This window comes from Sturnira hondurensis, unplaced genomic scaffold (assembly GCF_014824575.4).
Source record: "Sturnira hondurensis isolate 20B ecotype Veracruz unplaced genomic scaffold, ASM1482457v3 Scaffold0000648, whole genome shotgun sequence".
NCBI classification, from domain to species: Eukaryota; Metazoa; Chordata; class Mammalia; order Chiroptera; family Phyllostomidae; genus Sturnira; species Sturnira hondurensis.
The window spans coordinates 10343153-10589942 of NW_028073279.1; the positions used below are offsets into that span (position 1 = coordinate 10343153).

General features: G+C 39.3%; 4 protein-coding genes, 1 long non-coding RNA gene and 1 pseudogene across 9 annotated transcripts; 1 reads left to right on the forward strand and 5 right to left on the reverse strand.

The window, feature by feature from the left end:
- Nucleotides 1-2087: 2087 nt before the first annotated feature.
- Nucleotides 2088-60427, reverse strand: PGM1 (phosphoglucomutase 1). Of its 2 annotated transcripts, none has more exons than XM_037043447.1 (11): nucleotides 60002-60427; nucleotides 30979-31141; nucleotides 30482-30628; nucleotides 28881-29006; nucleotides 26024-26214; nucleotides 24416-24570; nucleotides 21986-22101; nucleotides 11246-11381; nucleotides 8241-8424; nucleotides 5045-5179; nucleotides 2088-2750 (listed from the first exon to the last, which is right to left on the reverse strand). In XM_037043447.1, the coding sequence occupies exons 1-11, from the start codon at nucleotides 60245-60247 to the stop codon at nucleotides 2661-2663; spliced, it is 1689 nt and encodes a 562-aa protein (XP_036899342.1). In that variant the 5' UTR covers nucleotides 60248-60427; the 3' UTR covers nucleotides 2088-2660. The 2 variants fall into 2 exon arrangements, with proteins under 2 accessions (XP_036899342.1, XP_036899333.1); XM_037043438.1 differs by lacking the exon at nucleotides 60002-60427 and adding an exon at nucleotides 36639-36992.
- On the reverse strand, nucleotides 40704-57575 carry LOC118985116 (uncharacterized). Its single transcript, XR_005066060.1, has 4 exons — nucleotides 57565-57575; nucleotides 53943-53950; nucleotides 51067-51072; nucleotides 40704-40798 (listed from the first exon to the last, which is right to left on the reverse strand). It is a non-coding gene; the product is annotated as an uncharacterized LOC118985116 (long non-coding RNA).
- Nucleotides 60428-78959: 18532 nt separating the features above from the next.
- Nucleotides 78960-80299, reverse strand: LOC118985470 (glycerophosphodiester phosphodiesterase 1-like; annotated as a pseudogene).
- Nucleotides 80283-133914, reverse strand: EFCAB7 (EF-hand calcium binding domain 7). Of its 3 annotated transcripts, none has more exons than XM_037043456.1 (14): nucleotides 133719-133870; nucleotides 131301-131488; nucleotides 123599-123810; nucleotides 122899-122985; nucleotides 122134-122329; nucleotides 121380-121501; nucleotides 108949-109090; nucleotides 103419-103528; nucleotides 100695-100852; nucleotides 99637-99770; nucleotides 92038-92186; nucleotides 82677-82886; nucleotides 81521-81628; nucleotides 80283-80551 (listed from the first exon to the last, which is right to left on the reverse strand). In XM_037043456.1, exons 2-14 carry the CDS (start codon nucleotides 131485-131487, stop codon nucleotides 80477-80479), a joined length of 1890 nt encoding a protein of 629 aa, XP_036899351.1. In that variant the 5' UTR covers nucleotide 131488; nucleotides 133719-133870; the 3' UTR covers nucleotides 80283-80476. The 3 variants fall into 3 exon arrangements, with proteins under 3 accessions (XP_036899351.1, XP_036899358.1, XP_036899355.1); XM_037043460.1 differs by lacking the exon at nucleotides 80283-80551 and adding an exon at nucleotides 82153-82279 and having other exon boundaries at nucleotides 81552-81628; nucleotides 133719-133914; XM_037043463.1 differs by lacking the exon at nucleotides 131301-131488 and having other exon boundaries at nucleotides 133719-133914.
- Nucleotides 133915-133927: 13 nt separating this feature from the next.
- Nucleotides 133928-195243, forward strand: ITGB3BP (integrin subunit beta 3 binding protein). Of its 2 annotated transcripts, XM_037043466.1 has the most exons (9): nucleotides 133931-134232; nucleotides 144329-144371; nucleotides 165270-165405; nucleotides 174473-174539; nucleotides 180481-180559; nucleotides 180961-181054; nucleotides 181553-181612; nucleotides 187525-187575; nucleotides 192606-195243. In XM_037043466.1, the coding sequence occupies exons 1-8, from the start codon at nucleotides 134015-134017 to the stop codon at nucleotides 187572-187574; spliced, it is 747 nt and encodes a 248-aa protein (XP_036899361.1). In that variant the 5' UTR covers nucleotides 133931-134014; the 3' UTR covers nucleotide 187575; nucleotides 192606-195243. The 2 variants fall into 2 exon arrangements, with proteins under 2 accessions (XP_036899364.1, XP_036899361.1); XM_037043469.1 differs by lacking the exon at nucleotides 181553-181612 and having other exon boundaries at nucleotides 133928-134232.
- A 1817-nt stretch (nucleotides 195244-197060) lies between these two features.
- Nucleotides 197061-239298, reverse strand: ALG6 (ALG6 alpha-1,3-glucosyltransferase). The gene is made up of 15 exons (XM_037043470.1): nucleotides 239207-239298; nucleotides 232153-232413; nucleotides 228540-228624; nucleotides 225797-225886; nucleotides 224365-224453; nucleotides 220914-220996; nucleotides 220185-220249; nucleotides 214774-214959; nucleotides 214085-214220; nucleotides 212050-212135; nucleotides 210363-210447; nucleotides 206310-206380; nucleotides 202442-202510; nucleotides 202144-202342; nucleotides 197061-197973 (listed from the first exon to the last, which is right to left on the reverse strand). Exons 2-15 carry the CDS (start codon nucleotides 232232-232234, stop codon nucleotides 197776-197778), a joined length of 1524 nt encoding a protein of 507 aa, XP_036899365.1. The 5' UTR covers nucleotides 232235-232413; nucleotides 239207-239298; the 3' UTR covers nucleotides 197061-197775.
- Nucleotides 239299-246790: the final 7492 nt, after the last annotated feature.

The window sequence follows — 246790 nt, forward strand, 5'->3', positions numbered from 1 at the left end:
CAAAGGGAGAAAAGGCGGCCCTTGCCCAACCCCACCCTCCATTCCTCCACGGCCCCAGCCACCTCCCTCTTCCTCCCCTGAGCCCTCAGCTCCCAAACCCGTAGCGCGATCAGGGAGAGCAGCTGAATTACGACCAGGGCCGAGGAGGAACTTCGTGAAGCCCTCCAGGGGCCACAGACCTGGGAGTGTCTGCAGCTGATTCAACAGATGGGGAGGCAGGGAAGGGTCATGGAAAGTGAGTGAGATTCAGGTCAAAATTCCACTTGTACCACATGGTAGCTGGGAACCTGGAGCAAATTACCTAATTCTGTTCAGCTTCAGTTGCTTCAACTCTAAAAGGAGAATACCCATGCCTCGCTTAGCAGGTCGCTGGAAAGCATGTAGCCCAACATCAGAAACAGAAGAGGTGTTTGGGAAACTCGGATTTCCCCAGCAGGCATCGCCCACACAACTCATAAGGCTCTTGTCCTGCACGGTCTCCCATCTGTGCTGGGCTTGGTTCCCCCAGCCGGTCTCACAGGCAGCGGGAGGGCAGTCACCGCGTCACATGTCCCTTTGCTCCCACAGTGTCTCACACCTAATGTGGGTGGATACATGTTTTCCCGGCTGACTGATGCACACAGATATCAGGGTCTTGGGGAGGGTACAGACAATAACGCTAAAACTAAGAGTCTCCGGCACCCAAAGCACACAGTATCACCCTTAGTAAGTACAATTACAGGAGTATTTGTAGCCAGTCAGTAGAAGAGGCAAAGAACTGGTAAACCGAGAAGGGCTGAGTTGCACTGCCTGGGGGGACGCCACCACTCTCCAGTGTGACCTTGGACAAGAAACTGGATTTTACCTGTCAAATGGTAGTATTCAAAGTACCTACCTCACAGAGTTATCGGGAGCACTTAGAGTATATGGAAAGCACTTAGAACAATGCCTGGCATCTAAAGTTCAGGAAGTACGCATCTTCGTCTCATCATCGCCAAAGCTCAGCTGAGTTTGCTGGGCTGGACTCCCTTGTTCGATGGCAACATTAGTAATGCCACCCCAGATAAACACCCTGTCACCTGGAACAGGGATCCACACTGGGTGGCAGAGGAGTACAGAGCTGAACGGTCTCCCTGGAATAGCTCATAAGAAACCATAAAGCACAATGCAAATACCAGTGCCATACTTTTTGTTTTTCCAATACTTAAAAATCTAGAAACAGCCCTGGTGTGGCTCAGTGGACTGAACGCCGGCCTGTGAACCAAAGAGTCACTGGTTCAATTCCCAGTCAGGGCACATGCCTGGGCTATGGGCCAGGTCCCTAGTACGGGGTGTACAAGAGGTAACCACACATTGATGTTTCTCTCCATCTCTTTTTCCTTCCCTTGCCCTTTTCTAAAGATAAACAAAATCTTTTTAAAAATTCAGAAACAATATTATAATAAGCAAAGTCCTAGTTCCCACTTACCTGACAACCCACCATGAATTAGACACTGTGCCACTGCTTTTCACAGGCCCACTCAAGGTGCTCAGTGCCCCCATAGAGCTGGAACTATTTTCATTCCCATTTTAAAGAGGAGGAGAACGATATGCAAAGGTGGGAGTGGGAGTCGAACTCAGACGGGTTGGCTCCCAAGCCTGTGCTCTTAACCGCTTATAATATACTCTTGGATTGAATGTTCTAAGCTGAATAAGAAGCCAGTGGGCTCACGTCATACCGACAAAGGCCAGGAATCTTGCTCTCGGATTCTGAGAGTTCTGCGTCCATCCCCTCAACAGGCATCACGGCATCTCGGTGCCGCAGAACACACGGCAGTGCTTGGCCGTCTAAGACCTCCTGAAAACCGTCTTCCTTTCCCTCCTTCCCAGTTAGCCATGTCAAGCTTACTCTATCCTCCTCAGAAGAATTGAGGCCTTAGTTGACCCTGCTAAAATCTGAAGTTATATAGCCTTGAGTGTAAGGATGTTAAACCTAGCACAGAAAAGTTCTTTTTTCTATCTAGGACATCCAAACAAAATACAATACTGACCTCCCTTTCAACAACCAAGCTGTTTTCTTTCTGAAATAAAACGTGCATTTTATAGTTAAGAAAAAAAGACACCATGAAAGAATAGATTCTTTTGCTTTAATAACCCAAAGTATTTGTGTGAATGGGACTACGCTGCAAAACAAGGCAGAAATCTGTAGACAAGTACATCTCACTCTGACGAAACAGCTGATTGGAGAGAAGGCACCAGAAATTGCATTCGATGGATTCCATGTAAACAGTAAATGGGGGGAAAGGGGCACCAAGGAGAAAGGAAGGTGCACTGTCATTTCACTGGCCCATCCTAAGGATGAAAAGCGGCCTCGTTAGCTGATGCTCAGCCTCTATGTTACATTGTAGTGTGAACAGGACTTGGCACTAAGGAGACAAACCCCCACACAGCAGCATGAAAAGGGAATGAAAAGGGATTGGCAGTAGCATAAGCCCCTGGGTCCTTTTCCCCTCTTTCCCATGTGGCTCCCAAGGGCATCTCAATTGGCAGTGCTTTGCAAACGTACCATTCATCAAAAACTGGTTAATGGAAAAGCCAAAGCCTAAAAAGCCTGGGTGAGTACACGTTATTCTAACCATGCTCTTCAATCAGATGACTGGGGGTCCCCGGGGTGGAGAGACGCACTGCCCCCGGTTGTCTTCTTAGGTGATGACAGTAGGTGCCGAGCGTCCTGTCCTTTCCTGGAGTTGGGAGACCTTCAGAGCAATGGACACGAGGGGGCCCAACATGACCTGAGAAAGACACAAAGAGAACGTTTTCCACCACTTTCTCTAGACACAGATCCACGGCTCCGGCCCGAACTTTGCCTTTGAGCTCCCGTCCTAGCTGACTGCCTAGGTCCCAAAGGCTCCTCAGACTCCCCCAGTCTGAAAACAATGGCAGGTGCTCCTTCCCACACAGCATTCTCTGTTGCCCTGAACAACACCGTGGTCTACCACCCAGAGCACAGAAACGACTACACCCTTCCTCTCCCACCTACTCCTTTCTGATCTGCCAGCAAGTGTAAGTTTTCTTTTCCATTGTTGTTTTCCACATGTCTCTCAACGGCACCCACTTTTCTCCGTCCTGGTGCCACAGCTGCTGCTAAATCAATGCTCTCTCTCTGACCTGGAAAGCGGTGCTCCCAGATCCACTTCTGCACCCTCCAAGTCCTTCTCCCACATGGAGCCCGAAGGGCTCTTTTCAAAACGCTACAACCCTCCCCTGCATCCCCCTCTTGCTTAAGGAAAACAAATCTCCTGTTGCTTAAATAAATAAATATTTTTAATAAAAAAAATGAAACTATTTATCTAGAACAACCCATTTTACAGGTGAGGCCATGGATATCCAGAGAGGTGATCTGACCAAGTGACTCAAGGGCAAGGCCAAAGTAGTACATTTTCTCCTGTCCACTGTCGCTTTCCCTCATCGAAGTCTCCATTAACTGCTATTACTTAGGTGAAAACTGGAGAACTGACTCCATGTGTGGACCACACCACTTGGCCATTTCCCCATGGGGCTCCAACAGTCTCAACAGTGCTGAGGCTGAGGCCCGGCAGCTCCAGAGTGTACCGAGGCATCGCTCCCGCCGGAACGGTGGTGCACCTGGGTGCTGCGGGCACCCTGCACCCTTCAGCGCCCTCCCACCTGCTCGGGACCGAGGTCCAGAAGAAACTTATCTTTCATACATTCTTTGCATCTACCATGTTCTAGGCATTAAGACAGAGAAACACAATTCCTTCCCTTTTGCCCCCTTTCTCTATTATTTTTTGGGTTACCATGCAGACAACAATGTCTTTCGTTTAAGTTTTAGGGGTGCCCGCAACACAACAGAGATCTCACGATGACTGAAGCTGAAGCCTGGGGCCCGGAAACAATGTAAAGTGAAGTACCCTCTTACCTCCCTATTTTCATAATAAAAACCACTGTAAGAGCCACTCTTTCTCAAAAGCTAATCCTATATGCCAGGCTGGGAGTTCAGAATTCTGCGTCGATTGCCTCATAGGTGGCAGTATCCTGCCACTGCACAGACCAGGAAACCAAGACTCAGAACGTTGAAATGACCACAGCTAAGTGGCAAACGCTGAATTAAAAGACAGATCTCTCTAAATCCAAAGTGTATGCTCGAAACCACTGTGCCAGGGGTTTTTGAGTGAGTTTCACAGCATTTTAACTGGGCGTTACAAGAAAGGCTCTGGCAAAAATAAGCATGGTGACTGCTCTTCTCAGAGCCTTTAAGAAGCGGTGTGTGCAGTGAGTTGCCAAGAAGGGGCCAATGTACAGCACTCCCTAGACATGTTTGCTCTGGTGCTCTGGTTGGGGAGCACCCACCAAGATGAGGAGCACCCATGGGAACACTCGACCCTGTGTGTCACTGCTCTCCCGTGGCTCCTCCACTGGGGCGTCTGTCCTCCAGTTCTCTGTCCTGGGCCTGGCTCCCAGGACCCTGCCATACTCTGACATACTCCTGGAGACTTTTTTGATGAGACTGGGAACCCAAACAGCCAGACTACACGTCCACTGAGAAGTTCACTGACTTTTCCATAAAGGCATTTCTTGTCAGGGCATGAAACTCTCTCCCTCACCACCAAATCTAGAACGAGTGTGTGTTCTGCAGGGCAGGCAGTCAGAACAAGCAAAGTGGCAAAGGATCAGGGACAGAGCAGAGTGCCAGCTGAGGGGCTGGGTTAACAATTAGCTATCCTGAATCTGCCACTGAGCAGGCACGTTAGCCTACTAACTGCTGCTCAACCTTTCTGTGCCTCGATGTCCTCATCTGCAGTAGAGATAATAATGTACCCACCTCATTCATGACTGAAATGAGTATATTCCTACAATGGGTTTAGAACAGAGCTTGGCAAATAGAAAATGCTCAGATACTTGTTAGCTATTACTGTTGTTAGGATGTACTGAAGGAGACATGCAGGAAAGTGAACACGCCTGTTTGATGATTTGAGAAATGGGCTGTAATAACACAGGTTTGAGGTAACCACTATCATTCCCTCCGACAGAAAGTACTAGTCAGGCTACAGGGCTTGGGCATCACCTGGGGGTCCTGGTAGATCTTGGCGACGTCCTTCTCATAGCTGTCGATATACAGTCGAATGGTGGCCCCCGCACTTCCGGTGCCACTCAGTCGAAAGATGATGTGGGAACCATCTGCAAACATGAGCCGAAAGCCCTGGAAAAGATAAGGAGGGATATTTCCCCTTTATACACCAGAATGGAGATTAAAGGCTAGCAAATTACAAGGGACCCATTTGGAGATCTAATTTCATCTATACTTGACCAATAAGGAGCTTAGATCCTTGATAAATGGTGGCAGTTGAGCCCCATCAGTCAGTCCCAAGCAATGGGGGCTGAACTCACGGGGGAGAGGCATTCGCAGGTTCAGGCGGGAGACTTGATCCTGGGGAGGCTGGTGACACCAGGCCCATGCCCCTCCCGGCTTCACTGATTTATGGACTAACCACCCCAGTTTAAAGCTTGATACAGCAAGTAAATAAGTAAGTCAACAAATAAGCTACTAGAGCAGAAATTTGACAGGAGAGAAACAGGGACAGGAAGGGCTGAAACCAGAGCAGAAGAGGTACCAGGCAGACAGGAAGAACTCTGCAAAACACTGGCAGAGAGCCTCCAAGAGAGAATGGGAGGCCGCACGCTCCCAACAGCGGAGACCAGCTCGTGCCCACCTATAAGGCAGGATCCAGGGGCCAAACTCCCTCTGGGGCCTGAGGACTAAAAGTGGGTCCATGTGGGTGCTATGCCAAGCCCAGCCCCCTCTCTCTGCTGCCCTCTCCTTCTCCTTCCTGGCCACATCTCTCATCCTCAATCATCTTCTTGCTTCAGAGGAAAAGGTGGGGAACTCCTGGGTAGATGTTCTACAGCCTGAGGTGAGAAGGCTGGACAAGACAATTATCTGAGGACCCATCCATCTTTATGAATTCTTCCATAAAGAGAAAAGTTCTGTAGAGAGCCAAAGGCTGGCCAGAAGGAAAGACACCACTCCCCATCTGCTATTCGTCACCAAACCCCAGCCAGGGTTTGCCATTCAGCAGTGGAGTGGAGTCCACAGCAGATGAAATGCATGTATAGCATTCCCAGGTAAGTCGCCGTGGCAAGGTACAGTTCATTCCCATTCCCCATGTCCTGCTTTCTACAAATACACCAGGACTGGTCTCCTTCTCCCACAGCTTCAACCTCAAGTTTCTAAATTCTTTGTGCTGCATTGCAGATGCTAAATCTGCTTCAGAAGATTTTCTCTCCTACCTGGTCTTCCACCTAGATACTCAGACTTTCTGGCCCTGTCCAGGTAGCTCAGTTGGTTAGAGTGTCATCCTGATGCCAAGGCTGTGGGTTCAATCCCCAGAATACAAGTATCAACCAATGAATGCAGAGAAGAGTGGAATGACAAATCGATGTCTCCCTGTCTCTTCCTTCCTCTTTCTCTCTAAAATCAATCAATCAATCAATCAATCAATCCTCAGACTTTCCTATTATAGAACGCAGAGCTGCTGACCTCTTCCTCAGAGCTTAGACACCAGACCATGCTCATGGTGACACTCACCGCACCCCTCTGCTGCCCCCTTCCTCCTAGCAGATGTTGGAGGCAGGGCAGGGTGGGACACTTTCCCTAAATGTCCATTCTCTCTGTGAAGGCTGTACTGCAAAAACTTCTGCTCCGTTCTGCTCTGCCCTCCCCTGGGCCCCACCCTCCCCTTTTCTATGCCCACCCCCCTCCTTCACCCTAGGCCTCTCTCTTTTTCTAATTATGTCAGACATAATTTACAATCACCTATATTGGACCAAAGTTCTTACAGATGATGAAAAGGCATAAGGAAGAAAAGCCACTGTGTTAGAGCTTTGAGAAAGGGAAACACATGCACTGAGGGTGGTTGTGACAACGCGCCGTCCACTACCTACTCTCCAGAGAGAGATTTTAAATAAACCCCGCGCCCCAGTTCCTCCAAAGCCTGTCAGATGCCTTGAGAAGAACCAGTCCAAAAACCTGGATCTATCAGGGAAAAGCAAACTGGGAAGCTATAACAGAATCTGCAACTTCCTCTTTATTATCTGTTTCTAAATTATTACAGATGAGTTCATTCTATGATAACAACAACAGAACCAGAGGAGAGAGGACCATGGGCCCTGCGTGTTTGTGAGAAGCCTGGAGAAGGGCTCATGCAGCCTGTGGCCTTGGCCCTCAGCAAACTAATCACACATCTCCACCCAGACCTGGTCCAGGTCTTCAGCTGTGAAGTTGGGGTTGGATGCAAGTCACAAGCTGCAGATAATAACAGTCAATGCTTCTGTGAATGGCTTATCTATTTCTGCTTCTTTTTTTTAAATCTTCATCTGGGGATATGTTTATTGATTTTAGAGAGAGAGGAAGGGGGAGAGAGAAAGCACAGAAAGAGAGAGAAAGACAGAGGCAGAGAAACATTGATCAGTTGACTTCCATCCAGGCCCTGACCTGGGGCTAAACCCACAACTAGGTGTGTGCCCTGACTGGGAACTGAACCCACAGACTTTTGGCATATGGGATGATGCTCCAACCAACTGAGTCATCCAGCCAGGGCTACTTTTTCTTTCTTTCTTTCTTCCTCTTTTTTTTTGAGAAATTAGAATTATTAGTGTGTAACAATGACTCTCACACTGGCTTTCTGCTCTGACCTCTTGAGAGAAAAGAGGGAGGTTGACCCCTAATGCAGCAGTTCTGTTTCCCTAAATTCTGGGCCCTTCCTGCCCCCTCACACTCATCCTGCGTGTGATGCGTGGCTGTCCAACCTTTTGGTGTCTCTGGGCCACACGGGGAGAAGGAGAGTTGCCTTGGGCCACACATTAAATACACTGCAACATGGCATCACAGAACAATCTCATAATGTTTTAAGTAAATGTACGATTTTGTGTTGGGCTGCATTCATAGCCATTTTAAGCCGCATGTGGCCTGCAGGCTGCAGGTTGGACACCCCTGTGAGAGTATAAAAATCCCTCTGGACTCTGGGCTAAGAACTGAAGAATGAGGGCGTAGGGGAGTGCAAGGGACCAGAGCATAAACCATTTCCCCTGTAAGTACATGTGCAAGTCAGGTGTGATTCGGCAGAAAGCCAGCTGAGAACAGCTGCCCTGGTAACACAGGGCAGCAGGAGAGAAATGACCACAGGCCTTTTTCTTTTCTCCTCAATATTTCAGAGACGGAGCCCTGAGGAGTCTCTCCCACACCCACATAAATCTGTTCCTACCTGATTTCTTGAAATGCTTCCATCCACTGGATCACTGTATTCAAAGTTATCGACCTTCTCCACGGTGTAAACTTTGTCACCCACCGAGAACTGTTTCCCCACGAAGGAGCGGTCGGATATCAGGGCCTCCAAGTCTTTCATCATTTTGTTTGCACCCTCGGCCTCCACCTCCTCATAATCATACCTGGAAGAAGTCACGAAGCTGAGACCCACAGGCCGACCTCAGATCCCACCAACGCACATCAGCACTTTCTTCATCATTTGTTTGGCCCTGTCCCAAGACCAGCTAACTTGAGAAGAAGCTGGCAAAAAGACCAGCCTGTCAGTCCCTGGGGATGGAGCAGGCCAAGGATAAAAGGAAAGGATTGGAGGATTTCAGGGAAGGGTTAGGAGACTCTGAATAAGCAGAAAAATCCCATCTTGGCTTTTCTACAGAATAAAGCCCTAAGAAGCTTCAAAGGCTTTTGAGAGATACTATCTAATGTTTAACCATCACATCCTGAGGAGGTAGAATTAAAAGCAGTGTTATCTCCTGGGAACTCTGCATAAAGGAGCACATGACTCAGGCAACTTCTCTTTCAGACTCCTGGAGCTTCTGTGGTATAAGTGCTGGCACCGGCCCCAGGCCGGGACCTGCCTGAGGCAGCTGAGCTTTTGGCAAAGGAGAGTCCCAGTCTCCACAGGAGCTTCCTACAGTCAGGCCAAGTCCTCACTGACCAGAGGAAGGGGCCAAGCCCTAACTCTACATCTGAGATACCTCCTCCCTTTCAGTCACAGGCAATTTTAATCCAGACTGCTTTGGGTTCACCCTGACAGGGGTGACCTGGTGTAGGTGCAAAAGGAACAAGAAAAAAAAGTGCACCGGAAATCAAAGTCGATGATTACTATGCTTCTTCCAAGAATTATTCTTGACTTCTTTCTCAGGAGGTTAAAGATTCTTCCAGGATGCTTTTCTTGATCTAGTGGGACACACCTTCTTGAGAGAGTTTTTTTGTAGAGACTCAGGACAGCAGAGTCTATATTTATTTGTAATAGCGGAACAAATATGATATGTGCAACATGATACCTCTGAGACATGAGAAATACCAGGGAATGGAGGCCGACCCATTCTGGCTCCAGGATTCTATGAATCAAGGACAGCAGTCCCCTTCATCTTGAAGTCAGTTCTTTCCCCCAGTTAAAATGATAAAGAGCCAGAAATTACAACCAGGTGTTTGTGCTTTACATCTGTGACCTCTGGGTGTTCAGGGGAAATGTTCTATAAATCCTAGGCACAGAGGGGTATAATGGAAAGAATCTGGGCTTTGGAATCAGACAGAACAAGCTATGAATCCAGCCTCTGTTGCTTACTGACTGTGCGACTGACCATGGGCAAGTTGCTTCATCTCTCAGGATCTCGGCTGCCTCGTTAATCACTGTTCTGAGGTCGACACGAAGCAGTGTGTGCAAGAGCACCTAGCACTTCTGTTCCATCAACAGCGGGTACAGAGGAGACTTGACCAGCAATAAATGCAGGTTCCAAGAACTTACCTGCAACATTTATTGCAATTTTGCAATACTTGCTTAACCATGATTTGAAATTAATAAAAGCTGTTACAATAGTTTTTAGATGGAGACTTTTAACTCATTCAAGAGTGACCCTTTCTCTGAACAACCCCTACTAACATTATTCCACCTTGTGAACTCATTCGTTTGTCTACTCAAAGCATATCTGCAGTGTCGACTATGAGTTAGGTGTTGGTGATGCCACTGAGCACAGAAACAGAAGTGGTTCTGCTTTCATGATTCTCTATGCTCCAGAGAGTTCATGGCTCCTGTTCTCAATTACAAGGTTTTTCTGGTTCTTAGAAAGTACAGATTCTTGCCTTGGTTCCCAGGGCTACCATGTGGCAGTTATTACTTATACCTTCCACAAAAGAATTAACTCAGAGGAAGAAGATAACAATGAACTTGTCCAAAGTTGAGAAAAGAATTCTCATGAAGGAGGTCACGTTGCTTAAGATTAAATTCTTTGTTGACAATCCAGAGAACATGGACTATTAAATCCGTGATATATTGTTTCAAGTCCCTATTTGAACTCACCTATTTTATAGAAAAGGCAACTGAGGTCCAGAGAAATTACAACTATATAGTTTTTACAGATAAATAATTTACCTAATATATTTTTCTCATATTTCCTTTCCTTCATTAGGATGCTGAGGTCCAGGAGAAATTTTGTTAGATTTTTACACTTACTGGGGAGAAAGTGAAGTTGAAATTAATGAAAAACAGTACTGGGGGGAAAAAAGAAAGTGCTTAAAAATAGAAGTATGCATAGTAAAGAAGAATTACTAAGTATTCGAAGTATTTTGTTCACTACTGAATCCCCAGTGACTGGAGGAAAACAGGTACACAGTCAATATTTGTTGAATCAATGAATGAATTATTGACAAAGTATTGACAAGTACACAGCCTTTGGGGACCTATTTTAAGGAGTCAGAAAAGTTAATTTGGACTAAGCATAGTCATTTTCATAATTTCAGAAAAAAAGTTTCCATACTTTTAGTGCCCCAGAGCTTATTAACACATTTTCAGGTTCATATTTCATTTAATTCACTCAATAGGTAGACTGTTATTTCCATTTCTACAAATGAGAAAACTGAGAACGGAGAGAAGTTAAATGACTTCCCAATCTACCGAGGGGCAGAAATAAAATTTGAATCCATTTTTCTGAATCTAAATCCAATGCTGTTATCATGTCTGCCTGATAGGTACATTTAAAAGGCTTAAAAAACACTTATTCTTTTGAATATTAACTAAATTTTGTAAGCCTCGTTGTTTATAGATGACATAAAGGCTGACTTCATCGTGACCCCAACTTGATTATTTTAAAAAATCCCCACTTGGCAGAAGCTGGATGAACTGGGTTTTATGGCCAGTTAAGACAGGAAAGAACTGGTGTGCACAGGAATTCCTTCTGTTCACTTCCCCACCCTCCCTCACCCCCAAACCAGGCTGGGACTCACCTAGTGAAGAAATTCCGGCCATACTTCCGCCAGTGCTCTTTGAGGATGTCCTCCACACTCTGTTTGCGAGTGGCTAGAATGGAGAGCCACGCAAGGACAGCCCAGAGTCCATCTTTCTCACGGATGTGGTCGGAACCTGGTGGGGGAAGAGCCGGCAGCTGTGAGAAATGTGATTTCCCCAAAATACTTGGGAATAAACTCTATAGTAAACATGTAGATGCAGCCAAAGAAGTCATAACACTTTACTGAGGAACTTGAATGCACAGAAAGAATCATACATTAAATAAAGCAACAGAATATTGAAAAGAAGTCAATGCTTCCTGAAGTAATTTAAAACTTAAAGGCAAATGCCAATTAAAATGTCAGTGGACTAATTTGGTGCAATTTGACATATCAATAATAAAGTATTAATGTGAGTGGGAGAAAAGAAATCTTAAATAAATAAACAGCAGAGAATATGACCATTATAAATTTTAATAATTAAAATAATCTGGTAGCATAATGGAACAAAATGAAACACCTATAAAGGGACCTAAAGTTATATGTGCCTTGAATATATGAAAAAGATACCACTTCAAGGTTGTGTAGAAAAGGAATAAATTACTTCTTTAAATAGTATTTGGTTAACTAGCTAGATAGTTGAAAACAATTCAGGTATGTTTCTCTATAAAACAAACAAAAACAATCTAGATAGATGACACATTCAAATGTAGAAATTGGAAACCTATAAACACTATAAAATATATATAAATGCTTTTTTACAAATATATATATATATTTATATATATATATAAATTCAGAATTCATAAAGGAAAAAACAATGTATTTGTCTTCTTAAGAATCAGTATTTCTGCTTAATTTGCTTTTGTTTTAGGTGTGGTTGTTAATAACTGTGAGTTATTAACAGAGCATGCGGGAAGCCCACTTCCCTTCCCCTCCCTGGATATTAGGTATTGTCATTTTTAAATCTGTGGCCATTTGTCAAGCAAGTAGCAGTTTCTTATTGTGGTTTTAACTTTATCTTCTCAAAAACAATGCTAGATATTTTGCATATTAATTGGGAACCCTACATTTTTTTCTTTAGTGAATTACATACTTTTATCCTTGGCCTGTTTATGTATTGAAGTTTTGCTTTTTTTCTTGTTAATACATAAGGATTTTTTTCTATACTGAGGATATTAAATGTCTACTTTAATATCCTCTATACTGAGGATATTAAATGTCTACTTTTAGGTGTTAATAACTGTGAGTTATTAACACCTAAAACAAAAGCAAACTAAGTGGACAACTAGATCAGGAGTGAAACCATAGAAATGAAAATCATGAGGGTTAACAACAGGGGAGTGGGAGGAGGAGAAGGAGGAAGAAGGTACAGACAATAAGTAGCATAGATGGTAGGTAGAAAATAGACAGGGGGAACGGCAAGAATAGTAGGGGAAATATAGAATCTAAAGAACTTGTGACACATGGACACGAACTAAAGGAGGGGTCGGGGGAGAGAGTGTGCAGGGTAGAGGGGAATGAAGGGGAGGAAATGGGACAACTGTAGTGGCATAATCAATAAAATATATATTTTTAAAAAAGAGCCCTGGCTGGTATAGTTCAGTGGATTGAGCGCGGGCCTGCAAACAAAAGAATCACAGTTTGATCCCCAGTCAGGGCACATGCCTGGGTTGCAGGCCAATTCCCGGCAGGGGATGTACAAGAGGCAGCCATACATTGATATTTCTCTCCCTCTCTCCTTCCCTTCCCCTCTAAAGATAAATGGATAAAATATTAAAAAAAGAAAAGAATTAGCATTTCTGGGCAATGAGGGGGATTGACTGTAGGAGGGGGGAACAGAGAAGGGGTGACCAATGAGGAAAAAGGCGGGGCAACTGTAACTGAACAACAATAAATAAATAAATAAATAAACAGCATTTCTATCAGCAAAGCTACTACAGATAAAGTTAAAAGATCATTTGCAAACTTTAAAAAGCACATTTGCAGTATAAAGTAGACATTTAATATCCTCAGTATAGAAAAAAATCCTTACGTATTAACAAGAAAAAAAGCAAAACCTCAATACATAAACAGGCCAAGGATAAAAGTATGTAATTCACTAAAGAAAAAAAATGTAGGGTTCCTAATTAATATGCAAAATATCTGGCATTGTTTTTGAGAAGATAAAGTTAAAACCACAATAAGAAACTGCTACTTGCTTGACAAATGGCCACAGATTTAAAAATGACACCACCTAATATCCAGGGAGGGGAAGGGAAGTGGGCTTCCTGCATGCTCTGTGGGGCGGGCACGGTCCTCCTGGAGAGCGAGCAATCTGGCAAAAATGATTAAAGCCCTGAAAATGGACCTACTGGTCAATCCAGCTCCTCCAATTTTAAAACATCTTTCTTCAATCAATAGGAACTTGGTTAAATAAGCTACAGCACATCTGTCTCCTGCTAAGTTCCTTGCTAAAATCTTTACCCAAAATAGCAAATTGACTCCTTTAGATGTGCTCACATGCAAGGAGATGCTTTACCAAGATCCTGACGTAGAACAAAACTCTCATTTCCTGCCATTAACTTTCTTATTCTAAAAAATTGGCAGACAATGTTGAACTCTACTTTCTGATTTTGAATAGGACTTCATACAATCTCTCTCTAATAGTGCTTTGCATATTATCATGCCTTGAATTATTTATGTGCCTGTCTTTCTTGACTCTCCACTGGGTCTTATTTCTCTTAGAACTGCTAAAGTATCTAGCACAATGCTGGCTAGGTAGTGGGCAATCTTCCCCTCATCATCCTTTTACACCCAGCTCAAGTAGCCTCTTGTCTTTGAGACTAGCTCCTAGCTTCCCTAGGCAGTTATGAGCTACTTTCTCATAAAAGTAGGTCTTTTAGGTCTTCTCCTACAGTGACCTGCTCAAAATATCCAGTAAAATTTCATTCTCCTTGAGCTTCAGTCATTTATTTATGAATCTTCCACTCCATCAACCAAATACTTCTTAGAAGCATCTCTTATTTTTATCTTTGTAACTAAGTCTACTAATTAACACTGTACATAGAATACAGTATAGATAGCTAATTGTGAAGTTCATGAATAAGCTAATCAATTAATTAATCTACTCCAACATTTTTTCTATTGATTCATAAAAACACACAAACTTTTTCTTTCAAAAGATCTTCTTTTTAATAAGTTACTGGTTTCAGAAACAACAGTTCTTAAAACCTGAATGCTGGCAAAACTAGAGATATTAAGCAAGGCTTTTAGTGTTTTATATAACATATTTTGGAAATGTTTACTTAATTTTATTATCTACAGATTTTTATTTGCCTTTACTACTATTTCAAAGAAGAAAAAGTTAGCTCTCTGACTCTTCAAGATTTTGCAAAGGATGATATGTTTTGGCAAGAGTTTGTCCTGAGAAGCAAGACCCTGGCAGCTTCCCCACTGTACTCGGAATTCATCACAGGAACATATAAATTGAAATTATTCATCTGTGCACCCTTGAGGTTTTTTTCTTCCTTCCTTCCTTTTATTTATTTATTTTTTTGTTTTAGGCTAGACTGAAAGTACAGGGGCAATGTTTCTTTGTTCTCTTCTGGAGCTGAATAAAGAATTTAGCTATCTTTTACGTGAAAATAAAAATAAAATCTAAAAATTATACCCAACTCAGATCAAGTTACTTGAAGATAATTCAATCACATATACCATTATAAACAAAATGCCTGCGCTGAATAATATAAACAAATATTCTACTCCATTTGCATGATCCTCGGTCTCTTGGAAATTCTGATTAATCTCACTAATCATTTTCGATGTATCAAAGCTCTAACTCTGACTCATACTCAGGAAGTCTGGGTAAACTGCATTTTCTTTAGGGTTCACAGGAATGATGACAAGTTACTAGTGAAAAAAAAGGGCAATAATATGTGTATCTCTAAAGCTATTGTTTTTACAATTGTGGCAGTTGTGGTTCAATGGAAGATGCTTTATACTTGAGTCAGAAAACCTAAATCTGAGGCTCTTGTTACCTAGAAGCTGTTGAAATTTGGACAAGTCACTTAACTTTTGGAAGCCTCAGTTTCTTCAACTATAAAATGGGAATAAAGCCACCTTTTGCACACAGTTGTAAGACATTACTCTGATAGAGAGTGCAAATGTTTTGCAAACTGGTAAGTACTATGTAAATACAAGATACCATTATGACTAAGGGAACAAAGAGAAAAAGTCTTGGGAAAAATTTAAGTTTTCCACTATCTGATTAAATTTCCAAAAATAATGTTCTCTAACTGTACATAATAGGGAAGAAAATGAAAGACTACAATCCAATGTGCTCTTTACTCTGGGCAGCGGGATTGCAATATTTTTCTCTTCTTCCTTATTTAATTTTCCTATTGTAAATGCAAGTTACTGAAATGCTTTTTTTAATGAAAAAAAAAAAAACGTAAACGAAGCCACACTCACTTCANCAAGATACCATTATGACTAAGGGAACAAAGAGAAAAAGTCTTGGGAAAAATTTAAGTTTTCCACTATCTGATTAAATTTCCAAAAATAATGTTCTCTAACTGTACATAATAGGGAAGAAAATGAAAGACTACAATCCAATGTGCTCTTTACTCTGGGCAGTGGGATTGCAATATTTTTCTCTTCTTCCTTATTTAATTTTCCTATTGTAAATGCAAGTTACTGAAATGCTTTTTTAATGAAAAAAAAAAACGTAAACGAAGCCACACTCACTTCACTGTGGAAAAGGGAGAGCAGCGTCAGCAGCGCCGCTGGCTGCGGCCAACACAAAGGCGGCTGCGGGTTTTGCATAGTTCTCATCAAGCTTGGTCCAGCTCAGGGACCAACTGAGCACACGGGAATTCTGCTCTTTCAGCATCTCCAACCACCTGTCACTTTACTTCGGCCTAATCAGCACCTTGTGATAAGTATAAACTCGGCTCAGTCAGGGCATACTCTGGGCCTCAGCCAAGAAAAATGTCAACCCTTGCTGAGGGAGCCAGGAGCTAAGGGTTTGGGGATTAGGTTCCATTGACAAGTCTGGGCATCTCAGGAGGGACCCGGCTCTTGCCCCTTCTAGGCAACAGGCCTGCAGATGGGGATGTGACAGCTAAAAGGGCTACACGGAGTTCTCTGAAAGCTGCAGCGTCTTTCTATCTTTCTGTCTCTCTCTGTTTCTCAGCCCATTTCTCTCTCTCCTGAAGTCTCCCACACATGCTGTTCTCTCTGCCTGGAAATTTCTACCCCACATATACCTGGCTAACCTCTTCTGCAATTACTTTAAACTTCACTCTTCATGCAGGATGCCTTCCTTCTCACCCTTTGTGCTCACCCATATTCTGTCGAGGCCTGTGTCTTCCTCCCCGACCCTGGACTATGAGTTGTGTCCCTGGCTGATGCCTGGCGTAGGGTCAGCTCTCAATGACATTTACCCAAAGAATGCTCAGACCCCAATTGCCTGACTGGGAGGTTCAGTGACCTGCTGGGCCCACAATCCTGTCCTCTTTGTTTTTTACTGCACAAAGGACTTCACTCTGAAAGGCCAGATTAAGCTCCTCTGGAAGCTTTTTCTAGATCATACCAGCCCTCAGGAGCTCCCCCTCACCGGCCCTCAGACTCTTCATCTAGCAATGAATCCTGCACTGCGTTGGGACTGCCCCTGGGACCTTGTTTCCTTTGAAGAAAGGCAGTAGGCTGATGGGCAGGAAGTGTGTCTTAACCCAAACTTCATCTTTTACTCAACAAATGTGAATTAGTGCCTTCCATGTTCTAAGCACATGAGACAATACTGAGACTAGTAACACATATTCCTTGTCCTCACAGCTGAGCACAGACATACAGGTGAGGGAGACAGACGTGCAGGTAACAGTTTAACTTAGTTATACTTAGGGTAATAGCCTACTTCTATTGGGGTATTCTCTCTGGGAGATCTCCAGAGATGGGGGGGTGGCTTTACCTACAAGAAAATGTACTTAAGAGATAAGCAAATGAAAATGCGGGAAAATCTGATCCTCTACACCACAGAAACAAGTCCCCCGAGTATGAAGCTCCCGGAGCACCCTGTACTTTGCATCCTACCATTTTGCACACTGGTAACAACCAGCCAGGATGCAACTTCCCTCTCCAAATATGGACTCCACAGAGCCCTCCACGGGGACAACATTGTGTCCCCAGAGCGTAACCCAGCATCTGGGACACAGTTGAAGTTCAGTAACCATCTGAGCAATGAACTGATGAAAAGAGGTACAGATATGAAAGTCTTTTCATGGAGGTTAAAATTAAAAGAAATGTGCAAAGCATGAATGCAGTGCTTCTTCAAGTTAGTGCTCCTATAGGATGCACCATCACTGGAGCCTTTAAAGATGGGGCAGGGAAGTTGTGGCTGACTTCTAGACCTGCCCAGGTCATGATGTACTGGCATATTTCCACAGGATATCAAGTTGATCTTCAACCTGGTTTCCTATGCTTTTTCCCAAAGCCCCCTTTTCTGAGGAAAAGTTTCAAAAGCAGTTACATTCTTTTCTCTATTCTATTCTATTCTATTCTATTCTATTCTATTCTATTCTATTCTATGGCTTCACTTTACTTCCTTCCCAATTTCCCAATAAGTTCAAGGGGAGACAGAACTGACCACGCTGACCTCAGTTGTGTATAAACATNGCAGGGAAGTTGTGGCTGACTTCTAGACCTGCCCAGGTCATGATGTACTGGCATATTTCCACAGGATATCAAGTTGATCTTCAACCTGGTTTCCTATGCTTTTTCCCAAAGCCCCTTTTTCTGAGGAGAAGTTTCAAAAGCAGTTATATTCTTTTCTCTATTCTATTCTATTCTATTCTATTCTATTCTATGGCTTCACTTTACTTTCTTCCCAATTTCCCAATAAGTTCAAGGGGAGACAGAACTGACCACGCTGACCTCAGTTGTGTATAAACATGCACATGATCATCCAGTCAGGGGGAAAACAACTTCGCACCATGAGATCAACCAAAAATAACAGGCTCACGCTGTCTAGAACTAGTGTACATTTCTGAGTCCTTAACAAAAACACACCTCTACGCCTGGCGTCTGTAATGCTGATGTTGGGGGAAGTGTCCCAGCCTTGGTGGCTGTGATAATCATGTGAAATGGCTGCTGTTTCTCCAACATACACAGACTAATGTATAGTTGGTAACCTTAGTAATATTGTGGCTTGGCTTTTAAATGCTAGTGGTTTGTTTTATTTGGTGAGCCATTTCTTCTAAAGTCTGACTCCTTTGCACCTCTTGGCAAGAAAACTTCCCTTTTTCTTTTATAAAAGCTTCATCTTTTCACACAAAGACCTTGGGTCCCCAACGTGGGACTCTGGAGTGTGAGTGATGGTGAGTGATGGCGAGTTCCCATAAAAGTTGCCAACTGTTGCAACAGAATTCTCCGTTGAGGTGGGTGTTTAAGCAGAAGGGCACTGACTGGTCACTATGATTCCAGCAACACATAGGAAATTAATTGGGTGACTTTTAGGGTCCGCTCCTTTCTGGTACCAGGATTCTGTTTGTCTCAATAGAGGGTGCCAAGCAAACAGTGTGTTCTCTCCTTCATTCAGCAAGTGTTTGCTGAGCACCTATTATGTGTTGGGCTTTACAGGAAGCTCTAGGAATATGGTGGAGAATAAAACACATGTGACTCCTGTCCTCATGGAGCTAACACTAATCAAGTAATCATAAGTAACTGTAAAATTACAGCTGCAATACATGTGACAAAGGAGAATGTATGATGCCATAAGAGCCCAAAGTCAGGTGATTTGACCTACTCTGGAAGGTTAGGGAGGCTTTGCTGAGAAATTGTCTCTGTTCTCGCCTGAAAAAAATACAGAAATAACTGACCCATACTCAATTAAGCTACAGAATTCAAACATTTTAAAGCTTGTAGATTCACCAGCGTCGACCCTGAGAAACTCTATAAAGCAACTGCTAAATGCCCTGGCTGGTGTGGCTCAGTGGACGGAGCACTGGCCTGCTAGTCCAACTCCTGGTCAGGGAGCATGCCTGGGTTGTGGTCCCCAGTTGGGGGAGTATGAGAGGTGACCCATCAGTGTTTCTCTCCTTCTCTTTCTCCCTCTCTTACTTTGTCTCTGAAAACCCTCCCTTCCCCCTCTGAAAATAAATAAATAAAATCTTTATTTAAAAAAAATATTTTTAAAGACAATTGCCACCACGGGACCTAGCAGGTAAAAATGAACTCCTCTATTAAGTTAGGAGATCAGAAGTTAAATTAAGTAAATTCAGCTGCACTCATTCATGGCAGTGGACACCTATGGCTATCCAGTCTGGTTCCTAAACTGCTATCTCAGAAATGGTACAGTACAATCTTCTTTTTCTCTGAAGAGAGAGAGAAAGAGTTTGTGGATTCTTCTCATGATGAAATCTCTCTGTATGTAAAAAAAAAAAAGATATCTAAGGGAAGATAGAATGATGGTTGGCACTCAGTATTTGCTGAGTTGGTTAATAAATAAACAAGAACAAACTTATAACAAGGAATAATTTAAAGTCTAATACTTGGGTTTAAAATCAACTCCACAATGTAACATGGGGGACTTTTCTTGAGCAATGCTCCCAAGTAAAAACCTAAAGGAGTTTAATTATCTACAACATTACATGGGCCAATGAGTATTATAAAATGTCCAAAAATCTAACAAACAAAAGTTATATCAAGCAAAGTAGAGAGCCCAGTTCTCTGGAAACAAACACCCTACTCTATTCTTTACCTGTCTGATCAGCCCTGGAGGACCTGCACTCAGTTCTGGACTTGATTTTCTAAGAGGAACAGTGGTGAACTTGGAAGCCTCTAGCTGCTGGTGCTGGGTATATAAATAATGTGAAGTGAGGTGGCCTGGGGCGGAGAGAACCCGATGGCTGCCTCCCAGCATTTGAAGGCCTGTCACAGGAGAGGGGAGCGCATGGCATGTGCTGGCCTGTCCTCAGGCCTGTTCCCAGCCAGTCAATACCAGGGATGCCCAGCGGGCTCCAGGCTCTGACCTACCTTGACCAGTGATTCCCACATGAGTCTGTGGAGCAAAATGTTACTAGATATACAATAAAAAAGAGATAAGCAGTTAACTATGTTTAGGTAAAACTTATGAACAGGATTTCTTACACTAGAATGTCTTGGAAACTTCAGATGAGAACATCATTGTGAAGCACCAAGACAGGAAGGTGTTTCCAAGTTCACTGAACTCAGAACACTCTCCTGAAACTAACATCCTTCCGAACACCCTGGGAAGCCTTGCTCTAGACTTTCTTCTTTCATTAGCCTCAGCATTTGAAATAGGTACATGGGACTAGAAAACAAAGATTCGGACATGGTATCTGCCATCAAAGACAGCTTCATGCATGAAGAAGAATGACTGGTACCAAGCTTGCACTGGATAACACTAGGGGGGATTGCATGGGAGAAGACCATCTTACACGTTCCTTGGGTATCCATCCAGTGACCTGTGGAGTGATGCAGCACTGTCCATACTTCATGGGGTAAGAAAGGACCAAGCAGTGCCCTTGTATTCTCTGACCAAACACCTAGAACCTTCAGAAATCACCTAGTCTTGGTGGATGCTGTTTAACATCACAATTCATTCATCTTTCTTAATACCCTCTAATTCTATCAAGCCAATTCATTATTTAAGAGGTATTGCTGCTCCTTGGAGGATATTAATTTACTTCAAACTTTGTAAATAGATGTCTCAAAATTTCTACCCTACTCTAGGACTCATAGGAAAACAAATGAAATCTGCATTCTATTCTGTTTAACCTCACATAAACTGTAACCCAATGGCAAGACTCACAGAATGCTAGACTCTGATCTTTTTTGTGCTAAAGAGTGGAGGTAGAGTACTTCAGTGCCCTACTGAAGGACAAAGAAGATTGGTCCTTTTATCTCAAAGTATTGGTTAGACAGAATAGGTGGAGAAGAAATATACGCACTGAAGTACCTTGCAACCTGGCTGGAGACTAACACCTGGAAAATGGCCACACGCCTAACTGGAAAGAAAGAGAGACTGATGGAGGTAGGATGGGGTGGTAGGGGACACCAGAAAAGGTGGGAATTCAGGTCAATATTGGCCAGGCAAACAGGAGGGAGAGCACAGAAAGTGGGGTCTGGGGGTGTTGGGACATCCCCCGAGTATGCCACGTTGCACGCCTTCATGGGACCATGATTTACACAAACATCCTCATGGTCAAGAACATAGTTTCAATTTCTTGATCACTTAGTTCCACCCTAATGGTCTCCCTTCATTTAACCTCGATAAATCACAACTCTTTGCTACAGAAAACCTGGGCTTATTAAAGAGAATGATTTAATGCTGTGCTGAAACCTTCCCTTAAATAAAAATGAAAAACTGACTCGCTCCACCATATTTCTTCCCAGAAATGAAAACATTTATAAAGGTTTCCTTGACCACTGAGTGAAGAAAAATATGTTTATCACTGTTTAATCCCCACAGACTCAATAACCAGGCTGCCAAGGAGGCCCCCAAACTTCCTGTCTCAGTAGATGCGATCCTCCTGAAAGTAAAATTAGCCCTCCCTGGCTGAACGTGCTCACTGCTTTTCAAATGTGTATACTTCATCGGGGTTGTTATAAATAAATTGTATCTTGATTTAGGACACATCAGCTACCGCTGCTATTTCAGTGCGGCCCTGGCCAGTCTAAGCTTTCACTGCAGGTAGTGTTTACAGGAAAAGCGGGAGGGCAGGGCTGCTGTGCACTTACCGGTGCCGAAGCTCTCCTCCCCACAAAGGGACAGTTTGCCTGCATCCATCAAATTCCCAAAAAACTTCCAACCAGTGGGGGTCTCATACAAAGCGATCTTTGTAGCATTAGCCACCCTTCAAAGGCATGAAATCAAAGTTACATCACAGCAGGACTGTTAGCGCAGCCATGTGAGGGACGGAAAATAGCCACCATTATTGTAATCAAGGGGCCCATTTAGCATTGCTCAGAGGTATACACAATCCTAAATTTGGTGGGAAATCATAAGAGAAAACTTGTGCACAATGGACTGTTCTATGCGGACTCAGAGGAGGGGGCAGAAGAGGAAGAAGAAAGGATTAATTCAGTTCACTGACTTTAATATTTTAGAAGAAGCAACAGTGGCAAAATGCACAAGGCTGTTTGGGGGCTATGTAAACGCAAGTGTTCTGGATGCAGTCAGCATCTGTAAGCTTTCCGTACTGAACAAAAGAATGATGGTTTGATGTACTTACAAACACAAAACAATAAAATGCAGGGTCGGGGAGGTATTTTACAGAGGAAACAGTGCAGAATGTTAGGTGACCAGCCCAAGGTCAGAGAGCCAAGATGACCAGCTGCCCTGTCACTGGGCCTTTCCGGGCATCAGACGGCCTGGCCGGGACAGTGCCCAGCGGGCTGGGCCATTTGCACCAGCTCATCCACATGGATGCATGGTCTCTGGACCCTCCAACACATCATTTACTTCTCCCTACATATCCTCAGATTATTTAAAGATTCTCTAAGTGACTTTTCTTTCAGATGTTTTTTCCTTTCCGGAATGCCTGCCTGATTGCTAGCAGAACACTGTCATGTTTCGATTCTAACATTTGAGGAAAAGTAAACCTATGATTTTTAAAACTGTGAAAGTACAATAAACTTTTATCTGGGTAATGAGGTATTTCCATTGTGATTCTATATGTGGATTATCAGTTTTTTTCAAAAAGCAGAATCACACTGATCTGGGATGACACAGAAGGCATCTCAGGACCTGACAGGTCTAATGTACAATAGCGAGGCCACAAACCAGCTCGTGACTTAAGGTAAAAGATGCGGAGGCAGAAGCCCCAAGTTCTGATTCTAGGTCTGATTTAGTGCAGGATGCTAGACAAGACAGCTAACTTTTCTTTTGGTTCTCTCTTCTTGAAAATCAGGATTGCTGTGAGGATCAACTAAGATGGTGAATGTGAAAGAGCACTGTGTAAACCACGAACTACTCCATAAACATCAAACATTATTTTCTTGTTAGCTGAAGTCAGCTTTATTCTGTAACACACACACACACACACACACATACATGCATGTGCAATAGGAAGCTACTACATGGCCCAGTGTCACGAGCAAAGATTTCAGGTTCAAATCCTGACTCAACCATTTACTAGCTGGGTGATCTTGGGCAACTTACTTAACTTCTTTGTCCCTTTTGTTTTCCTATCTGTAAAGTGGGGTTCATATAGAGCATTTACCCCATGGACTGGTCTGGAAACTAATGATATGTTTTTTACTTAAAACATATCAAGTTCTTAGTGTCTAATTATTATTATCGGAGCCTAGATATGTATGTTCTGCTTTCCTACCTGGTCTTCACTTGTTCTTTATCCGCTCATTCAGCAACCATTTAATGGGCACCTAATGTGTTCTCCCTGGTTATGTATATTTATCACTGATATTTTTCAGTTGTTTTAGATGTGAACTTATGAGCTACTTTAAAGCCTTTGTAAATGAGGTTATATATAATAAATAAATAAGCAAATATCTCTATACCAACAGTTTATTGTCCTTTCTTTCTCATAAAAACTGAATGTACTTTTCTCTAACTATTTGAGCTTTCAGTTTCATTCAATTTGGATAAACGAACATTTCCTGTGTCTCTCTGTGTACGAGCATCTGATCAGGGATGGGCGAAAAATGCTCTCCTGAAATACTAACCTGGCTTCAAACTGCTCTCTCACCCAAACCCTGCACACTGCCAAAGGAGAGTGGTTCTCTGGAACGATGTCCTGGCTACGGTGGAAGTGCCATCCATTCATGTGTTCATGAGCCTTCAATCATTCAGTTTTTAAACTGCGTGTGTGTCCCCTATTATCTGTGAGCTAGGCACTCTCCGGTCAGGCAGAGTTCAGGATGGTCAATGAGTCAGTCTTCTCTCTGCAGAAGTTTATAGTTTAGCCAGGCAAACAGATGAGTACAAAGGCTATCGGAACACAGTGTGGCATGTGGTGGGTGGAAGATGTGCCGGGTGCTGAGGGATCCCAGAAAGGGGACATCTAATTCAGAAGAAAGCTTCACCCATTCCGTCCTAAAATAAACACACTTAGCACCTACTATGCAGCAGGTGTCCTGGCTGAAAGGGGAGGAAGAGTGTTCCAAGCAGCAAAGCCTGCCGAGGGCCCAGGGAGCAGAGAGACCTACCTGTCCAGGGCTCCACTGGTGGGCATGCTGCGGGCAAAGCCGCGGACCCCGGTTTGCTGGAAGTACGGGATGCTGGCGATGTTGGCAGCAATGACAGCCACGGAGTCTGAGGGGTTCACGAAGAACCCGTGCTTGCCCAGAATCATGTTTCGATCCTTTGAGAAAAGCGGGGTTCAAGGGAGACCTTTTAGTCAAACTGTGGAAGAAACCAAACTATCTCACATGGGGGTTGGGAGGATAACATTTAAGCTTCAATTTAAGTTTTAAATTATAAAACTTACAATGGATACCTCTATTCATAGTGGGTTCTAAATACTGGGTTTTGTTTCTAATGGATCTGTATGGCACTGGCCAAACAGCTAGCACTGTTTTCAATTAAAGTGTCAGCACAGACTCTTCTCAACCTACTACTCTGTTCTCCCTCCAGAGGCCAACTGACTTCAACCTCCCGGACCTTTTCCAAACTCTGGAACCAGTCACCTCCCTCCCCGAGGACAGGAGAGATAGAAACAAAAATGGGAATGCTGGCTGTCTATATAGTTTGGTATGTCTATCAGGCATCCTTCAAGGAACAAAGCAGATTTCTTCAAGACTCAGGACCCAACAGAACATGCTGCCACCTTCCCTGCTTCCTTGGTGCCTGGAGGAGAGAAACTCCCATCAGGCATTGCCTCGGAAAGATGCACTGCAAACAGTGTTTGCTACGGACCTCTTTAATGTCCCTGAAGTTTGATATGGCAAAATTTATTTTTTAGGAAACAGCAAAACCTAGATGATATTAAAGAACAACAGCGCCCTAGTGGTATGGTTCCGTGGACTGAATGCCGGCCTGTGAACCAAAGGTCGGCGGTTGGATTCCCAGTCAGGGCTCACGCCTGGGTTGCCAGCCAGGTCCCCAGTGGGGGATGTGCAAGGGGCAACCACACATTGGTGTTTCTCTCCCTCTTCCTCCCATTCTTCCCCTCTGTCTAAAAATAAATAATAAAAATCTTTTAAAAAAGAACCCACAGCAACAAAAATATACTTTCAATGAAGTAAACACATATAGTGCCTATGGTCTCCGAGGCACCGAGGATACAAACATAAAACACATTTCCTGCCTGTCTGGCACATGCTCACCAATGTAAATAAAACAGCCAGTATTAAGTAGATTGATTACAGAGAAGGAGTTAAAGGTTAGTTCTCTCATGACAGTTCCATCCTTCAGCTAATGTGAACAAATGAAGGGGTATATTATATTTTCAGAATTCTTTCCAGAGACTGGATGAGAAGCCAGCTGCTACCTTACAGAGGAAATCTACTTGAGGATGGGTGTCTAGAACCCAACTAGCTCAGGAATCAGTACTCATTCAGACATAAATGGGTTCTAATTACCCTGCCACTCTTAGCAAACATGCATGTCTGAAATTTAAAATATGGGTTAATTTCAAGGACTCTTACTTCTGTTTGAGAGAATCTTCTAACAATTGACCCCTGACCCCAAGAGCCACAGTAGGCCCTTGACTCTCACTCACTAGGCCCACAGGGTCTGGCAGTCGCAGCCCGCTTCTTCCCCCTCTGTAGGATCAGGGCTGGCCTGCATCTGAGGGGGAATGCACTTGTCCCTACCCCATCTCCGTCAAAGGCAGCCCCAAAATCATGCTCTCCTGTCTTCATAGTCTCCACCAGGTCAGCTGCGTAGGTGAGGTTGGGGTCAGGATGGTGACCTCCGAAGTCTTCCAGAGGAATACAGTTGACTGCTGAGTTTGCAGGTGCGCCTAGTTCTTCGCAGAGGATCTTCTTTACGTAGGGTCCCACCACTACGGAAAGCATGAAATGAAGGATCAGGAGGTAAAACTTACTAAAGTCCGCGAGGGTTGGGGGGTGAGCTGGAGGCATTCTAGGGTAAGTGGCATAAACAACAAAGAGAACATGCAAACTGTATTAAGCAGCCAGAAGACATATAGGCCTCACTGGAGTAGAAGGTTCTATGAAAAAAAGTAGTAAGAGATTAGTTTGGAAAGGGTGAGGGCATTTGATGGAGGAAAGGGTGGGAGAAAGCGAAGGGAGCTGACCATTATGAAGACCCTACTACATACCTGTACCAGATGCTTCTCAACCATTTTCTCACTCAGTTCTTCAAAAAGGCACACACAGTGGTACAGTTTAGTGTTTAAGACCTTGGACTCTGGAATCAGAGTGCCTGGGTTCAAATCCCAGCTCTGCCAATCACTGACTGTACAATTCTGGGAAAGTTATTTAATCTCTCTGTGTCTTTGTCTACTCTGTCTACAAAATGAGAATAATAATAGTAGCTACCTAACAGGACTAAATGAGTTAATAAATGTGAAGTGCTGAAAACAATACCAGTACGTGTCATAAATCTTTGCATTATGATTATCACCTTCAATTTACAGATAAGAAAACTGAGGTTCTGAGAGGAAGCTATTTGCCTAAATTTATACAACTGGTAGGGAGTAGGAGCTCCGATTTGGAGCCCTAACCTTTCTACTCTATCAAGTGGGCAAATTTATTAAAATAATGCAAACAAACAAAAGACAGTAACAACAACGAACAGGAAAAAAAGTAGTCCCATACTTTATGGTAACATCTAGTGTAACTACCAAGAACGTTTGTCTCTAAAACACTGGGAATGTGCTTTCCTCAAGGAAGGTACTGACACCGATGTATGCCACAGAGATGGGAAGAGAAGAGACTATGTGTCTCCCACAAGAAGCCACATGTTAAGGAGGCTACCAAGGGAACACAGAACGAGACCTGGGCAGCCAGGGCTGTAAGGGATGCATTGAATAGAAACCACGGCATTAATTAGCAAGACAACTGAAAGAAGTCTACTCCATGACCGGCTTCTCCCTGCAAATACTCCATCAAAAGCCTGTTCTCGAGTCAACCCAGGCTCCTTCTGATTCCTCTAATGTGGCACCTATTTTCCTATTTTGAGACTTAATGCATGTGCTGCAGCCATCGCCTCACCTGAGAATGACCATCACTTGACTTTCCACCACCCTCCATCTGTCTTTCATTAAAACTAAATTGGTTGCCATCGCTTCCAAGAAACCTTTCTTAACACCCCCTGTCAAACTATGCCCTCTTCCACACCCAGAAAGAATACTTGAATGTCTCTCTAACCCTCATTTTGTTGGCCTGGCAGTGTTAGTTTTTGACCCACCTCATGTCCCCAAGCACTGCAAGCTCTCTGAAGGATGTCACCTGCCAGGCCCCTGCCTACCCACCAAGCATACGTGTAGCAGGTACTGAGGACAAGTCTGTTGCATGGTTTGAAAAGACAGGGTAGCTTTTGTCTGAAGGAAGAAGTAGGCCTGTCCTGTGGGGCTCCGGGGCCAAGGGGAGGAGCTTCGGGGAGGGATGATCTCGGCCCCCAGGAGGAGGTTTTCTAACTGTGGTGACACGGTGTCAACAGGGGCCTCTGAACAGTATCCTCAAAAGGGTTCAAACAGAAATCTTTCTCAAGTAGAAATCTTTCTCAACCAGGCAAGCAGCTGGATTCCAAGCCCAGGGAAAATCCTGCCACTCAAAGATTCCAAAATTCCAAATTATTACAAAACAAATAAACAACCCAGGCATTCAGAAATTCCCACATCCATACTTGCAAGGAAACCTCATGGTTCCGGCGCTTAATGACAGCTGCCGTCTCTGCTGACTTGGCCACACAAGCCACAGAGGAAGAAGAGGGACAGACACACATCCTGTTGTTCCTGAACTTAATCCTGGGCTTGCTCTCGTCCTCGTCTAAGAAAAGGGGCATGTGGGGGCAGGCAAGTGGGGCCGCGGGGGTCCAGCGCATGTTTACAGCATCTAGTAAATGACAAAAGGCCTCGATGGAAATAGCGGGGGTGTTCAGGAAGAATGCAAGGTATCTGCTGAGGGGCAGAACGAGTCCATGAAAACAGCTGCACGTGACACAAAACCTGATGCTTAATGTGGAAACACTGCCCTTCGCGCTACCTTACCATGAGGAATGTCTCAACTATTTTTGTTCCATACAATGAGATTTTTATCTGCATGGATATTGCTGGGGTGGTTGCAAAATAACTGTTTAAAAAAACATCAGAGATGGAAAAGGACAAGAACCATATGATTTCACTCATATGTGGGATAGAAAACAAAAAAGCAACAAACTAACTCACACAGATAATAGCATGGTTACCATGAAGGTTACCACAGGGGAAGAAGGGCAGGGGTCAAACATATGGTGACAGAAGGAAACCAGACCTTGTGTGGGTGGTGAGCATAGAGTGCAATATACACATGATGTGTTATAAAGTTGTATACCTGAAACATATATTGTTATTAACTAAAGTTATGCCAACAAATTTAAATTAAAAATGGCAGCAGGGGAGAGAGGACCAGAGAGAGTCTTGAGAAAGGGCGGTTAAAGCAACATGATGCACAGAGCAGAGAGCAGCTTCCTATCGGAGAGAAGGGAGTAGCAGTGGCTCCATACCTCCATGCATGGCATCTATGCGGACCTTTAGTCGGTTTGGACCGGAAAGCAGTTCTTTCAGGGCATTGAAATCAAAGATGTTTCTCAGCATCGTAGCATAAGCTTCCACCGAATCCACAATTTCCACTGTGGGAACAGGCAATGTTGAAAGATGGAGGAACTGAGCACACTTGGAAATGTTATCCTCTGAAATGATTATACTGCTGTAAACGTGCCATAGTTATTTTAAAAAGCCAGTTATTAAGCAGCCCCAAGATGCCAGCACTGTTATATGATCTCTTCTTCAATACTAACAATTTTCCTGGGAGGTAAATGATTATTAGTCCTATTTTGTTGACAAGGAAACTGAAGGTCTGTAAGGTTAAGTCACTTGTCCGCACAGCTGGGACGGGGCAAACAGGGGACTTTTGACCGAGGTCTGCCCCATGGCAAACTCTACTTTGCTGCTGCATTGATTCCCTATCCATCTCCATGGGAGAGTATTTTGGTGCCATAAATAACAGAAAATATGACACCTACTCTCCTTTCCTTTTTCCAGGCCCATTGCCATCAAGACTTAATGGTAAAAAGCAGGAAACAAATAATTTAACAAATCATTTTCACATGCACTACTAAAGGAATAAATAAATATAAGAACTAAGAATTGCCGTTCTTTTCATTGCATTTTCATTGCATTTCATGTTCAATGTTTTTGAACATTTCCAAAACATTACAAATTTAAGAAATTCTCTACTGGTGTTTTCTAAACCATTAAGTATGTCTTCAAGATGTAGCAAAGCACCATCTTCTCCTTGTTAGGATGCACTGTCAGTTCTCCACAGGTAGGTTCAACAAAAAATGCATTCCAGAAATTGCAATCCAGAGAAAAGAATACATGTTAGAGCAAAGGCAAAATGCAAGTCACATTGCCAACCATCTCATCCTCATTTGACTAATATAAATAATTTCATGAACAGTTATTCCATCAATAATTGTAACGCCTTGGCATTTAACAACAAAATGTTTACCACTACCGCCTACCCAGGCAGTTTCAACTTATCCCCCAAAATGGCCTAATTTTATTTCACTGAATATTAGGGCAAAAAAGAAAATCAAAACCCAGGCTTTGGAACCATTCACACCTGACTTTAAATCCTGGTTTACCATTCACTTTCTGTGTGACCTTGAACCTGTTACTTAAGCTCTCTCAGCCTTTGTTTCCTCACCTGGAAAAAGTGAAAACCAAAAGTGTTGCCCTCACAGGACTACTGAAACAATAAAATGTGACGATAAATGATAACAGCTGGGCACATAATAAAAGCTCAATAAAACCTAGCTATGGATATAATCTTCAGGTCTTTGAGCTAAATTCATTTTATAGGTATGAAAGCTGAGGCCTGGAGACTTGGAAATGACTTACGCAGGGCCATACTGCTGATCACTGGCAGGGTCCAGAGAGCCCAGGTCTCTAGACTCCCAGACCCAGTTCTAGACCTGTTAATTAATGCATGTGAAGCTTAGTGACCACAATCTTTCTGAAGCTGAAGACGCATGCTATTAAAACCTGGAAAGGCAAATTGCTCAAGTTGAAACTAGGAGTGGGAGCGGGTGGGTAAACATGCCTGTGAAGGGTTTAAACTTGTTTTCCAGGTCAAATTGTTGCTTTCCCAGAACTCCAAGGTCTACTTTCAGGTCAGGGCAAATTGCATATTCTTCGATTGTCTTGCTGATTTGGAAAATCTTATCAGTTACTGCTTCAGGAGCAGGACCTGGAAGTCAAACAGCAAGCAGTGGGTCATTTTGTGCAGCTGACAGGTAAATACAAAAAACACAAAACTTATCAATTCCTCTTCACTAGCACATCTGCCATTTATTCATCATTCGAGCAGCAAAGTATCCGGGTTTTCTAAAAGAAAACATCGTGTTGATGACCATTCATGCACGGTTCCTCATATTCAGATACAGCAGGATGAGAAGCATTTTATTTCCACCAAAAGGAAACAAAATACCCCTTGCTAAGTTTCAGAACCAGAACCCACCCAGGCCTCCCAAGGCATTGATTTTTGGTTTATCCTACTGAACATGCAATTGACCATCTTCAAAATAACAGCAAACTCACCTCCATTGGAAATGTTGAATTTGATTCCAAAATCTCCATTGGGCCCTCCAGGGTTGTGGCTGGCCGTCAGAATGATTCCACCAATGGCTTTGATCTTTCTAATGATGCAGGACACAGCAGGGGTGGAGAGGATGCCATTCTGTCCAATAACCAAGCGGCCAATCTAGGAGAAGAAATGCAGAACACACACTTTACCCTCCATAAGTCCAGAACCACTGCACAGAAACACTAGAACCAGAGGCAGATGAACAAAGAAATATTCTATTGAACCAGAAAAGATGTCTTTTAGTGAATATTTACTGCTTGAGTGGTTATTATTATTTTGAAGTAGAATATTATTGTTGTTGTTGAATAATACTGTTATTGATGTAGAATCATTATTGCTGAACAAAGCCTTCCTTCAGAAGGTATTTTGGGACTTTGCAGTTTTAGAATAGTGTATGACCTTGGGGTACTGTAAGACCCTGGCCAAAAAAAACACATAAGAATAATCAACACAGAGTCTCTCCAGACCAGGTTCAAAATCTGGATATACTGAAAGAGTGTGAGAAAACCCACATTTTTATCCAATTCAATCATACTTTAAATCCACATTGGGAGAAGAATATCAATTCAGTTAGCTAAAGGAATTCTAACCCAAAGAGAAGACTGTAAATTAAAATATTTGGAAAAGTAAAAAGGGCAAACTTTATATGAAGACTATTACAAAATGTATCTCACAATTTATGTTTCTAGTTAAGCTTGGATTTTAATGTAGTACCATGTTAGGGGTACCTGAATCACCTCCAGGCCTAAAGCATGGAATGCTGGGAGTTACTACTGGGTAAACCAGTCAGAACGGCCCACATGAAAGGGCTACAAGTAATAATTCTGTTGCATTCTTAACTCACCTTCCCCTATCTCTTAAAGATGGTATCAGCACAGCCCCTAAATTTTCCTTCAGTAAAATGATAGTAATTTATACCAGTTTCAACACGACCCAAATTGGACCAAAAAAAAAAAAAGTTCTGTCAGTTTCTCTGATGTACTTAGGGAAGATGTGACTGCTACATAAAAAATTTACAAAGTGAGGAATTTGTGCCCTCCCTCCACTTGGCCCTGTGAGAGAAGAAAGGGATGGGAATGTTTTTAAATTTTCCATTTGTTATTTCCTTTTGTCCAACCAGAGATAAATATAATAGAAGAAATGACTCAATAGTAGATGTGTTTCTAATGGGAAACATGCCAGTAAGATACCTGGATTTTTCTGGAACCATCACCTTTGCCACCCTCCCATAATCCCACCCCTCCACAACCAACCACCTCCCAGGGAGCAGCCAATCCAAATTCAGTCACCGCGTGGCTCTCCTATGTCTATCTTTGAACAATTTTTGTTCTATCCCGCCTCCCTCAGGAAGTGGTAATGGGCAAGGCAGGAGCTGTAAACAGGCTCCTCTACAAACTAGAGAAACCTGAAGAGGGTGTATCGATTATTACTGAGCTGCAGAGTGCCTTCTACAGCCCATGGTGCTTTCAAGTCCTTCTCACCACTGCTCCTCCCATTGCATAGATGAAGAAGCTGAGGTCAAGGGTTGTCACCGTCCTGCCCATTTATTCATTCTTACGTCATCTAACAGCAATAAAAAAAAGGAATTATGGACAGGTGCTATGGTAGATGACATAACAAGGTGACGTGGCATCTAGTGACAATAGCTGGGAAAAGCGCTGATGCTTCCAAACTCAATACAGTGGGAATGATAACATCTGACACTTCCAGCAGTTTCCAGGTGTGGTTCTGATGAGATAAAAGCCTACAGTTGCCCTGCCAGGTAGCTCAATTGGTTAGTGTTGCCCCAAGGCCAAGGTTGCCTGTTTGTTGCCTGTTTGATCTCTGGTCAGAGCATATACAAGAAGCAACCAGTGAATGCATAAATAAATGAAGCAACAAACTGATGTCTCTCTCTCTCTCTCTCTCTCTCAAACCAATAGTGTAAAAAAAAGCCTATGGTTGAGGTCATCCATAATTTTAATAGGAGCAGCTTAGAGATGGCAACTTAATCAACCAGAATGGCTGGTGGAGTTATCTGAAAATTGTATTTGCATATCAAGCATCCTGATTTTGCTTAGATTTCATATGTATTTGGTGTGGGAGGGGAGACTGATAAATGAATAAATATTCATTTTTTATTCATTTATGATAAATATTAAGCTATGTCACCCAAATCACCCCTTAATTCTACTAGTCCTTATGGTGACACCTACAGTAAGTAATGGTTCCAGATTAGGGATTGTACCAGGGGGTAAGAGTAAAAAGGAAAGTTGGAAAGTGGAAGCAAGGGAAGTCCTTAGTACCTTCTTTCTCTTGGGTCCAAGAAGAGGTACAGCTGGCCAAAATATCCCCTTCCAGAGCAGACGCTTTCCCATGAATCACCCCCAGGAACATTAATCCTCAACTTGATACTGGGGCGATATTACCCTATTCCTTTAAGGAAGCCTGAAGCATTGTAACAGCTCCGGGCTCCAATCTTCCCTCCTTCTCTCTCACCTGTACCTCTGCTGCCCTACCATGTCCGAATCGATCCCACCTCCTCGGGCTCACCCACCTAACTCAGTTTTCTAAACGATAGTTCTGTGCCCCTCCACTACTCAAAAATCTTCCCTGTACCACTGATTCAAAAATTCCACTACTAGGTGTAGACACAAAAGAAAACAGAGGCTCAGACAAACAACTTCTACATCCATGTTCGTAACAGCACTGTACACAATAGCCCAAGGGGGAAACAACCCAAAGTCCATCAACAGATGATGGACAAATGAGATGCAGTATATACATACAATGAAATATTACCCAGCCTTAAAAAGGAATGAAATTCTGATACATGTGAAAACATGGATGATCCTTGAAAATATTATATATTAAGTAAAATAAGCCACAAGGACAGGTACTGTAGGATTCCACTTAAATGAGGTACCTGAAACTAGGCCAGCTCCAAGACAGAAAGCAGAACAGAGGTTGCCAGGTGCTGAAGGAAAGGAGAATGGGGAGCTATGGTTCAGTGACTACGGAGTTTTACATGGAGTGAAAACAAAATAGCTCTGGAAAGGAACAATGGTGATGGTTGCAGAACATCATGACTGTAATTAATGCCCCTGAATTATGCTCTTAAAAATGGTTAAAATGTTAAATTTTGTTATGTATACTTTGCCACAAAGAATCAAAAATTAAAAAAAGAAGACTCTTTCTCCAGCTCCCTGATGTCTGCCGACTTAGCGATAACTCCCTGAGCCTGGCGCAGAGACCCCTCGCCCAACAGCTTCGCCCGCCCCTCCTCCCCTCCGGCTCTCCCTTCTGTATCACTCGAGCCACACGACCAGCCGCACACCCCACTGTTCGCCTAATATTCTACAGTCAAACGCGACAGGGAGGAAGCTTCGATTTTCTTTTTAATTGAAAATAGGGCCTGGTGTTTTCTTATGTTTCACAAAAAAAACAAGATCCATTTTCCTTGCCTGCTAGTCATATACACGGGTTTTAGTCACATTTCTAAACATAGCTCTGAGTTCAAAGCTCTCGGGGCCAGTGAAGATATCAGTATTATAAATGAGGCTCCACCAACATTTTATCATGCCTATGAAAGTTTCCTGTAACTGCATGCAGCTCTATGCAAACAAAAACAAAGGGAAACATCTAACAATGGTCAATCACAATCTACAATCAATAGATGCACCAGGTAAAAGTGTACTAAAGAGAAAAAATGATCTCCATGTAGCTGCCTGGGCTGAAAAGTCCTCCCAAGAACAGGCTCACTGGTGGAGTGGGCATGGACAGAGGTGAGGAGGAAACACCAACTTCTACCAAACTCTGTCGTAGCAGATTATCTTTCCTTTCAGATTTCCTCCCTAGAGATCTGCCCATAATCAAAAGGATGGCAAAACATTCAGAATTTAGAATATGTTAGAAAAAGGAAGAAGTCCAACTCCGTAGCCTCTCACAGGCTTTAGCAGATTGAAACGCTTTACTGGCCCATTAAATGTGCGAAGTAATCCCAGTTGGGTGGCATGACTGCTTCAAAGGCAACCCTCTTTTTAACTAAGAATGCCCTTGAAAAAATACTTAATAATATTGCTTGCGCTGCAACAACTCTTAACAAATCAGCGGTTACCATATTCGGTCGATTACCATCACTTAAATGCACAATCGAGCAAACCTTCGGATTGTAAAACAGAGAAAGTCTGTAGGGTCTGCCTGAATTACACATTCCTACCACCTCTTCCACATTCTTCAGCTCCACACAAAAATGAAATGAAGCCAAATACATCACAGCAAAGGGGACAGTGTACCAGATGCGCTCAACAATCCAGATATATGCGCAGAAATAATGTTCCATTCATTCTCCCTCAAAAGATTAAAAGCATCTTTATCCCGTTCCCTTTGCAGCTCTCCTCAAAGGTGAGATTTACAGCATGTCACATTTTATCTTAAAAATGTGTATGTGTCATAATAATTTCATATTTGAGTGCTTTATCAGCAATTTTTACATGAAAGGCATTCCGATTCAGAAACTAGGTATAAAGGAAACTTCATGTTTTAAGCAATAGGATCTACAAATATTTTTAAATTTAATTTGGTACCTTTTTTTAAATTTGCTTTTGCAATCACACCTACTTGGCATGTGATTAAAACAGACTGAAAATGAATGCCTAACACATGTGATGGCAATGCTAAATTTTAGGGTCCCAGAAACAGTCATTCCAAAAAGGAAATACAAATACTTTTTAAAAAATTTATGAGTACTAAAAAAACTGTGTGCTCCAAATTATGGCTAAGTATAATCTAAAGCACTAAAAATATCTATTTTGGTCTCAGAGGAATTTACAGGGCAAAAATTGCAATGCCCTGCTGCCCACCCTCCTACAAATTGGAGGGACTGTGCAAATTGTTAGATTATCAAGATCAATGCTTTCTGCTGCAAGACTCCTGATTTGGTTAATTCAGCCAACACCGTTTTTCACAATGCAAAGTGTTAGCAGTATAGTCTCTTTATAGTACAGTCTCACAGTTATTATCTCTACCCCGGTGCCCAAATTCACTGCACACAGGGCTTCTTTGTGTCCAAGGTCATTATAAGAGGTTCCCCTGTAACCGGTCCTCTTGGAAGGCTCACACCTAACATTTTCCAACCCCCTCCTAGTATTTCTGCATGACTACCAGGATTCATAAACAACAGTGTGCCCTTGCTTTTGTTTTCCTGTTTGACAAGTGACTGAACTTCAACAAGGATGCCATTGAAAGAAAACAAAACCCTCCTCTCTCCACTACTCGTTACAGCCTTCTTATAAAGGACAGAGTGCCCCTCAAAACTGGTTAAAATGTAGATCAGACAGCTAGAGGCTGAGGGTGCGCTTTAAATGTCTAAAAAGCAATAGGTACTTGTCCAAGCAATAGGTACAGAGCACAACACATAAAAAGTTGAACTTAACATTCCTATATCCCGATGTGACATGTGATTTCAGCAGTATTTACACAACAGTCAACCTCTGAAATCACAATGAAACTTAACTGGATGTGAGTAGAATTGAGGTGTATACCACAAACAAGTCTTTGTACTTTTGTATAGTTCTGCAAAATTAAGAAGTTACGTGGAGAACCAGAAACGTAACAATACTTATCGTATACCAACCCCGTTGGCGGCTGCCATCTGCACTATAGTTTCTATTGCTGATTTATTAAAATACCGCCCATCTCCACCAACCACCAGTGAGGATCCCTGGCGATCCTTTAGGTCTATGGAAAAGAATACACTCTGGATAAAGTTTTCCAGGTAGCATGGCTTTGCCTCAAAACAGTAGGTTTTCTTCTGCAATCCACTAGTTCCTGGCTTCTGGTCATAGTAGGGAGCTGTAGCAAAAGTCAACAGAGGGACAGGACCTTCTTCCATTCTCCTGTATCTCCCAGGAATCCATTCGCCAAAATCACTCATCTTTCATTTCCACCACGTGGCTCAGCGAGGGTATCCAGAAAGCAATGGAGCGTCCCCCAAATAGTCTGTCTGACCTGAAGCTGCCGCGGCGGCGGCGACTGAATGCCTGAAACAGAGGTTCTGTCTGGACGATCACTCTCAAGGCGAAGCTGGGTTAATTCCTGCCGTCATCGCCCCTGGTGAAAAAGTCAAGGGCCACACGCCCACCCACACCCACACACAAAGCAGATCTTCAAAGTTGTTTTGATGAGGACAGTTCTGCCCACGTAACCAAGCTAAATACCCTTCAATTATTTTTGCCTCATGTCCCGTTAGGGTGGGGAGAGCTCTGCCGGTGCTGCATGCAGGAGACTTCAGTTACAAACACCAGAGGGCTGCCAGATTCCACGCTGGGAGCCAGGCAGAAACAGAGCAAGTGCGGACCCCAGGAGCAGGTCCACGAATAAGACACCCTGGTGTGGCTCCCACGGCTCCCGACACCCCTTAAACTAGAGCCTCCCTGGGCATTCATCACTGAGAAGGCCATCTGAAGCTAAAGCTGTCCCATGCCATCCAGCAAGTTAAAGGTCAATCTTAAAATGGAAGTGAAGGATCTCAGTTACCTCTGGTTTTCACATCACTGTCATTCTGACACCCAAGAGATTTTTTACTCTGCACATGCAATTCCAGTTAAAACGGGGGAAAAATCACTTAAGAGAAAAGATTTTATTTTTTGACCACCAAGGGTTTAACAAAATAATACTGAGTTCTAGAAGAATAGATACCTACAAATATGCCATGAACTACCAACAGCTTGGTCATACCCTTGAGTTTATGGAAAAGCGTGAATGCAGACCTACCAAAACCTTGAAAATGTAAGCAGAGGTGAGGGGGTGGGGAGCGGGGGAGTGTGTTTTTCTGAGTACATGAGATTTGATCAAGTTATTATTTAGAACAATACTATGAACATAAGATTAAATTTTGTTTTAATTTTCTCAGCTTTAAATAGACTTGATTTTTAAGAACACATTTTTAGTGAAACGGTTTAAGTCCTTCGCATTTGAAGAACCTAAATTGTTTGGAAACACACTACCTGAATAAATTTGACATCCAACCCCATTTGGTCTGTGATATTTTATTAATAATCTTCTTAAATGCATACATGTGTGTTCTTTATCTGGTTCAGCAGAAGTTGTTCATTAAGCTCCATTGTCAAGGTTTTGGTGGACTTGTTAAAGGTGCTTAAAAAGTAAACCAAGTCTAGTTACATACACCACATGTTTGGAGAGTTTGACACGCACTGGAAGAGTCAAGGTTTCCAAGGAAAAGGTGAACAATCCACTGACAAACAGCATCTAGGTGTTTTCCGGATTCCCAGCAAGGCAGCAGGCTGCCCTCTTGGAGGTGAAATGCCCCTGCGTTCTGGGGTCTGCTCTGAGCAGGGGCAGCAGGACCACCAGCCCCGTGAAAGCCACTACAACCTGCAAGGGAGCCTGCTCTCCTTCCAATGGCAAACGGGGCTGGCCCACGAGCAGCGAAGGCCTCTGGACGTAGCATTAAAATGACCCACAAGGCACAGTTTTCCATTCCATGGAAAATCAGTAGGCCCTAAAGACAATTACTTTTTATAGCTTATTTTTGCTTCTGATTGTAGTTTTTAAAACAAAAATTCTTTAGAAATTAAATTACGAAGTAAGCTTGCTTTATTAACAGTAGTTTACACACCCACTGTTTCTCAACTTCCTGCAATGCATTTTTTCGGTCATATTTTTTAAGTTCGGTGCCAGGTTTCCTCTGGTTTTAGAAAGGCTTGCAAATTGGGCCAGTATATGCATCTTGACATATTTAATAATAGACCCAGATTCATGAAATATCAACCCAATAATCTTTTCATTGGGAATAGCAGAGCAACCAACCATATAATTGGTAGTTTTAATGAGATCTTGAAACCCAGGGTAGGTTCAGGGATGCTTGGTCACAAGGGTGCCCGGGCACCAACCACCCGACACTCCCCCGCCCACACGCTCCGGCCATGCTCTCTGCTGGTGGTCTGCCACTGTGCTGGTGACGCTCTTTCTGAAGCTAGAACTGGAAACCCAGCCTAAGGAAAGAGTTCTGTTCCCCAAAACAGAGAGTAACAGGTTCAGCTGCAACATATGTCTGTTATGGTGTTTGTCAATAGGCAAAGCCAGACCAAAAAAGACATAATCCTTGCCCTAGGAAAGCTTCTATTCTAAAAATGGGCCCGAGTCATAATTTTATGGACACTAAAGTACTCAACCCCATATAAAAATATTACCAGAAGCAGCAATGTTAGATGGACTGTGAAGTGTGGTAAAAAAAGGAGAGGCATTAAAAACATTAAGCTTCCTAAGACACTCAGACTAAGTGGGGCAGCTATTAAGAAACTCATTTGTTTTAGCTCTCCAGCAAAGGTTGAACTTCATCTTCAGGAACGTTACTGTCGAGCATAGCGAACCTAATTTGGCCTAATGAATCCGCCTGCATCGCCAGTACTCCTTCACAATGACACAAATTGCACTGAAACCATATGGGGGATTTAAGGATTACTCCCTTCAGACAAGGAACTTTCACACTGGTCTTGGGTCCAATCAATTTCACAATGGCAGAGTTATGAACCCCTTCGCTCCCGGCCTCGCAAAGACTCCTGGTTCCCCTTCTGATCAGCAATGATGCCTTCCTAGGAGCACACAGCAGAAACTGTAGACTTGCCAAGCCTTCATTCACTCATTTTATCTTTCTTTCTTTCCGCCAATATTTATTGGGTAGCTAGCTAACTATTATGTCCCAGGGCCCATGTGAATGCTGGACTCAGGGCCTAAATACATTCGCCTCTTCATACGAAGAGTTCTTCTTTAGCAAACACCATAGGAATAGGCACGGAGGATGGAACCGCAAACCCTGTCTCTAGCGGGAAGCCCTTGAAGCAAAGCTACTGATTGGGCTAAAAGCAGCAGGGATCATCAGATCCCCAGCCTGAGGCCCTGAGCTTGGGACTGGCTGCAGGTGCCTGCCCCTGACTGCTTGGGGTGGTTGACCCCAGTGACACGACACACGAGCTGGGAAACAGTTATTCACTTGTCCAGTAAACAACCATGTGCTGTTAAATGCCAGCCCCAGGGGAGGCACTTTGGGATAATGCAAACACCACAGATTCAGGAGCCAGGCATGGCCAGGGCCCAATTCTTTGACTCTAAAATGTCTGAGAGGTACAGTCTTGAGCATGTCACTCAACTGCACGGAGCCTGTAAAATGGGGAGAGCTCTCAACGTTGTTCTGAGGATTGAATCGGGTAACACATGTGAAAACTCTCAGCACCATGTCTGGCACATAGCGAACTGTCAGTAAATGCCAGCCCCCTCGGCCCGCCAGGTCTTATCTCTACAGCAGGATGATAACCTCTGCCTCACAAGGGCTTTGTGAAAATGACCTCACTGGATGTCCACAAAAACCTCTGCAAACTACAAAATGATGTAATAATATTTTTTCACATTCGGTGGGGCGGGGGCGGGGTGGCGATGGGGATAGAAAAAAAAGTGAACAGACCTTTGTTCTTAAGCTCACACCGAGAGAGGCCACCATAGCATGGTGGCGTCGGGACTGACCTAGAGGCGTGTGTAACAGCTGTGGCTCTCGGGAGGTCACAGTAAGGCTCAAGAACTACTTGGAGTAAGATCATAGAGTCTCATGAACCACACTGAAGTTTATTTTGTAGGCACGGAAGCCATGGAATAAGCAGGAGGAATATAAACTCACATATTTGGGGGGAAGTTGAAGGCTCTGGTAGTGCACTGAATAGCTTGGAGAAGTAGAGACTGGAAAAGATTCGCCATGGCTTGCAGAAAGGATTCCTTTCTCACCTGGTCAGCATGATTCTGCCCGGAGCTGCCCCTCTGCTGCCTCCTACACATGACCTTCACTTTGAGTCCCTGGGCCAGTTGAGCCCTGCTGGGTTTTCTTTTGCTCTAATATGAAGACACTACCCAGACATCTTTCCTCTGACCACCAGGGTGGACACCTAACCAAAGCTGGATGGAGTCATATTTTCTCTCCCAGCAATCCAGAATTAGGACACAAACTGATGACTGCTCAACCCAGGGTCCCAGCGCCAGGAAATAAAGCCTCAAAACACTGCTTGAAAACACCTGTGGGGGTTGAGGCACAGGGAGAGACTCCCAGCCTCACAGGAGAGTTCGTTGGAGAGACCCACAGGGTCCTAGAATGTACACAAGCCCACCCACCTGGGAATCAGCACCAGAAGAGCCCAGTTTGCTTGGGGGAAGTGGCAGAAGGGACTGAAATTCGACAGAGCAGAGCAAGCACCATTGTCCCCTCTTGGACCCCTGCCCCCACATACAGTGTCACAACCCAGTGACTGGGTTGCTGCACCCTGATGAAACCTAAGACTCCACCCCTCAAACATAATAGGCGCAACAAGACAAAAAAAATAGCCCAAATGGAAGAACAGGTCAAAGCTCCACAGCAAATACAACTACTCGACAAAGAGATGGCCAACCTATCAGATGCACAGTTCAAAGCACTAGTGATCAGGATGCTCACAGAACTGGTTGAATTTGGTCACAAATTAGATGAAAAAAATGAAGGCTACACTAAGTGAAATGAAGGAAAATGCACAGGGAAACAATAGTGATGGGAAGAAAACTGGGATTCAAATCAATGGAGTGGACCAGAAGGAAGAAAGAAACGACCAAACAGAAAAGAATGAAGAAACAAGAATCAAAAAAAAAAAAACAAGGAGGGGCTTAGGAACCTCTGGGACATCTTAAAACATCCCAACATCCAAATGATAGGGGTAGCAGAAGGGGAAGAGAAAGAGCAACAAGTGGAAGACTTATCTGAACAAATAATAAAGAAGAACTTCCCCAGTCTGGCAAAGGAAATAGACTTCCAGGAAGTCCAGGAAGCTCAGACAGTCCCAAAGAAGTTGGATCCAAGAAGGAACACACCAAGGCACATCATAATTACATTAGCCAAGATTAAAATGAAGGAGAGAATTCTAGAAGCAGCAAGAGATAAGGGGACAGTCACCTACAAAGAAGTTCCCATCAGACTGTCAGCGGATTTCTCAAAAGAGACCTTACAGGCAAGAAGGGGCTGGAAAGAAGTATTCCAACTCATGAAATCCAAAGACCTACATCCAAGATTGCTCTATACAGCAAAGCTTTCATTTAGAATGGGAAGGGCAGATAAAGTGCTTCTCAGATAAGGTCAGTTAAAGGAGTTCATTATCACCAAGCCCTTATTGTAAGAAATGTTAAAGAGACTTATCTAAGAAAAAGAACATGAAAAACATATATAGTCAAATGACAGCAAACTCACAATTATTAACAACCACACCTAAAACAAAAACAAAAACAAACCAAGCAAACAACTAGAACAGGAACAGAACCACAGAAATGGAGATCACATGGAGGGTTAGCAACAGGAGAGTGGGAGGAGGAGAGAGGGGGAAAAGGTACAGAGAATAAGTAGCATAGATGGCAGGCAGAAAATAGACAGGGGGAAGGCAAGAATAGTATGGGAAATGTAGAAGCTAAAGAACTTATGACACATGGACATGAACTAAAGGGGTTCATGTGGGTGGGAGAGGGGGTGGAAGGTGGAGGGGAATGAAGGGGGGTAAATGGGACAACTATAATAGCATAATTAATAAAATATATTTAAAAGATAAAATAAAATAAAATAATAAAAGACTTCAAACTGGTACTGCCGTTCTGGGCTGGTTCCACAGCCAGATCTCTGGCCAACCTGCACCTCAGCCAGGGGACAATGTCACCCCCAATTCTACGGGAAAGGTGACTCATCGCTTTGGGTAAGAGAAAGATTTAGATTAAGTATAGACCAGATGAAGTAAATCAAACTCATAGGACACAGAAAAAGTAAATCAAACTTACAGCATTAATATTTGTGCAATACGTTTGGAGGAAAATCTAAGTATATTTGGTACTTTAAGTACAATAGTGCAATCTGGGATATCAGTTTAACAGATTAGCCTCGTGAGTCCAATTTATAATATATGGTTGAATGACCTATTTTGACTTATGATTTTAAGTTAAGCAGGCAAAAGGATTTTATCAAAATTATTAACATCATTGGAACATTCGAGAAAACTTTGAATGTAGTATATTTTTACCTTTAAATCATCCAATGCAGACAACGTGCTGAAATATTTCAGGGAATGGACTCCAAGGCCAGGGTGACAGGCGTGGACGCCCAGCTCTGCTAGTCACCAGCTGTGTGACCTCAGACAAGTTATTTAGCCTCTCTGTGCTCCTAGTGCCTCACCTATAAAAATGAGGAGAACAACAGTCTCCCGACCCCACCTGGCGCAGTCGTGATTGACTGAGGTAATATTCAGAAAGTTCTAAAACCAGGGCGGGCACAGGATGCCCTACACAAGGATCTGCTGGCATCATTATTAGATTCTATGACAACAACTTGAATACTTCCAAAGTTTTGCTTGCTAGACAAAAAAAAAAAAAAAAGTAAATTAACATATTTGCTTTATAAGCTCAAAATATTCATAGGAGTTTGAGTAAATGAGTTTATAACCGAGATATCTCACACATACACATACCACCACCACCACCAACAACAACTTACATTGACAAGTGTGTCAGCAGAGAGTGGAAAATGAAGTAGTTGCACTGAGATGAACAGACAGGAGAGACAGGTTCCTTTCATCTCAGGCTCTGAGGGGCCCCGATTATGCATCCCACCCTTGGCTTTCTGGAGATACCCCTCTAGCTTTATGATGTAGTCCGCCTGATGGCTCACAGTAGTCTGACTGAGTTTCTGTCATTGTCACTGTGTTGAGCGGAGCTCTGTACGGCTGGCTTCCGTCTGCCAGCTCCAAGCCAGCCTCCCCCTGCTGCTGTCCCACCCAGGCAAGAAGACAGTAAGCAAAGACCCCCTCCCCTTCCCCTCTGAGCAACCTCAGTCAGCACCAGGGAGACAGGCGAGACTACCTTTTACTAGTTTGCTGACTTCGGGCAAAGTACTTAATCTCCTGGAGCCCCCATTTTCTCATTTTTAAATGGGGATTGAAAATAGTGTCAACTTAGACTCACTGTGGTGACCATTTGAAAGTAATGGGAATATTGAATCATCATATTGTATACCTAAAACTAACAGAATGATACATGTACATTATACCTCAATTTTTAAAAAATGCCTCTCTTAAAGAGTGTTTAAAAAAATGGTAACAATTGCATAGGTTTGTGGTGTAAAATATGGCGAGTTAATAAATGTAAGGAGCTTTGCAGTGACTGGTTCCAGTGCCTTTTGAGCACTAAGTGCTAGCTTAGCAAGTGTTAGCTTTTATTACTGCCCTGAATCAACCTGAAAACAGGTAGCTGTGTTTCATACCTATTTACAGGGTTGTGCATCTTAACAGAGTTGAGAAACATTCTTTAAAGAAAAGGAGAAAATACATTAACTATAAAGAAGGTACAGAGCCGGAAGAATTACAAGGGCCAGATGGCTTGGAGCTGTACAGAAACCCAGGTTCAAAAAGCCCCCTGAAGCATATTTTGAAGTGGAAAACCAACAGCTGCCTCCGAGCATGTACATCCTGGAGCACCCGTCAGTCTGCAGTCCATCTGTTTATCCACCCCAGTACCCTACAGTTACCGCGTACGGTGACTCATTGCATTCGATTTCACCAGGCGCCGTGCACCATGGGAAGGTGACAGACTCAAGCTGTCAAGAAACTGTTGGTCTAAAAGGAGAGTCAGGTAAGCCAACAAATCATTTAAAAATGGAGTAAAGAATGCTAACCTGTGAGCTTGCAAGGGACCTATGAGCGCTCAGAGGAGAAGTTATGGAAGGTACGCCTCCCCTCCATAAACGCCTTTCTGGATTGTGTGGTTAAATCTAAAAACAACCTCACTAGCTCCTTGTTACACAACAGGTGTAATTCACATGTATCCGTCTGTTAGGGCTCAGTCAGCCCGGTCATACACAATGTACATGTGAGGAGGGCGCCTGTTTTAGTAGAAATTACCAATATTCAACCGTTTTGACGCATAACAATAGAAATGTATATTCTTCATATAAAATTTATATATATATTATATAGCATATATACATCTTTATTTATATGTATCATATATATCTTTTATTTCCTTTCTGTAACATTCTCAAGAAAACTTTCATTTAAACCATTTAAGAATATTCATTTGTAGTGGACAGAATATTTTCCTTCTTCTGGTTAATACCGGGAACTATGTATTAAGATCCCACGGTGAAAACCAGGTTTATCTAAAGAATTGTTTCACTTTCTAATCATTCATGGTTCTATGTTTCCCTCTTGTGGTAGAAAACAGTATTGTAGTAGAAAGCCAGCATTCCCGCAGCCTGTAACACCGACTGACTCTAGGGGAACCCATTCACCTGGAATACAAGGTGAATCACGTCCCTGGAGTTTTGTGGCGGATAGTGGTGGGCCCTCTATCAAACAAACTCATAGATACAGACAGCAGAATGGTGGTTAGCTGAGGGGGAGGGGGTGGGGGGACCAAAAGGGTGGAGCTTAGTCAAAACACATGGTGACAGAAGATTAGAATTTAGGTGGTGAGCACACAATATAATATACAGACGTCACATTATAAAGTTGTACACCTGAAATTTATATAATGTTATTAACCAATGTTACTCCAATATATTTAACAAAAAAAAAAATTTAAATGAGTCTCAGCATATGATAGAGCCTTAATGTCTCACTGGACAAATACTGTCACCCAGTTCCCCTTATAAATAGCCTTTTAGGCTTGCTAACCTTTTGTCCCTCTCTGCTGAGGTCATAAGAAAATTTTCAGACTGAGTCTTAGGCTGGCCTGTGTGTAACAGCCAGCCTCCGGGGGTAAGGACTGGGTGGTGATACCTCGTCACCGGCTGCCTTGCCCCACCTCCCTTCCTGCCCTGCCTGAGCTCAGACAGTTCTGTTTTAAAGTCTAGGCCCGTGGGCTTACTTTCCACAATGGCCTCTTTGTTTGCCTGTGCTGCTCCTCTACCTAGAATGTCTCCACTTCTTCCTGGCTTCCTTTTCATTATCCTCCAGGACCCTGCTGGAATTTGTCTCCTTGGAAGCTTCCTCTGACCACCCTAGGGCTCCCAATGACAACAAGGCACCCGTCTCACCAGATTGTGATGCTCCTGGGATGACGAGCTCCACGGGCAGCTGGAGGTGGTACACCCTGCGCACGCCCCAAACGCACAGCACAACGCAGAGCAGTGAGAACGTCAGCGTTTGAGGGGTGGAAAGTACTCCCTCCAATATTGTTCAGGAGGAACTGCCGGAGCGAGCAGACTCAAGCAACCACCGCCCCAAAACCCTCATGGGGAGACATGGTATGTAAACAGCAGCACTCTGACCAGCACTTAAGCTACTCAGGGGCAGTTCCCCTTATTTGGGGGCTGGCCGCTGTGGCCTTGTGAGATGAGACAACTGAGAATCAGGCTGATAACACGTCACTGAAAAGTTAAAGTTATACCGAGCAGGCCCCCTGCCCCACCCCAGGCCCCGGGCGTGAAACGCTCTCCATACAAAATACATTACTGTTCAGAACTCTGTAGCCGACCAGGTGTGGAGCATCTTGATAGGTCACTGACACAGCTGAGAAGAGAAGTGAAACTGAGAAGGTGGAAGGTGGCGGGAGGACTATTAGCAAAGAGATGTTTAACGTGCCTGTATTTCCCATCAAAATCCCCACTGCCCAGTGTAGCAGCCTGCTTACTATGACTAGGGGTGAGCTATTAGGCTAGGTAACTGCCCATGCACTATCTTATTATTTCCTAAACACACCTCTACGACATATTATTTTAATTTTACCAGTGAGGAAAGAAAAAAAGAGTTCAAGCAGTTTACGTAAGATAAAACAGGTAATAAACAGCATATCCAGGGATCACTCTCAAGTCTGTCAGACACCAAAGGTATAATGCAATAAAATTCTTATGTAAAAGAAGTGATTTTGACATCCTGCTAACCTCAAAATGGTGTGGTGGCTTTACTTTTTGGTTATTCTTTAGCCATCTGAGCTTTGGACTTTGAGAGATGCTAGATAAAACTGCACGTTGAGATTTGTTTTGGCAGGAGGCTGACATGAGTCCACTGGGTGACTCTCCTAAAACGATTTCGAAACAACCCTAATAATTCACCGTTGGGGTGTACCTTGGAAGTAAACCTTTAATGCCCGTTATTTAATTGTCATTAAACTCCCTGGTAGGGCAGGGATTAGAATTAATCCACTTAACAAGTGAGAAAACTGGGTTTTAAATCAGGTAAGCAAAATACATGATACTGCACAGTGAATTTGTGCAGTATCATGTATCGCAATCCTTCAATCCCATATTTGAACCCTTCAATTCCAACCCATCACTGTTAACTGAAGTGGTTCAGTAAGATTCAGCAAGCCATAAAGTCTTCCTTTTGGTGTTACGTCAAGAATCTACGGAAGCACTGTGGATCACAGAGTTCTGGAATCTTCTCATCAGCTATTACCATTAGTATACTTCTACGTAGGACAAAAAAGGTATTAGCTATATGCATTAAACTAGTCACTGCCTTGCCTCTACCCTCACTTCTCTCTTCATTAAAGTTCCCTTGGTTCCTCTTTATCATTGTGCATTTGCCTCAAAAATCACCTCATCTGGGAAAAGAAGATATCCTTGTTCTCTTCCCAAAGTGGGGTTGGGTGGCCCTGTGTTCCCACGATTCCTTGAATAACTCCTCTCATTCAGCTGTAAGTGGGCTGAAGGGTAGCTACCCCCACCCATGTCCCCACAGATATGTTCACCTAAAACTTGGTAATATGACCTTTGCAGATGAAATTAAGTTAAGGATCTTGCAATGAGGCCAACCTGGAATACCCAAATGGGCCCTAAATCTGATAACAGGTGTCCTTAAAGGAGACAGAAGAGGAAAAGACGCACAGAGAAAGCCATGTGAAGGTGGAGCCAGAGACTAGAGTGAGGCAGCCACAAAGCCAAGAACACTGGCAGCCAACCAAAGCTGGAAGGGGCGAGGAAGACTTCTTCGCCAGAGCCTTTACAGGCCAATATTTTGGTTTCAGACTGCTGGTCTCCAGACTGGTGAGAAAATACATTTGTGTCATTTTAAGTCACCCAATTTGCAGTCATTTGTCAGCAGCCAGAGGAACTAATATTCTAATCCCACCATGTTCTTCTAACTACCCATGGACACTCCTCCACTAGCATGAGCACCCTAAGACTTTGTCTTATTCGCCTTTGCACCCCGACCCCCTCACACAGTGCCTGGTGCATAGAGAGTGCTCCACAACGCTTGTTGCCTGAACAAACCCGGGTGGTCCAGGAGGCATTGCCAGCAGACGTTTCTTGTAGCGTCCCATCTGGGACATGACATTGGCCTGGGCCCATGCTAAAATATCCATCTTCAACTACCTACTGCTGGCTCACGACTTCAACAAGATGAAGGTCTGATATCAATGGGCCTGTGATTGAGACTGACAGCAACTGTGAACCTCTGCCTCCCAGGTCAAGTTCAAAAGAAACTGTATGGACCAAGACAGGTTAAGACATCTAGGTGGTAGGGGTTGTGGCAGACATGGAAGACGACCTCTGCCCTCCAACAGCATCAGCATTTGTAGTAATCATAATAATTGCTAGAATCATCAGAATCTTCTGTTTACTAAATACAATGTCAGGATGTATGATAAGTGCTCCACAAATTTTACTTCATCCTCACATGGATCTTCCAAGATAGATGTGATTATTGGTCTTTCTATACCAAATCTACATATGGGGAGCTGGCTAAATGTGTGCAAAATGTTTTCTCATGGGTTCGACCACAGAGAGCTTGGTGTCAGCTGTGCGGCTCAGCTCAGGGAGGCAGTTTGTCTTTCATGACAGGTGCCAACCATACTCCAATTCCACCTGAGTTTCCTACACTAATTTTCCTTTCTGTTTCTTTTTTCTTTTTTAATGGATTTCAGTTTGCTCCACAGAATGCATTCCTCGAAGTCCCATAGAGGCGGTGGAACATAATAGTTTTCCTACTAAAGCAAAAACTCTTTCCCCATCTCCACCCTGTTACACCATCCTAGCTCCATTTTCTGGCCTCTGCAACTGTGGGGCAATCTCGTGGAGTCAGGTGGGCATAGACCTCACATCCAGGTTTCTGGTTCTGTGGCTTAGAATTGACAGGACTGTCATCTTGGGTCAGGGCCACTTTGACTGCTTGCACACGATGTCCCCAGGCCACCACAGGCGATGGCAGAGGAAAGAAGAGGCCAGAACCTCCTTCAGCATGGGGCAGTGGACTTGAACAGTATACAATACAGTAACTCCTTTTAAAGATATGCCAGAGTATTTTCATTTAAATTAATGTTGCTTCTTTCAAAACAATCACCTTGTGAAGCAACGTATTTACTCAAACAATGCTGGCGTGGCACCAACATTTCTGGAACTCCTTTTCGGGCGACTGTCTTTACGGTCTGTGGCAATTTCTCTGAAAGTCTTCAGTCATAACAAATGTCATCCTTGGAGAATAGATTTAAACTTTGGAAAGAGACAAAAAATTGGTTGGAGCCATGTCTAATGAATAAAGTGGGTGATCAAATCTTGTTACATCGTTTTAGGTGAAAAATGAGGCATGACTATAAAATAATGTGACTGGTTTTCCTAGGTGACCCATAAACCGACTGGCTGAGAAATAATTCCCATAGAGGGGTTTTGAAATGCTCTGCACACTGGACGCATCGCTGGAGCAAGTGTCCCACTCCCAGGGTGGTGATTTGGCAGGAGAGAAGACTAATTTGGATATATAAGTTCAAATATGTTTGCAAAAAAGGAGATCTGATTGCTTATACTCATGAAAATGAAGAAGCTATTCTCCTGGAGAAATTTCTCCTCCTTTCTTGACAGCCTGGTCTGCTCTGGACTGCCGTTAGCTGAGAAAAACAGACTCATCTCACGCAGAACGCCTTCTCGGGCCAGACCACCCACTCAACACATGGCCCCACCGCAGGCCGGGGCAAGTGCCCCTGCTCTGAACCCCTACACCATCTCTTTTCCTTTAGGTATTAGTTCTTATAACAGATGGGGGTGGATATTTTGTGTGTTTGTCGGTATTCTCCCAATCAACCTGTCTCCTTGAGAACAGGGTCACTTTGTGCTGTGCGTCTCCAGTGCACAAAACTGGGCACCCAGAAGCCTGGGACACTAAATCCTGTTCCAGACACAAACCCTCTGCCTTTGCTTCTCATGCTTCCGGGGTCTTCACTTGCTAAATGAACTGCCTCTGCCTGGCAACCAAAACTGAACACTCAGTCCGTGTAAAATCCATCCACATGAATTTATAGAGACCTATGGCAGAGTAGCGGTTGCTCACTTAGGCTCGAAAGCACAGGAGAGCGAGAGGGATGAACCGCTAATGCAGTGGGCTTCTTTTAGGGTCACAGAAATATTGTAAAGTTCGATGATGATCACGGTTGCACAAATCTATAAATACACTAAAAAATACTGAATTGTACACTTTAAATGGGTGGATGGTGTGCTATGCAAATTATATCTCAATAAAGTAGTTTATTTGAACAGTCCGCCACGATGGGAATATTTTTGCCTTGGTTGCTTTCTAAGATGGAGGTTAAAATAAATGATAACCAAGGTCTCTTTCAAAAACCTACTTAGGTTTAGAAAACTAAGTTTCTGTTTTCTCTCTGACTACATCACTCAAAAATGACTGAGTGGTTTTCACCGAGTTTGGAAAGCACATTCAAGATAGCGAGGACCGTCAGGTGTCACTCAACATCAGTGCTCCCTTTCCTTTAGCTTGATACCCACACTGTTCCCCCTGACACACAGCACCCAGAATAACACGGACATCTCCTAGCTTCCCTTGCTGCTAGAAGAAGCCTTAGATGTGCAGTCTCTGAAAAAAGAGTGCCTTGCTTCCTGCCTCCCATCCTAAAGGCCAGACTGACCCTGTGATGGCAGGCAGCCATCTGGGATCATGCAGGTGTGGGCAACAATTAGGGGAGGCTGAGTGAGAAAAGAAATGTGGGTCCCTTTATATAACGGGGCCACCACGTAGGCCCTGGTGTGCCCACACCCAGTCTACCAGAAAAACCTGTTACTATGCACACCTGTTTTGCTTAAGTAACTTATTTTGAAACAGTTATAGCAGCCAAATCTACATTTTAGCTAATAATAAAATTTGGTTTTCTACACCCAAACGGATTCCGAAGTGTGTGGCATCGGCACACTTCTCATGCCATGGCATTAGTGTTACCACCGCCTCCTTGGAAGGCAGACCACTGTCCGACCAACGGTTGGCAGCAGTCACCAGAGGAGCGTCGGGTGACTGCTGCTTCCACAACACGGAAGGGAGCTCAGGCAAGGACGAGGCAGCCTGCACAGATACGAAGGTTACAGCTCGGCTACAAGATCTTCTTGCAATTCAGACTCTGGATTGCAAACACCACGGCTGGTGACTGCTCCACGTATAACGATATGTACTTATCGGAAGGAATTTGAGGAGCCTCCCCTGGGGAAGAGCCATGTGTTCAATGAGTGGCAAGAAGAACGGGCATGATTATCTGCACAGCCAAAGAGGTGGCCCCTGGCGTTTAAGGACATGTGTATTGGTTTACATATTTGTTTTCCAATGTGGTACTTTTCTAAGAGATTTTAAGGGTGATTTGACTACACTGAAGTTTCACCTTCTGCTCTAACGTCAGAGTCCATCCCACGGGAAGATGTGACTTCCCAGTATTAACTAGATGACTGCAAATGACTGCCATCCAACTCCCAGGAGGCCAGGTGGTCCCAGCATCATATTCCAGCAGCTCAATTTTTACTTTTTGTGCGAATGATCGAAGGAAGAAAAACAGTCATGTCTGGACGTGGATTTTGCCTCTGCCTTCACACAGGGATGCCATCACGTGGTTTCAATTCGATCTAATTGTGAGACAGTGACTCCAACCCAAGTGGCAAGGTCATGTCTCCTCTCCAAACGCTCATTTACCTGAAACTTCCCCCGCATGGCCGTGTCCTCGGCCACTCCCAGTGGGAACGTGGTATTAGGAGCCCAGTCCCGGGGTGTCTGTTTTCTACTGTCACCTCTCACATTCTAGGAACACAGCAGGCAGTTCCCAGTCTCTTTTCCTGACTCTGTGACCTGTGACACCCAAAATCTTTGCTGCAGAGGAAATAAAGTAATGCATGCGGAAGTACCTTGTAAAATATAATATACGAGGTGTGTTTTAAGTGAGGTTAATTCTTGTAGAGTGTGAAACAAAAGTATAAAGTTGGCGGGTGGGGGGCCCCCAACCTACCTCTTCAACATGCTCTGTCCCCTCACCTTTGGTTCCACCTGGGACACTCTTTCTCCTCTCCCCCTCCAGGTCTGGGTGTGGCTATCACTTCCCTGCTCCCTGTGCCTGAATCAGCTGCACCTCTTTTCAGCCTTCATAGCCTGCCTCGCTCACCCCCATCACGGCTCTGACTGCATCCCTGCTTCATCCCAGGAGTCAGCTCTGTCCAACCGGCAGGCTCATCCTGCGCTCCCTGCCAGTGTCTGTGGTCTCGCACTGATGGCTACTCGGCGCACTGACTAAGCCCTCTGGGCTCACAGAGTGTAGGAGCCATTTCAGTTCATTTCAGCGACAGGTGCTTACAAGCGCGCTGGGTCTCCATATAAGGGACTAATATTTGATGGGAACCGAATCCATACCCCCAGATGCTACCACACAGTGGTCCAGGAGGGAAGCACTCCTTGGGCTGAACCAATCACACCCAACAGCAACCTAAAACAGATTCACAATTAGTTGTTAAAATAAGTTGTTTTCTATAGGAAAACAAGATCTCACCCTCCCTACATGCCATTAACACTGGTTTAAAGGGAAGAAATGAAACTTAAATCTGGGAAGATTCATATAACATATGGATGGTTATATCGACCCAGGGAGTGCACGCTGGTATTTTGCAAAATCATTCTCGGGGATTTCTGGCAAACTCATCAGACTCGTTTGTGTATGAAAAGCTCTGAAAGTCCAACTTAACACTGCCCAATCCAGTTTTCCCCAACTTTTAAGCCGGATATTATAACAACCCCCAGAGCTGCCTGCTTTGGGATACACGTATGTATGGAAAAGATCACACGGCTGGAACACCAGAAGACCAGGGTCCAACTCCACCGTTACTACCAGGTTGGGCGAGTCAGCCAGTCTTTCTGTACCGGTACTTGTCTGCCACATTACGTCTTTTCAGGAACACTGGGGTACTCAGGGTACAACACCCTTACCAGGTGGATAAAGGAAAGAATCCGTTTTCACTATGAAAACACAACGTTCAAAATGTCTGACACTCGTGATCAAACCTTTATTGGCTTAACTGGCAGTCCCCAGGGTGTTTATTCAGGGCTCGACTCACCACTTCTATCTTCACCTCAGAGACTCCACTAATTAATGACTGGGAGAAGCACTGGGAAGGGGGACTTCCAAAAATTAAAGTTTAACAAACAAACAAACAAACAACTGGCATTCACCCTCCCCCAACAACATCCCCTAGGGCTGCCCCTTTCAGATTTTCTTCCCCTTTGGAGGATGCCCGTGAGGAAAGTCTTGGCCACCTAAAGCCCTCGGTGAGTCTTCAATTACTTAAGGCACTCCGTAGCCGTTTGTAAAAGGTGGTTTCCAACTTTGAGTACAGCTTCAAAGGCAATGGAATGCTGGGATATGTCTCTGTGGACTTCATTTAACGGAAAATGATTGGATTAGTTCAAACCTTCCCAGTCCACTTTCTTAAAGGTGTAGCCCACTCAAATCATTCGCCTGAAAGCTCTTTGAAAGTCTGAAAGGGGCCAAATATGCCACTGCAGCACAACAATTATTCTGAAGGCATTTGAGAGAAAGCATTTTCTGAACTCCTTTATCTGCCTAAAAGCAGTGTCCTTGACTGTCACCAATCCCTTCCTGGAGACAGTTTCTAGAAACCAGGGAAGACTGGCTCTGCTGACCACACCACACCTACATAGATGCTATCACTATCACCAACATATACCATCCCACATTCTCTAAAGGTCTTCTTTTTCCTGAAAGTCATTTGTTTTTTCCATAAGGGCCCTTTTCTCCCTCCCCTCCACCTATTAAAATAGTGTATGTAAGCCTACATTCTAATTGCTTCCTTGAGTCTCAGCTTTCTGTAAACTTCTACAAATATCATAAGTACGTGACAAAATCCTATCTTTTGTTACCACTCTGTCTCTTGACAGTTTAATTAATAGGCTCCATAAGGTTATGGAAAGATTTTCCTCAAGTCCAAGAGAACAAATTTATTTTTAACATTTGATCAGTGTTGTTTAAACCTCTTATTGTGTCAAGATAAATTTGTAATATACATATAATACACTATATGTATCGCTGGGGCCCTTTGTACAATGGAAATTTGCACACTTGTTTATTTGGAATGGAATTGTACAATGTGAAATGACTACATGTATCTACCTTTTACTTCGAACTCTTCCCCTCCCTAGATGGCTCTTCACAGAGACGTCCGCACAGCTCACTCCTGCAGTTCATTCGGGTCTCTGCTCACCTCAGGTTTATCAGGTTTTCCCAACCTGCACACTCAAAAGACCGCCCACCCTATGATATGCTCTCTCCTTTACAATGTTTTAGTTTTCCTCATAGCATTTACCATCTTCTGATACACATGTTGACTTACCACACCCCTTCCAGCTGAACCCCACAGCTCCATGCCAGCAGAAACTGCTCCTGTTCACTGCTGTGTCCCTAGTTCCCAAAACAGGGCCAAGCACACAATAGGTGCTCAACAAATATTTACTGAATTAATGATCACTCTTTCCTAATCTAATCTTGCTTACCAATGGGACCTTTCCTGTGCAAAGGGAGAATGTTCTTCTTTTTGGTCTTTAATAATCCATGGCTATCAGATTTAGTGAAGAAAAATAGAACAGGAGCCCTGGCCAGGGGGGCTCAGCTGGGTGGTGCATGTACCATTGCTCCCCACTCTGGGCGCATGCGAGAGGGAATCACCAATAGGTGCTTCCCTCTTGCATGGATGATTCTGTCTCTCCCTGTCTCTCTCTCCAAAAGCAATGAAAAAAATGCCCTCAGGTAAGGATTTAAAAAATGTTAAAAAAAAAGAAAAGAAAGAAAACTCCAAGTTTTTAGCAAGACCATTACTGAAGCCAAGAAATAGAAACTCTTAAATTTTACTTAAATATTTCACATAACGAAGATTTGTGGCTAAGTGCCCAGCTCTAAAAGGTAGTCCTGTCTGTCCTTCAAGACACTTTGCCTTTCTGCCGTGTCCCCGTCCTGGGCAGTGGGCCTTCTGTGTGCACACTGTCTACTCTTCAAGACACAACTCAATTTCCATCTCTTCTTTCCCCAGGTCAGAATGTTTTCTCCTTATTTGCACTTTCTCTAGTTCTGCTCTTTACATGTGTATTTCTTGTGTTGTATCTCCCCCAAGAGACTGCACATTCCTGAATGGAAAAAGACAGTATCTTATTCATCCCATACTGAATGCCGGTTCAACATCAGAAAGCACACACAAGGGGAGAACAACCATTCATAAGCCCATCGTAATTAAAGAACGTTTTTTTTTTCAAACATGGGAGTCATAGCATGTTAAAAAGGGATCCAAAGATGTTTCTCTGCCAAGTCACCCCCGCCCGAAGGATATCAGATTTTAAGTATGAAAAACAAGAGGCCTCCAACTAACACCCAGACCCTAACACTCAGAGCCCCAGAACACGCTCCCTCTCACTGAGTGTTCTGTCATTTCCTTCTCAGAACTAAACATGTCCTTTCACTTGTGTTTGCAGCTGGGCCTCATGAGAGTTCAGAAGAGAGTGATCCAAGCCAAATGGGACACAGTGGAAGTTCTTCCACTTAAGATAAAGTTCTCAAAGCCCCAGGGGTTTGGTCTGAGAACCCGAGACCTTGAACCTCTGGGTCAGGTATTTAATACCCATTTAATGCAAATACCTGACACCAAAAGGGAATCGTTTGTTTAGTACTGGGGTCCTTAACTCTGACTCCTTAGGCCCACGAGGTCCTCCGGAGGGGATGTAATGGGGTCCATGAATTTGAAAGGCAAAACAAACCAAAACATCTTTATTTTCACTAACCTCTAAACAAAATGTAGCATTTCCTTTAGTTATGAATGCAGGCAACAAACCAGTCTTTATTTTTTATTTTTCTTATTACCACTGCTAATACTACTGCTGCCTGGGACGTAATCATCAGCAGAAATCACAGGTATTTTCATTTCATAGTGCAATTATCTCAAAATATTGAGATTGTAGATACCTCAAAATACCATCTATACTTATCACTGCTCTAATGTAAGACAATACTAGACCATCCACCGAACCTTGTTATTTAGTATATCAATAACAAAGACTATATCTTGCTATGTTACAAATTTGGTTAATATTTTAATAATCGTATTTCAATATAATTTTATTTCCTTTGCAATCCTTTGTACTTTTTTTAAATGAAATGATTCTGAGAAGGGGTCCCTAGGTTTAACAAAGGAACCTGTGACACAAGAACCCCTGTGAATTGATGGAAGAGAACATGATTCTTCCCAAGTTCCCATAAAGGTATTTATTTTATTTTGCTGAAGATGATAAACTATCCTTCAAAATATCTAAACTTCCATTTACTTATGAATTTGAACTTTCCCCTAATCCTAACACTGGTCATTTGCAGATCTTTGAACCCAAGAGTGATCTCGAGAGACCAGGAACAGTTTGAACCAGGGAGTCTGCAGTGGGAATCTCTTCGAGTTTTCAGTAACAGGGGCCAATAAACTCCTTTTTCAATTGGCCTAATCCAAGTTACGTTTTTGCCACTTGTACCCAATCGGGTTCTGACCACCCTGAATCCCTCTATGCTGGAACCAATGAGGATTAGAGGGTGGGAGACCATGCTGACAGCTCTGGGTGGTGGGGGCCGGGGAAGTGTTAGTATCTGCATCAGGTTGAGTTGGCTGACTCAGTGTCCCCATATCAGCAGAACGTGATGGCCTAAAGTCCTGTCCCCAGGTCCAGCAAAAGGTTTCTTCATACATGTCATCCAAACAGCTTCCAGGTGAGAAGGAGCAGCCATGTTCTTTTAAACGCACTGTTTCACCTGACCCTGACAAGAGCTTCTCTGGGTATGTACTACCACTCCCAACCCTTACACGTAAGGGGAATAGAATCACAGAGCAAACAACTTGCCCAAGAGAACCATCCTCAACTCCTCTGATTTTTATTCCGCCTAGAATTCCTCTGCCTTGGCAACTCCAGCTAAGTTCAGCTACCACCCTCTGTGACGCCTTCCTCACTTACCATCCTCTCCCAGGTGTGGCCCTCCGTGCTCCTGCCCCTTTGGAACCTGGCACGTACCTCCATCATGACCCTGAACACACTGTGCAGTCTGCTTATTCTTGTCTACCTCCCCTACTGGACTACCCATTGCTGAGGGCGAGGATATTTTGTATGCCAAGTACTTAGCCCAACATCTGATATGAAATCAGCACATAATAAATGTTCAATGAGAATAAACTTAAGTGCTGGAATACACTTCACAATTCCAGGGAACTGAACAAGGATTCATTGACTGCTACGTGGCCCTAGGTACTGCAGATACGGATAAAACACAAATCTACCTTAAGGAAGGCTACTCTCTAGTTGGGGAGTGTCACATGCAAACAGAAAATTTCACTGGGTTTGATTAGTCTATTCTAGAATTATAGGCCTATGGGAAAAGATCACTTAATGGGAGGAACGGGCACAGAGGAGTTGTTGGGGAAAGGTTTCTGAAGATGCTATCTGAATTTAACCATACCAGAAAAGAAGGAAGAGCATATTTAAATCCATGGTAAGGCGTGGGGCAGGGGAGAGAGACAGAGACAGAGACAAGAGACAAAGAGACAGACAGAGAAAATAAAATCAGAGGGCAGCAAGCTGAGGACAGAAACCTAGAGAATAGCTCGGGTGTGGGTAGGGCAAGCAGTCCAGGAAGAAACTCAAAAAGTGAGTAGAATCAGGAGAGAGTGGTCAAGAGAAAGAAATGAGAACTCTAAAAGAGTACAAGGTCAGCAGTGACAAATGCAACAGGAAACTCGGACAAGATAAGGCCTAAAATGTGGTCACTGAATTTAGTAACCAGAAAGTCAGTGGTAACCGGGCTAGACAAATTTTAGTAGAGTGGTGGGTGAAGCAGAGTCAGATGGCAGTGGGGTCGGGAAGGAACAGGAGGTAAGAAATCAATGATGGTGAATGCAGACAAGTTTTACAAAAATTGGCCAAAAGGGAGAAAGCAATGGAACAGTTGCGAAAAGGTGATAAGGTTCGGGCGCAATTTTTTCTCTTAACTGTTTCCTTCCCACCCCACACAACTTGCCAAATAGTCCATTTTCCTTTGGACCCTAAAATTCTTACTATGCTATAAGCTTTTAAGGACGAGCCTTGGGTCTGAATCACCTTTTTATTCTATACATTTCTCAGTTCACAGCTCAGTGTTTGTTGAACAAAGGAATAAAATGCAAATTCACCACAAGGGATAAGGAAGTAAAGGGATCTACTGGGATATAGCTAGTTTGTTCTTTCAAGAGAATCTGAGGTTGTCTGGAAACTCAGGAGCATGAAGAAAACAAATCCAGACAATGTTTGACCCAGGGAGGCAGATGGAGATTAGACCCAACTTAGATGCTGGAGACCCCTGAAGAACAGATCTTTAGATTTAAGGGTTCTGTACTGCATTCTCAGCGCTGCCCTGACCGTTCCTGCCAATTATTTATCTTGCCTAAGCCCCCCTATCCTCCTCCGAAACTTGAAGACGCCCATAATAAGCACCTACCTCACAGGGCTGCAGTGGGTTAAGTGAGATTCCACAAGGGCTTCTCAGGGTTTTTGGCAAAATGACACTCAATACTTTAATAAGAGAAATAATGTACTATTATAGTGAATTAAAATATTATTAAAGGGAATGAGATTCAGAAAACTTGATAAAGGTCAAATCTTATTTTAAATATAGAAAACTTGTTCTTTAGAAAAACTCGTTAGAAAACCTTTTATTAAAGTGAGTGAACAATCAGCTCCCATTTACCTATTTCATAAATGCATTTTTTCCGTATATCAGATTTACTGCAAATTCTATTGCAAAGTTTCACCCATCCGAGTGAACCTGCCCCATTGAGTTAACGTTCCTTAGGCGGGGAAGAGACCCAAAGTGTTGCATTAACTTCCTGGCAGGCCACCACCGCTTGCCCAAGAGCACCTCGGGCTATGCAGTTTCTGTTCCAATGAGAATTCAGCTCCAGGCCCCTCTGTGGAACAGATCCAGAAACACCGCTGGGCAAAGACTACTACTAACCTTTTCAAAAGCCGGCTCCCCAGCAACCAAGCCGCGCAAGGGCAGGAGCTCCGTCCCAATGCAAACCAAGGGGTGGGGACCAGACTTCTTAACCCTCTCCCGTCTCTGCAGGCCTGACACACTAGGGGGCCGGGGCTCCCGCCACCCCGCCCCACGACGTCGGGCTCGGAGCCCAAAGACAGCGGCAGCCCCAGACCAGAATAGAAGGCAACCGGGGATGCAGGCGAGGGGTTCTGAGCAAGGCGGCGCCCTCTAACCTTTCCGGGTTAAGGCGACTGCACTCCGCTCTGTAACTGTATCTTTAGTCGGGAAAGGTTCACGTAAATGTCAGAGGCCCCGGGAGGGGAGAGGGGAGGGGCGGGAGGCGGAGGCAGGCTCCCCAAGGAGCCCCGCTCCCCCACCCGCGCCTCCCAGCCTGCAGGGAGTCGGGGAAGCAGCTCCGGGGGACGGAGTGGCCATTTCCCCACAGACGGCGATCCCCTCCGGCCCTCAAAGCCGGCAAGAGCGGGCGCCGAGCGGCTGGGGGTGGAGACTGGGGCGGCAGCGCACGGAAGAGGCTGGGACCAAGCCCACGCGGAGGCGGGTACCGGGAGAAGACGGCAACCGCACGTAGCGCACGGCCCCGCGCCCGGGAGCGCGCCGCGGAGGAGCCGGCGCGCGCCTTACCCCGTTGGCGGCGGCGATGCGGACGATGAGCTGGATAGCTTCCTTCATGTAGAACCTGCCGTCCCCGCCCACCACCAGGGTGGCCTCCTGTCGCAGCGCCGGCTCCACCGTGGAGATGATACTCTGGATGAAATTCTCCGCGTAGTTGGCGTTGCTCTGGAACACCTTCACCCGCTTCCGCAGCCCGCTAGTGCCCGGTTTCTGGTCCGGGTACGCCTGGGTCTTAACTGTCACGATCTTCACCATGTTGGCGACTTGCTTCCTGGAGCCGGAGCGGACTCTGCTCACCGAGGGGCGGCCGAAGCACTGGCTGCAGCTGTTCTGGGGTGACGGCGCAGCCGGGGTCGGGGCAACGTTGGCTCTCCTGGCCGCGCTTGGCTCTTCTTAAAGGGACAGGGGACAGGGCCCTCCCTCCACCGCCTCCAGGCTTCATTAGAGGTGGGTGGAGCCTGTTGGATTTACCCTAACACCCCCACTGCACCCCCCCCCCCCAAACCACTACAAAATGAAACCCTCAACTCCTCCCATAAATGGGAGGGCAGAGCTTGGGGTAGGGACCGGGTCATAAGGACAACTTGAGGTAAGGTGAGAAAAATACAGAGCATAGCGATTTTCTGTGGTTTGATTATAGTATCATATGTAAATAATTATCTGGAAACTTGTTCTGAGGGACAAAAGTGCCAGCCTCAGCTAGATTTTGACTCCTCATTCTTTCATTCTCTCTCCAAATATTAGGATATGTGTTAGAAAAATGAGTCACCTAAAAAGGTCTAACTCGTCCATGTAACTTTACTTCCACTGGTTAGGGTCGTATACTAATAACTAAGGTTTACTGAATATGTTTCTAATCCTTCCTAAAGTGCAGGCTTCTCCCTTGCCCCCCCTCCCCCCGTTTTATGCTTACAAAACCGTGATTCAAAAAATAGAATGGCTCGTCAAGGCCATAGAGATCAAAGTACAGGCAGGAGGCCACCTCACGTGGGTGTGGCTCCAAAACCAGAGCTCTAACCGTGATATTTGCCGGCGGTTGTCACCAGATTTGATAACTAGGAAATCAATGGGCAGGGAGGCCTTGATAAACATGGGTACAAACATAAGATAAGGCTGAAGACAACTACCTTCAGAACCCACCAGTTATCCATGTAATAGAAATTTGGTGAAGAGATCAAGGACTGAGGTAGCTAGAAAGGATTCATGGAAGAGACAGAGCCAAGGAGAGGGACTCCAGTATTTAGTAGGAACCTCGAGCTCAGCACCTCTCTTGATTTGGTGACGGTGACTGTCTCCTCTGCTTGAGAAGTGTGTCATTATGGTGAAGTGGGAAAAAATGAACTTCTTCTTTCTACTTAACAAGAAGGGTGACCCGTTAATATCCGTGGGCATCCGTTTCTTTACTATAATGCACACAAAACCTGAGAGGATTTCTGCAAGAACCATTGGGGTTTTGTATGTCAATGGTTCTCAATAGTGAATACCTGGTAGAATCACCTGATGATACACTTAATAATTACCCATATTCAGTCCAAACAGATTCAGTCATTATCAGCTGATGTAAGTATCTGAAACAGAGGCCCTCAAAAAATATTAGATCCCCTACCCCAGTTCCAAAACCAGAACTTACTGTTAATCTGTGAATGTGCCCTTATATTTGTGCCCTTTTAGTGGTTAATTGGTGTGTCTTGATCAAGCACGGGGTCTGACAGACCTGCATGACCACTGACTCAGCAATCAAGTGTTGACATATATGCTGATGTAGGTGCTCGGTCAATATCGGTAGGCTGTGACATAGTCATAATAGATGAGTTCCAGGACAAATAACACGTGAAAGCTGAATCCTGGACTCCCGGGAAGGATTTCCAATATATACACAGAAATTCACAAAGCTTATAGAGTATCACCTGTGAATTAAGTACTATAATCAGCCTGTTTTATAGGCTAGAGAATTGACAAAGTGGTGAATGGAATCAAAGTGACCTAACTGCACAAAATGAAAATACAGCATTGAGTCACTGAGACTTAGAAATACCTGTCTCACGGAGCTGCATGGATCAAATTAGCTCTTGAATATAGAGCTCCTAACACAGTGCTAATAAATACTCAATAAATAGTAACTTTACTATTATTATACTCGCCTGAGGACATTTTTTCCATTGCTTTTAGAGAGAGAGGAAGAGAGAAAAGGAGAGAGAGAAACATCAATGTGAGAGAAACATCGATTTGTTGCCTCCTGCATGTGTCTGATCTGGGGATCAGACCGCAACCTTGGCATGTGTCCTGAGCAGGAATTGAACCCACAACCCTTCGGCTATGGGACAACACTGCAACCAACCGAGCCACACCAGCCAGGGCAATAACTTATTATTATAGAGTGATGGGCTCAAACTCAAATCCTGTGCTCTTTCTACATTCTTCACTACCTTCAGAACTAGGATGGGACTTTTCGAGAGGAATTATTTCATAAGTCTCTCACCTCAGGAGTTGTAACAATTAGCTTTAACTACATAACAAACCACTCAAATTTAGTAGCTTCAGGCAATCACCATTTATCATTATTATTATTATTATTCATAATTTTATGAGTTAACTGGACAGGTCTGCTGATCTGGCCTAGACTGCTGATCCTGGCTCAGCAAGCAGTCCCCTGGGTCCTCGTGTCCTGGTAACCATGCCTAACCATGCAATCTCCTTGTATTATTTATCTTGATGTGTAACAAATTGCCCCAGACTCAGTGGCTTAAAATAACACCCTGTCATTATTACAGTTCTGTAAGTCAGAAGTCTGTATGTGTTTGGCTGGGTTGAATGCTGTGTGTGTGTATGTGTGTGTGTGTGTGTGTGTGTGTGTACCAAAACTGAAATCAAGGTGTCAGCTAGACTGGGCTCTGCTCCCAGCCTCATCCAGTTTGTGGGCAGGATCCATTTCCTTGCCATTGTGGGTCAGAGGTCTCTGTTTCCTTGCTGGCTGTCAACCAGGATCCTCTCTCTGCTCCTAGAGACCACCTGCATCAAGTCCTTCTTATGGCTGCAATCTCTGACTCCCTCTTCTGCCATCAGCAAGAGAAAACCCTTGTGTAATTGGGTTAGACACAGCTAGAAAATCTCCCTTTGCCATGTAATGCAGCAGTTATGGGAACAAGATCTCATTGTGTTCACAGGTTCTACCTGCACTCAAAACTGACTTCAGAGATTTTCAAGTTACAACTTGAAAATGGAAAACTTGTTGGAAAATTTTCCAACTTGTTGGAAAAAAGCAGCAGAATGAGTCCTGTTCCCTGGTGGGTGACACTGAAGTAGGAAAGAAACCACTGCACCAGAAGAGGTCATAGAAAGAGAAAGGAGAATTCTTGACAGTGTAGACCAAAAACGAGACTGGATGACTGTGTGCCTCCGCAGACATTCGGTACCAAAGGGCAGGTGTTCTTTTTCTCCAATGCTTTGGCACTGTATGAACTAACCATACCTAATGATAGCCAAAGATGGGCTATCTCAGCCAAATGAATGGAAATCAAGATGCATTTTAGAGAAATGAGTATTATTTCCCAAACATCTAACTGTGGACTGAGATGTATATCTGCTCACAGAAATCCAAGTCTCTGCCACCAGAGCAGAAGGGCATTCTGAAAACATTAAGTTGTTATTCTAAAAGTAAGTTGTCTTTCTTGCACAGTTAGGTTAGGGTGAGATGTGTAATCCTTTCACCTGTTACCTGATTTCATATTTTTTCACATTCATACAGTTTATCTACTTTCATTAATTAATACTAATAAAAACCCAAGATGCAGTCAAAGATTTATCAACAGATAACTCTCATTTAGAATTACTTATAAGTTGGGCTTAACTAAATAGTATAACATAAATAAAAAACCAAAATTGTATATATAGTATCCTACTTGAGTGTTTTTTAAGATTTTATAAATTTATTTTTAGAGAAAGGGGAGGGGAAAGCAAAAGAGAGGGAGAAAAACATCAATGTGTGGGTTGCTTCTCATGCAACCCCTGCTGGGGACCTGGCCCACAACCCAGGCATGTGCCCTGGCTAGGGATTGAACTGGTGACCCTTTGATTCACAGACCTGTGCTGAATCCACTGAGCTACACCAGCCAGGGCTGATAGTTTTATTTCTTTATGAAACACACACATGCAAAGGACCAGAAGGAAATTTATCAACATATATAACGATCACCTCTGGTTTGTAAAATAGGGTAATTTCTATTTCCTTTGTGTTTTTTTCTGAATTTTTCCATGTTTTCTATAGGGAATTTGTATTGTACTATTAAGTAAAAATGCATCATTTTTTTCTTCTTAGTACTTTTAAACAGTAATTTTAATTTCATTAAGTTATCCTTTAACCTTTAGCTAGTATTCATGTATTCATGAATTGGTTCATTCATGTTCACTCTACAAATATGTTTTGAACTTCTACAAAGCACCAGCTCTTTAAAAAGTGTTAGGTTAACAAGTCAGAATGGTCTTTGGTCTCACAGAGCTTGCTATATATTGAAGGAAATGGGTAACGAGTAATAAATTATAATCGTGATAGTGCTGCAAGGAAGTACAGGTGATGTAAGAATGTAAGTAGGAGGGGCTATCATTGGAGGGAGTCAGCAAAAATATTGTGGAGGAAGTGATGCATAAGCTGAGGACTGGGAGGAGGAGGAGGAGGAGTGGGCCAGTGAAAAGGGGAGCATTGCATTCCAAGGGAGGGAACATTAGAGGGAAGGTTTGAAGTAAGAGGGAAATTCAGTGGCACCGAAGATTGAAAAGGCAGCCAGTGCAACGGTCACATCAGGCCTGCTGGGTGGTGTCAAGCACTGCAATCGTTATCATAACAGCAATGGACAACCACAGGGTTTTTTTTTTAATTGAGNGGAGGAGGAGGAGTGGGCCAGTGAAAAGGGGAGCATTGCATTCCAAGGGAGGGAACATTAGAGGGAAGGTTTGAAGTAAGAGGGAAATTCAGTGGCACCGAAGATTGAAAAGGCAGCCAGTGCAACGATCACATCAGGCCTGCTGGGTGGTGTCAAGCACTGCAATCGTTATCATAACAGCAATGGACAACCACAGGGTTTTTTTTTTAATTGAGGTAAAATATACATAATACAAAAATTATCACTCCAACCACTTTAAGGGTACATTCAGTGGCTTTAAGTACATTCACGTTGTGTACAACCATTACCACTATCTCCAGAACTTTTGTATCACCCCAAACTGAAACTTGGTACCCGTTAAACACTAACTCCCCACCTCTCCCTCCCTCAGCCCCTAGGAACCACCATTCTGCTTTCTGTCTAGGAATTTGACTCTTCTGTTCTCACATAAGTGAAATCATACAATATTTGTCCTTTTGTGTCTAGCTTATTTTACTTAGCATAATGTCTTTAAGTTCCATACTTGTTGTAGCATGCCAAAAGGGTTTTAAGCAGAGGAATACTGTGATCATAATAGCATTTTGAAGAGATCCCTCTGGTTGCTGTGTGAATGAATGAAGGGAAAAAGTGGATGAAGTGAAACCAGATAGGCGGGTGGGAAACTGGTATATTGTAGTTGATTGAGTATCCACCCAATGGAGATGGATAGAAGTGAACAGACTCAAGATATTTTCAGAAAGTAGAGTCAATTGCTGATAGATTATATTTACAGGGCGAGTGAAAAGGAGTCCTGTCGCCTAGGAATCTGGAACTGGAACTATGGTAAAAAGTGTAGAGATGGAAGGCAGTATGGAATGACCCATGGATTTTTAGACATGTAAAGTTTGAGGTGCCTGGCATGCCTTCAAGTGGAGGTACAGAAACAAGCTATTAGATAACAAAAGTCTAGAGCTTAGAAAAGAGACCTGGTCATGGGATGAATTTATAATCCATTAGCATATAGATAGCATTTGAAAACATCAGAGTGAATGAGATCACCCAGCAGGAGAACACAGAGTGCAGGAACAAAAGGTCAACTCCAAGTTCTCAGACACTCCAACATTCAGTCCAGAAACTACAATGTGAAAAAGCTGGACTTTGCTACCTTGAGAGAGAATTTATTTAGAAACATCAATCCAGCACAAAAAAGATTTAGATGCATTTACATGTCATCCAGCCTTCCATAAACCCAAGTTTAAATCTATTAGGTTATGTTCAAAGGCAAGAAAGATTTACTTCTTCAGCAAGTTATTAACATGCCATTAAGGAGCCTTCCTCCACAAGCCAAATTATTTGGAATTTTGTTAGATTTGATCTAGGTCAAAGAACAAGCAGTTGGCAATTCTGTGTGTCTTGAAAGATTTCTCGGCCTGAACATACAAATGTGTATAATTGGGAGGTAGATTAAATTCTGACCAGATCAATGCACAACAGTCGATCAAGTCCCATTTCCAAACAGTGTTCATTAGAGACAACTTTATCTTCACTCTTCACAAATCATCATTTGCATTCCAACCATAATGATTTCAAGAAATGTGTTTACCATAAGATATCAAACTTTGATGACTGTAACAAATGACAAATGGTGGGCACATGGAATTTATAATGAAAAAGACAGGTAGGGAATTTACCCTGGAAGCAGTAGATGGTGAACACTAGTGGCAGGAGCCATCAAACAGCTATTACGTGGCTCATAAACCCATTATCAAAATAAAAAATATGGAAAAGTAATTCATAACAACATGTAGACAAAGCCTTAGAAAGCACCTATACAGCATACAATAAAAGCATGTATTATTATATTATTGTTAAAAACATAAGTGTATTTATGAACAATCACCTTTTTTATCTGGTGGTGTAAGTGATGGTGGAGCAATCCATGTTGAAGATACTGAGACAGTCTTCACTGTAGGCCTAGAATGGTCGCCCCCACCTTTCTCCCACCCAAGAGTTCCACTGGGCCCGAAAGTCTCTCAACTGAGGGAACTCTGAGGAGTAGGAAGTTGTAGCTAATCTCCTACAAGAATTTTCAATTGTTTGTAGCTGGTAAATCACTAATTGATGACTCCACATGGACCCATACACATTAATTCTGAACTATGCTGCAAATGTCATTTTAGTTCATTTGTTAAACCTAAATCACAGTTTCTTTGTGGCTGCAGACTTAGTTCATTATGTGAAATTTTGATATATTTGTAACTTGCTGAAATGACCAGTTTCTACATATGGAAGCAATATGAAACCATTTAATATCTATTCTATTTGCATCCATAAGTTATCCAGGTGCTTAAAACTTTTATTTGAGTAAAAATTAATGGATACCTGGAGTCTGTCACTTTGAAACTAAGTTTGTTCCTGTGCCAAAATAATAATAGTTTCTGAACTCATGTTTCAATGTAAAATGGTTATTCATGAAGCTATATTTTTAAAAGATTGATATATGATAAGTTGGGCTTTTTCCTTAGAATTCATTTTTGGAATCTACTATAAAGGATATCAGTCTAGATTAATTTATATGAATATTTGATATGCAACTATTAATATTTTAAATGGCAAAAGATAAGATTTTTAAAAATCTTATGAAAGATTATGAAGGACATTTTTAAAGAAATAATGTCTTTGGTTATCCCATTTCATCAATGTTCTGATGACGGACCCCAGATGCTGTGGCAGACTAAACAATAGCTCCCCCAAAGGTATCCGTGTCCTAAACCCTGGAAACTATGAACGTCATTCTATATGGCAAAAAAGGGACTTTGCAAAAATAATTAAGGATCTTCCCTTATCCTGGGTTATTCAGGTGATCTCTGAAAGCAATCACAAGTGTCCTTGTAAGAAGGAAGCAGAGGGAGATTTGACTACAGAGGAGAAGACAGTATAACCTTAGAGGCGGAGATCGGAGCGGTGCAGCCACAAACCGAGGAATGCCAGCGGCCACAAAAAGCTGGAAGAAGCAAGAAACACGTTCTGCGGTAGAACCTCTACAGAGAGCACCACCCTGATGACACCTTCGGACTCATTTTTGGAATCTACTGTAAAGGATATCAGAAATATTGATTTTGGACTTCTGGTCTCCAGAATTGTGGGAAAATAAATTTAAGCCACCAAGTTGTTTTAAGTCACCAACGTGTGGTATTTTTTTTTGTTTGTAGCACCACAGGAAACTAATACAGATGCTTTAATTACGTGAAAGGATATGAGCCAGTCAACTCATAGCCCGATTCTCTCGAGTCCCAAGGTGGGACTTCAGGCCATCCTAAGGCTTTCCCAGTGAAAAACGAGCGAGGAAAGCATCCCGGGTATAGCACAGTAAAACACGGAATCAAGAAAATCACGGAGGTAAATATTTCCAAATTATTATTTTGCTTACGTTGTCTGAACAAATTAATTTTTTCTTGAGTTGTCTAGGAAACAGAGTTCTTTGTTTCTTCTGCTATGTACAATAGGATGCAACATACTGTGAGTGTTACCACTTTGAACTTCTGAATGCTCCCCATGAGAAGTAGCTTGGACTGGTGCTAGCAATTTCCCTCATGAGTGAATTGTTCTGTCTCCTTCCCTTGACATTATTGAATTTTGCAGCCCCTGCAAATAATGAGTTTTACACCTTTTTCTTTAGTTTGAAGATATCTTTGAAATAATTTCTATTCATTGCTTTCACTTTCTTTTTATCTATCCATCGTTCCATCCAAACCATCTATGAAATGCTCACTAAGCACACAGTACAAGATACTTAGGTAGGGTCAGATTAGCTACCTGAGATAAATCCCTGAACTTAAGGAGTTTAAAATGGGAGAGTTTGCCCTGGCTGGTGTAGCTCAGTGGGTTGAGCGCGGGCCTGCGAACCACACGACCGCGGTTCGATTCCCAGTCAGGGCACATGCCTGGGTTGCAGGCCAGTTTCCGGTTCCCAATTCCTGGCAGCGGACGCATGAGAGGCAACCATACATTGATACTTCTCTCCCTCTCTCCTTCCCTTCCCTTCTAAAGATAAATAAATAAAATCTTCTAAAAAATGGGAGAGTTCGGATATGTCTACAAATTAATGAAATACAAGGAATAAAGTATAAGCCACAAGAGGATTTTAATACTATTATTAGAATAAAAAGTTCTCAAATCAATCATTTAAGCTTCTCCCTTAACAAACCAGAAAAAGAGCAAATAAAGCAAAGGCAAGCAGAAAAGAGGAAATAATAAAGATAAAAGCAGAAATCAATAAAATTGAAAACACAGATATAAAAAAATCAATAAAACTGTAAGTTGGTTCTTTGAAAAACATCAATGAAATTCACAAATCTCCAGCAGGACTGATAAAGAAAAAAGAGAGATACATTATACTAATATCAGAAATAGAAAGGGGGGTATCACTACAGATCCCATAAACATCTTTATAAAACTCTATGTACATAAATGTGACAATTTAGATCAAATGGACCAACTCCTCAAAAACTACAGACCTCCCTTCGCCCAAGAAGAAATAAACAGAATGTTCTGATTACCTAAAAGCCTCCATACTCAGATGGTTTTAGGGATCAATTCAATTATCTAAAGAAGCAATAACCCCGATTCCACAAAACTCCTTCCAGAAAACAAAAGGAGGAAACATTTCTGACGCGTCGCACGAAGCCAGCACTGTCCTACTCCCCAAACTAGACACAAACATTGCAGATGAAGAAAAGGACAGACCACTATCCTCATAGGCACAGGCCCCAAAGCGCTCAACAATGGATTAGGCCATTGGATCCACGGGAATTAAAAAGTAACATTACAACCAAGTGGGGTTTATCCTGGGAATGAAAGGCTGGTTCAATATTTGAAAACCAATCAGTGTAATCCACCATATTAACTGTCTAAAAAAGAAAAACCGTATGATGATGCAGAAAAAATATTTGACAGAATTCAGCATCCATTCCAAATTTAAAAAAAAAACAAACACTCTCAGCAAACTAGGAATAAAAGGAAACTTCCCTAACCTAATAAAGGGCATCTACAAAAACACCTTCAGCTAACATCATATTAACAGTGAAGGAATGAATGCTTTCCTTTCTGAGAGTGGGGGAAAAGTAAGGTTATTCACATTTGCCGTACTTATTCAACATAAGTATGGAAGTCTCAGCCAGGGCAATAGGCAAGAAAAAAGAAAAAGCAAACCGACTGAAAAGAAAGAAATGAAACTGTCCCTATTTGCAGAAAACATATTTTTCTATGTAGAAAAATCCCACAGAATCTATAAACAAAAAACTCCTAGGGCTAATAAATAGAGTTTACCAAAACTCTCAGAATATAAGACCAACACACAACTATCATTCATATTGCCCTGACTGGTGGGGCTCAGTGGATTGGGCATCACCCCCCAAACCAAAATGCTGCCAGTGCAATTCCCGGTCAGGGCACATGCCTGGGTTGTGGGCCGGGTCCCCGATCGAGGGCGTGCGAGAGGCAGCTGGCCAGTGCATCTCTTGCACATCCATGTTCCTCTCCCTCTCTCTAAAAATAAATAAAATCTTTTCAAAGATAAATCATATTTTTATATACTAACAAGGTACAAACTGGAAACAAATTCTAAAATGTCATTTAAAGTAGCTCATAAAATACTTGAATATAAATCCAATGAAGGACGTACATTTCGGTTTGCTAAAAACTATAAAATGCTGAGGAAAGAAATAAGTGGAAATACCATACTCATAGACTGGCAGCATCAACACAGTAAACACGCCAGTTACCCCCAAATATGTTTACTGCAATATGAGTCAAAATAGCTAGGACAAATTTTTTATAAAATAATAAGACTGGAGAAATCACATTACCTAATTACAAGACTTATTACATGCAAGGGGGCACCCCCTAAAACACTCCCACAAAATTATCTTCTGAAGGGCAGGCCTGTGTAGTACAGGCCCCTTGAAGCTGCTAAGTGAGTGTTCAAGAAACTATCTGTATCTGTGCACCAGCTAGCAGTTCTGTGAGAGGCTGCTTTCGGCTTCAGTGAATTTTTTGAAAACTCTTTCAACACATCTGCCCATTTTATGATGGGTGATTTACGAATGTACAGCCCACACCTCACTGAGTGTTCAGCAGTTTTTGACCAAAAATGCCATGACCCCTGTGCCCCACCCTCTCTATTCACTGGGTCTCACCCCAAATGACTTTTCTGTTTGTTCATTTGTTTCTCCAGATGAAGAAACTCTCAAAAGGAAATGTTTTGCCCATGTGGAAGAGGTGAAACAAAAAATGGCAGAAGCACTAAAAGGCATCAAAATTGACGAGTTCAAAAACTGTCTTGAGCAGTGGAAAAAACATCTTGATAGGTGTATAGCATCAAATGGAGAGTACTTTGAAGGTGACTTAAGTTTAAACATGTAAGAATAAATACACAATTTTTAACAAATACATTCCAGGTTTTGGGGGTCCACCCTCATATAAAGCTACAGTAATGAAGACAGTGTAGTATTTTTAAAGGAAAAAAACCACATACATTAATGGAACAGAATAGGTGACCCAGAACTAGACCCACACAAGTATGTAGGATGATACGGTCAGTTGACTCAGCAAAGGCACAAGAGTAACTTAATATAGAAAGAGTAATCTTTTCAGCAAATGGTGCTGGGATAATTGACATTTCATATTGACAAAAAATGAAGCTCAACCTAAACTTTATAACTCATATAAAAATTAACTCAGAATAAATCATAGTTATGAATATCCAAAGTAAAATTAACTACAGAACTTTTAGAAGAAAACAGGAAGAAACCTTGTGACCTGAGTTTAGGCAACAACTTCTCAGACTTGACACCAAACATATGATTCATTAAAGGAAAAATTAATAAATTGAATTTTATCAAAATTAAAACCTTGTGTACTCCATGATTCAGTTTAGAGAGCGAAAAGGCAAGCTACAAGCTACAGACTAGTAGAAAGTACGCAAATCACATATCTAACAAAAGATATATCAAGAATTTATAAAGAACCCTCAAAACTCAACAGTAAGAAAACAAACGACCAATTAAAATGGTGAAAAGACTTGCAGAGACACCTCACGATGAGGATATACCCAGATGGAAAAGAAGCCTATAGAAAGATGTGCCCTCACTAGCTCCTTAGGGAAATGCAAATGAAAATCACTATGAAATATCGCTGCACATCTACTAGACTGGCTAAAGTAAAAAGTACTGACAATACAAATTCTAACAATACCAAGAGCCCACAATACCAGCTGGAACTGATAGTACCAAATGCTGATAAATACTGAGAGCCCACAACACCAGCTGGAACTCTTAGACATTGCTCATAGAAATGCACAGTGGGAGTCACTATGAAAACACTGGCAGTTTCTTAAAAGTCAAATATACACTTACATACCACCTGACCCAGAAATCTCACCTTTGGGTATTCCTCTAGAGAAATGAAGACTTATGTATGGTCACATAAGAACTTGTATGTGAATGTTTAGAATGGTTCTTTTAATACTGTCCCAAACTGGAAACAACCTAACAGATGAATGAGTAAACATACTGTGATACCTCCATATAGGGAAATACTACTCAGCAATAAAAGGAACAAATTATTGAAATGAACAACTTGGTTGGTTCTCAAAGCCATTATACTGAGTGAAAAAATTCAATCTCGAAAGGTTATAAACTGCGCAATACCATTTCTATGACATTCTCAGAAAGAGAAAACCATAGCTATGGAAAACAGATCAGTGATTGCCAGAGGCCAGAAGTGTGTGGGGGGCATACGTGTGCAAGAGGTGGGGTGTGTGTGTAAGAGGACGAGGATGTGATTGTAAGGGATAGTGCAAGGGAGTTTTTGATGATGGAACTGCTCTGTGTCTTGACTGTGCTGGTGTTTAAATGGAGCTATACTCATACATGAGTTAATAGAGCTATATGCAATCTTGCCCCCTCCCAAAATAAGGTCAAATTTATTGTGAAATAAACATTTCACAATAAATTTTAAAATATGAAATAAAAACATGACAAAAGAAAGCATTCGTTTTAAAATAGAACTCGCAAAGTAGAATAGTTTCTTCTGGATTGGAGAAAAGATGAAAGGCTTCATGAAGGATGAGGCATTTAAAAATGTATGTTAAAGGTACAATGTGTAATACTTGTTCACAATCTATCTTTTCTGATAGGCTATATATAATGAGAGCAGGGACAACGTCTAACTTGCTCACCTTTGTATGTGCAGTAAGCAAAGCAGTGTTCTATACATATATACACTCTATACATACATATATACACACTCTACACACACATATATATGAAGTCTGTCCGGAAAAAGTCCAGCCATCACTAATATAACAAGAAAGGTTTGCATGACATCAGTGTAACCTGGCAGCCAAGGAGAGTGGACTGGGATGTGCATGGGTGAACAATAATGACTTCACTGTACTAGTCAGTGGGGGCAGTACATGTCCTTGAGTGAGCATGTGTACTGTGTGGCCGTCACATTCAAAATGACTCAGCGAGTAGAGCAATGAATCTGCATCAAACTTTGTGTTAAGCTTGAACATTCCTCTGTGGAAACTATTAGGCTAAATCAGAAGGATTCTGGAGGTGATGCAATGAATGCAATGCAAATAAAAGTGTGGCACAAATGCCTCCAAGACGGTCAAGAATCTTTGGAAAGGAATCCACATTCTGGAGGGCCTGCAATAAGCAGCGCACCTGAGAGTGCTGAATGTGTACGGGCTGCAGTCAACAAAGATCAGCGACTGGTGGTGTGAGAACTAGAAGCTGATCTGGGGATTTCGAAAACTACTGTGGCTGAGATTTTGACACAGGATCTGGGCATCAAACTTGTTGTAGCAAAATTTGTTCCATAGATTCTGTTACCAGAGCAGAAGGGACATCGTGCTGCAGTAGCTAAAGACTTAATTCGAACTGCTACCAATGAACCAGATTTCCTCAAGAAGGTCATAATTTTGATGGAGACTGAGGCGTTATTGTCCTATGTTCTTGTATCTTCTTCACTAAATATCTCTGTTTTCCATTATGTGGCTGGATACTTTCTGGACAGACCTTATACTCAGTAAGTATGTGATCAATTGACCTATTGCCTACGATACTAATAGGCAAAGATACACTTCAGCAAATCCTACAGAAGTAAGAAACATGAGAAAATGCCTAAAATTTCCTTTCTCCCCTTTTCAAATTCCTCTCATCCTTTTAAGATTAGTTCAAGTTCAAATTGTCCTAATTCTTCCAACTTGTCCAATCAAGCTTGTTCTATCAAACTTCATCTAATAAGTGTAGTACTTAATGATTTAAAGCCTATGACTCATCTTTAATAGTTATCAAAATGTGCCTTTTTATATTTACTGTTAACTACATTGTATTGCATGACTAAAAACAAATCAAAGCATTACTTATCTTCAAACTGTATCTCATTCATTCCTCCAAGCTTCCAAGAGAATCTCACCTCCCTGCCCTGCCCCACATCTGTTGCCAGACCGTCATCACTAGTTTACGCTTAATGATCAGTGTTTGTTGGCTTAAGACAATATTATTCCTTAACAGGGTCACGAGTAACTCATTTCCTCAGCCAAGTCTTCTATTCCTGAGGACAGAGAGATGTCTATTACTTCTCTCTTATAACTAATGCCACGTGTACCAGGTGCTCATTAATCGCATGCCCCTACTGACCATCCACCAGCCTACTTTTCTCCTAAACTCGTTACTGGTCTGCTAAGAAGAAAACGAGTCTTTCAAGGACTGAATTCAGAAATTTTTATGACGGGTGTTTAGAAAAGGAACAGAAACATTTATTTTCAGTAGTTTTGTGTATTCATATCTGAAATTGCCCGAAAGCATACAATGCTAGTATCCTGTAACTGGCACTGTTGTATTTACATGTTGACATTAACCTCCTTTAGATGGTTAAACGTAAGCTGGACTTGAATTTAAGTTGGTTTACCTTTGTGTTACATTGTAATGGATAAAGAATGTGTATAAAGTGTTGGGTAGTTATTGTGTCCAAAAGAAATTGAAAATATATATATTCACTTTGGGAGAATAGAACCATATCTCTAACCCCTTTAAAATATGTGGATATTCTTTTTAACATTCAAATATATCTTTAGTAATATATTATGTAAAAATAGAGTAGCTATTTTTAACATACAAATTCATTGTGATCAAATATCACAAATACAGTCAGCTTATGAATTATTCATGAGAATTGAAAATGCCTATCCTTCATCTTCCTTAGACAAAATTCACCATAGTTAATAAGCACAGACACTTCAAAGTAACCAAAGTCCTCTACCCCTTTCAGCAACCATTCTTAGTTCCTGTTCCCTAAACTGTCACTCCACACGAATCTCATCAACTTTCCCTAAACAGTTCTTCTATTTGCCTTATTCATATCATTACATAGCTTCCCCCCAGGAATTAAGCTACGCTGAGTAGCAAAGATAAGCTTTATAATCCTATGTAAACCTAGCAGTGGTACTTCTAGGTGCTCTTACACTTGTAACTTCATGAAGTTGTCCAAGTTTCAAATGTAACGGAAGTAAAACCAATGTATCACCGAAGTAACAATCAATAAAAATTTATTGTGCATTCACCAAAAAGGCAGTTTGTAAAGTGGAACACTCAACCCAAAACATGGAGTGAGGCTCAGGAATATGTTGTGATAAAGCAGCTTGTATAATGAGAATGCAGTGACTGTTTAGTCTTCACATTGATTGGTTATATTAGAATTTTCAGTGGCTACTTCCTACCAACCTTGGGCAACAGTTCAAGTTTTGTTTATGATTTCCAGAGACATAAGCAAGAAATGACCCAAGTCAAGCTAGTCTTGCAAAATAAGCTAAATAAAGGTTTATTTGTATGATTAAACCGGTTTTGTCTGCTCAGGGAATTTTTAAGGTTGGCCTCTGTTTGTTTTTCGATTTTAACAAAGTGAAAGTCAGTACCCTTTTAAGAGAGGATGACTCAGTATCCACTTTGTAAGTTAGAAACAGTTTTTGTATATTCTCTGATAAGAATGGGTGTACTTGCCTGTGCATGAATGTATTCACAGTATATAATACATTTCAACAAAGCAAGCTTAGAAATCATAAAGGACTTAACCCAGTGCTGAGAAATATTATGAATCAGTGACTGTCTCTCGACCCCCTCAGCCCCCATCCCTGACCAAAGAAAAATGAAATATGCTCACCCTCTAGTGGCCAAAATCTGAAATACATTTCCATTTTCCTGGATTATATTCAAAATCTGGTTAGCGTAGTATATTAAGTTTCTGCTTCATATTTAACCCACACCAAAAATAGATCTAAAAGAAGGCCACTGGCTTTAAAAAAAAAGCAGAAACAGGTCTACTACAGTATCAAAGGAAAATCAACAAAATTATTAAGTACAGTAATTTAAAAATTGCTTATGACAGCATTTGATACTTAATGGCAATTTGGTTTTAAAATTTTAGAATGGTAGAATTTTAAGGTAGGAAGGAATTACTGATCATTTAGTCTATTCCGCTCTCATTTAGAACTGCATGTTATATAATCAGTGAAAAAATTAAATTTTTATTTCATTTTTTTCATTGTTTTTAACCTGTTATTTAAAGACATGAAAAACAAAGTCTGCCTACATGGGATTAAATAATAACGAGACATTTTTCCTTATGTTTCTATTTAGAATTAGGAAAAATTCATACCACATATAAGTGTATTTTAATTAGCTTCCTGCTTTATTCAACCATCAACAAGTACTTACTGCCTCTCCATTATGGTTTCCATGGCATAGGCTGGAATTACAACTGTCCTTGCTTTCAGCCTAGTGAGTACAGACACACAGAAATTCCAGGATAGTATGATGAATGTGACAACAAAGAGTAAACACAAAGTACTAGGGCCATCAAACTAGTCTTGGTGGGGGTAGTAATCAGGAAAGAATCCTTGGGAAAGGTGACATTTTCTAAGACCTGAAGCAAGAAAAGTGGAGGGAAGAGTTATTCTATAGGCAAGAAAGAAACATTATATCCAAAGGGCCTGAGGTGAGAGAGAATGTAGAAATCGGGAGAAGCTACAGAAGTCTGTGAAGGAACAGTCAAAGGTGGGGAGAAAATCTGAAGAATATGGTGTCCCAGAAAGATCAACAATGTCTAACACCCAAGGGAAGGCTTTAAAACCTCCACTGGGTTTAACGACAAAGAAGTTATGAGAGTCCACGGATGGGAACGGCCAGGAATGGGAGTAAGAAAGCGGACACAGCAAATGTGGACAACAGAAATAACGATAGAGGGAGAAGGGGAGTGAGACGTTTCTTAAAGATGAAAAGTCTATACGTGTATAAACTAGCAATGGGAAGAAGCCAACACGGGGGGGCGGGGTGTTTATCAATAAAACTCACTCATCGGAAGCTTTAATGAGGACACTAAAGAGACAGGCAGGAAGGACCTGGAACACTGGAGAGATTTGGAAGATGTAGATTTTGTTTGTGTGCTTTTTAAAATTAAGCCACATGCAAAGTTACCTTTGAAAACACTATAGTTAATCTGGGCAAAACTACCCTAAAAAGGGGAAGCACCTCTCAAATTAAAAAAAAAAAACACATTCTTATGTGTTCATCAACTATGTTTGGTTGCATAAAGAATTACAATCAACCTGTAAGTCAGGTATTTCAGGACTTGAATTAAATTTTTCTTAGATATTCTAATACCACATAGTAGTGAATTAGTCTTTAAAAAGTTATTTTCTTTAAAGTCCAAAAATGTAACCCAGTTTATATTCATTAAGTATCTGATTCCCCTAGATTTTTATTCATTTGGCAGAAAGTTTAACTTGAAACATAGTATCTTGCTTTTGTGCTGACTAATGAAGAACGGCACTGTAAGACCTGTCCCCCCACCCCGCCAGAGTGAATAACTGAAGGGAACCAGGCCTGCCCATCTGAGCAGTGATAAGGCTCAGGGCTCCCTGTTCCCTTTCTTGTGTCTCCACGTTCCAGTAACACTTCTGGTCACCTACCATCATCCTGCTACAAAGAGCAGTTTTACAACTCGGGGCAAAGATGCCTTTCTTACATGCTCTTGGTAACACAGCCAGATAATTTATTTCCTGCAACTCAATAAATACTTTGTCAAGTAGAATATTCAGTCACATTCATTGGATTTATAAAGCATTTGAGTTGCAATAAAATGCTTTCACATTGCATTACTTTTTAAAACTTAAAAGAATTTACGACTGAAAAAATCATCTAAAGAATTCACACTTCTAAATAATGACTACCCATTTTACAGATGTCTAAATCAAGGCCAAAAATCCAAATGCCACTTAAACTGTGTGCTAGCACGTACTAAGTACAACACAATACAGGACCATACTAACATTCACATTTCAAAAGCTGATATTAACTAGCCAATCATTCTGTTACTTATACGGTTATATAGTCCTCGATTGCTTAGTATAGTTTTTTATGTACTGTATTATTTCATTAAGTGCTATTTAGACTTAATTCTTATTGCAAAATACATTAAAAGTAATCCATAAGTAAATTGATTTTTAAAATCATCAAAACAAAGTATTCCTAGTTGTGATTAGATTTTGGCTGCAATTATAAAATGAATTTCTCCAGATTTTGCTTTAATTATATTTCCTGATTGGAAAATTAAATATAAATGGCTGTTTCTACATTTACATTTTTCCTTTTATTAATTTTACTAATGTGGTCACAAGTTTGACATCTACAGTACATTGGTAACAGAGTTGAATACTATAGTTGAAATAAGCAAATTACGTTAAGTGTGGCAAGTTTTAAAACGTCAACTGGGAGTGATTGTGCATTTCTCCTGCGTCTGCATCCGTACCCTCAAACTGAAAACACAATCTGTGCTCACCCTCACTGGGCCAAGGTGCATGACTCCACCGGGTTGGGGCAGAAGCTCTTGTACCTTTTTGCAGGCCCAGCTTTTCAAGAGCAACAGTGTTGAACACAGGCACCCCATGGAGCATGGTGGCAACGCTGGGTTTTGCTTTGCTTCGACTAAAAATGCAATTACAGAATCCTGCTTGTGTGCACCACCTGACCCCCCCAGGGCCTGGGTTAGCACAAAGGACACTTTAATATCCTCGTATGAGGTCGGCAGAGAGTTTCTGTAGGTGTAGTTCCTTGGGTGGGGTGGGGTGGGGATGGGATATTTAGAACGGAGACGCAGTCTTCCAACATGCTGTTGGTGATACAGCTGGAACCAAGATGGGATTCACAGTAACTTCTTTTCACTAAACGCATTAACAGTCCATGCAACAACCTCAGTGCCTTTAGGTGACCACTTCTTCAAGTAGCCTGAGGAAATGAAATCCTTTTGCTTGAGGAAAGCTGAAATTCCACACAGGTACAAGATATTAGATATGCTCCAATCAAGCAAAATAGCCATTATCATAATCATGGATTGTTTCCAGAGTTTTCTACGTCCTCTATGGCTAAGACTTCAAGGTCCATGAGTTAAAGCTATTACTACAGTGTAATCTGTTTTTCTCATCTTATAGATAACTTCTGGCAAGAGAGAGCAGACAAAACGATTACTGTACAGCAGAGGAAACTCCACATAAACTTTCTTTGAACATCAGTAGCCATATTTGTATGGCCTTTAACATCAAGGATTGCGAGGTTTTGGTTCGGGCGCTCTGCACTGGCTTCCCTCAGGGGAGGGAGCTCCTCCTCTGGGAAATCATTTCTGAATCTGGGATTTGCTGTAGCATTAAGCTTTCTAATTTATTCAAGTGGCAAATGATACATTGACCACTCCCATCAGTTAACCTATCTACTGTGCCATCACATAGTAAGAAATAAATCCTGTCAGAAGTTAACTCAGCATCTAACCCCAGCCTGTTGCTACATTCTTAGCTGCCTGCCAGTGGCTGCCGGCCCATTCTGGAGCACGCTGTGGCTCCCACTACAGGGCAATGGTGGAACACGCCCATCCGGCAAGCACATGCAGGGCCCTGAGAAGGGCACAGGCTCAAAGTCAAAGAGCAGCAGCAGGAGGCAGAGACTACCGAGGAAGAGGCAGGCATTGCGGGGGCTGCGTGTCACCAGCAGCGACAGCAGCAGGAAGGAAAGGGGACCCAACAAGGCCCCTGGTTCTTCCACAGCCATATGCCTGCGACCGTACAGGCACAGGCAGGAGCCCCAGACCCGCAGGTTCCCTGCACAGGGCATTGAAAAGCCAAGAAGATCACACAGGCACCTGCTGCAGCTGGCCGTTTACATTTTCTTTTAGGTTTTTTTTAAATCAATAAATCAAAAGTGTATAGGATTTTGTAGAATTCATTGAATATTAGTTTTAAAAGCTTACTTATAATTTTATTTTGACTTATTATTCATAAATAAAATGTGCCCAGATTTCCCATTAAATAAGGCCACACATTTAAAGGATTATCCATATTTTAATAATAAAGTATATAACAGGAAATGTAAATGCATACAAATTGAATAGATTATTTATGTGCATCAGTTAAATGGATTAATCTTTATAGTTGATCAACAAGTAACAGACTAAACCTGAAATAATTCTTCTTAGTCTGATAGTCTCAAGTAGAATTATTTCTTAAAAACAGTATTTAAGATATAAGGGAACACACACAATAATATATCCATTCTTGTCGTTCATTCAGAGGCATTACATGTTGACAAACCTGCATATAAAAATAAAAAGATTTTACTTTTCTTTTATAAATTGTTATTTTGGACTAATTTTTCAGTAGGATATTTCTAGACCCTATATAAAAATATCGCTGTACATGTAAAATCCCATACTATTTATCCTCGGCACGAATCTGCAGTCTATGATCTGATGTCTAACAGGGCAACCAGACTAACTTCTACTTCAATATAAAAGTAGGTAGTTGGTGTTTGTGAAGGTGGGTAAAGAAGGGCGGCAGAGAGGGGAGCAATTACCCCCCCCCATTACTACAACATTTCCTAATGGCCTTGCTGGAATAACAGAAAAGGCAATCTTCCTTTATCCTATTCTAGGACGTTTTAGGACTTCACGGATAGCAGGGAGAAAGAAAGGGTAGGAAGAGAAAGCTTTGTCCCTTTTCTCCTCTCTAGGCTAGTTGCAGTGTCTCCTAGTCTGTCCCTGCCTTTCGAGTTCCTGCCTTTCGAGTCCCTGCTAAGACAGAACCCGAGTTCCGCTAACACCAGAACTCCAGCTGTTCCTGACACCTGGCATTTTCTCTTCTGGGTTGCCTTAGGAAATCTAAGTAATATACATAAAAGCATTTTGGATTATCAAAATTCCTATTACTATTAATGCTATGTTGTACTTCTATACAATGTTCAAAAGTGCTTTCTGTACATGATCTTGTCTTTACATTAACCTTGAGAAGTACCTGGGGCTGGTGACATGTTAACTTCACCCTTAAAGAGACTGGAGCAGAGAGGTTAAGTGAACATCTCACACTGGCCACACCAAGTAGTGAGACCCGAACTACAATCAAGTCTCCTATCTCCCAGCATAAGATGGTGCTAATACAAGTATCAAACTTAAAGTAATTTTTCACTGCATTTCACATACACACTTATTCACAGCATTAATAGTGAAAGTGTTTTTTTTTCAAATTGAGAAAATAAAAGGCTTTAGTTAGAAAACGACACATTACCATCGTAGATCTGGGTGCCACTTCTACTGCAAATATATTGAGTCCTCTGTTGTTTACGCAGTTTTTACTCAGCTCATTGTTGATGTGAATAATCACTTTATCTTCTGACTACAAAAAAAGATTCACAAATTATTGGTTCTGTTTTTAACAAATACAGGCAAATAAAATGGTAACTGTAAAACATTTTGTAAATCTTGTGATAGAGGTATTAACAGGGTGCCATAGAAACACAGAGAGAAACACAGAAACATTCTCTGAGCCTGGATATCAAGGAAGACATTATGGGAAAAGTGATAGTTGAGATAATAGGTAGTAGCCTCTAGGATGGACAGGAAGCAAGAGAAAGCAGAATGGGGCTGAGAAATGCAGAGTCAAAGTATCCCCTGCTAAAGAACTTGCAATCGCTCCCTAGTGACCACAAAGGGGTAGCATAACATCAGACAACCTGCATTCATTTCTAGCTCTTCTGCTACTCAGCAGTGTGGCCTTTTGCAAATCACTATCCCCGTGCTTCAGCTGCCTTGCGTGTAAAAGGGGAAAGTATTTACTTCATTGAATTGTTGTGAGAAGTAATGGTGTAAATACATGTAAAGTACATGGCACACTGTAAGCTCTAAAATATTATCATTTACCTCATTCTAGTGAAGGAAGTTGAATTTTCCTTGAGGGAAAAGAAGGTGGTGGAGGTTGAGAAGTGATAAGGTATAGCAGAGCAGAGGAACTGGGGTAAGGTAGTGACTCCCTTCCACCCTTGTAATCCTAATAACACATAGAGGGCAGAAAGGGAAACGTGGTGGATTTCAGGAATCAACCTCCAAAGCTTTATGATCCATTTGAAGATTGCAATTTACTAGCTGGGGACTCTAGCTTATTTATCAAGTCTAAAGTCTTTTATCTCTTTTTTTAAGGAAAAACACAGGGCAGGGCAAAAGTATATGTAAAAAGTGTGTGTGTATACACACACACACACACACACACACACACACACATAAATCGTGCCCAGTTTGAGTTAGAAATCTCAGGAGAAATAATAATTGCTTACTATAAATATTATTAATGCAATGAGATATTTAATGACAACACAAAACTAGAGTAAGCAACAAGATGGAAAATATTAGTAAACACTGCCGTTCTGAGACCGCTTCATAACTGATACCTTATTTTCAATCACAGAAGTTATCCAGGTGTCACACTTGTGGGTATGTACAATAACATTTTCATTGCCATCCATTACTTTGGCTTCGCCTTTGCCAAGGACAGATTTACAAACGGCCTTCTCGAGTCGCCCACTGCACGGCTCCATATGGACAGCTCTGATTCGTGGCTTGCATTTGTCTGCATAGACATCGATGGCAAAAGGGCACGCCTGATATGAAAGAAAAAGGAAACCTTGTTTTAGCCCTCTGACATAAGTTAAAATTACTTATTATTAATATGTTTATCACCCGATTTAAGAAGGTACACTGCAGTTTCTAGCTTGTCCTTCTGATACACTTGTAGAAGAAAGTTTTAGTACTATAAATTGAGTAATAAAAAAAGTATGGAATTCTGATTTTTGGTTAGCATATTAACTGAAAATATTCACAGAAAAGGAAAGAAAACTGAAACCTCTAGCAAATCGGTAGCATCCCCTTTAAGTCATTGCGCCACACCTCCCTTTATTTTAAAGCTAACTTCGGATCATGTTAGTTGCTTCTGCAAACTTTAAGGACACAGCAAGAACTCATCAAAGGGCTCAAAAGGAATTATGTTTACAAATGAAACTTAATGGGTGGGCATGGAATACCGAAAAGAACTCAATGTATAATGTATTTGACCTGTATTTGAACTCAATGTATAATGTATTTGACCTATGCACTCAATGAATTCACAGTTCAAAATTAGTGTAAAAGCACCTCTAAAATCTGAGGCCTAAAAACAGTCTGTGCTTTGGGAAGTGGATTTTTCTATTGCTCGCCTTTCGGTCTTTATCACAGTCCACAAGATGCTGCACAGCCTCTCTGTATGACCTGTCTCCTGCCTCACTACGTCCAGTTACTCTGCTCTTTCAGACCCTAGAACAAATGAAGCTCTTTCCTATGCCAGAGCCTTCACACAGGCAGGGGCCAATGTAAGTTTACAGCTGTGAACACACAAAACACAGTTAACTCTTTATTATTTATTTTATTTTTTCTAAAAATTTTATTTATTTATCTTTAGAGGGGAAGGGAAGGCAAGAAGGAGAGAAATATCAATGTATGGTTGCCTCTCACACATCCCCCACTGGGAACAGGCCTGCAACCCAGGCATGTGCCCTGACTGGGAATCGAACTGCGATCCTCTGGTTCGCAGGCCCAAGCTCAATCCACTGAGCTACACCAGCCAGGGCTAACTCTTTATTATTTATTAATTATTACATTATTTCCCATACCAACAACTGTAAACCTGCTTTTTCCCTAATCTTCGTGTAGTGTTATCTCTGCTTGGAAGGGCTTTCACATTCTTTACGGAGGTACCTCATCCTCCTCCTTCAGGTTAAAGCTCAAGAGTCACCTCTCAGAGAGAGCTGCCCGTGTCTCCCAACCTCCTTCACCCCCTACTGTTCTCTACTGTGACCTCTGGCTTATTTTTTCCCCAAAACACTTTTGAAATTATTTTATTTATGTTCTATCTAATTAATCATTCTCCTTCATAGAATGTAAAATTCCATGAAGGCAAAAATTATTTTATTCATCCCTTTATTCCCTACGGCTCTTTATTACAGATTTAGGCATATCGCATATAGGCATTTAATAAATATTTGCTAAATAAGTAAGTGAATTTAGCCCTGGCTGGACTAGCTCAGTGGATTGAGCGCGGGCCTGCAAACCAGAGGATCGCTGTTTGATTACCAGTCAGGGCACATGCCTGGGTCGCAGGCCAGTTCCCAGCAGGGGACACACCAGAGGCAACCGTACATTGATGTTTCTCTCCCTCGCTCTTTCCCTTCCCCTCTGAAGATAAATAAATAAAGTCTTTATAAAAAATAAGTAAGTGAATTTATACACATTAATGGTGTGTATAAATTTTATGTAAGAGACCAAAGATAAAAGTCTGAAGTTCGTAGAGCATCAACACACATTTTTATTAATATTAAAAAATAAGAATAGTATGGGAAATGGAGAAGCTGAAGAACTTATACGTGCCCCATGGACATGAACTAAAATGGAGAAATGCTGGTGGGAGGGTGTGTACAGGGTAGAGGAGATTAAAGAGGAGAGAAAAATGGGACAACTGTAATAGCATAATCAATCCAATGTATTTTTAAAAATTAAAATAAACAAAAATCCATATCTTAATGACTTCAAACTTTACCAATAATAAACTCACCTGTTTAAGGAAAGACAATACAATTTTTAAAAAAATTATTGGATTACAAAGCCAAATACCTGGGTTTGTAACTGAATTTTACCACTTACTAGCTACATAATCACAGGGGGAAGTCACTTAATTTCTATAACCCTTAATGTCTTCATTGAAAAAGTAGAATTAAATAGGATACATTCTCCCAAGGGTTGTTGCAACCATCTAATAAGTGATGTGTGAAAATATTTCATAATGTAGAATTCTGAAAAAAGATTATTTATAATAATTATAAAAATGATTATAAAGGATGGACAAAACCAAGGTGGGGTGGAAGCAGGGGAGGGTAGGCTTGGCTGGGGTGGCGGGGGGAGTGGTAGTGGGTAAATGTAGACAACTATAATTGAACAACAATAGAATAATATAAAAAATGATTGTGAAATTTGAATGCTTATTTTTTAGTACTAAATAGATTTCTGTATCATTTTTCCATTTTCAAATCTTGGTTATCCATTTTATTCAACCAGAGAGTATCAATATTTAAAAATTCACAGAAAATAAAAATCTTAAGAAGCCTTTGGTTAAAGGCATATTCTCTAGAATTTTAAAAATAAAATAATATCTACTCTTAAAAAGCTGCAGTAAAACTATTATTTTTTTCTGTCCATGGGTTTAGTCTTTTACTTACCTATTCTCTTCATTCTACTAAATAAATACAGAAAGCACACTCAAGGCAAGAAAACTCAAAGTAAAAGAAGTTCTGTAGATGCTAATATGAGTATATTATAGATATTATAGAAATACTTTAGACTGAGTGCAGGCCTGTGAACCACGCGATCGAGGTTTGATTCCCAGTCAGGGCACATGCCTGGGTTGCAGGCCAGTTCCCAGCAGGGGACTCACGAGAGGCAACCATACATTGATATTTCTCTTCCTCTCTCCTTCCCCTCCCCTCTAAAGATAAATTAAAAAAACAGAAATACTTTAAAAGTATAAGAAATACTACAAAAGCACTTAAAAACTACTTTTAAGACTATTAATCTGTGAACAAAAAAGGGGCTACGAAATAAACCTGATAAGCTCAGGGGCCACACAGCAGACTCAACAAGCTCAGTGACTAAAAGTAACTACACAAGACCCCAGATTCTTAACTGGGCAGGTCGTCACATCCCAACTCTATAGCTTCCTTACTTTACCTTAAGTGAGCTCTGTCCACTGCTGTATGCATCCAGTATACCAAACCTTTGAAAGGTCAGAGCAACTTCCTTTTCTAGACCCCTCAAAGGCAAAACCACAGAAACCAGCCCACAAGGCCACCAGAGCATGAGACCGCAAAACTCCTCTTTGTTACCTCGTTCCGCAAATACCACCTCTATGTAGAGATCGGTTATTAACTATCCTGTGCCCACCGATGCAAAAGATGTATGCGTCTCTCTGCTTGCTTTTTATCCGATCTGAGATTTTCTCACTCTGTTTTCTCCCACACTCTTGCTCTACCACCAACGAATTTCATGTAATCCTCCTCAAGACTCTGCCTTTGCCTTTGATTCTCATGTATAAAATAAGCTGTAAATGGCCATCCTCTGAAGCATTTTCTCAATCCACTGAGATTTTGCTTCCAAGTATGTTTAAAACTTGGCTCCAATAAACTCTTATAAGACTTTTCTATAGGCTGGACATTCTTTTGCTGACAATACTAACAGAAAGTCCTTATAAAAACCAACAACAAAATAAAGCGAATCCATGGAGAAGCTCAAGAATTTTATCCTAGATACACAAAACATGGCCTGTTAAATTCTGAAAAGAAACACTAAGTATAATCAGATTTTAAGACCCATGGGGATAAAATCTGACAAAACCAGAATGGTCATCTGGACATGAGATAAAATCTTCCATGAAACAACTCATTCCTATTTATGGCATAAATAGGCCATAATATTACACACTGAGGAAAACTTCCCTGTGATAATGAAGGATGAGCTTAGTCCATGCTTTATCTATAAATAAATTAACCTGGAAAAATTGTGGTACATGAACTTAGCATATGCTCTAAAAGAGTGAGCATTTCCAAACTGATTTTGTACAGATTTTCCCTCAATGGTTTATGAATATGTACTACTAATAACAGTACATTTATTTTCAGAATGGGTCAAAATATTCCCCTGTGGAAAAGCCACAACCATCATCACTGCCTAGGACATTCCACAAATTATTGGTTCTGTGACGAGAGACACATTTAATTGGAATAATTATTCATAAATTTTGATTACATAATGGTTTTCTCCTCACTCAAAAATATTTTGGTTTTTGTCATTCTGAAACCTCTAGAAAAGTGAAAAGGGCCACAAAATAAGTAGAAAGGTACATCCTTTAAATATCCTAAAGTGAGGTTCTCCACAGGGCCTCCAGAAGCACATAGTGCACGGAACTAATCCAGAATTCTCGAATAAGCACGTAATCATAAGTAAGCAGCTTCTATTCAAGACTATCAGAATACGCTTTTTCTATACGTTACACTCTTTACTGATTTAACATGTACATGTCTGACCGTGGCTGATCATATTCTCCTTAATAGTAACAATAACTTGCCTAAATCTCAGTTTTACAGAAAATGTGTTTAAACTATGAGAAATACAAAATGCAACACTATTTGTCACAACACCATGTAACAGTACACCCCCAGTTCCACTATGGATAATTACATCTCTTGTGGAAATCAGATTATTCAATGCCAACCCAGAACCAAGGTCAATTATTTTGCACAGCTATTAATTAGGCCATCCCAAGAGTATGACTCCCCAACACCCTCAATGAGCTATATTTTCTTACATACACTCCAAAAGAATAAAACTTTTTCTGGAAAATGATTCCTGAATATAGTGATCCCATTTACAGCAGTTATGCCACTCCAGGTAGTCATAAAAAAAATGTTCCTTCATGTTGGTTGACACAGTAATTAATATAGTCTAAGTCCTAGGGGTACAACAAACCAGTTTAAATTATTTAACTTAAGCAGTTGCAGATAATAAGAAAGACTTGATTACCTTTGATCATTGCAGGTACTACATGTTGTATCTGGATTAACACAACAAGTAAAACAATCTACAATTAGTTAAAAGAGCAAACTATAAAAGGTTATCCAAAGAACACTCAGAGGGTCGTTGGAACTTGTCTTGGCCAAGCTTGGAAAATCTAGGGTCACGATTCTGGAGTGTCCTCCAGTCCCTTTCTATAATACTTCTAGTTATACTCTTTGTCTCAGAGTTTAAATGCTGTCTAGCACCTTAAAATACTTCTGTACAGTCACTGTCCCAACAGATGAGCTAAAGACAAAGCCAGGATGAAATATGAAAAGTATACAAACTGTACATCAGACCCCCACAGATGAAACTTCTTCAAATAGAGTCAACAGCAGTAGTTGAATGAATCTTTGTTAGTTTCATCTACACCTTTAGCTGAGTGAAATTTAACAGGGTGGCCAGGATCAAAATGTTCCCACAAATGCATGAAAAAATGATGATTCCTTTGTCATTGTGATGAGGAGTCACCAGCACTAGTTTAAACCTGTTCAATTGCCCTGCAACAACTCATCTCAATGAGCACAGTTTTGTAAGTCAACCAGTGTCAGCTCCTCACTTTTGAAAGTCAAACAGTCAAGGACAGATTCACGTCAACTGGTACACTCCTGAGTGCCAAACAATCAACAGTCTCACCCGAGTAACCACGCTTTCCCCAAATCCTATACAAATAAAATGCGTGTTCTGCTCTGTGTGGAGAGAACGTAACAAGCCAGTGTAGATTTGCCATACAGTAAGCAATCAATTCAGTTTTTAATATTAAGAATATAAACAAATGGCCCTGGCTGATGTGGCTCAGTGGACTGAGTGCCAGTCTGTGAACCAGTCACAGGTTTGAATCCCAGTCTAGGGCACATGCCTGGGTTGTGGGCCAGGCCCCTGGGAGGGGGCGCATGTGAAGCAACCACACATTAATGTTTCTCTCCCTCTCTTTCTCCCTCCCTTCCTCTCTCTAAAAATAAATAAATAAATAAATTCTTAAAAATGTTAAAAAGAATATAAACAAATGTACTGTTATCTAATGTGTAGTCTGAAACTCTTAAATTCTTTATTTCAAATCAGAAACAAAAATGTAGAATTTAAGGAGACCTGACTTCCGGTCAAGATGGTGGTGTGAGTAAACATACTTCATCTCCTCACACAACTACAGAAAACATTACAACTAAACTACAAAACAAATATGACCCAGAACCATCAGAAAATCAAGCTGTATAGAAGTCTGACAACCAAGGACTTAAAGAAATCACTTTCAGCCCTGGCTGGTGTAGCTCAGTGGACTGAGTGCGGGCCTGCAAACCACCTGATCACGGTTCAATTCCCAGTCAAGGCACTTGCCTGGGTTGCAGGCCAGTTCCCATCAGGGACTCACGAGAGGCAACCATACATTGATATTTCTCTCCTTCTCTACTTCCCTTCCCCTCCAAAGATAAATAAATAAAAAATCTTAAGAAAAAAGAAATCACCTTCATCCAGACCCTTCATCCAGACAGGTAGGAGGGGTGGAGATGTGGAGATGGGCAGAGAGGCACAGAGTTGCAGTGTGTTTCAGAGAGGTCATGGAATGAGTGGTCCCATATTCACATGTGCTGGATAAAAACAGGGAGGTATACCTCAGAAGTGAGGGATCCCAGCCCCAGGCCAGACCACACAGTTCAGTGTCCCAGGGCCAGGAAAGTAAGTCCCCATAATTTCCACCTGTAAATACCAGAGGGGGTTAAGGTGGGGAAAAACTGCCAGATTTTCAGAAAACTCCTTTTAAAGGGCCCGCACAAATTTAGGACTTACACAAACCCATCCCCTCTGGGATTCATCACCAGAGCAACAGCAGGAAGGGCACCAGTAGCATATGGGAAGTAAGTAAAGAGAGTGGAGATAGGGCAAGTGCTTCTTCCTGGCCAAACCTCCAGAAGTCAGGCAGCATCACAAGCCCTCCCCCAACAAAGAGCCACAAAGCTTTAAAATGGGTTGCCCCACCCTGGAAACTACCTAAGGCTCTGCCCCATACAATCTACAGGTGCCTTTTCTACCACTGGCCATGCTACTAAGTCAAACCAGCTCTCCCTAATACACAGAAACAACCCGAACACAGGGAAGCTGCCAAATCAGGAGACAAAGAAATATGGCCCAAATGAAAGAATAGAACAAAACTCCAAAAAAAGAACTAGATGAAATGGATATAACCAACCTATCAGATACAGAGTTCAAAACACTGGTTACCAGGATGCTCAAATAACTCATTATGTTATATGACAATAGCACCAAAAAGACACAGGCAGAAATGAAGGTTACATTAAGTGCAATAAAGAAAAATCTACAGGGAACCAATAGTGGAGGGGATAAAGCTGAAACAATTTGGAACATAAGGAAGAAAAAAACATTCAGTCAGGTCAACAAGAAGAAAAAAGAATTCTAAAAATGAGGATAGTCTAAGGAGCTTCTGGGACATCTCCAAACATACCAACATTTGAACCATAGGATGTCAGAGGGAGAAAAGGTAGAGCAAGAAATTAAAAACTTGCTTGAAAAAATAATGAAAGAAAAACTTTCCTATTTGGTGAAAAAAATAGACATACAAGTCCAGTAACCACAGGAATTCCCAAACAAATTAGACCCAAAGAGGACCACACCAAGACACATCATAATTAAAATGCCAAAGGTTAAAGACAAAGAGAAAATCTTAAAAGCAGCAAGAGCAAAGAAGAGAGTTACCTACAAAGGAGTTTCCATAAAACTGTTAGTTGATTTCTCAAAAGAAACTTCGCAGGCAAGAAGGGATTGGCAACAAGTATTCAAAGAGATGAAAAGCAAGGACCTACAACCCAGCATAGCTATCATTTAGAATAGAAGGTCAGATAAAGTGCTTCCCAGGCAAGGTAAAGCTAAAGGAATTCATCATTAACAAGCCGTTAATACATGAAATGTTAAAAAGACTTACAAAGTCGGCCCTGGCTGGTGTAGCTCAGTGGATTGAGCATGGACCTGCGAACTAAGGGATTGTGGTTCGATTCCCAGTCAGGGCACAGGCCTGGGTTGCAGGCCAGTTCCCAGCAGGGAACACACGAGAGGCAACCATACATTGATTATTTCTCTCCTTCTCTCCTTCCCTTCCCCTCTAAAGATAAATGAATAAAATCTTAAAAAAAGAAGACTTACAAAATCAAAGATCAAAACTATGAACATTAAAATGACAACAAATTCACAACTATCAATCTAAAAAACAAACTAAAGAAGCAGAACAGGAACAGAATCATAGATATGGAGATCATTTGGAGGATTATCAGCTGGAAGGCATAGGAAAGGGAGAGTATGGGGGAAAAGGTGCAGGGATTAAGAAGCATAAATTGGTAGGTATAAAATAGACAAGGGGATATTAAGAATACTGTAGGAAATGGAAAAGCTAAAGACTTTCATGCACAATCCTTGGGATGAACTAAGGGGGAGATTGCTGGAGGGAATGGGGGTCCTGGGCAGAGCAGGGGGAAGGGGAAAAATTGACACAACTGTAATAGCATAATCAATAAAATGTATTTTAAAAAAGAAGTAAGGCCTAATTTTTATTATTCCTCTGGATTATTACAAGACTTATTCTTATTCAACTTCTATACTTATCATGTTAATAAATAATAATGATGATAGCTAATATAAACACAGTGCTTTAAATGAGACAAGCACTGACCAAGTGTTTTACAAATATTAATTCAAGAAGTATCTCTGTCAAGAAATCAGAATTCCAGTGTTCATAGAGACACACTCCTCTTATTCTAAGAAAGACTTTATTCTGTTAGGACAAAGAACTTTCCCATAGAGATGAGACTTTAGCAACTCAAATAGCCATCACCAATTAAGAAATAAAATTTTTTAGATTATAATTTTTTCCTGCATAACATATGTTCAAATTTCTTTGTTCCTGAATTATTCAAATGTCAGTAGTAACTAAATTTCAGCCCCAAATAGGAATTTACATAAACTAGCACAAATGTGCTGTTGCACCCCCATGATTTATTCATACGCTAAAGGTCAAGAATCTGAGTGCCCAATCCAAAAGTCATGTGTCAAAATGTTCACAGGGTAAAATACTATGTACATGAAACTGACTCCAAAATTTTCAGACTGCTTTACCTCTGTTAATTCCAGTGCTTTGTTGTAGCCCATCGAGAGGAGAGTAACCCAAAGGTCACGCGGATCTCCTTCGCGATCGTTGGCTTCCATTAGATTCAGATCCATAAAGCCCTGTCTTGTTAGCTCATTCTTCTTTGTATCAAAATTCTCTGTCAAAGCAACCAAAAGTTTTCTCATACAACATAAAATTCATACATTTAATAAAATGTCTATTTATATTATTTATAAATTTTATTATTCACAAATGTTCAGGCCTTATGAATCTGTGAGCCATGTAAAAGTGGAATAAGAATGACTCAAAACATGCTTGAGAGATACCATTCTAATTTCCCACAGCTCAGCATAATAACCATCTCAGTGCATGATTTAGTTTTTAAACAAAATCTAAAGTTATAAATAATGTAAATCTATTCCAAAATTAAGATAAACTGTGATTTTTCTGGGTAAATTCTAACCTACCTGCTTATATAGATACTAGTATATATTTTTAAAAGTTTAAATGCTTTACATAAATTTGCCACTTACATACAGCAGAACTCAGGGGAATTTGATGTAATACCTCAAAACTACTAAAAAGGGACCCGGGAATAGTGTCAGATCAAGGAGACTGCTATATGCCTAATTACTCTAATTTTAACCGAATTGTCCCAGTCCTTAAAACACTGATAAATAATAGGAAACACTGTGGACTTCATGAATGTCCTAGACAAATATAAGCATGTCCATTTAAACATTATTGTCAAGCAAAACTAAACTGACCTAGAAGCATCTAGATATGTATAATACTTGAATTTGTCTACAATATACATAATAAATAGCTACTCATTATGGATTATATTCTGTTAATTGCTCTAACAAGAAAGATTCAATTTTCCAACTCCCATCTGTCATATACCCAAGGCAAATGGGTACTCTCATTTGAGATACCTTTCTTATGCATTATAGTCAGAAAAGCCGCAGAGACTGTTTAAAAATTGTTGACTGAATAATACTTTAAAATATTTAGAGTTTGAAAAGTGATTCATAACTCTTGCAATAAAAAGTAAATGAAGATTAAATTTGGTCATAGAAATGGTAGTCACTAAGGTGGAGGTTGGAGCTACTTATGTAGTAAAGCAAAATTAAAAAATATTAATATTTGATATATAATCCAAAGAAATTAGTACTTTCAAAAATGTATCTACCCTGGCCAGGCAGCTCAACTGGTCAGAGCAACATCCCGATACGCCAATGTTGTAGATTGGATCCCTGGTCAGGGCACATATAAGAATCAACAATGAATACATAAAGAAGTAGAACAACAAACTGATGTTTCTCTCTCTTCTGTCCTCTCTCTCTCTAAAAATCAATAAATAAATTCTTAAAAAATATACTTAGATACTGCACTATGAGGACTATCAATAACTAATCTACTTTCAAAACTTAAAATTCTCAATCCTCCATTAATTTTTTTAACATGTATTAACATATCTGACTTCAAGACTTACTCTAAAGCTAGAATAATCAAGATAATGTAACATGGGCAAAAAATTACACAAGGGATCAGTGGACTAGAAAGAGATCTTAGAAATAGACCCATATGAATACACGCAGTTCGGCTACAACGAAGCACTGGAATTAACAGAGGTAAAGCAATCTGAAAGTTTTGGAGTCAGTTTAATGTACATAGTATTTTACTGCATGTATTCGTATGGGTCTATTTAACAAAAGAGCAAAGTCAGTTCAATGGAAAAAGGACAGTCTTCTCAACAAATGGTGCCAAGACAACTGGATATCTATATGCAAATAAATAAATCGACACAAGGACTTTATATCTGTCACAAAAATTAACTAAAATGGGTCAGACACCCACAACATAAATCTACAAAACTTCAAGATAACAGAAGAAAATCTGGGTGAGCTCGTGTATGACTATGAGTTTTTAGATAGAACACCAAATGCATGAGCCACAAAAGAAAAAATCGGCAAGTAGGACTTTATTATAATTTAAAAGCTTCTGTTCCATGAAAGACAATATTAAGAGAAAGAAAAGACAAGCCACAGACTGTGAGAAAATATTTACAAAATAGGTATCTGGTAAAAATTTGTATCTAATATATACTAAGAACTCAACAATAAGAAAACAAACATCTTAATAAAAACATGGGCAAAAGATTCGAACAGACACCTCACCAAAGAAGATACACAAATGGGCAACAAGCATATGAAAAGATGCTCAATGTCATATTTCACTAAGGAATTGCAAAGTAAAACAATGAGATATGACTACACATGTATGAGAATAGCTAAAATCCAAAAAAACTGAAAGTACCCAATGCTGACGAGGATGTGGTACAACAGGAATTCATTGCTGGTGGGAATGCAAATGGTAAGCCACTCTGGAAGATATTTGGGCAGTTCTTTCAAAATTAAATACAGTTTTACTATACCATGCAGCAATCACTGAACTGAAAGGACTGAAATGAGTTGAAACGTATGCACACACAAAAATCTGCACATTTAATGTTTATAGCAGCTATATTCATTATTGTCAAAAATAGGAAGAAATCAAGATGTCCTTCGATAGGTGAATAAATAAATAGTGGTACCTTCAAACAATGGAATATTTTTCACTGCTAAAAAGAAATGAACTATCAAGCCACAAAAAGACATAAAGGAACATAAATACATATTGCTAAGTGAAGGAAGATAGTTTGAAAAGGTTATGTACTATGATATTTGAATAAAGCAATACTCTGGAAGAAGCAAAACTGTACAGAGAGTTGAAAGATCAGTGTTTGCCAAAGGTTTGGAGGGATGAACAGGTTAATAAATAGGTGGAGCACAGGGGATTTTCAGGGCAATGAAATGATTCCATATGATACTGTAATGCCAGATACATAAAATGATGTATTTGTGAAAACCCACAGAACTCCACAACACAATATAAACCTAATATAAATTGTGGATTTTAGTTAATAATAATGTATCACTATTGGTTTATCAATTCTAACAAATGGACCACATTGATGCAGGATACTTACAACAGGGAGAATGGAAGCAGAGGAAGAAAGGCTATCTGGAACATTTAATCTTTACTGTAAACCCGAAACTTCTCTAAAAATAAAGTCTGTTCATTAAAAAATAATAAAATAGAGGTAACTCTAAGTCTAAAAAGAGTTTACTAAAATTATCTTACAGATAAATATTATTTTCTTCTTATCAAGGAGAAAGATGAATAAAATTGATATTATATATGACTAAAAATACAAACATTTCAGAACCCACAAAGCCTGTTTCTTTGCAGTATTTTTAATGTTGACAAAGGAGACACTGCCCCAAGTCATTTTTAGGTCGGTCTTTCTTGGGGGTATTTTATAGCGTGGTGCTGCGGTTCTGGAGTCTGAGTGCCTGGGTTTGAAAGTCAGCTGCAATTTTGTTGTTTTGTTTTGTTTTTTTTTGCTGTGTAACCATGGTCAAGTGACTTACCCTCTTTGATTCTGCTTCCTTATTTGTAAAATGAAAATATAGCACACAGCTCAGAAAACTGATGTGTAGAAGTGCTTCCACCCGGTCCATGGCAAGTTCTCAAAAAATGTTAACTATCAGGTCAAGATGGTGACATAGGCAAGCACAGCTTGCCTCCTCACACCACCACATCAAAATTACAACTGAACTACAGAACAATCATCATTCACAAGCATTAGAAATGGAGCTGAATGGAAGTCCTACAACTACAGAATTAAGGAAGACACCACATCAAGGCTGGTAGGAGGGGTGAAGACGTGGAACAGGCTGTTCCCGCAACTGCGTGTGGTGGACAGAAATCACAGTCTCAGTCCCACACTCAGGCTTCCCAGCCCAGAGTTCCCATGCCAAAGATGTAAGTCCCCATAACTTCTGGCTGTAAAAACCAGCAGGAACTGAGGCTACGGAAGACAGAAACTTCTAGAGTCCCAGGCAGTTCCTTTTAAAAAGCCTGCAGGCAGACTTTCTCCCTCAGAGCTCCAGTGTGGGGGCAGCAGATTGAAAGTCATCAGAGACACATGGGGAGGAACTGAATTGTCCAGCATCAGGGCAAGAGCTGCAGGGCAGCTTTCTCCCAGAGAGAAGTGCTAGAAGAGGCCATTGTTCCTTTTCTCAGCTCTCCCCACAAAAAGCCACAGACCCAGTAGGCAGGCGCCATATCTGAGAACCCATCAACGTGGCTCACTGTTTACCCCACCATGGTGATTCGCTGAGGCCCTGCCTTAAGCAACTTTCAGGCCCACCCAACTTGTTTTCTGTGGTTTTTCCATACCAATGGCCTGTATTAGCCTACGTTTCAGATTTCCATAAATTTTCTGAAATAAACAGCATCTGGTTTCAGTGAGCCCCATACCTCTAATTGGCCCTAGGCCTGGCACTTGCTGCAGCCAGCCTTGGTTCACAGGTTGGCCTTACCTGGGCACCTCCAGGCCCAGCACAAGTAGAAGCCATCTGCATTTTGCCTTGTAGCTTATGCTGTGTGACCCTGGACAGAATACAGGCAGTAGTTGACCCTGAACGTGCCAACAGCAACCAAGACTCAACTACAAAGGGAGGGCATACATAGCCCACACTGTGGGCATACTTTGAGTACCCAGCTTGGGTGATAGGGGAGGCTGTGCCACTGGACCCTATAGGACACCTACTATATTAGGCCACTCTACCAAGCCTGGGAGATGTAGCAGCTCTACCTAATACATAGAAACAAACACGGGGAAGCTGCCAAAATGAGACAAAGAAACATGGCCCAAATGAAAGAACAGATCAAAACTCCAGAAAAAGAGCTAAATGAAATGGAGATAAATAATCTATCAGATGCAGAATCCAAAAACTGGTTATAAGGATACTCAGGGAACTTAGTGAGGACCTCAGCAGCATAAAAAAAAATCCAGTCAGAAATGAAGGACACACTCCACCCTGGCTGGTGTAGCTCAGTGGATTGAGCATGGGAGCGAACCAAACTACTGTGGATCAATACCCAGTAAGGACACATGCCTGGGTTGCAGGCCAGTTCCCAACAGGGGACACATGAGAGGCAACCATACATTGATATTTCTCTCCCTCTCTCCTTCCCTTCCCCTCTAAGGATAAATAAATAAAATCTTTAAAAAAATTCAATTTCCATGGACAATAGGAAAAAAAGAAATGAAGGACACACTGACTGAAATAAAAAACAATTTACAACGAAATAAGAGTACAGTGGATGAAGCCGAGAATCGAATAAATGATTATAAATGATTTGGAACATAAGAAAGCAAAAAAACAAAAGAAAAAACCCCCAAAACCCCAAAACAGAAAACAAAAAACCACCAAGCAATCAGAAGAAGAAAAAGAATCCCCCAAAATGAGGACAGTGTAAAAGGAGCCTCTGAGACAACTTCAAGTGTATCAACATTTGCACCATGGGGGTGCCAGAAGAAAAAGGGCAATAAAATGGAAACCCATTCAAAAAAATAATGACAGAAACCTTCCCTAACTTGGTGAAGAAAATAGGCACATAAGACCAGAAAGTGCAGAGAGTTCCAAACAAGATGAACCCAAGAAGGCCAACACCAAGACACATCATGATTAAAATGCCAAAGGTTAAAGATAAAGAGAGAATCTTAAAAGCAGAAAGAGAAAAGCATTAATTACTTATAGGGGGTCTCCAATAAGACTGTCAGCTGATTTCTCGACAGAAACTTTGCAGGATAGAGAGGACTGGCAGGAAATAATCAAAGTGATGAAGAGCAAGGACTTAGGACCAAGATCACTCTAGCCAGCAAAGCTATCATTAAAAATCTCTATCATTTAGAAAAAGAGCTGCCCAGACAAGAAGAAGCTAAAGGAGTTCATCACCACTGAACCAGTATTACATGAAATGTTAAAGGGTCTGCTTCAAGAAGAAGATAAAAAATATGAACAATAAAATGGCCATAAACATGTATCTATCAACAATTGAATCTAGAAAAAGCAAAATAAACAAACAAATTAAACAGAAAAAGAATCACAGATACAGAGAATATTTTCATGGTTGCCAGATAGAAAGGGGGTCAAGGAGTGGGTGAAAAGGTGAAGGGATTAACAAGTACAAATTGGTAGTTACAGAACAGTCATGAGGATGTAAAGTACAGTAGGGAACAGAGTAGCCAAAGAACATATGTGCATGACCCATGGATATGGACACAGTATGGGAACTGCCTGAGGGAGGGAAGGAGCTGGGTGGTGGATAGCAAAAGGGAAAAATTGTGACAACTGTAATAACATGAACAATAAAATATAATTTAAAAAATGTTAACTATCAATTCTACCAACTAAATTAAATTATTAAATAAATTTTATTTATCAACAATTTTCCCATAAGAAATCGTAATTATGAATCAATCTTACGAAATGTGCTCTAGTGCCAATAACAGAAAGCAAAAAAGATTATATAACTAGTTACAAGATAATTACATCATTCTAAAAATAATACACTATTATATGAATTATCAATCTTGTTAAAGTGTATTATTATAAATCAATGTACATTTCTTATTATTGACTGATTATGCTATATAAACTTTCATTTAAAAAGAGATATATTTTAAAACCCTTTATACTACTATTTCTACCTTACTTTCTATTTAGATAAACAGACCTATCAGACCCCCACCTGGCTCACTGACTTGGCCAAGCTTAGACCACTTTAAGAACCAGAGGAGTAGGACATAGTACTACCCCAGTGACAGAAATACATGAGTTAATCTATTTCTTGACTGCATTTGGGCCTCCTTAAACTTCTTGTTCTGGGACCGATAGTTGGCTATGGCTTTTTGGTCTTCCCTTCAACTTTTCAGGCTCCGTCTTAAATACAAATTCCCACACTTCTTTTTTTTAAATTTTTATTTATTTATCTTAGAGGGGAAGGGAAGGAGAGAGGGAGAGAAATATCAATGTATGGTTGCCTCTGGTGTGTCCTCTGCCAGGAACTGGCCTGCAACCCAGGCATGTGCCCTGACTGGGAATCGAACCACGATCGTGTGGTTCACAGGCCTGCGCTCAATCCACTGAGCTACACCAGCCAGGGCCAAATTCCCACACTTCTAAGTGACAACTGCTTTTGCATCATTCAAAATATTTTTCTTTGGTATTTTTGGTTTCCATACCTCCATGGATGTCCTTTTTTAATGCAAATCAAATACAAAAAAAACAAAGAAGCCTTAATGGGTATAAACATCTCCCTGGAAACCTCTTCAGTTCAGTAAAATTCTAGTCTATTAGAGCTCTTTGCTGCCTTCTCCTGGGCACAGTTCGGGATTCTAGACCACTGCGTTCCCATCGGTATCAAGAGCTAGGACAAAGTTTTTACATTCTAAGCTCCAGAGAGCACAGGTTGAAAATAAAATTACAATTAAGTACTTTCATTCATATTTTCTTTCAATTACTACGCCAACTATCAACTTAAGTAAAATAAATGTTTAAGTTTTTATGGTCTACAAACAATGCTATTACTTTTAAACTGTCCTAATTGTTATAATAATATTCCATGGAGAAGCCTAACATTTTACTTAAGAATGAGAGTAGGGGCTATATATTTTTAAAATATCCATTAAGAAAGAGAAAAGTGCTTACCTCTGCAGACAGCCCAAGCATCTTCATCACATTTCTCACCACTTGTTCGCAATTCAAAAAAATTATATTCTTCAAGGCTAAGAAGACCATTTCCATCTAAGTCAATTACTTCAAATATATCTGATAAAGTTGACCTAAAATTATAAAAATAGCATATTACTTCTTTTCTTCAAGGCAACTTGACTGAAGCTCTCTATAAAGACAACTTTCAAAAGGAAGTAATATCAAGGCATTGAATAGTTTTTGTGACCCATAAAGCGAATCTATCCAAATATATACACACACAAACACATACACACACACATATATTTATAACCGAGTTTCTGCCCTCATTTTTTTTACGGGCTTCTTTTTATTTTTTATACATTTACTTATTTTTAGACTGAGGGGAAAGGAGAGAGAAAGAGAGGTAGAAAAACATCAGTGTGTCTCTCACACGGCTCCCACTGGGGCCCTGGCCTGCAACGCAGGCAGGAGTCCTGACTAGGAGCCAAACTAGTGACCCTTTGGTCTGCAGCCTGTGCTCAATTCACTAAGCTATACCAGCCAGGGCTCCAAATATATTTTTTAATTCAGCCTAGTATTATATGAGATAAGCTTCTAAAGCTATCAGAGTATTTCAACACATAGAAGGATCTCAATTGCTAGTAGTCCCCCTCTTTTCTCCATTCTCCAGTACTTCTTCCTTTCTACCAGATGTTGTTCTGTATATCTAGGGTTTGCGAGAACTACCTAGGTGCCTGAATTTCCTATCTAACAGTTATCCCAGTCAGTGCAAGTAGCAGGATCTAGTTCTAAGGCTATGCCTACTGGAGGAGAAATTGGTAGATGCATGACTAAAACCGACTTGCTAAATGTGTGGAACCCAGAAATGAATGGCAATCCCACACCTGTGAATGGAGAGTCACTTTCAGACACCTAGTAAAGACTTGAACTAGTGAATTAGAATAATGGGCTGGGGGTGGGGGGCAGCTCCAAAGACCAGGGTGGAAGACAGGCCACTAAGGTACATATCCAGTCTAAATGTTATAGTTCTAACCTTAGGGAACAAGATTTACCTAAATTCCTCTGTAAGAAATAATTCCCCTGTCTCATCTCTGTATACAAGCTGGGCTTCTTCTGTTATTGGTTTCATTTCTTTCTTCAGCCTACAGCCAGTTGTGAAAGGAATTAACCAGTAAATCCCAGGTGCTAGTTCACCAGTCCATCCAAAAACCTTTTTTGAAAAGAATTTTAAAAAAGAAACAACCACCATAAGTCTCAATTACTTTTAATCCTCCTCCTGAAAAAGAAGCATTAGAAATAATTTTTTAAATCAACATTCACCAATTCTGTGTATTTCTATCAAAGTCTTTTTTCAATGGTAATCCTCGTTAGATGTGCAGCTCTATGCTGTGTAACCATTAGACTGCAGCTCTGTGTTGTTCTCTATACGTATATTTTTAAATGCCCGAAAATATAACAGGTGAAATATTATATAATTTCTAAGTCATCACTGTTAATCTTCAAAAATGACTGTAATGCAAATATCTTCAACAGGAGGCAAAGAAAGAGATCTTGGAATATTTTTGAGGTTACAGTTCCCTAACGTGATTCAAATACAAATATATGATTTGTAAATCAGATTTCGATGACACAAAATAAAAATTAATTTAAAAGAGTTAACTGTTTATGTAAATCAGCTATATTTGTAAGAATCCAGTTAAATAGACAAATGCACTGGAATTTTACTATTATGTAACATGGACTATATAAGAAGATGGCAGAATCCCAGAAAAACCTACCTTATACAAAACTATTTTTCATAACAGAATATTTATAATGAATGATACAGTATTTGTCTGGGAAAACACCTTATTCTCCTGTTCTATAAAAGAAAGCAAAATGCTACCTCTCAATGGACTTTCTGTGTGCTTTCTGGAGCCCAAAGGCTTCCCATAAAACCTAGGGGCTGTCTCTGTCAAATATATTAAATGTACGCACTTTTTGTCAGCTCTTTGCCTGTCAGCACAGAAAAGCTCGAGGGATTTCTATCTGGTGGTGTGTTCAAAAACTTTCAAAACCCAGGTATATTTTTAGGTCATCCTGGGTACTCATATCCAAAATAAAGTTGCTCATCTGAAGTCTAGGATCAGTCCTATTTCTGCACTCATGAATCAGAGGAATGAATCATAATCATCTTAAAGTGACCATGTCTCATTTTAATGCAGGAAGCACTCTAAAAACTGAGGGTGATTATGAAGACCAAAGATTGACCAAAGCCATCCTTTGGAAGTGCTGTCTCTTAGCCTGGCCAGATGTGGACTGATACCCAGGGGTGAAAAACAGTTCTTATTGCTTTCTAATATATGTTATCCTATGAACCTCCCTTACCTCCACATATAACCTTCAATTGCCACTGTGGATGGCAAACAGAAAGTCTTTCATGGGCACCAAACTCTTCTTAAAGACAATAATTGTGAAACTAAACCTAAAACTGAAAAGTCCTTTGTAAATATGACATATTACAGATAACCAGAAGCCTATATAGTAGAGAAGTAAAGAGAAACTCATTCAAACTTTATTACAGGCTTGCTATATACTCACATTTTTACACATGCAATCTCATAAGAAAGTAATTTTATCCAAAACAAAAATGGGAACAGCTATTGTTTTAGACTATGCTTTATCTTGAACTTAACTTTGTAGTCAATTCTGAAGAGGAGTTTAGTCAAAACATTAACTTCTGTCATTTTATTTGTTTCTTGCCTATAACTATTCTTGTCTGTTAGGAAGCCTACAATAAAGACTTTTATATAACATTCCATCAGGGAAATGTTTGTCTGTCATTGAACCTATATAAAGATTAAATATGATATTGCAGTAAGCCCTTGAATAGTATTATTCCTGTTGTTGTGCAGCAGATGTATTTTGTAGTCCTCATAAAATAAATAGCCACATTTATGTATCTGCCTCACATATTTGGCCTCTGAGTAAATATATAATTAGAAAAGATCAGAGCAACCCTATGGGCAACATAAAAAATCATTTAAAGGCATTTCTTTAGATCAATCTATTTTTGTGTGCTATGACATGAGTCAAGCCTGAGGGTAGTAATCTTGAAGGGTTTTTTTTTTTGCAGTAGTATTATAAGTAAGATAAACATCTAAAGCAACTTTTCTAGCCTTGAATTGCTTGTATTTAGGAGGGAAAAGTCCACTGGTATCAACCATTTTTATTGAGTATAACAAAAAATGTTCACACGTGAGGCATCAGGGCATTTAGAGAAGAGGAAAATGAAGTACAATGTCATACAACTTTTAAGTTATGAAGCTAAGATTGCCAATCAAGCCTCAATGCTTAAATCTCAGAGAACAAGAAAAAGTCCTTCACAATTAATAAAAATAGGTAATATGCCCCTGGCTGGTGTAGCTCAGTGGATTAAGCGTGGGCCTGCGAACCAGATGATCGCAGTTCGATTCCCAGTCAGGGCACATGCCTGGGATGCAGGCCAGTTCCCAGCAGGGGACTCACAAGAGGCAACCATACATTGATATTTCTCTCCTTCTCTCCTTCCCTTCCCCTCTAAAGATAAATAAATAAAATCTTTAAAAATATATAAATGAATAAAAAAATAAACCTTAAAAAATAGGTAATATGCATAGTGTTTAAGTATCATAGATACCTTAATTGGAAGAAAAAAACACAAAAGTTAAAAAAATATATACAAACACTACTATTGTCCCCAAACTTGAGTTCACATTATATTTTTAAATTAAACATTAGAAAATAAATATGTATACTTCTCTATTTCGTAGTTCAGTAAAACACATGAGCTGTAGGTTTGTTGGATTCTCATTTTCCTTAAGAATATATAAGGCAGTATCAACTGATAACCAAGGTGATGGTTTTCCTATAAACAAAAAAATGAAGATCTTAAAATAAGCAATCACTATTATTCTTTCCTATCTAAAAGAGAAGTTAGTGGTTTCTTTTCTCTTTGGATTTCTTTTTTAGAAATACACATTCTACTTTTATATGAAAACATCATAGCATTTGCAATAAGGCACATACTTATATACTGTGAGCTTGTTAGAACCATTTTCTACATATACACTTTCTAAAAATCATAATTTTTCTTGAACTTATCAGAAAGCTGAGGTTGCAAGGCAGACAAGCAGTCCGAAATCCAAGGAAAAACAACCCTTCTAAGGAGAGGGGGGACGCAGGCCCTGGCTCACCCACAGAGGAGCGCCGGAGGAGGAAGGGACGCCAGACACCAACTACGCGCTGGCATTCCCAGTGTCTGCATCCCCAACGTCTGCATCCCCAACGTCTGCATCTCCGGCTGGACCCTGACCTCTGAACTTCAGAACCACCTAAACAACTGCCCATTTGACATTCCCGCCTGGACTTCTATGTCTAAAACTGACCTCCCCCTTTTAAAAAACTGTCCATCTGTACTTTACCTCAGTTAGTAGCAATTCATTCCTTTCAACTGTCAAGCCAAAAAATCTCAAGATCACCTTTAATATTTTTCCTTTCTCACATATCACAACCAACCCTCAGGAAACCCTATGGTTCAACCTTCAAAATATATCCAGACTTTCTACTTCTTATCCTTTGTACATCCAAGTTCAAAGCACAATCGGTCCCACCCTAGAATTCTGCAACAGCATCCTAGCTGGTCTTGTTTCTCCTGGACAACCTTCAGTCTATCTTCAATATGGCAATCTGACTGCTCTTGTTAAAACAGAAGTCAGATTATGTACTGTCTCTATTCAAAATCTTCTCATGGAGTTAAGGTTGGGGAAACATTGCTCCCACCCTAGCAACAAGGAAAAGTGCATTAACTACTAAATCACAACTTTTGTTGAATCTATCAGAGCAGAGGTCACAGGCTAACCTGAAATCCAAGGGAAGACAGACCTTTCCCAGGAGAGATGAAGTGCAAGCATTGGCTTACTTGTAAAACACAGGAGGATGAGATGTCAGGCACCATGCAAGTGGAAAAAGAAGAGGACAGGGAAATATTTCAAGAAATAAAGGTGGACATTTTTCTGAAAATTATGAAAGACAACAAGCCATAAATCCAAGATGCTCAGAGAGCCCTAAGCATGAAATACACACACACAAAGAAAACAGTATCCACAAGGAAAACAAAAAACACCTAGACACATTGTCAGACTGTTGAAAATAAAAGATGAAGAGAAAATCTTGATGGCAGCCATGGGAAAAATACTCCTAAGGCTTCCTCATCCCCTAAGATTAAAGGCCAAGTCTTCATTACGGCAAAACAAAACAAAACAAAATCTGTATCTGATTTTGTCCTTCTTCTTTCTAGTTCTTCTACTGTTCTCTCCTGACCTCATTCTAGCCGCTCTAGCCACCTTGTGGTTCCTCTAAAACCAGGCACACTCTCGCCTCCTCCAGTCTTCCCTCATCCTTTCCACCACCCCTACACATACAAAGCTTACTCCCTTGTCTTCTGTGGAAGACAGCAAAAATGGCTGTTCTTAGCTGTAATATGACTTTGCAATGAGACTTTGCAGCTCATTCATCAAGAGGTCAAATCTATCTCTTCACTTTATAAATCTGGACTTATGTTATAACTTGCTTCGAAAAACAAAATGTAACAGAAGTAACATCACTTCTGAGCCCGGGCTCCAGGAAGCTCTATGGTGTTTCTGCTTTCTCTCAGACCCCTGTTACACCGTGAGAACAAGTCCAGGCCAACTTACTAGGGGATAAGAGATTACATGAGGCAGAGTCAAGCTGTCCTGACTGAGAGCCCATAGAGAGTAGAGAGCCCAGCCAAGACCAGTAAATCCAGATGGCAGCTAACCAGCAGTGGACAACAGATATATGAGTAAGCGCTACAGAGAAAGCCAAGCCTAACTCAGACCAGAACTATCCACAAGATCAGCTCATGCGCAAAGAGATGTTGAATTGTTTTAAGCTACTGAGTTTTGAGATGATTTGTCGTGTATCACTTCACAATTAATAAACCTCTTTCAAAGTCTTTGCTCAGATGTCAGCTTTTTCACAGAGCACATGGTAACCACTCCATTGCAGTGGCAACCCATATTTCCTCGGCATTCAAAATGCCCCTTCCTCTGGTTTCCCATAGCACTCACCACCTCCCAATACACCGTGTCATTCACTATTTATTTTGTATTATTTACTGTTATTACCCTCACTAGAATGAAAGTTCCCAAGGGCAGAGATTTTTGATTTTGTATTCTGGTGTTTCCTAAGCACCTAAAATGCTACTAAGTATATGGGCCCTCAATAAATATTTGAGAAATAAATGAATAAAGAAATACTTTTTGTAAGAATGTGGAGAACGAGACTTCCGCCAAGATGGAGGCATAGATGGAAACACTGTGCCTTCTCCCACAACTAAGTTTGAATACAACAAAGGTTTGGAGAAGAAAGACGCAGCCAAAGAACAGAAAATTGAACTTTACAGAAGTCCAACAACCAAGAACCGTTCAACCGGACCGGTAAGAGGGGCGGAGCCAGCAGCGAAGCAGGGTTGGGCGGGAAAGATCCCCCGACCCCAGGCGCCCAGGCATCCAGGGTAGCATCGGGTGGACCCAGTGAGGGCTCCGGACGGCGGGAGTGAGCAGTAAGACAGACCACGCAGCCCCCAGCAACGAACCCAGCAGTGGCTGACTGGGGTCGCACATTCTCAAGCAGTGGGACGAATCGCACAGCCCTCGGTGGCAGCAGGAGGCAGCAAAGGGTGCCCGCCATTGCTTTCCTTTGGCCCCGCCCCCACATACAACGTCACAACCCAGCAACTGGGTCACCGGGCCCTGGTGAACACCTAGGGCTCTGCTCCTCATAAGTAACAAGCACGAACAGTTCGAAATATGGCTCAAGAAGAACTCAAAGCCCCAGAGCCCATAAAACTAGGTGACCAGGAAATAGAGAACCTCTCAGACGCACACTTCAAAACACTGGTGATCAGGATGCTCACAGAACTGGTTGATTTTAGCCACAAATCAGAGGAACATATGAAGGCTAAACTAATTGAAATGAAGGGAAATGCACAGGAAACCAATAGTGATGGAAAGGAAACGGACTCAAATCAAGGGGGTGGACCAGAAGGAAGAAAGAAATGACCAAACAGGAAAAAGTGAAGTTACAAGAATACAAAAAAATGAGGAGAGGATTAGGAACCTCCAGGACATCTTTAAACGTTCCAACATCCAAATTATAGGGGTACCAGAAGGGGAAAAGAAATAGCCAGAAGTGGAAAACATATTTGAACAAATAATAAAGGACAACTTCCCCAGTCTGGCAAAGGAAATAGACTTCCAGGAAATCCAGGAAGCTCAGAGAGTCCTAAAGAAGTTGGACCCAAGAAGGAACACACCAAGGCACATCATAATTACATTAGCCAAGATTAAAATGAAGGAGAGAATCCTAGAAGCAGCAAGAGATAAGGGGACAGTCACCTACAAAGAAGTTCCCATCAGACTGTCAGCGGATTTCTCAAAAGAGACCTTACAGGGAAGAAGGAGCTGGAAGGAAGTATTCCAAGTCATGAAATCCAAAGACCTACATCCAAGACTGCTCTATCCAGCAAAGCTTTAGAATGGAAGGACAGATAAAGTGCTTCTCAGGTAAGATCAAATTCAAGGAGTTCATCATCACCAAGCCCTTATTATATGAAATGTTAAAGGGACTTATCTAAGAAAAAGAAGATGAAAAATATGAACAGTGAAAGGACAGCAAACTCACAGTTACTAACAACCACACCTAAAACAAAAGCAAACCAAGAGGACAGCTAGATCAGGAGTGGAACCATAGAAATGAAGAACACATGGAGGGTTAGCAACAGGGGGGTGGGAGGAGGAGAAGGGGGGAGAAGATACAGAAAATAAGTAGCATAGACGGTAGGTAAAAAATAGATAGGGGGGAGGGCAAGAATAGTAGGGGAAATATAGAATCTAAAGAACTTGAGACACGTGGTCATAAACTAAAGGGGGGGAATGGTGGAGGAGGGGATGTGCAGGGTGGAGGGGAATGAAGGGGGGAATAGAACAACTGTAATGGTATAATCAATAAAATACATTAAAAAAAAAGAATGTGGAGAACAACCGCATTGAATTTGCAGGCCCATCTTGATATCTTTATCTGAAAAATGATTACTATAATTGCTATATAAAGACATCAGCTACCAAATGTAAGTGTCCTATAAGATAAACAGTGAAAACTTACAGAATCTCTACTTTAGGTAGAAACAAGAATGGGAATGGGGAAGAACGCTCTAGTTAGAAAATGCTTGTATATAAACATAACAAAATAAAACACTAATATTTAAAAAAATCAACATTAAAATAATTTCTAGAGAAAGCACTTACAGACATTTCTCACTAGTTAAAAATTATATAATCACCCCGGCTGCTGTAGCTAAGTGGATTAAAAGTGGGCTGCAAACCAACGGGTCACCAGTTTGATTCCCAGTCAGGGCACATGCCTGGGTTGCAGGCTGGGTTGCCAGTAAGGGACATGTGAAAGGCAGCCATAAATTGATATTTCGCTCCCTCTCTTTCTCCTTCCAATCCCCTTTCTATAAAATAAATAAATAAACAAAACCTTTTTAAAAATTATATAACCACTTTTAGCCCTGGCTGGTGTAGCTCAGTGGATTGAACACGGGCCTGCGAACCAAAGGATTGAGGTTTGGTTCCCAGTCAGGGCACATGCCTGGGTTGCAGGCCAGTTCCCAGCGGGGGACACATAAGAGACAACCATATACTGATCTTTCTCTCCCTCTCTCCTTCCCTTCCTTTCTAAAGACAAATAAATAAAATCTTTTTAAAAATTATATAACCACTTTTAGACACTAGGAAATTACTATTTTTAATTAGTATTTGTGTACAAAAAAGAATGTTACCATAAATGCAAAGATTATTAATAGATTTAAGTTATATGACATAGGACTTTGAAGTTATTAAAAAACATTTATAATTCATATTGCCTTAAATTATGTTTCTATAGAACTTCTCTTAAACATACTAATTTTAAAAATTGATAAGTAACACACCTAAGGATTAATTAGCAAATAAAATTAATTCTATATCATAAGGTTTTTAAGTGAATTAAAATAAAACATGCTTTAAATATATATAAAAATCCTTACTTGCTTTGCAAAATATGTTAACAGGTTAAGTATAAACTAATTTCTTTAAATGTATATAACCACACGTTTCTCAGATTATTTTCTTCACTAAATAAGACTATCAGATACTCACATAAATATTTTCAAAGAGGGTATAAACTAGTACTTTAAAAAATATATAAAAATTTAAAACTTGCCTTCAACTTGGCTCAGATTTAATGGCTTAATTGTTAAATAAACCATGGACCTCTGAGCTATCTGCATCCTGTATTGATGACTAATGATTTCGCCATCTTCTTCTAAAAAAAAGCACCCTTTTGATTGTACACATTGCCACTCCTGAAATGAAGAAAAAATTTGTTTTCAATCAATGTTTACTAAATGTTTATACCATGCATAGCAATGAGAAGAAGTCTGAGGAGGATATAAAATAATTGTAAATAGAACAATAACCTCCAGAATTTACAACTGTAATTGCAAGTTTAAGAAACAGACATGACACAACTTAATCACAACTGATAGTAGCATATAGTTAGAACAAAAATGAATTATATATGAAAATAGTATTATGATTCCAGTTCCTAAAATAGTGCCTGACACATTACAGGTGCTCAATAAATGTGTATCTGGTGTGTGGGGCGAGGGAGGTGACATCAATACAAACTGAGAGAGCAATCCATGAACTGTACATTGAAGAATCACCAGAACTAAGATCATGAAAAGTTAGGAAAATAAATAATGAAGTTAAAAAATAAATAAAGTTCATGAGAATGGAGTATTGAAACAAACTAATAAATAAACATGCTGCAATAATCAAGGGAGCATGTAGGAATAAAGAAGTAAGGACCACTAAAATTGATATGTTGAAAGAAAAAGCAATCTCATTTTGTAGTTAAAAGATAAATATGTGACAATGAGAATAATTTTTTCAAGTCTATGTACTAAAACAACACTGAATAAGTTTCGTTGCTATAGCAACATATTGATAAATACCAGTTTTGAGAAAGACCTTTCTATAAAATGGGCTCTCTTATCTCCTGGTTTGGCCAAATCCCTTCTCCTAATCCAAACTAACGTGTCGACTTCCGGCCAAGATGGAGGCATAAGTAGATACAGTTTGACTCCTCATACAACCAGAAAAAGGGCAACCAAGGAGTTAAAGAAGAAACATTCATTCATCAAGACCAGTAAGGGCGTGGGAGACAGGCAGCAGGACAGAGAGGACTCGCAGCAAGGCAGTGGCTGGCAGACTGGGTGGTCCTATATTTGCATGTGGATAAATAGGGGGGAACAACTGGGGAGCAAGACAAGCTGTGCACCCAGGGTTCCAGCATAGAAAAAGAAAGTCTCAAAACCTCTGACTGAAAAAACCTGTGGGACTTGTGGTGGTGGGAGAAACTCCCAGCCTCACAGGAGAGTTCCTTGGAGAGACCCACAGGGTCCTAGAATGTACACAAACCCACCCACCCAGGAATCAGCACCAGAAGGGCCCAATTTGCTTGTGGGTAGCAGAGGAAATGACTGAAAGCTGGCCAAGGGCCGAGCAAGTGGCACTGTTCTCTCTCAGATACCTCCCCCACATACAGTGCCACCAAGCAACAAAGTGAGCAGCCCTGCTCTGGCAAATACCTAAGGCTCCTCCCCTTACTACATAACTGCCATGCCAAGACAAAAAAAAATGACCCAAATGAAAGAACAGATCAAATCTCCAGGAAAAAACTATAACTAAGCAATGAAGAGATAGCCAACCTACCAGATGCAGAGTTCAAAACACTGGTGATCAGGATGTTCAGAAATGGTTGAGTATGGTTGCAAAATAGAAGAAAAAGTAAAGACTATACAAAGTGAAATAAAGAAAAATATACAGGAAACCAACAGTGGAAGTAAGGAAACTGGTGCTCAAATCATGGTTTGGAGCAGAAGGAAGAAAGAAACGTTCAATCAGAACCAAATGAAGAAACAAAAATTTGAAAACATGGAGAAGCTGAGGAACCTCCAGGACAACTTTAAACATCCCAACATCTGAATCATAGGGGTATCAGAAGGAGAAGAGGAAGAACAGGAAACTGCAAACTTATTTGAAAACATAATGAAGGAGAACTTCCCCAGTCTGGAAAGGAAGTAGACTCCCAGGAAGTCCAGGAAGCTCAGAGAGTCCCAAAGAAGTTGGACCCAAGAAGGAACACACCAAGGCACATCATAATTACATTACCCAAGATTAAAATGAAGGAGAGAATCCTAGAAGCAGCAAGAGATAAGGGGACAGTCACCTACAAAGAAGTTCCCATCAGACTGTCAGCTGATTTCTCAAAAGAGACCTTCCAGGCAAGAAGGGGCTGGAAAGTATTCCAAGTCATGAAAGACAAGGACCTACATTCAAGATTGCTCTATTCAGCAAAGCTTTCATTTAGAATGGAAGGACAGATAAAGTGCTTCCCAGATAAGGTCAAGTTCAAGGAGTTCATCATCACCAAGCCCTTATTATATGAATTGTTACAGGGACTTAGATCTAAGAAAAAGAAGATCACAACTATGAACAGGAAAATGACAACAAACTCACAACTATCAACAACTGAACCTAAAAAAAAAAACCCTAAAACTAAAACAAACTAATCAAACAACTAGAACAGGAACATATTCACAGAAATGGAGATCACATGGAGGGTTATTAGCAGGGAGGAGGAAGGGGGAGAATGGAGGAAAAGGTGCACGGAATAAGAAGCATAAATGGTAGGTAGAAAATAGACAGAAGAAGGTTAAGAATAGTGTAGGAAATGCAGAAGCCAAACAACTTATATGTGTGACCCATGGACATGAACTAAGGGGGTGGGGGAGGGATTGGGAGGGGAGTTGCAGGAAGAAAGGGAATGGGGGGGATGGGACAACTGTAATGGTATAATCAATAAAATATATTAAAAAGTAAAATAAAAAACAAACTAATATGTCTACACAGGATCCCATAAATAGAATTAAGTATAACTTGAAAATGGCACCTTATGCAGAAAGTAGAGGATTGTCTATTGAAGGTATGAAAAATCGTCCCATCCTGTGGATGTGTGCATAAATACTTTTCACTGAATCATTAGGAGACTTGCCTACCTAAAATATAACACATATTTCTATTCTACTCCTAATGACTTCTAAAGATACTAATGAGGTTTTGGAATTACTTTGCAATGAATGATTTTAAAAAAAATTATCTGGCCCTGGCTGGTATGGCTCACTGGATTGAGTGCCAGCCTGCCAAGCAAAAGGCCACTGGTCCGATTCCCAGTCAGGGCACATGCCTGGCTTGCCAGGCCAGATCCCTGATTCGGGGAGTGCAAGCAGCAGCCAATTCATGTCGATGTTTCTCTTCCTCTCCTTCTCCTTCCCTTCTTTCTAAAAACAAATAAATTAAAAAAAAATTTTTTTATTTATCTGTGCCCTGGTTAGTATGACTCAGTTGCTTTGAGCATCATCCTGTGAACTAAAAGGTCGCAAGTTAGACTGCTGGTCAGGGCACAAACCTAGATTGCAGGTTCAGTCCCTGGTCAGGGCATGTATGAGGACACGGATCGAAGTTTCTCTCTCACATCACTGTTTCTCTCCCTCCCTTCCCTGCTCTCTAAAACCAATAAGCATGTCCTCAGGTACAGATTTTTTTAATGGGAAAATAATCTTAAAGAAAAAAATGATCTGTAAGGATATTTAAATATAAAAAATAATAAGTTCAAGCCTCTAATAACTACTGAAAAAGTGTGCATTTGCTGTATAACAATATTATAAAAATAGTATGAATCCATTATAGAAAGAGTTCTATGGCACTTAAAAAATAAGAACAGACACAATTTACACTGAGATTGATTTCTCAGTCTTTTAAAAAGGCTAAATTATCCTAACATACCTAACATACCCTAACTTACCCATCATCTTTCTATTATATAAACCAAAATTATTTTCATGTTTTACATTATTTTCATAGCACCAAATACATCTAAACATAGAAATTTAAAAATAAGGGAAACCCCCCTAGTTTTTACCAACCTCATTTGATTTTTATGTAATTTTTCCTAATATTGGCCTTATCTATAAAAAACCATTTTTTACTTAGAAATAACTATATCTTATGCCTTTTTCATTGAATGGTACATCTAAAACATTTTGCTATTGGAAAAGAAGTACAAAGTTGGGGGACTCACACATCCTGATTTCAATACCTACTACAAAGCTACAATAACCAAAACAGTGTGGTATTGACATAAAGACAAATATATAGACTAAGAGAGTAGAATAGAAGGCCCAGAAATAAACTCCCCTATTTTTGGTTAAATGATTTTCAACAAGGGTGCCATGACCATTCAAAAGGGAAAAGGACAGTATTTTCAACAAATGGGGCTTGGAAAACTGTATATTCTTGCAAAATAATTGATTTGGACCCTTACCTTAAACCATACACAAAAATTCATATAAAATGGATTGAAGACCTAAATGTAAACTATAAAACACTGAGAAGAAAACAGTGGAAAAGCTTTATGATATTTTGAATTTGGCAACGATTTCTTGAATATGACACCAAAAGCACAAGCAACAAAAGAAAATATAACTGGACTTCATCAAAATTAAAAAATTTGTGCATTAAAGGACACAACCAACATAGTGAAGATGGTAACCCACATAATAGGAGAAAATACTTGCAAATCATATATGAAAATGGTTTTAATATCCAGAACATATTAAACATTCCAACAACAATCATAAAAATTTCAAAAATGCTTATCAGAATTGAATAGACATTTCTCCAAAGAACATACACACATGGCCAATAAGGACCTGAAAAGATGCTCAACACACATCATTAGGAGAATGGAAATCGGAACCACAACAGGATGCCATTTCATAACCACTAGGATGGCTGTAATAAAAACAAAAACAGACAATAGCAAGTGTTGACAAGGATGTGGAGAAACTGGAACCTCTGTAAAAAGGTTTGGCAGTCTGTCCAAAAATTAAACACAGAATTACCATATAATCCATCAATTCTACTACTGGGTATATATCCAAAAGAATTGAAAGCAGAGGTTCAAACAGATATTTGTATACCATCTTCATAACATAGTGTTCACAATAACCAAAAGATGAAAAGAATCCAAATGCCCATTGATGAATGAATGGATAAACAGAATATGCAAACAATGAAGTATTATCCGGCCTTAAAAAATGAAATTCTGACATATGCTGCACATGAATGAATCTTGAGGATATCATGCTAAGTGATGTAAGCCAGACACAAAGGGACAAATAGTGTATTGTTTCATTTATATGAAACACGTGGAGAAGTTAAATTAAGAAAGAAAGTAGAACGTTGGTTGCCAGAAACTGGGGGAGGGAGAAAGGGGGAGTTGTTGTTTCATAGGCATGGAGTTCCACTGAAGAGGATGAAAAAGCCCTGGGGATGGGTGGCAGTGATGGTTGCGCAATAATACAAAATGCATGTCACACAACAGAACTGTGTACTTAAAAATGGTTAAAATGGTCAATCGTGTGATGTATACCATAGCACACTAAAAAAAGTCACTAAGCAACATCGAAAAATCTCATGTTAACTAGTTCTATGATTACCTGTTTAGTGGTACACTCTTACTTAACTATTTCTAAAATGTTGGACATTCAGGTCATTTCCAATTTCTCATCAGACATGTTAAAATAAACAATATTTTACCTGTGATTTTTTTCTAATAAGTAATATCCTTCAGAAAAACTTTGAGAAAAACTATGGTATTTTTAAGGCTAACATGTGTTCCTATATTGCCTTGTAAATAGTGATGCTAATTTCATGCCACCAGTGGTGAATAATGTGACGAGTTTGCCACCACCATAAGTTGGTCAGCAGTATTATTTAAAAAGTTGGGTGGTGGTGAGGGGTGATTTCTTAAGCAAGATATGAGTACATAAAATACTTATTAATTTACATATGTGGTATTATAATGATTTTTGCATTAACTTATATTGATGCAGTGAAATGATAATAAAATGGTATTATAGTATTTTTTGCATTAATTGCAATTTCTCTGATTACCAGCAAGGCTAAATATTTTCCCACGCATTTACTATTTGTCTCCTTTTCTGTGAACTTCCTATTCATCCCCTATTCTCATAGTTCAATTGCAGAATTGGTATTTTTCTTACATATTTTAATAAATTCTTTCTTATTTTATTTCTTATTCTTTCTTATTTTAGATATTAACCTCCCAATGTAAGCTTCGATGCACGTATTGTCTCTATTCCCTTTTAACATAGTGTTTGGAGGCCTACATGTAAGTACCAACTGTAGGTACTTTTCAACTTATGTAACTTTTACATTCATCTTTTCCTTGGGGATTTCTTCTTAAACTGAATTTTAAGAAATTGCCATATTGCTGAACTATTACTCAAGCTTTCAGTTAGCAATTAATCACATGCACTCTCACACCTTTGGGGTGTAAAAGATATGTCTACTTTTAATTTTGAGAAATTAAAATGTGGCCTTAAATTACTGGAATTCATCTTCAAAAGTATATTGCTCATGACAGAAACAAATCACTGTATATGATATCTTAACAACGTCCCTATGAGGCAACATTGGGTAGATATAAATGAGTGATTTTAATAAACAGAAATGGAGGTACCCAGAGGTTATATCAGTTCAGACTTTTACTAAGAGTCTGCTGAAATACCAGGTCTAGAGTCTACGACGTTTAGATCACTGCTTTTACTATTAGATCATGTTTCCAAAATAATATATACTCAGAGTACTAAATTCAAATATTTTTATAACAAAAATATTTGTTAGGTTTAAAGTTGGGCTAGGACCAAAAGTTCAAGCGTTAATGATGAGTGAGAATATGTACAGACTTTCATTTAGCCTCCCTGTAAATCTCTTGGATGGGAATACATTGTGAACTAACAACAGATACTGACACTACCTCAAAGTCAACTGGTCTTAATATAATCAACATGACCTTGAATGAAGAAGATTGCTACAGAAAAAAAAAAAGGAAAAATATACTCACATTACACTTAGACAAGTTACTCTTTAAGACAGTTTGAACTATGATTCTGACATAAAATGGAAAACATTGTTTTCCTTTCAGTCAATTTGACTATGGTATTATCAGATGGAATTCCATCCAATATATTTTATAAACATATTTTTTTATATTTCCCACCTGGAATGGCAAGGCGTACTAGTTTAGAATTACAGAACATTAAAGCTAAAAGGAGACTAAAAAGCAATCCAATGCAGGCTTCTCTTTTGATTGGTGAAAGTCTGAAATGACATGTTTGAGTTATAGATCTTGTCACCTGTGGACCTAGAGCTGGAATTCACATCTCCGCACTTTTTGTCCAATCTATAAGCTACACTCAAAACTCTATTCTTTTTCATACTTGAATATCTGCCATGATTTTTTAAAATCCAGAATTTAAATAAGCTTCATGTTGATGGGTGATCATCATAGAGTATGAGAAAGCATTATCATGTGGAATTATCCATACACTGAAGTGTTAAAATTATTTAGTTTTCTTACCAAAAAGAAAAGCAGATTTTGGTAGCTAAATTTTTTTCTTAAATTTGTATTGTAATCATGACTACACAAACCACCCCCCCACTGTTAAAAAATATTTAAATAAAGCTAAAAAATAATGCCCTTCACCAGATGCACTGGTAGTGAACATACTTTGTGGCATTTGGGAATCGCAAAAATGGAAGAATTTCTCCACGTGCAGATGGTACTTCTGGGGCAGGGCCATGAAATGACAGGAGTAGCTGCTGGGAAGTGAGTTAAACGTTTTTATTAGAAGTCTTTCCTAACTTCCAAATCTAGCAAAGGTACAGGTAAAAGGGAATTTATAAGTTTCTTTGGAAAGACAGCCAGCCTGCATACTATAATATAGCATTAGTAAGGTTGGAAACTTCTAGGATAGCACCTATTATAAAATACAAGATGAATGCCATATTATTAATAGCAAACAAACTTTGAGTGATAATCAGGTTATTTTGAATACTAAATAACATTACTAGGAGAATTTGTAGCTCTCCTTTTTAAAAGGAAGCACTCAAATTCTTAAGATCTGCCCAAATTATTAAACACACAATGCTTATTCAACCAAAAATTTCCTTAAAATAAATACATTTTCTTTTCAAAGTAGATTCTATTTATTTATTTTTAGAGGGAGTAGAAGGGAGGAAGACAGAGAGGGAGAGAAACATCAATGTGCGATAGAAACATCGACCGGGTGCCTCTCGTTCACCTGCACTGGGGGACCTGGTCTGCAACCCAGGCGTGTGCCCTGACCAGGAACTGAACTAGAGACCTTTTGGTTTGTGGGATGATGCCCAACACACTGAGCCACACAAGCCAGGGCAAAAGCAAGTAGATTTCCAATCACACTAATTTTTTTCTCTAAGACATAGAATAAAATGTTATGAATTAAAAGACAAAAATACGGACAAACTGGCTGTCCCACTCAAATAAATCAATACGAAAAGATTACAGATTAATTTAAAATGAATACTATGAGAAAAATGGAAAAGATTTAGTTTTTTAAAAAATTTAGAATGATAGAGTAAGAAATTCCATGTATGATGTAACTTGACAACATCGAACAAAAATAGAATAGTTGTAATTCTTATATAGGACATAAGGTGGTGCTATATTCTACCAATTCAAATAAATTTATACAAAAGGAAAAAACTGTTAATTCATTTGTCATATACAAATTTTACTTATTTTGCATTCACAATACATAAGGAAATGCTGAAAAGCACAAATAAAAACTAGTGAAGTTGAAAATTCTAGCTATCAAAAAACAAATAAATCTGTAAAGTTAGATTTTTCTTGGAACACTTTAGAGAACATGGTTTGTTTTGACATAAAATTCTGTATTACTATTAAAGATTTAGGTAAAATAGCATTATTAAGCAATCATCACCATCATCATCATTGCTGTTTGACATATACTGATCGGAAGGCTACTTGCTTTTCATTAAGACAAATAGCTAAACAGTTATTGAACTTTTTGCTTTTAAAGAATTATAAATTGTACATACTTTAAAAATGTAAAATAGATTGTTTTTAAAGAGAAAAATTGATGTAAATTGCCACCTAAATGATGAGTCAAATTGATTGGCACTTCTAAAATATAAGAAACTTTTGTTAACAAAATGAGTATTTGGTGTCTTCACACAAAAAAATTAAATTAGACAACCACTTCAAGTTTAAAATGTTTACATTTCTCCTGGCTGGTATAGCTCAGTGGATTGAGCACGGGCCTGTGAAGCAAAGGGTTGCCGGTTCAATTCCCCGTCAGGGCACATGCCTGGGTTGCAGGCCAGGTCCCCAGTAGGGGACACATGAGAGGCAACCACACATTGATGTTTCTCTCCCACTCTTACTCCTTCCCATCCCCTGTCTCTAAAAATAAATAAATAAAATATTTTTAAAATGTTTACTTTTCTATTGTTATATATATGTGGATATATATAACATGTGTTATACAACACATATATATATGCAAAGTATATATGTAGGTACAGTCTTAATTAGAAGTCTGGATATAGGAAGTTTTGCATCTCTGGAGTTTACCACACTTTGGGGTTTTCTCTTATTCTAGTCATGACTATCAATTAAAGCTATTCTTCTCTCAAAGAAATATTCCTGACACTCCTCGTATGTTATAAATCCTAAGCAACTGGATAGAATTCGGGATTAAAAAAAGAATAGTGACACAGTACCGATGTACAGCCTATCAAAAGTAATACTAGTCCCTATGTGGGTCTTATTTTTCCTCCTGTAACTCAGGTCTCTTACCAATTGTGTGGATTCATGGTTTAAAATCTGGTTTATGTGTACCCCACTACAATAATTTTCTAATTTCTGAAAAGACCTTTCTTCTCTCCATTCCATGCTTCTCCACTAGAAGTGAAACTAAGGTACCCAAACTTGTTTAAAATAGATTTAAAGAATGTGAAGAGAACTAATTTCACAATTCTTTTTTGAGATTTATTTTATCACTCTCAATTAAAACAAATTAAACATTGACTATACTCATAACCAAGTACTTCTCGGAGTTGTTATAAAAGTTAAGAAATACATTAAAAATTTATGAAATTTATAAAGTAACTTTAAAGTAAAATGCAAACCACACTGGCAGGTGTGGCTCAGTTGGCTGGAGTGCTGTCCCAAGCTGAAAGATTGTAGATTTGACCCTGACCCAGGCCAGGCCAGGGTCCTTGTATGGGAGGCAGGATATTTCTCTCTTTCTCTCTCTCCCCACCCCAGCCCCCCAACCCCACTGGAGCCAACCTCTCACTCCCAAAGCAATGAAAAAAATGTGTTCTCAGGAGAAGATTAGCAAGAAAAGCAAAAAGCAAACAAATGATTGAATCCTGCTGAATAACAAAAGGCTCATGGACTTTTTAAAATTACTTTAGCTCATCTAAGAAATATCAGATGGTAAATAACAGTGGGCAATAACCAGATCAGAAATAAGACATAAAAATTCAGGTAAGTAAAAAGAAGGCTATGAAGTATTTCCTAAAGACATTAAATTTTACATGCAAGTTACTGAATTTGAATGTTGACAGTATGCCATCTTCTTTTAATCATTAAATTCTAGTACCTTTTACCTAATTCCCAATTATTGGCACCATTCCTTGCTCTTCACGTCTTAAATGCAAAATTTCGGTAGTCTTTTGCTACACAGCTGCTGTGGCCTGCACACCATTCGGGCACTGTCTATTAGATTGTCTTCCCCGCTGTGTTTAGGTGCTTCCCTAACTATCATGATAGGTCTATCATTACTTTGGTTTTTTTTTCTCTTTTTTATCTCTTTTTTTGCATTGCATTTACTGGGGTGACATTAATAAAATTGTATAGGTTTCAGGTGTATAACTCTATAACACATCATCTGCATATTGTATTGTGTGTTCACCACCCCAAGTCAAGTCTTATCATTACTTTATATCTGAATCACTCTATCGGCCTCTCAGATACTCTCCCTAATATGAGGTCTCTCACAGCATACAACAGAATAACTTTTCTTAAAATATATTTTTATCATGTCATTCCTTAAGACCTACATTCATTTCTCATTTCTGTAATAATATAAACAACACTATTTTTTTATTAAAGTGAATACTATGTCCCTGACATTGTGCTAAAGGCTTTATATATGTTAGATGATTTAATCTTTCAAAAACACACACCATATATATTTTATATGCATATACAGTGAGTCTCAGGAACCTGAGGCTCAGAGGACTGCTGCCTAACTTGCCAAAGGCCTCCCAGTTACCATTTCACAGAGCTAAGTTCAAGTACAGAGCTGTCTCTCTCCAGAGCTCTTAGATTAGCACTTAAATAGTGCTTGGCACAGAGCAGTCACTCAATAAATGTTTGTTAAATAAATTAATGAATAAAATAAATACTGTTGTATTACCTTGGCATATTAACCATCAAAAGACATTTTTCATTTTTTTAAATTCAAGGCCCATATTTTATAACTAAACAAAGTGGATGGCATACACTTACCTTATTAGTAAATACTCGTTGAGTAAAACTAAAGGGAATTATATTAGTATGGAGCCAATTACCATGAGAAGGATACAGGGCTAAAAGTCTTATCACTGTTCTAATATAAACTATAGTAACATTTATTTATATCTCTATGCTAGCTAAACTTGTATTTTTTGACACTTTGAATCAGGTAAGCGATTATTTAACTAAGTTAATTTGATTACCATTTACTTAGTTGCAAAACACAAAAGGCTCCTACTGCTGGAACACGATACTGTATGTGAACATGCTGGACACACACACCAAATTGCTCAGGGTGTACAGATTCCTAAACAGTCTGACCAAAACTCCTTGGAGGTAATGTTTTAAAATTTTAATATAGAACAAATGTCACTGTCCAGCAATTTAAAGATATAAGGGACTTCAGAGTTCAATTACAAATACAGAGTTGTTATTTGAAACAAAAATGTAGCTCTTGAGAACAATCAGTTCAGTTTTCTAACAGCAGTTATAGTATGTGGTCATAACCATTTTTCCCCCTTTTACAGAGGTCTCTAGGTACACATTTTTAATGTATCTGAGCAGTTTCCAGTTAATGTTTTATATTTCTCTAGCTATTATTTTCTGTTGAAAGAAAACTAGTAAAGGTTGAATCTAGAAGGGGAAAACAAAGGAAGAAGATCAATATTAACACTCTACAAATATTGACTTAGCAAAGTGACTTTGTTGTCTTTCTCTCATAGGAATTGATATTGAATGAATGACTTATTTATAAGAAACACCCATGAAAAGTATTTATTAAAACAAAAAAATGCTTGGCAAAATACATAATTAGATAACCTGTTAATCAAATTAAAAAACTGAAGAGTCAACATTTTCAAACTGAAGACCTTTTAATATTCTTGTGCATCATTTTCACTTTAAAGTATTATAACTGGTATATGGGTAGGAATGCTGCAATCCATGGAAACACCTCAAAGAATTACTTCACAAACTTTACTCATTCTCTGTAGATATCAAATAGCTATTAATAAACTTCATGTCAATTTTTTTCTAGAAAAAGTCTTATGTATTAATTTAAAATACTATACCTTTATTGAGTTTGGCTCGGTCAGCTTTGAGTTTCGGTTACTATTGGCCCCCATGGTAATTGTGAAAGACACGGACATTTTGAACTTTCTGGTGGTTGCCAGTAAAGGACTCCGGGTGTCACCTGTAACAGGTAGTCCTACATTATGAAAAGCTGTCAATAGAAAGTTTATTTCTAGCCCTGGCTGGTGTAGCTCAGTGGATTGAGCGCAGGCCTGCGAACCAGACAATTGTGGTTCGATTCCCAGTCAGGGCACATGCCTGGATTGCAGGCCAGTTCCCAGCAGGGAACACATGAGAGGCAACCATACATTGATATTTCTCTCCCTCTCTCCTTCCTTTCCCCTCTAAAGGTAAATAAATAAAATCTTAAAAATAAAAAAGAAAGTTTGTTTCTAAACACAATGTAGTATAAAATGCCTGTGCTCTCTTTGTACTTCCTATTGAAATAAAGTCAGATAGTTTATATTATCAGACTTTAATGGTCTCTAATTTATGGGCCACTAATAACATTCTTTATTTCAATTTGTCACCTTTTAGCCTGCATTTTAGTTTTAGGAAAATATAATGAGCATAACTAAGTCAAGTTCCACAATAACATCTTCGTTCAATAGATTTCCACAGCTAAGAACATCTAGGAACACTGGCTGAGAAAATATGGATCCCCGTTGGCTTTATCACTGATAAGTGAAGATGGAAGAAAAAATTAACCCTCCATTCTTCATTAAGAAAATTTTAGTGTCGAGAAGTAAATACCTTTATTTGGGAATGTTTCCTGATCAGTTTTTCTTACAGTTCTAGGCGATGGTTTTGGTCGTGGTGCTGGGTCCCTTTCAGGGAACCCTTCAATGTGGCTCCCAAACTGTTGACGCCTCAGTTTACTGTCGACCTCCAGTTTTTCTAGAGTGGTTTTGAGACACTGCTCATTGGTTGTCATATATAATTTACAAAACTACAGGAAATAAAAAAGTAGTCCAGTAGGTAAAACATTCAATCATACATTTGGGAGGAGAAAGCAAATGCACATTAGTAGGCAAGGAATAGACAGACAGATGGAGTACACTCCCCGTTGAACTAGGTACTCATTTTATTTTCTTGAATCAGCCTGACCACCCTCAAGTGACCTAGTGAAACACAGCCATGATTCATCCAGGAAGTCAGCCTCTGAGTGAAAACGACTGTTACACAAAAACAACTGGTGTATGATTATTTTCATATAAGACATGTAGACTTGCATTTGTTCTCAGTAATTCTGTGATTCTTCCACCGCCAAAAGGACATATTCCTGAGGAGAGTCTGCAAGTTTGTGTACATGTGTATTTATATGACATGTACGTATTTTAACTAGGTCATGTTAATTTAATATAGTCATCAGATGACAATTGTGGTACTTCAGAGATTAAATTTCAAGTACGATCAGTACATGTACATAAGTATGTTACTGCCAACATTAAAAAGACATGTGCCTTTAAAAACACTCCTATGTAATAAGCAAATTTACATCAGTATGAGCTTATATACCTTGATGTAGTCAAATTTGCCATCAGCATTTACATCAGCCAAATTTATTATGGCATTTACTTCTTCTAGAGTCATCTTCTCACCTCTCTGAAAAATATAAGATTTATTTTAAAGCAACATGATGATCATTTTGCTATGCATAGGGACAATGGAAATTTATTTTAATATTTTCTACAAGTTGGAATATATGATTTCATTATAAATCTCAGAATATTATGTCAAGTAAGAATGAAACATATAAAATAAAATTTCACAATTTTACTGTTTTGTAACAGTATGCTGAATTCCAGTTTGCTAAATTTGAACAATGTGTAACATAGATCCAGTAATAACTGCCATTAAAATTAGAGTAATGACATGTTCTCACATTGTACCAAGAAACAGAATGGATTCGGAATCCCATTAATACTTTGTTTCTCTTTTACTTATTACATATGAATCACTGCAGAGTTCTGAACTGGAAAGAATTGCAAGGAAACACAAGGGGATAGCAACATGGGCTCAATTTTATACTTTATCTTTTATTTACAAAGCACCTTTCATCCAGAAGGATCCGTAAGCACTTTATAAATGACGTGTATGTGATTCATTTCACCTGCTGATGAAACAGTTATTTTTAATGTGGACTTTGGTTGCCAAAGGTAGATTCCAAGTTGTTTTGAAAAATACACAGATTACAGAAGTGTTTCATAGATCTTACCTTTGTGAGAAGCTTGTAAAGGTCAGTGTGTAAAATAAAGCCATCATCATTCACATCTAATTGCTTAAATGATTTTAGCAGTTCTGCTTTTGAAGTAGGTTTTTCCTTTCTTAAAATTATACAAAAATCATCAAAATTCAGTTTGGCAGTTTGAGGAGTCCAATATTTATTAACAGTCTTTTGGGATGGATTTCTTCCTGCATGCTGAAGAGCTGCCCAATAAAACAAGTATTATTTTTATAGTAATGTTTGGAATTGGTATTTAAGTATATTTTCATTATATATGACAATGCCATTATATATGACAATGTTATACAAAAGTACACAGATGCCACTATATTACCCTTGGTTTTGATAATCTAGTAATAGCAATGTACGCCTGACTGTAAAAAATAAACACACATACATACACATGTTACCAGCTAAAGATTCTTGATTTATTAATGCTAGAATTAAATAAACTGTCCCTATCTTGACAATTAGTTCTTAACCTACATAGTTTAATTACCTGACAATATCTGATTTACTCCATTACAGAGATTGGAGAAAAGATTAAAGACAACCATTAATGGTTTTGAGGACATAAGAATAACTGCAAAAATAATAAATTATTTCTTTCATGGTTTAAGAAATATGTTAATAAAATGAAGAAATAATTAGTTTGAGACTAGTACTCCCACCATGGCATGATACCTAAAGTGTTCATCATTGCTAGATATTGAGTTTCAGGACATTAATCATGTCCCAAATGTCAAAATACATGCAAGAAAAGCATCTACTTACATCCACAGCCCTGGTAAAAATCAAGAATGTCAACATACTTGACAGAAGACTATTGTAGATACACAATGGTTAAGTCACTCTTCAGTTTTAACCAGAACATCTAAAAATAATCCTATAACCACTTATTCATTGGACATTCCTATTTTAAAAGCCATGAAAGACAAAGAATTCTGTGAGAAAAGCTTTATATGTTTACATATCATACCACACTAAAATACAGTGCTTTCAAACGATTGTAGACATTTTGTACAGTTGAATAGGAATAACTTGGTAGTTTGTAAATAAACCTCTGCATATTAAGACTCAATACTATCTAAAATGAATCAATGATAGATTTTCTAAGCACTATAAAATAAATTAACAGAATTTTAAGAGGTACAACTGCCCTGAATTGTGCTATCAAATTATATTATAAAAGCTTATAATGAATATTTCAAATCATCTTTGGTGAGACTTCATAAGATCATGCATTGTCAATCAACACGACAAATTATAATCTGAGTATTATGTAATATAATGGTAATATAATGTAATAAAGAGATATATATATCCTCAAGGAAACAGAAATCAGATCAGGGTAATAGACACAGATATCTGCGAGTCCATTATATTGAACATTCACTGTGCACAAACATAACACAAAGTGACTGTATTCTTGCAGAGATGCAAGCTTCTCGGCTCCTAAATTTTTTTTAATTAACTTCTTTTTTTAAAATTTAATTCTTGTTCAAGTACAGTTTTCTGTCTTATATTCCCAGTCTCGCCCCACCCCCAGTGCTCCCCACCTCCCTCTTATTTCCACTCCCCACCTTAGTTATTATCCATGTGTTCTTTATACTTGTTCATGTGAGTCCCTCCCTTTTTCTCCTATGATTCTCTCCCCTCTCCCCTCTGGTCCCTGTCAGCCTGTTCTGTATTTCAGTGTCATTGGTCATATTTTGCTTGTTTGTTTGTTTTGTTGTTTAGATTCCTGTTAACGGTGAGATCATATGGTATTTGTCTTTCACCGCCTGGCTTATTTCACTCAGCATAATGCTTTCCAGTTCCATCCATGATGTTGCAAAGGGTAGGAGCTCCTTCTTTCTTTCTGCTGCATAGAATTCCATTGTGTAAATGTACCGTTTTTCATCCAGTCATTTACTGATGGGCTTCTAGGTTGCTTCCAACTCTTGGTTATCGTAAATTGTGCTGCTATGAACATCGGGGTGCACACAGATCAATGGAATAGAAGAGAGAGCCCAGAAATAAACCCAAATCTCTACAGTCAATTAATATTCCACAAAGGGGGCAGTAATATAAAATGGAGTAAAGATAGCCTCTTCAACAAATGATGTTGGAAGAACTGGACAGCTACGTGCAAAAAAATGAAACTTGAGTACCAACTTACACCATACACCAAAATAAATTCAAGGTGGATAAAAGACTTAAATAGCCATGAAACCATTAAAGTCCTAGAGGAGAGCATCGGCTCCTCACTTTTATAATCTAAACAGAAAGTTCACACCTGAAGTGTAAAATTGCTACTTGTAGTTATGAAATGGCTAATAACATAGTAGAAGTCCATGGCCCAACAGAAATATCCCCATCCTCCAGACAACTCCAGTGCGTCTTTCCTAGATAGCTTACAGCTCTGGCACAGAAACAAAATAAAACCATCATCTGGAGGTGACTTTCAGAGCTAATTAAGGGTGTAGCTATTGTATTTGACATCTTCTGTTCACCTAGAAAGTCTATGTGAAAATTTGTAACACTAAATATAACAGAATTTTTTTATTTCCACAGATTTATTCTGGATGTAGACAAAAACTCTCATTACCACACTCCCCTAAGAATAAGATAAGTATTTTGCCTAGTTTATAATTGGACAATTCCTTAATTTATCTATCAAGAGAATCAAGATAAATGTTTTAGCATTTCACTCCCAGCCAACCTATACCCCTTAAAAGCGGGGAATACAAGTAGGACCTAAATGAAGTTGTGAGTTGAAATCGAAAACCCACATAAAAAAAATGGTGTTTCCTCCAGTTTTAAGAATTATATCCCAAGTAATAACTCAGCATATCTATGTTGCAATTTTCAGTAACAAAATACTTTTAAAGAAACTACTAATTATAGAACAATTTTCTCAGAGTAAAATTCATTATGCCCAAAATATGTACTAAGTAAATATTCCCATATTTAAGACATAGGTTTAATTTAGTAACTTTTTAATGCTTATTGATGTTATTTTACTTTTACCATATTTTATTGATTATGGTATTATAGTTGTCCTGGTTTTTCTCCCTTGGCCTCCCTCCACCCAGCACTGCCCCCTTCCTCAGGCAATGCCCCCACCATTGTTCATGTCCATGGGTCATGCATGTAAGTTCTTTGTCTACTCCATTTCCTGTGCTGGACTTTACATCCCCATGGCTATTCTGTGACTGCCGATTTGTACGTCTTAACCCCCTCTCCTCTCCACCTGTTTGCCCCACATGCCCTTCCCATCTGGCAGCCATCACACCCTCTCTGTGTCCATGATTCTGTCTCTGTTCATCTGGTTTGCTTAGTTTTTTTTAGATTCAATTGTTGGTAGATTTGTATTTTTTGCGTTTCTCTGTTCATAATTTTGATTTTTCTTCTTTTTATTAAATAAGCCCCTTTAACATTTCATATAATAATAGTTTGGTGATGATGAACTCCTTTAGTCTTTTTCTTGTTTGGGAAGGTCTTTATCTGCACTTCAACTCTAAATGATAGTTTTGCTGGGTAGAGTGATCTTGGCTGTAGGTCTCTGCTTTTGATGACTTGGAATATTTCTAAGTTTAGCCTGCTAAGTTTCCTTTGAGAAATCAGCTGACAGTCTATGGCAACTCCTCTGTAGCTAACTAACTTCTTTGCTCTCGCTGCTTCTAATATTCTCTCTTTACCTTTAAACTTCAGCACTTTAATTGTAATATATCTTGGAGTGGGCCTTTTTGCAACCACCTTGTTTGGGATTTGCCTGGGAATCTCCAAGCCCATCACAAGTAATTGCCATCTCAGATTGCTTTATAGGTCAGGCAGGATGGCCACAAGCAAAACAAAGGTGGGGGCTGACCTTAGCATGCACCACCCAGGAACTCCAGGGCCAGTGCATCCAGTGGACAGGGTATAGACCATGTCGGAACATCACCACCCAGTTCTCTGCACAGCTGACCCTCCATGGAGAGCAGAGGTTGTGGTCAGTGGTCACAGCCAGTCCTTGCAGCTGACTGGCCTGGATAAATCCCTCCCATTGACCCACCAACAGCAACCAAGGTTCAACCACAAGACGAGAGTGTACTCAGCCCAAATGAAGGCTGTACCTCGAGTATCCAGCTTGGGTGATAGGGGAGGTTGTGCCAATGGACCCTACAGGTCACCTACTATATTTGGCTATACTACCAAGACATTGAGTCAAACCAGCTCTACCTAATACATAGAAACAAACACATGGAGGCTGCCAAAATGAGGAGACAAAGATGGCTCAAGTGAAAGAACAGATCAAAACTCCAGAAAAAGAGCTAAATGAACTGGAGATAAGCAATCTATCAGGTGCAGAGTTAAAAGGATACTCAAGGAGCTTAATGAGGATCTCAATACCATAAAGATCCAGTTAGAAGTGAAGAATACACTAATTGAAATAAAGAACCATTCACAGGGAAATAACAGTAAAGTACATGAATCCCAGAATCAAATCAACGATTTGGAACAAAAGGAAGTAAAAAACAACCAATCAGACAAGAAGAAAAAAGAATCCAAAAAAATAAGGAAAGTATAAGCAGCCTGCGGGACAGCTTCAAGAGATAAAACATTTGCATCATTGGAGTGCCAGATGGCAAAGATAAAGAGCAAGAAATTGGAAATGTATTTGAAAAAAATAATGAAAGAAAACTTCCCTAATTTGGTAAAAGAAGTAGACATTCAAGTCCAGGAAGCACAGAGTCCCAAACAAGATTGATGCAGACACATTACAATTGAAATGCCTAAAGGTAAAGAGAGAATATTCAAAGCATCAAGAGAAAAGAAGTTAGTTAGCTACAGAGGAGTTACCATAGACTGTCAGCTGATTTCTCAAAGGAAACTTAGCAGGCTAAACTTAGAAATATTCCAAGTCATCAAAAGCAGAGACCTACAGCCAAGATCACTCTACCCAGCAAAACTATCATTTAGAGTTGAAGTGCAGATAAAGACCTTCCCAAACAAGAAAAAGACTAAAGGAGTTCATCATCACCAAACTATTATTATATGAAATGTTAAAGGGGCTTATTTAATAAAAAGAAGAAAAATCAAAATTATGAACAGAGAAACGCAAAAAATACAAATCTACCAACAATTGAATCTAAAAAAAACTAAGCAAACCAGATGAACAGAGACAGAATCATGGACACAGAGAGGGTGTGATGGCTGCCAGATGGGAAGGGCATGTGGGGCAAACAGGTGGAGAGGAGAGGGGGTTAAGACGTACAAATCGGCAGTCACAGAATAGCCATGGGGATGTAAAGTCCAGCACAGGAAATGGAGTAGACAAAGAACTTACATGCATGACCCATGGACATGAACAATGGTGGGGGCATTGCCTGAGGAAGGGGGCAGTGCTGGGTGGAGGGAGGCCAAGGGAGAAAAACCAGGACAACTATAATACCATAATCAATAAAATATGGTAAAAGTAAAATAACATCAATAAGCATTAAAAAGTTACTAAATTAAACCTATGTCTTAAATATGGGAATATTTACTTAGTACATATTTTGGGCATAATGAATTTTACTCTGAGAAAATTGTTCTATAATTAGTAGTTTCTTTAAAAGTATTTTGTTACTGAAAATTGCAACATAGATATGCTGAGTTATTACTTGGGATATAATTCTTAAAACTGGAGGAAACACCATTTTTTTTATGTGGGTTTTCGATTTCAACTCACAACTTCATTTAGGTCCTACTTGTATTCCCCGCTTTTAAGGGGTATAGGTTGGCTGGGAGTGAAATGCTAAAACATTTATCTTGATTCTCTTGATAGATAAATTAAGGAATTGTCCAATTATAAACTAGGCAAAATACTTATCTTATTCTTAGGGGAGTGTGGTAATGAGAGTTTTTGTCTACATCCAGAATAAATCTGTGGAAATAAAAAAATTCTGTTATATTTAGTGTTACAAATTTTCACATAGACTTTCTAGGTGAACAGAAGATGTCAAATACAATAGCTACACCCTTAATTAGCTCTGAAAGTCACCTCCAGATGATGGTTTTATTTTGTTTCTGTGCCAGAGCTGTAAGCTATCTAGGAAAGACGCACTGGAGTTGTCTGGAGGATGGGGATATTTCTGTTGGGCCATGGACTTCTACTATGTTATTAGCCATTTCATAACTACAAGTAGCAATTTTACACTTCAGGTGTGAACTTTCTGTTTAGATTATAAAAGTGAGGAGCCGATGCTCTCCTCTAGGACTTTAATGGTTTCATGGCTATTTAAGTCTTTTATCCACCTTGAATTTATTTTGGTGTATGGTGTAAGTTGGTACTCAAGTTTCATTTTTTTGCACGTAGCTGTCCAGTTCTTCCAACATCATTTGTTGAAGAGGCTATCTTTACTCCATTTTATATTACTGCCCCCTTTGTGGAATATTAATTGACTGTAGAGATTTGGGTTTATTTCTGGGCTCTCTCTTCTATTCCATTGATCTGTGTGCACCCCGATGTTCATAGCAGCACAATTTACGATAACCAAGAGTTGGAAGCAACCTAGAAGCCCATCAGTAAATGACTGGATGAAACATGGTACATTTACACAATGGAATTCTATGCAGCAGAAAGAAAGAAGGAGCTCCTACCCTTTGCAACATCATGGATGGAACTGGAAAGCATTATGCTGAGTGAAATAAGCCAGGCGGTGAAAGACAAATACCATATGATCTCACCGTTAACAGGAATCTAAACAACAAAACAAACAAACAAGCAAAATATGACCAATGACACTCAAATACAGAACAGGCTGACAGGGACCAGAGGGGAGAGTGGAGAGAATCACAGGGGAAAAGGGGAAGGTCTCACATGAACAAGTATAAAGGACACATGGACAATAGCTAAGGTGGGGGGTGGAAACAGGAGGGAGGTAGGGAGCACTGGGGGTGGGGGGCAGGACTGGGAATATAAGACAGAAAACTGTATTTGAACAAGAATTAAATAAAAAAGAGAAAAATATGTCAGATATTTTACTTAAGGAAACTGCTTCTAAAGTTGGCAAAATAACTCAGTTTCTCTATTCATAAAGTTATTAGTTTTGATGAAGATAACATGAGTATTCAGTGTTATTGTTTAATGCTCTTAATATTGAAGGCCTCCAAGTCATTTGATACACCTGGGCAAGGACCAAATTCATTATTTTAGGGGATATTTGCAACCAGAGGAATTTAAGAGATGATCATGGAGAGAAGCAAAAAAAGACAAAAAGTACCCCCATCACCAACCTCACCACACACACACAAATTCAAACCCAGAACTCTTAATTCTCTTTAAAATTTCACTTATTTCTCTTCTACAACCATTCAGCCCATTCTATACATCCTTTGCTTTTTCCTAAATATAGGTCAAATTCAAAGTAGTGATTCTGATGCCAAACGTGTTTTAATTCTATTGTAAATCTTAAAGTACCAAAATAAGAATTTTAAAAAAATTTAAGCAAGTAACTGATAGAAGGATTTAAAAATACTATTCTATCCTTTATAAACATGGAGGTTTTATTTTGAAGATTCTACAATATGTAACTATAGAAAATGGCACAACAGTATAATATGGCAATTCCATTGCTGAAACCACTGAAATTGGGCTGATCCAACAATGTCATTCCAATTCTAGTCTTTCTGATCTATTAACTCTCAACAAATAAGACAAAATACTTCAATTAACATTTTTTACCTAAGTAAAGTTGATCCTTAGAAATAATGTTTTCTAAGCTGCTTCTGAAAACAGATAAGTAGGCAGCTCTACAATTTGTGTAAAATACCTCCTCTTCAGTGAGCGGAACTTTCTTTGTTCGAGGACCCTCTGAAAGCGTTGAATTCTGACTGGAGAAGACAGCATCACTTCCTGAACTGAAGGCCATTCTATTAGAAAATAATTTTAAAGACTGCTTTAGTCAGTGTTAATCCCCTAAAATGCAAATGTCACCTTGCCTTTCAAATGGGAGGGGGGGATATTGACATTTTTATTTGTGGGGGAAAAAAGACAAACATTATAATATGCAGAAAGTTGTAATATATGTTAAACCAGAAGCCTTTTGGCAGTTGCTATATAATGTATGTGTGTGTGTATATACATATATATATATATGTTATATACACACACACATATATATATATATATCTTGGGGCATGTGTATATATATATATATATATATGTACACACACACACACAACTTTCTAAAGTTTCTTCTTTATTAATTTTCAGGGTTAGGCAGAAGTAGGGCCTGCTTAAGTGTCGTTAGTAGGGTAATAATATGGGTGTAATAATTCTAGTTTTAATTTGAACATTTCACCTAAAATGTTCACACTCACCATATGTGGTGTGCTTGAGTGTGATATTATGTTATAGAATTACATGCTAATGATTTTGTAATTAAAAAGGGGAGTTATTTGTGTTGGACCCTGTATATGTATATACCAAAAGAACAAAGCCAAAACAAAGAGGTAACATAAATATAAAAGAAGAATCACAGGGCAAAAAAAATCCCCCAAAAATACATACATATCTATTCTCTCAAAATAACATGACAGTCAGTTGAGACTCTTGATAGGGCTGTCATGAGGATTAAAGAATATGTGTAAAGCATACAGAATAGTGCTTGACACAAACAAAGTGCTAAATAAACTGGAGAGAGAGTGAAACTTCCCAGTAATAAGAATGTGGATGTAATGTGTAACTGACAGTTGGCACCCGTCAGTCACAGCAGGACCAAGCAGGTCATTTCACTAACATCTCTATAATACAGCCTACATTTTAAATGACTGAATTTTAAAAGTCCCATTTATAGCGTTATAGGTTTTACCGTATTCCATTACTAAAAATAATGTTTTGGGTTTATATAGCATCTCTGCTCACAAGAGCTTAAAGAACTTTCATACATCATGATTTATCCCTACTACAGTGCTCGGGTATTTTTGGTCCATTTTACAGATAAAGAAATTGAGGGACACGATGTCACTAATTTAATTGTCAGTAGAAAAAGCAGTAAAATTCAATAACAGTTTATTTTTTATTAATGTGAATGAAGGTTTCTTGTACAATAGTTACTATGAGACACTAAATTGTGCCAGTGGTCTAACAGCTTCCAACATTATTTTACCCAGCTTTGACTTTTAAAAATACATTCCAGCCTAATAAATTGAATATTTCAAGTTCAACAATAAGACGACACAGATAGGGTCCCCTTCAGGACTCATTGGATTCTTACTCAAGAGACCTAAATCACTTGCACCTTCTTGAATTATATAGGTCTTTTACACTTGGGAAAGAAAGATAATAATCGCTTATCATGGATGAAGTACCCTATTTATAATACACAGACCGCCTGCCTGACACTTTCATATTACCGCAGATTTAGAAGGACCCCATAGGGATGTGTGGTGTCACAGTCTGGTTACTGCAAATTGGTATCAGTATAATTAAGCATCACTGTTTTAAACACATATGTGTGCATGCATCTACTCAAAAATGTGAAAGAAAACCGTTACATAAGGAATAGAGAATGTTCATTTTGCAGCAAGCAATTGTAAAATGTAAGGCTTTTTTTTTTTAAGGAATGGTCCTCAAATACTCTTTCCAAATAAGGTGACTCCCTCACGTGGAAATCCCAGGGCAGAAATGTTCCAGAATTCTATTCTTTTCCTTTCTGTGAAGAAAGACTAACCTAGGCTTAAATAAATATATAATTGTACCCCCTCAGGCTTGGAAACCTCCTTCATTTAAAACTCCAGCTCGAGACTCAGGCAGGGGCCTAGAGAGTACACTGCAGCAAACGGCTCCATAAATAACCAGCCACACAATAGCAGGAAAAATAAACTAACAAGCGCCTAGGGCTTTTAAGGGCCAAGTGAAACAGGGAGCCAGCCACACTGCCCTACACAGTGAAATATGTCCACAGCCGATCTCAGGCAACATCTCTCTCTCTCTCTCTTTTTTGTATGCCTCTGGGCATAAAACTGCATTTATTTGTGCATTTCAGGAACCTATATGGACCGAGTGTTAGTATGATAGAGAAGTAAAAGTAGCAAATGGAAGAAAAACCCAGCAGTAAGGGACGGAACGCGCAAAGACAGTCAGTGAATTGATTGCTACCTAATTCCAGTTTACAGACGAGGAAGCTCAGCCAATTCTCTGCACGGATTCCACAATCTGCTCCTCGAAACCGGTCGGACCGCTGACTTTCTTTAATTACCATGGCAACTGCTCCTCTCCACCACCGGAAATACGATATAGAGCACCCTCCGTAAAACGGTCCGGCTAGAAATCAAGGGATCGTTAACCCACAGTGATCAGAGACGGTTCTGTTGCTCTTCCATCCGGAGCTGTTTTGGCCAGAAGCGTGAGAGAGGGTCCAGTGCTGCTCTGCGAGGGACTAGATGCGGTCTTAGATGGACACTCTCTTCCTTCTTTCCCCGCTCGCATTTGGATCCGTTGTCGCGGAGGTGGTGTTTCCGGCGGGCTACGTTGAGTGTGACACAACGACAGGCAAACTCTCGCCCGCGTTTTTCAGGCTTCTGTGTTTTCTTCGGGAGGCTCTGTTTTCGGAAGAGGTTGCTCAGTTAGTCTTATCCAGCGGCGGCGATCCTTCCTTGAATGTGAAAATGCCGTAGGTATCTCCTCCCCAGGTATTGCTGTTTGTCGGGCGCCGCTGTGGGCAAGAAAAGTAAACATGTAGCCCAATAATCTTTTTTGTTCTACTTTTCTGAGTATAAACTTGACTCCTCCGTCGACGTTTCTTAGTGCTTGGTACCTTCAGCCCACCTGTGCTCATCTTCCAGCCGTAGTTTTCCGGTAGACTCGATCCACTTTAATCCCGATAGTCCAAGGCTTTTGACTGATTTATAGGCTATGGCTGTATTTAGTGATGTATTTAGTTCTTGAAATAATTTCAAATATGGTGAACATACCAAGAATGTGATACAGTAGATTGAAAGGCATCATATAATTTGATAACTCCCTTTAGTGTGGTGAGTTCGTATAAACTTGTGGGACGACTCAAGAACAGAAGACCTGGATTCCAGCTCTGAAACGAGGAAGCATAGCCAGTTGTGGCGTGCTTCCTTATTGGTGCTATGTAGAAACTTTTTAAAGTTCACTGAAGAAGTTTTTCTTTGGGGTGGAGGGATTAATATCTAACACGTGAAATTCTCCGGCTGTCCCTTACGCCCAGGTTGTCCCCTCTCCTGCATTTCTCGAGTAATTTATTTCTCCGTTATTTTTCAGTTTGAGTCAAATGGGAAGTAACACAGCGGGGATGTATTTGTATCACATAGGAATCGGCATGAAAGTGGAAAAACGTGAAGAAATAAGCGACATTTATTGAAACTTTATGATTTCGTACAGGGTTTAGTTTACTTACCTTTTCTCACTGAATCCTAAGAAAGGACTTCAGGAGGTAGGAGCTGCTGGTATCTCTAATTGCCATATAAAAAAAAACGGCACTTAATATCGTGTCTGATACATAAGTATCAATAAATGTGTTTCGCTTATATCCTTGAAAGTTATGGATTATTGAAGAGGTTTTCCTTTCCCCAGAATTAAGATTTGTCTCCCTACTACTACACTATTTTTTTAAAAATCCCATTAGCACTTTTGAGAAACTGCAAGGATAATGTAGCAAAATCACTGCTAAGTAGTCATACAATGGAAACTGGTATGCATTTGTTTAATATATAAGTGGTGATAGGTCCTGAACTGTGATTCTGCCCTGTTATAGGTAGTGGGGAATCGGAAAACTATCTAAAAAAGAACTTTTGGACATTAACACACATGTTATATTAGAAGAATCTGTGGTAAATGTATTCTGACAGTAAATATATGATCTTAAAGTTGAGGTTGACATCACAGCATATATATCTGATGTAGAGTTTATATTTTAAAAATATATATATATATATAAAGAACTCTTACAACTCAACAATAAAAATACAAAAACCTTATTAAAATAATGGGTCAAAGATTTCAACCAATACCTAATAAAAAGTTATATGAATGGCAAATAAATACCTTAGACATCAGGGATATTAAAATTAAAACTATGTTGAAATACTGTTTAACATGGAGTAAATGACTGCATATATGTTTCACATTTTAATAATACTAGGCAAATATTAATTTTATTGAATAGATTTGTTTTGCAAAGAGGTATGGGTTAGCACTTACAAAACTAGTTTATGTATGATAGGCTTGGGTCAATGATAAGTGGATTGAAAGTCATGGGAGCTAGGTTTTCAGTGTGAGATAGAGAAATTTAAAATATTTTGGTTTGGTATTGGAAGTACCAATATGAAATCATGGATTTTTTAAATGTGCATGTGAAGATACAAGTAAATAGAATGTGTAGGCGCACTGTTTTAGCTTTGTCCATTAGCTATAAGCAATGACATTAAGTAGTAATGACTACATCTAGTTCCCAGATCTTGATTTCTAAATGTCATTGTCCACAAAAAAAAAGAGAAAACAAACAAACGAAAGAACCCACAAAAAGCCAAGTCTTACTGAAGCAAAAGCTAATTCTAGGACTGGAACAGAGAACATTTTTTTTATGCTGATAAGTAAGGAAGTAGTCATACAATTACACTTCCGGTAAGGGCGATATGAGGGTGGAAGATCCCATTGCCAAATCTGGGACAACGAAATGTCAAAATAAGTGATAAAAATGGATTGTAATCCATTAGATAAAATAAAATTCCATCATTTCATAGTGATATATAAATAAAGAGGAGAAAGGAAAGCTTTTGGAGTACAATGCTAATAAATATTTAAAAAATGATAGAAAATCATCAGTGGCTCTTTAAAAGTATTGGAAGAGCCGTGACCAGGTAGCATAGTTGTTTCGAGTGTCTTCTTGATATGCCAGGGTTGTGGGTTTGATCCCCAGCCAGGACACATACAAGAAGCAACCAGTGACTGTACAGATAAGTGGTGTAGCAGATTCATGTTTCTTTCTCTCTCCCTCCCTCCCTCCCTGCCCCTTTCCCTTCCTTTCCCTTCTTCCCATTCCCTCTTTCTTCCTTTCTATCTCAATTCAATAAATACTTTAAAAAATTTTTAAAGTATTGGGAGAAAGTTTGATATGAAACAAGATATTTACATATAAGTTTTCTTATTTATTACATTGGAGAAAACTGGCAGCTAACTTGTTAATCAATGACCAAAACATGCCACTTGTGACAAACCAGTATCATGTGCCTCAAGTTAACATGCTCTCAAGAGAATGCACCGTCATTTTCATGGTACTTATGCCGCAAAATACTTAACTTCATGGAAGAATATCCAATATACCAAAATTGACAGATATTCTACAAAAATCGTTGGCCTAAACTCTTAGAAAAAATGTTACAATCAAGAAAAAGAAAGTTACCATACATTGATGTTTCTCTCCCTCTCTCCTTCCCCTCTAAAGATAAATAAATAAATAAAATCTTGAAAAAGAAAGTTGACGAATTGTTCTAGACTAAGGGGGACAAAAAATATGGGACAATTAAATGCAATGAGTGGTCCAGGATTAGATCTTAGACTGGGTAAAAAATTGGCTACCAGAGAAATTATTAGAACAAGTGATAAAATGTGAATGTGAACTGTTAGTAATAATATGTATCAATGATTAATTTCCTGAATTTGATTAATATACAAAGAGTCAGTTGCATTTCTATATATTGATAATAAACTACCAGAAAGAGAAGTTAAAAGAACTGTCTTGTTTATAATTGCATCAAAGTGAATGAAATACCCAGGAATAAATGTAACCAAAGAGGTGAAAAGACCAGAAAACTATAAGACATTGATGAAAGACATTGAAGAACACTCAAATAAATAGAAAGATAGTCCATGCTCATGGATTGGAAAAATGGATGTTGTTTAAATAATCACACTGCCCAAAGCAATTTATATATTTGATGCAAACATTATCAAAATTCCCATAGCATTTTTCAAAAAATAGAACAAATAATCTTAACATTTTTAAGGAACCACAGAAGACCCCAAATAGCCAAATTAGCCTTGAGAAAGAGAACAAAGCTGGAGTCACCATGCAGATTTCAAACTGCATCACAAAGCTCTAGTAATCGAAATAGAATAGAGAGCCCAAAAATAAAACCACACACGTATGGTCAATTAATTTACAACAAAGAAGCCGAGAATATACAGTAGGAAAAGGACAGTCTCCTTAATAAATGGTGCTAGAATAACTGGACTGCTATATTACACCATAAACAAAAATGATCTCAATGTATATTAAGAACCTAAACATAAGACCTGAAACCATAAAACCCTAGAAGTAAGCTTCCTGACATTGGTCTCAGTGATGATATTTTGCTTCACCAAAAGCAAAGATAAGTGGGACAACATCAAATTAAAGAGCTTCTGCACAGCAAAGGAAATCAACAAAATGAAAAGGCAACCTATAAAATGGGAGAAAATACTTGCAAATCATATATCTTATAAGGGATTAATAACGAAAATAGATAACTCATACAGTTCAATAGCAAAAAAAAAATTTTTAAATGGGTAGAGGATCTAAACAGACATTTTTTCAAAGAGCACATGCAGATGGCCAGCAGGTACATGGAAACACACTCAACATCACTAATCATCAGGGAAATGCAAATCAAAACTACAATGAGATATCATCTTACATCTATTAGAATGACTTGTCAAAAAGACTAGAGGTAACAAGTGCTGGTTAGTACCTGATAAAGAAGGAACCGTTGTGCACTGTTGGTAGAGAGGTAAATTGGTACAGACACTATGAAGAACAGTATGGGCTTTCCTCTAAAAATTATAAATAGAACTACCGTATGATTTACCAATTTCACTTATGTGTATTTATCCAAAGGAAACAGAAGTACTAACTTGTGAAGATATCTTCACTGCCCACCCCACCATGTACATTGCAGCATTATATATGATAGCCAAGACATGGAAACAATCTAAGTATTCACCAAGAGATGATTGGATAAAGAAGTGTGGCGTACATATACAATGGAAGACTATTTAGCCATTAAATACAAGGAAATTCTGCCATTTGCTACAATAGTGATGGATCTTGAGGGCATTATACTAAGTGAAATCAGACAGAAAAAGACAAATACTGTATGATCTCACTTATATGTGGAATCTTAGGGGGAAAAAACAAATTTACAGACACAATAGATTGGTGGTTGCTGGAGGTGGTCGTCAAGGGTGAAGGATTAGGGTGGATGAAGTCAATGAAGGTGATCAAAAGGTACAAACTTACAGTTATAAAATAAGTCCTGGTGATATACAGTCTATAATATTATTGTTTTGTATATTTCAAAGTTGCTGAGAGTGTACATCTACACACTTTGTAACTGTGTGGTGATGGATCTTAAGTAGACATGATTTATGCACATTATATACATATATCAAATTATTGTGTTATATACCTGAAATGAATGTTTTATGTCAATTATATCTAAAACAAGTCTTGATTTTGATCATTGTATTATGATTATATGAGAAAATGTCATTCTTAAGAGATATTTATGGGTAAAGGTATATGATGTTTCTCATTCTCAGAAAAAGATTATTCATCATACATACATATATTTGTTTAGTGAGAGGATGATAAAACATGGGTCAAAATGTAAATAAGTGGCAGATCTGAGTAAAAGATAACAAGAAGTCTTTTTCCTAGAACATTTTTTAAGTTTAAAGTTATATAAAAATTAACTTACAAAAAAACCTCATCCAATTGTTTTTAAAATTAAAAGTACTAATGATGGAGTAAATCAAAAGTTAGAGTGGGATTAAGAATTAGACAACTGACAGACAGATCTGAAGAAATTGCCAAAATGAAGCATAGAGACCAATGATCAAATCTAGGAGTTTAGAGACTTAGATAATTAATGAGAATGTCTAAAATAACTTCTAGAGGACGTCTCAAAAAGGTAGGATGGACACAAGTCAGTATTTGACGAGATTATGAAATTTTTTCAGCACTGATAAGACACAAATCCACTATCGGAGGATAGTCTAATAGTCTAAAAAGAGACTGTTTTAGAGATGAGGACCATGTTGGTGTGGCATCCTTTGAGACCCTACACTTAAACAGCCTTAGCAAAAATGAGAGGATCATTACAATTTGAAAGAGTAAATATATTTTAGGATTTGAGGCAGGTTTTAAATTAAAAATACATATAATAAATTATTAATTTATGTAACAACTTTGTGCCAGTCACTGTGTCAGGCCTTGGGATTCCAATGTGAACAGATACTGTACCTCTCCAGGCTTTTTAATTTCAGTGGGAGAGATAGTTCAACAGGCATTTTTAGAACTCATAACCTACCAGTTGACCGACAAGGTCCTGGTGTTGTAAGTGTCTTAGTCTAGGGAGGAAAGACAAACTAAACAGACTATTTCAACATGACACGTTTCATGAAGGAGACATGTACAAGTGCTATGGTGTAGAGCAGAAAGATCCTTAGTGCAAACTGGACATTTTCAGGGGAAACTTCTTAGAAATTATTGTGCTGGAATCTCAAGGGTAGGGTAGCATCAATGTTTGTTGATTCTTATTAATATTTATGTTGCAAAATATAATATATACAAAAAAGTATTTAAAACCCCTCTGCCATATTTAATTCTGACAAACCTCTTTGGCCCGTTTCAATAGTAGGGATTTATGCTTTTTATATGTAATGTGTGGTGATGCACACATGTTTATATGTTTCTTGCAGAAGGTAATAGTAATGAATATTCATGTTCATTTTTTAGACTACCCATTTAGGAGTGAAATAATTTAATGGCATTTCTCACTTTATTCAACCCAAGAACATCTTTTTAAAAAATACATATTCATTGATTTTGGAGAGAGAGGAAGGGAATGAGAGAGAGAAACATCAATTGGTTGCTTCCCATACAAACATTCCACCTGCAACCTAGGTATGTGCTCTGACCGGGAATCTAACCCACAAACTTTTGGTGTACAGGACGATGCACCAGCCAACTGAGCCACACTGGCCAGGGCAACCCAAGAACATCTTAACCTTCATCCGTTTATCTTCTGGGGTCATTATTCCCAAATATGTCTCTTTTGTTTCTATAAGAATACTTTAGCTAATTCTTTATTAATTTTTTAATAAAGAAGGACATTATAAACATGTTGTCCAATAACTGGTTAGGATATTGATCCTTCTTATACACAGAGTGGAAAAAAATATTTTAGATATCTCAATTTACGCCTCAGGAGTCACATGGGATGTGAATTTGGCCATTGCCTTTCATCAAAGTATCTCATCTAAGTATGTCATAAGCATACTCAATAATCCTAAATACTCCTGTGAAGTTGTAGCTGGGAATATTATCATTTCCATTATAGTGAGAGTAAGTGGAAACACTAACATACTAAGTCATACTTTTATTTTCCACCGATAAATTTTCTAAAAGTTTTTAGGCCGGTCTTACCAACTTTGTGAAGCTCCGTGAGATTGTGATATGCCTAACCTAGGGAGAAGATGGCATAGGTGGCACCAAGGCTTCCTGAGTCTTACCTGCTTCACTAGGTTTATCTTTCTACCCAGCCTCCCAACACACACAGTGTTACCCTCAGCTCAGCTAATCAAAATGAGAAGTAATCCAAGGTTTTAAAAACCCTGTAAGAGAGTCTCAAATCATGTAATTGCATGAGTTTTTGAGGTGTCATTCCTACTTTTTAATTAGGAATCATTTTAGAATAATTTCTTTAATTTTTTGTGTTAAAATAATATGTAACATAAAAGTTACTATTTAAGCCATTTTAAGTGTACTGTTCTCTAGCATTAAGTACATTCATGTTGTACAATGAGCATCATCCATCTCCAAAACTTTTTGATCTTGGAAAGCTAAAACTCTGTGCCCATTAAACAGTAACTCCCTAGTCACCCCTGGCAACCACCATTCTATTTTCTGTCATGAATTTGACTATTTTGAGTACCTCATTTGAGTGGAATCATAGTTTTTGTCTTTTGTGATTGGCTTGTTTTACTTAGCGTAATGTTTTCAAGGTTCATCCAGGTTGTAGCATGTATCAGAATTTTCTAAGGTTGAGTAATCCTCCAATGTGGGCTTATGTATGTGTGTGTACACAGTTGTCATTGCTCATTCATCTGTTGATGGACATTTGCACTACTTTTACTTTATGGCTGTTATGAATAAAACTGCTGTGAACTGCCAAAAGGTTTTCCCTAGCATCTGTACCATTGTGTAGTCCCACCAGCAGTGTGTAAGAGTTCCAGTTTCTCCACATCCTGGTCGATACTTAATTTCTGTTTTTGTGGGGGTTTTTTGCGGGAGGGGGGTGTTTAGTTGTAGCCATTCTAATGGTTTTAAAGTAGCATCTCACTATGGTTCTGATTAGCATTTCCTTAATATTAGTGCTGCTGTTAGTACTAGTGATGTTGGGCATCTTTTCATGTGTCCATCAGCCTGTTGTGTGTTTTTGGAGACATGCCTGCTTGGGTTTTTGCCTGTTTTTGAGTGCCCAGTTTTTTACAACTAAGTTAGTAACCGTAAGAGCTGCTTATAAATTCACAGAACTACCAGAGAAATACCACTTTTAATTGCTAAGACTGGTAGCAAGTGAATGAATACTTTAGGAAAATACCATGTTTTGCCTGTTCTTCCATTATGTATATGTTTCATACATTTCTTCTCCCTGTTCCTGTTAATATTATCCTAACCTGCTTGACATCATCTCATGCTTATATTATAGTTGTTTGTGGGTAAAAGAACTTTTTAAGGGTAGGTGCTTAATTTAATAATTGATATCTTGACAGTGGGCCCAGTTCTAAGAGAATGGTAAGAATGAATGGTCATAAATTCCTCTAGTAGGTTTCTTCTTCTTTACCTTTTCCCCTCAATTTGACAAAGATTTCTTATGCACAGGACCTGAGATGTGAGTTTCTCAAGCTGTGTGACTGGTCAAGTCACACCAACTTGTTCCTGTTGGGTGAACTAAGTGATTTCTCTGATTTCTCCCAAGCTTGTCTATTAAACTTTTTCTTGTAAATATTTTCAGTTTTTGATTATCAGATGCCTGAATTATGGGAAAACTACATTTCCCACAATAAATCAAGTTTTTAGATTCTCACGAAACTGTTAAACTGGAAGATAACAATCTTTGTTACTTTGTTTACTTTTACATGTTTCCTTGGACTTTTTAGATCACCATAGCACCTAAACTGGAAGTCTTTAAATCCAGACATTTAGTTTGTTTTTCACGGAATTAACCATCAATAATAAAACAAAAATATTTTGAGCTGTAGTGATAGGGTGGGGCTTGTTTCCTTCTGAAAGATAGTACTGCATTTTAACAGCATTGGACAACAAAGGATAATAAAATGCCATACTGCATACTTTTAATTTTTTATTTCTGCTTTTGAAGTTTTATTAAATGCCAGAACATCTCACACACCTGAATAGGGTGATATATATTCCAAAGCTAAATATAAATACCTTTTTTGGATTATCTGCCATTTTTACTTGTTCTTACCTCTCTTACTGCTTCATTGAGAATTCACATTCAATTGATTTCAAGTAGACTTCTAAAGTCTATAATTATAACTAATTCTTTAAGCCAATTTAATTAATCTCAAGAAGTAATATTATATGATAGGCTAGCGTAGATGTAATAGCAAATTTAAGTGAACCCTTTTTGGATAAAATTTTTGTATTTAATATTTACTGTTCAGTAATTACTGTAAATTGTCTGTCCCTTTTACTTGTCTCACTCCTGTCCCTTGTTGGAAAGTCAGTAGTCAGTTACTTATGAATAGTCATTTCTAGGATGTGTAAGTTTTTGGTTTTCTATGCTGTAACCATTATTTATGCTACAACGTTTTTTTTCCCCCCTAATGCTCAAATTCTTGAATGTTTTAAATAAAAATTTCTCTCACAGATCAAGAAAGTACTTTTATCTCTGTGTTTGTCATTGGGAAAGCTTGTTTTAATTTATATTGACCTTTTTCTCCTTTGAGCATTTAATCTGCACTCAATAAAATGTTGATGACTGCTCTTTAGAAGACAGCTGTATGAAATAAAGTATTATAAATATTCAGCTTTCCTTTCTATGCATTGTCACCAACAGCTGGGCATCCAGTTTAGCAGAACAGATTTTGCACAGAGAGAGCCTGGCATGTTCCTGAATCGGTTTAGTGAAGGAGACAAAAAATAGTTTCATATGGATTGGGGACTTACAGGGACATAGGGCATCTGTTCCTCAGCCGGGTCATAGTCTGGTAGCACTGACTCAGGTTTAAAGCTACAAAAACGTGTACAACTTTTTTTACCTTGCTCATACTTTTATTTTAAGTTCACTCTTTGTACAAATAATATTCCTTCAATATCTCCATTGAAGGTATGTAAGTTATTTTGCTCCTAGATATAATTTTTATTAGTGGTATTTTAAAACACATAAACATTAACTTTTACTAATATTATTTTATAATATGACTTTAATAATTACATTGTATGATAGTATATATATGTAAAACCACATATGCATAAAAAGAACCGTGTAGATGCTTAATTACAATTCCATCTTGAATATGCTTTTAAAAACAGTTTCATCGTGAAAATTGCTTTCTTCTTACTGTATTCTACTTCATGGGAGTAACTTAGAATCTTTATATGTATTACTCTTCAATATTTGGCTGCTTAAAGCATACCAAATCTAAGGTTTCTTCAAATATTTTGTTTGCAGTGTTAAAAGATCACTGAAATTGGATGATCCATTGGAAGCAAATGTAAGTAGTTACTTACGAGTTTGTAATTGCATATGAAGATTGTGTTCTTAATTTTTAAACAGCCAATTTACCTTACTAAATATAAAAATAACAAAAAAAATATGACATAGTTGTGATTGGTACATCATTTTCTGCATGATATATTCTTGTTAGTCTAATGTATGGAAATTCCTGGCCAGCTGGAGGTTTTCATTTAAGAGGCAAATTATTTAGAAACCTTATGAAATAATTTAGTAGAAATTAATTCTCTATATGTAGAAAAATATTCTGCCACTTAAATGCAGAAGAAACAATATGGAACAATGGCAATTCTCTAATATACATTTTATATTATAACCCTCTATAATATCTGATATAAAAATATTAAAGGCATTTTTATGTCAAAAATGTAATTACCTCCTTCAGCTATGCTAGCATGGTTAAGCAATAAAATACACTGTAATAAATTTCACCATGGTTGTCACAATAGAAATAAAATTGTACAGTTGCTATTACTTTTTGTAAATCTAGTCATAGCACATTCCCAGTGCCAGCATATCATGACATATGTTAGTTTATTATCTTTTCTTACCATTATGGATCTAGATGCAAACACTAATACTGAGATACTTAGGGCCTCAGTAATCTTAAGTGCAAGTAAATTGGTGAGAAAGTGAATTACAACAAATAGCTAGTCAATAAATAGGTTCCCCAAAATCTCATATGAGAGTGCCATTTCAAGAAATGGTTTTATATGGAATTTTTTTGGAAGACTCACTGCTATTTAACAGTTTACTACTTTAAAAAGTTCCTAGGTGCTTTTTAAAAAAATTCAAACAAAGGTGGAAAAATACTGCAATGCCACTAAAAAAAGTCATTAGCAGTGTAATTAGCAATTTAGAGTACCATTATCCAACTTGCTCTGTACAGAATGCAGCTGTGACTGTAATTCTGCATCTGTTTCTTTGGTCAGAATGGTATTTTGGTAGATGAGTAGTCCAGCTTGAAATGAAATACTGTTCTTTCCAGCCCCCAAACTGTTCTTTGGGAGATGGTAACGTTATTTGAATGGAAAAAAGTGGTCATTTAGGAATTTATCCTCTTTGTGAAGTACAGTTGTCATCATGGCAGGCTTTCTCTTCTTTTTTTCACATTAGGATGTATCAAAGTGGCCAGTGCTACAGCTAATATCCTGTATTAGAAAATACATTGTTATGTTTGGCCCAATTCTGTACCTTTAAACCAACTGACTTAGTTTGGTACCACATGGCCACAGCCTGCTGTACACCAGCTCTCAGCATCCTAGCCTGACACTTCAACGTTTCTCTTCTATTTTTTATCTGTTTCTGATATGTTCAACTTTTGAACTCTACCTAACCATTTGGTAGTAGGTCTATATTCACATCTTAGATCTGATAGCTTTTGTGCTGGTCCTAAGTCTAGGCTTCCATCCACTCCAAAAAAATTTAGCCCTTAGGCAGGCAGACCCCCAGGAATCTACCCATATGCCAATGATCCCATTGAGGCTGCCTTAGCCTGAGCAAAGGAAAAGCACACATTCAAAACATATAGCTGTAATTCTAATAGGACATAATTGCTGTGAAGCTGCGGAGGAACTAGTGGTAACTTGGTCATTTTGCCTTACCAATACGATGCTAAAGAAAGAAGACTTTGGTGTCCCAGGAGAGGAAATGACCTTTATGTGCCCATTGGTTGAAGTGGAGCCTGTTTATCCTAATCTACTGCTATTTCCTGTCTTACTGATTTTGGTAACTTCCATATCCCAGTGTTCCCAATGCTATAAAACTTCATGGAGATTAATGCTGTATAATGTTAGGGCAAGTCTACAAAAGTCATTTTTTAAAAAAATGGTTGTCCTAATGGGGGAAGCAGAGGTGTGGGTCATCCCTTGTGACCTTTCTTTAATATATAGAATACATACTGCAAGTACCACTAATTCTGAACCTTCCAAATTGTTGGTGGGTAGTGGTGAGTAAAGGAAATTTCAATTTATCATCACCTACAGTGTTTGACTGCTCAAGTTATTGTCCTCCAAGCAGTTTCTTGATGAATTTTCATGAGCAAAGATGTATTATTTATTACAAACTGCTGCCAGTACTGGTCCAGATGAATTTATAGGGACAACTGGCTATCTGGTCATAGACCTAGCCAGCTTGACCCAATCTCTCTCGGGCCATCTCAGAGAAGGAATGAAAGAAGCAGATGCTACAGATGGGGAGGGAAGGAGCATACTCCCTATTCAGGCAAATGCAGTAGGCGTGCTGCCAGAAGTCTGGAATGGCAGCTCAGGCTGGGGGAAGTTTGCTAATTTGGACAAAGATTATTCCATTAATATTGGTAGGACTCTTCTAAGTCTGGTTATTCCCATGGCCTAAGCTTGTCTTATCTAAGGTAAGGCTTCTGGGCATTAGGAAATTTTGTAGTGCACATTCTGCAGGTTTACTTACTGATCTGGCTCAAATCTACTCCTTTCTTCTCTCCTGTCTCCCCTTTCCTTCTTCCTTCCTTCTTTACCTTTTAATTAATTAAATCTATAAGTATACATATACAAAAATAGAGAAAATAATTTCATGAAGTACCATGTTGCCATCACCCAACTTTAACAGTTATTAACATTTTGCTAATTTTTCTTAGAAATATATAAACATACTTATGTGTGTATATATATGCACAGTCACACACCACAAAATGACATTTCTGTTAACAGTGGACCTCATATACAATGGTGATCCCATAAGATTATAATGGAGCTGAAAAATTCTTGTCGCCTAGTGATATCATAGGCATCACAGCATCATAGTGCAGTGCATTACTCATGCGTTTGTGGTGATGCTGATTTAAAGGAATCTAGTATGCTGCAAGTCTTCTAAAAGAGTAAAACATTCAATGATGTACAGTGCACAGTACATAACAATAAATGGCTGTGTTTACTATATTATACTTTTATTAATATTTTTATAAGTATGCTTTCTACTTGTAAAAAAATGTTTGCTGTAAGACAGCATGCCATGTTGCGCCAGCAGCAGCCTCATACATCTCATGTTTACTTTGTCTCATGATTGTATTGTTTTTTGCACTTGATTTGATCTCATGTTGTTTTGTACAGTAACATTCTGTTCAGGGAGCAATAGGCTGTACCATATAGTCTAGGTGTGCAGTAGGCTATGCCATCTAGCTTTTTCTAAGTATACTTTATGATGTTCACACAAAGACAAAAATTACCTAATGACACATTTCGTAGTATGTATTCCTGTCATTAAGCCACATATGACTGTTTATGTATATATGTGTGTACATGTGTATATCTGTATATTTTTTCTAGAACATTGTATAAGTCCCAGTCATGTCATTTCATCAGAACACTATTTATTATGCATTTCTAATACACAATGGCTTCTTTCATAACCACAATGCCATTATACCTTGCAAAATTAATAGTTATTTCTTTTTTTAAAGATTTTATTTATTTTATTTTTAGAGAGAGGTGAAGGGAGAGAAACATCAATGTGTGGTTGCCTCTTATGTGCCCCCCACTGGAGACCTGGCCCACAACCCAGGCGTGTGCTCTGACTGGGAATCGAACCAGTGACCCTTTGGTTCACAGGCTGGTGCTCAATCCACTCAGCTACACCAGCCAGAGCAATAGTTATTTCTTAATATCTTTCACCCAGTTTATATTCTTATTTACATGGTTCTTTTTTTAAAAAATTTAATCTTGTATTTTTACATTACCTTTTAGTCCCCTTACACCCTACTCCCTCTAGCAATCAACACACTGTTGTCCATATTTGCTCAATTCTTTCACCCTCTAACCTCCCCCTTGCCAGTAGCTGTCATCCTGCTCTCCATCTGTGAGTCTGCCCCCATTTTCCTTTGCAGTGTTATTTACAATTCCCAAGACATGGAAGCAGCCCAAGTGGACATCAGAAAATGTTCCTTTATAGTTGGCTTATTTAAAGAAAAGGATCCAGCCCTGGTTGGGTAGCTCAGTTGGTTAGAGTGTCATCCCAATACGCCGATGTTGAGGCTTCAATCTCTGGTCACGGCACTTAAAAGAAATAACCAATGAATGCTTAAATGAGTACAACAACAAATTGATATTTCTCTCTCTCTCTCTCTCCCCATAACAATAGATACAATTTTTAGAAAATAAGTTTAAAAAAGGATCCAAACAATGTTTATACACTGTAATTATTCTTATGTATTGTAAGTCTCTTTGAATCTTTTTAAATCTCACTCTTTTTCTTATAATTTATTTTTTTAATAAACAGAGAGATTTGTTCTATAAGTATTTTCCACATTCTGGATTTGGTTCTTTCCTTGTGGTATTCTTTAAATGATTTCTCTATTCATATTTTCTATAAAACTTGTAGTTAGAGCTAAGGACTGGTTAGATTCTGGTTCAAATTTTTGGTAAGAATGCCTCATAAGTAATCTGTATATTTCCTATTACAACACCTCAGGAGGATCAAAATGGTCTGGTTAGTTGTTGAGTTCAGGTGTTACCCTGCTTCCCCCATAATAAAATTTCCCATTAATCTTTCTCCTACTGGATGTTAAAATTTATGTTTATTTTTACTATCCATTATTTCACCACATTTATAAAATAGTGGCTTCCTTATTTACCTTTTGATTATGAAGAATTTCAAACATAGAGACAAAGATAATATGCTGCTCATTGCCCAGCTTCAATAATTATCAACACAAGGCTAATCTTGTTTCATTTATACTCCCACACGTACTTGAGTACCCCCATATGAGGCTATTTTGAAACAGATCTCAAACATCATTCATATCATCCATAAATACTTCAATAGTTATTTCTAAAAGACAAAGCCTTCTTTAAAATACAGTAGTATGATTATATCTCTGAAAATTGTCATTCTTTAGTCATCAAAGAGACCATCTTTGTTCAACTTCTATACTTTTCCACAGTTACATTGTTCTGTTACTAATTTCATCGTTGTTGAGATATAATTTATGTAACATAAAACTCATCATATTAAAGTGTACCAGGGACTTTTAGTATACTCACTATGCTGTGCAATTGTCACCACTATTTTAATGTCAGAACACTTGTCACCTGCATAAGAAACCCCATCCATACCTATTAGCAGTTAGTCCCATTATCCTGCTCCCTTCCTCCCTGGTAACTACTAATTTACTTGCTATCTCTGTGCATTTGCCTATTATAGACATTTCATACAAATGGAATCATACAATAGGTGGCCTTTCGTGACTGGCTTCTTTCATTTAGCATAATGTTTTCAAGGTTCATGTTGTCACATTTAACAGTACTTCATTCCATTTTGTGGCTGAATGATTTTACTTTGTATGAATGTATCACCTTTTGTTTATTCATTCCTCAATTGAAGGACATTTGCGCTCTTTACACAGTTTTTAACTATTATGAATAATCTGCTATCAACATTCTTACAAAGTTTTATATAAGTGAGTGTTCACCCTAGCTGGTGTGGCTCAGTGGATGGAGCACTGGCCTTCCAACCAAAGGGTCACCAGTTCGATTCCCAGTCAGGGCACATGCCAGGATTGTGGACGAGGTCCATAGTTGAGGGGTGTGCAAGAGACGAACACACATTGGTGCTTCCCTCCCTCTCTTTCTCCCTCCCTTCCCCTCTCTAAAAATAAGTAAATAACGTCTTTTTTAAATGAGTTTTCAATTGTGTTGATTATATACCTAGGAGTGAAATTGCTGGTTATATGGTAAATCTGTCATTAATTTTTTGAAAAACTTCCAAACTCTTTTCTACAGTGACTGCACCACTTCACCTTCCCACTAACATTGTATTTGAGAATTCCAGTTTATTCACATCCTTATCACTTGTTGTTGTCTGACTTTATGATTCTAGCCACCCTACTGGGTCTTCAGTGGGTGTCTCATCCTGGTGCTAATTTGCACTTCCCTCATGATGCTGACCATCTTTTCATGTGCTTACTGACTATCTGTGTATTTTCTCTGGAGAAATATCAATTCAAATTCATTCTCATTTTGTAATTGGTTTGTTTGTCTTTTTACTGTTGAGTTACAAGATTTTTTATGTATTCTTAGTACTATACCCTTATCAGATATATGCTTTGAAAATATTTTCACCAGTTCTGTGAGTTGTCCTTTCATTTTCTTTTTTTTAATATATTTTATTGATTATACCATTACAGTTGTTCTATTCCCCCCCTTCATTCCCCTCCACCCGCACACTCCCTCCCCGACTATTCTCCCCCCCTTAGTTTATAACCACGTGTCTCAATTTCTTTAGATTCTGTATTTCCCCCACTATTCTCACCCTCCCCCCTATCTATTTTCTACCTACCATCTATGCTATTTTCTGTGCCTTCTCTCCCCTTCTCCTCCTCCCACCCCCCCTGTTGCTAACCCTCCATGTGTTCTTCATTTCTATGGTTCCACTCCTGATCTACCTGTCCTCTTGGTTTGCTTTTGTTTTAGGTGTGGTTGTTAATAACTGTGTGTTTGCTGTCCTTTCACTGTTGATATTTTTCATCATCTTTTTCTTATATAAGTCCCTTTAGCATTTCATATAATAAGGACTTGGTGATAATGAACTCCTTGAACTTGACCTTATCTGAGAAGCACTTTATCTGTCCTTCCATTCTAAATGAAAGCTTTGCTGGATAGAGCAATCTGGGATGTAGGTCTTTGGATTTCATGACTTGGAATACTTCTTTCCAGCCCCTTCTTGCCTGGAAGGTCTCTTTTGAGAAATCCGCTGACAGTCTGATGGGTACTCCTNTGGGAACCCCTTTGTAGGTAACTGTCCCCTTATCTCTTGCTGCTTCTAGGATTCTCTCCTTCATTTTGGTCTTGGCTAATGTAATTATGCTGTGCCTTGGTGTGTTCCTTCTTGGATCCAACTTCTTTGGAACTCTGTGAACTTCCTGGACTTCCTGGAAGTCTATTTCCTTTCCCAGACTGGGGAAGTTCTCCTGTATTATTTGTTCAAATAAGTTTTCCACTTGTGGCTGTTTCCCCCTTCTGGTACCCCTATAATCTGGATGTTGGAACGTTTCAAGATGTCCTGGAGGTTCCTAAGCCTCTCCTCATTGTTTTGAATTCTCATTTCTTCATTCCTTTCTGTTTTGTTCTTCCTTCTGGTCCATTCCATTGATTTGAGTCCCAGTTTCCTTTCCATCACTATTGGTTTCCTGTGCATCTCCCTTCATTTCAATTAGTTTAGCCTTCATATGTTCCTCTAATTTGTGGCTGTAATCTACCAATTCTGTGAGCATCCTGATAAATAGTGTCTTAAATTGGGCTTCTGAGAGGCTGGCAATTTCTCGGTCGCTTAGAGTTATTGGCTCTGGGACTTTGAGTTCTTCTTGCACCATCTTTTGGGCTGTTCGTGCCTGTTCCATAGCAGGATCAGAGCCCTAAAGTGTTCACACAGGGCAACTCAGTCGCTGGGTTGTGACCTTGTATGTGGGGGTGGGGTCAAAGAGGGACAATGGCTTCCCTCTGCCGCCTGCTGCTGCGACCCCCACCGGCATCGCAGCCACCACCGTCACGGTTTCGTTCCACTGCATGCGAGTGTGCCACCGCTGTCAGCCCTCCACCACTGGGTTTGCCCCCTGGGGCCTGCGTGGTCCATCTCACTGTGCGCGAATGTGCGACCTTGGTCAGTCTGCCCTGCACCCCGACTGGTTCCGGGCTGCCTGCGCGCCTAGGTCAGGGGATCTGTCCTGCCCAACCCAGCTCCGCTGCTGGCTTCGCCTCTCTTACCATCCCCGTTGAACGGTTCGTAGCTGTCGGACTTCCGTATAATTCCGTTTTCTGGTCTTAGGGTGTGTCCTAGTTCTCCAAAATTTTTGTTGTATTCAAACTTGGTTGTGGGAGAAGGCACAGTGTTTCCACCTATGCCTCCATCTTGGTGGACTCATTTTCTTGATAGTGTGCTTTAAATCACAAGTTTTAAATTCTGATAAAATCCAATTCATTAACTTTTTTTGACTGCTTGTGTTTTGGGAGTTCTAGATAAACTGTTGAATAATGTATGGTACCACAAAATTTTTACCATGTTTTTTGCCAAAGGTTTTATAGTTTGGCTCTTACATATAGGTCAAAGACCTAATTGAGTTAAATTTTGTACATGGTGTAGATGTTCAGTTGTCAAAGCACTATTTGTTGAAAGCTCTTTTCCCCCATTGAATGGCATTGGCACCCTTGTTGACAATCAGTGGACCGTAAATATACTGATTTTTTTTCTGGACCCTCAGATCTTTTCCATTCATCTATAGACCTGTCCTTATGCCACTACCACACTGTCTTTTTTTTTTAAGATTTTATTTATTTATCTTCAGAGGGGAGGGGAAGGAGAGAGGGAGAGAAATCTCAGTGTATGGTTGCCTCTCTTGCATTCCCTGCAGGGAACTGGCCTACAACCCAGGCATGTGCCCTGACTGGGAATTGAAACACGATCCTTTGGCTCACAGGCCCGTGCTCAATCCACTGAGCTACACCAGCCAGGGCCCACGCTGTCTTGATTACTGAAAATTTTCAAAGTAAACAACAAATTTTAGTTACTGTAAATTTAAACTCAGGAAGTGTGAGTCCTCCAACTTGGGTTTTTGGGGTTTTTTTCCCAAGATTGCTTCTGCTATTCTGTATCCCTTGCAATTCCATATAAATTTTAGGATCACCTTATGAAGGTCTGAAAAACAGGTGTCTGGAATTTTGGTAGGTATTACCGTGAATCTGCAGTAATTCTTCCAAACTGTGAAAACAGAATGTTTACTTTTGCTTCCTTTTACAATATTTTTTCAACAATTTTTTGTGGTTTTGAGTATACAGGTCTTATACTCTTTTGGTTAAATTTATTCCTAAGTATTTATTCTTTTTGGTGCTAATGTAAATGTTTTTATAATTTCACTTTAGATTAGTCATTGCTGGTATATAGAAATGCAGCTGATTTTAATATATTGATCATATTTTGTACAACTTTGCTGAACTTATTAGCTCTAATTTTTTATTTAGGATAGTATATATATATATATATATATATATATATATATCAAATAATGTCATCTGCAAATATGAGTAGCTTTACCTCTTTCTTTATAATCAAATGCCTTTTATTTCTTTTTCTTGCTTGTTGCCCTGGCTAGAACCTCCAGAACAATGTTGAGGAAAAAGTGGCAAGAATAGACTTTGTTGTTTTGTTCCTGATCTTAGGGGAAAGCATCCAGTGTTTTACCATTAAATATGATGTTAGCTCTAGGTTTGTCCTAGGTGCCCTTTATCTGAATGAGAAAGTTCCGTTCTATTCCTAGTTTGTTGAGTATTTTTATCATTAAAGGATGTTGGATTTTTATCAAATGCCTTTTCTACATCTACTGAGATGGTCATGTGGGTTTTTTCCTTTATCTTCTTAATATGGTGTATTACATTGTTTGGTTTTTATATATTAAACCAACCTTGCATACACAGGTTAAATCCCACTTGATCATAATATATAATCCTTTTCATTTGTCTCTCATTTCAGCTTGCCAGTATGCCGGGGATTTTTGTGTATATATTTATAAGGGATATTGGTCTATACTTTGTGTGTGTGTGTGATTTATTTCTATAGTTCTTGCATCAGAGTAATATTGCCCTCCTAGAATGAGTTAGGGAACATTTCCCTAATTTTTTAGGATTGGTATCAGTTCTTCTTTAAATGTTGGTAGAATTCACCAGTGAAGCCTCTAGTCCTGGCTTTTTTTTTCCCAAGTTTTTTTAATATTGATCCAGTCTCTTTTCTTGCTATTAATGTAGTCTGATTTTTCATTTCTTGTAGTATGATAGGTATATGGTAAAAGCCAAAAGCATAAAGCTTCTGAAGATAAACATATCTTTCATACCTTAAAGTAGACAAAATTTCATACAACAAAAATACTAACCAGAGAGGGAGAAAGTTGATACATTAAACTTTATCACAGTTACAAATTTCTGTTCTTCAGAAGATACCATTAAGAAAACAATTGGGCAAGCCATGGATTGAGAGGGAAATATGTGTCATGCATATAGCTAACAAAAGACTTGTATCTAGACTATATAAATAGTTTTAAAAGACAGTGCAGAAAAAATATGTACAGAAACCCAAACAGACATTTCACAAAAAATTTAAATGGATAATTAGCACATGAAAAAGTGTTCGGCATCATTAATCACTGCAAATAAAATTAAAACCACATAGGGATACCATTTCCACCCACTAGAATAGCTAAAGAACAATGAACGAGACTTTTTAAAAACCAACAACACTATGTTTGAGGTGGAATTCACTTTATAATCTGAAAAATTTGTGGACATATTAAGGATGATGGGAAATAGCTATGGTAAATATTTTATTAAAAACTTCTTCAGGATTACAGTGGAAGAGAGTAACAGTAGTGACATCTTTAATATTAAAATTAATATGTTAATATCCTAAAATTAAGATACAGTAATGAGCACAAATAGAAACACTATGAAATCTTTAACTAGTTTTAAAATTTTTTTCTATTAAATTTTTTATCAACGTAAAATTTATATAATGTGAAGTTCACAGATCTTTATTGTACAATTCCATGTGAGTCTTTTTTAATAAAGATTTTATTTTTATTTATATTTAGGGAGAGAGGAAGGGAAGGAGAGAAACATCAATGTGTGGTTGCCTCTTGTGTGCCCCCAAGTGGGGACTTGGCCTGCAACCAAGGCATGTGCCCTGACTGGGAATTGAACCAGCGACACTTTGGTTTGCAGCCTACGCTCAATCCACTGAGCTATGCCAGCCAGGGCTTCCATGTGAGTTTTAACAGATGTGTACCTCTATCAATCAAATACCCAGTCAAGAAAGAGAACATTTCCATCACCACAGATCTAATGTATTGGCTATATTATTTCCTTGCTACCCCAATAAGATCACTGAGGTACATTCAAGATTCTTTTATTCTCCGTAACTACCATGAAAATAATAAATAGTAACAAAACCACAATATTACTAGAACCACTAAGGATACTCATTGTGGCAGCTGATCAGAAGTTAGTTGGTATCTAGGATGCTTCCAGGAACCCTAGATCCAAATTGTGAAAAGTTTTTGAGACAGCTAATATTTAGAGTTTTCTAATGTAAAGTCTATAATTAGTACTAGTTATTCATAACAATATCTTAGGTGAGATAACCTAATTAAGCCGGTACAAGTTTATAAAGAATTATCTTCCTTTGGCTGCCCTAACTTTTCTTTTGTTTCTGGTTGTCCACAAACCTGTAGTACCCGTGTCAAGTAGTTCAGTGATAGTGTAGTTCGTGATAGTAGCAGATCCTTAATAATCCATAAATCATACTAATGGAAGCCTTAGTTAGTACTTTCAAGACTGTTTATAGTAGGTAAAAATCAGTAAAATTCAGGCATCTATTTGGTAGAATGTGCTTTAAACAAGGTGACAAAGCAAGCGCCAATTTGTGAAAGATACTGAAGGAGAACATCATATATATTTGAAATTATGGGGAGAAAATTCATTTCTTTTTTTCTCCTTTTTCTTTTTGGCAGAAAAATCAATGTCCGAACCTTACTTTTATGAATGTACAAGGTTTGACCTTACAAAAAAGTGTACTGGCATTTTGTCTGGTCATAGAATTTTTTTTAATAGTTGTGGTAAATATCTCTAAGGAGTCAGTAAATATCACAAGCAGTTGTAAATTATTAAAGAAGTAGTTTTGACTTACCTGATTTCTATTTTCTTTTTTTTAAAATATTTTATTTATCTTTAGAGGGGAAGGGAAGGAGAGAAGGAGAGAAACATCAATGCATGGCTGCCTCCCGTGAGTCCCCTGTTGGGAACTGGCCTGCAACCCAGGCATGTGCCCCAACCGGGAATCGAACCGCGATCGTCTGGTTCGCAGGCCTGCACTCAATCCACTGAGCTAAACCAGCTAGGGCCCAACTGTACTTCTTAATTCCTATACCTTTTTCATCCATCCCTCAAGCCCTCTGTCACCTGGCAATCATCAAAATGTTTTCTGTATCTGTGAATCTGTTTCTGATTTCCTTGTTTGTTTATTTTGGTTTTTTAGATTCCACTTATAAGTAAAATAAGTCTGGTGTTTGTCTTTCTCTGTCTGTCTTACTTCACTCAGCACAATACCTTCTAAGTCTATCGATCGATGTTGTTGCAGATGGTAAGATTTCATTGTTTTATGTTATGGTTCAGTCATTTTCCGTTGTATACATGCACCATTTATCTATGATCCATTTATCTATTTATCCACTTATCTATTAATGAACACTTAGGTTGCTTCCGTATCTTGGCTGTTGTAAATAATGCTACAGTAAACATATAGATGCATATATATTTTTTTAATATATTTTATTGATTATGCCATTATAGTTGTCCCATTTCCCCCTCTTCATTCCCCTTCAGCCTGAACACTCACTCCCCCCACCTCCCCCCTTTAGTTCATGTCTATGTGTCGTAAGTTCTTTAGCTTCTACATTTCCCACACTACCTTTGTCCTTCCCCTATTTTCTCCCCACTGTCTATGCTACTTATTCTCTGTACCTTCTTCCCCCTCTCTTCCTCCCACTCCCCTATTGCTAAGCTTCCTGTGATCTTCATTTCTGTGGCTCCCCTCCTGTTCTAGTTGTTTGCTTAGTTTGCTTTTCTTTTAGATGTGGTTGTTAATAAATGTGAGTTTGGTGTCCATTCACTGTTCATATTTTTTATCTTCTTTTTCTTTGATAAGTCCCTTTAACATTTCATATAATAAGGGCTTGGTGATGATGAACTCCTTTAACTTGACCTTATCTGGGAAGCACTTTATCTGCCCTTCCATTCTAAATGAAAGCTTTGCTGGATAGAGCAATCTTGGATATAGATCCTTGCCTTTCATGACTTGGAATACTTCTTTCTAGTCCCTTCTTGCCTGCAAGGTCTCTTTTGAGAAATCAGCTGACAGTCTGATGGGCACTCCTTTGTAGGTGACTGTCCCCTTATCTCTTGTTGCTTCTAGAATTCTCTCCTTCATTTTAATCTTGGGTAGTGTAATTATGATGTACCTTGGTGTGTTCCTCCTTGGGCCCACTTTCTTTGGGACTCTCTGAGCTTCCTGGAAGTCTATTTCCTTTGCCAGATTGGGGAAGTTCTCCTTTATTATTTGGCCAAATAAGTTTTCCACTTGTTGCTCTTCTTCTTCCCCTTCTGGTACCCCGATAATTCAGATGTTGGAACGCTTAAAGATGTCCTGGAGGTTCCTAAGCCTTTCCTCATTTTTAGAAATTCTTGTTTCTTCATTCTGTTCTGGTTGAATGTTTCTTTCTTACTTCTGGTCCACTCCATTGATTTGAGTCCCAGTTTTCTTTTCATCATTATTGGATCCCTGTGCATTTTCCTTTGTTTCACTTAGTGTAACCTTCATTTTTTCATCTAATTTGCAACCAAAATCAACCAATTCTGTGAGCATCCTGATCACCAGTGTTTTGAACTGTGCATCTGATAGGTTGTCTATCTCTTGGTTGCTTAGAAGTACTGGCTCTGGGGCTTTGATTTGTTCTTCTAATTGAGCCATTTTTGGTCAGGTCGAACCTGTTATGTATGAGTGGTGGAGCCTTAGGTATTTACCAGGGCAGGGCAACCCACGTGGCTAGGTTGTGACACTGTATGTGGGGGTGGGGTCAGAGAGGGAGCAATGGTGCTTTTTCCTAGCTCTCTCAGATTTTGGTCCCCTCTGCTGCTTCCCACAAGCAAATTGGGCCTTTCTGGTGCTGGTTCCCGGGTGGGTGGGCTTTTGTATGTTCTAGAACCCTGTGGATCTCTCCAGGAAACTTTCCTGTGAGGCTGGGAGCCTCTCCCAGCACCTCGACCCCCGAAAGTTTTTTGAATCGGTGCTTTTAAGCTTTATTTCCTGTTGCTCGGGCCCTTCGTTGTTCGGTCTGTCTCACTGCCTGTTTTTTTGCCTGGTTTATCTGCATGGGAATATGTGTCTGTGGTCAGCCAACCACCTTGTGCATCTCACTGGGTTTGTCCCCGCACCCGGTTCTGCTAACCACTGCCTCTTCCTGCTGGGACCCCTCTCCCCTGGCCACCAACTCCGCCCCCTTATTGGTCTGGATGAATGGTTTGTCGTTGCCGGACTTCAGTACAGTTCAATTTTCTGTCTGTTCTGGTTGTGTTTTTGTGTTGTTGTGTTTAGAAACACAAAGGTTGTGTTTCTAAATCTTTGTTGTCCTTAAATTTGGTTGTGCGAGGAGGCACAGTGTCGCCATCTACGCCTCCATCTTGGCCAGAAGTCCCTGGATGTATATATTTTTGATTTAATGTTTTGGGTTTCTTTGGATAAATACCTGGAAGTGGAGTTGCTGGGTCCTTCTTTGTGTATTATTATATATGGCCTTTGTTTTAAAGTCTATTTTGTCTGGAGTAAGTATTGCTACCCCAGCTTTTTTGTTTGTTAACATTTTCATAAAATATCTTTTTCTGTCCCTTTATTATCAGTCTGCATGTTTCTTTCCATCTGAAGGGAGTTGCTTGTAGACAGCATATGTAAGGGTCTTGTTTTGTTATCCATGCAGCCATCTTATGTCTTTTGATTAGAGCATTCAGTCCATTTGCATTTAAAGTAATTGTTGATACTTATATATTGCCATTTTATTATTCATATTTTTTACCTTTATTCCTGAAAGAAGGCCCTTTAACCTTTATCGTAATAATGGTTTGGTGGTGGTGAACTCCTTCAGCTTTCTGTCTGGGAAGCACTTTATCTGTCCTTCCATTCTAAATGATAGCTTTGCTGAGTAGAGTAATCTTGGCTGTAGATCTTTGCTTTTCATCACTTTGACTATCTCATGCCAATCACTCTGGCCTACAAAGGTTTCTGTTGAGAAATCAGCTGACTTTCTTTTTCTTTTCAAATTAGCTTTTATTATGAATTACATTGCTTGAAAAGGTATATCATGAAGAATTTGAAATTAGGTTTTCTGGATAACAATTTATATTAACATTTATATATGCAGACATAGTTTATACATATAATATAAAAACTCATATACTAGGATGACCCTTGGTTTTTGGTTTGGGGATTTTTTTCCTTTTATCTCTTTTTAAAAATTATATTTTGTTGTTTATGCTATTACAGTTGCCCCATTTCTCCCTTTGCCCACCTCCACTCAGCATTCCTGCCTCCCTCAGGCAGTCCCCACATTATTCACCTTCCTTCTTTCCTCCAGTACTCCCTCCTCTCTCTCATCTGACAGCAGTCAGTCAAGTCCATGTATCCATGCCTCTGTTTCTATTTTGCTCATCAGTTTATTCTGTTCATTAGGTTCCATATATAAGTGAGATCATATGGTATTTGTCTTTCATGGACTGGCTTAATAAATTAGCTCACAGTCTAATGGGAGTTAGCTCACAGTTACCTTGTAGGTAACTAATGCTTTCCTCTCACTACTTTTCAGATTCTCTGACTTAACCTTTAGAATTTTAATTATTATGTGTCTTGGTGTGGACCTCTTTGAGTTCATCTTGTTTGGGACTCTGCATTTCTTAGACTTGTATGTCTATTTTCTTTACCAGGTTAGGAAAGTTTTCTGATTACTTTTTCATATAGGTATTTTCTTTTTTTTTAATACAGCCATGCAGTTTTCAAGTATCTATCATAATATGCTTTTCTATAACTCCAGAGGTAAAAGAATTACCTTCTTCAATTTAATTCAAATTCAGTGAATTGTTGTTTTACAATGTCTTTATAAAAAGAATAAAAGTAAGAAACTGTCTTTTACAGCAGGTCTGCAAGTTTCCCAGGAAAATAAAAACCTGCCCTTGAAGGCTACACAAATAGTGGGGGTTGTTTAGTATCACAGTAGCACTTTCTCAGCGTCCCCCACCCCCCACATCCTCAGAGGCCTGCTCAGCCAGGGACATTCCACCCCAGCAGGACAACTAGAGCACACCAAGGCAGCATACCCATGGAACCTGGCAGCCATGAAAAATTTGGCACCCAAGCACCACCCCAGTTGGCTCTCCAGTTCCTGGTGCTGGCAGCCTCCAACCTGAGTGGCAGCCAGTGTGGCATAGAAGGGTTTGCAAAACCAAGATCCTGAGGTCACTTGGTCAAATAAAGGAAAGGTTCAAGGAGTTCAGTTGTAAGTCTGTATGAGGCTGAACTGGCTTAACTCGAGGCTGAGTGCTGGTTACACAGGGAACCCAGCAGGGTCTGGCCCTGACTTCCATATCCAGGCCATCCACCATGCTAGAGCAGCCGTGGGCCTAGGTGGGCCTGAACACCGATCCCAAAGAGAGAGCTCCAAAGTCTGGAATGGTGTTATTGCAGGAGGCAGAGGCTGTGAGCAGGGTGATGATCCCCAGCAGCCACACCTCACTTGGCCTTTGAATTCTTCCAGCATCCGGTTGCCCAGCAGGTAGGGATTTCACCACCCCTGACTCAAAACTCAGACCTCTACTCACTGCTGGGAGAGCACATAGGTTTTCAATTCATTGCACCCCCTCTACTACTTCTGGCACCCCCACCTCAAGTACAAATGTTGGTAGGCTTGAAGTTATCCCAGAGGCTTCTTATACTATCCTGATTTTTTATTTTATGTTTTTCTTATTTTTTGCTGTTCTTATTGGGTATTTTCTGCTCTCTTTTCTTACAGATCTCTGATTTGATCTTATGCTTCATCCATTGCATTATTGAGTTCCTGTAATGTATTCTTCCTTTAAGTTAATGTATTCTTCATTTCTTACTGGTTCTTTTAAAAATGTTTTCTAGTTCCATTTCTGTGTTTCTCAGAGTTCTTTGTTGATGTTCTCACTAAGTTCATCTGCTCTCTCCCTAATTTCATCCTTATGATCAGTGTTTTGAATTCTGCATCTAGTAGATTGCTTGTTTCCATTTTGTTTAGTTCTCTTTCTAGAGTTTTGTTCTGCTCTTTCATTTGGGACATGTTTCTTTGTCTCCTTATTTTGGCAGCCTCCCTGTGTTGGCTTCTATGTATTAGGTAGAGCTGCTGAGTCTCCTGGTCTTGTTGGAGTGGCCTAATGTAGTAAGTGTTCTGTATGGCCCAGTGGCACAGGCTCTCCAGTCACCCAAGCTGGTCAATCCAAGTACAAACCCTCTGTAGGCTGCATTCACCTTCCTGTTGTAGTTGAGCCTTGACTGCTGTGGGCACGTCAATGGGAGGGGTTTACCTGTAGGCCACTTGGCTGGCCATGATGACTGTGGAGGATCTGTTTTGCAGGGACCAACTCTATGGAGCAGGACTCACTGCAGTGAGGCTCTGGTGCCCACTGATTCTGTCCCACCTTTTTAAAGAGTTATATTTATTTAATTTTTTTAGAGAGAAATTGGGAGAGAATGAGAGGGAGAGAAACATCAATATGTGGTTGCCTTTCACGTGCCTCCCACTCGGGACCTGGTCCACAACCCAGGCATGTGCCCTGACTGGGAATCGAACTGACGACCCTTTGGTTTGCCCACGCTCAATCCACTGAGCTATGCCAGCCAGGGCTATATTTGGTATTTAGTATAATATTGACATGAGCCATGAAAAGCATATTATCAGATATCTCATACATGTTCAGTAATCATAAAAGTTGGACTAAATAAAAAAACTCAGAGGACAAATATAACTATTGATATGACTAATATCATTAGCAGACAGATAAAGGCAATCACACAAAATGGATTCTGAGTTCAGTATCAATCTGTAGATATACAGGCCATGTTAATGTCTTGGGATAGCTGTCTCCCTTTGGGGTCAGCAGCTCCTCATCCTCAAGGAATCTTGGACAGGCATAATATTCATTCATGGTTAGGCATCTGAGTAGATTCTTTCCAACAAGGTTGGAGTGTGTCTTTTATTAGATGCCCTTTCCAGTAAAGTATGTCACCAGTTGGTAGTCAACAATCTTTAAATTCTTTGTCTTCTGGGAACTCACCAAATTCACCTGATGAGAGGCAAGGAGTTGGTGAGGCACAATGGGACCTTGGTTATACCCAGCACCAGGTCCATGGAGTGGTCCTGGGTGTACTTCTTTGGATTCTTCCCAGCTACCAAGTAAATTGATGCCAAACCTGTGGAGAATTGTTATGAGTTTATTTGAGCCAAACCAGTGACATACCACTAGATCCCAGATGTTCCCTGAGTCTGCCCCTTGAGTGTGTAGCTTGTGGAGGTGGTCAGGTGGTGCTTGGGTGTGGTCTGAAGCTGTCCACTGTGTACGCTATCTCTGGGGCCTTCCAGGAGGTGTAGGCTGAGGTCTGTCATTGTATATGCCCTGCCCGGGGCCACCCAGCCTGAGCCACAAAGCGATCTGCAGATGGCTGCAACTTGTGCTAGGCTTGGAAGTACCCAGGAGAGGCTAAGCTGCAAATCAAGGTTGGCTTTGCCAGGTCTGTGGCCACTTAATAAGAAGTACAAGGCTCCCTGAGGTCAGGCGCTGTTTGAGAGATTTTAGGAAAGTCCATGGCGTAGGCCAATACAAGTAATTTGTATGGAAAAACCACTGAAAATGGCCTGGCAATCCCCAGTCTTCTTAACTTTTCCTGTTGTAGGAGACTAATCAGTAGGCCAAGTCCTTCAGTGTTTGGGGGTGGTAGAATGGAAATTCTCAGAACAATTCTAGGGTCACTTTTAAGCATCTTTAAGGTTTAAAAGTGTATCTTCAGACAACTTTCGGGGGGAAAACTTACAGAGTAAGGTTATGCCTTCATATATATCAGTAGGCAGATATATAAAAATTCTTTATCTACTGAAGAATATTTAGTGGGAAAGTATGTATTACTCTGCATAACAATTGTAGACAGACATTTTTTCTTTTTAAGCAACACAGATGACCAAAAAAGAAAGCAAGAGACTCAGTATTTTTAAGGTGAAGGAAAACATATACACATGCACACACAAAGACTTATTTTAAGAAAGCTAGAAAATTGTTTTCCAGGAGAAATGTATGATCTACAGTTACAATGTTTAGATATTTGGCAATTGGAAAAAAATAATTTTTTGGTGAAAATAGGAAAACAGATCGACATAAATGTACATTAGGGTAGTGACTTTCATTTCTTGTACATACACAGTGAAATAGTTCTGGGCAATAAATTCTTGGAAAAGTAGGGTAGGATTGGATAAATGTCATACTTTATGACTGAATACATATAAACAGGTGAAAACTCAAGATAGAGAGGTAATAATAACCACCTGATAAAGAGACTTAAAACCCTTTCACCCTACAAAAAAAAAGATTGTGCTAGAGTTATAACTTGATACTATAGTTTGATTTTTTTAAAAGATATTGGTTACATTTGTGGCTACTGTGGGTACATAAAATAAAGAATGGAATGCCCTTGCTCCCTCAATACAAAAAAGTATTTATCATTTAAAATCTTAACTGTAAAAAAATTGATGCTTTAGATTCGGGAACTAATAACAAGATTATTGAAAAGTGGGACACAGCCACTATTTCTGCCATGGTGTCCTGAAAATAAAGAGTAGTTGATATTGGAAAACTAAGTAACTATTTCAAGACAGCTACCAAAATAAAGTTCAGTCCATATGTTGACAACATATGAGTCTTAAGACCTTTCCTTTATCCCCCAAACACCCTATAGTATCTGTTTTATGTCTAGATTTCAGGTTTTTCATACCTTTTATTTTCACTTACCTAAGCTTCACCCTGCCCCCTCACAGAAGTCGTGCTGTGAGGTTACTGCAGCCTGCTTTGATTTTCTGTCTCAATTTCCTTAGCACACACACTATCTTAATACCCCTTCGCTGCTGTGTCTGCGGCCAGAACAACTTCTTCTGTTTGTTTGTACACCTTAGTTAGTAAGTGCTGGGTAATTAGTAAGCATTGTGGAAAACAAGTTTAAAGGGAATTCAGAAGAACAAGCAATTAATAGGGTGATAATGGTTTTTGGAGAAAGTGGACATGAACGGAGACCCAAACCAAAGAAAGACTACGTCCCAGGGAAGATAAGATTGAGAGGGCTAGGGCCCATGTGTGTATAGCCAGATACTTGGACTATAAGTGCCATTTAATATTGGATAAGCAAACTTAAGGAACAAATGTATATAGTGGCTTGGCCAAGTTTATTAGACTTTTATTGAATTTATTGGGGTGACATTGGTTAACAAAATTTTATAGATTTCAGCTGCACGATTCTATAATGTATCATCTGTATTTTGGCGGACTGTTTCTTATAAGTCATTCATTTATCACACATTTTTTTGAGTTCTAGGGTATGAAAACAAAGAAATTATATTTTCAGGAACTCAAATTTTAGTGGGGCAGGAAAAAACATAAAAAAAAATTGCCAAGTTCAATAGGAACTATGCACATGGTCTGTGAAAACAGGAGGAAGCTACAGAGGGGATTAGTGTAGGATAGGCCAAATTCTCAAAGACCTTAAATTCCATACTCAATTATTTAGACATTACTTTATCAGTAAGGCAAAAGACTGTCTGTGACAGAGCAACTTTGTGAGGGTTTAGGACAGTACTGACCCTTCCTAGGATTTCCCTGTGGGATTTAGTAAGAGATCTGAGAGTTCCCCTGGCCTAGCCCATAATTATACGTCAAGTTCCGCTGACAGTAAGAGTCAGGGTATAACTGGGAGAGCCAGCCATCTCTAACTAGTTGGGAAGTACTCTCTTTAATGTTAGAATTTTATAAATACCAGACAATTGAGATGCCCTAAAATACATACAAAATATGTACACGGGGAAACTGAAAATATATACATAACTTAAAAAAATAGTGTGCATTTTGATGGTGATAATTGAGTATGTTTAAAATCTAAAAGAAAGAACAAGAAAAAGACTATTGGTTGAATTTTGTGAGTTCTCAAAGGTATTTTCAAATATCTGTAACTAAACACAGTATTTTTGTTGCAAATTAATGCTTGTTTCCAGTCATTTGGCCCTTCAAAAATCACAAGGAAGAAAAGTACGACAGACTATTCTCCAACAACTGGGACTCGTCAGTTGAGCCCATTTGCTTCTCCCACAAGGTCTAAGGAACAAGAGCACCAAAATGGACCGTCAAAGGGTTAGTTAAACATTCTTTTTCACTTATTGTAATATATTTCTAGTTACTGGTTAAATCACAACTTTTACTTAATAATATATGGATATTACTGCAGCTGATTTTTCTCTTCTTAAAGAATTCAACATAGAAAAAGCCAGAATATAGATATTACTTTGGACATAAATGTAAACTTTCTAGCTACTTACTTTAAAATGCTACTGCAGACTTTCTTCTCTTACTGTCCTATCCATTAAATAGAAATTATGGCCTGACTGCCTTCAGCTACTATCAATTATAATGGTTACAGATATGCTTCTTAACAAGCTATCCATCATGAGCATAAATTAAAGGGCACACAATACAGGTACCACTGCACTATACAGTTTAAGAATGATATTCCTGAATATTATTTTTATACATGTTGTCCATTTAGTCTTATCCACACTTTGTATATCTTTATATAGCTGCTTTTATTACATTTCATTCCCTTCTTTTCCTTTACTATTTTAAATGCATTTAAAAAAATTCTGTAGAATTTTCTGTAAGCAAATAGCCTAATTTAATATGAAATGTTTTATTTTAAAATATTGTTAGTTTAAATTTGACCATATATAGTTCTTCTTCTCTGGTAGTTTATTGCTAAAATGTTTATTTAAAAGATATAGAAATCTAGACTTCATAGGTTTAATTTTTAATATTGAAAAAGGTTATGAATCAGTGACATGTCAAGTTTCTATAATATAAAATTTTAAGTAGGCTTAGATTTAATAAAATATATTTTAGATATGATTAGCCTAATTCATATTTTATTGTTTCACATTTATTGAGTGCTAAGCATATACTAGAAGCTACACAGAAACAAAAAAGTCTTATTTTACCTAATTTGTTGTAATGAAACCCATAATGAGATATTAAACTTTCAAGGGACTTTTATTTTTACTTTAATCAAATGCTTTTTATGTTAAAGCTATTACTATTAGGTTTGCTTTCACAAAAATGTACGAAGATGTACACATTTTCTTCAAGTTCTATAGTTCTGTTTTTTATACATTTTTTGATATATCTTTTGTTTAAAATTAAAAATTAGTGCCTTTGAGATGGTACATTTCCATATTGAAATGTGAATAGGTTCTAAGTGGATATGTACTCAATTTCCATATTGAAATTAAATATGGACTTAAGGGAACATTCCTTTTGCCCATAAAAAGCTTGGTCACATGATTCCAGTTGACATTTAAGTGGATAATTATCACAGATTATAGTACTAAGTAAGCTCTTTTTTAAAAAGTCATATAGCAAGGGTTCCTGGGGAGCTGGTAATATTCAATTTAACCTATATTGTGGTTACACTGGGTCACTCTATAATTTTTTATTAAACTATACATGATGTGTTTTATATACTCTGATATATATATATCTCACATACAGAAGTCTCAAAGTAAGAGAGCTCTGTCTAGGTTCTTATATCAGATATACCATCTTATACATGTTTTAGAAATTAAAAAGCCTGACTCTTAGGAAGTAATTTAAGTTCCAAATGAAGTCATAACTTCTATTAACAATCCTCATTTTTTAAATATTGTACAAAACATAAGGTATGATTTAAATAAGGACTTTTACCTAACATTTTCAAGGACATTTGAGTTACTACTCACTTCCCATCACACTTGGGGTATAATTCAAAACCTTATCATGACTTTGAAGGCCATACATCATCTAATACCTGGGCATATCTCCTGCCTCCCTTTCTACTCCCCTTCCCAAGTCACCACTCCTGTAGCCATTCTTTCCTGTTGTTCGTTCATCATGCTGAGCCCCTTCCTACGACAAGAACAGTGTACTTGCAGTGGTCTCTGGAATATTTATATGCACATGAAGTATACATTGAACACTGTGGTATGTGAACAATTTACTTAATATTAAATGTAAATGTATTTCTAGCTATAAAAGGAAGAAAAATCTGATTCTAAGTCTTCCCTCTACTTAGACTCTGCATGGACCATGAATGGGGTGACTGATTCAACCTTATACATTTAAGATGTATATATTATACACACATACACACACACACACGCATTTATCTTATATGTATCTGTGTGTCATTACCTTGCTGCCCTCCCCATCCCTTAGCAAATTTCTCCAAACTGTTATGCTTTCAGAGGAGAGGAAGACTAGTACATCTTTGCTCATCTTTACTCCCCAAAATTCATCAGTTATTTTTTTAATAATTAGGATAGAAGCATAAACAACAAATTTGCATAGTAAAAGTGAATACTTATAAATTAGACAATAGATCTGTAGAAATCACTCAGATTGCAGCAATGTAACACCACAGAAATATAAATAGAATATGATTACAACAATGAAGAGAAATGATAGAAGAAGCAGCTCTATGCTCAGGCCAAGATGGAGGTGTAGATAGAGATGCTTCACCTCCTTGCACAACTAAAAGAAGGAAACAACCAACTTAAAAACAAAAAACAACCAGAACTTCCAGAAAATCTAACTGTATGGAAGTGCGACAACCAAGGAGTTAAAGAAGAAAAATTCATCCAGACCAGTAGGAGGGGTGGAGATGGGAAGCTCAGGTGGAGAGGACTTGCATCAAGGCAGCTGCTGGCAGCTCAGATGGGCGAGGTGTCGGCTGGCAGACCAGGTGGTCCCACATTCATGTGCAGATAAATCAAGAGGAACTACTGAGGAGTGAGACAGACTGCACAACCCAGTGTTCCAACACAGGAAAATAAAGCCTCAGAACCTCTGGATGTAACACCTGTGGGGGTTGTTGGGGCAGGAGAAGCTGCCAGTCTCTTGAAAGCAGGTGGAAAGCCTAGCAAGCAGTATCATTGTCTTTCTGGAATGATACTGGAATTATCATATATTGCGATAATATGATAATATTATACCACAATGCAACCAGAATGTGGGTTGCCCTGCCCTGGTGAATACTTAAGGCTCTGCCCCTCACAACATAACAGGGGTGCTGAAGCAAAGAAATATGGCCCAAATGAAAGAACAGAGCAATAATCCAGAGAAAGAACTAAATGACAAGGAGGTAGCCAACCTCCCAGATGCAGAGTCCAAAACACTGGTAATCAGGATGCTCACAGAAATAATTGCGTATGGCCACTAAATTAAAAAAAAAAAGATATGAAGGCTATACAAAGTGAAGTAAAGAAAAATATACAGGCAACCAACAGTGGAAGTAAGGAAACTGGGGCTCAAATCAACGGTTTGGAGCAGAAGGAAGAAAGAAATGTTCAATCAGAACCAAATGAAGAAACACAAGTTCAAAAACATGAGGAGAGGCAGAGGAACCTCCAGGGCAACTTTAAGCATTCCAACATCCGAATTGTAGGGGTACCAGAAGGAGAAGAGGAAAAACAAGAAACTGCAAACTTATTTGAAAACATAATGAAGAAGAACTTCCCCAGTCTGGAAAGGAAGTAGACTTCCAGGAAGTCCAGGAAGCTCAGAGAGTCCCAAAGAAGTTGGACCCGAGGAAGCTCACAGCAAGGCACATCATAATTACATTAGCCAAGATTAAAATGAAGGAGAGACTCCTAGAAGCAGCAAGAGATAAGGGGACAGTCACCTACAAAGAAGTTGCCATCAGACTGTCAGCTGATTTCTCAAAAGAGACCTTCCAGGCAAGAAGGGGCTGGAAAGAAGTATTCCAAGTTATGAAAGACAAGGACCTACATCCAAGATTGCTCTATTTAGCAAAGTTTTCATTTGGAATGGAAGGACAGATAAAGTACTTCTCAGATAAGGTCAAGTTCAAGAAGTTCATCATCACCAAGCCCTTATTATATGAAATGTTAAAGGGACTTATCTAAGAAAAAGAAGGTAAAAAATATGAACAGTAAAATGAGAACAAACTCACAACTATTAACAACCAAACCTAAAACAAGAACAAAAACGAACTACGCAAACAACTAGAATAGGAACAGAGTCATAGAAATGGAGATCACATGGAGGGTTATCAGCAGGAGAATGGAAGGGAGATAGAGGGGGGGAAAGGTACAGGGAATAACTAGCATAAATAATAGGTAGAAAATAGACAGGAGGAAGTTAAGAATAATATAGGAAATATAGAAGCCAAAAAACTTACATGTGCAACCCATGGACATGAACTAAAGAGGGGGAATGTGGGTGTGCAGGGCAAAGGGGAATGGGGGGGGTGGGACAACTGTAATAGTATAGTCAATAAAATATTTTTTTTATTTATTTATTTTTAGAGGGAGGAGATGGGAAGGAGAAAGTGGGAGAGAAACATCAATGTGTGGTTGCTTTTCATGTGTCCCCTACTGAGGACCTGGCCTGCAACCCAGGCATGTGGCCTGACTGGGAATCAAACTGTGATCCTTTGCTTCACAGGCCCACGCTCAATCCACAGAGCTACACCAGCCAGGGCAATAAANGAGGAAGTTAAGAATAATATAGGAAATATAGAAGCCAAAAAACTTACATGTGCAACCCATGGACATGAACTAAAGAGGGGGAATGTGGGTGTGCAGGGCAAAGGGGAATGGGGGGGGTGGGACAACTGTAATAGTATAGTCAATAAAATATTTTTTTTATTTATTTATTTTTAGAGGGAGGAGATGGGAAGGAGAAAGTGGGAGAGAAACATCAATGTGTGGTTGCTTTTCATGTGTCCCCTACTGGGGACCTGGCCTGCAACCCAGGCATGTGGCCTGACTGGGAATCAAACTGTGATCCTTTGCTTCACAGGCCCACGTTCAATCCACAGAGCTACACCAGCCAGGGCAATAAAATATTTTTTTTTAAAGATTTTAAAACTTGTTCCGTTGCTGATTCTTTAATGTTTTCATTTATAAAAAGCCGTTCCACTTTTCTCATTGATACCTTCCTAGTCAATATTATAGGTAATAATTTAAGAATGTTGTATTTTCTTCCATAGGACTCAGTAAAGGTATTTTGAATTTAATAAGCATCATTAACATTGTTATTTTTCTTTTTTTAATAAAATTCAGAATTTATTCATTCTTTTGACATTTCCAATTAAAAGTAGTCCTATTGTTTCATCAGTATAAAAATCAAGTAGTTTTCCTTCTGAGCAACTGAAGAAGTTAGCTAAGTTTGTGAAGAGAGGAAAAATAAAACTTCCACAAAAGAGTAAATTACAGAAGTGAACCGAGGTAACTACCTACCAGGTTTTGGTTTCGTACTGCTTCGCCATGTTACTACTTCCAGGCCATACTCTTTTTTTTTTTAATTTATTTAACTCTTGTTTGTGTTATTTTTCATTAATTGCTTCTCTAAAGGGCTTCTTCATTCTCCACACTTGTTTACTAATACTAATTTGGTTAATTAAGAGAATAACAGGATTCAATTTGCCTGTTAGCCTGCAAACTCCAACTTGATCTGGCAATAACTGTTTTAGAAAAAAGTTACTAACATGTATATGACACCTTACACAAATCATTTGAATCTCTCTGGGTCAATCAAAATTTTCTTCAAATCTTAACTTTTGGTTTGGGACCAAATGATGCCTGAGATGTGTGCCCGCTACAAAGTACGTGTATGTAAAAGCAGCATGATACTAGCCTAGACTGTTTGAACTTTAGATTACTCTGTTAATAAATAAGCATAACATCATGGGTAAGAGCACCATTTTCACAGCCAGCTGGCTGGGTTTAGGGTCTGACTCTGCCACCCACTAGTTTTAAGGCTGCCGAGGATAAATTATGTAAGTCGTTCTATGCCTCTGTTCCCTCATCTGTAAAATGAAAATAAGAGTGACCACCTCAGAGTTGTGCAAATTTATTAGTTAATATAGGTAACATTTAAAAAAATAGTGCCTAGTCCTAAAAATACTATATAAATGAATGTCGTCATCATCATCATCATTGGTTATACTTCTAAATGTTATGATTTGTTGTAAGCTATCTTCATTAGTTACCGAAGGGGCTCTCTGGAGCCTTACTAGAATGTCCACATACAATTTTGAATATAGCCCATATTTAGTGATGGTATGTTTATTACTACAGTTTTGCAAAATTGCATCTAAAAGGAGTCAAGCATACAACTGTTCGTTATATATAACCCAGCAAGAAAAAGACCATACAGCTTTTTAACACATGTTAATTGCTAATAGAATTGAATGAAATAAAGGAAAGTAGCTATTAAGTAACTAGAAAACTCCTAATGATATATTAGCATTTACTAACAGTCTTTGATAACTAATGCAAGTGTTGTTCTTAGAGACTTTAAAACTCTTCCTGCTTATCAATTGGAAATATATAGTAAAACGTAAGTTCTTCCATGGAAAAATTGAGATTAGTGCTATTGATTTTATAGGAGGAGATTTGACTAATCCTCTTACAATAATAAAACTGTTTAGAAAAGTATCGAATAGGTGAAAATGTAAATAAAGCATTCTTTTATTATTTCTCACCTAACATTACTGATGGGTGCTAAAATGTGAAAATTAAATACAAGGTAAAAGAACAGAGTAATTTTAATATTTAGTTGTAGAGATTCATTGAATACAGACACCATAGTACAAACTTCAGGGAATTAATTAATAGTAATTTTCTGAAATAAAGGTTTAATATGTACTATGGGTTTTCATTTGTGGTTTTCTACAAAACATACATTTCCAGCTTGATTTTTTCTTGAGACAGACAGCTTCTAATAGACTTACTTCTTCAAAGTTCTCCAAAATTATAAATGTTACCCTTACATTTTTTACCCTTACATTTTTCATTAAATAAACTCTTAACCATATTAATTTATTCTGTTAAATTTAAGGATACAGACAAGTCAAGTAATGAAAAGTTAATAAATAAGAGAGGTAACTAGTACTTTATCAGAATTTCTAAATCACAACATTTTTGGCATTAAAGTCTAATTTGAGATGACAGTTTAGTTTTTTAGAGAAGGTATAAAGTTCAAAGTAAGTGAGGAAATTATTAATCACCTTCTGAACCAACTTATTCAATGAAATTATAAATACCAGATCATAGGAAATATACTTTAAATAAGTTTTCCCCCTAGTAATAGGAACAAGTATAATTAATGAAATAAAAATTAAATTAAAAAATGCAAACCAGCATTGCAAAGTCTGTTCCAGATTATATATTTCTTAATATTTAATAAATTACACTTGAAAGTTGAAAGAAATTGCCTTCACATTATCTGTATAATTGATATTTTAAAATATTTATTTATCTCTAGAGGGGAAGGGAAGGAGAGAGGAAGAGAAACATCAATGTATGGTTGCCTCTCGTGCGTCTCCTGCTGGGAACTGGCCCCTGGCAGGAACTGGCCTGCAGCCCAGGCATGTGCCCTGACTGGGAATCGAACCTCGATCGTCTGGTTCGCTGGCCTGTGCTCAATCACACCAGCCAGGGCTGTATAATTGATTTTATCTGGAAATATTAGAGCCTTCTCTGGTATAATCCTACACTGTTCAATACATGTAGAGCATTTGGAATGTGGCTTGTCTGAAATGAGATGTGCCCTAAGTGCATACACACTGCATATCAAAGATTTAGTGGGAAAATATAATTATCTCATTCATAATTTTATATTCTATGTGTAAAATTATAGTATTTTGGGTATATTGGGTTAAATGAAATATCAAAATTTATTTCGCTTAGTTTTTTTCTTTTTCTGTTTTTTTTTTTTCTGGTAGCTTAAAATGACAAGTTTATTCTCTCAGTTCTGGAGGCCAAAACCCAAAATCAGGGTGTCCGCAGGATCGGTTCTTTCTGGAGGCTCTGAGAGAGAATCCGTCCCCTGCCTCTTGCCCAGCTTCTGGAGGCTGCCAGTAAACTGTGATGTTTCTTGGCTTGTGGCTCTGTTTACTTTTTAGAAAAAAATTGCTATTAGAAGATTTTAAATTACATTAAGTGTCTCACATTGTATTTCTGTTGGAGAGTCAGATAATTTTTCACGATATATTACATCGAACAGTTCTTTTTGAAAAGTAATGAGAACATTGAGTAAATAATCATTTTCCTGCCAGTTGTTGAACAAATGGAACTGCATGAAAATATCTACTAGTGTGAGGGGAGTGTCATCATTTAAACATTTTAAGAAGTGATTTTTCTTTAGTGTTTGTCAGTTATAGTAAAGAGTTTGGATTATTCATTCATTTGCTTGTTTATTCATTTAATAAACGTCAAAGGCCATGTATATAAGATACTGAGAATCTTTAACTATGCTAATGTATCTTGAAATACATATACATCAAATATGTTTACATAGTGTATATTGTACTATAATCTAGAACAAACAACCAAATGGTTAGCTCATAAAACCATTGTTTACTCGACCACTAATAGGTGTGAACATTAAGTTCTACTAGAGCTATAAAATCAAACTAACGTTTTTAACCCCACACACATATGAAGGATAACTTAGTTTTTCTAGTTTTCTTATATAAGCCCTAGTGGAAATTTTTTTCAAAAGAGTGTTTTTTCTAGCCCTGGCAGGTGTGGCTCAGGTGGTTGTGTGTTGTTCCTCAGACCAAAAGGTCACCAGTTCAAGTCCTAGTCAGGGCACATGCCTGGGTTGTGGGCGGTTTCTGGTCAGGGTGGGTACTGAAGGCAACCAATCAGTGTTTTTCTCTCACATCAATATTTCTCTGCCTCTCGCCCTGGCTGGCGTAGCTCAATGGATTGAGTGTGGGCCTGTGAACCAAAGGATTGCGGTTTGATTCCCAGTCAGGGCATATGCCTGGGTTGCAGGCCAGTTCCCAGCATGGGATGCTTGAGAGGCAACCATACATCTATATTTCTCTTTCTCTCTCTGTCCCTTCTCCTCTAAAGATAAATAAATAAAATCTTTTAAAAAAATTTCTCTCCCTCTCTTACTTCCTCCCTTATCTTCTTAAAAAAATTGTTTTATATAACATCATGAATGAAAAATGTAAAATAACTATTGAAAAGTTATAACAGTGAAAATTTTTTCCCATAGCACATTTCAGGATATTTTTTCTTACTTTCCTTTTATTTGTCTACCCTTTTATTTTCTATTCAAAATTTGGTGATCTGAATTTTATTTAACATTTGACAATTTTTTCCTTATGTTCTTTTTTGTTGCACATGTATAGGAAAGAGAAAAAAATTGAATCATCCCAGTTTAACCGACAGAAAGAAATCTACAACAAAAGACGATGAGTAAGTTTGTTTTTTGTTTTTTTTTAATAATATACATGTGTCTAGCCCTGGCTGGTGTAGCTCAGTGGATTGAGCGTGGGCCTGTGAACCACACAATCGTGGTTTGATTCGCAGTCAGGGCAGATGCCTGGGTTGCAGGCCAGTTCCCAGCAGGGGACTCACGAGAGACAACCATACATTGATATTTCTCTCCTTCTCTCCTTCCCTTCCTCTCTAAAGGTAAATAAATAAAATCTTTTAAAAAATAATATTACATGTGTCTTGAAAGAGAGGGGTCATATTTGTTAGTGATAATTTAAGAGAAATTATTTTCTTACCGAAATTAATAAGGAGTTAAACCTGAGTTAAAGTAGTCTCTATTTGTGATGTGTTTTGCAGTGTTCACATGATAGTGATATGTGATACCTTAATTTTAATGTTCATTGAGCCCACTTTTCCCAACTTGTACATAAGAGACCAGCTTAGGGTAAAACTGAGGAGCTCTTTTCAGATTTACATGGATGGAGAAGTAATATGTTGTCTGGGAACATAATGCCTAACAAGTAGCTGGTTCAATAGGTAAGAACACAGTGAAGCCTGCAGATTATGGAATCCAGAGGAACCTAGAAGGCTTACATGCCAGCAACCAGCTATTTCATATTGGCTTGCCAGAGGTCCTTTGAATGAAGTCATTATCTGCAGAAAGCTGTGGCCTATGTATTCTGGAAAGAATATTCATTGAGCCTGGAGAAACTGAATTAAGGATAGTGATCAAATATTCAAAGTAATTCATATGTTCAGCTCATTTACCCTTTCAGCTGTTATCTTCTTCATACCACACAATATCATGGATGGGTAGAGATGAGGAAAATGAAGTTTCTTTTTTTTTAATTTTTTTAAAAATATAGTTTATTGATTATACCATTACAGTTGTTCTATTCCCCCCTTCATTCCCCTCCACCCTGCACACCCCCCCACCATTCCCCCCCTTTAGTTTATGACCACGTGTCTCAAGTTCTTTAGATTCTATATTTCCCATAGTATTCTTGCCCTCCCCCCTATCTATTTTCTACCTACTGTCTATGCTATTCTCTGAACCTTCTCTCCCCTTCTCCTCCTCCCACTCCCCTGTTGCTAATCCTCCATGTGTTCTTCATTTCTATGGTTCCACTCCTGATCTAGCTGTCCTCTTGGTTTGCTTTTGTTTTAGGTGTGGTTGTTAATAACTGTGTGTTTGCTGTCCTTTCACTGTTCATATTTTTCATCTTCTTTTTCTTATATAAGTCCCTTTAGCATTTCATATAATAAGGGCTTGGTGATGATGAACTCCTTGAACTTGACCTTATCTGAGAAGCACTTTATCTGTCCTTCCATTCTAAATGAAAGTTTTGCTGGATAAAGCAATCTTGGCTGTAGGTCTTTGGATTTCATGACTTGGAATACTTCTTTCCAGCCCCTTCTTGCCTGTAAGGTCTCTTTTGAGAAATCCGCTGACAGTCTGATGGGTACTCCTTTGTAGGTGACTGTCCCCTTATCTCTTGCTGCTTCTAGGATTCTCTCCTTCATTTTAGTCTTGGCTAATGTAATTATGATGTGCCTTGGTGTGTTCCTTCTTGGGTCCAACTTCTTTGGGACTCTCTGAGCTTCCTGGATTTCCTGGAAGTCTATTTCCTTTGCCAGACTGGGGAAGTTCTCCTTTATTATTTGTTCAAATAAGTTTTCCACTCGTGGCTGTTTCTTTCCCCCTTCTGGTACCCCTATAATCCGGATGTTGGAACGTTTAAAGATGTCCTGGAGGTTCCTAAGCCTCTCCTCATTTTTTTGAATTCTCATTTCTTCATTCCTTTCTGGTGGGATGTTTTGTTCTTCCTTCTGGTCCATTCCATTGATTTGAGTCCCAGTTTCCTTTCCATCACTATTGGTTTCCTGTGCATCTCCCTTCATTTCAATTAGTTTAGCCTTCATATGTTCCTCTAATTTGTGACTATAATCAACCAGTTCTGTGAGCATCCTGATCACCAGTGTTTTGAACTGTGCATCTGAGATGTTCGCTATTTCCTGGTTGCTTAGAGTTATCGGCTCTGGGGGTTTGAGTTCTTCTTGAGCCATATTTTGGACTGTTCGTGCCTGTTAAGTATGAGGAGCGGAACCCTAGGTGTTCACCAGGGTGGGGCAACTCAGTTGCTGGGTTGTGACGTCATATGTGGGGGCGGCGTCAAAGAGGGACAATGGCTTCCCTCCGGTGCCCGCCGCCGCCTCGACCCCCACCGGCATCGCAGCCACCACCGTCACCAGGGCCACGCGCCCCACTCCACTGCACGCGAGTGTGCCACCGCTGTCGGCCCTCCACCACTGGGTTCGCCCCCTGGGGCCTGCGTGGTCCGTCTCACTGTGCGCGAATGTGCGACCTTGGTCAGTCTGCCCCACACCCCGACTAGTTCTGGGCTGCCTGCGCTCCTAGGTCTGTCCTTCCCGACCCTGCTCCACTGCTGGCTCTGCCTCTCTTACCGTCCCCATTGAACGGTTCATAGCTGTCGGACTTCCGTATAATTTGGTTTTCTGGCCTCTGGGTGAGTCTTAGTTCTCCAAAACTTTTGTTGTATCCAAACTTGGTTGTGGGAGAAGGCACAGTGTTTCCACCTATGCCTCCATCTTGGCGGAAGTCTCGAAAATGAAGTTTCTACCCATTGGAAGCTTGTGGTCTTACGTTAATATACCTACTCTGACTTAGAAGTAGGTAATGTTTCAAAATGTTTTTCAACCATTTGATAGGAACTTAGAATGAATTTTCCTTACAAGTGGTGTTGTAATTTGTGGTTATACCCCCAGGTCAGGGTCTCAAGTGGATTTTTTCCATAATAGCTAAACTGCATTAAAAGATAGAAAGTGAGTACCATTTAGAGTATGGTGAGGATGCAGAGTTTCTCAGAGAAGTCTTCTTGCTTGGCATCTCCTGCACTAGCCCCATACCCCTTTATCTGCTTTTCCTAGCTGTTTTCCCTACCATACTTCCCCCGGCTCCAAATATTTTCACCTGCCCTATCCCAGCATACTTTTGTTATAAATTACTACTCCCTCCTTCCCCTGTTTAAAGTTCTCATTTCCTCAGTGAAACCTATCTCAACTAGATATTCCCATATTTTGCAGTGTATAACGTGTACCCATATTTTTGGCCCAAACTTTCAAGAAAAAATCTTTTAATTTTTAATTCATTTTATGTATGTATGTATTTATATTTAGAAACAAAACCAATTATCATATTCCAGAGTGTTATTTTCCATATGAATAATGTTATTGCTCTATAGGTTACACTTTTTAACACATAAGCATAAATAAAAGAATTAAAAGCATTTATATAGATACAGAATTAGTACTACCCATGTATAATGTGCATCCTTATTTTTTCCTCAAAAATTTGGGCAATAAAGTACAGATTATACATGGCAAAATATGGTGAGAGGAAAGCTTTTTTTTTGTTTAACTTATTATATTTTAAAAGAAGCAAGCATGGGCCTGTGAACCAAAGGATCATGGTTTAATTCCCAGTCAGGGCACATGCCTGCGTTGCAGGCCCGTTCCCAGCAGGGAACACACGAGAGGCAACCATACACTGATATTTCCCTCTCTCCTTCCCTTCCCCTCTAAAGATAAATAAATAAAATCTTTTTAAAAAATCAAATAAAAATTTTAAAAAAAAGAAGCAGTATATGTACATAGTATAAAAAAGGCAAGTTGTATAGAAGGACATACAATGAAAGCAAATAGCAAGTAATGGTATTACTTATATGTAGAATCTTTTAAAAAATAATCATAAAAACTGGTGGTGGGCAGTGGGTAGGGGGTTAGGACAGATGTTGTTTAAGGGTGCAAAATTTGCAGCCAGTAGTAAATAAGTCCTAAAGATCTAATGCACTGTATAGTGAATGTAGATTCAATATTTGTATTATAATCTTCAAATTTCCTAAGGCTAGAATTATTCCATCCATTCAAAAGAAATTGTAATTATGTAACATTATAGAGGTGCTAATTATCATTACAATGGCAGTCATATTACAATATGTAAATGTATTGAGTTAACATGTCATATACCTTAAATTTATACAATATGTCAAGTATGTATTTTTTTAGAAACTTTGTTTTCTGTCAACCTTATTTACACTCTGTTAGGAGTTTGTGGAGGAACAGCTCAAGACCACTCAGTGGTTGTTTCTACTCATTCAGTGATCTGGAGATATATTTCAATTTTAAAAAATTGAAAAAGAACAAGAAAGTCCGAGGACTTAACACTCCCTGATTTCAAAATTCACTACAAACCTACAATAATTAAAACAGTATGGTTTTGACATAAGGATAAGTATATAGATCAATGGAGTAGAATTAAGAGTCCAAAAATAAACCCATACATCTACAGCCAAAGTGATTTTGACAAGGGTGCCAAGTCTGTTTAATGGGGAAAGAATAGTCTCTTGAACAAATGGTGCTGAGACAACAGGATTTCTACATGCCAAAGAATAAAGCTGAAAGGAAACAAAAACACTAACTTGAAAAGATATATGCACCCCCATGTTCATTACAAGGGCCATTACAGCATTAGTTACAATAGACAAGATACAAAAACAACTTAAGTGTCTCTTAATGAGTGAATGGATAAAGAAAATGCAGTGTATATGTGTGTGTGTAATATAATATTGCATATATGGCATGCACTGGTACCATACTCACCATTGAAAGAAGGAGCAACAATTACTGAAATTTTACAACATGATGAACTTGAGAAATGTATTGTACAGGCAGAAATGAGAGATTGTTGGTTTTCAGATGTAAGTAAATTAGTAAAGGAAAGTAAGGATGATATTAAAGACCGTGTGACTGTAGTCACATGGTCACCATGTCACTCTAGTCCTCCCAGGAAAAGGGATGTAACAAAGTAATGGGCCCCAGGGCCTCTAGGATTCCTTCTGTTTTAAAAAATTATTTATATTTGTTATTGTCTTTTTCCCACTACCATTTAGCCACCTTATACTCCATCCCACCCTCAATCACCACACTGTTGTCCATGTCCATGAGTCCATTTCCTTTTTGCTCAGTCCCTGCACCCCCTAACCTCCCACTTCCGCTAGCTGTCATCTGCTCTCCATCTATGAGTCTGTCCCCATTTTCCTTGTTAGTTCAGTTCATTAGATTTCACTTAGCATAATATTCTCTAGGTCCATCCATGCTGTTGCAAAGGGTAAAATTTTCTCTTTTTATGGCCAAGTAGTATTCCATCATGTAAGTGTCCCATAGTTGTTTCATCCACTCATCTACTGGTGGACACTTGGGCTGCTTCCATATCTTGGTGATTGTAAATAACACTGCATTGAACACAGCCTATATCTTCTTTCGTGAAAGGTTTTGAAGCAACCCTGTCTGTTATTCTTGTGCATTTAGGTTAACACACCTTTGAACCATCAGAAGTAATCCTGTTTTCCAGACCTCTTGAAGAAATAGTCACCCAAAAGGGAGCACATAATCTCGTTAACTCTCCTGTACTTTGCTTTCTGTCACCTTCAGGTAATCTTTTTTACGTCCCCTCGTGAATTCCAAAGGTGTAAAAAGAAACAGCAAAACTCATTTCCCAGGGCATTTGGGATCATGCTTCATCACGCTTCCCAACATGCCAGTCTGGCTCAAGTAAACTCATAAAATTCTCTACAGGTTTGGACATTTCTTAGTTCTACAATCTGCTGTTGCTCGGTGGGAACGAGAAAAAGTGAAACTCTAAAAAGACAGGGTTGTTGATAATATTTATTGTGTTTGTAAAGGAATGGAGGAGGAGCATTTACATCTCTGACCACTTCGGAAAACGTAAAGAAAAGGAATAGAAAACAATGTAAAATTCTGTAAAAAGAAATAAAGTTCTGAAAATGACTTGTATTAAAATGTTTGATCTTGCTAAATATTGTTTTTTCTTTATTCATAGATTAATGGTATTGCTATCTAAAGTTGAGAAATCATCAGAAGAAATTGTGAAAATAATACAAGGTTTAAGTAGTATACAGGTTTGATTTTTTTGGCATATTTTATATTTCTGCTATCCCATTTGAAACAGGAAAGGAAAGAAGCCCCAGTTTGGAGAATCCAGTTCAGTTTACTGGGCATATATTTAATTTACTTTTCATGGGAATTTCTTTTTTTATATGATCATTAATAAACCATAGTATTTTAGTAATACCTGACCTTTTCACATTTAAAAGTAAATTTGTAGATTATGTTTAGTCTTTCTAATTAATAAATTGTTTTTAATCCAGGCATTTAAGGCTTACAATAGTCAATATACCAGGAAATGTTAAATTCCTTACTATGAAGTTTTAATTTTTCCGATTAAGGAAACAGTTATTTTACTAGATTTGTCCGTAGTATTTGAAGAGAATTTAACTAATTTAAAATTACTTTCTTTTAGGCTTTGGAGGGCAATAGAAAGCTTGAAAATCTCATTGGTCTCTCCTGTGGATCATGTTTCTTAAGAAGAGAAATACAGAAAACAAAAGAACTGAGTAAGAAGACTTTATGGGTTTACAGTGGTGTCTGTCCATTCTGTGTTTGCGAAGTTAGATATGTATTTTAATATTTTCAACTTTAGAGATAAGCCTGTTAATTTTTCCCAAATTTAAATTTGATAGACCTCTTTATAGATGTCACTACTGGACACGTGATAGAAATAGTAGCAGCCACATATCATTTACCGGTTATGTTATTTCAGGGGTTCCTCTTGCATGTAAAGGGGAAGAAGGTGCCTTTAAAATTGCAGTTGGGCTTTTTTTTTCTGTAGTGCTCATGTTTTTATTTATTTATTTATTTATTTATTTATTTATTTATTTTTCAGGTACCATTTTCTGTAGTGCTCATTTCTTTAAGATACAATGTATTGCATTTTGTACTTGATATCTATACATACACATATATTACTTTGAATTATTTTTTGATAGTTTCTTTTAAGATGAGAAATTATTCACCTTCCATGTTAACTCCTAACATGAGTTGTTTTTCTCTAGTGACAAAAGTAACAAAACAAAAACTGTTTGAGAAGAAGAGCTCAGAAGTTTCTAACAAAGGTAAAAAGTTGTGTTTTAACTTATTATATAAAAAGAGCCTTTCATCTCATTTTATGACTTAAGACCAATCATTATGAGTCTTTTGGTGTACTCTTAAAAGACCAGGAATCTCAACTGAAATTGCAGTTAGCAGAAGACCATATCTGATGAGCTCAACTTCCCTCATGACTGAACTTGCAAAATATGTTTTGAAATATATGTTTCTGTGTAAAATTTCATTTCTGTAGTTTCATTCAAAGTTCCTTTTGAGATTTAGAAAAATGGAGCAACAATGCATTAATAAATAGCAACTTTTAATTGTGAATTGGAAAGAGACACACATAAAATTACTTTGTAACCAATGCTTTGAAAACTTTGGCATCATTAATGATGTTAGATCTACTGTCATGCCACTGAGCATTTCACAGTGTGGGTAAGTCAGTCAGCAGGGTTTAAGTTCCCATAACACACGCATATGAATGCCATTTAGAAATCTCTGCAGAGGTGGGCCTTGAATTGGATAGCCATGGTTTAGTCTATCACTTTGTGTACCAATGACTGCCATTTATTAAGGACCAATAATTACTGATTATTACTAGGATCAGCAGATCTTTACAGCAACTCTGTAAGATAGTTGTTGTTGCCATTATAAGGAACAACGACACAGAAAATGTTAAGTAAACTTGCCCAAAGATACTGCTATTTTAGTGCCAGAGAAAGAATTTCAACTAAAGACCATTCTGACCTCACAAAGTAGGATCTTTTCATTATATCACGTTGCTTCTTCCTAAAGCAAATCAAATCACCCAGTCATTCCAGCTTGCAGATTCTGATGAGACATAACTGAAACTGGTTCAACCAATCTGTCACGGTAGACTGTGTTTAGGACCTTTAACTGCTGGCGGTGAATTGGCAGTGGAAAGTGCGGCGATTCCCTGCAGGTCAGCTCCAAAAGCCAACTGAGTCCTGGCAGGCCGGCAGCTGTGGCTCTCCTCCTCCGAAACGCATTCAGCAAAGCAGCTAACTTTTGTTGGGAGCCCAGGATTTTAAGAAGGCTTGAGACTTCTTCTCTCCTGTGCTACAAACTTGATATATGGGTTTCATTGGTTTCAGTCTCTCCAAACGTGACAAGTTTTAGAGGATCATAATGAGAAGTTGGAATGTTCATTATTTCCCAGTTGGAAGAAATCTTGAGTCTATATATTCTGTGCCAGTTCTCTGGTTTTCTTTTAAATCTGTAATTCCCTAGAGCTAATTAGAATTAGGCTTTCCATAGTTAGCTTTTCCCAACAGTTTTGAGAAATGAAGTAGATAAAATTGTAGAACAAGTAAGTGAATTGTCACTGCTCAAAATTAATGAGGAAAAATTTTCCAAAACTATTGTTTCCTTCCCTAAACATTTATTAAAACATTACAGTTATTTCTGTGTGCTAAAACAGTTCTCATCTTTCAGTTATCCAGTATATACTGATTCCTTGTGTGTTTATGCATAATCAGTCTTAAATCTATTTTCTAACATTTTAGGCATTAAAACTGACTTGTGCATTACCAGGTTTTCCTTAAGGACTATTTCTTTATGCAGAGAGAGGATTGTATCACTAAATTGTGTTTTCCAATTATTATTATTATTCCTAATAAGCATTGATTATTTGTTGTGGTTTAAATGAAAACTGAGTTAATGTATACATAATGTTATATATCAATACATATAGTATATCCTAGAATATATATCATCTTCCATTTCTGTTTCTTGGCAAAAGCTACATTATCTTTTTATATTTTTTGAGGTATTCAAACCTTCATTAGCTTTTTAGCTATCTTGAAGTAATACCTGAAAAATAGATTGACGCTTATTTTCTTTATAATTGGAGTTTGAGCTATATATTTTTACTGGGTTCTCTTCCCTCTTTCTCTGGTCTCTGACATTATGTGTGATTTTTTTATTTGGGTGGCATTTTTGTTTTGTTTCACTTTCTGCTTAGAGACAATGAACACCACCAGCACATGCACATGTGTATGTAAATTTCTGCTGAGGTAGTAACTTCAGTCCCCTCCTAGTCATACATTCTTTTTGAGAGGACTTCGTTAGTTTTTCTTAACATCTCAGTCTAGTTTGCTTTATGTTTCTTATTTGAGGATCTGGCCTTTTTATAGAAATTTCTACTTTACTGTTTTCTTTTAGTTATGCTAGTACCAAGAGCTGTCTGAATGCAAAAGTGTCTTGGGAATCTTCTTAACATTAGAAATTAAATAGTTAGGAATTATGTAATATAAAACTATATAATATGTATTGGATTTCTTTTATTAGGTAATTATGAAATGAAAATAAATAATTTGTTTCACTATCAGAGAATGTCCAAGTAGACAATACTAGGAGAATTCCAGCACTTACACTATCGTTGCCCCTTCAGATTGGTCCCTTGGTTGTATATTGTTGTAAATTTTAGTGCTAGCTTGTTTAGCATCATTTGCAGTCTTTAATACAGTCAGAGGAGTGTACTTATAAAAATAACACTCTAGAGTTGTAAATGAAAAGACATCTGGCACATATTCTTAAGGCATTATATAAGTTATTTTAAAAAATTTAAAGGTACACTGAGATTTTTTAGTTTTCAGAAGAACTGGGCCTTACAAATCAAGGAATGCCTCGAGAGAGCGTATAAATAAAAGAGGATATCCTCTGCTCACTACACATTTCTTAAACAAAGGAGGGTCTGTCTCTTTTCCAAGTTACTTAGGAAGTAAGCCTAACTATCCTTTCCTTAATAATATTGGCTTTATGACTATTAGCAAAATAATGAAATGAAAGGTTCTTTTTGTTCTATTTGAATGTGAATTTTCGTAATTATTTTTAATTTGCTATGCTGAACACTTAAAACATATGACCATTCAATGGGTTGATAGAGATGGAAAGTCACATTATCATCACACGGTAAGGCATGAAATTTATTTACTTTATATAATCAACCTCAGCTTAAAACAACTTGATACAAACATTCCTAAGTCAATAGGTTGCATTATGTAGTGCTTAGTATTTTCCTTGTTTCTAGAGATATTAGAAAATGCCATCATTGTCTGTCTGTGACTAGTATTTCCAGTAAACAAAATATTTTTGAAAAGAATGTAAGCAAATTATAGAGCAGTTGCCAAGATATGAAATCTAGACACTTAGCTACAGTCCAAAACATATTTTATGATTTTTGAGAATAATTGTGTAGGTTGTAGTATGCATATTTTAAAATGAAATGTTAACCATCTGAACTTTACATTGTTCAAAAAAGTTGATTGTTTCAGCTCTTTATAATTCAGCATACTTCAGAATTTCTATGTCTAGCCTTAAAAAGAAAAGCACAGACTATAGTGTTCCTATCTTCTTCAGCTAACTTACTCTCTTCTTACATTGCAAAATTTATCTTGGTTACAGGATTTTAAAGTTTTCAAATTTTTGGACTGTAGAACAAATTTTAAACTCCTCCTGCTCAAAACGATGAAATAGTTTGATACTGCCTTTTCATTCTAGCCACCCACTGAAGTATTTCTCAACTTAAAAATATGTTGTTCTTTCCCCCACTCAGTCTTTAAAAAGTATTCATCAGATCAGCTAAATAATTTTGCTGCTGGAAGACTATCACCCTGTTAGTGTTTTCTCTTGTATGTTAACATTAAACCATATCTTTTTTCAGACAAATACTTCAGTTTTAAAAGCACTGAGGCTTGAAGTTTAAACCTAAGAGTTTTAGGTAAAACAACAAAAATTCCCCCTATGCTCTTCTAACATTTCTAAGTTTATCTGAAGATAAAAAATGGAGATAACAGTTTGGGTCACACAAGTGCATATTAGCGTACCATTGTGGTCCTCGCTCCTTAGAGAGGTTCAGCTGTCATGTATGCTGTGCACGGGCCGTGCCTTTTTGCTCAGAGCCATTAATGTTCTAGGTTATCCATCACTGTTCGGGGGAGACATTCTGACTGTTTCCTTGAGATTTTTCTAGGGCTTAAGGAAAAACAAACTGCTTTACTTCTTTTCAAAGCGTTTTAGGGAATATTCTTCATGATTTAAATTTTTTATACTTTACCAGAAGTGTGACAATTTTTACTTTTTAAGTAATCAGTTAAAAAAATTTAAACCACAGACTTGAATTCATTTAATAGCAATTATGTGTTTAAAAGGTATAAATAACTTGCTATCAGACATTACAAATATCCAGGTGCTCTGTATGTGCTGATGACAACAAAATTGAAACGAAAGACTGTAATAATTCTGACTGGTTTTCTCTGCAGAAGATATTGATTATTTGTGTGTGGTGAGAGATTTGGAAAATTCAATTAAAGGAGTTGTGCAAAGGTTTCATAAATTTTCTTTCTACAGCGTGTACACAGACATTGTTGCGTATTAAATCAATGCAGCACTTCACAATATATTTTCTTTGAAACATAAAAATAAATAACATTTAAACAGTTCTGCTTACTACAGAAACAAATTTTATTTTCTGTGAAGCATTTAGTCATGTGCTATCACTGACTCATACACATTTGCCAGCTGTAACAAATTTTATAGACATTCTCTCCAGAGACATATCTCACATACTATGAATTTTTAAATGAGCAAATGGTGAAGAAGGGATGTCAGCAATATAAAAATTGATCAGCTAAAAGATAAAAGCATAAGTAAAGAGATTTGTATGGTAGTCTTAATAGGTTTTATTAAATAAAAATACTATAAAAGGATAGTAATGAACAGACTGAAGACTAAGTGTTCTTGAGGTGGAGAAAAATTATTCTGGCACATTTAGTAGAAATTGGTTTTCTGTCACCTTACAGGTGAACTTTTTCTTTTTCATTTTAACTCTTAGAATAGTCAGAAAAGCTCCTCAGAAAAGAGTTAGTTACATTCTCTAAGTGGTTTATATATTTTAAAGACATACACATAATAATAAAGTAGATATTTATAGTGTTATATAGCTAATTATATGCGTTAAAGCGGGGCTTGTGTAATAAGTCCATGTTGGGCGGTCTTTCCTTCAACTCAGACCCCGCGTAGAGGAGAGCAGTCATCCTCACTCGTGCTGTTCTCAGCACATGCCAGACCCCCTCTCTTCTGTGACTCCAGGCCCCACTACTGCTTCCCTCTCCACAGGGATTGCTTTCCTCTGGGTCTAGTGGACTTCTTAGCCTGTAAGGTCAGTCCCAGCTGTCCCATTGTCTGTGAAACTCTCCCCAGCTCACCTCGGTGGGGCTGAATTGCTCCATCTTCTGCGCCTCTACAACACTTGTCTGAATGTTTATAAACGTGTCATGTTGTGGTGTTGTCATGTAGACTGTGATTGTCTGGGTGCTGGGCCCTCTCTGGGCTCCTCCTTGGCAGACAAAGGTCCTATCTCTAGCCCCGGAGCCTCCTACAGAACCCAGACAGAAGGTCCACAATCCATAGTCAGTGAATGGAGAAAAACAAATGACTGCTATAAGAATTGTTAGAGGAATTACCTAAGTATCTTCAAATACTTACAAATTGCTGTCTCCTTACATGACTCACTCACTGAATGTTTATTGAGTACCTGCTGTGAGCCAGGCCACCGTCCCAGCATCGGGACACACTAGTGAGTACGATGGACACGCTCCTGCCCACAGGATTGTAGACTCCAGCACAAAAGACACTAAACTGTAATCAACCCCTGCACTTACATTATAATAAGTTTCCTGGCAGTTTTCATTCTAAATTTTTAAATGTACATTCTGGCACAGAATTCGGCAAATCAGTGGTCTGTTGAAACAAGAATTTATAGCCTCAAAGCTGCTATTTATACTGTAAAATAAAACTTTATGTTTGGGTTATTTATTTTAATTTCATTTTGATTCAGCATTTATCCTGCGACATATACTGTGACAACTTACATTGAACTGTTTCCTAAAATATTCTTTTTTCTTTCATACAGAGTTACATCATCTTGACAGCTATGAATTCCTTAAAGCCATTTTAAATTGAGGTACTGTCTCACCTTGCTAATTAAGTATAGCCTTGCTAAGCTTCACTGCTTTGTTGTGGGGGAAACATTTTATTTGCATTATCAAATTCGGTGGTGTCTGTCTCCAGAGAAAATAGTGTGCTTTGAAGCATTAGTTAAAATTATATTTAATCCATTCTTACAAACAGCAGGCGGGCAGCCCGACAAGGCCGTGCACATGACACACTGGGCAGGAAGGGACACACTGTTGGTCTGATCGGCCAGTTTTGACAATCAGAGTGGGCATGCGTACGAGTGTAAGGAGGACGCTTAATTCAGCACCTTTAGAATAAACAGCTTACTAGATGCTGACAAGCAGGTTATAGTTTCTATAGGGCACATCCGACTAAACAGGATATGACAAGTCTGTGAATTTACAAATGTGCTAAATTGATTAAATAATTACATATTAACTCATTGTACCTTTTCTTCAAAACAGTTCTTGTGGATTCAGCAAGATAAGCAAAATTATATTTATAAATAGCTTATTATAATAGCTGCCTGGGAGCAGTGTGGTTCGTGATGGGATATTAGTGTTTACAATACCTGTAATTGAAGGTTCACATGAAGAGTTAGCATTATCCCATTCTTAATGGCATTAGTATTAATTTTTCTAGAGGCCAACCAGATACTGCCTGCTATCTGTTAGAAATAATATAAAACGAAAGAAGTCTATTGTAGCCTGAAAATAAATTTCTTTGGAAATGGTATCTGAGTGATTAATATCAGCTTCACAACAAACTAGATTTGCAAAGCATCTTACATAGAAAATGATGTTACTTTCATTCATTAGAATGTTCATTCTGTTGTACACAACAAATAATAGTTTATAATAATAGCTAACATTTATTGAGCACTTTCAGTATGCCTGGCACTTTATACATATCCCAGTTAACCTTCACAACTACTTATGTGAAGTAGATAAATAACAGTTACTGTCTTCATAGGCAAGGAAATGGAAAAACAAAGAGGTTGAGTACCTTGCTCCAGAATCACCTAAGAGACAGCCAGGACAGTGACCTGAGTAGCTGGCACCAGGCTGTGCTTTTGCCCACGATACCGCAGTAATCTGTGAATGTCAGGTTTCACTGCTGGTCAGAGGTTTTAGATCCTGTTAAATAGTAAAGATATAATATGTATATGCATGTATATACCTATTCATTATCGGGTTAAATGTTTTATAAAATTTCTGGTCTGTGGAACTCCAACAGGGTACTTTCAAAAAAATTGGAAGAATTAAGGTTGACCTACCAATTTCCCTTTTAGTGGGAAGCAACAGAGAACTATCAGCGAAATGAAACTTGACCTACCTTTGAGGTAGTTCCCTGGGTTCTTTTGACAGTGTTTTCTCCTCACTTTGGGTACTTTCTTCATGATCTCTTCCATCCCCTAGACTTCAGTTCTTACCTTAATGTATATTATTTCCAAATCTATTTGTGACCCTCCTCCTGCTGTGAACCCACATCTCAGCCGCTGTACGTGTCATCATCCTCCCCCAGCTGTTCTTTATTCTGCCTTTCTAGGGTTTACAGTCATCTCATGTTAAAGCTCAAAACTTCAAAAATCTTGTCTTTTTTTATTCTCACGTCCAAATTCCTGCCATGTCATACCACTTCTGAAAATGTTTACTTCTCTTTTCCATGCCCACTGCACTAATCAGTTTCCTCATGACCTCTCACACAGATTGCCCTCATCCCCGCTGTGACCTGCCTCTCTGCCCTTCGGTCCCTTTCCTCCGCAGCCTGACCTGCTACTGGACAGATTATGCTTTAATCCTTCACTCCACCATGTTCACAAAAAAACCCAAATTTATACTGACATGCAGAACTCTCCCCGATCTGATCACAATTTGCCTTTCTAGGTTGGTTGTCCAGTTTGTGCCTCAGTCACTCCAGATTATTTGCCGTTCTCCAGACAAATTCCTCAGAAAGTGCATTTCTCATTTCTTTACTATGGTTCTTGTCCCCTCTTCTTGACACACCATTGCCCCCAGCACTGTCAAAATTTTGCCCTTCATTCAAAACCTGCTTATAACTCCCCTTATGCTGCAAAGCTTCCTCAGATTCCTCTTGCCCCCATTCCCTCATTGCTTTCTTGTGCGTTTGGCATAGCTGCCCAACTGGCATGACTGGGAACACATTAAGCTCCCTGACTTTGTCCTGGAAACCTCTCTCAGGTATCGTGCTGATACCACAGTGGCCAACTTCTCTGTCTGCATATCAGCTCCTGCCTTTCATCAGGGGAACCACCTCATACAAACTTACTCCCAGAGTCTTTAAAAAGTGAAGCTTCTATAAAGTGTTATCATAAGAGAGATTGTCAGTAAGGGAACAAGCAACCCGTAATCCACAGACCATACCAAGATCAGCAAAAGGATGAGGGGAGGGAGGCATGATTTTGGTTAATGTTAATAAGATACTGTAGGAGAGAGTGGGTGCTTTTTATCTAGAAATGATGTGGATAAATCACTTGGTTAACAAAAGTATAAACACAGCACTGCATAATGCCGACCTTTTGAAACCTGGTAATCAAACTAAGGATACAAGATCTATATTATGTACATGAGATGATAATATAAGGCAAGCTGTGATAGTGATACAAGTTCAGACCCTTCTTTTCAGGGTTTTGGGCAACAACATTCAAAAAAGGATTGAGTCCAAAGAGGATCAAAATATCAACTAGATTATTGGAGGAACTGATAACCCCCCGTCTGGCAGGCTCTCTGATAGAAGCTCAGGGTCACCAATGTGGGCTGTGCCTAAAGCGGAGTGCGGGGGCTCCACTCTCCCAGGCTGAATCTGAATCTCGAACCTGTGTGCTCTCCCGAAGCTGAGGAGAAAGCTGTATCTTTGAAATAAACCCCATGTCCCTGTGCATGGACAGTAAGACCGCAGGCCTGCCTTACATGTTCTGTTGCAGATGAAGATAGAATAGACTGGTCTTACAACCCGAAATTAGGAAGCACAAAGGCCCATTGGACTTGAGAGCAGACAGTGAAAGGGAAACTACACAGTGGGGAAGGTGGTTGCGTAAGAGTAGTGACGTGTCATGTAAGTGGCCAAGTGTGGACCAGTATTCTGGTCTTTGACCAGTCAAATGTCGCTCTTCCATGGGGTCTGGAGAGCAAAAGAGTTAACAGGAGTTCCTTCCTCTGCAGACTGAGAAGTGTAAACACCCCTCTCTTAGTACCAAATGAAGAGTAAGCAGTGGTTTAGGGGTACACGGCAGACGTAGATCACCTCAGGATGGGGTGATTAGGGTTCATAATTTTAAAATCAGTTCTAGTTATTCCACTAAATTGTCTGACAGAGTCATCCAGACTCTACTAATGGAAATTTTGCACTTTCCCAGGAATTTGGAATTGGAAAAGTGAGTAATTTTTATGGGCTGTGTAAACATACTAAGCAGAGAAAAACGTGAACAGAAAAGCAGAATAATTGGTCAGTGGACTGGAGCCACCATTGACAGCTGTGATCACCAGGCTCCTGAGTTCACACTTCATTCATTAGGCAGAAGTGGGCCAGTGAAAATTATTAGAGAAGGAGCAATCCAAAATATGTTTTAGAAACAATAACTGTATGAACAATAAGTCCTATCAAAATACTGCTCATAAACTGCATCACTGTATCTAAATTGCTTTGCATGACCTGGTTGGTGTAGCTCAGTGGGTTGAGCATTGATCTGCAAACCTAGAGGGCTCTGGTTTGAATCCCCGATGGGACACATGACTGAGTTGTGGGCCAGGTGCCCAGTTGGGGTGTTTAGGAGGCAACCCATGTCAATGTTTCTCTCCCTCCCTCCCCCCTCCCTCTAAAAGTAAATTTAAAATTTTTTTAATTTAAAAAATAATTGCTTTTCATTGTGTAAAAACAGTATGGCAGCAAGAGAAAACAAACATACTGCTACTCCCTATCACAGACCTCACATTGATCAGAGGACTTACTTTTGCTGCATCCTGAATTTGGCCTCACAGTCTTTTCCACCACAGTCCCCTACATGATGTTTCAGTCGATGAAACATCTTTACAGGCCCTGACATTGTAATAGAGAACAGGGTTGGGTTAAATGTCCAGCACTATCACTTAGCTTTGTGGCCTTAGACAAGATACTTGGTTCCCCTAAACCTTAATTCCAGAATGGGACTGGTAACATTTACCTGTGAGATTGTACAGAATAATCAGTGCTCCCCCACAGTAACTATTTAATAAGTCAGACTTCTTTTCCTCTGTAGTATTATCGTTAGTTCTGATAACTGTGTTTCAACAACGTATAAGGATATTCAGTGAACAGAAGAGCTGCTTAGATCTTCTATTGAAATTGAGACCAGACTCTAAACAAGAGTTGGCAAAAGTTGATTGTCTAATTGGCAACCTATCTTATTGTATAGGACAAGAATATATGTAGACTCAAAAATAGCAACTTCTTCCTAGCTGCCCATACAATCAAGGAAGGGGTATTTCAGGAGTGGGTGGTCCACGTGCCCTAGGGGAACATATGCTATCAGTGACCAATGACCGTTTCTTTGAAAGCTTCCTTTCACACGGGTTCCTAAGGTCAAACAGACTAGAACTTCTGCCACCACTAGGAGGCCCCAGCGGGACACAGTCTGAGTGGGAGTCAGTAAATACTGTCTTTCTTTGGGGGAGTGGGGGCAGCTGTTGAAGGGAACACCTGCTGGAAGGCCCTTAAGGCTTGTAGACAAAAGGCATGTAGATTTTGGTGTTTTGGGTAGGTCATGTGGAAGTTTTAGAACACTCAAAAGTATGTCAAAATCCATATTCACACAAAGTGAAGAGTGCTGGTCAGAGTAGTCATATTGACGATTGTTTCTGAAAGTGAATCTTGCTTAGGAGACGAAAATAAGCAATTGAGAGGTCACTATTACCTAAACTAGGTATGAAATTGCATGGTAAGTAGGCGTTTAAACCATTTCTTACATCGTGTATGACATGCATACTAATTTGGATATTAATTCTTGATGATTTAATAACACTCGCCTTTTATATCTTACAGGCATTCAGAAGAAATGCACTCACTATGAACACCAACTTCTGCATCTGCCTGGTCATATTTAAAGGAACAGAAGAAATGTTTGTAATTAATCTGCCCAGTAAATACCAGATCATAGCACTAGGCAGGTGCATGTCTAGATAAAATTTCTTGCAGCTAATTTAAACTTTCTACACACACCAGTAGATAATCTCAATGTAAATAATACATTTCTTCTTGACCCTTTAATGAGTAAGCTAACATGTAGACAAGGATTTTGCCTTATATTCTTTGTCATGTATGCTTCTGTATACTTTTAGCATTTATGAATAGACTTAATAAAACATTTATGAAAATGACAACTTTGGTAAAGCTATATATTTTAAAACTCATTAAATCTAATGGTGAGTGGTATTAGGGACCAGTTTTTCCATTTAAAGCTCCAGCTGTGTATTAGTAAGATTCTTTTTAAAACCTTAAAAATTCATCTAGAAGTTTATTATATAGGTCCTATCTCAGGGATGACTTAGTATACTCTAGTTATTTCTATTGTAGAGAAGAAATATTTTTGAAGTTTTAGAATTCTTACGCCTTTTATAAAATATCAGAATGCATTTTTAATAGATGTTTAAATGTGAAGTTGTTTTTAAACTGAATGACGACAGGCTAAGTTTAAACAAGGGAATTTTCTTACAGGGCAGTATGTGAACCCCTCCAAATTACTCTGAAGCACTAATGTAGACTTGTTCCTGTGTGGTGTGTTTGTGTCACTGTGTTGGTGCTGTCGCCCAGTAAAGGGCTGCGCTGGGTAACACGGTTTCCTCTGGGGGCTGTGACTCCTCGGTACTTGCCCTAGGTCTTCACAAAACTTGTATAAGATATTACCATGTCATTTAATTCAGTGTATCATAAAAATAGTATTCGAAAATCTCAAACAAAATTTAACAAATTAAGATTGAATTCCCATTTAGAGAAATTTAAGATTCACCCCTTAAAAGGAAAATGCGTTTTTAAAAAACTATTAATTTAAATGACATAGAAACTAAACAATAGCCCAATTAACTATTAAACCTCATTTCCTTCTCTATTTAAACATTAATTTTGAGATAATGTGTCTGCTGAATATTCAGAACACTTTGTGATATACCCTTTATGATAGGACATTACCTAAAATATACCAAAAGGGATGATTGTGTTCTAGCATTGAAAACCTTAGAATGTAAGCCAAAACAAAGATACCTACATTAATAAGGAAATAAAGGGTCAAGAAGTAGATTGGTTTCATATGTAATCCAAGTTATGTAGGTATGTGCTTAATGCCATTAAATCAGTTACTGTATATCTGACCTCTTGATATCCTGAGCTTTTGCCTTTCAGAACAGCTGGGTCTGCTAAGAATCATTTCTCAGTCCTCTTCATTGTAGATCAGATGACTCTCGCTTTATCACCCTTGGAGGCCACATGAAGGACAAAGCAGAAAGATCCACACACAAAACTAATGTTTATGTGGGGGTGGGGGGCAGATACACTTGGCCCTGATTTTCCAAGGAACACAACAGAAGACAGACCAATTGAGACTTGAAACCACTGTAACTCCAACCGTTATTTAGTTACATCCTATCCGTCTCTACTCTCTTTCTGTGGAACAGAGGATCCTTTGGCTGCCCCGACTTTTGTAAATGTTCCACTCACTTAGTTGTGGTTTATCATTTGGACAGAATGCTACATCGGGGATTTTTTTCCCCTCTCTAAGGGCTCAAGAGAAAATGACTTCTGTGTGTCTCATATTTGATACATGAACATACACCCTATTCTCTTCATTTTAAGAAGCAAACCTAAGCTTATTGGCAACACAAAAAACTGCATTTCTCAGAAACAGACCTCCCATATAAAATGAACTTCAGAATAACTTAGGAGGGTATATTAGTGAAGGAAATGAGAAATAGTATTTTTTATAAAACCTAAATATCTTTATATTAAATATAAATGCCCCTATAATCCTGGGTGTAGCTGACAAAATTGCCTATTTCTGTAACCTTAATTCATCACTGAACATTTTTGGTATATTGGAACTTCCCAAAGTTCAAAGTGGATTCCTAAACTGACTTCTAGCTGATATCAGAGATACTTAGTATCACTGCTGTTGAGTCTATATAAAAGCTACAGTATAACTCAGTAAGATCAGATTAAATGATGTGGAAAGTATTTTATTCACAGAGTTTACCTGTAAGATACCTTAAATGTGGGTATATTCTATTTTACTAATGTTTATATAACTTTATTTTCAAATGATATTTCTGTATTCCAGTTCTGAAATTAGAACTTCATCAATTCAAATCAGCATCCTATGTTAAACACAAGTATGCTACTACAAAAAACAAATAGGACTACACCCACCAGCCAAGCTGCTGACATTTGGGCACACTGATTACAGAGGGTGGCCACAGACAGCCATGCCCCTGCTGATTCAGCAGGGATTCAAGGCTGCTTTCCTCTGCTGGCCCGCCCTTTGTGTCTTTATGCACATATACTTTGAGAAAGAAATAATTTTTGTTTTTCGCTTCGTCTAAACCCACTCCTTTATCAAACTCGTATCTTCCTGCAGCAGCCTGCAGCTGTCCATGTCTAAAATGAGACTTTCTTTGTGTATGTGTTTAGCTTGCATTCCTTTAAAATATACTACCATTTATTTCATTTGCTTTAATGGCTGTCTTATGAAAGAAATATATTTGTTAAAAATATATGTCGATGGGACAGTGATTTACTTTTATCACACACTAAAGAAAACATCTTTGTATGAGGAACTACAACATGGATATAATACATTACTTTCCCCAACGGAATACTAGAGTAAAGGTGGGCTTTTGCTAATGCAGAGTGATACAGTATTAACAGGACCACGGTAACAGGAAGCATGACACGAGGCAACGCTCATGGCACTCGTAATCTTGAACCATGTTATAACAAAAAAGAACACAAGGATGAAATCCTGCAAAGGACATTTAACTTCAGCGATCCTGGAAATTTAGAACCCAGTGCTCATGAGTAATAACAAGACTTCACTCAAACCACTTAGATTTCAATTCAGGGAGACTCACTTTAATTGCATTACAGTAAACCAGCCATCTTGGAAATAAATAACAAAGTTTAGTCTTAGCCTTGTTAAAAAATTCAAATTTGCACATGTAATAAGGCTTGTTCTAACTTCAAGCAGTTTAAATTGCCATCTTGTAGGAATTTAAAACATTATCACAAATTTTTTTAAAGATTTTATTTATTTACCTTTAGAGGGAAAGGGAAGGAGAGAGGGAGAGAAATATCAATGTATGTTTGCCCCTCCTGGGTCCCCCACTGGGAACTGGCCTGCAACCCAGGCATGTGCCCTGACTGGGAATCGAACTACGATCCCTTGGTTTGCAGACCTGCGCTCAATCCACTGAGCTACACCAGCCAGGACATTATCACAAATTTAATATAAGCAGTATAAATCCTAAAGAACAAAAACCCATCGCTTGCAATCTATTGTAAAATGTAGTATCAAAATTAGTAATTTCCTTTTAAAGGGGGCTAAATTCTCCCATTAAATTCAGTGTATTTGTAGATACTTTTAAATTATATTTTACTGATTATGCTGTTACAGTTGTCCTGACTTTTATCCCTTTGTCCCCTCTACCGAACATCCCCATTCCCTGAAGCAGTCCGCACACCCTTGTTCATGTCTGTGTGGCATGTGTGTAAGTTCTTTGGTGCTCCCTTTCTTGTATTGTAGTTTCCACCCCATGGCTGTTCTGTCACTTCCTATTTGTACTTCTTAATCCCCTCACCTCTCACCCATTCCTCCCACACCACCACCCCCTCCTCTTTTTCTTTAACCTTTGGCATGTTAATTATGATGTGTCTTGGAGTGGGCCTCTTTGCATCCATCTTGTTTGGGGCTCTTCATGTTTTCTGGACTTGCATGTCTATTTTCTTCACCAAATCAAGGAAGTTTTCTTTCATTATTTTTTCAAACACATTTCTAATTTCTTGCTGTTTCTCTTCTCTTTCTGGCATCCCTATGAAGTGAATGTTGGATTGCTTAAAGTTGTCCCACAGGCTATTTATACTTGGGTGTTTTTTTTTAATTCTTTTTTCTTCTTTTTGTTCTGACTGGTTGTTTTTTGGTTCCTTATGTTCCAAATCACTGATTTGATTCTCAGCTTCATCCACTCTACTGTTGTTTCCCTGTATTAGTGTATCCTTCATTTCTGACTGGATCTTTTTTATGCTGTTAATGTCCTCACTAAGTTCCTTGAGCATCCTTATAATCAGTGATTTTGACTCTGCATCTGATAGATTGCTTATCTCCATTTTGTTTGGCTGTTTTTCTGGAATTTTGATCTGTTCTTTCATTGGGCCATGTTTCTTTGTCTCCTCATTTTGGCAGCCTCCCTGTGTTTGTTTCTAAGTATTAAGTAGAACTTCTTTGACTCTGTGTCTTGCTAGTGTGTGGCCTATTGTAGTAGGTATCCTATAGGGTACAGTGGCAGACTCCCCTTTCACCCAAGCTGGGTATTTGAGGTGCACCCTTTGTGTGAGCTGAGTACCCCCTCCTCTTGTAGTACAGCATTGGCTGTTGGCAGATCAATGGGAAGGATTTACCCAGGCCAGGCAGCTGCGTGGATTGTCTGTGACCACTTACTATCTACCTCTGCCCTATGCAGAGGATCAGCTGTGCAGGGGCGGGGTGGTGGTGCTCCAACGTGGTCTGTAGCTGTCCACTGAGTACCCTGGCCCTGGGGTTTCCCAGGTGGTACAGGCCAAGATTAGCCACCACATGTGTTTTGCCAGGGCCCACCCTGCCTGAGTTACAAAACAACCTGAGAAGGCTGCTACTTGTGCTGGGCTTGAAGATTCCCAGGCAAAGCCAAGCTGTGAATCTAGGCTGGCTGCTGCCAGTGCCAGGCCTGGGGCTCACTGAGGCCAGCTGTTGCTTGGTTGAGAGGATTTAGGAAGTTGTGAAGCATCACCCAAGACCATCCATTCATATGGAAAAGCTGCTTAGGTGGGTTTGTAAGTTGGCTGGGATGGAATCTTCCTTAGGGAATTTTCTTCCCTATAATTATATAATTCTCAAAATGATCATTTAATTTATACATAGCAAAAAATTCACAAAACCTTTTAGAAGTTAACATTTTCACATTTGGGGATATAGCTAGTTGACTTTCTTCTGATTTCTTCCACCTTTGGAATCCCACATGATTACAATGTTAAAGTACACCAGGAAGAACAGGAGTTTCAGGAAGGACACAAAGCACACCAATACAGAAAATAAGTCTGGGTATTTCTGAGGAGGATCCAGCGTCATAGTCATCAGTGTCAGAAGGACCATTGTGATTACTGACATAAGAAACTGTAAGGAGGAAAAAGAAGCATTATTCAGTAACGTAAGGTAAATGTACTGGTAACACTGATTACAGCTATAAGCAGAATTAAAGGGGAGGGTTGGGGGGTACCATCTCTTCATGATGGACCTCAACTTAGGCTGCAAGTTAGAATCAACTAGCGTTAAATATCTCAATGCCCATGCCACACCCAAGACCGATTAAATCAGTTTCTGGGGTAGGCCTCAGGATTCTTTAAATTTAAGTGATTCCTGTGTATAGCGAAAGCCTGAGGACACCTGTCTTGTACTTCGTACCACCCAGGCACTGAAGAAAGTTTCCTGGAACAGGCAGTGTTGCTAATCAGGGTTAAATTCACAGCATGCTCCAGCACCCCAAGTCCCTCCAGGATATAAAATTCTAAGCTAATCTAAGATCCCATTTATGGAAAAGTTATCCGTGGCAAATGGAAAATTTTATGTCATGCTTACTACGCTCTCAATGAGCTAGTGCTGTAGTAAGCATGGTGATGCATGTACAAGAAAATGTCCTCTGGCCTCAAGAGAGTTTTCCATTTAATTAGGGGAATACATGAACTAGTTAAATAAAATCTCAAGGTCACATTTTATTAAATTCCCAAATGAGGAGAAGTAACTGCATTCACTAGAATTACATAGCAGTCAGGTTTCTCCTCCAGCTAGTGCCCTGTATGATAGAACTTCTGCAACGACAGAAATGTCTGTGCACCTCAGGTAGGTGCTAACTACATGTGACTACTGAGCATTTGAAATGTGCCAGCTGCAAATGAGGAGCTACATTTTGTATTGCATTTAATTTTGCTAAGTTTCAATTTCAACGTGTGTCTAGTGGCTACTGTATTGGACAGTGTAAAGGAGCTCTATACTCTGAGCTCCTTTAAGACGAGGGCCAGCCAGCTCTTATTTGATCCCTAGCATGCATGGCACATAAGTACACAGAAGTGGCTTACGTGAATGTAGAAAGCAAGCAGTAAGGAACAGTAGTTGGTGACTTTCATGAAGGAGGCAGGATGTAAGTAGAACCCTAAAAGATGCTTTCATGGCTGTACTATGAATAGAGAGTAATGAAGTGATCATTCCAGATGGAACAGTAGGATGGATGGGAGGCAAAAAGCCTTGCAAACAGGTATAAATAAGCTACAAGTATCCTTCAAAGTAAAAATCCCTGAGTCAGCCTTGTGGGGAGTGAAAATTTCTGAATGAAATCATCAAATTAAACTCAAGAAATATGGGACTGATTGAAATGTCATGGTACTATGAACTTGAATCAGTATTAAAATACATGCTAAAATTCTTCCCATTTTCTCCCATTTAATAGCAAAGTTTCCCAAAAGAATTGGCTATAATTTGGTGCATCCAATTCCTCCATTCATTAGTGAAGCCACACCAATTAGGTGTTCACCCCAACCACTCTCATCACATTGTCCTGATCAAAGACCCACAATAACCTCCACAGTACTAAGTCCAGTGGTCAATTATTGCCTTATATGATCTTCCAACAGCATCTGAAATAGCACAACACTCCCATATCCTGGAAGCACTTGACTTCCATGACACCATATTCCTGGTGTCTCCCCATCTCATTAGTTAACCCTTCTCAGCAGCTCTGCATGCTCCTTCTCATGTCCCCTATCTCCATGCACTGTCCTGTCCCACACGGCTCAGGACTTGGTCTTGTTCATCTATACTCACATCTTTGGTGAGTTCATTCAATGACATGACTAATTATTATATGCCAAAGACTCAGATTACTGTCTCCAGTCTAGACCTCCCCTAAATTCCAGATGCACATATCCAAATGCTCCTTAATATCTCCATTTAGATATCTATTCGGCATCCATAACAAAAAACACGCAAAAGCTATCTTCAATAAGATTAATGGCTGACTTCTCATGAGAAAACACGGAGGCTAAAAGGCACTGGGATGGATGACATTCAAATTGCTCAAAGAAAAGACCAGTTTCTAGCAAAAGTACCCTTCCAAAATTAAAGATAAATTAACATAAAACAAAAATACATTTAAAAATACTGAAATAATACAGAATATGTTCTCCAAACAAAACAAAATTAAATTAGAATACAAAAACAGGAAGAAATCTGGTAAATCCCCAAATATTTGGAAACAACAAATTGCTTTTTTAAAAGATTTTATTTATTTATTTTTAGAGAAAGGGGAAGGGAAGGAGAAAGGGAGAGAAATATCAATGTGTAGTTGCCTCTTGTGCGCCCTCTCCTGGAGACTGGACCTGCACCCCAGGCACGTGCCCTGACTGGGAATCAAACCAATGATCCTTTCCTTTGCAGTATGGCACTCAATTTACTGAGCTACACCAGCCAGGGCTGGAAACAACAAGTTCCTTAACAATTTATGAACCAAAGAAAAAATCACAATGAAAATGGGCTATATTTTTAACTAAATACAACATGTATGTCAAAATATATGGGATGCTATTTAACCACGGCACCAAAGGACATTTGTGGATTTGAATGCCTGTGTGAAAATGGAAGGACGTCCTCAAATTAATCACCTGACCTTTAAGAAACTAGATGAAGAATAAACCAAACTCAAAGCAAGCAAAAAATAATAATAAAAGTGGAACCAAAATCAATAAAATAAATACACCAGTCAGAGAAAGACAAATGCCGTATGGTTTTACTCATGTATGGAATCTAATGAACAAACTGAACTAACAAGGGAAATAGACACTCTCAGAGAGCAGGATGACAGCTATGGGGTGGGGGGAGGCTGGGGGTGGAGGGATTGAGCAAAAAGGAAAAAACTCATGGACACGGACAACAGTGTGGTGATTATGGGGGGAGGGAGCACATGAGGACTACATGGTAATAAAAAATGCAATTAAAAATTATTAAATTTAAAAATACAACAAAAAAAATAGATAAAACCAGTGAACAGTAGTTGGTTCTGTAAAAAGATCAATGAAACCAACAAACTGGCTAGACTAACCAAGGAAGAAAAAGAGAAGATATAAATTCCCCAAATCAGGAATGAAAAAAAGGCACTACTCCTTACCAGACATAAAAATAAATGATACAGGACTATTATGAACAACTATAAGTCAACAAATTAGATAACAGATGAAATGGACACACCACTACAACTGTCTCAAGAAATACAGAAAGTCTAAACAGAGCTATAACAAGAGATTGAATTAATCATTTTTAAAGTCCTACAAGGGAAGGCCCAGGCACAGATGGCTTCACTGGTGGAGTTATACCAAATGTTTATAGGAGAATTAATACCAGTGCTTCATAAACTCTTCCAAAAGTAGAAATGGAGCACTGCCCAAGTCATTCCATTCGGCAGGTATTGGTATCAATCCTGACACCAAAACCAGGAAAAGAAAACTACACATCAATATCCCTTATCAATATAGAGGCAAAAGTCTACAAAATACTGTCAAACCCAAACAAGTGACGTATAAAAACGATTGTACAGCATGATCAAGTGGGACTTATCCCAAGAGTGCAAGGTTAGTTCCACATACAAAACAATGCAGCATACCACATCAATAAAGGGGGAAAATCACATGACCATATCATTACAAAAATCATGACGAAATCCAATAGCTTTTTATGCTAAAAAATAAATAATTAAACAAATAAACAAACTAGGAATAGAAGAACTTCCTAACCAAGTAAAGGCCATCAATTTAAAAACTCACAGCTAATATCACAGTTAAAGTGAAAGACTGGACACTTTCTCCCTGAAATCAGGAAGAAGTGTCCACTCTTGCCGCTTGGTGTATTTAACATTGTACCAGAGATTCTAGCCAGGGCAATTAGGCAAGGGGTTAGGGATTAAATAGCAGCCCTGACTGGTGTGGCTCAGCCAGCATCATCCCACAGAGCAAAAGGTCACCAGTTTGATTCCTGATCAGAGCACATGCCTGGGTTGCGGGTCCAGTCCCTGGTTGGGACATGTGCGAGAGACAACCACCCCGATCGGTGTGTCTCTCTCACATAGATGTTTATCTCACACATCGATGTTTCTCCCCTCTCTTTCTCTCTCCCTGCCCCTCTCTGAAAATAAATAAAATCTTTAAAAAAAACACAGCGAACTATAATACCAAGCTACAGTAATCAAGACAATGTGGTAACACCATTAGCTAAGTACCATTCCTTAAAAACTGAACTACTTACCAAATGTTGTATAATTCTGGGAAGAAATGTAAAACATGGAAGGTACCTCCTCACAGAAATGGAAAAGGATTTCAGCTGTAGTTCTTCTTCTGAAGTCTTTTCAAAAATGGAAAAGGAAGTTGCACAAGCTATAAAAAACGCCATCACTGTTACAACTGTGGGCATTAGGAGGTCATCCTTCAATAGAAGAGGGAGCATACTGTAAGGGAAAACAAACCATAATCACTTTGTAAAAATGCTTTACATGAGTTTATAAGAACCATAATGACAATACTTTATGGACATTGGTTTGACTCACCTAAATGTTGACACTAGTAAAAACCAAGTAGACATAAAAGGAGTTTCGTTTAAAACTAGGCAGACAGGTCTAAAATGATAAAGAAAAAATACTTTAATCTTATAGAATATAATTTCAACTCTTGTAAAAAATACAAACACATTTTATGTCTTATTTTCAGGGTAGTTAAAAAAAACAGAAAACAACAAGGTCTTCAAATGGACTGATTCATTTTTTTATAATTATCAATCCAAACTAAGTGAGTCTAAGCAGAGAGGTGTCAACTACTTAAGACATACTGGAAAGGTGCTCTTCCAGAATTCAGTCCACAATGGAATATTTTTTCTCAGTCATACAAACAGTGGCTTTACAAAACAGATCAGATAAGCAGATCTAAACAGGGAAAGAGAGCCACTTCATGTATTTCATCATACTTGGTGAACATGAAGTGAATTCCCAGTACAGTGGTTTTCAAGCTTCTTTTTTCTGATCCTCCACGTTACATAGCCCTCAGCTAAGCTACAAACTCAAGTTGAAACAGAGGATCATCCTCTGCCACTGAAGAGAGGACAACATAGTGTAGGAACAGGAAGTGTAATGCCAATAAATGGAGCCACTGACTTTACCAGAGAGATGTTTAGGGCCCTAAGTGCAAACTGTGACTTTCTTACCACCAGCCTCTAGTCCCTTTACCTTCTAGATTCACTTGTGACAATGATGTTCAAGAAGGGGGCTGGCCAAAAGACCTAGTCTCATCTCTGCCACTTACTAACTGTGTGTGCTTGAATAAATGATTTAACCTTTCTTCTTATGTGTAATTGAAATAATAATAATATTTTACATTGATAAGTAGTTGAAAAAATTCTTACAAGTATTACCCAGTAATTGGGGCCTGAAAGCTAATCTGAATGGCCAAGTTACAGATCAATGAATGGGCTACCTTTCTATGAGGTAGAAATTCTACCTCATAGGGAGGGAAAATATACATGTTTAAAAGCAATACCTCTTCAGAGTTCTATGCCCTGGCACTAGGGATTTGTATACAGTCAGCCTAGCCTCATACAACAGTGGCAACTCAGGTCCAGACTTGAGAAGATGAAATCAAGCTGTCTTCCCAGACTGCAATGATATGAGACTATTTTGTTCAGAGCAAAGAAGCCTTCCGCATAGGCCAGCCCACCTTTCTATAAAGCTATGCACCAAGGCTTTAGCCCAAAGCTCTACCTTCCATTTGTCATTGGTCACTCTGTACATTATCTTCCACAGGAACCCAAATAGGGGGAGGGATCTAGTGGCTGTGGGTTGCAATTCAAGTATTCCAATGTGTTCTAGGCAAATACTGAATACTCTGAATATTGGGATAATATACCCCTGTCACCAATTTATGTGAAGACCAAGGAAGAAAATTTAATAGTCCTAAGACAAAGCAGTTTGGTTAGAGATTGCAAATAGGGTCTAACCAAAGGTTCTACAAAACAAATAGAAAGGAGGCAACATATGAAAGCCACCAAAGAGGTGACTGGAGAGAGAAGAAGGCTGTTGAACAGACATGGAAATGAAAAAGGCAAACCAACAAACACTCCAATCCGAGGAAAGCTGCTTTGGAAGACATATTTTTTATTAGCATATAGGAAATATATGGACATCCGCCATGATGGAGGCATAGGTGGAAACACTGTGCCTTCTCCCACAACCAAGTTTGAATATACCAAAGGTTTAGTAAACAAAGACACAGCCAAAGAATAGAAAATTGAACTATACAGAAGTCCAACAACAATGAACCGTTCAACCAGGACCGGTAAGAGGGCCAGAGCCAGCAGTGGAGCAGGGTCAGGCAGGAAAGATCCCCTGACCCAGTCGTGCAGGCAGCCGGAGTAGCAGCGGGCAGACCCAGTGAGGGTGCGGGGCAGGCTGACCAAGGTCGCACATTCGCACGCAGATAAACCAGCAGAGGAGTGAGCAGTGAGACGGACCATGCAGGCCCCAGTGGGCGAACCCAGTGAGTGCGCAAGGGGTCGGGCTGACCACAGTCGCACATTCGAGCGCAGTGGGACAGACCACGCAGCCCCAGTGGAGGGAGGCAGCAGAGGGGACTGCCATTGCTCCCCTTTGACCTCGCCCCCATATACAGCGTCACAACCCAGCAACTGAGTTGCCCCACCCTGGTGAACACCTAGGGTTCCGCTCCTCATACTTAACAGGCACAAACAGTCCAAAATATGGCTCACGAAGAACTCAAACCCCCAGAGCCGATAACTCTAAGCAACCAGGAAATAGCGAACATCTCAGATGCACAGTTCAAAACACTGGTGATCAGGATGCTCACAGAACTGGTTGATTATAGTCACAAATTAGAGGAACACGTGAAGGCTAAACTAATTGAAATGAAAGGAAATGCACAGGAAACCAATAGTGATGAAAAGGAAACTGGGACTCAAATCAATGGAATGGACCAGAAGGAAGAATGAAACATCCAACCAGAAAAGAATGAAGAAACAAGAATTCAAAAAAATGAGGAGAGGCTTAGGAACCTCCAGGACATCTTTAAACATTCCAACATCCGAATTATAGGGGTACCAGAAGGGGAAGAGGAACAGCCACGAGTGGAAAACTTATTTGAACAAGTAATACAGGAGAACTTCCCCAGTCTGGTAAAGGAAAAACACTTCCAGGAAATCCAGGAAGCTCAGAGAGTCCCAAAGAAGGTGGACCCAACAAGGAACACACCAAGGCACATCATAATTACATTGTCCAAGATGAAAATGAAGGAGAGAATTCTAGAAGCAGCAAGAGATAAGGGGACAGTCACCTACAAAGGAGTGCCCATCAGACTGTCAGTGGATTTCTCAAAAGAGACCTTCCAGGCAAGAAGGGGCTGGAAAGAAGTATTCCAAGTCATGAAATCCAAAGACCTACATCCCAGATTGCTCTATCCAGCAAAGCTTTCATTTAGAATGGAAGGACAGATAAAGTGCTTCTCAGATAAGATCAAGTTCAAGGAGTTCATCATCAGCAAGCCCTTATTATATGAAAAGTTAAAGGGACTTATCAAAGAAAAAGATGATGAAAAATATGAACAGAGAAAGGAAATCAAAATCACAGTTATCAACAACCACACCTAAAACAAAAGCAAACCAAGAGGACAGCTAGACCAGGAGCGGAACCACAGAAATGAAGAACACATGGAGGGTTAGCAACAGGGGAGTGGGAGGAGGAGAAGGGGGGAGAAGGTACAGAAAATAGCATAGACAGTAGGTAGAAAATAGATGGGGGGAGGGCAAAAATAGTAGGGGAAATATAGAATCTAAAGAACCTGAGACACATGGTCATAAAAAAAGGAGGGGAATGGTGGGGGAGGTGGTGTGCAGGGTAGAGGGGAATGAAGGGGGGAATAGAGCAACTGTAATGGTGTAATCAATAAAATATATTTTTAAAAATAGAAAATATATGAAGCAACAGGCCCTGGCTGGTGTGGCTAAGTGGACTGAGTGCCAACCTGCCAATCAAAGGGTCGCTAGTTCAATTCCCAAACAGGGCACATGCCTGGGTAGTGGGCCAGGTCCCCATTAGGGGGTGCTCGAGAGGCAACCACACACTGACGCTTCTCTCCATCTCTTTTCTCCCTCCCTTCCCCCTCTCTAAAAATAAATAAGAGAAATATGTATGTCAGTAATAATTCTATGAAATATTTTCAGTTTAAACTATAAAGAAGTAAAAGTGTAAGAAATCATCATTCTGGAAAAAACTTGACTTAAATAATTTTATTCAACTATGTAACGTTTGTGTAGTTGTTTTGCACTTCGGTAATTTTATGTAAGCAATAAATTCACTTATATATTATAAACACATAATAAATAGTAAATAAAACAATAGAAACATTTTTACTTACAATGATACCAAGAGAATGGACTTTTCATGCACGTGGAAAGAAAATAAAAAGAATGACAGTGCACAGGTAACCTTTAAGAAAAATGGGAAAAAAGAAAAAAATGAGATAAAACTTATAAAATATGATAGCAATTTAATTATGAATCTGAATAAAAATAACTTCAACTAAAGTTGAAAGTTTAAAGTTTAATGTATCTTCTATCTAGAAGGAAAATATATATACATTAAGATGCAAAATATTTTATTCAAATATAAAATCAACATATTTTTGAAAAAAATGATTACACTATACTTAACCATCTAAAATAAACTCACTGATACTGTAATCAATAAACAAAAGTACTAAATATTTCAGACACAATAATTATATCTTCATCCTCCCTTGGACTCTGACAATTTAAATTAAAAAGCATGAAGGATAAGAAGGTCAAAATCTGAAACTGGCAAAACAAATCCAATTCAATGTCTTTAAACCATGCATTTCAATAAAACATATTAAATGTTTTATAATAATTTCATTTACATAAATATTATTTCACTGATATGTGGAACATAAAACAAAAAGTAATAAGCTAACAAAACAAACTCATAGATAACAGACAACAGGATGGGAGTCACCAAAGGAGACAGGGGCTGGGCAAAGGGGGTCAAATATATGGTGAGGGAATGAAACTAGACTTTGGGTGGTGATCGTGCAAGAGAGTACACAAGTGTTGGATTACAATCTTCTACACCTGAGAATTATATAATGTTATTAATCAGTGTTACCCCAACAAATTTAATCTTAAAAGAAATAAAAAGAAAAAAGAGCCCTGGCTAGTATAGCTCAGTGGATTGAGCACGGATCTGTGAACCAAAAGGTCACTGGTTCGATTCCCAGTCAGGGCACATGCCTGGGTTGCAGGCCAGTTTACAGCAGGGGACGCATGCGAGGCAACTATACATTGACATGTCTCTCCCTCTCTCCTTCCCTTCCCCTCTAAAGATAAATAAATTTTTTAAAAAATGAAATATGCACTTCAATAAACTATAGTAATCATTTTTTATTTGAGGTTTTAAGTAAAAAATTACTTAGATCTATTTCCAGAAGTCAATACTCTGAATATTAGACATCTATCTCTATACACGTCCAATCTGGTTGTTCAAGCAAAAAACGTGGGTCATTCACTACCTTGTACCTGCTGCACATCCAACCCACCAGCACACCCTCTACACCACCTCCTAACACAGTACCCACCCACTTTTCTCCACTCCCTCTGCTGAGCACCCCCTCCTTCCTCTTGGGCTACTGCAGTAACCTCCTGATCAGGAACACTCTGCCTCCCTCCAGTCCATTCTCCACTCTGCCACCACATCAGATCACGTAAACTGTTTAAATTTCTTCAGCTACTTCACTTAGAATAAAATCCACACTCCTACATTATCTGGGCCCTGCCTTCCTCTCCCAGTCTATTACTGTCCCCCTCACTCACTCCACACCAGCCTTCACACCTGTGCCCTCACGCCTCCAACATGCCAAATGTGTTCCTGCCTTAGGAAAAGTTCTTTTTGTCAAGTCAGAGCCCAGATCTCCCTGTGACTGGCTCCTCCTGGTGGGCCATTGTGGTCTAGGCTCAATTGTCACATCCCTCGAAAGGCCTGCCCCTCCTCAGTCTACACTAGTGCCCCCTCACCAGAGCCCACCAGGATTCTTTTCACACAACACTGTTTCCCTCCTAGCCCTCATTACTCCCAGGTATTCTCTTGTTCGCACGCGCATTTTGTTTACTGTAATTCTGCCACTTGCATAAAAGGCCCCAGTTAAGAGAGCAGAAGTGTTAACTGCCATTCACTTACATGCCAGTACCTGGAAAAGGACTGAACACATTAGGCAGCCAGCACTCCATAAACACTACCTGAGTAAATTAAATGTAAATCATTTTGCTGCTATAAATAATTAGTATTCATACTATCAACTACCCCAATTATAGACTTACATTGAGATTGGAACTGAGGATAATATCATCTTCGTGGAAAGGAAAACACTTGAGTGAAAATGAGAAATGTTTTAAAGCTCTCAGAAGTATTCAATAAGAATTCAAAATATCACCAACAAAAACAGAATAACCAAACTCATTAATATGTCTTTTTGAGTTTTTTAAACACAATGGCTTGAATTAAAACATAGCAAATAGAATAAAATTAGGGAACTCAGAGAAAGAAAATGGTTTTTTTTCTGGCTTTTAATCCCTGAAAGTAAATCACCTCTGGCACTGCCACCGTTACTCAGACTCTGAAATTCCGTCCCATTCTCTTAGAAACACACCTTTATTTAACATGTTACTTGCCAGAAAAACAGCACGATCTTGAGTAAGCTTGCCTGTGTTTCAAGGGAGGCCTGTTGAAGACATCAGAGCATAACTGACCACACCCCTCCTGCTCTCCAAGTCCTGCAGAGTGTTAGCTGTAGATGACAGTGTACTCAGAGTTCACTCACAGAACGAAATAGCAGGAACTGTCCATAAAAAGTTAATCGGAAAGAGAAGAAGAACATGAAGCTACCTTTTTTACACTGCGGCACTCATGCACTTTTGAAAGATGTCACTGGTATGCTATGTTCTGGTTGCTTTTGGAATGCAATGTATGTATGTGCAGTCCCGGAACTGAGCCAAGTTAGGATTTCTAAAGTGTTGTCCCTTATAAAGCCCACTGACTTAATGTTTGCATAAGCCAAATTGACTTGACATATTAAAAGATATTTTTAAATGTCATTTTATGGACCAAGGCACGCAGGAACAAAATTGTTGATACCATGGGAATACAACCTGGAGCAATCTGTAAGCCCATTCAGAGGATCCCTAAAGTCCAGCATGTGGAACCAAAGCGTCTTCAAACTGGCACAAGTCATCTTCCTGAAACAGAAATCTGTCCCCTCTCCTGCTTAAAAATCTTTTTTTAGCTCTTCTTGCACACAAATCCAACTCCAACTTACTCAACCCAACATTCAAGCTCTTACATAATTTGATCCTTTTTTAAAATTTTTTATTTATTTATTTATCTTTAGAAGGGAAGGAGAGAAGGAGAGAGACATCAATGTATGGTTGCCTTTCGTGCATCCCCTGCTGGGAGTTGGCCTGCAGGGAACTGGCCTGCAACCCAGGCATGTGCCCTGACTGGGAATCGAACCACAGTCCTCTGGTTCGCAGGCCTGTGCTCAATCCACTGAGCTACGCCAGCCAGGGCTGATCCTTTTTTAAAAAGATTTTATTTATTTCGAAACTGGGGAACAGAGGGAGAGAAACACCAATATGTGAGAGATGCATCTATCAGTTCCCCCTTGCACACCCCCAACTGGGCACTTGGCCCACAACCCAGGCATGTGCCTGGGAATCGTACTGGCGGCCTTTTGGTTTGCAGGCTGGAATTCAATCCACTGAGCCACACCAGCCAGGGCATGGTTTTTCTGACATTTACCTCTCACTATATCCTGTCTTCAACACACATACACATACACATACACATCACACAAATTTCATTATTCATTAACTGTTCTAGAGCATTCCCTATCTTTTTTCATCATCTCTGTACCTTCACACTCTTCCTCCTGTCTTGAATTCTCTTTTGCTATATAACCTTCTATTCCAAATCTTGCCCAGCTTTCAAAATTTGGCTCCATTCCCACTTGCTCTAAAAGGCTGTCTAACATCTGCACCCAAGTAGTTAATATCCCCTTTTCCCACACAATCATGGCACCTAATCTGTACCAAACAGAACTTAATGCCATCTACTTTAGCACAAAATTATTTAAGCATACGTCTATCACACTGTTTCCTTCCTTCCTCATTGACTAATACCAAGCAGAACTTAAATAACTGTTGAACGAAACTGAAAGATTCTAATTGCTCAACCTCGTGCCCAACGCAGCACCTAAGTATGTCAGACACTCGGCAAATGTTCGTCAAATAAATGAATGTCCCAATCCAAGGAAGCTGTTCACGGCAAGAAAATAATTATTTTTAAAAGATCAGTTGCCGTAAGAATTAAGTATCTAAAGTAATACTTAAAAGAAACTCACCAGAGAAAATCTGAATGCTTTGGGACAGGGCTGGAGTGTTAATTTTATACATGCAGGAAGCAGGCTCAAAAACGTAAAGCAAAAGCTAAAAAATGAATTTAAAAATATTTGTTATCTTTGTAGAGTAAGGATCACATTACTAATCAACTTAAACTGCTTTCAAATTAAAGTGTATTTTATTTTTTAAATTTAAGACTAAATAACATTTAAATAAAATCCTTACAGTGAAACATGTACACTCTTTAATATATACATGATTATATAATACAAAACAAGACATTATAATTTTAAATGTTGCTTATGTTATTTTACTAGTTAGTATCATTTATAGAAAAGATACAAAGACAGCTAAACATCAATTATCAAACACTCAGAATAAGAAAATATAGCCAGGTAAAAAGAGACAATGCTATATTTGTAATGGAAACATTCATTAAATGTACTCATTAGAGAATCTCTCTGGCACTAGCCGAGGTTGCAGGTTGGATTCCTGGTCACAGCACACAGAACATGCCTGGGTTGCAGGCTCGGTTCCCAGTCGGGGCAATTCCAAGAGGCAACTGATCAATGTTTCTTTCTCACATCAATACTTCTCTCCTTGTTCTCCCTCCCTTCCCCTCTCCCTAAAATCAATAAGCCTGTCTTCAGGTGAGGAAATAAATAAATAAATAAGCAAGCAAGCAAGCAAACAATCTCTCTCTCTGGCCCTCATTTCACAAAGGCTGATTATCTCATTTTTAAGCCCATGGAAAATAAAAAATTAACAAGTTAGAAAGGGAGTGGGAAGCTGCTAGAACTTCTAGGGGTGGCTGCTGGGCACGGGGGCAAAGAACTCAATGAGCAGAGCCATCCGGAGCCATGAGGTACCGTGGCAATCAGCCCTTGAGAGCCCTGGGAAAAAGGACTGTAACACAACACAGTAGCGGATTTTCCTCTCGTGGTGGCTTCCTGGTGTGTCAACTCGTCTAAGCTGAACTAGAGTCCTTTTTACATGGGCTACAAGGGATATTCTTGAAAGAACTCAAGGACAGAGGAAGGCAGCACCCATTTTGTAGCACACACACACACTTAACCTTGCAAACTTAACCTTGGTGCTGCTGGGAGACTTTGCAGATCTAATAAAAGTCCCTCATCAGTTGATTTTTAGTTAATCTATAGAAAGATAGTCTAGGGTGTGCCTGACTCAATCAGCTGGAAACCCTTTAAAAGGACTTAGTCCTTCCCTAAACTCAGAGATTCTTAACAGCAGCTGGGTCTGAATCACACTCCTCCTTCCCCTTAAATATGCCTTCCTGAGGCCTTGTGGACTTCCAGTTTGCTTAGCCAGCCCCCGCAACTGTATAAGCTATTTCCTCACAGCAAATTCATACATGCGGGGACACACACACAGACCTCCTACTCACTCTCCTCCTCTAGTTGAACCCTGATTTGTACACCACTGAAAATCAGGACTCTTCCGCATAATGTGCAATCATGCTGAGCAATGCTCTGTTTAAGGAAGAGGCAAGTAGGTACAATCCAGGAAGATTTTCACATAAAGTATTTCAAATAAAAGAGTGGTGTGTATAGAGGAGTTGTATTACATTATGTGGAAAATTCCCTAATAATGCCAGGTAGGTAAGATATTACCATAACACTTTTAGAGAAAAGCATATAAAACACTACATACAAACTTTGTGTCTCTTACCTGAGTATTATCTGGGTGTGATGGGGCAAAATATCCTTGACCTTCAGAAAGACACTTAAGCTGCACCAGAGATTGGCTACTTTATCCTTAGAAGAAATGTCTTATTAGTTTCACATTCTCATATAATTGAAAGAAATATTAAACTCCACAAAGTACAACCCATAACCTCTAAATAAACTGTGTTCACAATTTTATAACTAAGTTGATTGAACTTTCCAAGTAAGGCATACATACACACACAGACCAGCATTTTTTATTTTTTTGCAATGGAAATTGATCTAAATCACTAGCCAACCATAATCTAGATGTTCCCAAGAAACACTTACTATTTTTCAAAGAACAGCATACTATCCCTAAATAATCCAGGTATTCATCTTTGGAAATTTTTCCAGAAATCTTTCATTTTCTTAATTTTTAAAACACATTATTATGTGACCCATTTTATCCCACATCTGAAATTATATAACTAATATAACTTCCTAGCTACTAGCAATGACAAGAGTTAATTGCTAATACACCAAGAAGTTTAAAGACATTAGCAGTTGTGCCAGGATCACTTTCAAAATTAAACTTGTAACTACAGCTCTCTGTTCGTGAAACCCGTCCTCCTCACAGCTGCTTGACTCACAGCTGTGCAGGCCTAACACGAAGAAAGTGGCTATCGCCGGACAGCTGTACCACCCTCCTTCCCTCGGTCAGATCAAAGAACATGCTCTTCAGATTCTGAGAGCAGCAAGTGAATGGAGGTGGCCAGCAACACCATCAAACAATTATGAGATACTCATTTTTATAATTAGCACGATAAGTGCCATTTTTGAAATGGAAGGCAAGGCAAATAACCAGAAAGCTCACATAGAGAATTAAACTCTGTATGTGTTAAGGTTAGAAAAATATCAAGTGAGGAGCACAATTTTCAAAGTGCAAATCACAGCTTTGCCACACACTAACTATTTGACCTCAGCTTTCCGGTATGTAAAGTGGGTACAGTAACTACCCTGGAGCCACTGTAAGGATCAAGTAAAATCACATGAGAGGTATCTGGCACCTAACGATGGTGATAATAACAGTGATTAGTTATGATCATCACCACCAGCAGCAGCAGCATTTTCAATGACATGTAAGTCACACATTCTTCCTTCACAACACCAGATGCTCTAGGTCTCTCAAACTGCTGGTTCCATTCTCTCACAGATCCGATTTACAGATTCAAAAACTAGAAAGATACATATACTTTTCTAATTCTTTTTAAAAGAAATGTTTATTCAAAAGCAAATTATCTATAAATATGCTGTCTCTGTCAGACTTTATTAAAAGACCTTTTTGTTTCAGAAAAATGATTTGTTTAATTTAATTACTAAATCTAAGTCATCAAATTATCCATGTAATAAAAGTTTAACAAGAGTGATTAAGCTAGCATTAAATGAAATGAAAGATTCTCATTAATAATTACTATGGGTGAAGGTTATATTTATGTATCTCATAAGGAATTATGAGAGCTATCAAAGGAAACATGATTATTAGTTTAATAAATAATTTCCTAAGACCAAAAAAAGAATATAAACCATTTTTTAATACATTTATTGATTTCAGAGAGAGAGGAAGGGGGAGAGAAAGAGACATCAATTAGTTTTTCCATTTATTTATGCATTTACTGGTTGCTTCATGTACGTGCCCTGACTGGGGATTGAACCCACAACCTTAGCATTTGGGATGATGTTCTAACCAACAGAGCTACCGAGCCAGGGCTGTAGCTGCAACTTCTCACACTGTCTTTCATTATGAACCCTATCTCATTAGAAAAAAATGTATAATTGAATTAGAGATCTCATGATGCCATAAATATTACCTACGCATGTAATGCCAGCTGAACGTGCCAGCTGAGCGAGAGATTCTAAACTGGATTAAATCGCTGGCAAGGAATGACTGCAAGAAGAGAGGGGCTAACGTTACTATTCCCTGTATGTCGCCTACAGGAAGTCCCAGAGGTCACAGGAACGGGAGCGGAAAGGGGTGAGCGGAGAGGTTTTCAACATGCCTCGAATAATCCACGATCAACTGGGAAGAGCCTCCTTAGAACCTGCAGGGTTTGTTCCTTTTCTGAAAAGAATGGCAGCCAGCAGAGAATGAAGGAAGCCACAACTGTACAAGCCAGCTTAATCAACAATACAAACCTAGAAGAGAAGCACAGGCAACTAGTAAGACAAGGAGAGGTTAACACTTCTGAGAAATCAGTCTCAATCTCACTAAATATAGTCAATGAAAATGCAGAATCATGATAAATCTATGCTACCGATATAGGTTTAAGATAGGAGTCCACTCAAATCAGAGTGAAGAAATTCAAAACCACTGAGATGTGCACTTCTCCAACAAAAAAACTATCACCATCCTAATTAACATTTAACTTAGGTGCCATTCCTATGCAGCCATGAAGAAAAACGTCAAATCAGGATGTATTTCTAATTAGAACATAATCTAACACGCTCTTAAATGGATGAAGTCCTTCAATACCTCTAGTAAATGTACATTGATCAAAATATTTTTCTAGTTAGAAAAATTTAACATAACAAAGCACATGACTTCATCTCTCTTCCCACTCACCCCTTAGCCAACACATTAATAAGAAATCACCAAAGGTAAAGCAAAAGACTACCTTCCTCCGGGTAAGTCTGCCACATAAATTCTCTGAAGTAATTGTTAAAATTCTGGTATTTAAAAGCCACTCACCCTTTTCCTTTCAGACCTTTTTTAAAACACTTGCCAAGTAAAAAGCAAAAAAATGGCAAGGAGTGGTAAAGTTCCATCTGTTTATAGTTGAGAGCTAAGCAAAATGCCAGTGATCCTAGCATGTCCCAGTGGCAAGAGACTCCAAGAACGCCCCACAAGGCAAAGCCAAGACTCACGGAGTTGTACCTGTTCATGGGTCAAGGAAATCGTCTCCATGATTAGAAGAGGCAGATCTTGCATTTTATAGAGTGTATTTTCTACACAACTTTAAAATACTATGTAATGAAAGCTATTTCTAAATAGAAATTCAAAGTATTTAAGTGGTAAACATTTGAAATGATAAAGAATGGCCTCAAATATATTAAATCTGTTTTAAGTATATTTTATTGGTTATGCTATTACAGTTTTTCCAATTTTTCCTTCTCCCCCCTCCACCCTGCACCCCCAAACCTGCAACATCCCTCCCCTTAGCTCATGTCCATGGGTTGTACACATAAGTCCTTTGAATTGTTTCCTATACCATTCTTAACCTCTCCCCATCCACTGTATACCTACCAACTACGCCTCATATTCCCTGTACCCTTCCCCCTCCCCACTGAAAACCCGCCATGTGATACCCATTTCTCTGATTCTGTTCCTGTTCTAATTATTTGTTTAGTTTTTGTTTTCATTGCTTTTTTCTTTTTTTGGTTCCATTGCTGATAGTTGTGAGTTTTTTGTCATTTTACTGTTTATAGTTTTTGATGTTCAATTCCCTAGATAAGCCCCTTTAACATTTCATATCATAAGGGCTTGGTGATGATGAACTCCTTTAACTTGACCTTACCCAGGAAGCACTTTATCTGCCCATCCATTCTAAATGACAGCTTTGCTAGACAGAGTAATCTTGGATGTAGGTCCTTGCCTTTCATGAACTCAAATACTCTTTCCAGTTCTTTCTTGCCTGTAAGATTTCTTCTGAGAAATTAGCTGATGGGCTTATAGGCATTCCTTTGTAGGTAACGGTCTCCTTTCCTCTTGCTACTCTTAAGATTCTCTCTTTATATTTAATCTTGGGTAACTTAATGATGATGCGCCTTGGTGTATTCCTTTTTGGGTCCAACTTCTTTGGGACTCTCTGAGCTTCCTGGGCTTTCTGAACTTCCTGGAAGTCTATTTCCTTTGCCAAATTGGGCAAGTTTTCCTTAATTATTTGTCCAAATAAGTTTTCAATTTCTTGCTCTTGTTCTTCTCCTTCTGGCACCCTTATAATTCAGATATTGGAACATTTAAAGTTGTCCCAGAGGTTCCTAAGCCTCTCTTCATTTCTTTAAATTCTTGTTTCTTCATTCTGTTCCAGTTGGATGTTTATCTCTTCCTTTTGTTCCAAATCATTGATTTGAGTCCTGGTTTCCTTCCTATCACTATTGGTTCCCTGAATATTTTGCTTTATTTCACTTTGGGTGGGCTTCATTTGTTCTTTCATTTTCAACCAAGCTCAATCAGTTCTGTGATCATCTTGATTACCAGGGTTTTGAATTCTCCATCAGATAGGGTGGCTATCTCCTCGTTGCTTAGCTCTCTCTGGAACTTTGTTCTGTTCTTTCATTTGGGCCCTATTTCGTTGTCTCGTGGCACCTGTTTAGCTGTAAGGTGGGGGGGTATTAGGTATTCATCGGGCATTGTGACCCTCTTTGCTGCTCTGTGGGGCTATGGCAGAGAGGGAATAGTGCAGCTCACTTGCTGGGCTCTAGCCCCACTTTCCAACGAGTGAGACTGGGAGTTTCTCCCACTGTAGCAACCCCCGCCATAGTCCACCATCAGCTCTGAGACTGCGTTTCCCACTAGGTCAGCCTCACCCATGCAGTCCAATGCCACCTCAGATTCTCCCCATCTGCCCGTCTGCCCTCATCTCACTCTTTACCAGTCTGGCTGGCCCGACTCTTTCTTTAACTCCTTGGTTGTCGAAGTTCCATGCAGTTTGATTTTCCGGCATTTCTGGTGGTTTATTGATTTCAGATTGGTTGTTATCTTCCCTTTGGTTGTGCAAGGAAGCAAAGGGTTTCGACCTACACCTCCATCTTGGCCGGAACTCTTTCAACAGGATCTGATGAAGCAGTCATAGCCATCTTGGTTCGCTGTCATCTCCCATTCATGGGGCACAACCTGGTTCAAGCCCCAGGTTCCAGACGGAGGTGGCCAGCCTGAAGATTTCAACCTGTGGAAGATTACTGGCTCCTTATAAAAGGAAGCAAGTCAGGAACCACCAAACAGAAAGATGCAGAGGGCAAGGCCAGGGCATGGAACTTCGATGGCCCCTTCAGGTGCACCATTGCAAAAACACCCCAGTCTGTTCACCTGCTTGGAAGCTCCTAACGCTACTGTTAAACAGAGTAACTGATTTGTGCAGATTTAAAAGGACTCTAAATAGTTAACACGTATCTTTGTTTCTGCTAGACTATTTCACAATTATTACTAAAGTAACATACCAAAATCTAGAGAATAAAATGATGCTTCAGAAGTTTTAGAAAACACAAAATTTACTGGTATCACTATAATTCCTCAATAATATGCATCAATATAATTAATATGTGCTTGATTATAAACTAATAACATTGTTATATTGAAACATCACAATTAAATTTTTAATTCAAAATAGTGAGCTAAACCCTAATGTTTACCTCTTCTTCCCTAGACCCCCTTAAAATTATTAGGAATTTTTAAAAGTATAAATTCACAGCCATAAAGAGAACTGGAAAATGGGTTACAACAGATCAAGATTTCAACCCATATCCAGAAGACAGAAAGTGGTAACAAATAAAACAGGATGGAAGAAGCCACAAGCACAGAAGCAGCTTAGACATAGACAAGCAAGGAACACACCTACCCTGCAAGCCCCTAGGGAACTCTGCAAACATCAAGTAGGTCAGAGGGTTTCAGTAATATTTTGAAAAGAAAACATGAGGATTAACGGAAAATCCCTAGATGAAGAAATCAAATCCCGCCTCACTCCTGTGCAAAGACAATCTGGCAGCCAAAACATTTACCACTTCCCATGCCCCACCCGCCCCAAGCAACAAAAGAAGGGCTACTTCTACAAAGAAACAGAATAAACCTCCTGGGACAGATAGTGGGGGAGTTAACAGTATCCTGCAAAGCCCTCCACACTCTGAAATTTAAGGATCCCAGAGCACACAGGCCAGCTCCCTGCCCACTTCACCTCCAATGGACCAATTAAAGAGCTCGCATGCAGCTTTTTCTGTCTGATTCTCAAATAACAATAGATACTTTAGGATCAAATATACACTGAAGGAAAAAAACTAAGACCAAAATGAAAAGGGAAAATATTGACCCTACATGATTCAGAAAATGCTGAGAAAAAAAAAGTAAACTGAAATTTAAGATATGCTTAACAAAACAAATTAAATTTAATAGAAGTGTTAGAGATACAGAAAAGATAATCTTCCAAACCATAAAAAGACAAAGAGATGCTGAAAATGGAGATTACAAAACCTAACACCTTATAAGCTCAAGAAAGAATGAAGTGAGAAAATTATCAAACAAATAAGAGAATTTCCCAGAACTGAGGAACACGAGTCTTCAACATGAATGACCCACAGAATGTCCAAAACAATTGTCAAAAACACCTAATGCCTAAATTGATTTATTTCAGAGCCCAAAATAAAAACAGTAATGACAACAGCAGCAGCAGTAACAACAGATAATAATAGCAATAAATACTTAACACAGTACTTAGTATTTTTAAAATGCTTTACAAATATTAATTCAATCCATTCTCAGAAAGCTTACAAAGTAATGGTTATTATTATGTCCATTTTACAAATGAGGAAAGTAAAGTACATCATGGTTGAAAAATGTGTCACCATAAACTGACATAATGCCCAAAAGCTTCAAGTTTGATTCAAGCCACAGAGGAGATTTACTGGAAAGTTCCAGTGAAAATGACTGACAATTGGTGAAGAGGAGTGCCTAGGACTTTTACATCGTTGCCAATGGTAGTGTTAATTAGTGTAGCAGCCTTCAAAACCATTTGGGAATATGTAAAATGAAGCATGCCACACCCTGTACCTCAGCAATTCCACTCATAAAAATATGTATGTGTCCAGAGACATTTACAAGAATATTCACAGCAGCATATTCATCACAGCCAAAACCTGGAGATAATCCAAATGCCTATACTAGGAGGAGAATTCTGTGTATTCTTGCAGTGGTCTATTATAAAGCAATGTAAGTGAACAAACTACAGCTGCGTACAACCACATGAATAACTCTCACAAACAAAATGATGAGCCCAAAACAACAAACACCAAGGAATATCTAGTGTGTTGTCTCTTTTATACAAAGTCACAAAGGAGAGGGAACTAAGCTAGAATATTAGTACTCGGCCACATTTGGGAAAGGAGGAGACAGAGTGCCCAGGAGGTGTGCAGGTGTGGCGTAGGGTTCTGGCAGCACGCTGGTTTTTGATGTAGGTTAGTTTGGCAATCCACTACTCTGCACATTTACCTTTAGTGCACTTTTCTGTATTGCTGTTATATATCTAAGTAAATATAGCTTTAAATATCTTGTAAACAACCTTTTTTCTTTTCTTTATATCAGTATTTTGTAACCAATAACCCTGATCCTACAATGCCAAAAAAAAAAACCAACAAAAAACCTCAATGAGGAAGGCAGACAGATTAAAAAATATGATAAAAACAACTACAGATTTGACTATCTTTTGCAAGTTGTTGACAGACACACATATCAATTTTATTATAACTAAAACAGATTGGCATCAAAAGGAAAAACTAATAGTTAAGCAATCATGTAGCTGTGAATTATGTCTTTTGCAGGGATAGACAGTAACATTTAATACCCTAGAAGATAAATTGTAGAGCCGGGTACAGATTTTTACCAACTTTTCTCCAAGATTTGTTTACTTGTATGTTCCTTATCTTAGTTATCAAAATCACACATCAAATCCACATAGTAAATTTTAATCATTCGGTTTATTTCCTGAAGCTTCCAGCTACAACTGTTACAGAAACATGTTGTTTTAAAACTGAGAAAACGATCATATCGTTTTTCCTCTGCCAATGTCAGGTAACGGCTCCGAAAGATAGGAGGCACGTCACACCCTTTTCAAATCCCAAGAGTGTAAGCACACTTGGCCCTTTTTCTCCCACTCTCCAGAAAAGCTAATTAATTACCAAGACAAACCGGTGTGAAAAAGCAATTCTACTTTTAACAAATCTTTATTTTACCATTTAAATAAAAGCTTCATGAAGAGATCCCTATATATCACTATGAAAACAGTTTATATAAGCAAGTCCCTAATAGATATCAAAGAATGACAACATCACACAAATTGAGCCTAGATTTCATAATGTGCATGCATCTGACTTAATTTCTAAATTAGTAAAGGATACTGAAAATGTCCATAGTCAATAAGAATAAGGCCTGGATACAGCAATATGCATAATACATTAGCAACCTGTGAAGAAAAAAAACTGTGGATTAGGAGAGTAACCTGTTACCTGAATCAAACAGGGCAAAAGTGTAGTTTCATTTAACACAGTAGCAAATACTACCCCTCTTACTTTCTAGTTATAAAAAATTTCATTTTTATATAAACAACTCTAAACACTACAGTTTTCATGGAGGTGATACTTCACAGACAGGATACCTCAGTAAACAGGAAAAAATCACTAAAAGGTATTTGTCAGAGAAAGCACGTTTAGATACACAGATCAGAGATGTTCATCTAATGACTATCCCATATAAAATCACCAAAGGGAGCGCTGGTTACTGTAATCCTGAGACAATGTACCAGCTTTTTACGTGCCTGTCAGTGTGGTCATTCTCACACGTGACTTAAACCCAGACTCAAGCCCAGAGCTCCCGTTAAGTGACACATTCAACATGCTGTGCAATCCACCAGTAAACAACTTCTAGAATTCGGTGCATCTCACTACTACAGTTGGGCATTAAAATAATTAAGGTAAGTTGATGTTTTCTAAATGAAAATTAATTAACAGAGATAAACAATTCCCTATTAGTATTTATTCCCAAAAGCATAGCTTTCTTAAGCTCCATACTAAATAGTTAAACTAATAAAAGATTTTGGATATGAAATATCAGGTTGTTTTAAAACTTACCTTTTTCTTACTCGACATTTCTTTTAAACAACAACAGTACAGAATCACTGCAGGTATGTAAATCAGCAAGTCAGCAATTAACACTGAAAAAAACAAGGAAATGATTTTAATTATGAGGCCATCAGGATCTATACACAACAATGTATTAACTGTCTCCCTCCCTCCAACTGAGTGAGAATTCTGTTAACAAAAGGTTCCCACCCACTCTGGACCAGTCCTTTACATGGGAGTCCTCTCTATTCCCTTCACCTCTGCCAAATTTCTACTGATATGGTATTACAGTCTCTTTCCTTAATTTTCTCTAACAAATTCTCTAATTAAATCAATTAGCTGTATCCAAAAGCAATTCTTTGTTCTGACTTGGTTTTAACAATTAAGATTACTGAAAGTTGCCCTGGCTGGTGTAGCTCAGTGGATTGAGCGTGGGCCTGCAAACTAAGGGATCAAGGTTTGATTCCCAGTCAGGGCACATGCCTGGGTTGCAGGCCAAGTCCCAGCGGGGGACACACCAGAGGCAACCATACATTGATATCTCTCTCCCCCTCTCCTTCCCTTCCCCTCTAAAGATAAATGAATAAAATCTTTAAAAAAAAAATTACTGAAAGCAAAGGTAGATAACATTTTTTAAAATATTTGATTTATTTATGTTTAGAGAGAAGGGAAGGGAAGGAGAAAGAGCAGGAGAGAAACATCAATGTGTGGTTGCCTTTCATGTGTCCCCTACTGGGGACCTGGCCTGCAACCCAGGCATGTGCCCTGGCTGGGAATCAAACCCATTTTTTAAAATATCTGTATATTCCAAATTTTCCAGTGTGAATACCTCAAATGCAGTGATTGATACACAGGTATCTTTTTTTAAATATTACTTAAAAGTACATAAACTTTTACTAATTAATATATATAAATAACTTGAGAAACCCAGGTGAGGGGGAAACTTAAGAAATGTTTTTAGCCTTGGCTAAAACAGCCTTGGCTAAAATGATGCAAAAGCAGTTGTCACTTAGAAGTGTGGGAATTTGGCCCTGGCTGGTGTAGCTCAGTGGATTGAGCGCAGGCCTGCGAACTACACGATCGAGGTTCGATTCCCAGTCAGGGCACATGCCTGGGTTACAGGCCAGTTCCCGGCAGGGGACTCATGAGAGGCAACCATACATTGATATTTCTCTCCTTCCCTTCCCCTCTAAAGATAAATAAATAAATAAAATCTAAAAAAAAAATAATAAAGGACCAGATAGTAAACATTTTTAAAAATGCTTTTACAAAAAAAAATCCCTCATAATTCTAAATGCCAATCCCTTTACACCAAAGAAAAACAAATAATGTTCATTAATTTCTTTAATAGTACAACACAGCTATCCAGAGAGCCTATTTTTTTCTTGTACCACACAAAATGCAATGTCCTGAACAAGGTAAATGACAGAAAACTGTCAGTGTTAGTGGCATGTGATCTACTTTCTGCCCCAGATGCCACATTTCAGATGACACTGGCAACCGAAACATATTCCAAGGAGCACAACCAGAGGCCTCAAAACCATAATCACATTAAACAAACTGGTCACCTAGGAGATAACTCAAGTATCTCAGAATGTCTAACGTGGGGAAAAGGTGACTTCAAAAGTCTTCAGGTATTAAGTATACACATAACAGATCAGACTTGTTCTATGTAGCCCAAGGAAACAGAACCTAAAATCACTAGTGGAGGATCAATATAAGAAGGAAATTTTTAATGACTGAGGCTCTCTGAAAATAAAATAGTCCCTAAAGATTGTGAGTTCCTGCCCTGGCCAGGTAGCTCAGTTGGTCAGAATGTCGACCCAATATGCCAATGTTGTGGGTTCCATCTCCAGTCAGGGCACATGCAAGAAACAACCAATGAATGCATAAATGAGTGAAACAACAGATCAGTTTGTTTCTCTCTCTAATCACCCCCCAAAATCTATAAATTTATTTAAAAAGATGGTGAGGTCTCTGCAGACACAAGGGAGAACCAAAAAAAACCCCCAAAAACTAGAATTATTTTCTGGAGGGAGAGCACCTTGTAGTACAGGCTTCCCCTGCTAGGTGAGTGTTCTAGGAACCCACCTGTATCAATGTACCAACCAACACTGTTGTGAGAGGTTGCTTTGGGCTTCAGTGAATTTTTTTTGAAGACTTGCAATGTGTTTGCCCATTTCAAGATGGGTGAGTTATGGGTGCACCTGCCCACACCACAAACAAAAACAGCAGGACCCTTGTGCCCCTCATTCACTCAATTTTTCCCCAAATGACTTTTTGTTTCCCCAGATTTAAAAATGGCAGAAGCACTAAGAGGCATCAAAATCAACAAGTCTAAAAACTGTTTTGAGCAGTAGAAAAAACTTCTCAATAGGAGTTTTGCATCAAATGGAGAGTATTTTGAAGTTGACTTAAGGTTAAAGATGTAAGAATAAATACACTATTTTTTATAAATAAATTCCAATTTGGGGGAGCCCCCCCATATAGGTATTGGTTGAAAAGCTACGTAATCCTGTGGTGAGCATGCAATTCAGACAGGATGAAAGCACTGTGGGGAAAGGGAATGGTGTGGGGGAGGGGAAGACAGGCAAGGCATTTTCTCTAGCGCCTGAGATTCCACACCTGGATGAATAACAAAGAGAACAAACTACTAAATTTAGGCCAATTAAGGAAAAGTTCCAGGCTAGCAATAAAGTCTAAATCATGTAAAGCTCTTAAACCTATTACCTTCAACTCTTAGAACAAACACAGTAAATTCTCCATAAACATTTGGTAAATGAATTATTTAATTTAGCAACAAGGTATAGCAACACAATTAATGAGATACAACTGTAAAGTTTACTTTAAGAAAAAGACTAAAGGGCCCTGTCTGGTGTGGCTCAGTGGACTGAGCAGGGGCTGCAAACCAAAGGGTTGCTGGCTCAAATCCCAGTCATGGCACATGCCTGGGTTGCAGGCTAGGTCCCCAGTGGGAAGCAGGCAAGAGGCAACTATACACTGATGTTTCTTTCCCTTTCTTTCTCCTTCTCTTCCCCTGTGTCTAAAAATAAATAAATAAAAATTTTAAAAGAAGAAAAGAGAAAAAGACTAAATGGATTTGGAATTAGGAGATTAAGCAACAGCCTAAACAAGTAAAACTTCAATTTATAGCTATCTCACCTCAAATAAGCTATTCATCTCATTTACCTGTGCTTCAGTTTCTTCACCTTAAAATAAAGATAGTAATAGTATTTACCCCTTTGAGTGCTCAAATTATTAAATGGGATAATAAATGTAAACTACCCAGAATTATTCATTTCTACCTTTTCCTCTTTTAGTTTACAAATACAATCTACACATATATGTATATTATCATTGTATAGTCTTAAATAAGTAGGAACAACAATAAAACCTTTTACCAAAAGGTTCAAAAAAATTTTTAATCAAATTTTGCACTCAACACCTATTGTTCTTTTACCTGTTGCACGCATGAAGAGCTTGTGCGCCTGACTCTCATATCCACGTGAGGTGTGGAGAGCAATCCAGTCTGGATTTATCATCTTTGCCCTGAAAAATCAAAGCGTATACACATGCACTCACTAAATTCCCCATCACTTTTAGCAACCTGGACACCTGAGGACATAAGAGTCTATTTTGAGAAGTGGCCCCTGCTCCTATAAAGCAACAGAGTCAAGGCCGACACTTCAGTCCTTTTATTTAATCATGTGAAGCTGACTCAAGCTATACAACAGTCTGCCCTGCTCCCTTCCAACGAAACCCTGTAATAACATGTTACTAAGAACCCCATCTCTCCAATTCTTCCAGTGTAAAAACAATCCGACGTGTCCCATTTCACTTATTAAACACATATAATTTATAATATTTTCAGTTAGTGTAACAATCAGCTATAATAAATAGCTATTGATCATAAATCATTGCATAAAACTAAACATAAGTGTTACAGATAAAATAAGTTTCAATCATATTATGTTACCCTGAACACTGCAAAATATAACTGATTATCATGTAGTCTGACAATCTGTTTTCAGCCCAAGAAGCTAACTTTTACAAAATATGAAACAGTAAAACGAATGAGCTCGGAAGACACCGTGAAGTTCCTCACATGCCTGCTTGCACACCTCGAGTCTGAAACGAAACAGCACCGCAGAGCAGAGCTGCTTCTGCAGCAAAGCGGGGTTCCTAATCATCTGTAAGCGACTCGTTTCTGTAAATGAAGGGACTGCAATCCCGATCTTAAATCACTAGTGAAACACTAGAGTAATTCCAGTTTCTAACTTTACAGGTCAGTCAGAATGCCACTTGGACCCATATTTTTTATTTACCTTGGGGCATTCCAGAAAAAAAGCATTCCCACACACAACTAACCATAGTAGTATACTTCTTAGTCATCCATGCATAACTGGTAACAACTCCACTAGATTTTCATCTTTCTTTTTATTATTATTTTTATTATTTTAATCCTTACCCGATGATATGTTTATCGATTTGAGAGAGAGGAAGAGAGACAGAAACTTCGATGTGAGAGAGAAACATGGCTCCCCTCCCTCCCTCATGCACCCCAGCCAGGATCACACCGGCAACCTAGGTAGGTGCCCTGAGCAGGAGTCAAGGCACAACCTCTTGGCTTACAGGGTGACACTTCAACCAGCTGAGCCACCTGGCCGGGGCTAGATTTTTCCCCTTCCTTTCTAGTCTCTCCTCCAAAGGAATTATGCAAATATTCAAACTCTGATAGTTAAGTTTTTTACAACCCAATCGTAAATGTACAGTGCTTTACAAACCATAATACAATGGCAGCTACAATCTCTCCACTATCCAACAAAGCCAGGTCACACTGTTCCTTACTGTATCTGCCAAGGACATAGTTACATTAAGGAAGATAAACTTACACATATGCACACAAAAGACTGTGATAAGCTGTAAGAGGTGGATAATCCAATCCCCAGTACAGTAAATTGTTATCACTGCTGTTAAAATACCTGGGGGAGAAAAAAAAGAGAAAACATGATTCCATTAATCAATATTCAGGACATAGACTTATATCTAACATCTCATTTAATTTAATTTAAATGAAAAGATATGTTAGATGAGTTTAAAATTTCAACTGAACTTTCTTGTCTTTTCCCCTTCTAAAAATGTTTGTGAACTCATAATTAAAAGTTGTTATTGAGTACAATAACTAAATAATTTATTGCCTAAACCAGCATACTCCTGAGAGTAAAAGAGGAAGCCATCAATAATTAAACCGTAACAATAGACACAAACCAGGACTGTCCTAACACTCAACTATTACTAGATTTAACCAATGACTAACACTTGTATAAAAGAAAATATGCAACAACAAAAAACAAATTGCTTCTTATAGTCTAACAAAAGAAACAATATAAAATCACAACATTAAAAAGTAAAAAATGAGTATCAAAGAACACAAAGATTTCATTTATGGAAAGAGAAATACTTCATGAACCAGGTAGAAGACTTTGAAAAGAAGTCAACCAACACAGAATGAGAGGCTATGTTTTGCCAGATTCTGTGAATTAAGGAAGAGAACTAGGTCAAATGTTCATAAACTAATGTGTTCCTCCAGATGGCCAGAATGGAAAGAAACTATATACAATTACTTTGACTCAAGAAATAAAAAATGAAATTTACATAGAATGGATTTTTTAATTATATCCGTTATAACTAGTCAGCTTCTTCTATCCAATTTATTTTCTCAGTCATAAGAATTTACAATTTTGGAGATGAAACTATATAACTCACATAAAACCATCGTTCATAATAAGCCTGTTTCAAATGGGTAACAATTTCTCAGCATCACAATCTCTTACTTTGGGATTAAGAAAACTTTTAAAATTAGCATTCATCATGATTCTAAGTCTGTTAATGTTCATTTTATTAATGTCAGTCACATAAGATGTAGGTTTAAATGGAGGGAACTGGTATTAACAGAATGATCAAAGTAGGCTAGACAGGAGAGATCTGGGCACAGGGTACTAAGAATGGCACTATCTGGTGGCGGGTGACCACTGCGGCAGCAACGGCCACGTGCATAAATAACCCTGGATCCTATACCTGGCTGAGACCTGAAGCCAAGAGGAAGTGAATCCAAGAACCTCCGTGTTCATTGGAGTCCCTTTGCACAGCTTGAATCTGGGAAACTGGGCCAGCCAACGGTGGCAACCAGAGGGCCCACCCCTCTAAACGGGGTTGCCAGATGACAGGCACCAATTATGTTCTTTCCAAAGTCATGATACTACAGGGCACATCAGCATAAAGTTTTATTATACATAACTCATTGAGAGAGCTGCCAAAGGACTGAATGAAACATGTAAAGCTGTTAAGTCACTCCCTGCCACAAAGTAAGTGCAAAATAGTAGTTCTGATGGTTTGTCTCAAAACTATTGGATGTAGATAGCCATAGAAAACCATCAAAAAATTCCAGAATTAAATTTTGATCACTACAATTTGATTTGGTTTCCAGCTTCTTATAAGGCAAAAGCTAGTTTTCATTTACTTAATCCTTGAGATCCACTGGAAATAACTATAAAAGAGGTGCTGACAGTAGGCTGTAAGCACACCAGGATATACACTAACAAACAGTATATGCTAACAGGTAACTGGTTGGACTGGGAAGAAAGGATAGGGTTAACAGCTATGCTCCCCATTCTTACAGAAATGTATAAATAAGAAAAGAGAAATGATTGAAAAAGATACTTAAAAGTGTTCAATGAAAGCTTCAAAATCTACCAGGGGAAACAAAGTAACTAGTAGCAATATAAAAATATTATGAATGTACTAATAACCTGAACAGTGATGCTCACTGATTAAATCAGTGTCTGGGGATCTGACCAAACCAGTCGACAGAACAATATGAAGAGTTTGTACAGACAGTCTCTAATAAAATAATCTACCAGGCATTCAATAAGGTCAATAAATAATGTCCTCAATTATTACCAGAACATGTGCAATAAAAATGATACAAGCATGAATTTCTGTGACAATATAACCACCGCTAACATTTATTGAGAGCTCATTACATTGCAAGCACTGGTCTGAGTGCTTTACATGTATTGTTTTGTTCAGTCCTCACAATCACCCAGTGAAATATGCGTTCCATTATTTCCATTCTACAAGTGATAAAACTGTAGCAGAGAAAGTTAAATAATTGCCAGAGGTCACACTGCTTGTACATAAATAGCAGAGCCAGGATCTGGTCTGACTGTAGCACCTACAGTCTTCATCCCTCAGCTGCTCCATTTCTACCCTTCATCCGTCTCTAACAGAGAAACTTGGCGAAACCTCCAGAGGAAATATTTTTAGCCCATAAACTTCCACTGTTTATGTCCAGAAGAGTTTCTAAGGCACAGGGCATTCCATCATCAAAGTTCTAGTTCAGCTGGAACTCAGTTTTACTCCAGCTGGTACCTGAGTAAACAGGTAACTTTCAGGGGTATGACATTCAAAATGGGCCTGCAGTGTGCAAGGGAATACATGTGACATCCGTCCACTGGGAGATGAGGGCACTTGAGATGGAAAAAGCAGTAGCATTGTTTTCCTTTTAAATAGCTTCAAATAATCTATTTTAATTGACTGTGATAAACGAGAAAACCAAGTTAAAGTTGTTCATACCACTGGTTGACTGGTAAATTAAAAGTAATTTCTTGCCAGTGTCTCTGAGCTTCATAATCACCAAACATAGGGGGTTTTCCAGCACCTAAGGTGAAAAGAAAAAAGAGCAAAACAACAATATACTCTAGTATATCAAATTTTTATTTCCTTGTGAAAATGTTCTAAATTACAGAGGTAGCATAGGTAAAGGAAAAGAACACAGAAGTTTTCTAAAAACCTACGTCCTTTTTAAATTCAAAAGATTTAAGTTGCTGATTATCCACTACTGAATGTGCGACCTTGAGAAATTTGTGATGGTAGGTAGGCCAGTTAATTTTGCCACAGCTACTTTGCCTGTATATTGGTTCTTGCCCCAAAACATCTTTAAGTTACTGTCTGCAGTGAAATTCCAAGCCTCTGTTCATGCTGCCTACTCCCTATTCACACATCTCTTCTATAAATTCATATCCAACCACAAAAAGCATCCTAAATTCCAAATTCTCCTTACAAATTAAAAACATATTGATCACTAATACTGACTTCTCAAAACACTTATATTTTCAGTCTTGTGTATTTTGTCACATGACTATCCTATTTAGTTTATAGGGTTTTCCAGAGCTTGAAGGAAACATATTGCTAGGCAGATAGTACATACTTTCATTAAAAACTTCCTTAATCAACAGAACAGGCATGGGAGGAGGAAAAACATACATTTTTTAAAGGTGAAATAATCCTCCATTGAATTAATTATTTTTTTGTATGTGTAGTTTATAGGTGCGTGTGTGTTCCTGTTTTTAGAACTATGGCCATTGTGTATAGGGGAAAGAAATTGATTTTTATTTTTTGTTTGTTTTGTTTTTATTGGTTTATTTTGGGTCCACTGGAATAATAAAAGTCAGAGAGGACCTTAAATAACTTCTATACTTGAAAAAATCCGGCTTTCTAGATTTTCTGAAATTGCTCTAGACTGTGGTAAAAATGTGGAAGAATTTATTACCATTTTCTCACAAATAGAAGAATGGATAATGACTCTCTTTAGGGTTGAGAAACAAGTTTCTATCCAGAGTCTGACCTACTTCAATAAATTCACCTACACTGGCTATGAAATCAGTAGTTAAGTTTTTAAAACTACTCAAGTGCCCTTAAAGCAACCCAGAAGGACAACCCGACAGTGCCCATGGGAGCTCCACTTGGGAAGGGCAAATAGAACTCCTTCCACTGCGATTAATTCTACAATTTATTTACATGGGACGCAGAATTGCGTAAACACATTAATGTATTTACAAAGCTTCAATTTTATCTCATTCTCAGGAAGATGGGTTTAAGCACTACTTGAATATTCATTTTGTTAACTGCTAAATTATTCAAAATTTTGTTAGAATTAAAAAAAAAAACAAGTAGTTCCTTTGAAAACAATACACACTCCTTGCCTTTACATTGAAATTTTAAACATTCTAAGAGAGGAAAAACTGGCTAAATTTTTCCAGAATAAAAATTCCCCTTTCACATGTTCCTGGTGAGTAAGAAGAAACATTACAGCCCTGGCTATGATGGCTCAGTGGACTGAGCTCCAGCCTGTGAACAGAAAGGTCACTGGTTTGATTACCAGTCAGGGCACATGCCTGGGTTTTGAGCCAGGTCCCCAGGTGGGGGCATGCAAGAGGCAAGAGATCGATGTTTCTTACTCTCTCTCCCTTCCCCTCTCTCTAAAAATAAGTCAAGTCTTTTTAAAAAAGAAGAAACATTACAAATGGCAATAGGTAAGCTGAGAGAAATTAACCAACTAAACAGAACACAGACACACTTTAACAATAATTAACAATAATTTTGCAAAAAAAAGATTTCCCATGACTTTCTCCTCCTGAACAGCCAATAGAGCTTTGGAGGATGGGATAAAAAGGTTATTAAAATTGGTTCAAGTGTTGCTATTTGCTCTAAAATCATTAATAACACTTTGGATCAAGTATAGAGGAATTGTGAATCTCTGCAAGATAAGATAAGCAATCAATACTAAAATCAGAATTTGTCTCTTCCCATGGCTTGTTTAAAAGCAACAAGCAATATTTATTCAGTATATTTCAGTCTATAAAAACTAACTATATAAGTAGGGTGCATATTTATACCCCTTACATGTACATAAATGTATGTTTCAAAAATGCACCAAAAGGTTGTGGGTTCAATTCCCAGTAAGGGCACATACTTAGGTTGTGGGTTTGATCCCTATTCTGGGCATGTATGGGAGGCAACTGATTGATGTTTCTCCTTCACATCAATGTTTCTCTCTCTCCCCACCTCTCTCTCTCAAAAAAAAAAAATCAGTAAGTTGTTTTCTTTTTAAATTTTAAAGCAAACTAGAATAAGCATGGCAAAAACAAAGTATAACCCCACAAAAGTATTATATTTAATAAAGGGAAAAAATTTTAGTGGAATCACAGATGTTATACCTATTCATTAATTCTCTCAGCCTCCATGACACAGAAGTTCTTCACATGTAAATGCTAAGTCACTACCAACAAAAGATGCCTATCAATGTTCTACTAACGTATAAGAGCTATACTTCTCTTATACAGTAATCCAAAAATAATCTTGTGTTGACTTTCTTATAGGGCAATTTAGGAGCATAGATACGAAAATGTAGCAATATACTTTAAAAAGAAAAAAAAGGTAAACTTGGTTTTCCCTGATATCCAAAAGTAGAGCATTCCTATGAACAGTTTCATAAACTGAAATGGCATAAAGCAAATAGTATCTCCCACCTTCCAAAAGTTCATGTTACCCTATTTTTACAAAAGACCTACATTAGTACAGTAAACAGGGTAAACAGCTTTTTTTGTAAAAGTAAAAATCTTCACATTTCTTTCAAATAGCAAAAACAGCAAAGAGCAAATAACAAAAAGTAATGTACAAATAGGGTTATTTTAGGAATGCAAGGTTGGTTCAATGCTACAAAGAACAAAAATATACTCAATCATAAATTAAAGGCACCCATTAATATTAGGAACAAGATAAAGATGCCTGGATCACTACTTCTTTTTTTTTAAATATTTTATTTATTTATCTTTAGAGGGGAAGGGAAGGAGAGAGGAAGGAAACATCAATGTATGGTTGCTTCTCGTGCATCCCCTGCAGAGAACTGGCCCCTGCCAGAAACTGGCCTGCAACTCATGCATGTGCCCTGACTGGGAATCGAACCGCAACAGTCTGGTTCGCAGGCCCGTGCTCAATCCACTGAGCTACACCAGCCAGGGCTTGAATCACTACTTCTATTCAAAACAGTAATAAGGTACTAACAATAAAAAAAATTAAGAAAAGAAATTAAAAATATAAGTAGTAGAAAATAAGAAATAAAACTGTCACATTTGCCCTGGCTGGTGTAGCTCAGTGGGGTGGGCATCTCCTACAAACTGAAAGGTCACCAGCTCAATCCCCAGTCAGGGCACATGTCAGGGTTGCAGGCCAGGTCCCCAGTGAGGGCTATGTGAGAGGCAACCACATATTGTTGTTTCTCTCCCCCTCTTTCTCCCTCCCTTCCCCTCTGTCTAAAGATAAATTTTAAAAACTTTTTTTTAAACAAATAAACAAAAACTACCCAAAGGAGTACTTACCAATCTTTTAAACAGTAAAAATGTGTTACCTGAATAAGAATTGAGAGAAACTGTCCACCGTACTGTCAGTCCTATTAAGACCACAGTTGTCATTAAGTACCATTTCTCCATGTTTCTTCAAACAGTGAGGAAAAACCGGGGCCAGAGCCAGGATACTTTTAACATGCAGTCAGTCACTTGTTTTCTTAATCACAGTATGTTGCCAATTCTTTGGAATTAGGATTTTAGGAAGTGATGCTCCGCTTCCAAAGAGTTAAACAGTAATTTTTTTATATCTATGAAGAAGTAGCCTGCAGGTGGAAAGAATAAAAGGATATCAAGTTTAGCTGAGCATAGTACTTCTAACAACAAACCCATCAAGCCAAGTAGAAAGATGGAGAATTGGTGGGCCCTGGGGACAGGGGGTGGTTTCGATTCCCTTACTCCTTAGTCCTCAATAGACAGCTCTCCCTGTTAAATGGGACTCAATGTATCTAAAGATGGGGGAAGGATCTGCTCTTACAAGCGAGTATTTCCGAGTGTAGAAAAAGAAGAGAGATATGTAGATATTAGATCATTCAGTTCTATCCAGAACATGCTCACCTTATTTTTACTACAGGTAAAAATAAGACCAGAAAGGTAAACAAAGGGGTGATTTATCTTTGAAACAGGAATAAAGAGAAATTTTATTTTTCTATTTACTCGAGAAAGTCTTCCACTGAAGTAATTTATGTAGTTCAATTTTTTACTTCTTTTCTTCCAAAATATACCTGCACTAACTACACCAACTTTCCGTCTTGGAGAATAAATCTTTGCAAGAATCAGTAAGAATAGCCCCAACTCTTGAAAAAAAAAGCAGTAAATACAATTTCCTACATATTTCTTTTTCTTTTTCTCACTTTTTCCCATGGGGATATTAAAATTAGAAAGCTTTGAAAAGTTGTGGGCAAATGCACCTAGATCATTGAAATGTTTTCTCCTATGTTCAAACTGATTTTCAAAACCCATTCCAGTTCCCTGAGAAAAGTTGGAACGAATTCCTTTTGCCTGTAAAAATCCTGGCCCTTCTTCAGAGTTCAGTTTAAGTTCAATGTCCTGAGTGAAGACTTCCCTGATCACTCCCAAAGCCTTCTCCCCACTTCTCAACATCTCCACTCAACACGTCTATATCATTTGCAGTGAAAAGAATACTTCCAATCCATAAACTAGGATCTAAAAACAAAAACAAACAAACAAACAAAAAACTATGGGGCCATTTTAACCACAGGATATAGTTTTAAAATATATTTTAAAAATACAATTAAACAAATCAACAGAAAATTTTGGGAAGATTGGCATATTCCATCAATAGATGGGCAAAAATTACTTTGTTACTCTAGAACTAATGAAGTCTAGCATCTCAATCAGGTAGAATGATACAAAGCGTTTAGTAAACTATGTAACTGTATTATTCATATTTGGGTTATATAAATCTCCTCTTTCTCTCCTTCTACTACATCCATTTTTTATCATTTTACTGTTCACTAGAACTTTTATCACAGAGACAAAATAAGAGAAAAAATCAAAATTAAATCAGTTTTTGATGTTGATTCTGGGTTTGACAAGGTTATATATCACTACAAGCTATTCAAATTCTCTTTTAGTCTAACTCAAAAAATCATTTTTATCAACATTCTCCACTATATACTTCAAAATTGCAATACAACACTCTACCTTTTGCTTTGATGTCACATTTAAAATTGACTTTACAAACGTTGATTCCTGGATTTAAACATACAGCTTAACAAATATTCTGTCTTGGAAATTTAAATCACTAATATATCAGACCAATTTAAATCAATTATCCACAGCCCCAGGTAATCATATTTAAGTACTTCCCCATGAACCAATAAACTACCAATAACACTTAATAATCACAATGAACTTAAAGAACATAATGCTTAACTAATATCATGCTGATCAAGTTTGTTAATCAAACAATGATGGAAGGGATAGCTAACTGATGTATGAAAGAATCATAACCAAAGAGATATGAACAACATCTATGATGAACCAAATCTAACTCCAGAAATCATGGCAGGGATAAATTAAAATAAATTCAAAAGTCCTGACTTCCAGCCAAGATGGAGGCGTTAGCAGACACGCTGTGCCTCCTCGAACAACGAAAATAAGGGCAACAACAATTCAGAAACAAAGTAACAACCAAAACTAAAAGAAAATTGAACTGTATGGAAGTCTGACGACTGAGGAGTTAAAGTAAGACACCTTCATCCAGACGGGTAAGCGGGGCGGAGTCGGGTGGCTGAGCAGAGAGAGGTCTCGGCACAGGAAGTGGTGACACCAGGCGCAAGGCACCCTGGGTGCACAAGGCGGCACTGGGCAGACTCTGGGCACCCAGGTGGCGGCTGGCAGACCCCAGGCGTGGGGTGGCGACGGGCAGACCCAGCAAGGCAGCGATTGAGAAGCAGGCACAGTGCACAAGGTGGCTGGCTGACCGGGCAGCAGTCCCACATTCGCCAGCATATAACTGGGGAGCGAGACAGATGGCGCAACCCAGGGTCCTAGCGCCGGGAAATGAAGCCTCAAAACACCGATTGAAAACACTTGTGGGGGTTGAGGCACATGGAGAGACTCCCACCCTCACAGGAAAATTTGTTGGAGAGACCCACAGGGTCCTAGAATGCACACAAGCCCACCCACAAGGGAGTTAGCACCAGAAAGTTCCAGTTTGCTTGGGGGAAGCAGCAGAAGGGACTGAGGTGCAACAGAGAGCAGAGCAAAGCGCCATTTTTTCCCCTCTCAGACCCGCCCCCACATACAGAGTTAAAACCCAGCGACTTAGGTTGCCCCGCCCTGGTGAACAGCTAAGGCTCTGCCCCTCATACGTAATAGGTATGAACAGAACAAAATATTATGGCTCAAGCAGAAAAACAGCTCAGAACCCCAGAGTCAATACTTCTAAATGACAAAGAGATAGCTAACCTATCAGATGCACAGTTCAAAATACTGGTGATCAGGATGCTCACAGCATTGGTTGATTTTAGTCACAAATTAGATGAACAAATGAAGGCTAAACTAAGTGAAATGAAGAGAAACACAGAGGAACCAATAGTGACTGGGAAGAAAACTGGGACTCAAATCAATGGAGTGGACCAGAAGTAAGAAAGAAACATTCAACCAGAACAGAATGAAGAAACAAGAATTTCTAAAAATGAGGAAAGGCTTAGGAACCTCCAGGACATCTTTAAGTGTTCCAGCATCCGAATTATCGGGGTACCAGAAGGGGAAGAAGAAGAGCAACAAGTGGCAAACTTATTTGAACAAATAATAAAGGAGAACTTCCCCAGTCTGGCAAAGGAAATATACTTCCAGGAAGTCCATGAAGCTCAGAGAGTCCCAAAGAAAGTGGGCCCAAGGAGGAACACACCAAGGCACATCAGAATTACATTACCCAAGATAAAAATGAAGGAGAGAATCCTAGAAGCAGCAAGAGATAAGGGGACAGTCACCTACAAAGGAGTTCCCATCAGACTGTCAGCTGATTTCTCAAAAGAGACCTTAAAGGCAAGAAGGGGGTGGAAAGAAGTATTCCAAGTCATGAAAGACAAAGACCTACAGCCAAAATTGCTCTATCCAGCAAAGCTTTCACTTAGAACAGAAGGGCATTTAAAGTGCTTCTCAGATAAGGTCAAGTTGGAGTTCATCATCACCAAGCCCTTATTTTATGAAATGTTAAAGGGACTTATCTAAGAAAAAGAAGATAAAAAACATGTATACTAAAATGACAGAAAACTCACAATTACTAACAACCACACCTAAAATAAAAACAAACTAAGGAAACAACTCCTAGAACAGGAGCAGAGACACAGAAATGGAGATTACATGGAAGGCTAGCAATAGGGGAGTGGGAAGAGGAGTGGGGGGGAAGGTACAGGGAGTAAGTAGCATAGATGGCAGGCAGAAAATAGACAGGGGGAGGGCAAGAATAGTATGGGAAATGTAAAAGCTAAAGAACTTAAGACACATGGCCATGAACTAAAGAGGGGGAATGTGGGAGGGAGAGGTGGTGGAGGGGAATGAAAGGGGGAAATGGGACAAGTGTAATAACATAATCAATAAAATATATTTTTAAAAATGAAATTAAATTAAAAATTTTTTAAAGTCTTGCACTTAAATGTGAAAAAACAAACCAACAAGAATCAAATGCATGACAAGTGAAGAAGAGGCAACAGATAATAGATGATTAATTATCAGTTCTGTATGGACCCAGAACTGATAACCAATGTTGCAGGTATTTTGATTAATTATTAGGAAATCTTTTCTAACAATTAGAGTTGTCCACCCCAGCTGGGTAGAACTCAATCAATTACAGCATTGTCCTGGTACACCAAGGTTGTGGGTTTGATTCCTGGTCAGGGCACACAGAAGTAACCAATGATCCATAAATAAGTGAAACAAACAAATCAATGTCTGTCTCTCTCTCTCACCTATTCTTCTCTCTCTCAAATCAGTAAATTAAAAAAAATACAGCCATCCAAACATGAACTGAGCTTCTTGACAAAGTTCCTCTTTAACAGTTTCAAACACAAGCTGAGCAACTAACTGACAAGAGTATTTTCAGTGTAGAATAATTGACTAATTTATGAAGTGTCTTCTAAATTGATTCTGGAAGCATATTATGTGTCTGAATTAATATAAATCCTGATAATACACAAGAAGATCTGGTCTCTGAACATGTTCATGTTTCCCCTAATTCCCAATAGTTATCCAATACTGTCACATTTATAGGGTTTCTTTAATGAGTACAATGGATAGGCCTTCCCATCCTCCACAAGTGGCTCGTGTTAGAAACTGAAGAATATCATAAGCATCTCTTCCTGACATCTGTTACCCTTAGAATAAAATCCAAATACCCCAGCCATATAAGACCCTCTATGATCTGACCCCTGCCTGCCTCTCCAATTTCATCTCCTTCCACTTTCCCCAAACTACTTCCTCTGTAGACCCTGTCAGGTTCATTCACACCTCAGTTCCTTTCCACTTCTATTCCCTCTGCTTGGAATACTCTTAACACAACTCACTGGCCACTCTTTGGCCCTTCATGTTATACCTCAAGTCCTCTTCTCAGCAGATCATCCCTGACCACCCCACAAAGGTTTCCAGATCTTACTGTTTGTACCATTACCTTCTTTAGTTTTCTTACTAATTCTTTTCACCGTCAGAAATTATATTTTTATACAACATGAAGCAATCTCACAAACATAATTCTAAGAAAAGATAGACACCATAAAATAGATTTAGTTCCACTTATGAAGGCCTCTTAAATAGGTAAAACTAATCTGTGGAGGTAGAAATCAGGAAAGAGACTATTAGGAGAAAATGCCATGAATGTTCTGTTTCTTGACTTGAGTGGTGATAAAAGATGTTTACTTTATGATAAATCAAGTTACAACTTATGATCTGTGTACAGATCTGTGTATTATCTTGTACATGTTATAACCCAATAAAAAGGTATACAAGGAAATTACCTTTTTTTGTCAACTAGAATATAAATATGGTCCATGCAAGCAGGGAGGAACCCTCCAGTCCCGCCTGTTGCTTTGTTCCCTGCACTTATGAGGAGGTTGACAGAAAGCAGGTACTCACAAAGTACAGGCTGACACCACCACCACCCTGCATCCCACAGACTCACCATGGTTCAATTTAAGATTTTCTTTTTTTAAGATTTTATTTATAGGGAGGGGAAGGGAGTGAGAAAGACAGGGAGAGAAACATTGATGTCCAAGAGATATGTGAATAGATTGCCTTTTGAAGGCCCCTCAACTGGGGACACAGCCTGAAACCCAGGCATGTGCCCTGACTGGGAATCAAACTGGCGACCTTTGGATTGACAGGCCGGCACTCAATCCACTGAGTCACACCAGCCGGGGCTTGACTTAGGATTTTCAACACGACCACAGTGAGAAACCTATAAGCATTCAGTAGAAACCATACTAGAATTTTGAATTTCTATCTTTTCTTAGTCTAGTGACATGTTCCACAATTCTCTGATGCTGGGCAGCAACGGCCACCCCACCGGCAGACCCCTGTCAGCCGCAACATCACAGACAGTCAACCCATACTCCACAGTGCACTACTGTATTGCTGGCGTTTTTTGGATTGTTTTCACATTCCATGTGTCTACAAAACCACTTCTATGTCTCTTGCTTCTAGTGAAAACGGGAGGACAATTATTCTTGAGATGAAACTCAACATAGTTGTCCTACTTTTTAGCCTAATATAAGTGTTCTGAGCAAGTCTGAGGTAGGCTAGGCTATCACATGGGGTGGTTAAGGAGTATTAAACGTATTTCAACAAAAGATGGGTTTATCTGGATCTAACCTCATCCTGTAGGAGGAGGACCTGTATTTGCTGGTGATCTTCTCGTGTGAAATGGGAAGGTACCTGGTTTTACTGAGTCCTTAATAGTTAAAGACATTATGTGAAACTCCTCTTCTTGTACAGTAAAAGGGTTCTTCTTTATTAACTTTTCCATCTGTAAAGCAAAATACTGTAACTTTCAAACCCATCCACAGAGCCAGGAAATTGCCATGCGGGCGGCTGAGTGTTCTGTCCTGCTTAGTTAGCCCTGACAGCGCGGCTCGATGTCAGAAAAGCAGGCCGCCCACTTCCCAGGGCCGAGTCTGTTCCTTCTAGTCTGAAAGTTCCTTCCCCTAAGGTGGACACACCACCCAGGGAGTGCTGCTATTCTAGGTGAGCACATCTCGCAAAAGGAACCCCACCCCCCCACCCCCGCCCCCCCCCCCCCGCACCACCCCCTCCACCTTGCTCCAGCGGGCCAGACCCTAAGAACCTCAGGAACAGGGGGCCAAGCCGCTCCAGCGAAGGAGCCTCCCCACTGTCATATCACGGCTTCCCCCACCCCACACTCAACGAAGCCACAAGCTGGGCTGCGGAAGCCTGGATGCTGTCTCTCTGTGACGAGCAGCTAGGAGCTGAACGGCCAGCGGCGCGCCGCTGGGCGCAGGAAAGCGACGTGTCGCGAGTCCCCAGCCCCTCCCCACCGTAACCAGGCGGTCGGGAACCCCAGGCCAGGATCCCTACCTCGCCGCCCACCGCAAGTTGAGACTCGCGCCTGCCACGAGATCCAAGACAGCGCCTGCGCGCTCGCCCCCGAGGCGCAGTGCCCCTCCCGTATTCCGTCTCCGCGGGAGCGAGCCCGTTCAGCGTGAGGGGAGGCGGGGCGGGGAAAAGACTTGGTGAGGAGGTGGCAGATTTAAGAGGCGTGGCCCGAGGGGCAGGAACCCGAGAGGCCTGCGATCCCGGGTTACGCTTGGGGCAGGTGGAAAGCCCCTTGCTCTTCTTTCCTGGGATCGCGGCCAAAGCCTGCTGCTCAGTCCACGAATTCCTGCCAAGGGCGCGTCCTGGCTCGCTTCACAGAGTGGAGAGCCCTTAGCTGGTTCTCATCAGCAGTAGGTCTTCCGGGCCTGTGTCCTCGAGAAATGAAAAAGCCAATCTGCATCACTTTCTTCAAGTTACCTGCCTGTGAAGAAGAATGTATTAAGGCGAGGAAGGCACTTCAAGTAAGAAACGCTATTGGACATCACACCGTTTTCGAGAACCTGAGGGTTACGCAAAAGAACAGTCCCATCCTCCAGTAGCCACTGCACGTTCCTCATCAGGCAGCTTTTCCAAACTGCCTGTCTGCCAAAAACAACTACATTTCCTCCTTGTTCAGAGAGTGGTCTTTTCCCTCCCTTCTGAATCCGGCCATTCTGTATAAGCACACCCCTCTAATTTGTAATCGGTCAGTATCAGCAAATATCTGGCTCTGGCTTTATACTATGCAGGTCCAAAAAACTCTGGATCTTGTTTCTTCGCTAGGTAAACATCCAGATATAAAGTTTTATCCTATATTTAAAAGACCATCAGCATTGGAAATACAGGCAAATATGGCCAAGACTCCGCCCTCAAGATCTTTAATTCCTTTGGGAAAGACATTTTCATAAAAGGGTAGAAAGCAACAGAAGGGAGTATATGCTAAATTCAGATTATTGGTATACACATTAAGCACTGTAGGAGTTCAGAGAAAAGGGTCGACTGAAAAATAAAACTATCAGGAAATGCTCTCCCTGGAGGAGTCGGCTCAGTTTTGAAGAAAAGCCTGGGCTTACATGAGCCAAAAGGATGGGAATAGGACCTTAGACAAAAAAAAATGGTTAAAGCCAAATTGGTGGCAGCTGAAAAGTGCAAAACACTTCCTCCAGCTTACATGATAGGTGATGAAGCTGCAAAGGAGTAATTATGGAGAGCCTTGAATACCAGGCTGTGGTGTTTGGAATGTGTTCAATGATCAGTAAGAGGCCATTAAATTACTTTTAGCCAGAGGTCAAGTGCATTGTAAAGTGTTAGAGAAAATTTAAGGTGATTATGGGTAAGATGAATCAGAGGAAGAGGTAAAAATTATCATGGTAGTCACCATCTGATTAGACAAAGGCCTGAACTGAGATGGCAATGCAAGAGGAAGAATGTACAAGTCTTGGTAACATATTAGATACGCAGAAAAAGTGAAACAAATGAGGGAAAAATCAAGAAGGGTTCCCAAGATTTCAAGTCTGAATTACAAGAAATCTGAAAGACCTAGGGAATCCTAGAGGAGAAGCTGGCTTGGAGGGAAAGATACACACTGTATTCATTTGAGGTGACATCAAGACAACCAAGTAGTGCCCTGGCTGGTGTAGCTCAGTGGATTGAGTGTGGGCCTGTGAAGCAAAGGATCGTGGTTCAATTCCCAGTCAGGGCACTTGCCTGGGTTGCAAGCCAGTTCCCAGTGGGGGACATGTGAGAGGCAACCACACATTGATACTTCTCTCCCTCTCTCCTTCCCTTCCCCTCTCTCTGAAAATAAATAAATAAAATGTTAAAAAAAAAAAAGACAACCAAGTAGTAATATTGAGGCACCAGTTATGAGTCAGACACTAGCAAGGAAGTTGAGACTGAATGGGACTGAAGATATATGAAAAGTTCATTTCGGAAGAATGAGGGATACGATATAGTAGCAGAATAGACACCCATACTTTAGTAAACACTTGTTTAAGGTGAAGAAGGAAAAAGGCAAGTTGATGAAGAATATTAAATGATTATAATTGTAGGGAAAAATCCAGTACATTGCAAGATTTAATCATCTTGTGAACAAGAACTATGTTTGGCATGCCAAAAATTACGTTTTATTGAATCTAACTGGCTCCACCAATAGTAAGGGTCACCAGTATTTCATGTACCACTAAGAAAGAAGAAAATATGTTACCACTTAAACTAGTTATAATTATAAAACATAAATTTCTATGATATAGAAATATTAATATGTGAAAAGTATACAACTTCACATGATGAAAATTGGTATCAATCTCTCCTTTTTGACACAGTATTAACAGTCAGTGCTTAAAATGCTCATTGAGCCCTGGCTGGTATAGCTCAGTGGATTGAGCGTGGGCCTGTGAACCAAAGGGTCACCGGTTCAATTCCCAGTCAGGGCACATGCCTGAGTTGTGGTTAAGGTCCCCGGGGGGGGGGGGGGTGTGAGAGGCAACCACACTTTAATGTTTCTGTCCCTCTCTTTCTCCTTCCCTTCTCCTTTCTCTAAAAAATAAATAAATAAAAATGAAATAAATGTTCATTGAATAAAAAATAGAGGGGATTTCAAAACCTCTAATTCATAGCTAAACTGCCCCATCTCTGCATCTACATACCTACTCCTGCTCTTTTCTTCCAGTAGGTACTATCACCTCTCAATGTCCAGTGCCTATCCATAACACATACTTGGGAAATGCATTTTGAATGAGGTCATTAGGGTAGGCCCTAATCCAATATGACTACCAACCTTATAAGAAAAGGAAAATTGTACCTAGACCTGTCTATGCACAGAAGAAAGACCATATGAAGAAACGGAGAAGATAGCTGCGTACAAGCCAGGGAAAGAGGTCTCAGAAGAACCCAACCTTGTCCATATCTTGAGCTCAGACTTCTAGCCTCCAGATGTATGAGAATACAAATTTCTGTTGTTTAAGCCACCCAGGCACTTTGTATGACAGCCCTAACAAATGCATACCTTATCAAAGATATGTACTTATTGCCAATAAATACATAATGTGCTAGTCAAACTTCCTCATGCAAATCATAATTTTTTGGTAGTTTCTAGTCCCTCCCCTAGAGCATTTGCACCCACTAACAGAATAAGGCTTTTTCTATATCAGGCCCAGGGCTCCCCTGATTCTAGGTGAAAAACCATTCATCCGATTATAGCTGTTTGAAATAGAATCCCTTTTCCTGTCTGTACATCTTCATCAGTTGATCCCTGTATGTCATTTTCCATCCTTCTGAAATCTCCCAAGTTTCATCACACCCTCACCCTGACCAGAAACTGCATCTTCCCTTTAAATAGCATAGAGTTAGAGTTCACCTCAGCATTTCCAAATTTCAATATAACCACTAATGAAACAGTAGTCTCCTTTTTTTAAAGATTTTATTTATTTATCTTAGAGGGGAAGGGAAGGAGGGGGAGAGAGAGAGAGAGAGAGAGAGAGAAAGAGAAATGTCAATGTATGGTTGCCTCTCATTCATCCCCTGCCGAGAACCGGGAACGGGGAACTGGCCTGCAACCCAGGCATGGGCCCTGACTGGGAATCGAACCGAGATCGTGTGGTTCGCAGGCCTGCGCTCAATCCACTGAGCTACACCAGCCAGGGCTGAAATGGTAGTCTCTTCTATATACTAAAGTCTTTCATATCCAATTTATTTGATGCTCACAATAATACAGAGAATGAGTGATGGAGCAGGTATTATCCCCTTCTGACATACAAGAAAAGTTGAATGCAACATTTCTCAAAGTATATCCCACAGAATGAACTTTCATTCGGTGAAAGAACTATTGCAAAAAAATAATAAGTATGAGGACACTCTCTAAATGCAGAGACAAGTTTGAAAACAATGTATTCCACAAATCAAAAAAAGGATTCCTTACTCCAGGTTTTCTTAGCACCTTTTATGTGTTTCATACATCATGATTCTCCAAGAGAATGTGGTCATTCCTTGAACAGCACAGGTTTGAACTGTGTGGGCCCATTTATATGTGGACTTTTTCCCAATAAATACCTGTGCTGTTTTTGATTTATGATTGGGAGTCTGTGGACACAAAGACCCGACTGTATGCATTGATCTATGCCATTTTACATAGCATCCTGGGATTTTAGTGTCCATGAGGGTGGGGAGTCCTGGAACCAAGTCTCTGTGGGTACTGAGGGACAACTGAATTTTGGGAGAGTCAAAAGTTATATGCAGATTTTAATTCTCGGGAGTTAGGTGCCCCTACCTACAAAGTTGTTCAACAATCAACTGTATAGAATTTTCAAGCTTACTTGACCATGCAATCTTGTCCCCACACACTTCCTCACCTCCGACTTCCCACTCTGTGGAGTGGCCCCTGAAACACTGTTGGAAATGCTGGTTGGAAACATTGTGTGATTTCCCTAAGAGATACAGCAAATAAATGTCAGCACTATGATTGAACACAGACTTTAGTGACTTTCATTCATTTTCAGGTCTATGTAAAAATTCAAAAGTGTAGAAATTGCACACAAAAGGACATTTACATGATAACTTGTTAGTATGACTATGAATTTTTTAAAATTACTTATAAAAGAAAATTAAATGGAAAAAATAAATCCCTAAAAATCAGAAATAAAATGAAACAAAAGAACTTTAGTGTGTATCTCATTGGTGGCTCAATACACAAAGAAGAACTGTTCCAAGCAACTTTAAAACAGTAATTTGATGGTAGATCCCCAATAGGATACACCCTAAAAAATATCTGTTTAAAAAATGAAGAAAATAATTTTGGAATCACATTATTCATATTAGGATTAGTATTGCTGTTCTAAGACCACTGTATATGTAAAATAGGATAAAGAAAATAAAGATTTAAGTGATATTCAAATCCTATCATCCCTGGTGTTTTGATATAAGAATTCTTGGTATGGGAAAAATGAGTTAAAGGTGTAAAATAGAAGTTAAATATCAGTATGCTATTTTTTATTTTATTGAACTATTGAAAGGAAGACAGAAGCAGAAGAAGGGGAAGAGAGAGAAAGCAGGGAATAGAAGAAGGAAAAAAAGAAGGGAGGTTGGGACGGAGAAAAGTGGGAGGGAATAAAAAGAAAACATATTTCCTAGCTCTTTTTACTGAAAGAACTAAAAACAAAGACCAACTTAACAATGAGCATCCTTAGCACACAGATTGTGGTCTTGAAATACTATTCCTATTAAAAGGAACCAAGGTTCCTTGTAAAAAATAGCTAATTACAGGTTGAAAAACAAATGTACAAAAATAAACCTGGCTCTGGCTGGTGTGGCTCAGTGGATTGAGTGCCAGCCTGTGAAGCAAGGGGTCACCAGTTCAATTCCCAGTCAGGACACATGCCTGGGTTGTGGGCCAGTTCCTTAGTGGGGGGCGTGTGAGAGGCAACCATACATTGATGTTTCCCTCCCTCTCTTTCTCCCTCCCTTTCTTTCTAAAATAAATAAATAAAATCTTAAAAACTAATAAATCTGGAACATTTTGTTATATCAGACATCAGGGAAACTATCAAAGACCACTAGGGTCAATGTCAAAAAGACTTGGGAGCCAATTTGAAGAGACTCCCACTGGCCATAGAAATGACACACTGAGCATCAGTAAGCATAAGAACCACAGTGGATTGAAACACATCAAGTGTGAATTGTCTGTTGCATTCTTGAGCTCATAATGATACTTCAAAAAAAAAGAAAGGTCACCAATAGAGGAAGCAAGTAAACTACTCTTTATTTTGCAGTCTGTAAATAAAGAAAAATAAATCAAACAGTTATTCTGCCTTTGTTGTATAAATTACTCCACTCAGTAGCCAAATGTAGTTGACACAGGAAAGATCCTCTATAGAGTATTTCAGCTGCCCTTCCCTTCCCACTCCCCCTTGCCCTTCCTCTTTGCCTTCCTTTTCCTCTCCTTCTCTTTTATACACACAAATGTACACCTGCAGCCCCCCCGATTTCAAACCACCAAACAGCCTTATCTATAGATGACAGAAATTGCTTTTGAGGCCTCAAAAACCAACCTCCTATTTGAATAGGACCAAAGTGAAATCAACCTACATTGCATTGTTATCTGCTGTGAATAAAGTGATTTAAAGTTCTTTACTGCTTAAATAAAGCTAATCAGGACTTCTGGCCAAGATGGAGGAATAGGTGGAAACAGTGTGCCTCCTCCACAACCAAGTTTAAAGACAACAAAATTTTAGTAACAAAAATGCAGCCAAGACACAGAAAATTGAACTGTACAGAAGTCCGACAACAACGAACCATTCAGCCAGATGGGTAAGGGGGGCAGAGCCAGCAGTGGAGCAGGGTCACAGAAAAGATGGCCGGACTGACCCAGGCGCACAGGTGGCCGTTGGTGGATCCCAGGTGTGGGGTGGCAACAGGTAGACCCAGTGAGGGCACAAAGCGGCTGGCTGACCAGGTCACACATTCGCACGCAGATAAACCAGGTGAAGGAGCAAGCAGTGAGACAGACCACTCAGGCTAGGGCCCCAGGGAAGGGAATTAGAGCCTGAAAGCACCAATTGGAAAAACTTTTGGGGTCGAGGTGCAGGGAGAAGCTCCCAGGCTCACAGAGGGTTCGTTGGAGAGATCCACAGGGTCCTGGAGGGTGCACAGGCCCACATACCTGAGAACCAGCACCAGAGGGGCCCAATTTGCTTGTGGGAAGCAGCAAAGGGGACTGAAATCCAAGAGAGAGAAGAACAAACGCCATTGCCCCTTTCTGAACCCGCCCCAACATGCAGCGTCACAACCCAGCGACTGAGTTGCCCTGCCCTGGTGAACACCCAGGGCTCCACTCCTCCTACGTAACAGGCACGAACAGTCCAAAATATTATGGCTCAAGAAGAACTCAAAGCCCCAGAGCCAATAACTCTAAGCCAAAAAGAAATAGCGAACCTCTCAGAGGCACAGTTCAAAGCACTGGTGATCAGGATGCTCACAGAACTGGTTGATTTTGGTCACAAATTAGAGGAACAAATGCAGGCTAAACTAATTGAAATGAAGGGAAATGCACAGGAAACCAATAGTGATGGAAAGGAAACTGGGACTCAAATCAAGGGAGTGGACCAGAAGGAAGAAAAAAATGACCAAAGAGAAAAGAATGAAGAAACAAGAATCTAAAAAAATGAGGAGAGGCTTAGGAACCTCCAGGACATCTTTAAACATTCCAACATCCGAATTATAGGGGTACCAGAAGGGGAAGAGGAAGAGAGACAAGTGGAAAACATATTTGAACAAATAATAAAGGAGAACTTCCCCAGTCTGGCAAAGGAAATAGACTTCCAGGAAATCCAGGAAGCTCAGAGAGTGCCAAAGAAGTTGGACCCAAGAAGGAACACACCAAGGCACATCATAATTACATTACCCAAGATTAAAATGAAGGAGAGAATCCTAGAAGCAGCAAGGGATAAGGGGACAGTCACCTACAAAGGAGTACCCATCAGACTGTCAGCAGATTTCTCAAAAGAGACCTTACAGGCAAGAAGGGGCTGGAAAGAAGTATTCCAAGTCATGAAATCCAAAGACCTACAGCCAAGATTGCTTTATCCAGCAAAG

Coding starts and splice junctions, on each gene's coding strand:
- ALG6 (XM_037043470.1), bottom strand. CDS start 232,234: ATGGAGAAATGGTACTTAATGACAACTGTGGTCTTAATAGGACTGACA. Junction 220,997..224,364: donor GCTCTTCATGCGTGCAACAG/GTAAAAGAACAA, acceptor TGTTTTTTTCAG/TGTTAATTGCTGACTTGCTG. Junction 214,960..220,184: donor ATTGACTATGGACATTTTCA/GTATCCTTTACT, acceptor ACCCATGAACAG/GTACAACTCCGTGAGTCTTG.
- EFCAB7 (XM_037043456.1), bottom strand. CDS start 131,487: ATGGCCTTCAGTTCAGGAAGTGATGCTGTCTTCTCCAGTCAGAATTCA. Junction 121,502..122,133: donor GGAAACATTCCCAAATAAAG/GTATTTACTTCT, acceptor TACCTGTTACAG/GTGACACCCGGAGTCCTTTA. Junction 82,887..92,037: donor AAGCACTGGAATTAACAGAG/GTAAAGCAGTCT, acceptor CTTTCATATCAG/GCGTGCCCTTTTGCCATCGA.
- PGM1 (XM_037043438.1), bottom strand. CDS start 36,938: ATGAGTGATTTTGGCGAATGGATTCCTGGGAGATACAGGAGAATGGAA. Junction 26,215..28,880: donor CATAGATGCCATGCATGGAG/GTATGGAGCCAC, acceptor TGCTTTCCGTAG/TGGTGGGACCCTACGTAAAG. Junction 11,382..21,985: donor GGAGGAGAGCTTCGGCACCG/GTAAGTGCACAG, acceptor TTCCCCCACCAG/GTTCCGACCACATCCGTGAG.
- ITGB3BP (XM_037043466.1), top strand. CDS start 134,015: ATGGACACTCTCTTCCTTCTTTCCCCGCTCGCATTTGGATCCGTTGTC. Junction 181,055..181,552: donor ACAGAAAACAAAAGAACTGA/GTAAGAAGACTT, acceptor GTTTTTCTCTAG/TGACAAAAGTAACAAAACAA. Junction 181,613..187,524: donor CTCAGAAGTTTCTAACAAAG/GTAAAAAGTTGT, acceptor TCTTTCATACAG/AGTTACATCATCTTGACAGC.